Source organism: Phacochoerus africanus, chromosome 1, assembly GCF_016906955.1.
Source record: "Phacochoerus africanus isolate WHEZ1 chromosome 1, ROS_Pafr_v1, whole genome shotgun sequence".
In the NCBI taxonomy this organism is placed as follows: domain Eukaryota; kingdom Metazoa; phylum Chordata; class Mammalia; order Artiodactyla; family Suidae; genus Phacochoerus; species Phacochoerus africanus.
In genome coordinates, this window is record NC_062544.1 from 148,769,030 (window position 1) to 149,040,772 (window position 271,743).

Sequence of the window (271,743 nt, forward strand, 5' to 3'; positions counted from 1 at the left end):
AGTCCAGATTTCAAAGCCTGTCACACCTAGCCCCTTAAATCTCTCTGGCATTATTTGCCATCCTTCCCTGTCACCTACCCGCCTTGCACTCATGGTTTGTGTGCTGGGGACCCTGGGATTCATATGTGGAAAGGTATATATTGGACTCCCTACCAAGCCTCCTGGTCAGGAGAATCTTTTACTCTTCCCAAGGCACTGTCGTTTTGCTCATCCCTCATAATCCTGACGACCCTTTTTTTCAGTAGAGGAAATTGTGGCTCAGAAAGATTAAGTCACTCATTGGAGACCACACAGCTGGTGACAGGGTGAGGAGGTGGGGGGCGGGGTAGGGCTGCAAATACTGGTCTAACTGCCGGCCTATTGTGCCCACAGTGGCTTTGAGTCAGGTGTCTGCGAGAGGGCACTTTCTTACAGGTTTCCCTGCGTGCTGCACTTAAACAAAAGCATGGAGAAAGCTGAAGTCTAAAGGCTGAGTTCAGAGGAATTGCTTACCAGGGCTGGGGTCATTTCAAGTCCGGTCGTCTCAAGCATCCCATCGCCCCGCGGGTGAGAACCGACATCTGAAGACCTGGGTTCCATTTTTGTCCTATTTCTCTAACTCCAATACCTCCCAGTTACGTGTATATGGACATGTAACTTCGATCTCATCTGTTAAAACAGATCTTGCGGGACTATTGTGGGGATGAGAACAGCATGTATACACTGAGGCTGTCAGTACAATCACGGTGAGCGCAGGAAAGAGGACATGCGGTGAAGGGGATGCCGTACACACAAAGCACCCGCCTTCAGGCTCTGCGCAGGTGCGCTCTACGAAGACCCGGTGAGTCCTCCCCGGTGCTCTGCGGCTGCGCAGCTGTCAGGCTTTGCGGCCGCACTGCTTGACGGCAGTGGTGTCCGACCGCCAGCTGGCGTTACCGGGGTAACGGCGATCGCATGTGGCCCAGGAAGGTAAGGCGCGGGACTGGGAGCCGCTGGTGTCCCGGGAAGCTGAGCTGCATACTGAGGGATCCGCCTTGGGGAGAGACGTCCTGTTTTCCGAAAACCCCCAGGGCGAGAGCGGAAACGGCCCAGAGACGTTCCTCCGGTCGCACAGCCGCACCAGACGGCCGGGCTGAGGGGCCAGCCTTCCTACTTCAACCGGAATTAGCCCCTTTCCTCCTTCTTCGTGTACCTGTAGCCCTGTTTTTTGTGTTCTTTCTGGGAGCTCTGACTCCACGTCCTGTGCTGGGGGCGGCGGACTTCGATACTGGCTCTGCCCGAGAGGAGCCTTAGCCGCTGGGAAGGAAACCAGCAAAGGAATACGTTGTAACAGCGAGTCACGGACTTAACCACTTTGATGATTAGCTGCAGTTGCAGCTTGCATTTGGCTAGCACTTTACACGTGGTAGGTCCAGTACCAGGTTCCTTTGCACAGTCACCCATTTCATCCTCACAACAGCCTTCCAAGGTCTGCTGTTTGTTTACCTGTCTTAGTCTCGTGTTCTAACTTGAAAGCTCCCCAGAAGCAGGCTTGTTTGCCTTGCCCCTTTAATCCCTGCCTCTCCTAGCCTAGGAGGTACGCATTTGGAGGTTTTTTAATTGGGAGACTTTGAACTTTGCTGGGTGGGAGGTTTTAACCAGGCTGGTTTGGCAAAGTCGGCCCAGAGGGTTGGAAAAATTAAATGAAGCTACTCCCCCACTCGTTTTATTTTGTTTTGTTTGGAATAAACGTATACTGAACACCTAAAAGGTGTTAGCTTGTCTGCTCAAGGGAAGATTAGGAACAAGCATTGCTTTTGATAGAAAAGTAAATATACTTAACGGTATGGACGCCTGGAGTCAGTATGCCCAGGTTTGGGAAAGGAAAAGTAACAGCCCTTTACAGGTACATAGCACTCAGCCCTTCTGAGTCCCTTTCCTCACCTTCACAATGGGGATGGCTGTTGGGATTGAGTTTGAATAGGCCATCCTATCACCAGAGGTTGCCAACTTTAGCTCCATGTTGAAATCACCTGGGTCCTACCCCAGATTTTCTGATGTAGTTGCAGGTAAGTCCTGGAGTTTCAAAATTTCCCCATGTGATTCAAAGGCAGCCAAACTTGAGAGCTGCAGTTAATTTTCAGACCCCAGGTTAATTTTCTTAATCTTTGCTGTTTTCATTCCCTGCTGAAAAACTTGCTCTGGGCCCAAGCCTTCACATCCCACCTGACCACTGGCCCAGTCTTTCCTAAACATTTGTATGTGCTTCAGTCATGGGTCCTTTTGTTAGTCTATCTTACCATGCCCTGTGTCCCTGCCGTCCTGGCCTTTCATGTTATAGCAGGGGGGCTGTGGGCAAATGACCTGCCCCCTCTGTTTCCTAGTCTGTGAAGTGAGGATGGTAGTACCCATGTATGTGGTGTGTGGCTGGCATGTGGTACAGTCAGCATGTTGTACCTTTTGGTGATGGTGAGCTCTTATCATTGTACTAAATCTCCCATTAGGCTGTTCTATCATGGTGCTGAAGAAACCTTTCTTAAATGCCTGTTGGAAATGTGGAGACTAGCAAACTCAAACCTTTCTCCTTTGCTTTGCCTTCCAAGTTCTGCACAAGACATCTCTTCCATGAAACTATGAAACTAGAGATCTTCTGGTTTGTCTTACTGATATTTTTCAGCATTATTGAGAGATGATTCATGTATCATAAAATTCACCCCTGTAAAATGTGCAGTTTAGCAGTTTCAGTATATCAGAGTTACGCATCATCCCCATCACTGCAATCTAATTTTAAAGCGTTTTCATCATACTCAGGATAAACCCCATACCTGTTGGCAGTCATTCCCCATAGCTCCCTTGCCCCAGCACCTGGCAGTCACTAATCGACTTTATGTCTCTTTGGATTTGCCTGTTCTGGGCATTTCATATTAATGGTCTTATACAATGTGTGGTCCTTTGTGACTGGCTTTTCTCAGGGTAATGCTCTCTAGGTTCATGAAGCAGGCGTCAGGGCTTCATTCCTTTGTTAATTGCTGATAATATCCCATTATGTGGATACGGCACATTTTGTTGATCTATTCATCTATTGATAGTCTTTGGGGTTGTTTCTACTTTTTGACTATCATAAACAATATTGCTGTAAACATTCATGTACAAATTTTTGTTTGAGCATGTTTTCTTTTTTCTCTAGGAGTGGAATTGCTGGATCATATGATGATTCAGTGTTTAACATTTGAGTGACTTCCAGACTGTTTTCTAGTCCTGTTCAATTTGAAGGTAATGAAACTGGGTTCAGGGAGCCTACGAGGGTTGTTAAGGTCACGTGGTCATGATAGCAGCTTTGCATATATGGAAGGCCTACTACCGCCAAATTCTTGATGTGTGTGTTGTCCCATGTACAGAGCTGACACTAGATCTCAGCTTTTGAGGTTTTGTGAAAAACAAGGCATCTTCTGTGGCAGAAACCTTCTATCACACAGACTGGGGTTGGAGTACAGAGTTCCTGCCTTCAGTGTCATAGCTGGTTCTTACCTTTTTTTTTTTTTTTTGTAGTAGCAGCCATCTGAAAGGAAAAATCCTAAACAAGCTAGGCAGATTAAAACAGCTTTTCTTGGAGTTCCTGTCGTGGTGCAGTGGTTAATGAATCCAACTAGGAACCATGAGGTTTCAGGTTCAATCCTTGGCCTTGCTCAGTGGGTTAAGGATCTGGTGTTGCCGTGAGCTGTGGTGTAGGTCACAGATGCGGCTTGGATCCCACATTGCTGTGGCTCTGGTGTAGGCCGGCAGCTATAGCTCTGATTAGACCCCTAGCCTGGGAACCTCCATTTGCTTCGGAAGTGGCCCTAGAAAAGGCAAAAAGACAAACAAATAAATAAAACAGCTTTTATTTTTCACTTACTTGGGAGAATTTAATTGGATGTTCTTGAAGTCAGCCATTAAGTATTTTCTCTTTTTAAAAAATTTCAAGTGTAATATATACAAATCAAATACTAATCAGAAATTAAGTTATAAAAGGGAAATGCTCATATAAGTTCAAATTATTCCTGAAAATCCCTAGAAATTTCCTCACTAGAGACCAATATCCTGCCTCAAAAAAGCTAACTTATTTTAAGTTTTAGAATAAATTGCCATTTCTTACTTTGAATGCTAAATGCAATACAATTGACCCTTGAACAACACAGAGAGTTAAGGGCATGACCTTCTTTACAGTCAAAAATCTGAGTGTAATTTTATAATTGGCTCTCCTGGTTCCTTCATATCCAAAGTTCCAAATCTTCAGATTCAACCAACTGTGGGTGGTGTATTTGCTATTGAAAAAAATCTGGATCTAAGTAGACTGGTGCAGTTCAGTCCCAAGTCATTCAGGGTCAGCTGTAGTTGCTTGGGTCGAGTGAGGGTTTGTAAGTGAAAATCCACTTAAAATGCCCTTGGGGGAGTTCCCACTGTGTTGCAGCGGGTTAAGGATTAGCTGTTGTCTCTGTGGCAGCACGGGTTCCATCCCTGGCCCAGCACTGCAGTAGGTTAAGGATCTGGCATTGCCACAGCTGTGTTGAAGTTCAGCTGTGTCTCAGATTTGATTCCTGACCTGGGTACTTCCATATGTTCTGGGTGCAGCCAAAAAAATAAATAAAATGTCCTTGGAAGAAAATCTCTTAATTATGCATTAACATAGATATGTATAGTTTTGTTACAAGCACTCTACAGCAATGTGTGTGCGTGAGTGTGTGTAAAATGTGTATTTCATGCTCAGTATTCATGGAAGGAATCTCATTTAGAAAGTAAGTTATTTTAGCATTTTGCTGCTTATCCCACTTTGGCAATTCTGTGAAGATTCCAACTTGCTCATTCTTTTTTTTTTTTTTTTTTTGGCCACACCTGCAGCATGTGGTAGTTCCCAGGCCAGGCCAGGGATCCAACCCGCACCACAGCAGCAACCCAAACTGCTGCAGTGGCAATGCCAGATCCTTAACCTGCTATGCCACAAGGGAACTCCTGATTCTTATTTTTTATAGTTACTTTTGTTACTGATTTATCAGTTTCTCTGACTTACTTGATCTTTGTTTTTCTTTGTCCTCATTTAATTCCTCAGTATCTGTGGGAGGGTGGATAAAGATATCATTACACGTTGGACAAGGCTTTTAATTTCTTTTTTTAAATTGAAGTTTAGTTGATTTACAACGTTGTGTTCATTTCTGCCTTACAGCAAAATGATTCAGTTATACATATATATATATTCTTTATTAATATTCTTTTCCATTATGATTTATCTCGGGATATTGAATATAGTTCCCTGTGCTATACAGTAGGACCTCATTGTTTATCCCTTCCATATGTAATAGTCTGCATCAGGCTTTTAATTTCTTTTTAATGGTTCTAAACCCTCAAGCCACTCAGCTTCCTGCCTTAGCTCTGGCTTCCTTTGTTGGCTATTTCAGGCTTGATTGCATCCTTTGCCTGGTGGGATGCTGGTATTGAGTGCAGGAGGCCCCGAAATAATCAGTCTTACGTTTTTCCCTATGAGGATTTGGTGCCAAGGAGGTTGAACACATGTGTGACACAGCCCCACTATATCTTCAAGCACCATATGTGCTGTCAGCTCCAGTCAGGTCCAGACGTAGGACTAAGGGAGCAGCAGATAAAGGTCCCTGTGTCCATCCAGGACACCTGCTCTGTGGACGGAGGGGCTGACCCTCTCTCCTGCACTGTCTTCATTTTTTTTCCCTTGCATTTGGTTTAGTTTTCTGAAGTTAATGCATCTGCCCTGGCTGCCTGCTTTGTCACACAGTGAACTCAACTGGACTTCCTTCCTCTAGCCATTATTGAATCATAGCCTGTGTGTGTTTTGTCCTTATTTTGTCTCCTCATTTTGAGGTCTGGAAAGTGGAGGTACTGACTTTGCCTTCCTTTACTCCCTCATAGCACTGGAGCTCAGTAATTCCATGATTCTCCGTAATTCGCTCTGACCCCTCGTAATTTTTCAGCTCCTAACCTAGAGAAACAGTAAGCCTTCAGGCAAGGGGCAGATGCTGCCTGTGCTCCCAGCAGAACCTGGGAGAAGAGCCTGGGGTTCAGCAGACCTGGGTCATCCAGCGCCACCACCCTCTGGGCCTCTGACAAGATCTCATCAGCCTGACTCTGTTTCCTCACCTGTAACGAGATGTTGGTGGTGCTCACCCTGTAATAATAATCATAGTGAACACGTACTCTAGGCCGGGTGCTGTTCTAAGCACCTTATGGGTCTTAACTGTAAGATAGAGTTTGTTTTTATCCTTACTGTGTGGATAAGGAAACCAAAGCACAAAGAGATCAAGTAACTTTTCCCCCAGATCCCATGGCTGGGCCGTAGTGAAACTCATTACAGTCCCAGCACCTGGCTTCACATTCCTGCTCTTAGCCTCACACACTTGCTGTGGATAGACCCTGAAATGGTAACTGCTTCTCTTGTCGTTATTGTTATTTATTAGTTCACCTTAAAAATTGGGAGATGATTGACCTAATGTTTGGAATGTACTTTAAGGTCCTTTTTTGGCAGATGCAGAGCTCCCTAGATTTATTTGTTTGAGGACATGGTCTCATGGTTTTCTCCTTACACCTTCAACATCTCTGATGGTTAAGAGACCTGGTCGGTGTTTGGTAAGTGTCTGTTGGCCGCATGAGTGAGCGGAAGGAATCTGCGGGCGGAAATCCTTTGTGCTAACAGTCAGCAGACCTGCCTGTAGCCTTGTGACACAGGTGTGTCACTAGGTCTCAGTCCACTGTAACCAGAAATAATACCATAGGATTCCTGGGAGCTACCTCGGGGTTGAGATGCTCTAGGCCATTGGGTTTGCACTGCTCCTACACAGAGTTACCCTTCATTGCTTGATTCCCCCCCCCCCCCTTTTTTTTTTCTTTTTGTCTTTTTAGGGCCACACCTGCAATATATGGAAATTCCCAGGCTAGGGGTCAAATCAGAGCCGTAGCTGCCAGCCTACGCCACAGCCATATCAATGCCAGATCTGAGCCACGTCTGCGACCTATACCACAGCTCCCAGCAACACCAAATCCTTAACCCACTGAGCAAGGCCAGGGATCAAACCCGCGTCCTCATGGATAGTAGTTGGGTTCGTCACCACTGAGCCACAACGGCAATTCCCCATTGCTTGATATTTTGTTTTTCCCACAGGCCACAAAGTTTTCTGAGCCTGGGTACAAATGTACTAGTGTGTTTGATCAATGTGGTTCCTGACTCTGTTTCTTTCTCCCTATGACAGTCCTGAAAGAACAGTCACACTTGGAAAATGGCAGAGGCAGTTTTCCGTCCCCCAAAGAGGAAAAGAAGAGTGTATGAGAGCTATGTGTCTCCGCTGCCAATCCCGCTTGGTCAGGACTGTGGTCCGGACAAGGACTTCAAGATGTTCCAGGCCGAGATGATAAATAACAGTGTGGTTGTGAGGAGTGCAGAAGACATGGCACAGCTCTACAGGAAAGTATGTGTGGGCAGCCCTGAGCCAGCCTCCTCCCCAGCCACCCCCAGACACAGACTGTAAATGATCCAGTGTAGGAGCAGGATCCATTGCCCCAGAGCCATAAGCCCAAGGATCACTGCCGGCCCCAGAGCCATATTTCAGCAATGAGGTTGGGTCATCACATTGATCTTTCGTGCCTTTTGATTAGAAGAGCAACGCATGTTCATTGTAAAAAGGAAGAAAAAAAAAGCAAAAGAAATTCAAGTGCTTTGCAGAAATGTAGTGGGTAAAAAGTGAACATTTCCCACTCCTTCCAATCCCATCCCCAGAAGTAACTGTAGGGTTGCAGGTTGTTCTGGCTCAGGGACAGATCCTCATTCCTGGGTGAGGACCTCTTAGATAAGGATGAGTTCCACTTGTTGCTTTTTTCCATCAATGATAGGTTTGGGTTGAAACGGGAAGCTTGTTTATTTTTGCCCTATAGCTGATTCAGCACTACGGACATTTTTAAAATAGCTTTATTGGGGTATAATTTACAGCCATAAAATTCACCCATTGTAAGTGTACAACTCAGCAGTTGTAATAAATTCATACAGTTGTGCAACCGCTGCCCCAGTCCAGTTGCAGAAAGTTCCCCGGTGCCCATTGTACTTAATCCCTGTCCCTACTCCCAGCTTGAGGCACTCCTCATCCACTTCCTGTCTATAAATGTGCCTTCTCTAGACATTTTATATCAAGTGCATGTTGTAGCCACCTTCCAAAGTGGGATGCAATAGGTGGCATTGACTCTGGTGAGGCAAGGGTCTAGGCCAAGGGCCTAGACACATTCGCGATGTAACATTAAGAGGCTTCGTGAAGTGTAGACACATGATTTATTCTGATTGTTAAAGCTAGGTGGAGGGTAAATAAAAGGTGTTTGTTTTATTATTATTTCAGTTTTCTATGGGTTTAAGTATTTTCTCATTTTAAGAAATGGCGAAATCGATGTTGTTTTTTGGAATCAGCAGGAAGGAGAGGAATAGTACTTCAGTTCTGGGAAGAAGAGAATCAGGGAAGCTTTCTGCTTTTAGGCTCCTGCTTTTAGGCTCCTGACCTATGTGTGTGGAGAAAGCCCTGCCTCTGCCTGCCCGTGGCCTTCAGGTGACCAGACCTGGACTGACACTAGTACTTAGGAGACAAACGGGTGCCTTGGAAACTCCTCAGCTTCTTTCCAGCAATGGGAGAGAAAAAATGCTAGGTCCTCACTAGTAATCGTTAGGGAATCAGAGGCTGTGAAGCAAGTGACGCTCTTGTTAACTTAAATGACTCTTCTGCCTCAGCTGAAAAATTGATAACTAAACTTTTTTCTCTTCCCTGCAGGGTTATTTTGGAAAAGGCATCCTATCTAGAAGCCGTCCAAACTTCACAATTTCAGATCCTAAGCTGGTTGCTAAATGGAAAGGTAAACTGTGCAAAGTTCATTTCTTTCGGCAAATTCCCTTTTTCTTTCATTTTTGATCTTACACTAGATTATACAGTAAAATTCTAGAGGAGACGTAACATGACACTGGCAGTTTTACTGCTAAAAATAGCAACTAGGATAACTCTAATCAAAGTGAAAAGATTCTTGTGAATGGTGAGTATGTGTTTCTTCCAATTTCTGGAATCACCAAGGGTTATTTAGGGAGTTCCCATTGTAGCTCAGGGGAAATGAATCTGACTAGTATCCATGAGGATTTGGGTTTGATCCCTGGCCGTGCTCAGTGCTTCTGGGATCCAGCACTGCCATGAGCTGTGGTAGGTTGCAAACACGGCTCAGATCCTGAGTTGCCATGGATGTGGTGTAGGCCTCCAACTGTAGCTCTGATTCGATCCCTAGCCTGAGAACTTCCATATGCCGAGGGTGCGTCCCTTAAAAAAAAGAAAAAAAAAAAGTGTTAACAGGCTTTTCTGTTAGCTGTGCCTAACATAGTCCTGTTTATGTTGAAGCTACTGAAGATTACATGCCTGCTCACCTGTATGCAAGCTAAGTTTTATGTTTTAATTCTGGAACTGGAATTGAGAACAATAACTATGACTCTGATGTGTTTCTTAAAACATACTAATCTGTGTAATTCTCATTTGCTATTCCTCTTTAATTTATAAATCCTGTTGTATTTACATAACCGATACCAGCAGGTTAAACCATAATTAAAAAGGATCTTTTTTTAAGGTCCAATTTTTATTTATTTTTTTATTTATTTTTCTTTTTAGCTTGCAGCAACATCAGATCCTTAACCCACTGAGCAAGGCTAGGGATTAAACTCGTATCTTCACGAATACTAGTCAGGTTCTTTTTCTTTTTCTTTTTTTTTTTTTTTAAGGGCCACACTGGAGACATATGGAGGTTCCTAGGCTAGGAATCAAATCTGAGCTACAGCTGCCGGCCTACACCGCAGCCACAACAATGCAGGATCCAAGCTGCATCTGAGACCTACACCACAGCTCACAGCAACGCCGGATCCTTAACCCACAGATTGAGGCCAGGGATCAAACCCACAACCTCATGGTTCCTAGTGGGATTCGTTTCCACTGAGCCACGATGAGAACTCCACTAGTCAGGTTCTTAACCCACTGAGCCACAAGAGGAACTCCAGAAAGGATTTTAAAAAACCATTTTAGGGAATTAGTTCTCTGGTGATCTGGTGGTTAGGACTGAGTACTTTCACCGCTGTGGCCCAGGTTCAACCCCTGGTCTGGAAACTGAGATCCCACATCATGCCACTGCACACCGTGGCCAAAAACAAAAACAAAAAAAAAAAAAGAAAAAACTAGTGCAAGAAAAAATACAAATTAAAGCTGCATTGAGATACCATTTCAGCACTCAGAATGGCATAAATCCCAAAGTTTGACAATAGGCCCCTTTGGTAAGGCCCTAAGAAACACTCTTACGTGTTGCACATGGACATACATATGGTATAGCCATTATTGAGGGAAATTTAGTACTGTCTTGGAAAAATCATGTACATTTACTCCCTCCTCCTGGCCCCTGAGAGCCTTGAGATGCTTTGCATCTTTGATTTTGCCTGTTCTAAATATTTCCTATATGAGGAACCCTTTTGTGTCTCTCACCCTGGCCAGTGTTTGCAGGGTTTATCCATAGCACGTATCAGCACCTCATCCCGACTACTAGTCCATTGTATTGATACACTGTGTTTTGTCCATCCATTTATCCAAAGATGATTTGTGGAGTCGTTTCTCCTTTTTCGCTGTGGCGAATAATGCTACTCTGAGCATTCACACACAGGTTTCCCTGTGAACATATGTTTTCATTTCTCTTGTGTATATACCTAGGAGCAGACTTGCCTGATCATATGATGATTTTGTCTTAATTTTCTGAGGAACTACTGAACTGTTTTTCATAACACCGGCATCATTTTACATTTCCACTAGCAGTGCATAAGGTTTTCCAATTTTTCCACATCCTTTCCAACACTTGTTATTTTCTGAATTTTTTTGATGATAGCCATCTTAATGGATGTGAAGTGGTAAAGTTTTTCATCTTAATGAAACCTCGTTTATCCATTTTTTTTCTTTTCTTGCACATGCTTTTAGTGTCATATTTACAGAGCCATTACCAAATCCAGGGTCTTGCAGGTTTTTCTCCATGTTTTCTTCTAAGAGTTGAATAGATTCAGCTCTTAAATTTAGTTCTTCAATCTTTTTTTATTTAATTTTTATATGATGATAATAAGGGTCCAGTTTCATATGTTTTGCATGTGGCTGTCCAGTTGTCCAGTAAAGCATTTACCTTTTTTTGAAATTTTTACATAATGATTTTTATTTTTTTCCATTATAGCTGGTTTATAGCATTCTGTCAATTTTCTGCTGTACAGCCGCATTTACTTTTAACCCAGCAGTTCCACTTCTGGGAATTTATTTTGAAGATACATTGTCAGGGGTTCCCCCTTGGCACAGCAGGTTATGGATCTAGTGTTGTCACTGCAGCAGCTCGGCTCACTGCTACGGCATGGGTTCAGTCCCTGGTCCAAGAACTTCCGCATGCCTTAGGCACAGCCAAAAAGAAAAAAGAAAAAAAAGATACACTGGCAAAAATATGCAAAGAAAGAGCTCAAAGCTATTCACTGCCACACTGTTTCTAATGGAAACAACGGAAATGTCCATGAGCGTGGGAGTAAACGCTGAATAAACTATAGTGCGTTCATATAATGAAGTGCTGTGGAACCAAGGTAGGAATGGGGGCTCAGTAGATATATTTTTCAGGAAAGAAAGCAAGTTAAAGGGAAGTTGGCATGTGTGCTGTGGCTTGTCTGGCAGGAAGGGAAGATATATATTTGAAATATAAGGAAGGATAAACTACAATTGTTGTTAATGCCTGTGGGGAGGAATGGAACAGGATGGAGAGGTGAGACTTTATAGATGTGACCTTGGGACCTTGTAAATGTATTACACGATGACAAAATGATGTTAAATTTTTAAAAGCCGTTCTCTTAAAATCAACAGTAACAAGGAATCTGTATATCAAGTTGGTGGTATAGCCATAGGGAAGCTATTTTGAGTGACTTTAAAACATGGTAATTTGACTGTCCAGTCATAACAGGATAGACTCTGTATCACCTGCCACAGTGTTAGTTAACAAACCACCCCCAAGATGGAGTGGCTTTGAGCAGCAACCAGCTGCTCCATTTAAGTCAACCAGCTTGCTGAGTATGTCCACTGATGGTGGCAGAATGTGCTCATCCAGCTGGTTAGGTCCAAATCCGCAGGCTGCACCAAAGGACCCACCCAGTAATGGATCCGGCCTGACTCACTGGTGTCTGGCTGTCCACTGCTCTCGGATGGCGTCACGTGGGATGGGGGTGAAGGGCATCGTGGTGTCGTCTTCCATAGGCAGCCTCGGCATGTTCTCACAGTTATTAGGGTCACAAGCAGGCCAGTGCTTTCCAGCCTCCCCTTGTATCATGTTTGCGTTATTCCATGGACCCAGAGTTGGGGTTTGGCTGATGGAAGACCTGAAGGACCAGGGCCATCAGTACTGTCAGCCTGCCAGATACTCCAAAGGAAGGGGCATCTTGAGGCTGTTTTCATCAGTCACCTTGAAGGTGGTGGTGGTGATGCTGTTATGCTGAAACTATTATGTGTGTAGTATGTGAGAAAACAAATGACTAATTGTATTGGCACGGTTGAGGGCCAGGGTTTTTTTCATGAAACACCTTGTACCAGGAAGCAAGGAAGCTAAAGAAACTCCTAGGCTTGATTCAAAAGAGGCTCCCACTAGCCAAAGGTAGAATCGTTTAGGCATGAGTAAGGGTAATACTGCAGTTTATTTTAAAATCCATTCATGGAGTTTCTGTTGTGGCTCGGCAGAATAAGAACCCAGCTAGTATCCATGAGGATGTGAGTTTGATCCCTGGCCTTGCTCAGTGGGGTAAGGATATGGCCTTGCTCAGTGGGATAAGGATATGGCATTGCAGGTCGCAAATGCAGCTTGGATCCCGCGTTGCTGTGGCTGTGGCATAGACTGGCAGCTGCAGCTCCAGTTCCACCCCTAGCCTAGGAACTTCCATATGCCATAGGTGCAGCCCTAAAAAGTAAAATAAAATAAAATCCATTCATTCACAATAACCCCCTCCACACCATGCTTGAATCCTTAGTTCTTAGTGATACACTGCAGTAGCAGTTATTATTCAGCTGTAGAAGATTCATCATTTGGAAACTGGTTCTCAGGGTAACCAAACAGCAAAGGTTATAGGAAGGTTATTCTCTTTAAAGGAAAATACCCCTGACAAACAAAGAAGAAATGATAAGATGGGAATGTCGCTGCTTTGGGGCCTCTAATGAATTACTGGGCCTCAGCGTCTTGCCAAAATCTTGGCTGCCTCTGTACACCAATACCAGATAGAAACACGGAGACTTAGTTGGAGGAAACGGACCAAGTAGCTTTAATTCCCAGGCAAAGAGGGGAGCACAGCAGGCTGGGGCCTCAAGGACTATGCCCCCCACCCCACCTTGGAGGGGGTAGTGAGGAATCTTATAGTGTTTGAGGAGCGGGGGGTGATCAGCTCATGGATGTTTTCCTGATTGGTGGGTGCTGAGGTGGCTGGGAGTCAGCATCATCAACTTTCTCATTCCAGCTGGTCTGGGGTCTGCGTGCTTATGGGGAGCATACAGTTGACTTCTCTACCTGGTGGAGGCTTCAGCACCTCCAAAACAGCTCCGAGGACATGGCTCAGCATATTACCTATAGTCCTTAAAGAAGAACCTACTAAAGGTCTTGGACTTTGTTGAACGACTGAATTTTTTTTTTTCTCTTTTTGCCTTTACTATGGCCGCTCCCTCGGCATGTGGAGGTTCCCAGGCTAGGGGTCTAATCAGAGCTGTAGCCACCGGCCTACGCCAGAGCCACAGCAACGTGGGATCCGAGCCGCATCTGCAACCTACCTCACAGCTCACGGCAATGCTGAATCCTTAACCCACTGAGCAAGGCCAGGGATCGAACCTGCAACCTCATGGTTCCTAGTCAGATTCGTTTCTGCTACACCACAACAGGAACTCCTAAATTGGTTCTTTGACTAAAGTTTTTCTATAGATAATAAGGCAGGTGGAGGACATGAGTAGGGGTCTACTCTGGGAAGGCCTCAGGGTCCTGATTGGTTACAGGCATCGATCAGCAACAACGCTGATGATATAAAAAGAGACCAAAAGACATTCTGTGTCTTCTGATGGAAATGCAGCACCACCTATAAGCAGGTGTCCCTCGGAGTTCCCATGGTGGCGCAGTGGTTAACGAATCCAACTAGGAACCATGAGGTTGCGGGTTCGATCCCTGGCCTTGCTCAGTGGGTTAAGGATCCGGCGTTGCCGTGAGCTGTGGTATAGGTTGCAGACGCGGCTCGGATCCCACGTTGCTGTGGCTCTGGCGTAGGCCGGTGGCTACAGCTCTGATTAGACCCCTAGCCTGGGAACCTCCATACGCCGCGGGTGCGGCCCTAGAAAAGGCAAAAAGACAAGAAAAGAAAAAAGCAGGTGTCCCTCAAAAGTTGAGGCTGAATGTGACCAAGCCGCTGGTCCCACCAGCTCACAGGAAACACAGGGACAGAGAGAGGTGCTCACTATGCTGCTCTGGGTACCAACATGCAGTGGAGTGGGCCCTGCGGCCACAGCTCTTCACCCTCAACGACCTTCTCCCCGCACACCAGACAGTAAGAGCAGGACCAGTGAAACTGAGCAGGCTTATGTTCCCACTGGAATGTCTGTGTTAGTTTGAAGGCAGCAAAGTGCCTGTGCCCAGCCTGGAGCAGCGTCCTTAGCAGCCAGACCAGGGAAGGTTCTGCAGGACAGAGGACCCAGTTCTTCAACAAATGAATCACAGAGAAAAAAAAAAAGGCCTGGCAGGGAAGCCTGTGTATTAGAATCAACTTCAGAGCAGTTACTCAATTGTATTGTTTGGCCCTTATTTGGATTCTGAGTCAAATAGACTTTTTAAAAGAAACATTTAATACAATGCATAGATTTTAGATGATGCTGAGGAATTTTAACTTTTTTTTTTTTTGTCTTTTTAGGGCTGCACCTGTGGCATATGGAGGTTCCCAGGCTAGGAGTCTAATCAGAGCTGTTGCTCCCAGCCTATGCCAGAGCCACAGCAATACCAGATCTGAGCCGAGTCTGTGACCTACACCACAGCTCATGGCAACGCCAGCTCCCCAACCCACTGAGTGAGGCCAGGGATCAAACCTGCAACCTCATGGTTCCTAGTCAGATTCGTTTCCGCTGCACCACAACGGGAACTCCTAATTTTAACTTTGTAAAGTGTGATGGTAGTGTTATGGTTCCAGTTTTGGTTTGGGTTTTTTTTTTTTTTTTTTTTAAGTTTTACTGAGGTATAGTTGATTTACAAGATTGTGATAATTTCTGCAGTACAAGAGTGATTCAGTTATATACATACACACATCCTTTCTCAGATTCTTTTCCTGCATAGATTATCACCGAATATTTGGTAGAGTTCTCTGTGCTATAGCAGGTCCCTGTTGAAGAGTCCTCACAGAGGAGTTTCTGCTGTGGCACAGTGGGCTAAGAATGCAACTGCAACAGCTTAGGTCACTGCGGAGGCACAGGTTCGATCCCTGGCTCAGTGCTGTGGGTTAAGGATCTGGAGTTGCCGCAGCTGTGATGTTAGTCACCGCTGCAGCTCGGATTCAGTCCCTGGCCCAGGAACTTCTGTATACCACAGGTGTGGCCATTAAAAAAATAGAGTCCTCACAGAAACACATACTAAACCATTTAAACCTGAAGTCCATCAAGGGATCTGTTTCAGAATAATCTGGGGCCCAGGGGAAGTAGGCACAAGAGATGGAGCATGACTGGCCATGAGTTAATTGTTAAAGCAGCATGATGGGCACATAGGAGTTTATTATACTATTCTCTCTACCCTTGTATGTTTTAAATTCTTCCTTAGAGTTTTAAAAAGGGGGGAGAAAAGTCGAGCAAATAGCCTAATACCTTTCTGTCCCATCACCCAGCTTTGGCAGTTACTAATATTTGGCCCCCCAAATAGAAAGTTTTCAAATAGTGTAATCTTCACGGTTGAGAGTCTTTTCCTGACCTACATGGTAACTAAGTTTTAAATTGTGTTTGTAATTTGAAGGGAATGAGTTTATGTCAAGGAAACAGATAAAGGCTGTGGGCAGCTCATGTCCATTTGAAGAGATTCTTCAACATTTCGGTTTCAGCCTCACCTTGTTGGCACCACGGCACCTAGGGCTGCTGCCACTGCCTGACCCTACCATGCTTCTGCTGTCTCCCAGCCTGGTGCCTGGTTTCCTCTTCCTCTACCGTGGTCCACCTAGCAAACTCTTACTCATTCTTCAGAGCCCTGCCCAATTATTCCTTCTCCTTTGCATTTTTTTCCTAACCCTTCCAGGTAAAGTTAGCCAGTCCCCTTACAATACCCTCTTTATTTGCTCAGATATCAACTTGAGTTAGAATCAATCATATCAGGTCTGTCTCTTCCGTTAGACTGTGAGTGTGACTCACAAGAGGGGATTTGCTTTATCACTTGTGTGGCTTGTACTTGGCACATGGGCGGCTGTCAGTACAACTTGCCAATTTGTTGTCTGCTGTTAAGTTACCAGGGGAGGGAGGTCACAACACAGAGAAAATTGTCACATTCCTGAAAAGACAGGAGTCTGCACTCCCTTCCCTGGGACTTTAAAGCCGAACAGGTGTTCAGGCCTTTAGCGCACTGGACAGGAGGCCAGGTCTGGACAAAGAGACACAGCCTGCCCAGAGCAGAGTCAGGGAGAACCAGGACTAAAGCCACACCATTTGGTGACGTGGTAAACATAGATGCCCAGACCTGGACCTCGAGCCCAGAACTCCCAAGTCCATACCCAGAACTGATGCTGCCATGAAGTCTGCTTCAGCAGCCCCTTCCTCAGCCACATGCAGGGGCTTTCCCTGGAGGTGCTTATGGAGCCCCAGGTAAAGTGTAACTTTCCAGCCTTGATCCTCTCATCCAGAAGGGGCGTGAGCATTCGAAGGTGCTAGAGTTCCCTTCTGTGCCTGTGCTGCTGGCCATGGTGTTAAGAAGGATTCCAAGGTCACTCCTGAGCCCAGCAAGAACACCAGCAGATCAGCGCCTGTAGGGCTGGGCACAGGGTGACGGTGTGTAAAGTGTGGCTGCTTGAACAGGTCTATTCAGCCTTCCAGGCGTGAGAGTTTGTGAATCTTGAAATTCTTTGTTTTTTTCTAGGCTGTCACTGTTTTTTCCTTTAAGGAAAATTTGTCTGAACTAATAGAACTTCTTTGTTGTTGCAGATGTGAAGACAGACATGCCTGTAATCACCTCAGAGAAGTAAGTCTTGGTGGACTTTGGACATGGTCAAAATTATGGTTTAAATCACATCTATTTTTAGGTAGCCTTTTCTGATATGGTTCTCAATTTTTTTTTTTTTTGTAGTAGATGTGTCCTTGAGAATTGTGTCTGAATGTAATTGTCAAATCATATTTGAGATGCACTAAGTTTATTTTAAAAAATAATCCTAAGCCATATCCTTTGCCAGTTAAATTTCTCCCGCAATATGACCATTTTCCTGTCATGAATGTTGTCTCTAGGTGCTGGGATAACTTAGATTGGAGCTGGCCTCCGTGCCCTGTATGGGCATAAGTGGCCCTGGCCTCCTCCCTCACTCTGCACTGGTGCGACTAGAGAAAGAATCCTTTCCTCATCCTCTCACAGACATGATTCCTTCTCTGGGCTTGTTTATGTTGTTCCCATTGCCCAGAACACTTGTCCCTCACCCACTAGGCACGCACACTGCCTGGCCGTTCCTGCATGTCCCACAACCCAGCTTACTTGCTGCTTTGCTGGAGCACCCCCCTCCACACCACCACCCACCCCAGCCCTTGTTGGAGGCAGGCTGTTCCTTGGGCTCCCGGTGGTCTGTCTCAGCTCCCTCATCATGTCCATCACACAGCTGATCTTGTATTGTCAACACCAAGTGTTGATGGGGGGCAGGGACCATGCCTGGTTCCTCTCTGAGCCCCACCCTTAAGGGTCCCTCAGCAGGATTTTGTTGAGTAAATGCCATCCATCTGAGTCCTCATCATCCCTGAAGTACAGCTCAAACTGCAGCTCTTCTGAGAAGTCCCTGGAAAGCGCTCATGCTGCCTTGACTCTTCCTCTTGCTCTGGCACGTGCTGGCCAAATCTGACAGCTGCTTCTGGTCTCCAGCCCCATGGCTAGGGAGCTCCAGGAGGCAATGGCACCTAGGAGATGTCAGGGCTTCTCTGGCTATAGCTGCAGGCTGGGGGTGAGGAGGCCTGAGAGAACCTGGCCCAGCCCCCATCACAGTGGGGGCTGCATCCAGCACTAGGACACAAAAGCCCCTCCCCCAGAACCACATCCTGGTGACTTGAAAGCCAGCCAGTTTGAATATGTGAGGTTCTGGGTGTGGAGGTGGGTGCGGGGATGGCCCCCCATCTGGAGGTTTTCCCTTGATGAGCCAGTGTAGAATGTGCCACACTCTAGGAATTTTACAGATTCATTTATCAGTTTCCTATGCCCGCCATGACAAAGCACCACAAACTTGGTTGTTTCAAAGAACAGCAATGTTATTTCAGTTCTGGAGGCCAGAGGTCCAAAATCAAGGCGTCAGCAGGGCCGTGCTCCTTCAAAGGCTCTAGGAAGGGTCCATCCTGCCTGTCTCAGCTTCCAGTGTGGCCAGCAGCCCTTGGCCTTCCTCAGCTCGCAGACCCACCACTCCAGTCCCCTCTTCCATCATCATAGGGTGGCCTCTTTTGCATGTCTCTGTGTCTGTAAGGACACCAGCCAATGTGACCTCATCTTAACTTGACTACGTCTTCGAAGACCCTGTTTCCAGATAAGGTCACGTTTGCAGATACCGGATGTGTTCCAGCTGGCCACATCTGACAATTCTGTCAGGAAATTATGCCCTCCCTGCCCCTCTCCCATCAACACTTGATTCATCATCTGTTCATAGTCCTTTTAATCACCTAAATATTGTTAAATGTTAGAAAATTAGGCTCATTTTCATTTTTTTAGTTTATTTTCCACCTTAAGTACTTGTAATTGTTTCTTTACTATTCCCTCTCTTTACTAGTCCCATCTTTCAAGTGGACTCACCCTAATGGGTCTTTTCTGGGCATCAGTTGTCCTTGGGTGATAAAAACCTTCCTGTGATCCTTTCTGGAGATAGCATCCAGACCCAAAGGTGATGCACTTGGGGGGTCAAGTGTGTAGGTTGTGTCCTGGAGGGGCCAGCTCTGAAGGAGGTGCTACCCCCACCCCTCATTTGTGACCATATTCAGCCTGCACTACTGTGGGCACCATGGGTCAGGCACTGGGTGGGTGCTGGAAGAAGGGGAGGTAAAGGTTCTCCCCTCGGGGATTTACAGTTAGTGGGAGAGGAAGTGAAGACAGTTGACTCTGCTGTAATAAATACTGTGATGGAATGTCACCATCATCATCGTTACAGCCAATGGTACTGATTCCCCAGCAGTGCCAGGTACCCGTCCATGTGCTTTAGCCATATCATCTCAGTCCATCTTCTTAGGAAATGTCGGGCAGGTGTGGTCGTTTCCATCCTGGATGTAGGAAAGCTATGCAGAGCTGCCCAAGTCCATGAGCTGAGCCCGGTGGTCCAGCACCAGAGCCTGGGGAGTAGGGGTTGTATGTACTGACATTTCTTGAGCACATTCCATATAATAGGGGCTGTGCTAAAAACGGCTTTATGGATTAGCTCCTTACATTCTCATGTCACCCCTCAGAGCTATATTCTGTGATTATCTCTGTCTTTGACAAGTAAGGAAACAAAACCAAAGGAGGTTAATTTACTCGCTTGAGTACTTAGACCTAGGCAGCCTGGCTCAAAACCATTGTGCCGTAAACTTCCGACAGTAAATAAGCATTAGTAAGAGGTGCAGAAGGGTGTCTCTGCAGGTGAAAGAGATGTACTCCAGGGCAGAGGCACGTATGGAGCTGAGGCATATTCAGGCCCCACTCCGTGTTCCTGGGCCCTGAGATGGGCCTGCATCACCAGTCTCGTTCCTGCTTCTAATCTTAGTGGCTCCCGTCTCCTTCCGCCACTCTCCCCTTAGGTTTTCCCACTTTTACTTTCCTCTTCCTGCCGCTTCTCCAGCATTTTTCTGGTTAATCGCAGCAGGGCTTTTTAAGGCATTACCAGCCAATGAGAGGACACCTGTTGACTTGTTGTGTAGCTGGCTCCTGTGTCACCAGTCTGAATCAGAGGCTTTTGTCCTTTCGTCCACATGCTTTTGCAGCCTCTGTCGCATTGAGTTTCCAGGAGCAGAACATCTGAGCTTGTTAGAGGCAGGAATGTGAGTGATCCTGGGACTTGGCATTTGATACAGCCCAGCAGCCACATCAGATGGTGGTACTGCTCTAGGGGCAGAACTCTGTTGTCTCACATGTAACTTTTTGTAACTGGGGAAGTCTTCAGGGATTGCCTTCAAGTTTAGTAAACTAATCGTGTATTTTCTCATTAAGATATACTTTGAGGAATTCCCATTGTGGCACAGTGGAAAGGAATCCGACTGGGAACCATGAGATTGCAGGTTCGATCCCTGGCCTTGCTCAGTGGGTTAAAGATCTGGTGTTGCCGTGAGCTGTGGTGTAGGTCACAGACAGGGCTTGGATCCTGTGTTGCTGAGGCTGTGGCGCAGGCTGGCAGCTGTAGCTCTGATTCAGCCCCTAGCCTGGGAACCTCCGTATGCTGCAAGTATGGCCTTAAAAAGCTAAAAAAAAAGAAAAGAAAACATATACTTTGAAAAGTTATGGGGGGAAAGGCCATTTCTGTTAGGATGCTTGGATGTGTATGACTGTAACCATTTCTTTCCATAGGCAGTATAGACATCGGTAAATACTGTGAAAAATGACCATTGAAATTCTCACCTTGCTTTCCAATACTACACAGTACTGAACAAAGACACTATGTGTGATGAATGGGATATATATCTGCAAACGTCGTGATATCCAAAACTGAAAATAATACAAAAAAAACCCTGACAAAGGCCATTTTCTCTTTATATTTACCTAAATCATTTGGTCCACCAGTTTTAAATTACTTAGATTTTCATACTGTGTTAAGCTGGGATCATTTTTTTTTTTCAAATTAGGCAAATTAAATGAAACCCTGTAATAAAACCAAACAAAAAGTAATAGATAATTATTGCAGAGCAGTTAGAAAACACTGAAGAGTGTAAAGAAAACATTTACCTGTAACTCATTATTGAGAAAAACTGCTGTAGGAGTGCCCCTGGTGGGGCAACAGGTTAAGGATCCCCTGTTGTCACTGCCATGGCATGGATACTATCCCTGGCCCTGGAACCTCACATTCCTCAGGTGTGACCCCAAAAAAACAAACTGCTGTAAACTTTTCAGCATATTGCCTTCCTGTATTTTCACATGTTCCACTTTGGTTTTGTTGTTTTCCGGCTGTGCCCTCAGCATGTGGAAGTTCCCCAGGCCAGGGATCAAACCCGTGCCACAGGGGTGACAACGCCACCAGGCTACCAGAGAACTCCTGTCTTAAATATTGACATTTAAGTGTTGTTAGTAAGTGTTTTTCTGTTCTGCAGGTATCAGCGCCGTGTGGAATGGGCCACAGAGCTCCTGCGAAGGCAAGGCCAGGATGAGAGCTCAGTGCGTAGGGTCCTGGAGGATTACACTCAGCCCCTAGAGCATCCTCCAGCAGAAAGGAACGACGGGGTTCAGTTGTGTGATGAGCTGAGCTCTGACATGGTTGCCAAAATGGAAGGCACGGCCGATGGAGAGAAGCTTTCTGCCATGAATGGGGTTGCAGGAAAGTCACAGGATCTGGAGGATCCCAACAAGCAATCAGACCACCAGCAGGAGAGCTCTGGACTTGACCCACTAGGTGCGGGTGAATGCATGATGGAGGTCCCCACACCCCTGCCTCCTATCTGCCATGACAGACAGGACATGCTCCTCCCCATGGGTGGCACTCAGCCTGAGGACCACAGCCAACAGGCCAGTCTCGTCCGTGCCCGAGAGGGAGGGCCTGACCATGAGTACGTGCTGGTGGAGGAAGCCGTGTGTGACGGGAGTGAGAGGGAAGACGCCCCAGCCAGGGACGTAAGTAGGAAAAAAGGGATTGACCACTCTTTCCAAAGCCATCTGTTTATGGCCCAGAGGAGATGCTGGCCAACTGGGTTGTCCCTCCTCAGAACCGGTAGCAGGCCCATCCTAGTCACCCAGGGTGGGAAAGCTGGTGCAAGACACACATTGCAGACCCTCTGAGGGATCCAGCCGCCCTGGGTCCCAGCCCTTGAACTCAGCTGTGAGGGCTCTTTCAGCTAAAACCTCAACATTTTTTAGTAACTTAAAAAAAAAATTATATATATATATATGTATATGCATATATGTGTGTGTGTGTGTGTGTATACACACACACACACACATATAAAGCAGGTCCAATAGTGTTCTCTCCCTTGTTGAGGAGAAGAAACGCAGCAGTCGTTATACAGTTGAGTATAGCCATGGGGTGGGGTGCAGGTGCAGTGGTCAGTGGTCACAGGAGGGGTGTGGGGGCAGAACAAGAGCCACTTCATTACGGGAGGGACAGGATGACTGCCCCAGAACTAATAGCTAAAAGTGAGAAGCAGTGTAACAAATAGTATATAAAACAGCCATTTGAAAAAATACTCTCTCACCTTTATAAAGTCTCATTGAGAACCTAGGCGCAGGCCTCTGAGGTGCAGTCAGGTGAAAAAAGCAACACAAAATTGACGAACACAATGATCACAACTGTAGAAAAAACTCATGGGGGATAAGAGAAAGGGAAGAAGTCAAAATGTTAATACAGTTGACCCTTGAACAACATGGGTTTGAACTGCCCAGGTCCACTTACTATACAAGATCCATGGTAAACACTGAAGTGCTGCACAGCCCACAAGTGGTTAAATCCAAGGGTGGGGGTTGGGTTGAGTTCTGTGCAGAGTTTCAACTGCGCAGAGGGTCAGGGCCCCACCCACCTTGTTCACAGGTCAGCTGGGGTAGAAAAACTAAAATTTCCTTTCCTATGTAAATAATTTTTAAATGTTTTTTAACAGAATTAATCCAACACATGTGAATCTGGGAAACTTAGAAGAAAAATGTTCACTTTAAAATGCAGCCTCCCCTACATACATATATATAGTGCTTCCGTTGGTTCTGTATGTATTTTATTTTTCAGTTGCCGCAAAAGAAGAGACTGATATGCAGAAGAAATCCATACAGGATCTTTGAGTACTTACAGCTTAGCCTAGAAGAGGTATGTTTCCAGCATGTTCGTTTTATCTGTTGAACTCTGGGCCTGGGCAACAGCGTATAGATGAGTCCACCTTACACACAGTCCTGTCTGCAGTTCAGTATTGAAATGGCCACAGGCAGCCTCCACAGGAGGCCTGCTTGCACTTCACTCCTCAGCCCTCCTTTCGATTCTCAGATGTCCATTTGGGACGTCTTCCCTGTGTCATCCCACAGAGGCTTCAAGGCCATTGTCTGAGCACTTCTTTTCGCATCGAGGTTCCACATTGTCCAGATATTGTGTCACTAATGTTTATTGACATTAGTTAATGTTTATTGACATTAGTGTCACAGGTTTATTGAGATAGTGCACATGCTGTACCATTTCCTCATTTAAAGTGTGCAGGTTAATGGGCTTTAGCATTTCTGTGGAATTGCACCAGCTTTTCATAAGCTGTGATGTGTCTCAAGTCATGTAGCGACTGCTGACTAGTACACAGATTCTAAGTGTGTCCCTTTGCAGGATTACCAGCGTGTGTTCTCTTAATGCAACACCTGCATCCTCAAAAGTTGGCTGCATGTGACTTTCTAAATGTGGCTCATATTTTCCCTCTTTTTTGGTGTTCCTCTGTCCTGTAATCACATCGAGTGCAGCACCCCCTCGGTACTCATGTTTATACTGTGGACGGTGGATTTGACGATGGTGACCCCACACTTGTGTCCTTGGCCTTGCCCTTCCCTGGGAGGGGCCCTGCCCACCTGGGCAGCTCCTGCAGCCTCGCGTGCAGATCTGGATAAATCTGTGGGTGCTTGTTCAGTACATCCACGCTGGTCACTTCATAAATGTGTTTGCAGAGAAGCCATTGCGTCTCTGTTCCCTTCATCTCCTGGCCTCTGCTTCCTTCCTTGCAACGAGGCCAGTGGTACAAAAAACAGGATTTCAGAGCAGGAAAAGATCTTTGGAATTATTTACTTCATCTTCTCATGTTACAAATGAGACAATGTCGTCTGTCGTCAAATACAGTAGCCACTAGCCGCATGTGACTGTTTAAAATTGAACAAAATTAAAAATTATTTTCTTGATTGTGCTAGCTACATTTCAGACACTCAGCAGGCACATGTGTGGTTAGCAACTGCTCTACTGGACAGTGCTGCATTACCCATTCTCTAGGTCCTTGACCTCTCCGAGCCTCTCATTTCTTCCTTATAAAGGGAGGGTTATGTAAGACCTCATCCGTAGGATGTTCCGGAATTAAATAATGCACGTGATGGGTTCAGCACCACTCCTGGTGTATCGTAAATGCTCAGTAAGTGTTAGGGCCTGCTCTTCTCATCATTATCATCAAGTTACTTGTAAAAGCTGCTTAGGAGCTGGTTGGAATCCTTTCTTTTCCAATCAATATTTAACAAAAATATTCACCGAGTACTTACTTTGTGCCAGGCTCTGGGCTAAGTGCTAACAGCAGAGAGATGAATACAGTATGGTTCTGGCCCTGCAGATGGCCCAGCGCTAGTTCAGTGTAGTGTGTACACTGGGCCAGCGTGGCACCTCTTGTATACTTGTACCTAGTGCCTGACATCTACCAGGCCTTTGGTAATTATTTGTTAAATGCATGTGTACAAGGTAGGTATAGAATTTGACCAGAAACTGATGGGATCCAAGGGGACACGAGCTAGCTGGAAAGATTTGACAGCTTCGGTGACTCCTACACCTGTTAAAGAATAAGTAAGAGATTGCCAGATGGACACGGGAACAGCCAGCCCTCTCATGCGGTTCAGCCCTGGATGCAGCAGCTTAGGAGGTGAGGTGGGATTGAGGAGGATGTGTCTGCGAGTAGGGGTCTAAACTGGTCCTGGCAGCTCGGGGCACTGCAGGTGGCTGTGTGAGGGCGGGGCAGGACCAGAGCCGGCATCATTGTGAGTGCAGGCACGAGAGCTGGCCAACCTCTCTGCTGTGGGGAGGCAGCAGTAAGAGGAGAGGGAGGAGTAGGTGTCAGCAGCTAGGGGTTCAGCCTCCCGGCTCCAGGAGGGTGACCAGTTGATGCTTTTTACTGACAAAAAAAAAAAGTGTTGCTGTCTTGCCTCCTCTTCCCAAACACCCCCAAAGAAATGCTGGAGTAACAGGAGATAGATGAGGTTGCTGTCATGCTTAGAAGCCAGTTGGTTCCTGAGACTCTTCCAGGGATGTGTTGCAGAAGCGTCCATGGAGCATGTAGCTAAACCCAGCTCTGCTTCCCCGCCCCGTTTTGGCAGCTTCCCTCGGATGAATCATCGTGTTTGGTGGCACCACCTGTTCAATGTAATGTGTTTCCATAAAATGTCTGTCAGGAGCTCAGGCAGACCTGCTGTGGGGGTTCAAAGCAGTTCTTAGGTAATGCCAAGCTGACTTAGAGGTCTGTCTCTGAGAGCTGCTTCTCTTTACACTGCTTTGGGCCCTGACCAGATTTTGTGATAAGACATTAAAACCATCATTTCATTCATCTTATTAGGACTATCAAAGTAAAAACAGCCTCCACAGACCTCCCCCATCACTGATGACTTAACTCTAAATGAGACCATATGGTTATAAATCTCATCTTCCGCCCTCTCTTTTTTTTTTTTTTTTTGTCTTTGCTAGGGCCACTTCCGCAGCGTATGGAGGTTCCTAGGCTACAGGTATAATTGGAGTTGAAGCCGCCAGCCTACACCACAGCCACAGCAACAGAGGATCCGAGCCTCGTCTGCAACCTACACCACAGTTCACAGCAACGCCGAGTCCTTAACCCACTGAGCAAGGCCAGGGATTGGACCCTCCACCTCATGCTTCCTAGTCGGATTCGTTAACCATTGAGCCACGACAGGAACTCCCTGCCCTGTCTTTTAAAGAGAAAGGAAACCAGTTGCATGGAGAAAAACCATTAGTCACTGTCTATTATGGACCAATTGCACTCGATCCTCTTCTGGTGAAACATGGATCCTAAACCCCTTCCAGGAGCAGAGCATACAGCAGGGGCCTGTTTGCTGGTGTCCATTCTTGGCATCATCTTGTGTTTATCAGAAAGTTATTTTTATTTCCACGTAGGTGTGATTTTACTCAGCTAGGACCATTCCTCCTGCTTCCCCGAGTGAGTGAAACATGGTGCCACATAATGAAGTTAACAGAAAGATGGGATTTACTTGGTAGGAAATCCCTTTCCAGCAGTGGTGACCAAGAAACTCATGTGCTTACACAAGCCAAATGTGCACTGCCCACTCTCCACAAATTCTACATAGTTCTTTCTATAATTTTTTTTTCCTCAGCTTAATATGGTTATTTTATGGAGGAAAATCCAGTGAGCAAAGGTTGTTGTTAGACCGTTTTGTTACATCATTTTTCAGTTTAGCTATGTGGTTAATGCATGGAAAATTTCATACAAATGTTTTTTACTGATTCTAAACCATCTTGTGACATTCCCATTTTAATCCTTGAAATTTGAATGAATCATGTATGTTTTAAAATATGTGACCATCGGATGGTGATAAGGACATTAATTTGTATTTAAGGCAAAGAGAAATCAGTCTGTTAAATAACTTCTGAAGAAAGTGGGGCAGTTTCTGATGAGCATTTTCTGCTTGTCTTGTTTTAGGCCTTCTTCCTGGTCTATGCTCTGGGATGTCTGAGTATTTACTATGAGAAGGTAAGAGAATTTATTTATACACAATCCACTTAGAAATCTCCCTGATGTTAAAAGTCGGTTGTAGCAATTTCCATATTGCTTTAATATAAATGTGTCTATTTTCAGTGGATAAAATCAGATTGAATTTTTTCTCTAAATCTAGGCTTTGAGTCCTGAATTGGGACTGTTCAGGCAAAAGCCAGTTTTGACCCTTTTAGACTAAATAACATTCCCAGAGACTAGGAGGAGAGCAGTATCTTACATAGTGTTCAAGAAACCTGTGTCACAGTCGTACCAGACACAAACCACAGGAACGAAAACTGCTCATGTTTAACGCCTGCTTCAGGAAGGGCTGTGAATTGGGTACTTCACTTGCAGTACCCAAGGCATATGGAGGTTCCCAGGCTAGGGGTCCAATCACAGCTGCAGCTGCTGGCCTACACCACAGCTACAGCAACGCCAGATCTGAGCCATGTCTACAGCTTACACCACAGCTCACGGCAACACCAGATCCTTAACCCACTGATCAAGGCCAGGGATCAAACCCACATCCTCATGAATACTAGTTGGATTTGTTACCACTGAGCCATCATGGGAACTCCCTACCTGCAGTACTTCTGATCCTTATCTCTATCTTTAAGAGTTATAGCTGAGGTCACTGAGGCTCAGGAAATAAGCAGGTCACACAGCTGGTCTGGATAGAGTTTGGGTTTGAACCTGGTTGGAGGCAGCTCCAGTGCCTGTGGTTTTGTGCTATAACTGCTGCCCTGAGAAGAACGTTAGTCCCATCATAGGTCGGTGCCAGGCCTCCCTCTGATAGAAGGATTAGGGATGGTGGCGGGGGGTGAGGAAGTGATGGGGGCTTCAGCTCACACTTCTCTGCTTTCTGAACTTTGGCCCATTGGACCACGTGAACATGTTACCTAATCAAAATAATTCACATTAAAATTAAGAGGAAAAAGGTAAGCAGAACTAGTACCCATGAAGATGCGGGTTCGATCGCTGGCCTTGTTCAGTGGGTCAGGGATCCAGTGTTGCCATGAGCTACAGTGTAGGTTGCAGACTCGGCGCGGATCCCATATGGCTGTGGCCATGTCATAGGCCGGCAGCTACGGCTCTGATTGGACCCCTAGCCTGGGAACTTCCATATGCCACAGGTGTGGCCCTAAAAAGCCAAGGAAAAAACAAAGTAATTGTAGTCTGTTCTTCAGAGTACATCTTTTTATCATTCCTCAGATTCTAACTATATACAACTTCTTCACATATTTGGAAACAGGTGTCTGACTGATGGGTGACTCATTTTTCCAGATGGTGGCCTCTGTAGCCCACCCTGCCCCCTCCCTTGGGCCTCAGCTGACACTTGTCAGAGCATCACAGCTGTTCCTCGGCCTTAGAAACTCAGGGGCTGCCCAAAGTGGAAGTTCAGTCTTCTCTACAAGACTGTTCCTTGTCTGGGGGCAGCAGGATGGGGGTGGGGTGTGGATTTGAACATCACACACACAGAATTCCCACCTTAGGAACAACTGTGTAAAAAAAAAAAAAAAAAAAAAACAGCACCCAAACTCTAGTTCACATTTATGGTGTTAACGTCCCAGGCTAAAACACACTGAGTGAGTCTCACTGCATGACTGAACCATAAACCAACTGAAGAACTGATCTAGTTACTGAGTGCTGAAAACTTGCCAGACTTAGCTTTTTTTTTTTCTGCTATTGTGTTGACATATCAGAATGTTCTTTGAACTGAACCGGTCTCAGTGTCTTCAAGTCCCACCTTAGAAACAAGATGCCTGGAGTTCCCATCGTGGCGCAGTGGTTAACGAATCCGACTAGGAACCATGAGGACACGGGCTCCATCCCTGCTCTTGCTCAGTGGGTTAACGATCCGGCGTTGCCGTGAGCTCTGGTGTAGGTTGCAGATGCGGCTCGGATCCAGCGTTGCTGTGGCTCTGACGTAGGCCGGTGGCTGCAGCTCCGATTCAACCCCTAGCCTGGGAACCTCCATATGCCGCAGGAGCGGCCAAAGAAATAGCAAAAAAAACCAAAACAAAACAAAAAACAGAGACAAGATTCCCTTCTAAGCAGTTAGGTTTTTTGTGTCATGAGTTAAATTCCCTAGTTCCAAAGACTAAATGGAGCATCTTTTTTTTAAAGCTTATCAGAATTATTTTTTGACTTTTCTGGATGTGGCCTCCTATAGCATAGGTATGTCTGTGGCCATTGGAACGTGCACCCCCAGCTTTGGGCGACACCTGGCCACCCCGTTCCTCTGCCTGGACATTTGCTCCTTTTCCTCTCCTTCCAGCACTGCCCTCCTCCCAACACCCAGGGCTTGGCTGCTCCCATCTCCAGTGCTGCTGTCTCGGGGTGGCAGGGGGAGCCTCAGACAGGAGTTACATGCGTAATTGTAAATTTCCTGGGACGCACATTAAAAGGGTTTAAAAAAAAAATACAAAGTCAGCTGAAATTGATTTCTGTTATCAACATAGTTTATTTAATACAACACAGTCAAAATTACTGAGATAGTTCCCATTCTTGTCTTTGTAATTTAGTATGTATTTACGCTGCAGCATGTCTCAGTTCAGGCTGGCAACCACCGCACCAGACAGCACGGGTCTGGATCTTCTGGTTAAACCCTTTGTTATGGGCCCTGTGCTTGTTTATCTTCAGCTCATACTTAGTGTGGACATTGATTCCCGGGCCAGATAACAGGTGGACACATACGTATTAATGCCTTGTTTTCCCCTGCAACTTTAGGAGCCTTTAACGATTGTGAAACTCTGGAACGCTTTCACCAGAGTCCAGCCTACGTTCAGGACCACGTACATGGCTTACCATCACTTCCGAAGCAAGGGCTGGGTGCCCAAAGTGGGACTTAAGTATGGAACAGATTTACGTAAGTGATTCTTGGCTTGGCAGGTGCAAGAACCAGGGTTGGCATCAGATGAGTTATATGCGCTGTTGCTGGGTTTTTTTTCTAAAATGATGTCCTGGCTTAGATAAGAATGTTTGGATTGCAGTGGAGGGTGTGTCCAGAATGATCGAGAAAACAGTCAAGGGGAAAAGCCTGGGATAGAAGCCCGCAGTAAGTCAGGCTTTTCTTCTTATCTGCTCTGGGATCCTAGAAGAGCCCACGGCCTCTCATTAGCATGTGGTCTAGCTGTGTCAGGCAGCCCTGATCCTCTGGAGATGATGGCAGATGTGACAGTACCATTACTAGTGGTGATGTAACCGTGGTAGTAATCACGGCTGTCACTTACTGGGCCCTTGCTGTGTGCCAAGCATTGTATGAAGTGATGAACATGCATGAACTCCTTTAATCCTCACGGCACCTCTATGAGGTCAGTGCTCATGACCCTCCATTTTCTGATAGGGAGACTAGTTTTGAGAGAAAGGGTCATTTGCCCCTAAAAGGTTCCAGGGCCAGTAACTACAGAGCTGGGCTTTGACTTCTGGAGCCCAGGGTCTTGGAAATTCCTACACAGTCCTGCCTCCCTGATCTTTCTGAAGGTGAGGAGTCTGGATACAGGTGAGTGCTTCCTTCGCCGGGTGATTGCTGAGGGTCTCATGTGAGCCAGACCTTCTTAGGTGCTGAAAACACAGATGTAAACAGACAGAGCTGCTTGGGTGGAGCTACTTGCAGGGGAGACCAACAAGCCAGCACCTGAAATTACATGTACTGTGATTTCAGGGAACTGATTAAAATAAAGAAGAGTAAAGGGGCAGTCAGGGTGGTTAGAGAAGGACTCTCTGCAAGATGTGCCCCAAACAGCAGCCTCAGAAATGTGACCACAGTGAGAGAATGGAACACATACAGTCTGGGGAAGAACACAGGAAGCATCAAGGAGCAGAAAGTGCAAAGGTCCCGGGGCAGGAATAAGCCCGGCCAGTCTCAGAAGCAGTACAAAGACAGTGCGTCTAGAACTTAAGAGACCCCAGGGAGTAGTGGCAGAAGGTGGTGTCAGGGTTCAGCTGGGGAAGGTCATGTAGGACCTGACAAAGACCTGGGATGTCATTCTGGTAGTTGGAAGTCTTGGGAGATTTAAGTAAAGGAGTGGTTTTAAATGTAATGACAATTTAATAGGACCTTTGCTTTCTTGCTAATAGGGGCAGCAGGGAGGGAAGCAGAGGGAATAGTTCAGAAACTGAGCTTGACCAGCCTACAGAAGGGATGAATATCAGGTTTGCTGTAAGAGGTATTCAGGATAATGCCTGGATATTTGGAGTTGTGTTTTGGACGTAGTAAGTCAGCCTGGTGGAGCTAGTGCAGAGATGGACAATTCTGGAGCCCAGGAGAGCCTTGAGGTGTAAACATGGAGGGTTGTGTAAGAGGCACCTGAAGCCTCCAGACTGGGTGAGTGAGCATAGACCCTTGGGGCTCCTTTCAGCCCCAATGCTGCTCCTTTGTTAAATCCCTGAACCTTTCCCACATCCACCATTCGAGGGTGCTTCCTGGGTGATCTTCAGAATTGTGTGTGAGGTTCAAACAACAATTTCAAGGTATATGAGAGGCCTTCCAGGAAGTCATGCCCCCCAGGTCTTCAGAGCTGTCCCATACTTGTTCCATATGCTTTTGAGCCTTGCCTTTTTAAATATTCAAAGAAAGCCAGTTCAAGCTTTTAGATCCTTAAATGCTCTAAAATTGAGTGTGCTTAACCTAGAATCATAGAATGGTCCCAGTAGCCCCTGAAATCTTATTCAGTGTATTGTAGATTGGTGTATTTTTCTGTGTCAAGAGTCTGTAGCTTTCACTAAATTCTCAGAGGGGGTCAGCAGTCATAAATAAAGGTTACAGAGTGCCCATTCCTCTAAGATAAAGGGTTCCTATTCTTGCTTCCAAGCCTGGATTTCAGGTAGAGATACCCTCATTCAGGGTCAGCACACACATGGTCAGGATCAGCTCAAGGTCAGTCTGCTAGGTTTCCCGACAATTGGAGTTGCCCACAGGTCACGTCCTTTAAATAAGTGATGTGCCTCTTTCCTTCCTTGGCTTCCCACCCTGCTCTCCTTTTCATGTTCCTGTAAGAATAGCCTCTCAGTGTAAATGCCTGGCAGGCCTTGGCCAGTGTGCTCATTATGTGGGTGAAATTTGAGCAGGATTTTCCAGTCCACAAGGCTGCAGTGATGCACTAAGAGGCGGGGGAGGGGACAGAAAGAACTCTTTGGGCTCACAGCCAGCTCTACCTTTTCCTGACTGTGTGACTTCAGAGAGGTTACTTCATCTCTCTGAGCTTCCATTCACTCATCATGTAACATAGATAACATTTTTATAAAAAAAATGTTACAGAGGGAGGAGACCTTTGGTGAGTTCCTGTAAGCATGTATTTTTAGTACACAAGCCACTTTTGTGGATGGTGGGTAGCGAGAACTATCCTAATTTAAAAATATACTGCCTTGGACTTCCCTGGTAGCTCCATGTGTTAAGGATCCAGCATTGTCACTGCTATGGTGCGGGTTCAATCCCTGGCCCAGAAACTTCTGCAGGCACAGCCAATAAATAAATATAAAAACAGGAGTTCCCGTCATGGCGCAGCAGAAACAAATCCAACTAGGAACCCTGAGGTTGCAGGTTCCATCCCTGGCCTCACTCAGTGGGTTAAGGATCCAATGTTGCCATGAGCTGTGGTGTAGGTCACAGATGGAGCTCAGATCTGGTGTGGGTGTGGCTGTGGCTGTGGAATAGGCCAGCAGCTATAGCTCAGATTAGACCCCTAGCCTGGGAACCTCCATATGCCACAGATGCAGCCCTAAAAAAAAAAAAGACTAAGTAAATAAATAAACTACCTTATAAGGATGGATGAAAGGACAAACAGATGGATAGACTTTGTTCGTTTTGTTTTTTTAGGGCTGCACCCTAGGCATATGGAAGTTCCCAGGCTAGGGGTCAAATCAGAGCTGTAGCCACTGGCCTACATCACAGCCACACCAGATCCAAGCCACGGCTGTGACCTACACCACAGCTCATGGCAATGCCGGATCCTTAACCCACCAAGTGAGGCCAGGGATTGAACCTGTGTCCTCATGGATGCTAGTCAGATTCACACTGAACCACAATGGGAACTCCTGGATAGACCTTTTTTTAAAAGGAAAGAAATACATCAGTGGCTGTCTCCCACCTCCCTAAGGCCTTTGCCCCCCCAGGAGGGGCGCGCCATGCACTTGGAGCCCCTGTGTAATTAACATGAGCTCAGGTTTCTGGCCCAACAGCACCCTGGGGACTGTCTTCACATCTCAGCTTTAGCGGAGTTCAGGAGCAGTGCTAGCCTGGGACAAGACCAGTGGCTTCTTAAACTTGACCTCTCTTCTAGGCACAGCTAAAATTATTATTTTAGTTTTGAAGGCCAGTGAAGGAAGTTTCTGCTCACAGAGGTAATGACTCCTGACAAAAGGGCCATGATGAATTCCACATCTTATCAGGGAACCCTTTCCCTTGACTAAGTCTTGTCAATCAAATTTCATACCAGGAGCAGTACTTGGAACAGGTGCAGCCACTGGGTCAGTTGGCCAGTTGACCTTGAATGCCCACTGATAAAAACCAGGCCAAAAACCCCTTGGGAGCCTTTCCTTACAGCTCCCCACCCCCGCCCCCGCCCTTGAGGCTGGTGGCACTCACCTACTTCTGTAGCTGAGGTTTAGAAGGGTCAGGAAAGCTGCTATGGACCCCACAGCTAGTAACTGTGATGACTGGGGCTCTTTGAGTCCCAGCTCTGGATACTTCACAACACACCTCACTGATGTTGCCAGCCAGAAAGCTAAACACCAACTCTGGGTTTTTTTTTTGCCTTATATATGCAGTTACTGGCTGATTTAACTTGATTTAACCCAAAGTTCTAGTTACTCCTGAGCTTTCTTTCCACCCATTCCACTTTTGGATTTATGCTAAGTCTGATCGCATGATTGCACAGCTCCCTGCAAATTACAAGTTGCAAAACAGGTAGAAGGAGGGGAGGTGCCAGAAGCCAGCAGAGTCATAGCATCCAGGGCTGTCAGACCATCACTGGTCACAGGCCACGACATCCAGCCCAGAGCTGGTGACTGGCTCCCTACCCGGCCCCCGAACCCCACTGCCCGCCTGCCCCTCCCCTTCCTCCAGGGAGGGAGGCTGCATCAGCCCTGCTCCTCACAGAGCAGGGAGGGGCACCTCTGTCCCACCCCCATCTTTGGTTCTTTCCAAAGCCATCCTCTTGGCTTATTTTTCTTTTTTCTTTTTTAATTTTTAAATGATTTGATAAGTATTTTTGCATGCAGCTCCTGAGAATATTCTCCTTGTAATTATAGCACCATATGACACCTGAGAGAAGTTAGAAGAATTCATTCATATCATCTAAATATCTAGTCCATATTTCAATGTCCCCACTTCTCCCCACAATGTCTTGTATTGTTGTTTTGGTTTTGATTTATTTTTGACCGGCTCCATTCAGGTTCATTGATCACATTTAGTGCATTTATCACTCTTATAGTTTCCTAGGGAGGCCAGGAGTGCTTATTACAAACTGGGGTCTAGAGGCCAGAGGTCAGAAGCAAGGATTGGGTGGATCCTGACACACCCTTCCCACCCATACCCCTACCCCATCCTCCCTCTTCCAGCTCCCCGGTGCCAGGCGTTCCTTGGCTGTGGCTGCATCACCCACGCCCTGCAGAGATCCTTTCTCCAAGTAAGGTCACAATCACAGGTTCCAGGTTGGGACGTGGATGTGTTTTGGCGGCCACCATTTCACCGCTTCAGTCTGATCTTTTAATGAAAGAGTCCCTCTCCTTTGTGTGTTTCTGTGACATTGACCTCGAAGAATCCTGTGGGGTGTCCCAGTTTGGGGGTTGTGTCCAACTGCTTCCTCATGATCAGACGGAGGCTCACCATTGTTCAGCACCTACAGCAATGTGTGCTTATGGGGCCATAGCCAGGGGTACGTGTCCCATTGTCCTGCTGCTGGTGATGCTGTTTGACCCTTGGGCTGAGGCAGTTGTTGTCAGATGTCTGTCATAAAACTTTGGTTTACCCTTTGTAGTTCACAACTTGTATGTGGTGTGAGGCTGAGCATCTGGTGCCCCAGTAATTAGAGCAGTTGCCTAAACTTATTACTGCACTGATCACCATTTTCTGGCTCTGTCATTCCTTCAGCACGTCATGTCTGACGTCTTGTAAGAAAGCACCTTTCCCCTTCACCCTCTTCTTTCAGACTTTATACTTGTTGCTATTCTTTATTGGGTTTTTTGTTTTTGTTTTCCTTTGGCCTTGCCCAGTGCATGCTAAAGTTCCTGGGCCAGGGATCAAACCCATGCCACAACAGTGACAACGCCAGATCCTTATCCCACTGAGCGACCAAGAAACTCCAAGCACCCACTACTTCTTAGACTTCTGAAGCTTTTGTCTTTCTACTTGGGGAGGCATTTTTGTAAAACTATTTCATTTTTCTCTCCGAATACAGTGCCATCATTGTAATCACTATTATCCATAACTTTTTGAGCACCTCTATTTGCATCATTACTCCTGTTTTCCATAAGGCGATCGAAAGCCAGGGTGTCATCATGTGGTCTTGGCACTGCTGAGCCTTGAACTGGGGTCTGACAGATATCCTTGTTCATGCTTTTAGCCCCTGAGCCACCTTTCCATCGTGGTCAGTTGTCGGAGGGTCCAAATTGGGGGTTGGAGCTGATTTCAGGCTGTGCATGTCCCAGGTGCATATTAGCTGACGGATGTGTAACTGATCATAGATAATGGCTTGTGAGGGATAGGAAAGATATTAATTTCCCCTCATGCATTTTATAATTTTGGAGACTGAGCCACAACTAGGAGTGACAGAGATGAGACCGAAGCAGGACCTTTGAACTCAGTTTCATCCTGGTATGTGGTCTCATTCCTCTGCACCACAGCCCCAAAAGCTGTTACTCATGTGTTTAATGTGTGCCCTTACACAGTGAATTTGAGCTGACTTGTCAAATACTTTAAGTGCAATTAAGAAATCCATTAATAAAAACGAAATGCAGAGCTCCCTAATGGCCCAGCAGGTTAAGGAGCTGCTGTCATTGTCTGTGGTGTGGGTTCAATCCCTGGCCCAAGAATTTTCACATGGCCACGGGCACAACCCAAAAAAAAGAAAATGTGACATGGAAAACATCAGTGAAGGGTTACTCTATCATCCATGACATCCTCCCTGGTTACTGACCTCACAGTGCCTGAACCAAAGGGAAGTGTGATGAACTACCAGCTCCTCAAAGGAAACCAAGCTTTTCAGTCTTGGTTTTTGCACAGGGGACAGTCAAGAGTTTACAGGTATAATTGTATATTAGTTAAGATCATTCCTGTAGCTGTAGTTAGATATAAACCCCAAATTTCAAGAGCTTAACTTATGTTCATGTCGAATCCAAAGCCTGTGTCTGAATGGTGGGTGGACCAATTCCCAGAGGGGCTGCAGGAGCCTGGCTTCTTCCCGTGGCCCCACAGTCTTCACGCAGCTCCAGAAAGGGACAGGCAAGGGCTTGGTGCCAGGCAAGGTTTAAGGCCACCTTGGAGGTGCCCGCAACATGCTGGCTGCCTGGGAGGCAGGGATGGCATCTTCCACATGCCCAGAAAGAGGGGAGACCAGTTTGGTGGTAGGTCCCCAATTCCTGCTGCAGGCTCTGTGCCCCTCCCCCCCATAGGGTCCCCTGCACATCCACACCCACGGAAGACCCCAGCCAGGCTCCTCACCAGGCGGCTGCTCTTCCTCCACAGGCTGAATGAGACAGGCAGACGGATCTTTGAGTGGCTTATGTGCTTATGTGACATTTCCCCCCATTTGACATTGAATTTTTTTGAAGTAGGCATGTGTCACTCATCTCTAGTACCAACACCCTTCAGTACCTGCTGGAGGAGCTGAGACACTGAATCACATCGATTTGAAAGATTTGAAATGAATCAATGTTGGCCCATGTTATACCAACTTCATATACTTGACACGATTTCAGGCTCTCACTCTGGAGAGTGTAGACAAGAGAGGATTAAAACACTTGTATTTTGGGATTCATTTGTGGAGTGAGGGTGGAACGAGGGTATTAGGGTCTCCGCAACAGATTTGCTCTGTTAATTGCTTTTTGTTCTGCGGCAGGGGGCAGTCTGGGTTATAAAAACACCACCAGGCATATTATAGATTACCTACATCCTGAGCACTGGATGTTTGTGTCCCTTTGAAGAAGAAAACACTTTATAAATAATAAAAGAAGAATTTAATTTCAAATGATTATGCATTTTCTTTTTTTTTCTTTGCAGTGTTGTACCGAAAAGGCCCTCCATTTTACCATGCAAGGTTTGGAATTTTTTTTTTTGGTGGTGGGGTGGGGGGTTTTTTAGGGCCACACCCATGGCATATGGAAGTTCCCAGGCCAGGGATCGAATCAGAGCTGTAGCTGCTGGCCTATGCCACAGCCACAGCAACACCAGATCCAAGCCCTATCTGCGACCCACACCACAACTCAGGGCAACACCAGATCATTAACCCACTGAGCAAGGCCAGGGATCAAACCTGAGTCCTCATGGATACTAATTGGATTTGTTACTGCTGAACCACGATGGGTACTCCTGGAGTGGTTTTTAAATAAGTTAATGGCTTAAAGGGACAGGAGGAAATTTCTGAGCTCCAATTTAATTCTCAGAAGCACACAATTAGAGTCAGGTTCCTCCTGGCCTGGTAGGAATAGATACTCTGTCTGTGCCTTAGATGTTAATATTGTTTTGCTATCTACAAGGTAATAAATAGGTTATGATGATGTATGTTTCAGTATTAAACATTGAGTTAATCTGTTTAGTTATTACTATATAGTAATTGTTTATCTTAATATCAGTGAGCACTAGTATCTAAACAGTTGGGTGAATTCACAGCTTTCATGTTGAGGGAAATATTTCTATTCCTTTCCTGTAAGTGTTGCAATCAGGCTGACAGTTTGTAATGTCAAGTGTGAGTTTTAGATTAATATTTTTCTCAGTAATAGTTTAGGAATTTAGGATCAGATGATGTATGTTTTATTTTCTGTATTTTCATTCTTGGTAGGACAATGTTCTTTTTAAATGGTTTGACTTCATGCTTTTTATTTTTATTTATTTATTTTATTTTATTTATTTATTTTTTGTCTTTTTGTCTTTTTAGTGCCACACCCACGGCACATGGAGGATCCCAGGCTCAGGGTCTAATCGGAGCTGTAGCTGCCAAGCTACACCAGAGACACAGCAACGCCAGATCCAAGCCGCGTCTGCGACCTACACCACAGCTCACGGCAGTGCTGGATCCTTAACCCACTGAGCGAGGCCAGGGATTGAACCTGCAACCTCATGGTTCCTAGAAGGATTTGTTTCCTCTGCACCACCAGGGGAACTCCCATGCTTTTTATTTATTTTTTTTTTAATTATTTTTTTTTGGTCTTTTTTTTTTTTGCTATTTCTTTGGGCCGCTTCCGCGGCATATGGAGGTTCCCAGGCTAGGGGTCTAATCAGAGCTGTAGCCACCGGCCTACACCAGAGCCACAGCAACGCGGGATCCGAGCCGCGTCTGCAACCTACACCACAGCTCCCGGCAATGCCGGATCATTAACACACTGAGCAAGGGCAGGGACCGAACCCGCAACCTCATGGTTCCTAGTCGGATTCGTTAACCACTGCGCCACGACGGGAACTCCCATGCTTTTTATTTTTAAAATGCCCTCTACGTGTTTTCCAGTTACTCTGTCATCATCGAGTTGGTTGACGACCGTTTTGAGGGCACTCTTCGAAGACCTTTCAGCTGGAGGTCCCTGGCTGCCTTGAGCAGAGTTTCAGTCAGCGTCTCCAAGGTAACGCAGCATCAGCCTAGGTGTTCACATGTTGCTTAAAGGGTTGGATTTTTGTGTCCCAAGTGTACTGGAAGCTGAAAAGTCATCCAGCTGCCAGGGAGGCCCCGGAAGCAGGTCTTCGCCTCTTGTCCCCCTCTGCCAGCTGGTGCAAAGCCCCAGGTTTCCTATGGTGACGGGTGGAGGTGGGCACTGCCTCCCCACGAGGGCCAAGTGCAGCCCGCACCTGCTCAGAATCCATTCACACTCTTTCACAGAGGACTCAAAACATAAGCATGTTGTTTTCACAGGTAGCAGATCTCTCCAGGAGAAGGGAAGGGAATTGATATTATTTATCACTAAACATCTTCTGTCTTTTCTCACCGCTTGGTGAGGAGTCAGAGGCATAGATGCTGAGTGACCAACCCAAGATCACACAGCTCACGTGTGGAGCTGGGGTTCATACCCAGAGCCTTGTGACCTTCTGGCTTGTGTTCTGTGTTCCACTGCCATCAAAATAGGAAGGAAATTTCACCTTATTCCAGGACTGTGAAGAATGAAAGTCTGTGTTTGTTGTTGCTCATTAATTCCTCAAATTCTCTGTCCCCCTGTGTGGTGGCCAGTGAAATAGGAAGGGCCAGTGGGCACCAGATGCCAGCTCCCTGCTGACAGGTTAAGTTGCTTAGGCTTTAGCCTATAAAAGTAGTTTTGTTCTAGAGGAATGTCCCTGGGATTTTTATGCCTATATTATAGGAGTTGTTGCTTGTATTTACTGTTTGTAATGCTGTGTTAATAATCTGTCTATGTGCTCTACTTGCATTCTCTTGCCATGTCAATGATGACTAAATGACAGGTCTTTAGTCTGCAATGTAGGCCCAGTTATGTTCCCAGGAGGAAACAGGCATGCTCTGAGTTTCCCAGAGCACATGGCTCAGAGGGATGGAGATGGCCTCCATTTCCTGCACACTCACCCCACTGTTTTGTGGGATACAGAGGTTGTTTTTCATGTCTCAATAGGAACTTATGCTGTGCTATCTGATTAAACCCTCCACCATGACTGACAGAGAAATGGAGTCGCCAGAATGCATGAAACAAATTAAAGTTCAGGTAGGTGAACTCAGAGACAAATTCATGTCATCCCAACGCTCTTTCCATCACGTGTCCTCTGGAACACGTGGTCCCGAGACAAGACAGGAAAACCGTTTGGCCGTGGTGAGAGCCCTCTCAGGCCTTTTCCCCGATGCGCCCGGCCTCCCTCCCCCTAATTCCTGCCACTCCTTGTCCTGCAGTGTCCTCTGGTTTTTGTCCCCACCCACCACTCTGCTGAAACCACTCTCCCAGCCAGCTTGGACCTAGTTCTGAGTTAAACACTGGCTTGGCACTGGCGTTCTCTTCCTGAAATGCGCTACCAGAAAACTACAGCTGCAGCAGGAGTGGCTTTTCACATCTTTAGGGGGTAACTGTGGCCAGGGTTCCCACGTAAGGTTTGCTGGTCCACATTTCTCCAGATGTTTGGTTACAGGAACGGGAGCAGGTGTCATCCTTGTGCAGACAGACAGCATTTTGTGAGTGTTAAGGGGAAGCCTTATGCCTGCACATTCCTTCGTTGCTAGTTTTGAAGTTCAGCTGCCTTTTTATTTTGATTGGTTACAGGAGGTGATTCTAAGCCGTTGGGTTTCTTCACGAGAGAGGGGCGACCAAGACGAACTTTAACAACTCAGCCTCAGGTGTCTGATTTCACGAGCAAATACATACTGAGTCTCCTATGATAAACCAAGTTCAGGGTGAGGTAAAGACTCCTTCTTTTGTAATCACCCGCTAGTTTAAAAGTCTTCAAGGGCATGGCACTTCCACCACAGGAAAGTGTTAGTGTTTTAAAAGTTAAAATTGGGGAGTTCCCTGGTGGTCTCGTGGTTAGGATTCGGTACTTTCACTTCTGCAGCCTGGTTCAGTCCCTGGTCTGAGATCCCACATCAAGCCACTGCACAACACAGCAAACAACAACAAAAAAGAATCTATGCTATTCACATGGTCCTGCAAAGAAATAAATGCAAGTTACACTTGCATGGGGAGGAGAGTCCGGGGGCCAGGCCTGCAGATTCTGTCCCCAGATCAGCGCTGGCTGACCCCAACCCCTCCCCTCTGGGCATCATCGTCCTGCAAGGAGGCAGGACTAGACAAGCCCAAAAGAACTCTTCAGCAGCAAGGAACTTCTGTTACTCTCTGATTTCACCTGAAAACAGTGACGATTTACCTCCGGGCAGCACTCTGCAGTTCCAGAGCACTTTGGGGCACATGCCTGTCTCATTACCCCCGTCCAGCCTGTCCTGGAAGAGGCCGGGTGTGGATCTGGACATTGCAGGACCTGCTGCTCCATTATCTTAAATGGAGAAAACAATAACGTGTCTCATCTTGTCCAGGAACTTCAGTCAGTTACTCAGTCGCAGGAAATTCTGTTTACTACCTACCGAGCATTTCTGTATCCTAGGGAGCATTTAAGAACAAGAATTGTCTTAATTATTTAATTCTCAGTGAACTCTTTGGTGGGCATGTTGTATAGAGTACACAGTATTGTACAGTATTAGATAAGATTGTATCTAGCTTCATTGAACTTGTAAAATAAAAATGTTTGCTAAAATAATGTACAGAGATAGTGAATGCAATTAACCTTTGGTAAAACGCAATAAACAAAGCCCTTTTTAAAATTGCTTAGATGATAATGAAGAGTGGCCAGAGGGGTGAGAGGAAGGGGTGTAACTGACGTTGGGGTGCTATCTGAGTCCATCCAGTGCCCAGATTCACGTCACTAGCAGGCAGGCTTCTTGGCACTAAACATTCCAGAAGCAGACAGCTAAGAACACTCTTTGGAAGCTGTGAGATGAAAAACCAAAATGGGCTCCTGTTTGCATTCCCTTGCCCATGGTCTTGGACCCTGGACAACAGAAGATTCTGCTGGGCCGTGGTTTTTTGGGGGTTTTCGTTTTTGGTTTTTTTTTGCTTTTTAGGGCCACATCTGTGGCACATGGAGGTTAACAGGCTAGCAGTCGAATCGGAGCTGCAGCTGCCGGCCTACACCATAGCCACAGCAACTTGAGATCCAAGTTGCATCTGTGACCTACACCACAGCTTACAGCAATGCCTGATCCTTAACCCACTGAGGAAGGGACCAAACCCACATCCCCATGGATACTAGTCAGGCTCATTACCTCTGAGCCACAATGGGAACTTCCTGTGGCCGTGTGTTTAATGCAATGCTTTTGCTCTCACAATCCTGAAACCAGATTGTTTTACCCGCACCACCTGCATTTCAAGATGTGGTGTCCAGGAGTTCCTGTAGTGGCTTAACAGTTAACAAACCCAACTAGCATCCATGAGGACGTGGGTTCGATCCCTGGCCTCACTCAGGGTTAAGGATCCAGCATTGCCATGAGCTGTGGTGTAGGTCACAGACGAGGCTCAGATCTGCATTGCTGTGGCTGTGGCGTAGGCAAGCAGCTACAGCTCTGACTCAACCCCTAGCCTGGGAACCTCCATATGCCACAGGTGCAGTCCTAAAAAGACAAAAAGGCAAAAATAATGATAATAAGATGTGATATAGCTCCTCCTTCTGCTCTACTTGTGACACCCTTCACTTTGAAAGAGCCCCTGGTAGCCCTTTGCTCTTTGTTAGTGATGTGAACATTCAGTCAGCATTTTTACCGTCCACCTTGCTCACTCTGGGCTTCTTACAAAGTAAAAGACTTGGCTTTGAATCACTTTCTCAAAACCTTGAAAGTCAGCAAAAAACTCCAAGAGCTCTTTCTTTCCCGTTCCCTTCATCGTTTGGAAAGACACAGCTTGCCAAGCCTCATCAGTGCATTGAGTGCCCTTATGGTAAACACTGTGCCATGAATCCTTTCTCCAAGTACTATCATCCTCTCAGCACTACAGCTACAGTGTCACCAGCTCGTACACCTTGACAGTGTGGGGACTCCTTGGAATAAAGGCTATATTAGAGATGCAGGAAACATGGGTCCAAAGTCCAGATCTGCACTAGGAGAACAGTGGTGGCCTTGGGAACATTGCCTAGTCCCTCTGACCTCCGTTTCCTCAACTGTGAAATGGGGATAATTATGACCACCTGAGTTCCTCTCTTGTACTCAGTGAGATGGTGTGTGGAAGGGTCTGGCACAGGACAGGTGCACTTTTTCCCTTTGAGATGAACCCAAAATGTGAGCATTGCCATAATTCTTTTTTCTGGGAAGTGAAAAGCCTGTTTAGTGCCCTAGTAGGTCACACAGTGAAGGAGGCAGAGGTGACAGAAAACTAGTTTGAGGACAAGTGGTGAAGACAGCTCTGGAGACAGGAGAGGGGGCCTATGGTGAGCACTTCCTGCATGAAGGGCGTTGGATGCAGCCATTGTGGGTTGTAGGGTTTTTTAATAACATTTGTTGGTTTTTTCTGGTTTTATGAGCAATCCCTGCATGCTCTGGAAGCTATGGAAAAATAGCTGGTGTGGGTTATTTTTGTCTTTCTAATCAGTAACCCTGAGGCCAACTTTGACCTTTTTGTGACAGAAGCCCAGCCAGGCATTGTTGGAGATAGATGTGCCTAGGGCTGTGCTGTGTGCCTGACATTGGGGGTAACGGGGGTGACGGGGTCTTGGAGGCTTCGTCTGGGTGCATCGCTTGTGCCAAGGCTGAACCTCCTCATTCTTAAGTTAGCATTTAGCAGGTGCCATGAAGGAGACCTAACCGTTCACACATCTACAGAACTGAGCCCTGTTGCTCTCTGTTTGCTCCCCATATCCCAGTGCTTAACTTCCTTTACTGGGGTGACACTTGTAGGCTGGTACTGTGATGCCCTGAGTTAGGGAATTTGTAGCCCACTGAAGTGAAAGAAGACTCTGAGGCCAACTGCTGCCCAAGTCACCTCCAGGCTCAGAGCAGTCCTAAAAATAAGGGAATGGGGATCATAAGAGCTTTGTCAGAAAATCAAGGGCACACAGCACTAAGAGAAAGTAGCATGGAATTGGTGTTTCTAGTGTTAGCAAGTCTTGTTTGAATTGCTTTATGACATGTTGCTTACCTCCTTGTCCACATGCGGACACTAATGAAAGCAGAATTCTTATCTTCTCCTTCACCTTCTCTAACGATGGCAAGTTGCCACACAACCTGCATACAACTGGTTGCTTGCAGGGTACTGGGGTTAGGCGCACAGGCTTTGCCACCAAAGCTGGTTTGAACCCTACCTAGTTTTGCCACTGTATGCTTTGGGGCAAGTCATTTTCTCTTCTCATTTGTAAAGTGGATGTGATGTCAGTACCTACCTCACAGGATGGTCTTGGGGATGAAAAGGGAAGAGTAAGAAACATTTACTCTGGTGTGGAGTCTTTTATGAATACTTGTTAAAGGCAGCTCTTATGTTACTAATAAAATCCAGCAAAGAACCAGGGCAGAAAAGCAGAGTCCTACGACAGTGTAAAGAGAATGGGGCAAATTGGGATGTTCCCCAAACTCCAGGCTCCTTTCATCTTGACCCACTGAGGTCTTTTGATTCCTTGACACCGTAGGATAGCAGACACCACCATGTTTAAAGTGGTCTCATTTTCTAAGTGACAAGTTTTGTGTTTTTTAAAGAAGAGTCCCAACACTTAAAAATGTTTTTTTGTAATTTTTTGCATTTTTTCCCTACTGAAGCTGTCAGTGCCACAGCATTGACCACAGCACCTTTTTGGAAACAAGTTTGAAGGATCTGTAGCAAGTTTTCCGAATATCTTTATTTCTAAGTGGTTAGTCGTACCTTGAAAAGACGGTTTTGGTTTTTGGAAATTAGACATCACTTGGTGACCACGCTGGGGAATAACGTTAGGTGGATATAGTACATCACATTTGCTCAAAAACAGAGTTCGGGGAGCAGTTTCCAAAGAGGGATTCTGAAATGTTTTGCTCATCAGCTGTTTAACATCTGATGATTATGTGGGTGTAAAAAAAAAATTTCTCATGTACTTGTTAACAGTCTTCAGACCTCCCCTTCCTCCTCCTGAAGGTGTTAAAGAAGGCAGACTGGCATTGTGTCTTTTCCGAATTCTGCACTTGACGTGAGCAGAGGGGGTGTGTAGCCATGGTAGCCCCAACGCCCTGGCTCCACATGAGACCAGGAGATGAGGAGGAAGCAGGCCGTGATTCTGCTCTTTGAGGAATCGCCATTCCCGCCTGAGCGCGTGGGTGCAGAAAGGCTGATTCAGTTCCCAGCTCAGATTCTGAGACACTTTTTTGTTTTTCTGCTATTACTGTTTGTCAAAAGTTTCCCATGTGCTTTTTATATAAAAGCGAGGAGGTGAAGGCACTCATTTCTTCACAAACTGTAAGGATCTCATGCACCTCCCTGTGAATCCCCACTTTCGGGATTAACATTGAAAGATGAATTTTTTCAGTGCTAATTAATTTATAGGAAGTGTTTTCATTGCTCTTTGAATGAAAGTTCTTGCCACTTTATGCTGTAACATAGTCCCCGAACCACTATGAAAAGAATTTAGTTGTAATGCATACACTTTTGAAAACCCAGGACAATTTTTATTTCATAAATTCTTCTGCTGCAGTAAGTTGAAATGTGCATAAAGGGAAGCTCCAACACTTTTTTATTAGCCACACTTCACACATTAGAGACCTAGTAGCTGTTAAAGACAATAAGCCTAGAACGTCCTGGCGCCATCTCTGCACTCAGCATGAGCCGCTCCCAGGAGGTGGGCTTCTCCCAGGATCAGGGGGATCAGTGACATAGAAGCCTTGTTCTTCTATCGCCCTGTAGAGTGTGATGTACTTGGAAGCCTTCCTTGTCCTCGGGACCACGAACTTCTCTGTGAACTCATTCTTGTCCAGTCTCTCCTTGCCCTCTGTGGTCAGGACACAGTTAATGAACATGAGGGTGTAGCTGTAGCAGTTGTGGTGGTCTTCTTCATACCTTACAGGGCAGAGACATTGAGGAGACGAGGCTTAGCCTGAGCTTCTTACTGGGCCCACATGTGCGCCGGCCCCCTTGACAGCAGAGCCACCAGAGGTGCGGTTCTGAGAGATGCTTGGCATCTTGGGCTATTTCCACTTGCAACCTAAGTTCAGCTAGGACTCTCCCAAATGGTCCAGAGTGGTGACTTAAGCTGCCTACAAACCCCCATTTGCAGAACTTAATTTCACTGAAATTCTAGATTCTGGAAGTAGAGTTCTATGTCTGAGTTTTACGTTACACCACAGTGTCTAAACTTATTTCAAGGGAAGCATCAAGACAGTTTAAGTCCACAGGTATGCTGTATACATCTACAGTGATGAGAGAGCAGGGAATTAAGAGATTAATTTTAAGCTGAAACTAAAAGGGGGGAAGCTTTAAATAGGTTTACATTTTGAACATCATGTAAAGTTTTTTGTTTTAAGGGAATTATAGTACTGTGCATTTTGTTGGACATGTTATTTAAAGGCCAAGTATGTAAAAATAGCTAGACAAATAAGTAAAATAACTAGAGCACTAAGTTCTGGTCCTTTCAGCTCATCCAGTGCTATGATTCTATGGTATGAGTGTGTGCTGGCTCACTTCTGCAGAAAACCCCAAGTAACTCAACCCCTGCTTAATTCTGTTATAGACACTACTATCTCAGGACAGGCTCAATGTGAAACTCAGGGCAGCTTAGAGTCCCCTGTGAGCTGGGATCACAGCTGGGGCAGAGGACCAGGATGTGGTGGTCCTTGCAGCCCTGTCCTACCTGTGAGGTAGCCAGGCCCCCGCAGTGGAGAAGTCTTCTAGGTACTTGTCCCACTGGTCCATCAGTCCAAACATGCCAGGCTGCAGGAGCGGGATGCTTACACTCTGCTCCCAGCCAGCTTTGTCTCGCTGGACACCGTGCACCGTGTAATTATAGACGACTCCTGCCACCAGAGCCAAAGGCAGGCAAAGCATAAGGGGAAAGGCACCTGGTAAACCTGACAGCAGCCACCTGGTAACTTCAGACACCCAGCCCGCACTTGCCAGTCTCTGTCAGCAAGCAGTCAAGCCTCTCCTCCAGGAAGCTCTGCCTCCCCTGCCCCAGCACCCAGCACCTGAGGTAGCCCCAGGGAGCAGAGGCAGGAGAGTCATCTCCAAGTATTTTTGTGGAAGTTCTCCATTTACAAAGGGGTCCCTCCTCTTTCCTTAGATAAGCAGCAGGTTCCTGCTGACAAAGATTGATGCAGATGTGCCCGCTTGTGCCCAAGTCACCAAGTTCAAAACTAAGTCCTAGGCTTTTCTTCCCAGTGTCCTCCTGCCTCACGGGGAGGAGGAAGGGCTGTATGAGACATCGCCTGTGAGGCCTGATCTCAGCTGCACCTGGCTGGTCTCTCTCACTGGCCCAGGTCTACACCTTTCTGCAGGTGGCGTTACTCAGGCCTTTTCCTGCAGACTGCACCCTGTACCATTTGTTTAAATGTGCTGCTTTTCTTACTTTTTAATGCAAACCATCACAGGTCCCCCACGGGCTCAGGGGCTACACCCCCCCAGTTTATCCCTGGGACCACTGCCTGGCCTCTGGAGACCCTGGAGTGGGAGGACCCAGAGGCCATGGGCTGAGTATAGGGTTGGGGAGCAAAGGTTCTGCTTCTAACACAAGTTGAGGTCTTGGACAACTCAACTTCCCTGGACATCTGTTTCTTTGTCCTCTCTTTAAAAACTAACAAAAAAACCCCACACAGTTTTGTGTTGCTCTTGGCTGAGAAAACATTAAAGAGCTTTCAAATACAAGTATTATTAGTGTTGCCAGTATTTTTTCTCCAGAAATACTACTGTCTGATAACCAGGTATTGTGGGAACTTTTTAAGCTGTGAAAATGCACTTACCTTTTGTGTTGGTTATTCCCACATGCAGATCAGACCTTCCGTCATACTCCCTGAAAGAAACACATGCATTTTTGTCCTCTCATTTGCACATACTTGGCATGTAGAGTTGGTATTCAAAGTAGGAGGAGAGGAGTTCCCATTGTGGCTCAACAGGTTAAGAACTCAACATAGTATCTGTGAGGATGCAGGTTCAATTCCTGGCCTCGTTCAGTGGGTTAAGGATCCAGCATTGCCATAAGCTGTGATGTAGCTCACAGTCGCGGCTCAGATCCTACATCGCTGTGGCTGTGGCGTAAGCTGGCATCTAATGGCTCCTCTTCGACCCCTAGGCTGGGAACTTCCATATGCATCAGGTGCAGCCCTAAAAAGATAAATAATAAATAAAGGAGAGCCATGGGCCTCCCGTCTTGGATGGTGCCAGATCTTGGCACCAGCTGCCAGGTTAGTGGAAGCCCTGTTTCAGAGCCGCTTGAGCCAAGAGTAGAAAACACTGTCACACACCCACTCTGGATTTTCCCAGCCTCCCAGCACCAAATGAGGACACCCAGTAGGCCAGCCCTGCTAGAATAAGGTCAGCCTGATGCCAGGCCCCATGGCAGAGGGACTTGCCCGGCATCAGCTTCTTACTCTTTCCTCCTTACCTGTGAGGTGAGCCTGCTCCTTCAGGCCAGCATGGCTGAGAGGATTCTGAATGCATATCAGTGCCCTTCTGCCTCTAACACTGACACAGCCCAGTTCCATCCTGTAGCCCATGGCCACAGCCACTTTTCCTAGAGTGCCCTTATTCTCTAAAATTATTTACTTACTTTGCTTTTTAGGGCCACATGTGTGGCACATGGAAGTTCTTGGGCCTGGGGTCAAATTGGAGCAATGCCAGAGCCAAACCCCCTCAACAGCCCACACCACAGCTCACGGCAACACTGGATCCTTAACCCCCTGAGCAAGGCCAGGGATTGAACCTGCATCCTAGTGGATACTAATTGGGTTCATTTCTGCTGAGCCACAATGGGAACTTCCCAGAAATTATCCTTTACCTGAGACTGCATGTCAGATGGATATCTCCAGGTAATTTAACCTCCATATATGATCCCAGGCCCTCACTTACTCACCCTGAAATTTTCTCTCATATCTGCTTCCTTATCTAAAGCAGAAATATCATAAGCCTCCCAGCAAGCCAGTCGTAAGAATAAAATGCCTGTTGAGTGCCACCACATAGAGGTGTCAGGTAAATTAGAGGTAATTTGTAAATGACAAAGCCCCTCTGTCAGACCACAGGTCTGGATGTTTTCACCCTCATTAAAGCAAGTAGTCCCGGGCTTTAAAGTGGCCAAGGAGGAGTTCCTGTTATGGCTCAGCAGTTTAAGAACCCATTATAGTGTCTATGAGGATGCAGGTTTGATCCCTCAGTGGGTTAAGAATCCAGCATTGCCATGAGCTGTGGTGTAGCTCACAGAGGGGGCTTAGGTCTGGCATTGCTGTGGCTGCAGTGTAGGTTGGCAGCTGTAGCTCTAATCTGATCCCTGGTCCTGGAACTTCCATATGCCACAGGCACAGCCCTAGAAAGAAAAAGAAAAATAAATAAAATGGGCAAGGATACAAACAGCTACCCCACCTTCTTCAGAAGGCTGTCTCAGGCCATCTTGTTGCAGTCAATGTGAGTTTTTGAGACCCTGCAGGTTCAGAGGTTGAACAGAAGCTAGAAAAAACATTAAGTCTTGGGTCTGACTGATTACAGAGCTGAACCTGATGTGTGCCAGGCAAGATCACACCCTGTGGGTACGGCTTCCCTCTGTTTCCTGCCTAAACCATAGCCATTCCCTCCCACTCCAGTCTTCTTGCCTTACCTTCAGTTATTTCCCAGTCATGCAACAGAGGTCCGCTGTGGGCCTGTTAGTTTATGTGAAGGTCTAGTGACACCACAGGAAATAAAGTGAGACTCCTGTCCTCACAGAGTTTGCTTGCTTTCAGAGAAGACTTTTAGTTTTAGTTTAACAGGTTTTAAATAGATTGATAAGTGCTGTGAAGCAGAAAAAATAGTGCTACAGAACTTCTCCAGGCAGAAAAGAAACGGTCACAACTAGAAACAAAAATACCACAAATGACAAGGCTCACTGGCTCATATATACAGTAAAGGTAGGAAATCATCCATGCATAAATATGCTACCAAAGTCAGAAATTATGAGAAGAGGAGAATACAAATGCAGGACACTGGAGATGCACTTGCAATTAAGAGACCAACAACTTAAAACAATCTTGTATATATATAGACTCCTATATCAGAACTTCAGGGTAAATGCAAACCAAAAACCTACAATTGATACACACACAAATAAGAAAAATCAACTCAAATACAACACTAAAGATAGTCATCAAACCAGAAGAGAAGAAGGGAAGAAAAAAGAGCAACAAAAACTAGTCCAAAACAGTTAATAAAATGGTAATGAGAATATACGTATCAATAATTACCTTAAATGTTAATGGACTAAATGTCCCAACCAAAAGACATAGACTGGCTGAATGGATACAAAAACAAGATCCATATATATGCTGTTTTCAAGAGACCTACTTCACTTCTAGGGACATATACAAATTGAAAGTGAGAAGATGGAAGAAAATATTCCGTGCGAGCAGGAATCAAAAGAAAGCTGGAGTAGCAATTCTCATATCAGACAAAATAGACCTTAAAGAATATTTTGGAGTTCCCATTGTGGCTCAGCGGAAACAAATCCAACTAGGAACCATGAGGTTGCGGGTTTGATCCCAGGTCTCCCTCAGTAGGTTAAGGATCTGGTGTTGCTGTGAGCTATGGTGTAGGCCAGCAACTACAGCTCCGATTTGACCCCTAGCCTGGGCACTTCCATATGCTGCACATGCAGACCTTAAAAAAAAAAAAAGGTGCCAGAACTGGGAGTTCCCGTCATGGCACAGTGGTTAACGAATCTAACTAGGAACCAAGGCGGGTTCGATCCCTGGCCCTGCTCAGTGGATTGAGGATCCAGCATTGCCATGAGCTGTGGTATAGGTTGCAGATGCGGCTCGGATCCCACATTGCTGTGGCTCTGGCATAGGCTGGTGGCTACGGCTCCGATTAGACCCCTAGCCTGGGAATCTCCATATGCCACGGGTGCGGCCCTAGAAAAAGGCAGAAAGACATTAAAAAAGAAGAATCTTTTAAGAGACAAGGAAGGACTTTACATAATGATCAAAGGATCAATCCAAGAAGAAGATATAACAATTTTAAATATATATGCACCCAACATAGGATCACCTCAATATATAAGGCAACCACTAACAACCTTAAAAGGAGAAATTGACAATAACACAATAATAGCAAGGGACTTTAACACCCCAATTATAGCAATGGACAGATCATCCAGACAGAAAATCAACAAGGAAACACAGGCCCTAAATGAAACATTAGACCAGATGGACTTAATAGCTATTTATAGGACATTCCATCCAAAAGCGGCAGAATACACATTCTTCTCAAGTGCACACAGAAGATTCTCTAAGATTGATCATATTTTGTGCCACAAAGCCTCAGTAACTTTAAGAAAATTGCAATCATATCAAGCATCTTTTTCGATCACAACACTATACGGATGGAAATCAACAAGAAAAAAACTGCAAAAAGCACAAACACGAGGAGACTAAACAACATGCTACTAAACAACCAATGGATCACTGAAGAAATCAAAGAGGAAATTAAAAAATACCTAGAAGCAAATGACAACAAAGAAACAACACTCCAAAACCTGTGGGATGCAGCAAAAGCAGTTCTAAGGGGAAGTTTATAGCAATATAAGCCTACCTCAGGAAACAAGAAAAAGCTCAAATAACCTAACTTTATTTATTTATCTATTTTTTTGTTTTGTTTTGTTTTTTGAGGGCCGCACCTGTGGCATATGGAGGTTCCCAGGCTAGAGGTCTAATCAGAGCTACAGCTGCCAGCCTATGCCATAGCCAGGGCAACGCCAGATCCAAGCCTTATCTGTGACCTACACCACAGCTCACAGCAATGCCGGATCCTTAACCCACTGAGTGAGGCCAGGGATTGAACCTGCAACTTCACGGCTCCTATTCAGATTCATTTCTGCTGCACCATTATGGGAACTCCAACAACCTAACTTTAGATCTAAAGCAGCTGAAGAAAGAAGAACAGACAAGACCTAAAGGTAGCAGAAGGAAAGAAATCATAAAGATCAGAACAGAAATAAATGAAATAGAAACGAGGAAAACCATAGAAAAGGTAAATGAAACTAAAACCTGGTTCTTTGAAAAGATCAACAAAATTGATAAACCCTTAACCAGACTTATCAAGAAAAAAAGAGAGAGGACTCAAATCAATAAAATTAGAATGAAAAAGGAGAAGTAACAACAGACATCACAGAAACACAAAGGATCATGAGATGACTACATACAACTAAATGCCAATAAAATGGACAACCTAGAAGAAATGGACAAATTCTTAGAAAGGTACAATCTTCCAAGACTAAACCAAGATGAAATGGAAAAGGCGAATGGACCAATCACAAGTACTAAAATTGAAACTGTGATTTAAAAACTTCCAACAAACAAAAGTCCAGGACCAGATGGCTTCACAGGGGATTTCTATCCAACATTTAAAGAGATAACACCTATCCTTCTGAAACTATTCCAAAAAGTTACAGAGGAAGGAATAGTCCCAAACTCATTCTATGAAGCCACCATCACCCTGATACCAAAACCAGACAAAGATACCACAAAAAAAGAAAATTTACAGGCCAATTTCACTGATGAACATAGATGAAAAATCCTCAACAAAATACTAGCAAACCAAATCCAACAATAAATGAAAAGTATCATACCACCATGACCAAGTGGTATCTATCCCGGGGATGGAAGGATTCTTCAGTATCCACAAATCAATCAGTGTGATACACCACATTAACAAACTGAAGAATAAAAACCATATTATCCTCTCAGTAGATGCAGAAAAAGCCTTTGACAAAATACAACATCCCTTTCTGGTAAAAACCCTTCAGAAAGTGGGCATACAGGGAACCTACCTCAACATAATAAAGGCCATATATGACAAACCCACAGCTAACATCATTCTCAATGGTGAAAAGCTGAAAGAATTTCCGCTGAGATCAGGAACAAGACAAGGATGTCTGCTCTCACTAGTATTCAACATAATTTTGGAAGTCCTAGCAATCAGAGAAGAAGAAGAAATAAAAGGAATCCAAATTGGAAAGGAAGAAGTAAAACTATCACTATTTGCAGATGATGTAGTACTATACCTAGAAAATCCTAAAGATGCTACCAAAAAACTATTAGAGCTCATCAATGAGTTTGGCAATGTTGCAGGATAAAAAATTAATACACAGAAATCAACTATATTTCTATATACTAACAATGAAAGATCAGAAAGAGAAATTAGGGAAATAATCCCATTTACCTTTGCATCAAAAAGAATAAAATACTTAGGAATAAACCTACTTAAAGAGACCAAGTCTGTACTCTGAAAACTATAAGATGCTGATGAAAGAAATTAGAGATGACACAAACAGATGGAAAGACATACTATGCTCTTGGATTGGAAGAATCAGTATTATCACAATGACTATACTACCCAAGGCAATTTACAGATTCAGTGCAATCCCTATCAAATTACCAATGGCATTTTTCACAGCACTAAAACAAAATATTTACTTTGTCTGGAGGCACAAAAGACCCAGAATAGCCAAAGACATCCTGAAAAAGAAAAATGGAGTTGGGGGAATGAGGCTCCCTGACTTCGGACTATACTACAAAGCTACAATCACCAAAACCATATGATACTGGCACAAAGACAGAAATACAGAGCAACGGAACAGGATAGAAAGCCCAGAATTAACCCCACATACCTACAGTCAACTAATCTATGACAAAGGAGGCAAGAATATACATAATGGAGAAATAAAAGCCCCTTCAATAAGTGGTGCTGGGAAAACTGGACAGCCATATGTAAAAGAATGAAATTAGAACACTTCCTAACACCATACACAGAAATAAATTCAAAATGTATTAAAGACCTAAATATAAAACCAGATACTATGAAACTCTTAGAGGGAAACATAGGCCAAACACTCTCTGACATAAACCACAGCAATATCTTCTCAGATCCACCTCCTAGAGTAATGACAATAAAAACAAAGAAATGGGACTTAATTAAACGTAAAAGTTTATGCCCACTGAAGGAAACCCTAAACAAAAAGACAACCCAAAGAATGGGATAAAATATTTGCAAATGAAGCAACTGACAAGGGATTCATCTCCCAAAATTTATAAACACCTTCTGCAGCTCCATACCAAAAAAACAAACAACCCCATCAAAAAATGGGCAGAAGATCTAAACACACAGTTCTCCAAAGAAGACATACAGATGGCCAAAAAACACATGAAAAGATGTTCAACATCATTCATTATTAGAGAAATGCAAATCAAAACCACTATGAGGTACCACCTTACACTGGCCAGAATGGCCATCATCAAAAAGTCTATACACAATAAATGCTGGAGAAAAGGGAACCCTATTACACTGTTGGTGGGATTGTAAATTGGCAAAACCACTGTGGAAAACAGTATGGAGATTCCTCAGAAAACTAAAAATGGAATTACCATTTGATCCAGCAATCCCACTCCTGGGCATCTCTCCAGAGAAAACCATGACTCAAAAAGACACATGTACTTCAGTGTTCATTGAAGCACTATATACAATAGTCAAGGCATGGAAACAACCTAAGTGTCCACTGACAGAGAAGTGGATAAAGAAGTAGTGGTACATCGCTTCTCGGCCTTTTGGCTAAGATCAAGTGTAGAAGTAGTGGTACATATACACAATGGAGTATTACTCAGCCATTAAAAGGAACGAAATATCAGCATTTGCAGCAACATGGATAGACCTAGAAATTATCATGCTAAGTGAAGTCAATCAGGCAGTGAGACACCAACATCATATCCTATCTCTTACATGTGGAATCTAAAAAAAGGACACAGTGAACTTCTTTGCAGAACAGATACAGACTCATAGACTTTGAAAATCTTATGGTTTCTAAATGAGACGGGGGGTAGGGGGACGCGCTGGGGGTTTGGGATGGAAATGCTATAAAATTGGGTTGTGATGGTTGTTGTACAACTATAAATGTAATAAAATTCATTGAGTAATAAAAAATAAAAAAAGAAACTAACTCAAAGTAAAAGTATTATTTTGATGAGATTTATCTGCTGGGTCATTTTCCCAGTTAGCCTCAGCACAAAAATCTATGAGTAAAAAATTCTCCAGGTGATCGATTCCTCTCAAAATTGTCTAAGAGGTTCGACCTTCACATATTCTTACACGTCTCATTCCAGGAAAGTGCACCCCCTCTTATTCTGATAAAGCAAACTGGCCTAGATTTTAGGATTTAACATCAAAACACTGAAAAGATTATCCACCAAGTCTCACACAATATAGCACATGTTAGAAAAAGAAACTTTAAGGAGTTCCCTTGTGGCACAGCAGGTTAAGGATCTGGCATTGTCACTGCAGCAGCTCGAATCACTGCTGTGGCTCGGGTTTGATCCAGGAACTTCCACATGCTATGGATGCAGGCCCAAAAAGAAGAAAAGAAAAAGGAACTTTTAGTGACTACAACACAGGAGGAAAAGTTTTATACAACCCAATGCAACACTTAAAACACCATACCTAAGAAAGGTCCCTTGAGTGGGTCTGAGGAGGAATGAACACTTTTCATGGTGCCCGTTGGTAAACGGATTGGAGATGCTGATAGGAGCTTCCTCCAGCCTCCTGGAGCCTACGTCATGCCTGCAGAGGGGACAGCGTGGTGGCACACTGAAGCTGTAGATGGACTTCTGACAGTGGTTGAATTTGACTATAGGCTTCCCAGCCTCTGTGCCCTGCATGGTTCTCCCCTCCCGGGCAAGCAAGGGAGACTTCTCTGGGACTTCCTTTTCCTTGTTACACAGCCAGCAAATGCCTTCCATCCAGGGAACCTGATCACAGTGATGTCATTCTGACTGGCGGCTTCAAAGCCAAACCAGCTAGGGTTAACCTGTAACCAGGCCTCCCCATAAGCAGGCGTCTTAAAGAGCTAGTTTCATTTGTGCTCACAACATGCTTTCTAGCCTTTGAACATTTTGCACCCGTCAATAGCCAGCTCCCACTCATCCTCTAAAGCCCTACTTTTCTTCGAAAACTTCCTCAGCATTCCCCAGCGTTTCCTTGTGCTACCAGTGCTGTATTTGTTTCTACCAGAGCTGTTATTTAGTCATTTGTCTGTGGGTTTCTTGGAGTTAGGGAACTACATATGCTTTTGTTTTTCTAGAATATATTGTTTGGATTTTGAACAAATAAATGGGATCCTTACATTGAGGTAATTTTTCTTTTGATATTTTATGTTGTAAAAGTTATCTTGCACGGAGTTCCCGTCATGGCTCAGTGGTTAACTAACCCAACGAGGATCCACAAGGATTTGGGTTCAATCCCTGGTCCTGCTCAGTGGGTTAAGGATCTGGTGTTGCCATGAGCTGTGGTGTAGGTGGCAGACACAGCTCAGATCCCACATCGCTGTTGCTGTGGCGTGGGCCATCAGCTAAAGCTCCAATTCGACCCTTAGCCTGGGAATCTCCATATGCTGCAGGTGCAGCCCTAAAAAGACAAAAAGACCAAAAAAAAAAGTTATCTTGCTCATAAAAATTTAACTGCACACTTAGGAATAAGGATGGAGGTTACGCTGCGTAGTGTATGGCCTTGACGAGGGCATGAGGGGTTCTGGGTCTTTGCTTGTGCTGACTCAGCATCTAGATGCTGATTATATGAGTATTCAGTTTGAGGAAATTCACCAAACTGTACATTTTACTATATGCACTTTTTTGGTTTGTTGGCTTGGGGTTTTGTTTGTTGGTTTGTTTTGCTGCACCTGTGGCATGTGGAAGTTCCTGGGCCAGGCATCAAACCTACACCACAGCAGCAAACCCAATCCACAGCACTGACAACATCAGATCCTTAACCCACTGAGCCACTGCCACTATATCACTTTATTATTCTTCAGCTTTAAAATAATTTTAAGTAACGGCACAAAAATATATGGGAGAAAAGGTAATGCCCCCTGTTCCTCCATAATGTAATATAACATTTTTCTACCCAAAGTATTGTACTCCTGGGAAAAATCTAAGAGGTAAAGTAAATTAATTTTTTTTTTTATAGGCCTGCACCTGTGGCATATGGATGTTCCCAGGCTAGGGCTTGAATCTGAGCTGCAGCTGCTGGCCTACACTACAGCCACAGCATCTTGGGATCTGAGCCGTGCCTGCGACCTACACCACAGCTCATTGCAATGCTGTATCCTTAACCCACTAAGCAGGGCCAGGGATTGAACCTGCATTCTCGTGAATACTAGTTGGGTTCATTACTGCTGAGGCACAACAGGAACTCCTCCATATATTTTTTTCAAACCCTGATGTTGTTATAGTGTATATGGTTTTGAAACTTGTATTTTTCTCTCATCTTGTGTTTTCCCACAGTATCAGTAGTAGCAATCCAGCTCAGCCTTTCAGATGCCTGCAGTTTGGTTGCAATGCACGTGATTTAGCCAATCCCCATCTGATCCTGTATTTCCAGAGAACAGCAATTGTAGAAAGAAGACCCACAGAGAAGATATCTTGGCAGGTAAAGTGTGTCAGAGAAGTGTTTCCTTATGTGCATTTAAATAAACTACAGTGGGCTGAAATGCAGAAAAGTGTATATTCATTGTAACAATATGAAAATGATCATCAGACTCTCAGAAGTTTAAAAAACCTTATAAATCATTTCAACCGCCCTTCTCTTGTTACATGAAGATAGACAGGTTATAGCCAGACACCCAGCTCAGATTGCAAGGATGTGAGATTGTTCATTATTAACATGAACCACTGCTATTGTTTGAGTGACCCGGGTTACTTTCCACAGAATATATTTCAAATACATTCATCTTCATGACACCGATACCAAGAGGTATTTTTAATCCTATGAAAAGAAATGGTAAAACTATGTCTTAATAGACTTAATAGACATTTACACTAAATACAGTAAATAAATACACTAGCATTCTTTTTTTTTTTTTTTAACTGCACCCATGGCATGTGGAAGTTCCTGTGCCAGGGATCAAACCTGTGCCACAGCAGCAATCTGAGCCACTGCAGTGACAATGCCAGCTCCTTAAGCTGCTGCACCACAAGGGAACTCCTGGCATTCTAGCATTTTTTTTTTTTTTTAATCGCTTCTTGACCTCCCCAGTGAACAGAGCAGGGTAAAGTACACAAGAAACATGCATACACATAAAGATAAAATGCTACTTCCAGTTCAAGTTCAGGGCTACACTGTTTTTACTTAATGTCTTTTCTATTGCACTTGTATCTTTTTTCTTCCTTAAAAATCTTAGTTTTCAAGGATACAGGGTATATGTTTATCTCACTTCACACAATCTCAGAGTAACAATAGTAATACCACCACTTCCAATTGCGTTTAGAGGGTTTTTGTTTGTTTGGTCTCTTTAGGGCTTTACCCATGCATGTGGAAGTTCCCAAATTAGGGGTCGCATCAGATGTGTAGCCGCCAGCCTATACAGCAGCCACAGCAACTCGGGATCTGAGCTGCATCTTCTACCTACACCACAGCTCACAGCAATGCCAGATCCTTAGCCCACTGGTCAAGGCCAGGGATTAAATCTGCATCCTCATGGATACTAGTCAAATGTGTTCCTGTTGAACCACGACAGGAACTCGTGTTTAGAGTTTAAAAAAAAAAAAAAAAAAATTTTTTTTTTTTTTTGCACATACTCTCCCTATTTTTCTCTCATTTATTTAAAGTTGTCCTTGCAAGTTCCCTTCATGACTCAGTTGTTAATGAACCCAGCTAGGATCTATGAGGATGTGGGCTCAATCCCTGGCCTTGCTCAATGGGTTAGGGATCCAGCATTGCCGTGAGCTGTGGTGTAGGTCACAGACTAGGCTAGGATCCCGCGTTGCTGTGGCTGTGGCATAGGCCAGCAGCTGTAGCCCCAATTTGACCCCCAGCCTGGGAACCTCTGTATGCCTTGAGTGCAGCCCCAAAAAAGCAAATAAATAAATAAAGTTGTTCTGTATCTTAATTGTCAGATCACCTGCCCTGGTAAACAATAATCTCTCCCTCTTAATGATAAGATTAGTTTTAGGAGTTCCCGTTGTAGTGCAGTGGAAACGAATCCAACTAAGAACCATGAGGTTTCGGGTTTGATCCCTGACCTTGCTCAGTGGGTTAAGGAGCCGGCGTTGCCATGAGCTGTGGTGTAGGTTACAGACACAGCTCCGATGTGGCATTGCTGTGGCTGTGGCATAGGGTGGCAGCTACAGCTCCAATTAGACTCCTAGCCTGCGAACCTCCATATGCCACGGGTGCGGCCCTGAACAGACAAAAAAAAAGATTAGTTTTACAAACAAACATCAGTTAGTGTTCACTATTAGTCCTTTCATCACTCTAGTAATTATGATTGCCATTCTCTGGAAGATTTCTTAGGAAGGGCTTATAGGAAGAATATTCCCCAAGTTCTTGTATGTCAATAATTTATCTCTATTCTTTATACTCGAAGGTTGGTTTTTGCCGGATATGAAATCCTTGGTCTTGAGTTGCCGCAGCTGTGACATGGATTCAGTCTCTGGCCCAGGAACTTCCATATGCTGTGAGTGTGGCAAAAAAAATAAATTCTTGGCTCACGTTTTCTTTAATATGCTACTCCCTTTTTTCCTGGTATAAAGCACTGCTGTCAAAAGTCTGATGACAAACTAATTTTCTTTCTCCTATAAGTCATGTGTTCTTTTTTTGCCAATATATCCAAAGGATTTTTCTTTCTTTATTTTTTAAGATCCATAATTTTATTGTAATATGTCTTGATGTTGGTCTTTTGGGGTTTATTTACTCAGGTTTGTGGTGTAATCTATTTTTTAACATAAAACTTCATTTTTTAAAGGTTATATTCTTTTTTTTTGTCTTTTTGTTGTTGTTGTTGTTGCTATTTCTTGGGCCGCTTCCGCAGCATATGGAGGTTCCCAGGCTAGGGGTTGAATCCGAGCTGTAGCCACCGGCCTACGCCAGAGCCACAGCAACTCGGGATCCGAGCCGCGTCTGCAACCTACACCACAGCTCACGGCAACGCCGGATCGTTAACCCACTGGGCAAGGGCAGGGACTGAACCCGCAACCTCATGGTTCCTAGTCGGATTCGTTAACCACTGTGCCACGACGGGAACTCCCTAAAGGTTATATTCTGATAACAAATGAGGACCTACTGTAGAGCACAGGGATCTATACTCAATATTTTATAATAACCTATAAGGGAAAAGAATCTGAAAAAGGGTATGTATGTGTATATACATAACTGAATCACTGTGCTGTACACCTGAAGCTAACACAACATTGTAAATCAACTATACTTCCACTTCTAAAACTATTTTTAGGGTACTAAATTTGAGGTTTTAAAGTTAATTTTTTTTTTTTTTGGTCTTTCTAGGGCCACACCTATGGCATGTGGAGGTTCCCAGGCTAGGGGTCCAATCGGAGCTACAGCTGCTGGCCTACACCACAGCCATAGCAATGCCAGATCCAAGCTGAGTCTGTGACCTACACCACATCTCAGGGCAATGCTGGATCTTAACCCACTGAGCAAGGCCTGGGATCGAGGCTGCATCCTCATGGACACTAGTTGGGTTCATCAACCACTGAGCCATGGTGAGAACTCCACTTCAATTTCTTTAAGAAGGTTACACTTTATAGTTATAAAATACTGTTTATATTCCTCTGTTGTACAATATATCTTTATAGCTTCTTTTATACCTAGCAGTTTTTTCCTCTGAATCTCTACGTCTATACTGCCCCTCCCTGCTTCCTTCTCCCAACAGGTAACCACTAATTTGTCCTGTTTATCTGTGTCTGCCTCTTTTTTGTTATATTCTATAGTATGTTGTGGGGTTTTTTTGTCTTTTTTTTTTTGAGGGGCCACTCCTGTGGCATATGGAGGTTACCAGGCTAGGGTTCGAATCAGAGCTGTGGCCGCTGGCCTACACCACAGCCACAGCCACAGCACTGTCAGATCTGAGCCACGTCTTAGACCTACACCAGAGCTCATGGCAACACTGGATCCTTAACTCACTGAGCGAGGCCAGGAATCAAACCAGAGTCCTCATGAATACTAGTCAGAATCATTTCCACTGAGCCTCGCCAAGAACCCCCTATGGTATGTTCTTTGAATATGTAGTTGCATTTCTTTATTTTAGGCAGTTTTTCATAAATTATAATTTTAATTATTATATAATTATAATTTGTTCTCCTGCCTTTGCTTTGGTTTTCTACTTCAGGAAGTTCTGTATGCTGTGTCCCTTTGTCCATCTTCAGTACTCTTTACTTTTAATAAAAAATTGAGATTAAAATTTTCCTATAAAATTCAAAGTATACAATTCTGTGGTTTTTATCTAATCTAACGTTGGAACATTTTTTTTTTTTAATCACTCCCAGAAAGAAACGCCATACCCATTAGCAGTCAGTCCCTCCCACCAGCCCCTGGACCACTAGTCTGCTCTCTGTCTATGGATTAGTCTATTCTGGACATTTCATATAAATGGAATCATACAGTATATATCATTTGTATCTGTCTTCCTTCACTTAGCAAAATGTTTTCAACCTTTTTTTTCGCCACACCTGTGGCATGTGAAAGTTCCCGGGCCAGGGATCAAAACCTCACCACTGCAGTGACAATGCCGGATCCTTAACCCATTGTGTCACAAGAGAACTTCTAGCATAATGTTTTCAAAGTTCATCCATGTTGTAGCATGTTTTGGTTGTCCATTCCTTTTTGTGGCTGAGTAATATTTCACAGTGTGTGTATATCACATTTTATTTATTCATCAGTTGATGGACATTTGGGTTTGGGCTACTAGGAATAATGCTGCTATAAACATGTTTCATATTGCTATACAAATTTTTGTGTGGGTATGTTATCAACTCTCTTGATATATATATATATATACCCAGGAAAGGCATTTCTGAGTCACATAGTAACTGTATATTTAACATTTTGAGGAACTGCCAAACTTTTTCAAAGTGGCCTTATCATTTTCCATTCCCACCAGTAATTTAAGGGGGTTCTGATTTCCCCACATCATCAACATTTGTTATTGTCTGCATTTCCTGTTTTAACCATCCTAGTTGTTTCAAAGTAGTATCTTATTGTGGTTTTGATTTACATTTCCCTACTGACTAATGATGTTGAAGGTCTTTTCATGTGCCTAGTGGTTACTTGTATATCTTCTTTGGAAAAATATCTATTCAGATGCTTTGCCCATTTTTTAATTGGGTTTTTTTGGTTTTATTATTGTTGAGTTTGTAAGTATTCTTTATATATTATGGATATATATCCTGTATATTTTCTAAATACTGTCTTAATTTTCTTGATGGTATTTGAAGCACAGTTTTGTTTTTTGGGTTTTTTGTTTTTTGTTTCTGTTTTGGCCATGCTGCACATCAGCTTCCCAAGCCACAGCAGTAACAGTGCTGGGTCCTTAACCTACTGAGCCACCAGGGAACTCCCAAATTTTAAAACATTTGATGAAATCAAATTTATTCACTTTTTCTTTTGTTTCTTCTGCTTTTGGTGTCCTATTTAAGAATCCATTGCCTAAGCCAGTGTCATGAGAATTTATGACTATGCTTTCTTCTAAGAGACCATATACATGGTCATATATATGCAAGTAAATATATATATACGTGGTCATATTTACTTGCAAGTAAATATAGTTTTACTTCTTCCTTTCCAATCTGAATAACATTCATTTCTTTTTCTTACCAAACTGCCTTGGCTAGAAACTAGTATAATGTTGACTAGAATTGGTAAGAGTGAACGTTCTTATCTTATTCCTGATCTTAAAGGGAAAATTTCCAATCTTTCACCATTAAATCTGATGTTAACTGTGGTGTTTTGGTGGATGACCTTATCTGACTGAGGAAGTTCCTTTCTCTTTTTAGTTTTTTTGAGTGTTTTTGTTAGGATAGGATGTTGGGTTTTTTGTTTTTGTTTGTTGTTGGGTTTTTTTTGTTTGTTTGTTTGTTTTTGTTTTTTTTTTTAGTGGCTGCACCTGCGGCATATGAAAGTTCCCAGGCTAGGGTACAAATCAGAGCCACAGCTGCCAGCCTGCGCCACAGACACAGCAATGCTGGATCTGAGCTGCATTTGTAATCTATGCCATAGCTTGTGGCAACACCTGTCCATTAACCCACTGAGTGAGGCCAGGAATCGAACTGGAATCCTGATACTAGTCAGGTTCTTAATTTGCTGAGCCACAACAAGAACTCCAGGTGTTGGATTTTGTCAAATTCTTTTCTGCATCTCTTGAAATGACCATATTATTTTTTCTATTTATGTGGTGAATTACATTGATTTACAACCAGTCTTGCACTCCTGGGATAAATCTCACATGGTCATGATGTATAATCCTTTTTTATATACTGCTGGATTCAGTTATTGTATTTTGCTAAGGATTTTTATGTTTATATTTATAAAGTTTATTGGTCTCTAGTTTTCTTGTGATATCTTTGTCTAATTTTTTATATCAAGATACCATACTGGCCTCATAGAATGATCAGAAAGTATTCCCTCCTTTTCTCTTTGTGTGCGTGTGTGTGTGTGTGTATGTGTGAGAGAGAGAGAGAGAGAGATAGAGAAAATCTGTAAAGGATTGGTGTTAATTCTAAACTTCCATCTTGAGAACTCAGAAACAAAAGCAATCTGAATTCAAAGAACATAAAAAAGGAAAGAGTAAAGATGTGAGCAGAAATCAGTGAAATAGAAAAGCATGTACAATAGAGAAAATGAACAAAGCCAAAAACATGTCCATTGAAAAGATTAACAAAAATGATAAACTTCCAATAAGTTGGATAAAAAACATAAAACACAAATTATTACTATCAATAATGAAAGGAGATACCATTACAGATTTTTAAAAAAGATATTACTGGAGTTCCCTGTGGTGCATTGGGTTAAAGATCAGGTGTCATTACTGCAGTGGCTCAGGTTGCTACTGTGGCACAGGTTCAATCCCTGGCTCAGGAACTTCACATGCCATGGGCACAGCCAAAAAAATAAAAACTAAAAATAAATAAAAATTAAAGAAGATATTAATAACAACTCCATAACAATGAATTTAATAATTTAGATGAAAAGGACCAATTTACTCTGGGGGAAAAAAAGCTTTCCAAACCTGACAGAAGATAAAATCTGAATAGTCTGATATGTAATATAGCAATTAAACTTTTAATTAGATTCCAGATATGTGATATCATATGGTATTTGTCTTTCTCTTTCTGACTTATTTCCCTTAGTGTGAGAGTCTCCAGTTCCATCCATGTTGCTGCAAATAGCATTATTTTGTTCTTTTTTATGGCTGAGTAGTATTCCGTTGTGTATCTAGTCACTTATGATGGAGCATGATAATGTGAGAAAAAAGAATATATACATGTATGTGTGACTGGGTCATCTTGCTGTACGGTAGAAAATTGACAGAACACTGTAAACCAGCCATAATGGAAAAAAATTAAAATCATTATTAAAAAAAAACCTTTGAATTAAAAATTCTTGACATAGGCATTCCCGTTGTGGTGCAACAGAAACGAATCTGACTAGGAACCATGAGGTTGCGGGTTTGATCCCTGGCCTTGCTTAGTGGGTTAAGGATCTGGCGTTGCTGTGAGCTGTGGTGTAGGTCGCAGACATGTCTCGGATCCTGCATTGCTATGGCTGTAGCGTAGGCCGGCAGCTACAGTTTGGATTCAACCCCGGGCGTGGGAACCTCCATATGCCACAGGTACAGCCCTAAAAAGAAAATAAAAAAATAAAAAATAATAAGTTCTTGACATAAACTCCAGTTTGAGATGGCTTCAGTGGAAAATTCTTCCATATATATATATGTATACATACATACATACACACATACATACATACATACACACATACACACATACATACACACATGGAGTGTTCTTTTATTTTTTTATTCTTCCACATATTTAAGGAAGAAAAATAATAACTGCATTACACAGATTTTCCCAAAGAATAGAAAAGAGAGAAGACTTCCAAACTCATTTTATGAGGCTAGCTATCTCAGATATCAAAACTTGACATGGACATTACAAGAAGAGCAGACTTCAGGCCTATATCTTTTATGAATAAGGATGTGAAACTCCTAAGCACAATATTAACAAGTAGACTCTAATGATTCATAGAAGAAATAATATATCATGGCCAAGTAGGGGTATGTCTGAGGAATATGAGGTTGGTTTAACATTCAAAATTAATATTTCAATCAGTATAATTCAAATTAACCAAATAAAGGATACGACAGTATAGTTTTTCAAAAGATGGGGGGAAAAGGATAAAGGATTTTTAAAAAATGTTCATCGGAGTTCTCATCGTGGCACAGCGGAAAGGAATCTGACTAGGGACCATGATGTTTCAGATTTGATCCCCGGCCTTGCTCAGTGGGATCCAGCATTGCCGTGAGCTGTGGTGTAGGTCGCAGACACGGCTCGGATCTGGTGTTGCTGTGGCCGTGGTGTAGGCCAGCGGCTATAGCCTGGGAATCTCCATATGCCATGGGTGCAGCTCTAAAAAAAAAAAAGACAAAGACAAAATAAGTAAATAAATAAATAATGTTCATGTTTAAAAATGCTAAGAAAACTAGAAAGATTAAGAAACTCCTTTAATCTTATAATGGATAGCTTCAAAAAGTCTACGGCTCACATTTTAATTAATGATGAAATATTCAGTACCCAAATTCAAGAATAAGACAAGGGTGTCCACTGTTACCACTTCTATTTAAGGTTACACTGGAGGTTCTCAGCAGTGAGATAAGGTAAGAAAAAGAAATAAAGAACATGAAAATTGAGAGGGTGAACTCATTATTTATTGATGGCATGATTGTGTGTGTAGAAAATCCAAAACAACAAACAAATCATTAGAATTAATACATGAATTTAGCAATGGAGCAAGCAACAAGTAGGACATTTTTTAAAAATGTCATTTAAGGAGTTCCTGTCATGGCTCAGTGGTTAATGAACCTGACTAGCATCCATGAGGATGCGGGTTTGATCTCACTCAGTGGATCTGGTGCAGTTGCTGTAAGCTGTGGTGTAGGCTGGCAGCTACAGCTCCCATTTGACCCCTAGCCTGGGAACCTCCAAATGCCATGGGTTCGACCCTAAAAAAACAAACAAACCAAAAAAGTCATTTAAAACAGCATCAAAAAAATTCATCTAGGCACCTGGGAATAAATCTAATAAAAGTTTCTGAAGACTTGTACACTGATAATTGTACAAATTATCCAATATACTTCCTAAATTTCTGAGAGAAATTTTAAAAGTTCCAAATAATTGGAAGTATATACAGGAAGTATATACATGCTCATTCCTCAAAAGACTCAGTATTTACAGTATTTACAGCAAAGTAAAATACAGCTATCTATAACAACATGGGTGGATTTCACTGGAATGTTGGTCAGAAGAAGACAGAAGAGTACACACGGAATTTTTTCATTTATGTGAAGGTCAAGAACGATCGAAACTAATTCATGGTGGTGGAGGTGAGAATAAGTAGTTACCTTTTGGAAGTATTGACTGGAAGGTGGCATAAAGAAGCCCTCTGAAATGTTGATAAAGTCCGTTCTTCTTTCTTTCTTTCTTTCTTTCTTTCTTTCTTTCTTTCTTTCTTCCTTTCTTTCTTTCTTTCTTTCTTTCTTTCTTTCTTTCTTTCTTTCCTTCTTTCCTTCCTTCCTTCCTTCCTTCCTTCCTTCCTTCCTTCCTTCCTTCCTTCCTTCCTTCCTTCCTTTCCTCTTCCTTCCTTCCTTTCTCTCTCGCTCTTTCTTAGGGCTGCACCTGCGGCATATAGAAATTCCCCAGCTAGAAGTCGAATTGGAGCTGCAGCGCTGGTCCACACCACAGCCTAAGCCACTGCAACGCTCCAGTTGCGGTCGCCTCTGCGACCTACACCACAGCTGATGGTAATGCCGAATTCCTAACCCACTAAGCAAGGCTTGGGATTGAACCCGCATCCTCATAGATACTGTGGGGTTCGTTGCCTCCGAGCCACAAGGGGAACTCCCAAAGTTCTCTATCTTAATCTTAGCTGTGGTTTCAAGAGCGGATATGTAAAAATTCATACAGGCATATGAGTATTTTGTGCACCTCAATGTAGTCTATTATGGCTCAATTTTTTACAATAAAAAAAAAGCAATGGGAAAGCATTGAAAGGGTTAACGGTGGTGAATGACACGACCCGATTTATGTTTTAAAAACAGGTTTTGTGTGACTAACAAGAAAAGGGCAGGAGCAGAAGCCAGAAGACTAGTTATGAGGTCACTGCGTGGCCCAGGCAAGGAGTGACGTTTGCTTAGACAGGAACCACGACCGTGGAAATGAAGAGGACGCGTTGGAGAAAGGTGTGAAAGCAGGCTTCGCAGGACATAGGCAATTAGACCAAAGAGTCACGAACGTCTTTTTGGGTGACTACCATAGGAAATGGAAGAACAGCTGAGGAATGCCGAGACAGAAAATGAGCTCTAAAACTTGGGGTGGGAGTAGAGACTTTGGGCTAAGGAATTCCGTAAACGGGAGGCGAGGTTTGGCAGGAACAGTAGAGGCTGGTCTGGGAAAGGGGCCCGAGGGACTGCACATGAGGATGGGCAGGGGTATGCGGGATTAAGATGATCAAAGAGGCGGGAGCTTGGCCTCGGGACTGGGGAGGTGATTCTTGGGAAGCGAGAAGTCGCTAAGGAACGCAGCTGGAGATAGGGTCAGACCCGTAGGAACTAACTGTCGGCACCCGGACAGACCCGCAGGACCAGGATTCTAGTGTGGCCCCGCCCACGAGGCTTGGAAACGCTGTCCTAGAAATGCAGAAGTTGCGGCCCCGCCTCACCTCTGGGGCGGAACCAATTGTGACGGCTGCGAGGTTTCCTGCCGGCGCTACAAAGGTGCGGCCCGAGAGCTGCGGAGTGCGCCGGCGTGACGCGGCCGCGCGGAGTGGGCGGGGCCAAGACGGCGGCGGCTTGCCAGATCTAGAGCTAGAGCGGGAGGCTGTTGAGACGACGGCTCCCCATACCGACCGCCATGAGCACCAAGCAGGTCACCTGCAGGTCAGTGCGCAGCGCCGCAGGGTCCCAGAGCGCCGGGTCGCCTCGGGCCCTTCCAAGGGTGCGCCCCAGTCCTGCGCCAGGGAAGTAGGCTGGAGCCGGTTCGTGGAAAGTGGCTCCCGGTTCATCATCCGACTTCCCACGGAGTCTGTGCGGCCGGAGCCCGGGACCCAGCGGGGCGTGGCCGAGTCTCGTGGCGGAGACTCGGTCGAGGCCGGCGCGGGGGGCTGTCTACGGGTTCCAAGCGTGGTCCCTGCGCTGGAAGGAAGGGGTGCTGGCGGGGCCGTGCAGGGTGCTGGGCCCTGGAGGCGACCCCAGGACTGTGGGTGTAGCTGGAAGAGGTGACTTGGAGGAAAGAGGTTCCAGGAGGTCGTTTGCAAATGGAGATGCCACGCAGGGTTGGGCTGTTAATCGTCGGTTAGGGCCTCAAAGAACTGGAGCCCCGTAAGCGGCCTTCGTTTCCTTAGAGTTTGAAGAACTTCGGTGCAACCTAAACTTTATAGAGAGTTAGCAAGTTAAGAATTGTGTGGAAAGTAGCATTTACTGAAAGTTCGTTCTTTGTCCTGCATATTTCCAGGTCCCTTGCATTCGTTGTCACTAGCCCTCACCGTAACGCTTCTGGGCAGATGTTATTCCTATTTTACAGCGTGGGAATAAATGATGCCCTCATCTTACTGAGAGATCCATTTCCGTGGAGAAATACAACAGCAATGGGTGGATGGTTGTAAAAAATTCAGAATTGTATGACTTCACTGCTCCTGTTAAATAGAAATAGCTTGGTTTTGGTTAACACCTTCCTTCCTTGGTAAGCATGTGGTTTGACGGTATTGGGATCCTAGTCTTAATGAATTTGGGAAATAGTTTTTATTTTAATTGGTTTCAGTTAAATCTGTATGGGAAACATTGATTAGAGGAAAAAAACAGCTCACAGTTGTAGTTTGGTTATGTAATGAACAGTGTATGTAAGTAGCATCTATGTTATTACTTCTTTTCATTAGTATGAATAGTTGAGAAGTGACTGTGTAAAAAGTTTCAGCTAAACTGTTTAAACTGTTCAGCCAGTTTATCCAGCCCTAGATAACTTATATTAAGCAGTTGTCAGAAATTTACACTTAGTGTCTATAGAAAAGACTTTTACCAAGTTATCTGTTCTAGAAGTTCTCTTGTGAAGACCTATTCGTGTGTTTATTTTTATTTGTATGACAAAGCAGTATTCTTAGTCATTGTGGACTGTACTTATGGCTGATGCTCCTAAGATATGTCTACAAAACTGCCTGTTTATATGATGCTTTATAACTGAATCTCAGCTCTTCGTGGTACCCAATTTTACAGGTGAGGAAACCTTAATGCTTGTCTCTAATTTACATCTAACTACAGGAACAAAAACTTAAATCAAGATCATCTTGGGTTTTTTTTTGTTTTTTTGTTTTTTGTTTTTCCTTCTACACTGACCTGAAAACTTTAATTCTGTGTTTCCCAAACAGGGATGCCCTGCAGAAAGTTAGTGCTTAGAATCTAGAATGGGTTGGCATGTTGGGAAGGGATTAGTTCTGTTGAAGTACTAACTGATGTTCATAGTAGGGCTTGCAATGTGCTAGGTGCTCTTTGAGGTTCTTTACCAGCTGTAATTCGTGGCACAATCCAGCACTATGCACCAATGCATAGATTGATTGTGAAACAAAGCCTCAGCATTGAAGTGACTTGCCAGGGTTATCCAGCTTCCAGGTGGCTGCAGTGTGGCTTCAGAGTTCATGCTCCTGTAGATTCTACGGCCCATCCAAATCCATAGAGAAAGTCAAAAGAGATCACTTCATTTCCTGTCGTGGCTCAGTGGTAATGAGTCCGACTAGTATCCACGAGGATATGGGTTTGATCCCTGGCTTTGCTTGGTGGGTTAAGGATCTGGCATTGCTGTGAGCTGTGGTGTAGGCTGGCAGCTATAGCTTCAATTTGACCCCTAGCCTGGGAACTTCCATAGGTCACAAGTGTGGCCCTAAAAAGACGAAAAAAAGAAAAAAAAAAAAAGAGGTCGCTTATAAAGGGATGTGAAGGAGTCTGACCTCATAAGGACTACCTTGCCAAATAAAAACCAAAACATGTATTTATTTATTTATTTATATTTTTTTCTTTTTAAGGCTGCACCCATGGCATATGGAGGTTCCCAGGCTAGGGGTCGAATCGGAGCTATAGCTGCCAGCCTACACCACAGCCACAGCAACTGGAGATCCAAGCCGTGTCTGAGACCTACACCACAGCTCACGGCAACGCCAGATCCTTAACCCACTGAGCAAGGCAAGGGATCGAACCTGCAATCTCATGGTTCCTAGTCAGGTTCGTTTCTGCTGCGCCACCGTGGGAACTCCAAAAACCAGAACGTGTATTTAAATGGGAAAAACAGCGATATTACCAAGAGTACCAGGTTTACATTAATGTGCTTATGATGGCAATGCTTTTCTCACTTCATCATCTTATTCACTCAAGTCTTATCTCCAGATATTAGTAACTTACAGGAAATGTTCAAGGCATGATTTACTGGGGAGACTACACCTAAACAAGGTAATCGGCTGTTTTTGGTTTGCTTTCCTGACTGTGGGATGTGATATACATGCTTATTCTGAATGGCAGCAAGACAGAGTGTTAGTTTTGCTTCCATTCTAATATGAATTATTTCTCTCCAAGAGATGAATGTGAAATGCTAGAATTCCCAAACTTAATGACAAAGACACTGCATATGTTTACTGCCTGGAATGTAAGAATGGCCACTCATACAGTTGTAGTGTCCATCAGCTCCCCACATTCCTTGACATGCTACTCTGTCCAGAATCTCAGCCTGGAGATCACTTTTTGCTGATTCCTCTTACAAACCATCTACCTATGTCTTCCAATCTGTTTTTAAAGCCCTGGTATTGAAAGTCACAAAATATGGGGGATCTTGTGGCCATTGTGGGGTAGGATGAACTTGAGATCTTAGATTCGGGCAGTTCTGGATTCTGATTATCTGTGTCACCTGTGTCACAGTCTCCTTATCTGTAAAGCGGGGATGGTAATACCTCACCAGCAGGATTGGTTAAGAGCCTAGATAATAATAACAAACCATTCTAACAGCATTTATGATGTGCTAGGCCAAGCATTTACATGCAGTCTCAGTTAAACCTCACAGTAGTGTCTTGCTGCAGTCTCTGAAGTACAATTATAATCATATTGTAAATGGGGAAACAGGCTTGGAGATTTAAATAATTTGCTCAGGATCACATAGGAAGCCAACTTCAGAGTCTTCCTTTAACCACTATACTTTATTCCATCCTCACTTCTAATCAGTTATTTCAAATTTACCACCATGCCTAGCATTAGCTGCTTTCCCTCTTGATGGATCTGTTATCACAAGCAGTACAGCTATAAATTTAAGTCTGTGAAAATATGGGGGGGGGGTAAAGGAAATTGACACAGAATGCAAATTACCCATATACTTGGAAATGATTTGCAAAAGCATTTTGCTAGAGACAGGCACCCTTGAAAGACCTGTAAGAAACCAGATTGATTCTGCTTGGTTCAGCCTCTAGCCACAGCTAGAGCTGCTGGTGGTTCTGTGACTAGTAGTGACCCTGCTCTTCTTTTCAACATATAATAGCCATGCTATCTGAAATGGTCTTAAGGTCACCCACAATAACAGACCTTTCTCTGGAGTGTCCCCTAAAAAATGCCCTACTCTGAGTCTCCAGCTCTGCACTCACCCCATACTATCAGCGCCCCATGCCCTTCCCCAGTTCATGTCTCTGTCTTCTCTCCAGGAAGGTAAAAGAGATGGTTTGGCCATTGGGAAGGCCAAGCAGTTGGAAATTCATTACCTGGAATAACATGAGAGAGGCCTGGATTGAGCTTAGTGTAACATAGATGTGAGGAACCACCATCAGCAGATGCCCCAAAGGACAGGCAGGATGCACTCAAAGTAGTTTTATGTTGTCAGTGGAAAGTGAAAATGGTGACATAATGCTACAAAAATAGGATAGGCTGGCTTAGAACACTTGTTTCCCACTCACCTTTCTTGAAGGCAGTGACAGTGGTCTAGAAGTATTTTTGAACTTGTTTAAATTTCAGCTCAGGAGTTCCCATTGTGGTGTAGCAGAAACAAATCCAACTAGGAACCATGAGGTTGTGGGTTCAATCCCTGGCCTTGCTCTGTGGGTTAAGGATCGGTGTTGCAATGAGCTGTGGTGTAGGTCACAGACGAGGCTCGGACCTGGTGTTGCTGTGGCTGTGGTGTAGGCTGGCAGCTGTAGCTCCAATTTGACCCCTAGCCTGGGAACCTCCATATCCTGTGGGTTTGGCCCTAAAAAAAATAAATAAATAAATCTCAGCTCATTCACAGAAGTGAAATGGTTTGCATGAAGTCACCAGCTTTTAAGTGATAAAATCAGATGCTTTAGGTGGTGGTTAATCTTGGTTTTTGGGTGGGAAAGGTAATTAGTGAATGCAGTTTGGAAGGAGTATTTTCTGAACAGGACTTATGGGGGGGATGGTAAAAGACATTTGCAGGACCAATACTGAACATCTTTCCTTTTGTATGCCTGGTTAACAGGTAGTATCTGGTAGAGGACCTCTGGTAGTCTCCTGCGTTGATTCTTTTAGGAAATCTTGTTTAGTTTCTCCAAAAGAAACTATTAATGAAGTATTTGTTAGCTGTCACCTTCATGGAACCATATATAAGCCAGTTGCAATCTCCTTTCTTCCACTCTTTTTGAGTTTACTAATCCTGATTAATCAGGTGTGGCTTTTGGCACTGACTTTTTAGAACAATCTTTATACTTTCAAAGATCAAAGATCACCATATTTGAGAAAGATTGGAATAATGTCACACTCTTTGGTTTTCCTTTTAGGGCCTCACCTGTGGCCTATGGCAGTTCCCAGGCTAGGGGTCAAATTGAAGCTGCAACAACGCCTGATCCTTAACCCATTGAGTGAGGCCAGGGATCAAACCCTCAATCTCTTGGGTACTAGTTGGGTTCATTACCACTGAGCCACAATAGGAACTCCCTTGAGTGGTTTTCTTGAAGAACAATTATCACACCGTTTAGAAGTATAATATATTTTGTGTCCAGGATTCCTAGCCCAGCCCTACCACCAGCAATTGGCCAGAAGGACCCAGGAGACTCAAGGCCATGATTATCACTGAGGTGTTGTGGGAATCATGGCTGAATCATAAGGGAGAAAGACTCAGGCAGTATCTGGAGGAACCCATACAGGCTTTCCACCTTCACTCCCTCCCATAAAGCATCACACAGCACAGTCTTCCTCCTGCAGCAGAAAGGCAGCAACATGTGCCCAGGAAAGTCTGTTAGAGATTCAGTGCCCAGGCTGGTCCCCCTCTGCCATGTACCCAGACCAGACTCCCAGAAGGAAAGCAGATGTTCAGCATAAACCACATTGTTTATACACAGTATAGGCACAGTGAGCCACTGTTATTACTTAGGGACAGTTTATATCAGCCTAGGGAACTGTTTTCCACCCAAGTCCCAGGTGCTGTACACAGGTGGCTCACAATTGCTGTATTAACAATTCTGCACACTTTTCAAATCAGCATTGTGAATAACAAGATCCCTTTTGTATAGGCGCCTTTTTTTTAAGTCCCTTTAAAGTTTCTAACAAGAATAGCCTTACTTTGTCAGGTCCTGGGCCTTATTTCTTTTTAAGTAAACCTGTAGCAGCCTTATATCAAGTTATTGTACAGTCTCTGATTAAGTGGAAGACCCCCAGGGGATGTTGCCTGGGAAAAGCCTGGCTGACCACCTAGAAAAGACCCTGTGGATGGCACCTCAGTATAGTCACTTATGTCACCGGTCCAGTCATCTTTGTAGGCTCAGAAATTTGATTTTGTTGTACTTAGAGGTGGCTCATGCTGGCCAAACTCAGTAGACACTGACATACAAAGTACATCCCTTGGTGAAAAGAAACTGTCAGGTGGGCCTGGTCAGCACTCTGCTTTTGGGAATGGACAAGTGGAGAAAATGAGAGTATGCCTGGCAGCAAGGAAGGATGGAAGGGCTCCACATCTTGTGGCCTCCAGCTGGGGCAGCCTCCCAGGCCTCTTGTAGAGCCTAGGTGCAGCATGAATTGACACCTGTGTTTTGTGGCACTCTTTCTCTGGAAAGGACAGTCTGGGCCTTCTGACCTTCCTTAGAGACCACTCCCTTCCTTCTATTGTCAAGCCTTTCTCCAGCTCCAGGCAGAGCTAATTGGTTAGGTTTAAGCTGTGTTCAGTCACACTTAGTGATGTTCCAGCTGTACCTTCTTCAAGTTATCCCCAGGCTTTTAAAAAAATTATTGAAGTAGGAGTTCCTGTAGTGGCTCAGTGGTTAACGAGCCCAACTAGTATCCATGAGGACTCGGGTTTGATCCCTGGCATTGCTCAGTGGATTGAGGATCAGTGCTGCTGTGAGCTGTGGTGTAGGTCGGCAGTTACACCTCCGATTCAACCTCTAGCCTAGGAACCTCCATATGCCTCGGGTATGGCCCTAAAAAGACAAAAAAAAAAAAAAATTATTGAAGTACAGTTGCTATGCCAAATGTTATGTTGCAGGTGTACAGTATAGTGGTTCACAATTTTTTAAGGTTATACTCCATTTATAGATATTATAAAGTATTGGCTCTATTTCCCATTTTGTATAGCGTATCATTGTAGCTGATTTCATACCTAATAATTTGTACCTCTTAATCCCCTACCCCTCCATTGCCCCTCTCCTCACTGGTAACCACTAATTTGTTCTCTGTCCCTCTGAATGTGTTTTGTTACGCTTACTAATTTTTTTTTCCTTCATTTTTGGCCTCCCCAAGGCACATGGAGTTCCTGGGCCAGAGATCATATCCAAACTGCAATCATGACCTAAGTCACAGCTGTGGCAACACTAGATCCCTAACCCTCTGTGCCCGGCAGGGATCGAACCTGCAACCCAGCTCCCAAGAGGCCACCGATCCCATTGTGCCCCAGCAGGAACTCCTGTTTTGTTACATTTACTAATTTTTAATGAGCTAGTGCTGATGTTCAGTCAATTTCCATTGTCATTTATGCATTTGTTTGTTATACAGCAAATACTTATTGTGGCCCTTCTTTGTTCAAAGTCTGTATACCGGTGCTTGGCAGAAGTTACGTAAAGCGAATCAATAGGTCCTGAATGATTATATTTTGGGGCAGGGATGATAAAGCAATCAGATTGATGATAAATTGTGTTTGTGTGTATACACACTTTATATAGATATACCAACAGAATCTGTCGCTTCTTACCTTATATCAGGTAGAAAGTACCATAAAAAGAAAACATAACTTGCTATGTAAATTCAGGGGAGAGATAAGGAAAGGTTATCAGAAGATTTGCGGATCTTATTTTGCTCTATATTAGTCATTGAGTGAAGCCCAAGATGTGGAGCCTGTCACTTAGAATCACATCCCTCTGGCTTTAGCCCAAGAAAGCAGTGAAGATTAGATGCTCATTTTAGGGCTTTGTGAGTTTGGTTCTTTTTTTCTTTTTTAGGGCCACATTTGAAGCATATGGAAATTCCCAGGCTAGGGGTCGAATTGGTGCTCTAGCTGCCGGCCTACACCACAGCCACAGCAATGCCAGATCTGAGCTGAATCTGGGATCTACACCACAGTTCATGGCAATGAGGATCCCCGACCAATTGAGCAAGGCCAAGGGTCAAACCCGGGTCCTCATGGATACTAGTTAGGTTCGTTACCATGGAGCTACAACAGGAACTCCAGGCTTTGTGAGTTTAGGGGGCTGCAGGATACTCAGTGGACATGTCAGGGATGCAACCTGAAACTGGGAACTGATCCAGAGAGAGTCATGCTGGAGGTGGCATTTGTGTGCTCTCCACCTTGAGGGGATTGTTGCACGAAGTGGTCACAATTGTGGAGATGGAGGAAAAGACAGACGAAGATAAAATTGGATAAGATCAGCATTGGGTGTTTGAGTGAGAAAGTGAGATCACAGAGGACTCGGGAAGAGGCAGGAGGGACCTCAGGAAAGCTTCATAGAGGAATTTCATCAAGGAGGAGGGCTGGCCCTCTCTGCTTGCCCAGAGAGGTTAAGAAGAAAGAGTAGGAACTGAGAGTTCCTGTTGTAGCTTAACGGTAATGAACCCAATTAGTATCCATGAGGGTGTGGGTTTGATCCCTGGCCTCCCTCAGTGGGTTAAAGAATCAGGCATTGTGGCAGGGATCCTGTGTTGCTGTGGCTGTGGCTGTGGCCGGCACCTGTAGCTCAATTTGCCTGGGGATTTACATATGCTGCAAGTAAGGCCCTAGAAAGCCAAAAAGACAAGAAAAAGATCAGGCATTGCTGTGAGTTGTGGTGAAGGTTGCAGACTCGGCCTGGATCTCCAGTTGCTGTGGCTATGACATAGACCAGCAGCTGCGGCTCCCTTTCGACCCCTAGTCTGGGAACTTCCATATGCCGTGGGTGTGGCCTTAAAAAGGAAAAAAATGAAGAAGAGTGAAAACTGGAGTTCCTGTCATGGCTCAGCAGAAACGAAGCTGACTAGGAGCCATGAGGATGCAGGTTTGATCCCTGGCCTCGTGACTCCAATCTGGTGTTGCTGTGCCTGTGGCGTAGGGCAGTGGCTACAGCTCCGATTCGACCCCTAGCCTGGGAACCTCCATATACCACTGGGTGCGGCCCTAAAAAAAACCAAAAAAACAAAAAAGAGAACTAAGGAATATGTTATCAGTGATTTATGAGGATAAATTTCTCATAAATGTATAAGAATCTCTACAAATAATAGAGGGAATTAATAACACTATAGTAGTATTAATATTTTTTTGCAGTGAAATTCTTTGTAGTGTTGGAGTTTTATGGAGCCTTAGAAACCTGTAGGTTTATAGGTCCCAATTGAGGACATTTTGTGACTTGCAAGGTCTCTTTGGCTCAGGATTCCAAGCCATTTTTCAGTGTGAGTAGTAGTCATACCCAAATATATATATTTTATATATATTTTTCTAAATCCTATACAGAAACCAAAAAATTTAGTCACTCTTGACTCTTTTTTCTCATAAACTGTGTACCAGAAAATTCTTTTTTTTTTTTTTTTTGTCTTTTTAGGGCCACGCTTGCAGCATATGGAGGTTCCCAGGCTAGGAGTCTAATTGGAGCTGTAGCTGCTGGCCTATGCCACAGCCACAGCAACGCCAGATCCTAGCTGCGTCTGCAACCCACATCACAGCTTATAGCAACACTGGATCCTTAACCCACTGAGCGAGGCCAGGAATTGAACCTGCAGCCTCATGGTTCCTAGTCATATTTGTTGCCACTGCACCATGATGGGAACTCCTTGTACCAGCAAATTCTGTTGAATCTGCCTTCTAATAACACGCCAGATCTGACCACTCTTCACTATTGCTACCACTGTAGTCCACACATTCGTATCCGTTTTTTTTTAATTGAAGTATACTTATATACAGTATTATATAAATTATAGGTGTACAGTATAGTGATTCACACTTCTCTGGGTTATACTCCACTTACAGTTTTTATAAAATGTTGGCCATATTTCCTGTATTGTATAATATATCTTTGTACCTTATTTTATACAAAATAGTTTATACCTCTTAATCCCCTACTCCTGTGTTACCCCTCCTCCCTTCTCTCTCCCTCTGGTAACCACTAGTTTGTTCTCTGTTATCAGTGAGTCTGCTGCCTTTTTGTTACATTCACTAGTTTGTTGTATTTTTTTAATTCCACATATTAGTAATATCATATAGTATTTGTCTTTCTCTGACTTATTTCACTTAGCATAATGCCCTCCATATCCATCCATATTGCTACAAAGACCAAGATTTCATTCTTTTCATGGCCAAGTGGTATTCCTTTGTGTGTGTATACATATATATGCTTCTTCCATTCAACTGTTGATAGACACTTAGGTTGCTTCTGTATCTTGGCAATTATAAATAATGGTGCTAGGAACATTAGTGTGAGTGTGTATTTTCGAATTAATGTTTTTGCTTTTGATTCATACCCAGGAGTAGAATTGCTGGGGGCATATGGTAGTTCTAGTTTTAGTTTTTTGAGAAACCTCCATGCTATTTTCCACAGTGGTTGCACCAATTACATTCCCACCAACAGTGAATGAGGGTTCCCTTTTCTCCACATCCTCACTAGCATTTGTTATTTGTGTTCTTTTGGATGAGAGCCATTCTGAAACTTGTGAGGTGGTATCTCATTGTTTTCATTTGTATTTCCCTCATGATTAGGAATGTTAAGCACCTTTTCATGTGCCTCTTGGCCATCTGCATGTGTTTTCTTTGGAAAAATGTCTAAGATCTCGGCCCATTATTTGTTTGCATTGTTTGTTTGATGTTGAGTTGTATGGACTGTTTATATATTTTGTATGTTAACCCCTAATTGGTCATATCATTTGCAAATATTTTCTCCCATTCAGTAGGTTGTCTTTTCATTTTATTTATGGTTTCCTTTGCTGTACAAAAGCTTTTAGTTTAATTAGATCTCATTTGTTTATTTTTGCTTTTATTTCCTTTGCTTCAGGAGAGAGATCCAAAAAAATATTATTATAATTTATGGCAAAGAGTGTGCTACCTTTGTTTTCTCCTTGGGGTTTTATGGTTTCTGGTCTTACATTTAGGTGTTTAATCCATTTTGAGTTTATTTTGTATATGGTGTTAACCAGATGTTGCCAACCACATGTTCAAGAGCACTGGCTCTCTTGGGTCAGGGGTGCGGATGGGGAAGCACCACACCATGGAGCTGCCACCAGTAAGTCTGCAGGGTTGGGGAAAGGAAAGCACGTTGTAGGCTGGAACGGTGGGCAGGTTCCCTGGTCCATTCTGACTCATACAGGTCATGAAGGAAGTGGGTTAGCACAATTTGTTGTGGGGAAAGATGGGTACAATGTTTTAGGCAAGGGCCATGGTCTGCACACAGGCAGAGGGACAGGGACTCTGCCTGTCAGTTTGCTGGGTGAGGGTCAGAGCTATCAGGGAGATCAGAGTCAGGTCCCCTCCCCAGCAGTTAGGTATTTCTTTGTCTGCATCATGGGTATTATGCTAACACTGTGAGTAAGTGTCAGGATTCAGTGCAACAAAGAAGTGAAAGGAGTTACCATCGTGGCTCAGCAGAAAAAAATCTAAGATCCATGAGGATGCAGGTTTGATCCCTGGCCTCACTCAGTGGGTTAAGGATGGGCTGCTGTGAGCTGTGGTGTAGGTTGAAGAGACAGCTCGCATCTGGCATTGCTGTGGCTGTGGTGTAGGCCAGTGGCTATAGCTCCGATTGGACCCCTAGCCTGGGAACCTCCATATGCCTTGGTGTGGCCCTTAAAAAAACAACCAACCAACCAGAGAAGTGAAAGTGCTCCATAGAGTGTTGATCGTGCTGCTCATCAGATCTGCTGTATTTTTCCTCATTTCATATATTTCTCATTACGTACTTGTCAGAGAGAGGGAGGGCCCTCCTTGCCCTGAAGTCTTCATTATCCCTCTTTAAAAAGGATACCCTGTCAGAGCTATAGGAGGTGGGGAATGGGTAAACCAGAGTGGTGGGAGTTGACAAGGTGAAAGCTAGTGTGAACAGTTTGGGAGCTTGTCCTCTACTCTGTCTGCTTTTGTATATGCTTGAAATTTTCCGTAACATAGTTTTTAAAATAAGTAAATCATGGGTTCACAGAATAGCCTACTGCCAGGCCTCATCTGCACCTCCAGCCTCTCCAGCCCTTAGACAGCTTGGGGCTGGGGTGGGTGTGGGGGCAGGGGAGCCTTCTGGAAGAGGTCTGGAAAGGGGTTAGTGTCTCTCCACCTTTCTGCTGCCCCAACATCAGGACCACAGTGCCCTTCTGGGGCCTCCTGGCCCCCCACCTTTCTGGCCCTTCCTGGCCCTTCCACCCTGAAGCCTGCTTGGCATGGCAGCCCAGCCCCCCTCGTGCAGGAGACGTGTTGGCTCAGCCCTGCGCATGCATTGTGATGAGGGTCAGGTCACTTGTGACTCCGATTTATGTCAGCATTCTTTACTAGGCTCTGATCAGAGTGGAATTATGGAGGTGCCTCCTGTGAGATTGGTACTGTACTGAGCATTTTCTGTATTTTTTTTTAACCATTTTCTTACCAGTATTTGATAGTTTTTATAATTTTTTAAAAAACTAAAACAGCTAGTTATTGTTACAAGAGCAGTATATGTTCATGGTAGAAATGTTAGAAAGTACAGGAACATACCAGTGGAGTTCCCGTTTAGCAGGTTAGGAACCCAACTAGCATCCATCAAGATATTGGTTCGTTCAGTGGCCTAAGGATCTCGAGTTAGGGGAGTTCCTGTTGTGGCTCAGCAGCAACTAATCTGACTAGGATCCACGAGGACGAAGGTTCATTCCCTGGCCTCGCTCAGTGGATTAAGGATCCGGCTTTGCCCTGAGCTGTGGTGTAGGTCACAGATTCGGCTTAGATCTGGCATTACTGTGGCTGTGCCGTAGGCTAGCAGCTACAGCTCCAATTTGACCCCTAGCCTGGGAACCTCCATATGCCCTGGGTGCGGCCCTAAAAAAACGAAAAGAATCTGGTGTTGCTGCAAGTTGTGGTATAGGTCGCAGATGCCACTCAGATCTGGTATTGCTGTGGATGTGGTGTAGGCCTACAGCTACAGCACCAGTTCTCAGCCCCCAGCCTGGGAACTTCCATGTGCCTCAGTGCTCTTAAAAAAATTAAAAAAAGACAAAAAAAAAAAGAAATTTTTTTTTAAAAAAACCATATGCCTTACTTACTCTTAAGGATTGCCACTCTTAACACACTATTGTATTATCTTTCCACATTTCTTAAAATGAAGGTATGTGTATGTATAAATATGCATAATTAGCTTTTACCAAAATGACAGCATGATGTATGTGCTGTTTTAAAATTTTTTAATTATAAAATGTGCATAACATGAATTTACCATCTTAACCATTTTTAAGCGCACAGTTCAGTAGGATTAGTACATTCACACTATTGTGCAACCATCACTACCATCCATCTCCAAAACGTTTTCATCTTCCTGAACTGAAACTGTCCCCTTTAAACACTAAATCCTCATTTTGCCTCCCCATAGCTCTTGGCAACCACCATTCTATTTCCTCTCTCTGTTAGTTGACTCTTCTAAGTACCTCATATAAGAGGAATCACACATTGCTGGTCTTTTTGTGACTGGCTTATTTCACTTAGCACAATGTCCTGAGGTTTGTCTGTGTCATAGCATGTTTCAAAATTTCCTCCCCTTTTAAGGCTGAGTAATAGTTAATTGTATGTGTACCCACATTTTATCTCTTAATCCATTGATGGATGCTTGGATGGCTTCCACCTTTTAGCTACTGTGAATAATGCTTCTCTGAACAGGGGTGTTCAAATACTTGAGTTCTTGCTTTCGGTTTGTTTCTGTATATACCCATGAGTGGAACTGTAGAATCTTATGGTAATTCTACTTTTAATCTTTTGAGGAACTGTGGTACTGTTTTACATAGCAGCTGCACCGTTTTACTATATATTCTGTTTTATAATCTGCTTTTTTCAGTTAATAATATCCAGGAGTTCCCCATTGGCTCAGCTGTTATGGGTCTGGCATTGTCACTTTTGTAGCTGTGGTTCAGGTTTGACCCCCAGTCCGGAAACTTCCACATACCACACAGGCGTGGCCACAAATAAAATAATGATCTTCAACTTTCTGTGTCAATAAGTTATCTAATATCTAGTCTATACTCACATTTCCCCATTTGTTCCAGAAATGGTTTTTACAGCTAGTTTGTCCAAACTATAAAATAATCTAGGACTAAATATTGCATGTGGTTATTATGTACCTTATATTTTGTCTACTAACCTAGTATGGTTTCCTCCTTTTTTATTTTCTTTTTTAATTACTTTAGTAAAGTATAATTGACATACCATATATAGGGACTCTGTCTATGTAGTCAGTGTAGACTATTTAATGGTCTATATAGGGATTAGTCTGTTCCTATAGATCTGCCCTTTGATATTACATGTAAATGGAGTCATACAACATGTGGCCTTTTGTGTCCAACTTATTTCACTTACTATAATGTGTTTGCAGCTCATTCTTGTTGCATTCCCCCTCCCCTTTTTTTTTAATCTTTTTAGGGCTGCATGTGTGGCATATGGAACTTCCCAGGCTAGGCATGGAATTGGAGGAGCTGCCAGCCTGTGCCACAGCCATAGCAATGCCAGATCTGAGCCACGTCTGTGACCTACATCAGCCCGAGGCGACACTGATCCTTAATCTACTGAGCTGGGCCAGGGATCAAACCCATATCCTCATGGATACTAGTTGGGTTTGTTACTGCTGAGCCATAGAGGGAACTACTTTTTTTTTTTTCCTGCGGCATATGGACATTCCTGGGCTAGCAGCCGAATCGGAGCTGCAGCTGTGACCTATGCCACAGTCAAGGCAGTACCAGATCTGAGCTGCATCTGAGGCCTACACCATAGCTTGTGGCAATACCAGATCCTTAACCTACTGAGTAAGGCCATTGATCAAATCCACACTCTCACAGATACTGTATTGGGTTCTTAATCCGTTAAGCCACAGCAGGAACTCGAGTTCCATTATTCATTCCTTTTTATTGCCAAATAATATCCATTGTATGGCTATATTACCTTTTGTTTATCCATTCACCAGTTGATAGAATTGTAGAAGTTTTCACTTTTTTTTTTTTTTGGTCTTTTTGCCATTTCTTGGGCCACTCCTGTGGCATATGGAGGGTCCCAGGCTAGGGGTCTAATCGGAGCTGAGCTGCCAGCCTATGCCAGAGCCACAGCAACGTGGGATCCGAGCTGCATCTGCGACCCACACACCAGCTCACGGCAATGCCAGATCGTTAACCCACTGAGCAAGGGCAGGGATCGAACCCGAAACCTCATGGTTCCTAGTCGGATTTGTTAACCACTGCGCCACGACGGGAACTCCAAGTTTTCACTTTTTGACTGTTGTGAATAATGCTGCTATGATCATTGATGTACAATTATGTACGTGAACATATGTTTTCATTTCCCTTTGGTAAATAGAGTGAAATTGTTGAGTCATATGGTTAATTTATAAGTTTTTAAGAAGCCACCAAACTATTTTCCAAACCCAAGCGCCCCCCCTGCCCATTTTTCCATGATAGTTCCTTAGTAAAGAGACCAGGCCCACATACTGCCTCTTCTATTTATCTGGTTGCTTCCTCATGAGGCCTTTTAACTTGTTCCGAATCCCCCGTATTTCCTATAAACTAGGAGTTAGATCTGCAGTTTTGTTGGAAAAGTTAAATTTTTTTGGCTAGGATACATTGCAGACTGTGTTGTTTACTTCATTCATATTTGGTAACATCAGCGGGCACAATGTTTGAGTTTCATTTTTTCCCCGTATAGATCCAGGATCATTTGTTCACTTACCTTGACATCTTTATGAAAAGTCAATTTATCATGCATGTGTGGTTCTATTTAGAATCTTAGCCCCCTTGAACTCCATCTCTCTCTTCACCTCAGCAATAGCAGTGCTCTGTTTGGGGTTCCCCTCCCTGCTCCAAAGTCTAAATACTCCATCCAGAAAGCCAGGCTCACCTTTCTTGTTTCCCTTCTTTCAAGTGCCAGTCTTGTGTTGCATTGTTTCCATGTCTGAAAGCAGTTGTTCCGTGTATTTTGTTCTATTTTCTAGGTTTTTTCTCATTAGGAGGGCAAATTCCATGCTTCTTCAGAGCTAGAAGCAAAAGTCTTTCTTCCTGTCATGCTTCAGTTTGGACAGTTTCTATTGCTTTGCCTTCAAGTTTTCTATTTTCTTATACAGTGTAATTACACTACTGCCATTACAATCTAATTTTCATTTCTGGAAGTTCTTTGTGGCTTCCCCCCACATAGCTTGCAGTTATTTGATGTGGAATCTCAGTTCTCAGACCAGGGATTGAACCCATGCTGCAGGGGTAAAGTGCCAAGTCCTAGCCACTAGACCATCAGGGAACTCCCTATTTGGTTCTCTTATATCTTCCATTTCTCCCATTATTTTTGTGTTTTCCTTAAATTCTTCAGCATATTGAACTTTTGATTTTATTTATTTATTTATTTATTTATTTATTGTCTGTTTTGCCTTTTCTAGGGCCGCTCCCGCGGCATATGGAGGTTCCCAGGCTAGGGATTGAATCAGAGCTGTAGCCACTGGCCTACATCAGAGCCACAGCAACGTGGGATCCGAGCTGCATCTGTGACCTACACCACAGCTCATGGCAACACCAGATCCTTAACCCACTGAGCAAGGCCAGGGATTGAACCCGCAACCTCATGGTTCCTAGTCGGATTCGTTAACCACTGAGCCACGACAGGAACTCTAATATTGAACTTTTTAAATAGCCACACCTGAGGCGTATGGAAATTACCACGCTGGGGGTCACATCAGAGCTGCAGCTGCGGCCTATGCCACAACCATAGCAATACTGGTTCCAGGCCACATCTATGACGTATGCTGCAGCTTGCGGCAATGCCAGATCCTTAACCCACTGAGCGAGTCCAAGGATTGAACCCACATCCTCATGGAGACTACGTTGGGTTCGTAATGAACCTTTTGAGTCACAATGGGAACTCCATGAAAATATTTGTAATAGATGTTTTGTTTTTTTTTTTGTCTTTTTGCCTTTTCTATGGCTGCTCCCGTGGCATATGGAGGTTCCCAGGATAGGGGTCTAATTGGAGCTGTAGCCACTGGCCCACACCAGAGCCACAGCAACGAGGGATCCAAGCCGTGTCTGCGACCTTCACCACAGCTTATGGCAATGCCGGATCCTTAACCCACTGAGCAAGGCCAGGAATCGAACCTGCAACCTCATGGTTCCTAGTCAGATTCGTTTATCACTGAGCTATGACAGGAACTCCTGTAATAGCTGTTTTTAAAGTACTTATTTACTGAGTCCATCTTCTGTCATTCCTGTTATTGACTAATTTTTTTCTTGGTTTAGGGTCACATTTTTCTGCTCTTTTGGTATGTTTAGTAATTTTTGATTAGATGCCAAACATTGTGAGTGGTTTTGAGCATTTGGATTTTAATTGTCTTCCTTCAGAGTGTTAAAAGTTTGTTTCAGCTGACAGTAAGTTGTTAGCTATCAGCTAGATCCTTTTGAAGCTTGTATTTAAAAAACAACGAAAAACTTTATTAGGGCAGATCTGAAGTCTTCTTATTTTGGGACTTACCCTTAATGCCAAAGGATGTCCTTCTGGACTCTCCCTCCAGTTTCCTCTGAATATTCAGCCAGGTCTCTCCGCTCTGGCGAGACAAAACTACAATGCCTCCCATCTGTTTCTTCAGGGCCAGAATTGGACAACCCTGTGGATCACTCCTATATGTAAATCTTTTGGTGCTACACTATCTTATTTGGTCCTCACCACAGCTCAGTAAAATCGGTAGTATAATTTTCATTTTATAGATGAAAGTAGCAAGTCCCAGGGAAGTTTGTTTTATGACTTGCTTATAGGTGGCAGGGCTGGATCTTGAGCTCAGGTCTCTCTGACTCCATTACAACCATACGCTTTAGGCTCCGTGAGAACAGAGCAGTTTCTCAGAGTGTATTTTCACAATTACAAGGCTCACATTTTATGTATATAACATACCTCAAACCAAGAGCATTTATCTTAAGATAGAAATTTATAGGATAATTTTCCTTCCAAAAAAGTTGTCATTGAAATAGTTGTGGTGCATCTGAAATCACTCTGCCCTAGAGTCAAGAACATAAGTATGTCTCCAAATCCTGAGAGAGCCCTGAGATGTAACATATGCATAGTGTATGTTTGTGTGTTGGGTTCAAGAATGTAGTGAATTTTTTTTTTTTTTTTTGGCTGTGTTTGAGCATCCAGAAGTTCCCGAGCCAGGGACTGAACCCACACCATAGCAGTGATCTGCTGCTCCACAAGATGACTGCCAAGAATATGGTGATTTTATAAAGCAAAGTGTGCTTCTAAAAGTTTTATGCCTCTGCTTGTCTCTGCAGGTATTTTATGCATGGTGTGTGTCGGGAAGGAAACCAGTGCCTGTTCTCTCATGACTTGGCAAACAGCAAGCCATCTACCATCTGCAAATACTACCAGAAAGGCTATTGTGCCTATGGAACTCGTTGCAGGCAAGAACTGATTCTGTCCCCAGCTGTAATACTGACTTGACTACTTAGGGATTTAAATCATTTGGAGCATGGGCCTTGATGAGGGCAAAATTTTGCTTTAGAAGTAATGTGGGTGACAGGAGCTCCCGCCATGGCACAATGGGATCAGCAGTGTCTTGGGAGCCCTGGGACATAGGTTCAGTCTCTGGCCTGGGAGCTCTATATGCTGTGGGCAGCCAAAAGAAAGAAAAAAGTAATATGACAATATTACAAAAGTAACTTTGAGGAGTTCCCATTGTGGCCCAGTAGTTAATGAATCTGACTAGCATTCATGAGGATGCAGGTTCGATCCCTGGCCTTGCCTAGTGGGTTAAGGATCCAGCGTTGCCGTGATCTGTGGTGTAGGTCACAGACTTGGCTGGGATCCTGCATTGCTGTGGTTGTGGTGTAGGCCAGCAGCTACCACTCCGATTCGACCCCTGGCCTGGGAACCTCCATATGCCACAGGTGTGGCCATAAGAAAAAAAAGTAACTTTGAAACCTCAGATTCAGTACCCTAAAAATAATTTTAATTTTTCAAAAATCATTTTTCAGGCCTATTCTTAAGAGCCTGTAGTTGTAAAATTGCACTCATACTATACATAAGATTTTTTGTGGTGTGTCTTTTTAAGGCTGCGCCTGCAGCATATGGAGGTTCCCAGGCTAGGGGTCAAATCGGAGCTGTAGCCACCTGCCTACACCACAGCCACAGCAACGCAAGATCCGAGCCGCGTCTGCGACCTACACCACAGCTCAGGGCAACGCCGGATCCTTAATCCACTGAGCGAGGCCTGGGATTGAATCTGCGTCCTCATGGACACTAGTCAGATTCATTTCCACTGAGCCACAATGGGAACTCCTACATAAGATTTTGTATCTTGCCTTTTTTTAACATGTCAAAAGCTCTTTCCAGTGCTGCTACTTTATCTTTTAACTGTGATTTTATAATGTTTCATCATATTAACATACCATCATTTTATTACTATTCCTGTATTAGATACTTAAGTAGCTTTCAGTTTTTTGCCATCAGTACCCCTGCAGTGAACCTTCATATGCATATACAGTCTTCCTCTTTTCCACTTATCTCTGTAGGCAAGTTTTGTAACTTCTAGACAGAAGAACATTCCAAAACCTGATCCTGTGCTTTTGTAGTGAAGAGCGATCTGCTTTCCTGGGATGCAAAGCTCCCATCAGTCCTAACTCTGTGCTGCCTGGGACCCTGAAAGTTGGTCTACTCTCCCTTCCCCGCACTGGTGGGCACCCCGGAGGGACAGTCCGGGAGATGCCACTCAACATCTCCAGCGCTGTCGGGCACTCTCTGTGTGGTCGGGCAGTACATTTGTCCCACTCAGGTGCAGCCGGGACACCTGAGCGTGGGTGATAGACAGCTGTGTACCACGCACTCTGAACTTCCAGGCAGCTCTCTCTGACTAACCGATAAGACTTTTATCAGTTAAACTACGGGAAAAGATTGATTCTCCATGTTCACAAATTGAGCAGAAGGAGGGCTGTTCTGGGCCTGGGGAGTGTGGGAGGCTGGTGGGTGTGGCATGTCCGTAATGCATCTGCTGTGTCTCTTGTGTAGATATGATCACACGAGGCCCTCTGCTGCAACTGGTGGTGCCATGGGCACCGGGCCCCACGGTGTGCCCTCCCCAGCTTTCCACAGTCCTCATCCTCCTGACCTTACTGCGTCAATCGTGAAAACCAACTTACACGAGCCTGGGAAACGTGAGAAGAGGACACTGGTACTTAGAGACCGAAGTGAGTGGGTAGAACCTTTTGCCTTTTTAAAAAGCAGTCTTGATTTTCTTCCTGCTCCTTTCTGGCCTTCTCTTGTCAAGGGAGCTCCTAACCTCATACCCAGAACCGTCCTGAGAACAGACTTCATTTGGCTGCCAGGTGCTCAGATGATGCTTTTGACTTTGTGCCCATGTTGGGACAGAGCCCCAGGTTTGCCTGGCAAAACATGAAGAGTGACCTTTTCGTCATCACAAACTGCCATCTACACAGGGTAGTTTCCCAGTTCTGAGAAGCACCAAGCTCTTTATTTCAAAGCTACATATTTTGATAAAGAGCCTGTTTCACTGTTGACCTTCTCGGTTATTAGTTCATAGTCTTAGTTCTTATGCTGAGCCAGCCATGTCTTTGGAAATAGAATAGCATGTTGGGGTTTAGGCAGTAGTCTGTACACTGGAGTCTGGTTTGTGTGGGTAGGAGGCTGCAAACTGAGAGTTGTTTGTATTGGCTGGTCCTCACCAGGTGAAGGTTTTCCACTTCTGGGACTTGTTCAGCATAAGATAGGCAGATTCCATCCAAAGCAAACAAGAAGCCCATCCCCCTGCAAAGGTTAGAAGTGGGTGATGAGGAGGCAGCAGCTCCTGGTGTGAGAAGCGAGTGGTAGTTTGACTCTGACCTCAGGACCCAGAGACTTGCTCCAGATTTTCCTTCTCCACTTTAGAATGATTGGTAACTCTACTTGTAAGAAGGAAACCACTGTATAATCTCTTGACGTCATTCTGAACTCCCTTTAACTTATACTTTGTTTTCCTTTTTTTTTTTTCCAAGTGTAACTGGTCCAATGTTGACATTTCCATACTTGTCAATATTTAAGAGCAACTGGAGTGTTCTTTTGTATAAGTATACTGTGCATGGTCTGCTTTGCTCTTATGTTGCCAATTATGATTTCTGTATTTTTTTATTGTGATTATAAGTAATGTCACTCAACATTTTTTCCTTTTTTTTTTTTCCTCCCTTTTGGCCTGTTTTTTGTTTGTTTGTTTTTTCTATATATTCCTATGAGTGAAATTCCCAAAGCCAGGGTGAGTTTGTCACTTTTTGACTGATTGCTTACCAGAAAGATTGGACCAACCCTCACTGGTGTGTGTACATGTGTCTGTCTTCAGACCTCTCTGGCCTGGCTGAAGAAAAGACCTGCCCAAGTGTTTTGAGTAACCCAGGAGGCTGCAGTGACCTGCCGAATAGCCCAGAGATGAAGCCACATTCTTACCTGGATGCCATCAGAAGTGGTCTGGACGACTTAGAGGCCAGCAGCTCCTACAGCAGCGAGCAGCAGCTGTGCCCCTATGCAGCCGCTGGGGAGTGCCGCTTTGGGGATGCTTGTGTCTACCTGCATGGGGAAGTATGTGAGATCTGTAGGTTACGAGTCCTGCACCCCTTCAACCCAGAGCAAAGGAAGGCTCACGAGAAGGTACAGTTGCAAGCCTTTAGATGAACTTATTTTAAGAAATGTGAAGGGCACTAAGTGGCAAAATTGTTGGTATTTCTCTAAGCATCTTTCTGCCAGTAATACCTGTATTCTCCACCTGACCAGCCAGGCCGAGTTCCAGAGAATTCTAGGAGCTCAGGGGGTGACATCCTAGTGTTACATGTGGGTGTAGCCTGTGTCTGCCTCGCTGAGCGGGGGCCCAGGTCTGCGTGCGTATCCTTTGCATTGATTCCAGCACCTGATACCATGGCACTGTGGGAGGTGCCACCTGCTTCCTAAATGAAGGGATTCATTCAGTAACTTGTTCTCTTGGGCAGAAGTGATGCTGCCACTTCTAACTGAGCTGCCAGCCTGATGTTGCACATTAAGGATTATTCAGCATTTCTGTCATGTGTGGTTCAGGGTGGGGAAATGTGGGGCCCAGAGGGGCCAGGAGAGCAGGGTCTCAGTCCTTGTGACGTCTGTGACCCCACAGTGGCTCCTAACCTTGGGCTTTTGGTCTTGGCTTAAAATTGGAGGTGACCATATCAGTGCTGGCAAGCAAAGAGCCGAGCCAGTGGTGGCTTGAAGTCCTTTTTGTGGTTCGAGAGCTTTGCGTCCCCAACGTAGGGACTGCTGGGCCTGCCGAAAGCAGCACAGTTCCTGTTCCTTCCCGATCCTGGTTGTGCCATGTGGCCGGCAGCTGCCCAGGCTCCCGTGGTGCCCAAACCCAGAAGCTCAGGTCTCCTCCTCCCTCTGCTTCAGACCTGCATGTCGACCTTCGAACATGAGATGGAGAAGGCCTTTGCCTTCCAGGCCAGTCAGGACAAAGTGTGCAGCATCTGCATGGAGGTGATCCTTGAGAAGGCGTCGGCCTCGGAGCGAAGGTTCGGGATCCTCTCCAACTGCAACCACACGTACTGCTTGTCCTGCATCAGGCAGTGGAGGTGTGCCAAGCAGTTTGAGAACCCCATCATCAAGTGAGTGCAGCTGGGGTGCTTAACTCTAGAAATCAGGGCGAGTTTGATTTGGGCCCTTCTTCCACCTGCTCTGAGGCCTTCCCTTGTCCTCCAGAAGTGGGTCCAAGCAAGGGTGAGCAGTGAGTCCTGACCCTTGGCTGAAGGAACCTGAGCAAGTCACAGACGCTCCCTAAGCCCAAGAGCCTTTTCCTTTACTGTATGGGCAACAGTTCCTGCTGGGTGCTTAAGGTGCTAGGGGATGTGCAGCAGGGTGAGAAGGCCCATTTGACTCTGCCACTCAGTTACTGGTGGTCTGCCCTTAGGCCGATTGCCTATCTGCCTTTCTAGCTTCATTTTTTTTTCATCTGTAAAATAGGGTTAATTGAAGAAAATGGAATAGTACATGTAACACATTTCACGTAATGTCTGGTACATGGGACATACCCAGTTAGTCAGCACAGGGCTTGTCCCAGCTTTGAGAGTTTCTTGGCACATAACAACAGGATTCTTAAGTTCTGTAGTGGGCGGGAGGAAAGCCAGTGCTATAGGAGCTCGCCACATGCATGTACAGTCAGAACCATTGCACACGCTGGGTCCTGGTTCTCTCAGAGACCCTGTCATCCGCATTCAGAGTTCACCCATATTGTAGCATGAATGAGCACTTCATTCCTTTTTAATGACTGGATGATATCCGTTGTAGGTCTAGAGCACGTTTTGTTTATGTATTCATCAGTTGATGGACATTCAAGATTGTTTCCATCTTTTGCTTATTATTTTGGCTAGTGCTCCTCTGAACATTTGTGTGTTTGAATCCCTATTTTCAGTACTTTGGGTGTGTATACACCTAGGAGTGAAGTTGCTGCGCACATGGAGACTGTGTAACATTTGAGAAGCCACCCAACTGCTTTCCAAAGTGATTGAACCATTTTACATCCCCTTCAGCAATGTGCGAGGATTCCAGTTTCTCTGTATCTTTGCCATCACTTGTTTTTTTCTTTTATTCCTTTTTTTTTTTTTTTTTTTTTTTGACTGCACTCACAGCATATGTAAGTTCCCAAGCCAGGGATCAAATCCAGGCTGCAGCTGAGATCTACACCAAAGCTGTGGCAATGCTGGATCCTTAACCCACTGCACCACAGTGGGAGCTCTGCTTTCACTTGATATGGTCTTTATTTCTGATATTAGCCATCTTAGTAAGTGAGGAGTGGTCCCTTGTTAGGGTTTTGATTGCATTTCCATGATATATTAATGGTACTAAACATCTTTTTCTGTGCTTATTGCCCATTCTAGAGAAATGCCTTCTTAAATCCTTTCCTTATTTTAAAATTGGGTTGTCTTTTTATCGTTGAGAAGGACATGTTTTAATAGTCAGTTAGGTTTAGAGTGTGTGATTGTCCCTCTTGGAATTGGGGGATAGGGAACACCTGGACTGGTCCTGCTCTTGAGCACGAGGTTTAGTGGTAGAACATAACTCAACCTTTCCCTTACAACCTGATTTTTATTTCAGGTCTTGTCCAGAATGTCGCGTGATATCAGAATTTGTAATTCCAAGTGTGTATTGGGTAGAAGATCAGAATAAAAAGAATGAGCTGATTGAAGCTTTCAAACAGGGAATGGGGTAAGTGCTCTGCACTCAGGCCTGATCCTGGTGCTGGCCTGGTTCTCATTTCACTCTGCATAGTGCAGGGCCTCCCCCGCAGGGGCCAGAGGCCACTCTCAGTGCCTTTCTTCTCTCAGCATCATGCTGGGCTTGGGGATGCAGAGATAAACAGGGCCATGGTGAAGTGGACTTGCTTTTTGGTTCATAAGCTGAGCAATAAATATCCCTTGGAAATCCTGCTTCTAACGCAAAGGTTGACTTGTCATCTCATCTCTGATCATTTGCTCCACAAATAATGACCAAAGATCTATATGGTAGGCCTTTTCTAATTGCTGGGGATAGAGCATTAAACAAATCAGAGAAAAACCCCAGCCCTTAACACATTCAACTGAAGGAAAATGAACAAGAATAATAAACAAACAAGATAAATGGGAAAATGTATAATAAATAGATGGTGGGACTAAGGAGTGAAATAAAGCTGGGAGTGGGGATGGGAAACGAAGGGGTTTCTAGAGATTGCCTCAGGAAGCCAACATGTGAACGGAGCCTCGGGGGAGGCAGGCAGCGAGCCATGTCATTGTGACTGAGAAGAACGTTCTAGATGGAAGACAGACTCAGGCTGTTCGAGAATGGCAAGGAGGACCTGGTTGAGAGGAGCAAGTGGGGAAGGATACTGGAGACGAGGGCAGGGGAGTGGGCGAATTGCATAGGGCTTTGCGAACCCTCGGGTAGACTTGGCCTTTTATTCTGGATGATATGGCAGTATCACAGGATTATGACCAGAGGAGCTTCATGATCTGATGTGGGTATTTTGAAAGGATCTCTGTGGCTGAACCATTGAGAATATATTGAAAGAGGAGGAAAAGGTGGAAATGAGGAGACCAGTTGGGCTATTAAAATAGTCCAGGTGAGTTGTGGCAGTGACTGGGACCAGTGGGGAGGCGTGGAGCGGATGGCAGGTGGTCGCATTCTGGATCTACTGAGGAGAGTGGGGATGCGTTGAAGGCGGTCGGGGGGTTGAGGACTCCAGTTTCAATCCAGTGTTAGCACTTTTCTCTGCTGCGCTTATCTAAGATGCCTTGTGGACTTATCACTGGGAAATGAGGAGGCAGCACAGCTACCCTGAGTTGCAGATACACAGTGACCGTCACTGACTGAGGTGTACACTTTACTCACATGGTGGTTTGGACTGAAGAGCTGACTGTGTGCTTCACGCATCACTCAATTGTGTCATGGCCATGGAGATTGGAACTGCACTGTTGAGGGACAAGGGTTATTTAACCAAACCATGATGAAATACTTGTTTTTTAAGACAACAATTTATTCTCTCACAGTTCTGGAGGCTGGAAATACAGAATCCAGGTGTGGGCAGGGCTGGCTCTCCCCGGAGGCTCTGAGGGAGAATCTGCTCCAGGTCCCTCTCCTGGCTTCTGGGGCAGCATCACTCCAGTCTCTCCCTCCTCTGTGTCTTTCTTTCCCTTCTGACTCTATAAGACCCTCCTGTTAATCCAGGATGATCTCATCTTGAGAGCCTGAACTACATCAGCAACATTCCCAGGTACCAGGGCATCGGATTAGGACCTGTCTTTAGGCGGCCACCATTTAACTCACCATACATGGTGTCCCCATCTGTTCTGGCTGCCATAACAAAATGCCACAGACTGGGTGGCTTATCAACAACACAGTTCTGGGGGCTGGGAGGTCCACAATCAAGGTGCCAGCACCTCTCACTGCTTCCTCGTGGTGGAAGGTGTGGGGGAGCTCTCTGGGGGTCTCTTCCAATTCATGATGGCTCCACCCTCATGACTTAATCACCTGCCTCCTAATTCTGTCTGTCATGTCAGACGTTAGGATTTCAGCATGTGAATTTTAGGGGGTGTGTCCAAACATTCAGACTGTTAACACATGGTAACTGAAACTTACACATATCAGAACTGTGCAAAGCAAGGGCTGCCTGTTTAACATTTGATCTGCTCCCCCATTGATGGGTTTTTTAGAATTCCATTCTAATTTAGAGCTTTTTAGCTTACCTCTCTTTTTTAAAAATATTTTCTTCTTGGGATTATAGTTTACTCCTAACTTTTCAGATTTAATACTCCTACTGTATTCTGTAACGTGCAGTTATTTCCTCATTACCATCTTTGTGCTACAGATACAATGCATAACACATTGCTTCTGTACATTAGAACCACACAAAGTAATTTTTTTTTATTTCAGCTTTATTGAGGTATAATTGACAAGACAAAGTATCTTACAAAGTATCTTGTACTTGAAGCGACTTAGAATACACTGTGGTGACTTGCTCGACCTTGTGAAGGGAATCCCCCATCTAGCTAATTAACACATCCGTCGCCTCACATATTCTCTTTTTATGAGAATATTTAAGTCCTGCCATCTTAGCAAATTTCAGCTGTACAATACAGTGGTGTCAACCATAGTCACTATGTTTTCTGCTAGATCCTTACACCCTTTTACCAGTCTCCCCTTATTTTCCCTGCACCCTTGCCCCAGCAGCACTTTTCTACTCTGTGTCTATGAGTTTGACTTTCTTTTCTGAGGCTGTGTCCACAGCATACAGAAATTCCCGGGCCAGGGATCAAACCTGAGCCACAGCAGTGCCAACACAAGATCCTTAACTGGTAGGCCACCAGGGAACTCCTGACCTTTTTAAAAAAGATTCCACATATAAGTGATGCCATGTGTGTTTTATCTTTCTCTGGCTTATTTCACTTGGTGTAATGTCCTCAAGGTTCATCCGTGTTGTCACAGTGGTAGGATTTTGGTAGGATCTTCTTCCTTCTCCCTGGCTGAATTAATATTCCATTAATCTTTATCTATTCATCTGTTAAACAGCTTAGCTTGTTTCTTTATCTTGGCTATTACAAATGCTGCAGTGAACATGCAGGGGTACAGATGTCTTTATTAACAGGTATGAGGTGATATCTCATTGATTTGCACTTCCTGGATGTTTAGTGATATTGAACATCTTTTCATGTACCTGGTGGCCATTTGTGTGTGTCTTTGAAAAAAAAGAAAGTCTTTTAAATTCATTTGCCCTTTTTTTAATTGTGTTTTTTTGCTATTGAGTTGCATGAGTTCTTTATGTATTTTGGATATTAACCCCTTGTCAGATATGTGATTTGCATGTATTTTCTCCCATTCAGTAGATTGTCTTTCCTTTTTGTGATGGCTTCTTTTGCTCTACAGATTTTCAGTTTCATGTGGCCCCTCTTGCTTATTTTTGCTTTTGTTGCCTTTGCTATTGGTGTCAAATCCAAAAAATCATATTCAAGACAGATGTCAGGAAGTTTGTTGCCAGTGCTTTCATGTATTTCATTCAAGGCTTTAAACCATTTTGAATAAATTTTGTGTGTGTGTGTGTGTGTGTGTCTTTTTTTTAGGGCCGCACCCACAGCATGTGGAAGTTCCCAGGCTAGGGGTCGAAGCAGAGCTGTAGCCGCCAGCCTATGCCACAGCCACAGCAATGTTGGATCTGAGCTGCATCTGTGACTTACACCACAGCTCATGACAATCCCTTAATCCACTGAGCTAGGCCAGGAACTGAACTGGCGTCCCCATGGATATTAGTCCAGTTTGTTATTGCTGAGTCATGATGCAGACTCCCCATTTCAAGTCAATTTTTGTGTGTGGAACAGATAGTGATTCAGCTTCATTCTTCTGCATGTGGCTGTCCAGTTTTCCCAACACCATTTTTTAAAGAGATTGTCCTTTCTCCATTGCATGTTCTTGGCTCCTTTGTTGTAAATTAATTGACCATGTATGTACGGGTTTGTTGATGGGCTTTCTGTTGTGTTCCATTGATCTGTATGTCTGTTTTTGTGTCAGTACCATCCTGTTTTGATCATTTTAGCTTTGTAATACAGTTTGAAATCAGGAAGTGTGGCGCCTCCAGCTTCATTCTTCCTTCTTGGGATTGCTTTAGCTATTCCAAGTTTTTGTGGATCTATACAGATTTTAGGATTGTTTTTTCTATTTCTATGAAAAATGCCATTGGAATTTTGATAGAGATTGCAGTGGTCTCTAGATTGCTTTGGGTAAAGAATTAACAATATTAATTCTTCTAACCCTTGAGCATGGAGTATCTTCCCATTTATGTCAACTTCGATTTCTTTCACCACTGTCTTATAGTTTTCAACATACAGATCTTTCACCTTTGTGGTATTCTGGGTACTTTATTCTTTTTTATGCAATTTTAAATGAGATTTTCGTAATTCCTCTTTATGGTAATAATCCATTGTTAGTACATGGAAAACCAACTGATTTTTATACATTGATTTTGTATCCTGCAACTTTACTGGAATGTATAGCTGTAATATTTACATACATTAGAACCGTACAAGGTAATGTAATTTTCACCATAACTTGTGTATTTTTTAAAAGGAAAAAAGTTGTTTATATTTACCAACATATTTAATATTACCAGTGCTCTTTCATCTGTTATGTAATTCCTTCCAGTTGATATAATTCCTGTTCAGCCTCAAGAATGCCTTTAACATTTTGCTCATTTGCTAATGATGAATTCTTAGTTTTCTTTTTATCAGAAATCACTTCCCTCCCCCATTCTTGAGGGATATTTTTATTGACTAAATCGGTCTTTTGTTTTTGTTTCAATTTCTGGCTCCATTTTCAATGAACAGAATTCTGAAATGATTGGGGGTCTCCCCCCACTTTTCTTTCAGCACTTTGCGAATGTTCCACTGTTATCTGACTTCTCTAGTTTATGGTAAGAAGTCATTGGTTGTTCAGACGGTAGTGTCATTTTTGAGTCTTTATCTTAGTTTTTAAGAAGTTTGATGTTTTGCCTTGGGAGTGATTTTTCCTATTTAACTGCATGGTTTTCTATGAGTTTGTAAGGGAAAATTCTTACCAAATGTAATACCAAAAGGAAAATACCAAATGTAGGGAAATTCTGGCCATTGTTTCATCAAATATTTTTTCTACCCTCTTTTTTTCTTCTGGGACTCTTAATCACAGGTAATGGACTTTTTTATATTGTTCTGCAAATTTTGGGGCTCTGTTTTGTGGTGTGTATGTAGTTTGTTTTGTTTTGTTTTCATTCTTTTTCCCCTCTCTTCATCTTCTTGAACGCACATATAGTAGCTGCTTTGAAATCCTTGTCATTTGAAGTTGGTCTCTGTTGACTTTTTCCCTTTAGAATGGGTAACATTTTACTGATTCTTCATTATGATGAGTCATTTGAGGTTGTATTCTAGACACTGTAAATGTTACCCTGTAGAAATTCTGGATTTTTTTTAGGTACATCTATAAAGGAAGCATTGTTTTATTTTAATAGATAAATTGTTTAGATTCAAACTTGTGGGCAGCAGTTCAAACCTCAGTTTTTTATCCTTTGCAGAGTTGCCATGAGCCTGCTCCACTGATGTGTGTGTGGGTCAGAGGCTGGTTGGGGATTTGGACGAAGTTGATACACAGCATTTCGATGGGTCCCTCTCAGGCCCTTTTTTTATGGGAGGTGGGGGGTGAGCAGGGGCTGCTTCCTCACTGGTTCATTTCCTCTGTTTCTTTGTTCTTAGAGCCAGAAAAACTTGATTCTCCACGGGAGTTTTAGCTACCCTGCGTAGATTTAACAGGCACCTGCTCTAGGCTAAACGTTTTTGGGTTTGTTTTGTTTTTCTTTTTGCTTTTTAAGGCCACACCCGCAGCATATGGAGGTTCCCAGGCTAGGGGTCTAATCGGAGCCACAGCCGCACCAGATCCGAGCCGCGTCTATGATCTACACCACTGCTCACAGCAATGCCAGATCCTTAACCTACTGAGCAGGCCCAGGGATCGAACCCGAAACATCATGGTTCTTAGATTCATTTACACTGCACCACTATGGGAACTCTTTTTTTTTTTTTTTCCCTAAAAAAGTTAACCTCTTGCCAATTCCATCCTTCTAAATAATTTCTTAAACCTGCTTCTGTTCATTCTCCAGTGCCTGCCGGTCTGTATTTCTAGTTAATCTGTAGGAAGGGTACTAAAAGCATAATTGTATGTCATCTTTTTAAATGGTTTCCTTTAAGTTGCATGTTGATTACTAAAGGCTTGATAATTTCTCGTTTCACCATTTTTTTCTCCTGTGGTGTTACTCTGTGTCCACCAGAGGGCAGAAGTGGCGAGGCAGAGGGGTCCAGCCTGGAGAAAGCAGCTCTGCTGTTCTTGTATAATTGCTGTTTGGGTCTTCCTGGCCTTGGTTTCTGTTGAGAATGGTGTTTTTATGCATTCTGCACACTTTTACAGGGCAATAGGCCAGGCACTTTCAAGCTAAGCACCAGTGGGGAATATAGAGTAAAAATCACTAAGAAATTTCATGGGAAATTGCAAAAAGTAGTTATACAGGTTTTTTGGTGACATATTCCTCATGAGAGACCCATCTAGCGGTGGTAACAAAGAAGGCATTGGGATCCACCTGGGGGTGTCAGGGAAAGCAGGAGGAGGAGGACCTGAGCCCTGAAACATGATCGCCTATGTGTCCTGGGGATGGGGGGGCCAGGGGAATGACAGATTTTGTTTGTGGAGCAATGGCAGTGGTCCCTGGGGCTGGCAAAGGTGTATGGAAGGATGTGGGACCTACTGGGACACAGACATGAGTTAAGTCTGATGTGTCCTTGCGCTTCAGCCTAATCGTGGTCTTTAAGAACAGGGTGACATGGAGCCCCTGCTGTGGTGCAGTGGGATCAGCAGTGTTTTGGGAGCGCTGGGATGCAGGTTTGATCCCCAGCCCAGCACAGTGGGTGAAGGATCCAGAGTTGCCACGTCTGTGGCTTAGGTCATGCAGCACCTTGGCAGGTGGGCAGCAGAGGATGGTCGATTGGGGAGGTGCTTTGTGACAGAAGTAACAACGGGATATGAAAGCTGAGAACAAAGAGGGAACCCCAGTGAACTGGAGGCTTTTGTCCTTGGTGACCAAATAAGGCTGGGAGGAAAATGATTTGGGGGTGGAGGCTAGAGAATAATGTTTGTATCCTGATGAGTTTGTTAAGTAAAGCCAGTGTCCTGCAGACTGTGGTAAGAACTCACCATTTTGGGTTTTTTTTTTTTGTCTTTTTTTGCCATTTCTTGAGCCGCTCCCGAGACATGTGGAGGTTCCCAGGCTAGGGGTCGAATTGGAACTGTAGCCGCCGGCCTATGCTGGAGCCACAGCAATGCCAGATCCAAGCTGCATCTGCGACCTGCACCACAGCTCATGGCAACGCCAGATCCTTAACCCACTGAGCAAGGCCAGGGATTGAACCCGCAACCTCATGGTTCCTAGTCGGATTCGTTAACCACTGAGCCACGACAGGAACTCCGAGAACTCACCATTTGAGTGGTCATTTGAAGATCTGCTCAGAACTTTGGGGACCAGGGACCCTGGAAGGTGTCTGGACCACAGACCTGGTGGGAGGGGACAGCTGTTGGGCAGCTTCTCTTTGTGCTGCTAAGGCCTGTCTCAGAGACTCTGCCCACCCTCTTTGCCATCCCCTGCTCTGAGAAAACGGAAAGCACTGGAGTCAAGGAAGCCCCTTCCTTGTCGTCTGCCACTGTGATGTACCCCAGCCCCCTGGCAGCAGCTGGCCCTGTCTGCTGAGGTTTGGCCTCATTTCTGCACCTTCCCCTCCCAGACACTTTCCACCTTTGAACATCTCTTCCTCTTCGTCTTGGGATCACTTAGGATTGCATCGGTCCTAATTTCATTTTAGCAAGAAGGATGGGAATTCTCAGTTTGGTTCTGAGTTTCTTCAGGAGCAGGGGTTCTTCACATAGGGGTCTGTAGCTAGAATTAAGACAGGGGAAGAAGACCTGTGTGTCTTAAATAAAACACTTCTGAGGGAGGGTTTGTAGCATGTAGTTAAGCAGCTCTGCTCTGGAAGGTGGGGACCAAGGAAAATGAAATGAGGCCTGTGACTTGAAGGCAGCTGCTAAAATTCACTGCTTTCCCCTGTGACTCCTAACTCAAGGCTGTCACCTTGGTGTCACTGCTGAGCAGGAGGAAGGGAGACTTTTCCGGGTGGTGCTCCTTTTGGGACTTTAGGCTGAGGCAAGTAGCTCAGCTTCAGAACCTTGGAGCCCAGACAGCTGGCCCAGAGGAGTGGTCAGGCCTGCCTTCCCTGAAGGCCTTTGGACCACTGCCGGTCAAAACACAAGTTAAACTGCCTGTGAGGGAATTAAATTTCCAGCTTGGAAATCAGCATCCAGCTGCTCTGAGCCTCTGTTTCCCTACCGCTAATGTGAGGCTGACCTGGCTCTGGCAGGGATGAGAAAAGCAGTGGTTCACCTAAACCCCAGATTCTCTTACCATCCTCTTTATCTTTTCTTTCTGCTTTTCAGAAAAAAAGCTTGTAAATACTTTGAGCAAGGCAAAGGGACCTGCCCATTTGGAAGCAAATGCCTTTACCGCCATGCTTACCCTGATGGGCGGCTAGCAGAGCCTGAGAAACCCCGGAAACAGCTCAGTTCTGAAGGCACTGTGAGGGTGAGTTAAGGACCTGGCCATCCGAGTCAGGAACAGCTGCCTGTGGCCATGTCTGGGGACCTCCCCTGGCCCGTTCTCACAGCTTTGGCAGGAAGGTGTGGGGTTGGCAGGTGTGCTGCCTTTGGCAATAACCAGGCCTGTTTGCTCGCTATTTTTGCAGTTCTTTAATTCAGTTCGGCTCTGGGATTTCATCGAGAACCGAGAGAGCCGGCATGTCCCCAGCACTGAAGAGGTTGACATGACAGAGCTCGGGGACCTGTTCATGCACCTGTCTGGAGTGGAGCCGTCAGAACCCTGAAGAGTAGATGGCCGCCCACATCTTGGGCTCCACCGGTCAAGCCTTCCCAAGTCAGGGTTGCAGAGCTTCCTTCACGGTAGCCAGAGGTGGCGTGTCTCTTGGATTTGAATGGGGTTGTACTTAACCTTGGTCTCATTCACAATTACAGCCATGGGAGGAGTGAAGGATATAAAATAACCTAACAAGTATGTGGAATCACTACTTTGATAGTTGCTAACTTAGTTGCACCTCAAGCTCCTCAGGGGGACCAGCTTAACCAGCCAGGGTTTTACTTGATTGCTTCAAACCAACCTGGCTCCTGTCCTTGAGCTTTACCTCCCTAGACACAGTCAGCATGCAGCAGATTCAGTTTTCATACCAAAGGATTCTTTAGCCCTTAAAAGGATTCCTGTGTGGTGCATCCTCCTAGAGTATTGAAGTAGTGTGTGGTCAAAAACTTGACTTGTATATTACTTTTCAAGAAACAAAGTGGGTGCTTCACACCTTAGCACAAAACTCTATATTTACGGCTCTTATATATTTACGGCTCTTCAGTGTCCCAGATCAGAGCAGGAGGCTTGTTGCTCTGTTGAGTAAACAAAGTATAAACCTTCCCCATAAGGAGGGCTCTTGAAGTAGCAAGAAGTGCAAGGGGGTCATAATCACAGGAGAACCTTGCACACATGCCTCCAGGGAAACACGCCCCCCTGGCTCTCAACTGCTGGCTTGTGCCCTGAGGGTGTTCATACCTGAGGGCTCGGTGCCCACATGTGCTCTCCTCTGTAAAACCTAGCTTTGATTTAAAATTTTATAAGAATTCATTAGCACCCAAGAAAAGTTTCTAAGTCTTCACCCAGCAATGGTCCTGCAGAGAACTGTGTACAGATCTTCTGTCACCAGGTGTAACTTTAATTGCAGGAGCATAACCTTGTGAGTTAGAACTCAATCCAAGCCTGAATCTATTTTTATAAACAGCTGTAGATAACCAAATATTTTATAAAATGCATTACTTTAAAGTGTGGTTAGAAGAAACTCTACCCACTGAGTTTAGAGTGCTTTTTGCATCATTTTTCTAGTTAACTCTTTAGTGAAGAGTGACAAAGGCTGGATTACATTCATTCCCAGCAGAGGCTCTGGGCCTATTTCCTACTTCTTGAACAAATGGAGTTCAAGCTGTGAACTCAGGATCACTTTAAAAAGAGGAAACAGCCATTAAACCTACATTTAATTTATTTTATTAAAATAACATAATTGAAGAATCATCAGATAACTGTATTTTGCAGGTGCAATAAAAACAAAATTAAAACCCAAATTATCAAGAAAACCTGTGTTCTGGCTTCCTTGCATACACATGATGTGATGTAGAGACAAGGCTGGCCCAGCGGCCCCGCCCCATAGGGGCAGCTCCTGGAAGACTAATTCAGCACAACGGAAGACTGCTCCCTGAGAGGGTGGAGACTGGGAGGGGCAGGCCAAGCGCCTCTTGTGGAAAACCATCCTAAAGCACTGGAGACCTTCAAGAAAGGTAAGTGTCCTCAAAGTCAAGTCCATAGTACCAAAGCAGGCTCCTCCAGGCGGCCACAGTCTTGACAGTCCTGGGCTGTTTGGTGCATTATGTGCAAAACTACCTGTTTGGCGCCACACCACTCATCTCATCTCTGAAGAGAAGTCTTTCTGTGATAAGTTTTGCTCATAGGAGCTGATTCCCGAAATCAACATGTCCCCCATGTCATGGCTGGTTTGCCTGCCACAGTCACTTTTTTTCCCCTCTGAGTGCTTTTTTTTCTTGCTCTCAAATTACTCATTTAGCCAATCAATAGCTGGGGCCCCAGATCCCATAATGCCATCAGCAGCCACTGGTGCATCTGGAGAAGGCTCAGCACAGGAGCATGGGACCTCGAGGGGGAGCAGGACAAACCAGCATCGCGAATGGCTTCCTTCTCCCAGGGCCAGAATTGGATAGAAAAGGCAACGTGAAGTTAAGGCCCTGTGAGTGGTCTAGAAGGTCCTTAGCAGCAGCTTCTCTGAAGATAAGCTCTGTCCCCACAGAAGGGGAGCAGAAAGGTGGTACCTGCTGACTTCTCTTCTCCCCCAGCGGCCTGAGCGCAGGTGCAGAGTCAGCTAGAAGACGGGCAATCTCGGGGATGTGGTCAGAGTGCAGGCATTGATGTCCTCCGTGTGGGCTGCCCGGTGCAGGGATGGCTCAGAAGCACTCCGGTTGATTTTCGGTAGAGAGTGTTGGAGCAGCTCGATGGAAGACAGGATCTGAAACAAGGCCACAAAATGGTCTCATCAGGTGGGTGTGGGGTTTCCACAGCAGTAGCCTTCCATCCAGCCCAAAGACACAGGTTGTGCTCCCCACCCCACCTGCAGCATCTTGTGGAGAACCATACGTCCCTCCCTGTGGAAAGAAAAACTTCCTTGTTTATATCATTAAGAACACCTGCTTGGAGTTCCCTGGTGGCCTAGCAGTTAAGGAGCTGGTGTTGTCATTGCTGTGGCTCAGGCTCAATCCCTGGCCTGGGAACTTTCATATGCCACAGGCGTAGCCAAAAATAAAAAAGAGAGAAAATTGCTTGAATCAGTTCTAGTGCCTGAGCTAAGACTTACCTGAGGAAAAAGAGGCCTCTCTTCCTTAACTTTCTTCACACAGTCGGCCACAAGCCTCTTCATTGCTTTTGGGCAGTTCTTGTAGAGCTTACTAAGATCTGGGGAGGCATAGCCTCGGCCTACCATGAAGATGATCTAAGGGAAAGAAGCAGTTGAGAGAATGGTTGGATGAAGAGCCTATACAAGCAGCACCTTCTATTCCTCCTGCTTGGAGGGCAGTGGCCCAGGGGCTCGCTTGGGACCAGCACACGCACCTGATCACGGTTGTTGATGTGGGAGTAAGGGAGCTCCCCTGTCATGAGCTCGTACAGCACAATGCCGTAGGAGTAGACGTCGGACTGGAAGCTGAACGGGTTGTTATCCTGCATCCGGATCACCTCTGGGGCCTACATGGGCAAAGTGCATTTGTCACTACCTGGGCCCCACAGACATCCAGGAGTCAGCCTAAGCCTAGCTGTCCCTTCCATTGAGAATGAAAGTTGTCCTCAGCCGCAGTAGAGCTCTACCCTGAAGGATTCTGGCTCAGGAATCCTAGTCTCTGGGACCCAGCACTTCTATCACCCAACTACTCCAAGCTATGCTTGTGCACGGTCCTCGCCCCAGCTCCCTCCAGGAAATCCAGATTAGCCCCAGGCTGATGACACTAAAGGGGTCACTGAGGTGGTCTGACTTTGGGGAAATGTGGAGAAATGCTTTTATGTTTGCACACAGACCTCCAGGCACCCCTTCTTGCTCTATACCCTGCTAAGGGAGCCTCGCTGCCTCACTCACCATCCACAGGATGGAGCCGGTAGGTTGTTCAACCTGCTGAGAACCACTCCAGCGCGACTTGACTGTTGCCAAACCAAAATCTCCAATTTTCACCGTCAGGCCTTCATGGAGAAATATATCTCAATGCTTGTTAAGGACTCTGGTTTTCAAAGAATGGCCAAGTTAATTGTGAAAAAGTTCCCAAAGTACTTATTAGCAACACATCTCTCTGCCTCGCATATGCCCCAGCCTTCTCTACACTGGACTTGCTAGGGTTTCTGAAGTCTTAAAAAGTGCTTTAAAATGCTCCTCCTCCCAGGAGGTGTACTCAGGGTGCCAGATTATTTGGCTCCAGCCACAAACAAGCCAGTTTTCTCTCTGCTGCTTCTTTATACATCTAAGGACCAGGTCTCTGGCTTTGTGACCTTCTCACATAATGTAGGTGCAGCTCAGCGTGGCCTGCTAACTGATCACATCTTTTCTGCCTTCACTCTGCCCCCAAATGACTAATAAGAACACCCTGAGTCCTGAATGCTATCCTAAGACATTTCTCATGAGAACAGGTACCACTTGATGACTTTAAAATCAGAGCCAGGAGCTACCATTGTGGTGCAGCAGAAACGAATCTGACTAGTATCCATGAGGATGAGGGTTTGATCTCTAGCCTCGATCAGTGGGTCAGGGACCCGGCATTGCTGTAAGCCGTGGCTGAGGTGTAGGTTGCACAGACTCGACCTGCACTGCTGTGGCTGTGGCGTAGAATGGTAGCTACAGTTCCAATTTGACTCCTAGCCTGGGAATTTCCATATCCCACAGGTGCAGCCATAAAAAAAACCCAGAAAATATGGAGTTCCCGTCATGGTGCAGCAGTTAATGAAGCCAACTAGCGTCCATAAAGACTTGGGTTCAATCCCTGGCCTCGCTCAATGGGTTAAGGATCTGGCATTGTCATGAGCTGTGGCGCAGGTCACAGACACAGCTCGGATCCCGTGTTGCTGTGGTGTAGGCTGATTTGACTCCTAGCCTGGGAACCTCTATATGCCAAGGGTGCAGCCCTTAAAAAAAAAAAAAAGCAAAAAGACAAACATCAATACATAAAGTCAGAACCAAACTCAGACCTCTTTTCCTAGCAAAGAAGTCAGGCAGTTTAAGGCCAACTAGTGTGATCTGCTGATGGCCAGTAATTCAAACCTTAAAATCTGTGGTGTCTGCTTTTATGGCATATGTGTTGGTCCCCAAAGCTCACCACTAAAAGATGTTCAAATGCCTCAGACATGTGCCCAAAACAGGCCATGTCCCATAATCCAACTCAACATAACTGTTGTGCCTCTCACTGAAGCAAAGTTCAGCTATAATGCCACACTCCTTTCAAAGAGAAAGGCTAGGGGAGGGATGCAGATGTAAAGCTGGTCCATTTCATGCCCTGCAGCACAAAAAATACCTTTATTCATTCCCCTTCTGTAAAAGCATATTAAGTCTCAGAAGGGGTTGATTCCAACAGTAATCTCTGAAGAAACCACTTCTGTACATTCAAGAAAGACAGTTTTAAGTAGTAATTTTTAAAATCTTGCAACTTTTTTTGGCTTGCACCTACTTTCTGACCAAATTCACAGTCCACGAACTAGAAATAAAAGACAAAAGGACCATTCTCCCAAGTTAAATTTAGTAATAAACAGCATTAAAACAAACAAACAAAAACAGGCCTGTTTCAAACATAAATCCAAACAACTTATCTCCATTTTTTGTGGAATTCTTTCCAAAGTCACTTTGGTGGAGGTAAACTTAGAAAGTCTAAATTTAGAGTTTTAGTCAGATGAAACAACCCAAAGGATACTGTTGGATTTCATGTCTCTGTGGATGATGTTCTTTGCATGCAAGTAGCTGCGAAAGGAAAACAAATCTATTAAAACCAGTTTGAGAGACATTAGTGGAAAGCAGCTTCAAATTACATCTAGGAAACAAACCACTTGAAGGTCTGACTCCCAGCGAGGAGTTACTTTCAGGGATTCGCCCTGCACTGGTTCAGCCTGGTCCACATCATGCCTTATAACTGAAGGTGAGGCCACAGCACAAACAGGGTAGGTTTTCTTAAGCATCAGTTCTAAAAACTAATTCTGACAATCCAAATGTCCATCAACTGATGAACAAATAAACACAATGTATCTATCCAATGGGATATTACTCAGCCATAGAAAGGAATGGAGTACTGATTGATCCATACAAGCTGCAACCGGGAGGAACCTTTCAAAAAAACATGCTAAGTGAAAGAAACCAAATACAGACTTCATCTGCTATCTTAAAAATGTTCTAAAATTAGAAATGGCTGTACAATTCTGTGAATAAACTAAAAAACATTGTACACTTTTAAGAGGTGCATTTTATCTCTAAAAAGTAACTGACTATTTAATATGTATAGAATGCAAATCCCATATTAATTTTAAAGGTACAACATGAGATTTTATAAACCACTTGCAAGCACAGCTTTAGGTTAAGTTCCTAGACATCGGGGGGTGTGAAGAGTTCCCCCTCCTCCACATTAGGGGAACTTGAAAAGTCTGAGAAACACTACCTCAGGACTAATCAAGAATGAGACACATGCACACCTTTCTTTCACAGAGAAAGGTGTCAAGCACAAAGACCCAAAAGAATAGAATTTAATGGAGAAGCCATGGATGACCTTTAAGCATTCCCTCAAAGGAAAACAAAAATTTCCAAAAAAGTGACATGTGATCAAACCCTTACCTGGAATAAGCACACCTGCTGATGGGCTATAGACATCCAATGCCCTCCAGAAGGTACCAACCCACACTGTGTTCTTGGGTGTCTGGCTGAATTTTGACAGCAGCAGTTAGAACCTGAATCTGAACCCTGAAGAGGCAGCCTCAGCTTGGGTGAGAAACCTGAATTTCTTGTTCCATCAGCCCACCCCACAGGTTCATTACCAGCTGTGCAAAAATGCCACAGAAATCACTTAACAGACTTGGCTTTTCCTAATCTTGGCTCTGACTTAGGGACAAGTTGATGCTAGGACCCCATCCACTCACTCCATTCCCTGAGCCGTCTGCCGGGCAATGTCAATCAACTGGAACATCTGGAACTTGGTCTCCTGGACATGCAGGTGTTTGTAGAGGCTGCTGCCCTCACACCACTGGGTCACAATCGCCAGGTTGTCCTTGGTCATGTACCCCATGAACAGCAGGATGTTCACATGCCGAGTTTTGCTGGAGAGGGGAGGTGAGAAGAGGCTCTGAACCATGCGCTCCTGCAGAACAAGGAGATCTGCTCTTCCTCCCTGCTGTCTCCACCCCACCCCTGTGTGTTCTTGTCAATGTCCGTGCTTACAACCCAGGGGCTGGCAAAGCAGACACAGGAGACTCTGAGCTGACAAAGGGGCCACCATTATTGCCCTCAACCCTAGAGAGGATATTCTCTTTCATCAGAATTTTACTCCCGAATTAATCTCTCCACAGGGGTCACAAGGATCCCTCATCTGTGGAATCCATCATTGTTCAATTTATTCCTTGTGTGTCTAATGAGTGACTCAAAGATTTGAAAGCTGACAGTTTTGAAGTCCAGGATAAGGCAACTTGGCTTAAAGAGTTCTCGGCAATAAATACGAAAGTAGAACCTATTTCTCCCTATGTCAAACCAAAACCCAGAGACACACCCTGGCTGATGAGTGTAGTGAGCCCAGAGACTGAGGCAGTGGAAGGGAACGAGCTCATCAAAGGGGCTCTTCTAACAGCTCAACCACCACATAAGCTGAAAGAAACCTTCCACTCCCTTTCACTTCTAAGGGAGTTGTTTCAACCACAGGACTACACAGTGACACACTCACCGCCAGTCCCAGCCATAGGCCCTGAGAGACAGGTCGCGCGCTTCCTCTGTAGTTCTTGTACCACCACCCACGCCCTGCTCCTGCCACACCAAGGGATTTGAATGGGCCAGCCTTCTACTCACCGAAGGACAGCCACTTCATTCCTAAAGGCCTGCAACTGCTCTGGTGTGGGGTCAACAACCTTTAGGATCTTTACTGCAACATCTCCTGCAAATTAGTTTATCATCAGTGCAGTCAAGTGATCTTACCACGTTATTTCTCAAATACACTAGTTTTGAGGAACATAATGAATCACCTGTTCAGGTATCATGTAACTAAGGTGGAACAAATTCTATGCAAATTTCTAAATTATTGAAATGGCTAAAAAAAAAAATAGATTATATTACTATCCTTAAAATAACACCTCACAGGCCTTGAACTGGCTTAAACTATTCCTATCAAGCCTGGCATCCCCTGGGCCTGTAAGGATGACATAAGCAGGTACATATTAATTGCCCAGCAGATACTGAATGTTTGGAGCCAGAAGGCTGGTGCTCCAAAGCAGGCTAGTTAGCAAGGATCAGATGCTAATAAACTTAGCATCACATTTCAACGAGACATTTCAATATATATTGAAATCAGGTTCTTTTGCTTTCAATATCATTAGAAAGTAATCCCAAAGATTAATACTGACTGCTTACTATACCCTGGGTACCATCTGTATTTTCACAGGTATTATTACCTCCTTTAATCCTCATAGCTGCCCTATGACGTTAACACTATTATCCTCATTCTACAGGCAACAAACAAGTTTAGGCACTTGCCCAAGGTCACACAGCCAAAAAAAGAAAAAAGAAAAAAAAAAGTGCTGGAGCCAAGATTAGAACCCTAGTCTGACTCCAACAGCTATACTTGTAATTAAAAGACTGACAACTAATGTTCAGTCAAACCAGCCTCTTCATATAACTTTCAAAACATCCAAAGATCAATTCTACTTTATAGGTGTTACTGATTTAGAAGCCACTTTCAGAAGTGTTATGTCATAACAGCAATTGAATTACTTGAAGCCCTTATTAAAATCTCAGATTTTCAGAGTTCCCGTCATGGGGCAGTGGTTAACGAATCCGACTAGGAACCATGAGGTTGCGGGTTTGATCCCTGCCCTTGCTCAGTGGGTTAACGATCCGGCGTTGCTGTGAGCTGTGGTGTAGGTCGCAGATGTGGCTCGGATCCCGCGTAGGCCGGCGGCTACAGCTCCAATTCGACCCCTAGCCTGGGAACCTCCATATGCTGCAGGAGCGGCCCAAGAAATGGCCAAAAAAAAAAAAAAAAAAAGACAAAAAAAATAAAAATCTCAGATTTTCATAACAAATGAATTTACTAAAACCTAGCCTCTCAGTAGAAGTTAGGTTCAATGGCACCTTAAAGATGACTTGGTTCTTCCACACACTGAGCACATCCCCTTGGCAGCATCCCTCTGCAGCCTCTGTTGGAGCACTCGTTTTACTTTTGGGCAGTACCAACTGGTAGAGATGGTTCTTATGACAGGTCCCTAACTGCCGCCCTGTGATCTCTGCTTATATCACCTAAAGCTAAAATTCCCAAGAAACAGCACCCACCAAAATGGTTCTCACCCAGTTCACTGGCACATGAATTTACTGAGAGTGCAGGGCTGCCTGAAAGGTGCTGCTGACTTTGGATGGCAGAGTTGCTTTATTCTAAAAAGATGGAGCTGGCAAACTATGCAGCCCCAACCTCAAGTTCCTCATGACTGAGAAGAGGGACAAGAGTCTTTTGCATAATTACCCATTCTGGAGCATTTTGAGCCAAGACAGGAGCAGGTAGAGATTGGGGAATGACAGAGGAGGGGAGTAAATATCTTTGTAGAAAGGATGTAGAAAAAGTTTTCTGAAGGAAATTGGAAGTAAGCCAAGGGAAGAGGCTATTCTAGACCAGGAACACCAGGAACAAAGGTGAGGCAAGAGGGATGAGATAAACCCAAGTTGTGTTTGAGAAACTCTAGCATGTGATTTGACATCTGTAAGACAGGAGGGAGGCAAGGGAGGAGGCTGCTGCAAGACCCCAGGTGCAGTGCAGGCACAGTGGTGACAGGAGAGGTAGAAAGGAGGGGATGGAGGCAAGAAACCCTATGAAGACGAACTGACCCAATATGTCAGTCAACTTGAAGGGCAGAGCCACGAGACAGCCAGGCAGTGGACAGGGGTCCAAAGGAACAGGGTGGGGATAGACAGGGATGCAGGAAGAAGGGAAATGTTAGAGGGCTTGCTTCCTAGTTCCTAAGTCGAACTTGGCAATTCCTTCCCTGTCTCACAGCTCTTCTCTGGACATGCTCCAGTCATCACCCTCGGTGTCACCTACCTGATCAGTAATGCAACCTCAGAGCTCAGAGGATCCATCAGCAGCCAAAGCCTGTTCTCAGTGACTTACTCTGACCTGGACTTGGCTGAACAGCCTCCAACTCTAGCCTCTACTTTCTGGAACAGTGAACAGGACTTATCCCTGTTAAAAGTTCATCTTTTCTTTGTTCCATCATCATAGCCCCTTCAATCTTCTTTCTAAATTCTATTCTCCAAATCTGCATTATACCACTGTGTAAATCATCCACAATACCTGAATTATGCAGGTCTCTAATGGGAAGACTGAACAGAATCAAACCAAAACCAGAGCCCAACAGCACCACAGGGACCAAAAGGCCAGCCGGCTCACAGTTAGCACTTTCTTATTCAATCCCAGAGACAAGACTCTACATTACAGCATCCCCTAATTTATATGTATTACCTCCAAGAACTGCCACAATAGGGATCCAGTCTGATAGGAACAATGGGAAAATATTATAGAAAAACTGATTTCAACTCATATACATAATGGTTTTCTACTGGCAGGAAGTGCCCAGGGCTAGAATGTGTTTTCAGGTAACTCATTAGCTCCCCATTACTCTGGCTTTCAGGCCAAGGCTGGCCAAACCTCCTGAAGATAACGTGCAATCTGAGACCATTTCACCCTAAAGATATCCAGAGTCTTTGTGGGACCCTATAACGCAACCTCCAGACCTCACTCCTATCAGCTTCAATGCAGCCTCTCCCTCCCTCCCCCTAATGAAGCCATTCAGAACTCCCTGAGTTCCTCGGGCAGGCCAAGTGAGTGGCCCACCCCACACCTGCTGTTGCTGCTTCCCAAATGCCACTTCCTCAGCAGACTCCTCATCCATTCTACTAAAAACTGTGAACAAGATCTGCCACTCTATACCTGCTTTTCCTTCATTTTTCTCATTAGCACTCAGAACATATTGCATATTTTGTTTTTCCTGGTTATTATCCCCACCAGAATATCAACTACATTAAGAGAAATAATTTTTTTTTTGTCTTTTTTTAGGGCTGCACCCGCAGCATATGGAGGTTTCCCGGCTAGGGGTCCAATCAGAGCTGTAGCCGCTGGTCTATGCCAGAGCCACAGCAACATGCGATCTGAGCCACGTCTGCGACCTACACCACAGCTCATGGCAACGCCAGATCCTTAACCCACTAAGCAAGGCCAGGGATCGAACCTGCACCCTCACAGTTCCTAGTCGGATTCGCTAACCACTGAACCACCACGGGAACTCCAGAGAAAGAATTTTTAATCTATTTTGTTCACAGCCTCATTCCTAGCCCCTAGAAGAATGCCTGGCATAGAAGAATGCTCAGGAAACACTGGCTGAAGAAATGAGTGACGTCTAAGATGCACCCGTCAGCAAGGCATGAACTGAAAAGCTGTCTGAGGCTCCCAAGTGGGAAGTGGGCACAGCCTCTGGCAGGGAATAGCAGTGACTTAGTTGCTCACAGCACAGGTCAACAATTAAGTTTCTGACAGGGGAAGTTATGAGTTAAGGGTCCAGCCTGAGGCTCCCAGGCCTTGGTAGGCCCAACCTCTGTACAATTAGGTCTGAACCCAAAACAAAGGCTGCTCTCCAAACTGCCCTCAGCAGTCCTTGGGGCTGAGTGCGTCATGACCAAATCCACGCCCCCAGCACTCCATGCAACTGGCATTCAGTAATACAACTTAATAACTAATCAGTTATTATTCATCAAACATAATTTCTTACTTTTCCTTCATAGTAAAGTCACAGGCAAATGTAGTACAAGCAAGTTAAGACATACTGCTATTGCCTATCACATTCTTAATGAGAAATTAAGCTGGTATCATTCATCCACCATTGAAGAAGAAAGAGCTATCATCAGTTGGTGAATCTGGAATGTTTTGCATTTTTGATCAGCAATTAATTCCCCTGCTTTAACTGTTTGGGATTATCTAAAACTTATATGCACCCCTGTTTTCTAGAACGGAACAGAATGAACACTATTCCTCCTCCTATTGACTCAGTCAAAATGATAACCTTCAGCATTAGGCTGGGATGAGGACCCCCAGTCATGGTTACACCAGGCTGCTGACTTCACACCATGGCCCAAGAGTGCTCTCAGGTTTGAAGCTCTGCTCCTGAGTGGTTTCTGAGCCTTCTCATGCTGTCCATGACTGACCCTGCTGCTATTAGTCTGACAGCATCTCTTTTAATGTGCTGTTTGTAATTAGTAGAGACTGGCAAATCAGACCCCAAAATCATGCTCAACAGGAGACTCTGTACTTGGGCCCAAGGGTCTCTTCTGTACACAAAGTAAGTGAGCTTAGTTCACAGACCCGAAGCCTCCATCTTGGCTGCCTTGAGACCTTTTCTGTTCATAGACACTGGGCACAATCAAAAATCTAAAAGTCACCAAAACAACTGTAATTTTTAAGAAATTGAGTAAAACATTATATATAGGAATCAGAAAAGCAAGGAAGTATAGCACAAGACAATCTACAAATTATGGGTTCCCTGACCCTCTTATTTCTCCTCTTTATTCACAGACCATAGCTTGCTTTCTGAGGGGCTGACATAAAAGCCCACTGTTGCTCACTCTGACTTTTTAGACTCTTAGCTTAGAAAAAGGAGTCTTAAAAGCATCAGATGTGGTGCTTCCTCTGTGGCACAACGGGATTGGTGGCATCTCTGGAGCACTGGGACACAGGTTCAAACCATAGCCCAGCACACTGGGTTAAGGATCCAGTCTTTGCCACAACGGCGACTCAGATCTGATCCCTGGCCCAGGAGTTCCATATGCCACTGGACAGCCAAAAAAGAAAAGGTGAAAAAAAAGGGGGTACAATGGAAATGAATTCAACTAGGAACCATGAGGTAGTGGGTTCAATCCCTGGCCTGCCTCAGTGGGTTAACGATCTGGCATTGCCATGAGCTTTGGTGTAGGTTGCAGACGTGACTCCAATCTGGCACTACTGTGGCTGTGGCGCAGGCCGGGGGCTAAGGCTCCGATTAGACCCCTAGCCTGGGAACCTCCATATGCCAAAGGTGTGGCCCTAAAAAGCAAAGAAGGAAGAAAAAAAGCATTAGATGTTATCTACACGCTAACAGTTGTCTTAATGGAAGTAACCCTGCAGCAAATAAATCTCACCATAGTCTAAAAGCTCAGGATTGAGAGAAAACATAAGCTCAAAGGCAGTACTGCCACAAATGTAACTAACGCTTTGAAAAATTATGAAACCCCCATATAAAAGTGCTCAATCAGAGGAAGCTTTAAATTGTGGCACAACTGCATCTACTGGCTTTTAGCTAAGGCTTTAAAATGTATAAAAATGATAAAATGCTCCTAATGGAAGCATTAAAAGCAGGATTTACTGTTCTACTTCCTGAAATTACTTCCAGCCTTGTTGTCTCAGATACAAGCACTCTATCTCTCAAAACTGTATTTTTCTTTCTAAGGGATCACCAAGACATTTATGACATCTATTTGGAAAATACTCTACCATAGTGTAATTTCTCAGTGACCCAGGAGGCAGGCCAGAAGTATATTTGATTCAATTTTGAAAAGAAAAGGAATCAACATCCTACATGTAACTTACAAATGTTCAGTCCTCTGCCAGTTCCCTCAAAGAATCAGAAATTTGTCAGATGATTAGTTACAAGGGGAAAACCCATATGTTAATGAACTACTAAGCTACTCAGAATACTGGAGGGGTTTCTCAGTTTTTAACACCTTGAATTTTAATGTTCCATGCACTTTATGCTCCTAAATTCTCTCAACCTTTGCCCATTAATGTATAAAGAAAAATGTGGCATCCAAAGCAGAAATACAGGCACCGAGACACTCCAAGTTTTGTGTGTGATTTTTCTGGTTTATTAAAATCTAAATTTAGAAGAGATGTCTTTTGGGGAACATGCAGCATTTTAAAAAAAATATTCTGGAGTTCCCATCGTGGCGCAGTGGTTAACGAATCCGACTTGGAACCATGAGGTTGCGGGTTCAGTCCCTGCCCTTGCTCAGTGGGTTAACGATCCGGCGTTGCCGTGAGCTGTGGTGTAGGTTGCAGACGCGGCTCGGATCCCACGTTGCTGTGGCTCTGGCATAGGCCGGTGGCTGCAGCTCCGATTAGACCCCTAGCCTGGGAACCTCCATATGCCGCGGGAGCGGCCCAAAGAAATGACAAAAAAAAAAAAAAAAGAAAATATTCTGCTGATATCCTAAAGCCAAAGGCATTAAAAACTTGACAGATAAATGTTATTTATATTGCCTAAGTATACAAACTGTGACTACAGACATTAAAATAGTAAATATCTCCCAAGTGACAAAGTGTTTCTATTAAAATAAGAACACTAACACTCCACACAGATTTAACAATTAAGTCTTTGGAGTTCCCACTGTGGCTCAGTGGTTAACGAACCTGACTAGTATCCATGAGGAAGAGGGATTGATCCCTGGCCTTGCTCAGTGGGTTGAGGATCTGGCATTGCCATGAGCTGTGGTATAGGTTGCAGATGCGGCTCAGATCCCACGCTGCAGTGGCTCTGGCGTAGGCCAGTGGCTACAGCTCCGATTCAACATTCAACCCCTAGCCGGGAACCTCCATATGCCTTGGGTGTGGCCCTAAATAGACAAAAGACCAAAAAAAGATAATAATAATAAAGTCTTTGCTTTCCCTGTTGGATAGGGAGTCCCACAACCAATCCCAAGGCAGAACAAAGAAAACCTGTTTTAGGAGGCTCCTGGCTTGCCTGTGCCCAACTGTATGGCCATGGGCACGTTAGTTCCCTTTCTATGGACCTTAGTTTTCTTCCATGTAAAATCTCTAAGCTCCTCTCCAACATTAAGTTTCCAGAATCCATGCCCGCCTCTAATAGCAGCAGAATCTTACTCATTTGGGGAACTTAAAAAGCATGTCCCTCCCACATGCACACTATTTAATTATTTTATAAGAGACTGAGGGGTCCCTTGAGGCCCACAGGCTCATGATCTGGCACTGCTGCAGCTGTGGTACAGGTCACAACTATGGCACAGGTTAGATCCCTGGCCTAGGAACTTCCACATGCTGCGAGGGTGGTCAAAAAAAAAAAAGCGCAGAAGAGTCTGTGACATTTGACTGAACACCTGCTCACCACTTTTCATACCAATTACAGCACTGTCTTAAAAAGTACAGTATGAGAATTCCTGCTGTGGTACAATAGGATTGGCAGTGTCTTGAGAGTGCTGGGACACAGATTCAATCCCCAGCCTGGCACAGTGGGTTAAGGATCTGGCATTGCCATGAGCTGTGGCTTAGGTCGCAACTGTGGCTCGGATCTGATCCTTGGCCCAGGAACTCCATATGCTGTGGAACAGTGGAAAAAGAAAAAATAAAATAGTATGAAATTTCACTGAGATGCTATTAAGTTTCATCTCTTTTTTTTTTTTTGGTCTTTTTGCCTTTTCTAGGGGCCACTCCCGTGGCATATGGAGGTTCCCAGGCTAGGGGTCGAATCGGAGCTGTAGCTCCCAGCCGGTGCCACAGTCACAACAACGCCAGATCCGAGCCGCGTCTACAGCCTACATCACAGCTCAGGGCAACGCTGGATCCTTAACCCACTGAGCAAGGCCAGGGGTTGAACCCGCAACCTCGTCATTCCTAGTCGGATTCGTTAACCACTGAGCCACGATGGGAACTCCAGTTAAGTTTAATCTTCAGATGCAATCCAATACCCCTGGAGAGTGCAACTGTGAGCCTGCCTGGCCCTCTCTGGACTGAGACTTGACTTCACCCTAGCAGTAAAAGGGAGGGCCCCAAACTTACCATGCCACTTGCCCTTATAAACAGTTCCAAAGGAGCCTGACCCAATCCGAGTGGAAAGCATCACTTCACTGGCTTCTATTTCCCAGTAATAGCTTGAATCTCTCTGTCCACGAGGCCTCTGAAACAAGCAGAGATCATAAATACATTTCATGGACTGGTAAAAGCCTATCTAATGAGGGTGTCAAAGAAAAGATCAACCCAATTCCATCCAATTCCCATATCTTGGGGGGGGGGGGGCCATGCCTGCCACATGTGGAAGTTCCTGGGCCAGGGAACAAACCTGTGCCACAGCAGCAACCCAAGCTACTACAGTGATGTTGGATCCTTAACCCACTGTGCCACAAGAGAATTCCATTTCTTTTAAAGATAAACTATAAATCCAATTTACATCTTGAGAGAAAATATCATTTTAGTTGTGCCCTGTCTTGCAACAAACCATCAAGTTTTCCAATGCAAGCATGCCAAAAATGGCACTGACATTTTTAATATATTAATTTAGTCACCTCACCCCTAAAATTAAAGGCATGCTCATTTCATCTTGAAATCAGCTTTTCTTACTGCATCCTAACCCGCAGGAGGTACTGTTAGCCATACTCACAATTTTGTTTTTCTCCTGGGTCCCGGATCCTGGCGCCCGCTCTCTCTGTGCTGGCACAGGGGTTTTCGGTTGTGACCAGCCCGTTGGGCTCAGATTGTTGGGGCTGCTGGACAAGGCTGAAGGTGAGGCTTAATAGACAAGACAAACAGAATCCACACATGGATAAGCCAACAGAAGATACACAGCATAAAGAGAAAAAGCCCATTATTATTTGCTAAATGATTTAATCAACAAGTACCTGATTCACTGTGACTTCGAATTGCATCCTGAAATAGAAAAGGAAGCTGGTCAGTTTCTGCTCTAGAAAAGATGTTCTCTGGGGGAGGGAAAGGGAGGAGGAGGATTTGCAGGAGCAAACTAGATTATAAAACCTCTAGAATATAAAAGGTATAATTATATATTCTAACTTTTCTTTAATTAAATTCATCAAATGTCTGTGGCCAATATCTCCAAGATCATCAAATATTAGGAAGACTGGTGTGAATTTCTCACATACGATGGAAATGTCAAGGCAACAGCAAATTGATACCCTTTAAAGGAAGGCTAGCAAAGTTACTATCCAGATGAGATCTTTCCAATGGTTGCTCCAGTGAACCTCAAAATAATCATTTTAAAAATTTTAATGGGGGGGAGTTCCCGTCGTGGCGCAGTGGTTAACGAATCCAACTAGGAACCATGAGGTTGCCGGTTCGATCCCTGACCTTGCTCAGTGGGTTAACGATCCGGCGTTGCCATGAGCTGTGGTGTAGGTCGCAGACGCGGCTCGGATCCCACGTTGCTGTGGCTCTGGTGTAGGCTGGTGGCTACAGCTCCAATTCGACCCCTAGCTTGGGAACCTCCATATGCCACAGGAGTGGCCCAAGAAATGGCAAAAAGACGACAAAAAAAAAAAATTTTTTTTTTAATGAGGGATTCAGAGTTCCCGTCATGGCACAGCGGAAATGAATCCAACTAGGAACCACGAGGTTTCAGGTTTGATCCCTGGCCTCACTCAGTGGGTTAATGATCCCGCGTTGCTGTCAGCTGTAGTGTAGGTCACAGACATAGCTCGGATCTGGCGTTGCTGTGGCTGTGGCGTAGGCTGGCAGCCTTAGCTCTGATTAGACCCCTAGGCCTGGGAACCTCCATATGCCACAAGTGCTGCCCTAAAGACAAAAAAAAAAAAAAAATCCCCTAGTCCAAAACCTACATTTACATATAAGAAAACACAAGTAAACGAGTAAAGAGACATGGCCAGGGTCACACAACCAATATGTGACAGAAACAGAACCAAAAATCACCACCCCATGGATCTGAGTCATTCTTCTCAGGTGAGAGGTCAAGGCTACCATTAGTATTTATTAGAAACTGGGTGGAACAGTGTAAAAATTACAGGGCCCCTCCATGAGACCTAAATCCTCATTTTAGAAATTCTCACTTGGAGAATACAAATAATAATAATATAAAACCACTTGGTCCCCATATCCTCAAAAAGGTATTTTTCTCAGAAGTCCCACTCTGTTTTCTCTGTGTAACCACAGTAAAGACATAATACTTTTTTCATCCAACTATTACCAGAATGCTTGAATTCTATGATATTTTTGCAAGAGATAAGAAGGATCAGAGACCAAGCTGCCCCTCCTTCACTTTGGCAGCCCCACCCAAGCATCTTGAGAGTTTAACAACAAGGTGTGGTTCTAGGGTTCCCAAACCTGGCTAATCTTCAGAATCACCTGGAGAAGTGTTTAAGAACACAGATTCCCAAGCGTCCCCACCCCACTAGGACTAATTTAGCTATGCCCGGGAGGGAGGTGAGAAGTCAAAGAATCTCTCTTTTTTTTTTTTTAAGAATCTCCATGTTTTTAAGTGCAACAGGATGACTGCTAGGTGGACAAAACTTTGTACAAAAATAACTTGAATTTCAATAGAATATCCAGCAGCTATAGCTTTATTATCCAACTAATCTATTCTTTGTTGTCAGTCAAAGTATGGCATGAGGTATTTTTATTGACCAGAATTACATTCCCATACACTAGGATTTTTTTGTAATGTCATAGTAATTTTCTTCCCTACATGCACTATATAACTTATATTTTATTCTGTGCTAATTTCTATAGTTGGACTCATTTATCCTGAGAGAAACTTTTCATCATCTTGAAATCTAAATATTAAAGAGAACTAAAATGGTTTAAACAAAGCAAGGATGTTTTACTTTTTAAATGATGAATCATACGTGAGTTAAAAAAAAAAACAGGAATCAGAAATGCTCTGCTTCTAAAGTACAGAGAGGATTAAGCACAACAGATGTGCCAGTTACTCTGTAATAAAAATTCAAAATTTTTCACTTTCAGTGTCCCCTCTAAGTATTAGAGTATATATATACACAGGAATAAATAATACACTAGAAGAAAAGTAAGTGGTATATATATCATTGTATATTATGAGGGCTTCTCACAATAAAATAGAAATAAAGTTCATAGCCTGCATACATATGACCTTCTCACAATAATCTTGTGATAACAAAAGTGCCCCCAAACGACCAGGTTAGGCCCCACATTCAAAAGCCAACTCTTATGTTCAGACCTTAGCCACCTCTCATGGCTAAGAAAAGTATACTGAAAATGATCTGAAGTCTGAGTGAGGTAAGCTGTGCCTGAGGTGGCAGGTGGCCCTGAGGTTTTTCATGAAACAATTCATGATGTAGAGAGAGCAAAGGTGTCTCTAATAAAAGTTTATCCAAGAATTTTCAGGGCATAGCAACCAAACTGACACATTTGGTTTCTAAACAAAATATAAATAGTGATGCTGTTGAGCACCAACTAAATAAATCTAGCATCAGTCTTTGATGGGAAATGATTTTTTTTTTTTAATTTTTTAATACCCCTGGCCTTGGGAGCTCCCATCATGGCACAGAAGAAACAAATCCAACTAGTATCAATGAGGATGTGGGTTCCATCCCTGGCCTTGCTCAGTGGGTCAATGATTCGGCACTGCCATGAGCTGTGATGTAGGTTGTAGACATGGCTCAGATCCCGCATTGCTGTTGCTGTGGTATAGGCCAGCAGCTGTAGCTCCAATTGGACTCCTAGCCTGGATACTTTTATATGCTGTGGGCATGGCCCTAAAAAAGCAATACATACATACATACATACATACATACATACATACCCTTGGCCTCAAAATCTCAGAGAAAACTGACTTCACCTATCAGCAATATCACATACAATATTTGTTTACTCCTAAATTATGCAATTGCCAAGAAAGAAAACATGAAAACAAGTCTGACAAGAAACAGTAAGTTTAGTAATTGTTTCATTTTTGATAGTCTACTGTCTGACAGTCTTAGCAATCCTGTTAATTTATAAGAAAGCAAAGGCATGAAGAAAAATACCTACTCTTCCCCTCAAACAAAATCGTCTGGACCACGCCCTGGGAGAAGCATTCAGGCTGTTATTCTAGTCCAAAGCAATGAGAAATAAAGAAGAATAAAGAACAAAGGAAGTATTTTATGTATTCAGTTGTTATTAAAGATGAACTAGAAAGCAAACCAAACAAATAGAACATACAAAAAAAGCCAAGAAAAGAAAAAGCAGTTTGAAAACACCAGGTTTTAGGCACCTTTATACTTCCCTAAATACCTAAAATCCTATAACTCTACCCTTTCATTTCTAAATAAAATCACTTAAAAGTCTTTCAGAGAGTTTGTACCTCTCTACCACTATTATTTTCTTTTCCAAACCAGAAAGAAACTACTCCTTATAGACCTTATTCACTAGTTCACTGAAATCCTACTCTAATCTGATATGGAAAGAATGAATTCAATTTGAAATTTTAGTTCTCCCCTCGACTGATACACTAACCAGATTATTAAACCAATTTCAAGATGTAATGAATAAGAAAAGAAATTTTAAAAGTCCAGGAATTTGAGAAAGTGCTACAACATTCCTTATCAGGTTTAAAACCCAGAACTCTCTGACACAACAGTAAACCCCAATCAAATAGCTGACTGATAATCTTTACCACCCGCAAGGGGCCCAATTACCTCAATCATCCTGCTGTCCACAGGCAGGGTGGTGCTGACCATGTGGACATTGGGTGTGGACGTCGACCTCTGCCGCTGGGAGAGGGAACCTTCAGAGGAAGGGCTGGAGGTGTTGAATGTGAAAGCATGGGGTGTGGAGTATCTGTGCTGGGAACTAGTAGAGACAAAGAGAAAGAAAATTCCATGACTGACACTGAGCTTTCTGTACAGGCAAAGTCTTTCGAGTATCTACTTCATTAAGATACTTGGGACAAACCCTACTTGAACTACAACCTTTGACAAAAAAATGTTCCTTTTTTTCAATATGCACCATTTATTTTAGAAAAGGACATATACATGCTTGGAATTCATGTGAAAAGAAATGATACATTATTAGTTTTCTTCTATTTAATAAACCACCTCTACAGAATACTCTAAATTTTTAGACAACCTCTGAGAGAGATTAACAATTACCAACCATACTACCCTCTACTAAGCTAGCTGGGACTTATTCAGGTTAATTATGAGACCAAATTAGAAAACTTTAAAGAAGTTTTTTTTAAACAGATGGTCAGACCTACCAAGCATGTCTACAAACAGGCCAGAATTTTATCCACTGTGAATCCTCTCCCCCCATAAACAGCTCACAAAGTCAATTAACGTGAGCTGAGTTTTTAGGTTTCAATACCTAACTGTGAAATGTACCACTGGCCTCTTTTACCCAAAACCACTCTCCCACCAACCAAACTGGGAACATGCATTAGGTATTAAGATTTTCATTACTTGCTCAAAAGATTACTCTGAGTTCTATTCAGATTCAAGCAGCACCATGCATGAATTCAAGGGACAAAAAGATGGGTTTTCTAAAAGAAACTGCTTTACTTCCTTGAAAGACTGCCTTTCCAGGCAATTCAACACTAATGCTCTCAGAACCCCAGTTTCTTCCATCTAAATGTATCTAAATCTTCAGAAGCAAGCAGTTTCTTTCTTTTTTGGCCACACTATGCAGCGGCATGATAAGGAATCTCAGTTCCCAGACCAGGCAGCGAACCTGGGCCACAGTGGTGAAACCACCAGGTCCTGACCACTAACAAGACCACCAGGAAACTGACAATTACAGTTTTTCAGTCAGACTTCTTTTCAAATTATCAAGAAAAATAGAAGTCATATACAAACACATCTAGATTATCAATTCAGATTCTTTGTTCTAAAATATGCTACCTTTAACAAATTTCATGATAGGTTTACAAAGGCCATTAAATGTTTTATGAATATGGAGTTCCTGTCATGGCTCAGCAGTTAGTTAACATGACTAGCATCCATGAGGATGTGGGTTCGAACCCTGGCCTCGCTCAGTGGGTTAAGGATCTGGTGTTGCCATGAGCTGTGGTATAGGTCTCAGACTCAGCTCAGATCCCATGTTGCTGTGGCGTAGGCCGGTGGCTTCAGCTCCAATTCAACCCCTAGCCTGGGAACTTCCATATGCCATGGGTGCAGCCCTAAAAAGACCAAAAAGAAAAAAAAATTTATGAATATATATAAAGTCAGACACTTTGAATAAAGATGTAGATTTGTTTTTGGTTCCAAATTCACGTGTAACACTGAGACATGTTAACTCAAAGCTTAAAACAGCTTTTAGGAGTTCCCTTTGTGGCTCAGTGGTTAATGAACCCAACTGGGATCCATGAGCATGAGGGTTTGATCCCTGGCCTTAATCAGTGAGTTAAGGATCTGGCATTGCCATGAGCTGTGGTGTAGGTTGAAGGCGCGGCTTGGATATGGCGTTGCTGTTGCTGTGGTGTAGGCCAGCGGCTGCAGCTCCCATTGGACTCCTAACCTGGGAACCGCCATATGCCGCAGGTTAGCCCTAAAAAGACACATAAATAAATAAAAATAAAATAGATATTATATTAACATCTAATTAGATGCTTTTAAAGAGAGCAGTTTATTAGGTACCATGGTTTTAGCAATGTAAGCCTACAATAAGTAATTCAAAGTTGAGAGTTTTACTTTTATTGAATCACTGTATACTGTTTTGGGACCCTTTCCCTGAGGCTCACTGCACATGCATAATGAGGAAGGCAAAAATCTCAAGTTCTTTAAAACGTAATGAGAACAAAGGGACATGCTAGGATAACAGAATAAACTATAGTCACAGTCACTTTCCAGAATTCAAGAACTACAGGACCACAAAGAACTATGTTTTGCTCTAACACCAACACTGGGGTCCACAGAAGCAGCAAAGGGTTTACACAGGGCGGAAGGAACGCAAGGAAACTCTTGTCTTTTGCATCCATGCTTTCAATCCCACCCGCACCAATAAAACCTTCCAAAAGAAAAGCAGTAGGTAAAAAATACCTAACAGGCATCCGGGAAACAGATTCTCGCATCCGACGCATTGTCAAAGAAGGCAGTGCTGGGACCCCACTATCACCAACAGTGGAATTTGGGAACAATCTAAATGAAATCAGAGAAAGACTGGTTTATAGACTTGTGGTAATAATTTTACAGTCAGCCTGCCTGGACTTGCAAACTCATAACTACTCAAGCCGAACTATTCCTAGTCACATTTTCTTGGACCATTTGGGCTACCAGAGTAAAGGGACTACCAAACCAAGTGACTGAGTATGAATGACTACGGAATGTGAATAATCCTGACTTGCCAGTGAACACAGAGTCTCTAATGTGCATTTCTAGGAAATGCTGCTTCAATGTCCAGCTGTATCAAAATAATTTTTTCAAAAGCTATACACAGTAGGGCACTTTATAACTAACCTAAATCATGCAGAGCTTTTCTGGAAACATTATGTCTTGATCAAAAGACTGAGGGAGTTCCCGTTGTGGCACAGCAGAAACAAATCAACTAGTATCCATGGGGATGTGGGTTTGAATCCTGGCCTCGCTCAATAGGTCAGGAATCTTGTGTTGCCATGAGCTGTGGTGTAGATCAGACGCGGCTCGGATCCTGCGTTGCTGTGGCTGTGACTTAGGCCAGCAGCTGAAGCTCCAACTGGACCCCTGCCTGGGAACTTCCATATGCGGTGGGTGCAGCCCTAAAAAAGCAAAAAAAAAAAAAAGACAAATATGAATAAATCATCTTTAGCACCAACAGTCATAAATAAGGAAAGTGATATTAATACTAATCAGGACATCCTCCCTTCATGAGATAAGCACTTAATGCCCAGCAAGTTCACATTACCTCACTTAATCCTCATAAAAACTTTGCAATGATAGTAACATTCCCTTTTTCAGATGAGTGAACTGAGGCTCAGAGATGACAACACTGAGGAGTTTGTTTGTTTGTTTGTTTGTTTTTGGCTGCAGTGTGCAGCAGCTGGATGTAGGATCTCAGTTCCCAGACCAAGGATACCAGGGATTTAACCTAGATCACAGTAGTAAAAATGCCAAGTTCCACCAAGGAACTCCCAAAAACGTCTGCTGGACTCCAAAGTCTGTGCTATTTATGCTACCCAACCTCTCTTTGCAAAAACAACATGTGACTACCAGGAAAGCAAAAAAGATGTTCCCATCATGATTTAATAACACTTCCTTAATTTTTCTAGTACCCTCAAAAAGGAAAAAAAAGCTCAACTGTGACTTTTCATATCCCTGTTAACAGTTTTAAAAAGTACTTTTAATTTAAACCGTACTTAAAAAAAAATTCGTTTGTCTCTATGGAATGAATTATTTCAGTAACTGGTTTGTCTTCCGAGGGATACGTGTGTTTTTTAAGGTCTACTGTAAAACCTTTTTTTTTAAGCCACACTTTCAGCATATAGAAGTTCCTGGGCCAGGGATCAAACCTGAGCCAGAGCTGCCACCTCCAGCACAGCTGCTGCAACGCCAGATCCTTAACCCACTTTGCTGGGCCAGGGATCAAACTGGCGCCTCCACGGAGACAGGCCAGATCATTAACCCACTGCGCCACAGAGGGAACTCCTGTAAAATCATTTTAGGTTTAATGTTTTCCCTGAGGTGAAGAAAACAGAATCAACCATACTGTGTGTTCCTTCTCAATGTCAAAGGTCTGTTCTGTGTATTTAAAAAAATATGGAATAGAGTTGACTGGCAACCTAGTTAAAAAAACTGGGGGGAGGGAGTTCATATCCCTTTGCTCTTTGCCTCACTGAATCACAGTATATCAATCTCTATTTGACAGGTAATAGTCCTACCTGCTCGTTTCAGAGAATTATACACCACATTAAAACTTGATAGTTTCAAAACTGTCATGTCTCTGAAGTAGAACATTTCCAGATCGTGATAATTCATTAAATAAGTCTAAAACCCAGGTATGTCAGTCAAATATACTGTAAGAACCCTCAAAAGAGTTCATACCTTCCTACCCTCTTACATTCTTTGAAAAAAGAGTGATGCCTTACAAGAGTTGTCTGATATTACTCCAGTCCACACACATAGTTGGTACTTTGGTGCTACAGTGTTCATGAAACTTGTAGCCACAAGTCTGACATCGAAATCCATTTAGCAGAAACTTCTGACAGATGTCACAAAAAGCAAGCTTCAGGAAGGTCTTCCGAGCCTGGAACAAGAACACAGGTATGAATTATGCTTAATAAATGATAACAAAAGATAAAATAATTTCCTTTTTGGCCCCAAGAGGTTTTATTAGAATCAAGAATGATACTTCCAACACTTGTGAAACTCATACACAGAAATTAAAGGACATCTGTGATCTAACGAAACCTAAACTGCCTTATTGTAAACAATGGCATAGTTTTAAACAATCCAACATCATATATACTTATTATCTCTGAGAAATTCCTATTATGCCAGCCACAGCACCCAACATACTACAAAGACAGAAGAGATCTGTAACTCACAAAGTTGTGTGTTGTTAGGGGAACGTGATCCAGGAAATCTACTTGAAGTTCCTCTCCAATCAATGAGGCAGCATCAGTATTCCAATCTAAACGTGCCTTTTTACTAAAAAGAATTTTAAAAAACAGAACACAAAAGAAAAATATTTAAATTAAGTAAGAGTTTGATAACAGCTACCATTTAGCTCATGCTACATAAGATTTAACTTATATCCCATACAACATTAACTTATTTATCCCCCCCCCCACTTTTCTTTGTCTTTTTAGGGCCACACCTGCGGCATATGGAGTTTCCCAGGCTAGGGGGTCAAATCGGAGCTAAAGCGACTGGACTATGCCACAGCCACAGCAACTTGGGATCCGAGCCAAGTCTGTGACCTACACCACAGCTCATGGCAATGCCAGATCCTTAACCCACTGAGCAAGGCCAGGGATCGACCCTCGTCCTCATGGATACTAGGCAGGTTTGTTAACCACTGAGCCATGGAGAGAACTCCCATCCCCATCATTAAAATGAGAGAATTGAGGCTCTAAGAAGGTAACTTGCTCACGGCCACACAGAGAGTGTAAGGGACTATTTGGAATCCAGGTCAGTCAGACTCCAAGGTTTATACTCTTAGAATAAAGTTTTCAGAGTTCCCATCATGGCTCAGTGGTTAAGGAACCCGACTAGGAACCATGAGGTTGCAGGTTCGATCCCTGCACTTGCTCAGTGGGTTAACGATCTGGCGTTGCTATGAGCTGTGGTGTAGGCCGGCAACTACAGCTCCAATTAGACCCCTAGCCTGGTAACCTACATGTGCAAAAGGCAAAAGGACAAAAAAAAGAGAAGGTTTTCTTTAAACAATGAAATAAAACAAACTCACAATAAAGGAAATACGCAGTAAATTGGACTTCATGACAGTAAAATCCTATAAAAATCCTAAAATCCTACCAAATGGGTTATAAATACTGTTACAGTAGCAAAATTTAGGCTTCATTTGCCTACATCAATCTAGAATATACATAAATAGAAAGGAATCACAAGTGAAATCTACTTTTCTATTAATAACAGGCTCAAATCTATAGAATTGTTTGCAGGGTCTGTAAATACAAATTGATGAAAGACTTAACTGTCTTTAAATTTACTCTGAGACCATTCTTTCTCTGCTTAGAGTAAACAAGACTGAAAAAGATACATTTAAGTAAAAAGAAATGCCCAGTTCCCTTCCCTTCTCTGGAAGGAAGAATGTTCTCAGACAGGGAGAGAACACTACATCTATAGACCATTCAAACGTCTCCCTTTACCTACCTGAAGTGTACTAGAGGCATTTTCTGATTATCTAACAGTAAATAACCTATCCCTTAATATAATTCCCTATAAAAGGCCTGGGAAATCCCACATTACTCCGAAGTACTGTTTTGCCCTAACAAAGACGGAGAGGGTCAGTCTTCAGGTGGTGTCCATCCCAGAGAGAATGCAGGGTAGCTCCAACAAATGCAGCCTTGGTTGAGAATGGTTCAAGCCTGTCACTGTCTCAGAGCCTCTCTAGACTTTAAGAGGCACTATACACTGCCTTGGGAACCAGCCTGGGACTGTACCCAAATAAAGCTGACATGTGCTTCAAAGATTTGCACTTCAGCAAAATGCCTCCTAAGCTGAGAGGAATAATACCAATGAATTTATGCTCACTCTTTTTTTTTTTTTTTGTCTTTTTGCTATTTCTTTGGGCCACTCCCATGGCATATGGAGGTTCCCAGGCTAGAGGTCGAATCAGAGCTGTAGCCACTGGCCTACGCCAGAGCCACAGCAACGCAGGATCCGAGCCGCGTCTGCAACCTACAACACAGCTCACGGCAACGCCGGATCGTTAACCCATTGAGCAAGGGCAGGGACCGAACCCACAACCTCATGGTTCCTAGTCAGATTCGTTAACCACTGTGCCACGACGGGAACTCCCTATGCTCACTCTTTTGAGCAGACTCACTCCCTAGGCTAGTCTCTCAAACTGGGGAGCCCCCTGAAATATAAAAAAATGTAAACTAAAGATCAATAACAGAACTAGCACTTTCCAAGAACAAAGTTAATATTATAACCCCAGATTGTTTTTTTTTTTAAGGGGGGAGCATGACAATACCATAGTTGTAGATAGCTCTGCTGCTATGAGGTGTTACTCCTAGACTTTGTGGGGATGCTGCTATCTTGCCACCACCATTAGAAATAGGATAAGCTATGGATCTTCCTTGAAGCAGAATTCTCCTGCATCTTTTAGCCCAGTATCTGTCAAACTGCTGTGATTCAGTAAATACTGACTGAATAAAAATGAATGAGTGAATCATAAAAATCAATCCCTAAAGACAGCCTTCTTTAACTATAAATAATAATGCAAATACATTCTGAGTAACCACTCTGTATAATGAATTACAGCAAAGACAAGAATCATTGTTCTCAAGAAAGATACCATCACATTACTACTTCCTTCTATGGAAACACTATCTAACACCTAACATGTATTTTATTTTTCAATGTAATATCCAAGCAAAAAATTCACATTCTTATTAGTGTTTTATTCTTCTGAATTGTCTCTTTGTAGACAAGGATATTCAAATACTCACTATTCTACAGGAAGCTAGTACAAATTCTTTTTTATTTTTTATTTACTTTTATTTTTTTGTCTTTTTGTCTTTTCTAGGGCTGCTCCCACGGCATATGGAGGTTCCCAGGCTAGGGGTCTAATTGGAGCTGTAGCCGCCAGCCTATGCCACAGCAACACCAGATCCGAGCCGCATCTGTTACCTACACCACAGCTCACAGCAATGCCAGCTCCTTAATCCACCAAGCAAGTCCAGGGATCGAACCCACAACCCCATGGTTCCTAGTCAGATTTGTTAACCACTGAGCCAGGAGGGGAACTCCCAAATTCTTTTTTAAATGAAACAGTTATTATTTGAAGCTAGGAGATCCTTACTAATATGAAGGTAGAGCTGGCTGACTTTTGAGAACTTACCCCTTATGTTCATGGAGAAGTCTGAACACTGCACAGCACTCTGGTTGCAGGCCCCTCACCTTGAGAGCTTTCATAAGGCAATCATGCAAGCTCATTCCATTCCGCACATTGACCTACAAACAAAGGACAACCCTTTAGAATCAACACAGGCTGAAAGTACGCACCCCTCGGAAAGGTGAGCAAAGAAATAAATACACCAGTTTGTAAAGGTGTCATACAGAAGATTATGATAGCATTGCTTGTATAGGTGAACCTTGAATAACATGGGTTTAAACTGCACAGGTGCACTTACACATGGATTTTTTTTTTTAAAAAACAGAAATACACGATTTGTGGTTGTTTGAATCTGAAGATATGGAACAGCAGATACAGAGCAACCACATATACTGAGGGCTGACTGTAAGTTATACTCAAGATTTTCAACTGAACACAAGCTTGGTGTCTATAACCCTTGAGTTGTTCAAGGGTCAACTATAATGTAAACACGCACAGAGGGGAAACAACTGGAATGTCCAGCAACAGGTGAGTGCTGTTGAATAAAGTATGGAATGTCTGTAAGTATCACACTGTGCTCTACTATGTTACTTACAATGACATTGCAGAAAGGTGTCCATCATACGTTAATGGGAGAAAATAGTCTTCAGAATAAAAGAGTGAAGTTATTTAAAGGGTTTATATATGTTGTATGAGTGAGAAAAGAAATATACGCAGATGTTAGCAAAATGGTTGGGAAAGAGAAAATGGTCAAACTTTCCCTTCGTACATCTCTCATTTGTCTGATGCAAGGGAATGTTCATGCAGCATAAATATCCACCAACAAGGAAAATAAGCCAATCCAATCTGTAAACAATTATGGGTCTTCCTGGTCAAAAATTTGTATTTCAACCTATTTTCAACAAAATGGTTGATCTTCCTAACAAAAATTGCATCTCACATGCACTTCACATGAGTGAGGGCAAGCAGGAAGCGGAGGGAACAGAGCCTCTGCCCTGCTGTAAGGACAAATATCACTGATAGTTTAAATAAACACACACACCCATTCCAGGCAGCCTTAGCAGTATACACCCCTGCCCCTCCACATGCGCCTGTACTCAATCCTCAAAAGCTAGGAAGACACTCAGAAAGGCCCAAGAGAAAGCATGGGAGCCCAGGGTGCTAATAATGGCAGCTATATAAAAATTTCAACTAAGTGGAGTTCCCGCTGTGGCACAAATTTGGCAGGATCTCTACAGCACCAGGACCCAGGTTCAATCCCTGGCCCAGTACAGTGGGATCCCAAGTTGCCACAGCCATGGTGTGGGTCACTGAGCCACAGTGTTAAGGATCTGGCACTGCCTTGAGCTCTGGTATAGGTGGCAGACATATGGCTGTGGCCTTTACCGTATGGTGTAGCCACAGTGTATGGTGGCTGTAGCTGTGGTATAGGCCCACGGCTCAGCTCCGATTCAACCTCTAGCCTAGGAACTTCCATATGCTGCATGTGCAGCCCTAAAAAGCAAAAAAAATAAATAAATAAAAAAATAAAAACCAAGCAAAATTAAAATCATTTAAAAAATAAAAAAAAAAAACAAGCAACTACTAATTATACTTCTAAAATTATTTAAACAGACATATTCTGTCAATCTCTTCTGTACGACTCCCCATGGATACATGCTGTAATCAGTTAAATCTACTGGTTTCTGGGATCCCACTAAGTGATTATGATAGTCATTCTGGGCTCCAGCACAGACACAACTGGGGATGATTAGAAACAGCTAACTGATGCTGCTGGCCAGCAAGGGACTCCTTCCTCCTCCAACGCTCTCCTGAAGCTGAATGCCTGGTGAAAGAAGGTGGTTCTTTCAGAGACATACAGTCCATCTTCAGTCAAAGAAAAAGGAGAAACTAACTATCTCTGATAAAATCTTCTCAAAAGCTGGCCAAGCTTCCAAACCACTCACTGGTCCCTAACCACTAGGAGTGCTCAAATGAAGGCTGTCGAGGATACAAAGATGTAGAAAACACTCAGAAATAATCATAATTACCATTTTACTTATGAACTAACCACCATAGTCAGCAAAAGCCTCCTTTCATGAAGGTCAGAAAATAGCTCAATGTAGTACATAACTCATCTTGATGATACACCTTATAAAGGACAATATGAGGATTAAATTTGGACCTGGTTGTCTTAAAGTTCCATACACTTAATTATTATGCCACCCTAAGTTTCCCAGTCTCCCAGGCAAACCACAATAACACCCTGCAGCAGCACCACCAAATGGTCTTCAGCTTCCCATCATATGCACACTTTCCACCTGGGCTCCCCACTTAAAGTATGAAAGAAAATTAATAAGAAAATATATAAGTAAAAATCACTTTGCAAATGAAAGACTACTGTTGAAATACAAGGGGATTATTATTATCTATTCTGTCAGCCATTAAACTTTCATTTTTAGGAAAGGAACAAAAACAAATTTACTCAAGTTTTGCCTTCAGTTCAAAATGTACCTAAATGTACAACACTATGACTAGGAGGCTCTTCAGGTTCACAAAAGAAGTATAAAGGAAGTTTTGTTTTAAGAAAGTTTTAATAAACTGAGGAGAGTGCAATAGTTAGAAAACTGAGACAACCCTGGACTGTGCTTCCCAACGTTGGAATCTTGCCTTGCCTAGGTACACAGAATAAACACAATACACTGATTTTATACAAAGAATGGAGGGTGGGAAAGGAGGAGGTGTAGATGTTTTGAACTAAGGTTTTCTCAAATCTCCCACCAAGCAAAATTAGCACAACTTCACTTTTCTGTTTCAACCTGGTGGTTTTTGTTTTTTGTTTTCCCTCCCAGGATAGTAGGAAACTTTCTGAGCAGCAATTTCTTAGAAAAGTTGGGGTTTGGGGCCAGAAATTATGCAGGAATAACTGGCTAGTGCCCCACAAAAGAGCTGTGATTTCTAAGCTACCGCCAGCTCTGCCCCAGGGCCTAGAAAATTTACCAAAATAATTTTTTCTAGATAATTTTATCTTCCTCTATATATACTACTGTAATATCATGAAAATTTTTAAACAGTTTGCTTTAATATTCAGAACAAAAAAATTTTTTAATTAGCTGGAAATGTCCAAGGGAGCTTTTCAACACATCTTTTGAATGTACTATTTGTTTAGATGATATGGCAGAAAAGAAGACATTCCAGGCAAGACTAACAACAGAAGGAAAGCCAAGAGGTGGGAAAAAGCAAGGAATGTGAAAGAAATATAAAGCAATAAAGTCTGCAACTGGAAAGCCAATTAATTAAGACCCTAATTGGAACCTCTTACACTGTTTGTGGGAATGTAAATTGGTGCATATACTATAGAAAACAGTATGGAGGTTCCTTAAAAAACTAAAACTAGAGTTATTATATGATCCAGTCATCCCACTTCTGGCCATATTTCCAGAAAAGATGAAAACTCTAATTCAAAAATATATGCACCCCAATGTTCACAGCAAGCACTATTTATAATAGCCAGGACATGGAAACAACCCCAGTGCCCATCAACAGACAACTGGCTTAAGAAGATGTGGGGTGTGTGTGTATATATATCCCAGAGAATATCATTCTAAGTGAAGTCAGGCAAAGAAAGACAAATATTATATAATAGTATGAAAATAAATCTATATACAAAACAAACACAGACTCACAGACATAAAGCACAAACTTATGGGTACCAAAGGGGAAAGGCAGGAGGATAGGAGTATGGGATTAATAGACACAAACTACTCTTCTTAAAATAGATAAGCAACAAGGATTTACTGTATAACACAGAGAATTATATTCAATGTCTTGCAACAACCTATCATGGAACATAATCTGAAATACATATATCTGAATCACTCTGCTGTATACCTAAAACTAAACCAATATTGTAAATCAACTATAACTATATTAAAAACAAACAAAAAAGGAGTTCCTGCTGTGGTACAGTGGGTTAAGAACCCAACTACAGCCACTTGGGTCACTGCAGAGGTAGAGGTTTGATCCCTGCCCTGGCACAGGGAGTTAAGGGATCTGGCCTTGCTGCAGTTGTGGCATAGGTCACAGCTGTGGCTAGGATTCAATCCCTGGCCTAGGACTTCCCACATGTCTCAGGCACAGCCATTTAAAAGAAATTTACAGATTGTGCCTGTCTATAAGATGATCAGCATGATCCATAATGTCTTCTATAGGCTAATGAATAGCTACATTTTGAGAGGAATGTTCACGTACCACTGTTCTTTGCTTGTTTGGCAAAAAAACACGGATAGTGTTGCTTGTCTTAGAAGAGTCCGTAAGTTTGCCATCATCTGATGCCCGACGCTGATAGCCAAACTGCTGAACTATTGTAGGGGAGATGCAGCTGGGGCCATCAAACACTGCGTCTTTGAATCCAAAACCATTGCTGATCGTCTTCCAGGCTCCCTGTATGTGCTCCATTGATGCAGCTTACAAAATACCTAAACCTGGTTTAAAAAAAAAAAGACAAATAATTATAATTTTTGAAAAGTAGTTAACAATGCAATAGAGTAATTTTGAAAACAGTTGTATGTGGGCTTTCTTATAGATAATATCTTCTGCTTAAATATATTATTCAGAAAATTTCTACTTTAGTATACTTTTTCATATTTAACCTTTTTTTTTTGTCTTTTTAGGGCAACACTCACGGCATATGGAAGTTCCCAGGCTAGGGGTTTAATTGGAGCTGTAGCCGCCAGCCTACACCAAAGCCACAGCGACACCAGATCCGAGCTATGTCTGCGACCTACACCACAGCTCACAGCAATGCCAGATCCTTAACCCACTGATCGAGGCCAGGGATCAAACCCACAACCTCATGGTTCCTAGTTGGATTTGTTTCTGATGTGCCATGATAGGAACTCCTATATTTAACTTTTTTATTAAAGTACAGCTGATTTACAGTGTTGTGCCATTTCTGCTGTACAGCAAAGTGACTCAGTATACATATACATACACATTCTTTTTACTTTACTATAAAATATTTCATAGACAACTCAGAAATATGCAAAATGGGGACTAGAGATCAAAAGACTCACCAAAGCATATATATCAAGTTAAAAGACAACCTGGAACATGAGCCCAGGTCTCTTAATTTCTAGTCTAATACTTTTTCAATTCCATTTCTCTTCTTCTTTGATTATTGTGTATTAAGTATGAGCAACTACCCTTGAGTATGAGTAATACCTTATGAGAAGTACAAAAAAAAAAAAAGCGTAAGCTGTAATGTTCTGCCTTTGAGGAAGGAAAAGGAACTAATATTTCTAGGATGCATATTAGACACTTTATACATAAATGATCTCATCTGGGGGTCCCTTGTGGCACAGCAGAGTAAGGATCCAGCACTGTCACTGAAGCAGCTTGGTTTGCTGCTACAGCACAGGTTTGATTCCTGGCCCAGGACCTTCCATGTGCCAAGGGTGCAGACAAAAAAAAAAAAAAAAAATTATCTTATTTGTGTAACAACCCAAAAAGATCTTAAATCCTTTCTCCAACCACCCTTTATTTTACTTCTGTGCCTAAATAAGGCACAGAAAAACCATGCTATTTGCCAAAAAAACATCCAGGTGATAGGAAAAAGAGCCAAATTCTGTTTATATTTAAAGTACATGAATCTTCCAACATAACATTCACAGTTCGGTTTTAGTGCAGAAACAAAGCTTATAAATAGAAGCAAGCAGAGACAGTCACCTAACAAGAAATAATCATGTTTTAATCAAGCTACAAGAAAACTGCAGTCAAAGTCCATAGATAGCCACACAACGACAGTAAGTCAGATACTCTGCAGTAAGGATGTGCAATGCCCTGACATTGACTGGGAATCAGGAACCATGCACAAGTGAGAGGTGTTTCCTCCTTTAGAAAACAGTGAAGTTGAAAGGGAATCCCATTCTTTTCAAACCTTCCTCCTTTAGGAACTTGTTTTGTCTTATTGTTAACATTATCAGCAATAGTTACCATTTACTAGGTACCTACTATTATGAGGTAGTGTAAACTGCATATATCCTAGTCATATTATCTAACCTGACCCTTAGAGGATACTCTAGGCAGGAATTACATCCCTGTTTTACAGATGAGCTTTTACTGGCAGAGGTGGGATTTAGAAGAATCTGGCAGCTGTGTCTGACTCCAGAACCCTTACCTTCTTATATGTAACTCTGACCCTTAAAATAAGCCATTTAGAGCCAAAATGGTATAAAGATCATTTAATTCAAATGTCTTAATCTTAACCAGAAGTTTCTGCCTGAATAGCTGCTATGTGCTAAGCTCTTTCTCATATCACATGCCTGAATCAAAAGTGGATGAAAGATACTATTCTTAGCTAACAGCTGAGGAAACCTGAGAAGTTAGAGACTTAAGATCACGACCTGGCATTACTCTCAGTCTTGGCACAAGGTTTTTGGAAGAGAATATGGTTAAAAAAAAAAAAAAAAAAAAGGAGTTCCTGTTGTGGCGCAGTGGTTAACAAATCCGACTAGGAACCATGAGGTTGCGGGTTCGGTCCCTGCCCTTGCTCAGTGGGTTAACGATCCGGCGTTGCCGTGAGCTGTGGTGTAGGTTGCAGACACGGCTCGGATCCCGAGTTGCTGTGGCTCTGGCGTAGGCCGGTGGCTACAGCTCCGATTCGACCCCTAGCCTGGGAACCTCCATATGCCGCGGGTGGGGCCCAAGAAATAGCAGCAACAACAACAACAACAACAACAAAAAAGAAAAAAAAAAAAAACCTGTTAAAAATTTGAACTCTTCTCTTTTGTTGGGGGGGGGGTGGTTTAGGGCCACAGGTGTGGCGTATGGAAGTTCCCAGGCCAGGGGTGAATCAGAGCTACAGCTGCCAGCCACAGCCACAGCCACAGCCACATAGGATCCAAGCCACAGCTGTGACCTAGACCACAGCTCACAGCAATACTGAATCCCTAACCCACTGAGCAGGGCCAGGGATCAAAACCACATCCTCATGGACACTAGCAGGGTTCGTTTTCAGCTGAGCCACACAGAAACTCCCAAAAATTTGAACTCTTAAAGAATGATCTAATAATTCAATATCACTAAGAATTTATCCTTCAGAAGTATAAGGAAAGTATATAAAGATACATGTACAAGCATCTTCACTATAGCATTGTTTATAACCTTGAAAAACTGGAGAAAAGACCAAAGACTTAATAGCAAAGTAAACAAACATGTTAATACTCATGTAATAAATGAAGTAACTTGGAGTTCCTATTGTGGCTCAGGGGTTAACGAATCCAACTAGCATCCATGAGGACACAGGTTTGATCCCTGGCTTTGCTCAGTGGGTTAAGGATCCGGCATTGCTGTGAGCTCTGGCGTAGGTTGCAGACGTGTCTTGGATCCCACATTGCTGTGGCTGTGGTGTAGGCCAGCAGCTGCTGCTCTGATTCCATTCCTAGCCTAGGAACCTCCATATGCCATGAATGTAGCCCTAAAAAGAAAAAACAAAAGAAAGAAAAATGAAGTAGATCTGTATGTGCAGGCATGGAAAAGGCTGCCCAAGACAAAATGAAAAATGTAGTTTGAATCTTCTTTATAGTAACCTAGAAAGAGGGAGGAAATCTGGAATGATAAATGAGTAAGGAAAAATCTAGAACAATAAACAAAATACTAACAGTGATTATTTCAGCAAAGTGGTGAGGAAATTTTTCCTTTTTATTTATCACCTATTTCTACTTTTTGCTTTGTACTTTACTATTACACTATAAACTTCTATAAGCCTATTTTATTTCTGTAAGGGGGAAGAGCAGGACAACATCCCAGAGCCTTCAGGACCATGATACACTGCCTCCCACTTTTAGCACCTATACCCAGGCCCCAACACACCCCTAATTCTATTTCTTATTTACCATGAGGTCACTTATTAGGAGCCTCTATAGCTTTTCTCTTCCCTAGATCTTTTTTCCCAGCTAAAAAGGAAGACTCACCTGAGCATCTCTCTAATCTGAAATGATGTAGCTCATACAGTGTATAGACACAGCACAGCCAGGGCAATCTTAAAAATGCAACTCATCATTTCTCTGCTCTGTTTTAAGACTCAAAATAAGACTCAAAATAAAAGCTAAACACCTTTCTAAACAGCCAAACTTCACACCTCAGCACTTCTGAACTTCGAGTTGTTCCTTTCACCTGGAAGGCTAAAACCTCCAGAAACAAGCAAGTTGGCCTTTTCACATCATTATAGTCTTCATCTAAAACACCTCTTTGGAGACATTTTCTCTCTCCACCCTCATCACAAGACCTCACTCCCCTACCCTCATCAAATGACTCTGTCTTATTTTCTTTCTTTTCTTTTTCTTTTTTTTTTTTTTTTTGTCTTTTAGGGCTGCACCCGTGGCATATAAAGGTTTCCAGGCTAGGGGTCCAATAGGAGCTATATATGCAGGCATGGAAAAAGGCTGCCCAAGACTTTTTTTGGGGGGGTAGGGTGGGGCAGTCTTCACTGATAAATAGGTTACAGTGAAATAAATACCACAATAGTTTTTAGGGGAATAAAAAAGTAGAATCTCAGTCTCTCGCCACCCCACCTCCAGTTCTTGGCCTCAGCCTTCTTACTGGCCACCTTGGAAGAGGCGGCTGTGGTGGGAATGCCAGGCTTTCTCGGGCCCTTGGGGGCCTATGCCTTCCTGGCCAGTGGTTCAGGCTCCATTTTGGACCTACACCCTTGACAGGGGAGGGGCCTTGGCGTTGGGGGCCTCCTGAGTCCCCTGGGTGACAGCCTCATAGGGACCTCGTTCCCCATCTTTTTTGGCTGTACCATACTCCCAGCCTACACCAGAGCCACAGCAACACAGGATCTGAGCCATGTCTGCGACCTACACCACAGCTCACAGCAACCCGATCCTTAACCCACTGACTGAGGTGAAGGATCAAACCTACGTCCTCATGGATTCTAGTCAGATTTGTTAACCCGCTGAGTCATGACTAGAACTCCTGTCTTATTTTCTTCATGCCACTTACCACCATGTTAACTGTTTACAGATTTTGGTCAGTACCTCCCACCCTCTTTCTGCCCCTGCCAATCTAACCAGTATCTCTTGCCAATCTTACTCACTGTATTCTTTTTTTTTTTTTTTTTTTCTCTTTTTAGGGCCATACCTGTGGTATATGGAGGTTCCCAGGCTAGGAGTCTAATTGGAGCTACAGCTGCCGGACTACACCACAGCCACAGCAACATCAGATCCGAGCCGCGTCTGCAACCTACACCACAGCTCACGGCAATGCCGGATCCTTAACGCACTGAGCAAGGCCAGGGATCGAACCCACAACCTCATGGTTCCTAGTCGGATTCACTTCTGCTGTGCCACGATGGGAACTCCCTCACTACTACATTCTTAGTCCTTAACGCAGTAACTAGAACATAAAAGAACTCAAATATTGATTAAATTAGTTAAGTTAGGCACCAGAATAATGCGGCAAAAAAAATCATTTTTAATTAAAAAAAAAAAACCTGTCAAGAACTAGTAAAATATGAATTAAATCTCTGTTTGGCAGTATACCTTTAAAAAATATCTACTATTCAGCAAAAACCAAACTGCAATAAATTGCATTCTGTAGTTAGCTGTGGGGGAAAACTGTATTATATTTTATTGGCTAAAGAGCCCACTTATAAGACTTAACTGTAGCCTAAGTCCAAGAACATAGTTATTCTATGATGAATTCTAAGTCTTGCAGGCAGTTAGAAAATAACAGTGCTGGTGCTTAGTAGAGAACATACTACAGTAACTGTTAATAAAAGCTGACAAGAATGGGAGAAAACCTTTGCAAACGAAGTGAGTGACAAGGCATTAATCTCCAAAATATACAAACATCTCATAAAACTTTAAATAAAAAAAAAACCCAATCAAAAAATGGGCAGACGATCTAAATAGACACTTCTCCAAAGAAGACACAGACAGCCAAAAGACACTTGACAATATGCTCAACATCACTAATTATTAGAGCAATGCAAATCAAAACTACAATGAGATTTCACCTCATATCAGTCAGAATGGCCATCATCAAAAAGTCAATAAATGCTGGAGAGGGTGTAGAGAAAAGGGACCCCTCCTACACTGCTGGTGAGAATGTAGGTTGGTGCAACCACTATGGAGAACAGTGTGGAGGTACTATAAAAAAAACTAAATACAGGGAGCTGTGGTAAAACAGGATTGGCAGAGTCTTGGGAGCCCTGGAATGTGGGTTCAATCCCCAGCTCAGCACAGTGGATTAAGGATCTGGTGTTGCCACAGTTTCAGCCTAGGTCAAGACTGCGGCTTAGGGAGTTCCCATCGTGGTACAGTGGAAATGAATCCAACTAGGAACCATGAGGTTTCAGGTTTGATCCCTGTCCTTGCTCAGTGGGTTAAGGATCCCATGTTGCTGTGAGCTGTGGTGTAAGTCACAGATGTGGCTTGGATCCTGCATTGCTGTCGCTGTGGTGCAGGCCGGCATCTGTAGCTCTGATTAGATACCTAGCCTGGGAACCTCAATATGCCATGGGTGCGGCTCTAAGAAGACAAAAGACAAAAAAAAAAAAAAAATACTGTGGCTTGGATCTGAGCCATAGTCTGGGAAATCCATAGGCCAAGGCCAAAAATGAAAAGAAAAAAATATATATAGGAATTCCAGTTGTGGCTCAGCAGGTTAGGAACCCAACGTAGTGTCCATGAGCATTCGGGTTCAATCCCTGGCCTTACTCAGTGGGTTAAGGATCTGACTTACCACAAGCTGCAGGTCACGAATGTGGCTTGGACCTGGTATTGCCATGGCTGTGGCATAGGTCGGCAGCTGCAGTTTTGATTCAACCGCTGGCCTAGGGAACTTCCATGTGCCACAGGTGTGGCCTTAAAAAGAAAAAAAAAAAAAAAAAATCCCAGAAATCCCACTCCTAGGCATATATCCGGAGCAAACTATAATTCGAAAAGATACATGACCCCAATGCTCACCAGGGCATTATTTACAATATCCAAGAAATGGAAGCAACCTAAAGAAGACTGCATAAAGAAGATGTGTGCGGATACATACATACACACACACACACTCCAAGTGAAGTCAGAGAAAGACAAATATGGTAAGAGATCATTAATATGTGGAATCTAATAAAAAATGATACAAAAGAACTTATTCACAAAACAGAGACAGACACAAAGATTTTAAAACTGAACTTATGGTTACCAAAGGGGAAACAGTGTGGGGAGAGATACACTGGGCGGTTGGGATTGGCATGTACACACTATTATATATAAAATTGATCAGTAACAAGGACCTACTGTACAGCTTGGGGAAATCTATTCAATACTCTGTGATAGCCTATATGGGGAGAGAATCTGAAAAAGAATGGATATATATATATATATGTGTGGCTGATTCACTTTGCTGTACACCTGAAAGTAGCACAACACTGCTTAAGTCACCTACATGCCAGTAAATTTTATAAAATAAATAAATAATAAACGCTGGCAAAATAAAAGCAAACCCACTTTAACTTTCAAGTTTTTCATTATTTATCATTCAAATTTTTATTTTCCCAGGTCTATATCAAGACCACTTATAGGCTGAGAAGCATGCTAAGATAGTGCCTCCCAATATTTTTCCATGTCACTCACAGAAAATCCTATTTTAATTTAAAGCATATCTACATGAACAAACTCAGTCCAAGGGCCCTATCAGATGCCCCAAGGCTGATGCCTACACCCCTAACCTGATCATGGGAAGCTCTATGCCAAGGTACTACATAATCAATTTGTGAGGAAGTGTACAAATCTAAAAACAAGATGAAAGCAACTTCTAAAATCCATACAGCAGAGTTCTCTGCTGCCCTAGTGGTCAAGGATCTGGCATTGTAACTGCTGTGGCATGATTTCAATCCCTGGCCTGGGAACTTCCACATGCTGCAGGCATAGCAAAAAAATAAAAATAAGGAGTTCTTGTCGTGGTACAGTGGAAACGAATCCGATTAGGAACCATAAGATTGCAGGTTCGATCCCTGGCCTTGCTGAGTGGGTTAAGGATCTGGTGTTGCCGTGAGCTGTGGTGTAGGTCGCAGATTCAGCTCAGATCCTGCATTGCTGTAGCTGTGGCAGAGGCCGGCAGCTGTAGCTCCAATTGGACCCCCAGGGTGGGAACCTCCATATGCTGCAGGTGCGGCCTTAAAAAGCAAAATAACAATAATAACAAATAAATAAAAATGAAATAAAAACCATACAGCAGCAATATACTTCAATCTTAAATGGAGAAATTCAGAAACCTCATTGATACTACTCTCACATGTAAATGTATACATAACAAAAATGTAAATCTAGCTTCTAATATTGTGATCTCTCCCTCTGATCTGTTGACCAAATGTGCTAATACACACACACACACACACAGAGGCACAATAAAATTAAACAATCCAAAGTAGAAATCTGCTTCTGATAGTAAAAGGTCTTTCACAGTACTCAAGAGAAATTTCAAAATACATACATTATCAGTGGAGAAATATATTATGTTAAAAGAAATCAATCATTTAAAACAAGACATATCTACTTCCCTATAATAGGACAGGGAAATAATAATAATGGGATTACTATTCTTAACATAAAAAGAACTCCTAAAAATTAATAAGAAAACTTTTAAGCTTTAAATAGGTAGTATTTCACACTTTAATATTTAAGCAGAAAAACTACTGGACTTTACTGCTAAAATTGTAAATTATTCCTCATAATGTAAGATGAGACCAATGCCACCATCATCTGTCACAAGAGATTTTAAAAATACTTTAAATGACGTGTTGTACAATACCAAAAGTAAACCAAACATTAAAAAAAATGCATTAAGTATCTCTTGATATTTACCCAAACTTTTCAGCCCTTACATAAAAGTGTATTATTTAAAAGAGGATTGTTCAGAATGCCCTCTGAAGATAACTTTCGTGACAAAATGGTTATAGGAAATCTAAATTTAAAAGCTCATTTCTGCCCAATGATTTTAAAAAATATTTTTTAGATAACTCTCTTCACATATACAAAATAGGAGCTTTATTTTTATTTATTTTTTATTTTTTATTTTTTTGTCTTTTTGCCTTTTCCAGGGCCGCTTCCAAGGCATATGGAGGTTCCCAAGATAGGGGTCAAATTGGAGCTGTAGCCACCGGCCTCTACGCCAGAGCCACAGCATCGCAGGATCCAAGCCGCGTCTGCAAGCTTCACCACAGCTCGCGGCAACGCCGGGTCCTTAACCCACTGAGCAAGGCCAGGGATCGAACCCGAAACCTCATGGTTCCCAGTCGGATTCGCTAACCACTGCACCACAACAGGAACTCCAACGGTAGCTTTATTATGACCAAAGTCCCCTGACCTTAAACATTTATCTAGTGAGACAGCCTGAGAATTTGTATTCAACAGACTAAACATTTACTTTTTTTTTTTTTAACCAAAAAGGACATAGCATATTCAGAATTTCACTTACTGTGATAGCTAGATTCTATAAATTTAGGAAACCTACAATTTATCTAATACAAATTCTAGCCTATGCTAGAATATTTTAGGTTCAACTGCTCCAAGCTGCTTCCTTCTGCATTCTCCCCCACCCCTACTCATCCTCATTATAGAGCACCTAAGAACTCAAAAAGCCTAGATCCTCTCACTACTCTTCAGTTAAATATTTGCCACAATGGGCTCAATCCTAGATTCGGTCTCTGAAAGACATCAGCAGATGGATGTGGACAGAAAAAGGGGCAACTTATTAGCTGCTAGAAAGCTTAGCTTTCTATAGTCACCCACTTTATGTGTCAATCTTTTTTTTTTTTTTTTGTCTTCTTGGGTTCCCAGGCTAAGGGAGCTATAGCTGCTGGCCTACACCACAGCCACAGCAATGTGGGATCCTTATTAACACACTGAGGAAGGCCAGGGATGGAGTCCACATCCTCATGGATACGAGTCAGGTTCCTTAACCACTGAGCAAAGATGGGAACTACATGTATCAATCTCGAGTTGATCAAAATTTCTCTTTATTATTTCCAGCATAATTTCTGAGCATGGCAGTTTCCACAGTTTCAGCAAGAAGTCTGCCTTTTATTGATTTTATGCTTCATTCTGTCATAGCAGAGTTTGAAGATACGTTCTCTTCAGTCATGTAATTCATGATTTTTTTTATGGCTGCACCCAAGGCATATGGAAGTTCCTGGGCCAGGGATGGAACTGCACCTCCACAGCCTAAGCCACTGCAGTCAGATTCTTTTTTTTTTCTTTTTTTGATCTTTTCTAGGGCCACACCCACAGCATATGGAGGTTCCCAGGCTAGGGGTTGAATGTTGAATCGGAGCTGTAGCCGCTGGCCTACGCCAGAGCCACAGCAACGCCAGATCTGAGCCGAGTCTGCAACCTACACCACAGCTCATGACGACGCCAATCCTTGACCCACTAAGCAAGGCCAGGGATCGAACCTGCAACCTCATGGTTCCTAGTCAGATTCATTAACCACTAAGCCACAACAGGAACTCCTGCAGTCAGATTCTTAACCCACTGTGCCACAGCAGGAACTCCATGTAATTCATGATTTTATAGTCTAAACTCTTTTTAAAGCTCTACCTTTCTATGTTAAAATGTTCATTTTTACTATCATATGTTCACCTGTCATAATCACTCAAACTCATTTACTCTCTACATGAATATTTCTTTTTAGAAATTTAGAGAATGATACATTTTCTTTTCATGGTTTTGGAGTCCCCTAGTGGCTCAGGGGGTTAAGGACATGGCATTATCAATGCTGTGGCACGGGTTTAATCCCTGGGCCTGGAACTTCCACATGCCATGAGTGCAGCCAAAAAAAAAGGGGGGGTTTATAGATTCTACATAGTACTGACTTTGAGAGCAAACAAAATAACCATAGTAGAAAGATACATAGCTCTGAATTATGCAGCAAGGGGACTCAAGGTAAAGCCAAAGGGCAAACCCCTGAAAAATCTGATAGGCTCTATTTTGAGATCCACTTCAGTTGCCTTCTTTGGCCCTTTGATTGGTACAGTAAGTAGTCTTCCCCCTTAGAAAGTTTCACTTTCTACAGTTTTAGTCACCCATGGAGAGCCATGGTCCAAAAATATTAAATGGAAAATTCCAGAATTAACAATTCTTAAGTTTTAAATAGCACACCTTGGAGTTCCCATTGTGGCTCAGTAAGTTAAGAACCTGACTAGTTATCCATGAATATACAGGTTCAATCCCTGGCCTCACTCAGTGGGTTAAGGACCTGGCTGTTGCTGCAAGCTGTGTTGTAGTCAAAGATGCAGCTCAGATCTTGCATTGCTATGGCTGTGTCACAGGCTGGCAGCTGCAATTCTGATGTCAGCCCTAGCCTGGAAACCTCCATTTGCTGCAGGAGTGGCCCTAAAAAAAGAAAAAATAAAAATAAAAATAAATAAAGTGTACACCTTTCTAAGCTTTTTGATTTCTGAGCAGTGTGATGAAATCTCACACCAACTTGCTCCCTCCAGCCAGGGATGTGAATCATCCCTTTGTTCAGTACATCCACACTGTATTCTCTACCTGCCCCTTAGTCATTTAGCAGCCTTCTGGGTTATCAGATCAGCTGTCTCAGTAAAACAGTACATGTGTTTGAGTAACCCTTATTTTACTTAATAACAATGGCCCCAAAGTGCAAGAATAGTGATGCTGGCAATCCGGATATTCTCTTACTGTGCCTAATTTATAAATAAACTTTTCTATAGGTATGTATGTATAAGAAGTAGGGTTCAATACCATCTGCAGTTTCAGATATTCACTAGAGATCTTGGAAAGTATCCCCCCCAGACAAGGGGAGACTACTGTATAACTAAAATAGCACCCAATATGGTTTTAAACAAGGACAGAATAGGTACCTTCTTCTTTTAATTATAGTTGAATTATAATGTTGTGCAAATTTCTGCTATACAACAAAATGATTCAGTGATACATGCATATACATTCTTTTTTTTTTTTAATATTCTTTTCCATCATGGTCTATCCCAGGAGACTGGATATAGTTCCCTGTGCTAAATACAGTAGGACCTTATTGTTTATCCAATCTAAATGTAATAGCTTAAATCTACTAACCCCAAACACCCAGTTCATCCCACCCACAACCCATTTTGGCAACCACAAGTCTGTTTTCTCTGTCTATGAGTCTGTTTCTGTGTTGTAGCTAAGTTCATTTGCGCCATTTTTAATTCCACATACAAGTGACAGCATATGGTATTTGCCTTTCTCTTTCTGACTGACTTCACTTAGCACAAGCATCTCTAGCTGCATCCATGTTGCTGCAAAGGGCATTATTTCATTCTTTTTCAAGGCTGAGTAGGATTCCATTGTATATATGTCATCTGTCAATAGACATTTAGGCTGTTTCCATGTCTTGGCTATTGTAAACAGTGCTGCAATGAACACAGGGGTGTATGTATCTTTTTGAATTATAGTTTTGTTCAGATATATGTCCAGGAGTGGAACTGCTGGATCACATGGTAGCTCTACAGTTTTCTGAGGAAGCCCCATACTGTTTTCCATAGTGGCTGTACCAGCAACAATGTAGGAGAGTTCCCTTTTCTTCACACCCTCTCCGGCATTTGTTATTTGTAGAGTTACTAATGATAACCATTCTGACCGGTGGTGTGAAGTTACCTTCTTTAAGAGGCAAATTCTTTAAGACTCAAAAACTCAAGTCTCTTTCTTTCCTAGACTGTAACTTTTTCAAACTGTGGAGTATGACCCATTAGTGTTCAGAAAACCATTTTGGTGACTCAAGATCAGTTTTCTTTAAAAAATTAGAATAGATATTCTAAAAGCAGAATATATCCACACAGCACAGGTAATAATTATTTTGAGAAATCTTTGATTCAGGTACACATACATTATAAAACATATTTCTTAGTGTGGATCACTACTAAGTTTGAAAGCTACTGGTGTAATTTAAAGCCCAGAATCCTTACCAGAGCTTCCACTGATTTCCCAAATGTATTTTTCCATACAAAATACATCTTCTTGCACTGAATGATCAACTTAAGGATCCATTTAGTCTTAAACTGTCTTTCTTAGTTCTACCAATGAACTTTCTCCATGGGTGCTAATTCCATCTTCCATTACATTTCAAAATAGTCATTTCTGCTACTTCATGTAATTCTTCCAGTTTTTACGTATTTCATTGCCAAGTAGACTCAGAAGAACTCAGTATACTAAGTTTTCATTCTTTTCTCAGGCACCATTAGTTATTTTGTGACCTTACTGATCATTCAAATTTACTGTGAAAATACCTACATTAAGGGATTCACTGATAGTAATCTGAGACTATTCTCCATGGCTGATTAGGTCACATGGCTCACTAACTTCTAAATAATATGACATTTTTAAGGCACAGAACTTATACGCCCATGGGTCTTACACTATGCAGTATCATTTCCTCTATTATTTTACCCTATGTTGAAATTCTAATATTTCATTCTCTTTCAAAAAAGCCCTTCCTCTATACCTCCTCATTTATCACTTCTTATAATGATCTTTGTTGCTATGAGGTCTTCTGTTTCCTGTTCTTTTCTGCTTTTAAAGAAAATACCAAATAAGAGTGAGGTGTTAATTCTATTTCACTGAACTTAATGTAGATTCCACTTCCAATTTAAATCCTTCTCCAAAGCACACACAACAAACTATACTCATTCAGTCTGGTAACTTAAAAAAAAAAAAAAAAAATCTTCTCTTCTGGATAGTTTCAGAGATCTAACCTCTGAATAGCATAAGAACCTTAAAATGTACAAAGAAGGTTTCTGAATGTCTTTCTTTGAGGGCAGCCCCTGCATAGAATTCTATATGTCTCTATGAGGCTTTGGTCCTCTGTGATGTTCTTCAGGTAAAATTCTTCCCATAAAGCCTCCCTTTTTTGCTCCCTATTCATAAAGAATTTACTGCTCCCTCCTGTTTTTCATATTTATATTATTCACATGTATATTAACAGCCCTTCCCACCCTGTATGGTAATTACTTACATGTCTGCCTCCCTACCTGACCATAAGTTCCTGGAGGATACAGTACACACATGCCTCTTGTTTTCCCAGAACTGATCACGCCATCTGACTCATAGGAGTTATTCAACCAAGACTTCAAAATCACTGTGATGATTGCTGCAGAATCCACAATATATTAAATATTTAAATTTATGTAAATTATTAAGGTAAACAGCTAATTTTAATGCATAATATAAAATTATAACCACAAGCAAGTGTCCATGAAAAATACAAATACCTAACAAACTCTGGCTATCTGAACAATAACAACATTGGCTTGTCCTCTATTTTGACACTGCCAAAACTCACTGGGAAACAAAATATATTCACCAAAAAATGAATTTCTTAAAATTCTATACCAATTAAACAGCAATAATATTAACTAACAACTACTGAGTTCTTTCTTTTCAGTGTGTACAATACTACTGAGTACATACTACAGTATAGTAATATTGAGTTTTTCACATTTTTTTATGTAAGTATCAGTTCTTTAAATGTAATAAAATATATAAGCCTCCTAGGAATTCTTTGAGAGATATTATCCTGATTTTGGAGATGAAGAAACTGAGGACCAAAAACGTTAACTAAAACTGTCCAAGATTACCGGATGCCGAGTTGCTATGGCTCTGGTGTAGGCCAGCGGCTACAGCTCCGATTAGACCCCTAGCCTGGGAACCTCGGGAGCGACCCTAGAAAAGGCAAAAACACACACAAAAAAAAAAAAACTGTCCAAGGTTACATAAGTAAGATAGACAGCCAAGATTACTGACAGAATATCTAAGGTCAAAAGAACCCATAACTTTTACCAGAGCTTTATCACATCATCAGTCTTTACTCTTAAGGTAGATAAGATCAGAGCATTTGTGGGACAGGCTGCTGCTAAGATGAGGTGCCAGATTTCAACCTTGTGGCTGCCTGCTCTAGCTTCCTAATACTGGCTCTTTCCTTCTACTCTGGTAGTTTGTTTTTACTATGTTTTTATTTTTAAAATGATATAATTAAATTTATAAATGGGAGACAGATAAAGGAGAAAAGTTACACATAATCTTATTCATCCTAATAAAACATTTTTGGGATATTTTTGCTAACTTCCTCCACACCAACTTTCTCACTCTGTCTCTCATGCAATAAACATTACTGAGCAACTACTACTGTTCTACTAGATGCTTGGGTTAACTCAGTGAATTAGAGACAAAGACCCCCAATCTCAAGAGAAGCCAACTTTCTAGTGGAGGGATACACAATAAAGTAAATTCTGTAATATGATAGTGGATGATAAGTGCTGGGGGAAAGGAGAAAAACTGCAATGTATATAATGAGGTCAGAGTAGGCCTCAATGAGGAGGTATCAGTTGAGCCAAGAAGTTAGGGAGTTTGACTTCAAGGCAGGAAGACCAGCCAGTGAAAACCCTAAATCAGGAGTGTCCTGTGTTCAAGCAATAGCAAAGAGATCACAGAATTCAGTGAAATGAGAGTACAAGTGGAGGAGGGGAATCGGGAATGCAGTTAACATCGTGTTTTGTACCATATAAGGGCTCTCCCTTTTACTGAGTGAAATGGGAAGCCAAAATAGGTTTTGAGCAGAGGAGACACAAAATCTGTAGTAAAAGGACTAGTCCAACTGTTGTACTGCAAATAAACTACACAGGTAGTAAATACACAATTACAGAGTTCATAAGATGTCTGGGCCAAAGAATTAACTGTAAAAAGGAATAATAATAACTCAATGGGTTGTCATGAAAACTGTTCAACAATGTTTGTGAAGCATTTAGCACTGTGCCTGACACTGAGTGATACTGTTATAGCTTTTGCCTTAGACAAGGGCACTCAGCATATGAAATGAGAGAAGGTAGAAATTGAGCCTAAGCCTCAGTAAGTCTGGTTATATAGACAGCATCAGCCTGAAAGAAGGGGATTCTCCCAAATCACATGAAGAGTACAGTTCTGCTAGCTGAGCTGTGGACCTTTTGCTATTTAGCAATGTTGCTCTTGGAGCTAACTGTGGCCTTAATACTTGTCCATATGCTGTACATATGCAAAATTGCATTCTCAATCCAAATCCTACGTTATTCTCCTTCCAACTTTAAATAGTTGATAGTTAAATCAAACCCTCAACGTGTTCGATATAAGTCGTCCTTAATCTATTTTTAAGTCACATATTTTTTTCAGATTGGAAAATCTCTGAAATCAGAAGATAGCTTAAAACAATGATGTGCCTTATTTGTCCTAACAGAGAACCTGAAATGAACACCATCAAATATATAGGTATTTTGCTTAACAGCCAAGGTGTGAGACCACTGCGTCAAAAGTTAAGAATTATGTATGAATGCTGCTACTGTCATATTTTTAATATTTAAAATTGGTCTTGGGTGAATTTTTATTTTTAAGATAAGCTTGTGGAGTTCCCGTAGTGGCTCAGTGGTTAACAATCCGACTAGGAACCATGAGGTGGTGAGTTCAATCCCTGGCCTTGTTTAATGGGTTAAGGATCCAGCGTTGCCGTGAGCTGCGGTGTAGATTGCTATGGTTCTGGCGTAGGCCAGTGGCTACAGCTCCGATTAGACCCCTAGCCTGGGAACCTCCATATGCCGCAGGTGCGGCCCTAGAAAAGGCAAAAAGACAAAAAAAAAAAAAGATAAGCTTGTTTCCTGAAGCAACTGGTTGCTATCTACTTTCTCTGATCTTTTTGGGTGGAAGAGGGGGAGAGTAGGTTTAACCCGGAAAAGGAGGGGTATGCTATTTCATTTTCTTAGAAGTGACAAAGACTTCTAAAAGTTTAGAGAGGGTAAAGATACAGACTGATAAAGGCAACACCAGTGAGTGTAACTTTCTTAAGAATTTAACATTAGGTCAGCTTTCCATCATCAGGTTAAGTATTCAGTGAGATTACTGTGTGTTTTTTATAAACTCCTTCAAAGAAAAGTAGAACAGCCTAGTTTCCAAAGAGCTCTCTGAAACCCTTCTAATAAGGTGGCCCAGGTCTTTATTCCTGGAAAAGGTAAAATGGAGGGTCTCTAGACTGGAGGATTTCAAGTACAACTGAGAGCACGATGCTGTTCTGAAAACTACACTAATTAAATGCCTGAATGCAGAGACAATGGCTTCTTCCATACCTGGGCAAGCAGCTCAAAGAAACTGACAGCAGTTTCCCTACCTTACGAAGCTCAAAGACAACAAGCCTGACCCAAGCATTCAGAGATGGCAATCAGCTGTTTAATCCTATCCCTGTAAAAATAAAAGACTGCCGAAGATTACCAAACATTATAGGAAAGTTTCTAACATGGATAATAAAGACCAAAATAGTCCTGCTGTATTTAGCAGGGAACTATATCCAATAACTTGTGATGGAACATGATGGAAGATAATATGAGAAAAAGAATGTGTGTGGGGGGTGTATATGTATATATGTACATATGTATGTATATGTATATATGTATAACTGGGTCATTTAGCTGTACAGCAGAAATTGACAGAACACTGTAAATCAACTATAATAAAAAAAGCATTAGGAGTTCCCATCATGGCGCAGTGGTTAATGAATCCGACTAGGAACCATGAGGTTGCGGGTTCGATCCCTAGCCTTGCTCAGTGGGTTAACGATCCGGTGTTGCCGTGAGATGTGGTGTAGGTTGTAGACTCGGCTCGGATCCCGCGTTGCTGTGGCTCTGGTGTAGGCTGGTGGCTACAGCTCCGATTCAACCCCTAGCCTGGGAACCTCCATATGCCACGGGAGTGGCCCTAGAAAAGGCAAACAAAACAAAACAAAAAAATGAAAAAAGAAAAAGACCAAAATACACAGGAAAACACACACACAACCTGAATGACTTCAACTATCAGATTAACTGGAATTATCAGAACAGAACCAATCAAATGCCTATCACACTAAATTTTACAATAATGGGATAACAGAAGTGTATATAAATGTCCAGAGGGAAAAAAACAAAACAAAGGATCAGGAACCAGAATGGCTTCAAATTTCTCAACACTGGAAGCAAAAAGACATAATGGAGCAAAGTCTTCTAAATTCTGAAAGAAAATTATTTCCAACTTAGAATAATCAGCAAAACTAATGTAGAGGAGAGATATTTTCTGACATTCATTATCAAAAATATTTTACCCTTTATGATCCCTGTCTCAAGGGATTTGTTACGTGAATAAGGATAAATCAAGAAAGAGACAAAAAATCAACCATACTTTAATTTAAAAAGAGAGAGATGAGATACAAGAAAAAGGGCATCCAACACAGGAAAGAAAAAAACAAAATCCCCAAGAGGCCAGAGGAGGGAAACCTCTGGATGACAACTGTGCATCAGGGACAAGAATCCTTAATTATGTGACCCTTTCTAGCAACCTCAAACTACCACCAACACAATGGCTTTTTCTTTTCTTCAGAGATGGGAGGGAGGGGGCAGGGAAGGGGGGGGAGGGATGGAAGGAAACAGCTCAGTTTTAAAGTTTTACATGATCTTATAGCTCTTTAGGTATACTCTTCCTAACAGAAGAGTTAGTGAGACCTGTACTGAGTCTTAAAACATTCTAGGTGATCGAAAAACATGAATAAAACAGTCTAGCAGCACTTTCCCAAAGCATGAGGCATATATTATTCAAGATTCACAAAATGATTTTAGAGAATTTGTGGGCATGACATAAAATAATACTGAATCAATCATACAAAGATTATGATATGGAAGAATTATAAGTTTAGCATTTTTAATGCCTCTAACACTTCTCAATCTCCCTTTTAAAAAAAAATTTTTTTGGAGTTCCCGTCGTGGCGCAGTGGTTAACGAATCCGACTAGGAACCATGAGGTTGCGGGTTTGGTCCCTGCCCTTGCTCAGTGGGTTAAGGATCTGGCGTTGCCGTGAGCTGTGGTGTAGGTTGCAGACGCGGCTCGGATCCCGCGTTGCTGTGGCTCTGGCGTAGGCCGGTGGCTACAGCTCCGATTCAACCCCTAGCCTGGGAACCTCCATATGCCACGGGAGCAGCTCAAGAAATAGCAACAACAACAACAAAAAGACAAAAAAAAAATTTTTTTTTTCAAACTCAAAGCCACTGACCATAATATCTAAAAATTAATACTGTTGTTTTTGTTTTATTAAAATAGCAGCAAAAGAATCTACTATATGTGATTCCTAGTCTCCTGGCAGCTTCTTCTGGGTTCATTTTGACTGGGTATTTTGGAAGTGCTTATAAAATAGCTCCCTCCATTTTTTTTGTTTGTTGGTTTGGCTATGTCAGAGGCATGTTGAAAGTTCCCAGGTCAGGGACTGAACCCAGGCCACAGAAGTGACGACAACAGATCCTTAACCCACTGTGCCATAAGGAAACTCCTAGCTCCCTCCATTTTTTTTGCAAAAGAAAGCAACACAAGATAGTGAGTCACAGCCATCCACCTTTGATACATCACCACATTTCCAGTAAAGAAGTCTGCACCTACAATTTAGGATGATGCTATCATTCAACTCTTATCTCTATAATTCAAAGTCTTCAAACTTCTTCACTTTTTTTAAAGTTCTATATTTACAGAGTTCCTGTCATGGTTCAGTGGTTAACACACCCGACTAGCATCCATGAGGATGTGGGTTTGATCCCTGGCCTTGCTCAGTGGGTTAAGGATTCAGCGCTGCCATGAGCTGTGGGGTAGGTCACAGATGCGGCTCAGATTCTTCATTGCTGTGGCTGTGGCATAGGAGGCCAGTGGCTACAGCTCCAACTGGACCCCTAGCCTGGGAACCTCCATATGCCATGGGAGTGGCCCCAAAAAGACCAAAAAAAAAAATGTTCTATATGTACTAGGTATATATTTATTAAGAAATTAAAAGTGTCTTGGAGTTCCCGTCATGGCGCAGAGGTTAACAAATCCGACTGAGAACCATGAGGTTGCGGGTTCGATCCCTGGCCTTGCTCAGTGGGTTAAGGATCAGGCGTTGCCATGAGCTGTGGTGTAGGCCGCAGACTCGGCTTGGATCCCAAGTTGCTGTGGCTCTGGCATAGGCTGGCGGCCTGGGAACCTCCATATGCCATGAAATCGGCCCAAGAAATGGCAAAAAGACAAAAAAAAAAGTGTCTTTTGGGGAGTTCCCTTGTTAAGAATCTGGCGCTGCCATTGCAGCAGCTTGGGTTGCTGCTATGGCTCAGGTTCAATCCCTGGCCTGGGATCTTCCACATTCCTCAGGCAGGGCCAAAAAATAAATAAATAAAAAGAATTTAGGAGTTGCTGTTGTGGCTCAGTGGATTAAAAACCCGACGAGTATCCATGAGGATGTGGGTTTGATCCCTGGACTCACTCAGTGGGTTAAGGTTCTGGTGTTGCCACAAGCTGCAGCATAGGTTGCATATGTAGCTCAGATCCAGTGTTGCTACAGTTGTGGCATATGCCTATAGCTGCAGCTCAGATTCAAAACCTAGCCCAGTAACTTCCATATGCCACAGGTGTGGCCATAAAAAGAAGAAAAAAAAAGGCTTCTTTGAAGAAATTGGCAAGCTGACCCTAAAATTCATAAAGCAATTCAAAGAACCCAGAATAGCCAAAACAATCTTGAAAAAGAACAAAGTTAAAGAATTCATACTTCCCAACGTCAAAACTTATTACACAAAGCTACAATAATCAAGACAGTGTGGTACTGGCATAGAGAAGGACATATACAGATCAACAGAACAGAACTGAGAAGGGCCAAACAATTCAGTGGTCCCAGCACAGATGGTGCTGGGACAACTGGATATCCATATGCAAAAGAATGAAGTTGGACTTCTACTTCAGAATATGTAACAGAAATTAATCCAATGGATGAAGACCTAAATAATGTAAGAGCTAAAACTATAAAACACTTAAAAGAAAACAAAGGAGTAAATCTTGATGATCCTGGATTTGGCGGTGGTACTTATGATATATAACACTAAAAGCAAAAGCAACAAAGGAAAAACAGACAAACTGGACTTCATCAAAATTAAAAACCTTTGTGCTTCAAAAGACACCAAAAAGAAAGTGAAAAGACAACCCAAAGGAGTTCCCGATGTGGCACAATGGGATCAGCATCTCTGGAGCACTGGGACACTGGTTCCGGAGCACTGGGATACAGGTCGATCCCCAGCACAATGGGTTAAGGATCCAGCACTGCTGCACCTGCAGCATAGGTCAAAATCACGGTTCAGATCTAGTCCCTGGCCCAGGAACTCCATATTCCATGGGGTGGCCATAAAAAGGAAAAAAGAAGACAACTCGAAAGATGGGGGAAAATATGCAAATCATGAATTTGATAAGTGACTTGCATCTAGAATAAATAATATCCTATATAATACAGAATAAAGAATTCTTACAACTCAGTAATAAAAAAGGCAAACCAATTTAAAAATAGGCAAAGGACCTGAAAAGACATTTTTCCGAAAAAGATACAGAAGGAGGGAGTTCCCGTCGTGGCGCGGTGGTTAATGAATCCGACTAAGAACCATGAGATTGCAGGTTCGATCCCTGGCCTTGCTCAGTGGGTTAAGGATCTGGCGTTGCCATGAGCTGTGGTGTAGGTCACAGATGCGGCTCGGATCCCGCATTGCTATGGCTCTGGCATAGACCGGCGGCTACAGCTCCGATTAGACTCATAGCCTAGGAACTTCCATATGCCGTGGGAAGTGGCCCTAGAAAAGGTAAAAAGACCAAAAAAAAAAAAAAAAGGGTACAGAAAACAGCCAGGAAGAACATGAAAAGGGGCTCAACATCACTAATCATCAGAGAAATTAAAATCAAAACTGCTATCAAATGAGACAGCACTTTACATGGCTATTATCAAAAAGAAAAAAAGAAAGCAAAGGAGAGAAAGAAAAGGAAAGAACAAGTAAATGTTGGTAAGGACACAGAGAGCCAGCAACTCTTGCGCATTGGTGGTGGGAATGCAAAATGGTGTAGCCACTACAGGAAACAGTATGGCAGTTCCTCAAAAAAATTAAAATTAGAACCACTTTATGATCCAGTAAGTCCATATCTGGATATAGACACAAAAGAATTGAAAGCAGGAACTCAAGACAGTTGCACACTCATATTCATAGCATTGTTCACAACAGCCAAAAGGTGGAAGCAACCCAAGTGTCCACTGACCAATGAACTGATAACCAAACATGCTAAATATACATTCAAGAGAATCTCATTCAGCCTTAAAAAGCAAAGAGATTCTTTTTTTTTTTTGTCTTTTTGCTATTTCTTGGGCCGCTCCGTGGCACATGGAGGTTCTCAGGCTAGGGGTCGAATCGGAGCTGTAGCCACCGGCCTACGCCAGAGCCACAGCAACGCGGGATCCGAGCCGCGTCTGCAACCTACACCACAGCTCACGGCAACGCCGGATCCTTAACCCACGAGCAAGGGCAGGGACCAAACTCGCAACCTCATAGTTCCTAGTCGGATTCGTTAACCACTGCGCCACGATGGGAACTTCCAGCAAAGAGATTCTGATACATGCTACAACATGATGAACCTTGAGGATGTTATGCCAAGTGAATTAAGCCAATCATAAAGGGACAAAAACTGTATGATTCCACTTACATGACTAACCTAGAGTAGTCAAATCATAAAGAATGTAAATGGGAGTTGGCAGGGGCAGGAGTGGGCAGTGAGGTGGGGGGTTTAAAGGTATAGAGTTTCAATCCAGGATGATGAAAAAGTTTTGGAGATGGATGATGGTGATGGTGGTGGTGGTAGCTGCAACAGTGTCAAAGTGCTTAATGCCATGGAACTATGTGGTAATTTACGCTATGTATATGGTACCACAAAAAATTTGTAAAAAGGATGTTTATAGTTGCCTAAACTTACCATTAAAAAAAAAAAATAGCATGTTCAACACCATAAGCCAAAACACCATTAAAGTCACTGATGGTAAATTTGGAGGCACGGGGAAAGCCCATGCACCTCCCTGGACTTCAGTGGCTTCACCTTAAAAATGAGTGCAAAGGACTAAATCAGACTTACTCCTATATTGGAGTCCTGAGGGACACCTGTGAACTACAAATATAATAATAATAATAATAATAATATCTTCTGGTTACTTTTAATATTTCCAAAGAACAAATCATTCTTCTATCTTTCAAAAGCCTGACCAGAGCAACAAAAATCGCCAGACTTCTCTCTTTCCACCAGACTGGAATTACAGGACTTGACGGTAGACTTGCAAGTTATTAGAACCTTAGAACATCAGAATGTTCAGAGCAGCATTACTCTAATACTCAAAAGGAAGAAAGAGTCTGAATGGCCATCAACTTATGAGTGAATAAATAAAATATGGTATAATCATCCCTAGATATCTGTAAGACTGGTTCCAGGACCCTCTGAGGATAACAGAGTCCAACGACACTCAAGTACTTTATATAAAATGGTCTTGTATTTGCATATAACTTACACATATCCTTCCATATACTTCAAATCATCTATTACTTATAATACCTAATACAATGTAAATGCTATGTAAATAGTTATGCCATGTGGCAAACTCAAGTTCTGCTTTTTGGAACTTTCTCGTAATGCTTTCAGGTAAACAGTATTTCTCAGGGAAGCTCTTCAGAGTAAGGACCTCATGACCTCACATCTCACTGGCCTCCAGTGTGTCACTATGAACAATCATTATGCCCAAATGGTTGGATTTTACTGACTGAGTTAAAGCTAATCAGGCTCTCCACCAGAGCTAATGATGTCTCAATTATAACTGAACGGCGGAGTTCCCATCGTGGCTCAGTGGTTAACAAATCCGACTAGGAACCATGAGATTGCGGGTTCCATCCCTGGCCTCGCTCAGTGGGTTAAGGATCCGGCGTTGCTGTGAGCTGTGGTATAGGTCGCAGATGCAGCTCAGATCCTGCGTTGCTGTGGCCCTGGCATAGGCTGGTGGCTACAGCTCCGATTAGACCCCTAGCCTGGGAACCTCCACATGCCGCAAGAGCAGCCCTAGAAAAGGCAAAAAGACAAAAAAAAAACAAAAAAAAAAAAACTGAATGGCTATGTTATAGGGAATAAGGGCTGACAGTTCCTCAGAGAGAAATACAGGATACAGTTAAAATAAAAGGGGGAAGCAGAAACAAACAAGAGGTATCCACTTCACTGGTTTACAGGTGACAATCACTAAGATCAAGGGATTGAAGGAGAGAGCTTAGAGAAATATCCTTAAATTGCCGTACTGTGCATACTCTTAAAGGTATAATCAAAACTCAAGTGACAGATTTAACTTCAAGTTTCTCAGACACTCCACTGTTTATAAACCATACACACATGACAAATCAGGCAAGCAACATGGGTCTTCCTAAACCCTTGCATCTCTGTTCTTCAGCAATCTCAGAGCAAGATCCTTGAGCAGGCAAGGGACATGACACCAGAAGTTTTCTTCTTCAACTGCTTTTCTGGAACACATCCATCACTAGGACCACAAAAATATAATTTCCAGAAAGTGAAATATGAGAAAATAATATTAAAGGAATAGATCTGAGAGACAAGAGAAAAACAAAAACCAGCAGCATCTTTTAGGCATCTACTATGAGCTAGGTCCTGAGCATATAGGTGTTTATATGTTATTTTATTTAACCCACATAACTCTGAGGTAAATATTCTCAATCTCATTTAAGGAGAAGATTCAAAAAGTTACATAATTTGCCTCACCTGAGTTTAAATCCAGGTTCTGCAACCAACTATAAAAGTGAGCAAAAATAAGGCACACTTTTTGGACCCCAAGTTACCTGCCTCTTCTACAAAACATGGAGTTGAAGAGATGACCTATAATGATCCTTCTAGCTCTAACATCTTGTGATGATTCTAGTGCCATAAAAACCCAGCACATACTAAAATTTTCCGATAGAGAATATCCTTCCCTAGCTTTCCAAATAGATGACACTGGAACCTTCTCTTAATGATTTATAAGTCACTATAATGAGTAATCTCTGGTTATTGACAGAATATATATAGATTTTCCTAAAACAACAATTTTACTCAGACTTGAGTGAGGGAGATTAATAAGTTAACTAATATTTTAAAATATTTTTAGGAGTTCCCATTGTGGCTCAGCAGAAACTTATCTGACTAGTATCCATGAGGACGCAGGTTCAATCCCTGGCCTCACTCAGTGGGCTAAGGATCCAGTGTTGCCATGAGCTATGGTGTAGGTCACAGACACAGCTCTGGATCTGGCTTTGCTGTGGCTGTGGTGTAGGTGGGCAGCTCCAATTTGACCTTCGCCTGGGAACCTCCACATGCTGCAGGTTCAGCCTCAAAAAGACAAAAAATATACGTATATATATTTTTTATAATATACCTATTATGAAGTAAAACTCAAAAACCAAAGATTTAAGAAAAAAAAACAGAAAGACTTTGGAGTTCCCATCGTGGCACAGTGGTTAACAAATCTGACTTGGAACCATGAGGTTGCAGGTTCGATCCCTGGCCTTGCTCAGTGGGTTAAGGATCTGGCATTGCTGTGAGCTGTGGTGTAGGTCACAGACACAGCTCGGATCCCACGTTGCTGTGGCTCTGGTGTAGGCCGGCGGCTGCAGCTCCGACTGGACCCCTAGCCTGGGAACCTCCATATGCCTCTGGAGCAGCCCTAGAAAAGGCAAAAAGACAAAAAAAAAACACGAAAGACTTCAAAGAACTTTCAAGCTTAAAGAGTAGGTATTTAATCTAAAATTGCGGTGGTAGTTTGATGGAAAAGTTTCAAAAACAATAGTGATAATGAATGTAATAGACAAGAGAGTTCTGTGTCTCTTTTCTATTCTTTAGATACTTCTTGCACTCTGGTTGCCAGTGCCACTTCTGACTTGATATTGAGTCAGTCTATACCTCTACTGACTCCCCTAACTCCTCAGCATTTGCTGTTAATAATCTGACTTAAGAAAGAGAGATAATCAAGCCTGCGTAGTAAGGAGCACAACAGGAAGAGAAAGAACCAGAACCTAGTGACTGAGTAATGAAAAGGCTTCAGTACAGACTTATTTGCAAGGTCAAAGCTTCATTCCAGAAGATTAAGGCTACCAAAAATCCAACATTCTGATAAGCAAGGCCCTCCTACACACTTGGACAACAAAACTGTATAGACTATTACGGTTTAAAAAAAAATTAACACAATTTTAAAATTCTCAAAAATCCATGAGAACAGTGGCTCAGCTTTGATAACCTCTACCTACTTAACTCCTAGACGAGTACATGTTGAATGACTAAGCTGCGCATGCACTTTGAAGTCTGAGACTTTTGATGAATAAACTTCTTGGCTGTGTGGACCTGGGCAAAACACATCTAAGCCTTAATTTCTACATCTGCAAAATAAGCACAACTATATTTTAAGAGGTAGTTGTGAGAAATAAATGAAAAACTACAAAGAATGCAAAATTCAATGTCTGATTCATAGTGGGCACCTAATCTATGATGGCTATTACGACCTTACAGTTATACTACTGTTATTGGTAATAACTATTTATTCACACCAGAAAGTAACCTAGATATTATCTTTGATTCCTCTATTTTCCTCACTCACCACATTTAATCATCCATTATGCCCTGTCAGACCTTCCAAAATCCAACTACTGTAACCTGACCCAACCAATCTAAGCTAAAGCACCATAATCTCCTGCCTAGATTACTACAGGTTCACCATGTCCACTCCCAATCCCTCTAAATCTATTCTCTACCAGTGACTTTAAAACGTGAATCTGGTCACATTATTTCTCTGCTAAAATCCTCCACTGGTTCCCTATCACACTCAAAATAAAACCGAAATTCTTTCATATGACCTATAAGCCCTACCTGATGACCTGGACTCTGTCTCCCTTCTCCACCTTATCTTCTACCCTTCTTTCTCTTGTTCACTCTATTTCTGTCACACTGGCCTTCTTGCTGCTAGCTATTTGTCAATCATGTTACCATTCAAATGTCACTCCTCAAAGGGGACCTCCTTGGCCATCCTGATTAAATGTATTCTGCCCTTCCCCATCATTCTTCTCTTTACTCAGCTTAATTATTTTCATAATACTTTACACAACCTAATATAATACTTTGAATTATATTAGACATATGCCTGCCTACCTAGTACACTCCAGGAAGCTAAGTTCAGTTCACCTTAAAACCCTATCACCTGGAGTTCCCATCGTGGCGCAGTGGTTAACGAATCCAACTAGGAACCATGAGGTTGCGGGTTCGGTCCCTGCCCTTGCTCAGTGGGTTAACGATCCGGCATTGCCGTGAGCTGTGGTGTAGGTTGCAGACGCGGCTCGGATCCCGAGTTGCTGTGGCTCTGGCGTAGGCCAGTGGCTACAGCTCCGATTCGACCCCTAGCCTGGGAACCTCCATATGCCGCGGGATCGGCCCAAGAAATAGCAAAAAAAAAAACAAAAAACAAAAAAAACCCATCACCTTTAACAATGTCTAGCATACAGTAGGCCCTTCAGATAGTTCCTGAATGAATAACAAATGCGGGCATCTGAGTTCTAACAGAAATCAGCAGTGCAGCCATTTATGAACCACACTATGCTGAAAGGCTATACCCTAGGACTGGAACACTGACACATGGAACTGGAATTCTGCAACTGTAGAACTGGCACAGTACAAGTGCAGTCAGCTAGTAACTGACTTAATAACAGCTCCATCAGACAGAACCCAAACAGACAAAAACCAAACAGATAAAAACCAACTGAAGCCATCATGGAATTTTACTATGCTTCCACAGTTTGATTTACTAGTATTATCTGGCATTTTCTTTCATAGTTGTTTTACCTTAAAAATAAAACCGAGCACCATTCCTGTTCACCAGCTTGGTCTCAGTGAACTGTAACCATGTTCCACCTACACACACACATCAACTTGTTCTAAACATACATTCCTGAAAATAAAAAGTGGTTTTACATCACAGTAGAAATGTGTTTTTTAAGCATGCCTAAGATCATGTAGAATGCAAAGAATGTGCAGAAAGAGGATTTCAGATGGGAGGAGGGAGTTGTTCACCTCAAAGGAAATACAATAATTAATAAATCTTGGGGATACATGCCCCAAATTAAGAATGCTTTCTTGGAGATCCAGCCGTGGTGCAGCATTTAACGAACCCACTAGTATCCATGAGGACGCAGGTTCAATTCCTAGCCTCACTCAGCGGATTAAGGATCTGGCACTGCCGTGAGCTGTGGTGTAGGTCGCAGACGAGGCTCAGACCCCGAGTTGCTGTGGCTGAGGTGTAGGCCGGCAACTACCTCTGATTAGACCCCTAACCTGAGAACTTCCATATGCCAGAGGGGTGTTGCCCTAAAAAGACAGAAAAAAGAGAATGCTTTTTTATGCATAATCAAATAACAATAGTTATAGTTTAGATTCTTGGGTGTTAATTTAAAATACTCCTCATATACATAAGTTGTCAACCATGAATCCAATCAGCAAAATTAGAAGGAAAAACAACAAAATTTTGTTACTATTTCCAACAACTTCAGAACATGGAAAAGCTAAAATGTAGGAAAAGTGCTACATTTTCACATCAGGTTTCCAAATAATTCTAGAATCAGACAGCAGTCACTACTTTCTCTGTATCTGCTATAGGTCAAATGGCATAGACCACAATGCTATAGCCCTAAAAATCAGTCTCCATTTTAGTAAAAGGATGAAGACAATTTCTCAATGAATAAAAACAGGACACTGCTGAATCTCAACATGTTTTTCAGGCCATAGCTAGTTAGATAATTAAAATGATAAATTTCTCAAATTCTTTTTTTTTTTTTTTTTTTTTTAGTAATTCAAATACAGGAATGTTAGGAAAAATCAACTTTTACAGCAAATGAATAGTTTTTTAAAAACCCATTTTTTTAATTTATTTATTTATTTATTTATTTTATTTATTTTAAAAACCCATTTTTTAAATTTATTTATTTATTTATTTAATTTATTTATTTATTGCCATTTCTTGGGCCACTCCGGCGGCATATGGGAGGTTCCCAGGCTAGGGGTCGAATCAGAGCTGTAACCACCAGTCTATGCCAGGGCCACAGCAACGCGGGATCCGAGCCGCGTCTGCAACCTACACCACAGCTCACGGCAACGCCAGATCGTTAACCCACTGAGCAAGGGCAGGGACCAAACCCGCAACCTCATGGTTCCTAGTCGGATTCGTTAACCACTGCGCCACGACGGGAAGTCCCGAGTTTTCTTTCATATGCCAATCAGAAAGCTCTGAAGAACGAGAACAGAAGCAGAAAGCCAGTGATTTCAATCCTAAACTTTCAAGAAATAAGATTATCATTTTAAAAATCTAAGCGTTGGGAGGAGTTCCCACTGTGGGGCAATGGGTTAAGAATCCTACTGCAGGAGTTCCCATAGTGGCGCAGCAGAAACGAATCCGACTAGGAACCATGAGGTTGCAGGTTCGATCCCTGGCCTCACTCAGTGGGTTAAGGATCCAATGTTGCCATGAGCTATGGTGTGGTTCACAGACACAGCTCGGATCCCGAGTTGCTGAGGCTCTGGTGTAGGCCGGCAGCTACAGCTCTGATTAGACGCCTAGCCTGCGAACCTCCATGTACCTCATACCTAAAAAGACAAAAGACAAAAAAAGAAAAAAAGAATCCGACTGCAGCGCTCCAGTCGATGAATAAGTGTGGGTTTGATTCCCTGCCCCAACACAGTGAGTTAAAGGATCCATGTTGCCAAAGCTGTAGTGTAGAGGTTGCAGCTACACCATGGATTCAATCCCTGGCCTGAGAACTTCCATGTGCCAAGGGTGGGGCCATTAAAAAATTTTAAAAAGTCGAAACAATGGTAAAGCAAGGTACAAATCCTCCCAATAATATTGCACTTCTGCCCTCAGGCAACAAATCGAATGCCCAGAAGGAGCACAAACAATACCTACCACTCAACTCCCAGGCATTCACCGATAATTCACATTCTGTTGGCTAAGGCAAAAAGCTGTACTGTATTTCCAGAATCTGCAGAAGCCTGAGCACTCTTCCCACAATCCTCTTGCCCCAATCTACACAAAGCACCATGTGACTGGGAAACTGTTACAGCAGGTAGGAACACTCTTGGATATGCAAACAAAGAGATTAGTAAACACAGGCCATACTATGTTTGTGAAAAGTGACTTGTTTAAAATTTTTAGGGAGCTCCCATTGTGGCACAGTGGAATCAATCCAACTAGTATCCATGAGGATGATGGTTCTATCCCTGGCCTTGATCAGTGGGTCAGGGATCCAGTGTTGCCGTGAGCTGGGATGTAGGTTATAGAGGTGGCTCAGATCCTGCATTGCTCTGGCGTAGTCTGGCAGCTACAGCTCCAATTCGACCCCTAGACTGGGAACTTCCATATGCTCCAAGTGAGGACCTAAAAAGCAAATATATATATATATATATTTAGAGAAATCAAGGTATTTCCTAGTACAATTCCTAACAAGCTGTTGGGAACTGATCTTACAAAGGATACTTATATAATTTACTCTGAAGTACTCACAAACCAGAATACCAGGTTGTAATAAAGCCATTTTAAACTCAATACGTTCATTCCAGCCTTCTCACCCTGTGACCTAGCTTGAGCAATAATTTCAGTGAATTGCTGCATTCACAGGAATTTCTAAAAATGAATAAAGAGCATCAGAATAAAAAATAGTAATTAATAAGAAATTAATTACCCTGGGCGGGCTCGTTGTTTTTGCTTTTTAACTTTACCAGATGCTATAAAAAATGTTTTCAAAGCACAATATTGTTAGGGTGCAGCACACCAAGTACTATTAAAGAGCCCCAGGGCAACTCAAATCTGATAAGACTATAATTATGAAAATGTACCTACCAGTATACTTAGGATACAATTTTAAGTGATTTGAGTCCTATGCTTAAGGTCCATCTTTCACCTTACAGCTTTATCTGAGGCATAATGTTTTATTGCACTTTAAAACAGTAAAGTGGGAGAGCAAAAATACCTAAGGTATCCAGCACTTTGGTATAAAACGAGGTTTTAAAGAAATTCTTAAACAGTCTACCTAAAATCTAGTTTCTGAGTATGTAGCAATGCATTCTATGGTTGAAACTGATTGCAGAAAGTTTACAGAATTTTAGTTTATTCCTCTCCACTATTTCATAGAACTGTTAGAATTAAACACGCTAAAGCAGGTATTATTCCTACCTCTTTTATAGATAGAATGTGAAGTTCAAAGGTTTAGTGACAATAAGAGAAGCAAAAAAAAAAAAAAAAAAAATTTCAGGAGTTCCTGTCGTGGCTCAGTAGTTAATGAATCTGACTAGAAACCATGAGGTTTCAGGGTTCCGATCCCTGGCCTTGCTCAGTGGGTTAAGGATCCGGCATTGCTGTGAGCTGTGGGGTAGGTCACAGACGCAGCTCGGATCCCGAGTTGCTGTGGCTCTGGTGTAGGCTGGTGGCTACAGCTCTGATTAGAACCCTAGCCTGGGAACCTCCATATGCCGCAGGAGCAGCCCTAGAAAAGGCAAAAAAACACAAAAACAAACCAACAAAAAAAAAATTTCAGGTCCTCAGACTCTAAATTACAGCCCTATTTTAAAACACTGATTTAAAAAAAAGTAATTATTTAACATTGTTATTATTACACTTGGAAATAAATATTGCTTATAAGTAATGCATCAGATTTGTATGTGGAGGAAAGAAAAATATGTTTTATTTATCATAAGCAGTTTATATTTTGTTATTTAAATGATTTTTACTTCATTTCTAAAAAAATGATTTAGTTCAAATTCATTATCTACTACTTTTTCTCACATGGCCTTTCTTCTTCACCATTAAATGATATAGAATAGAGAATGTATCAACAATATATTCTTTTGGAGTTCCCATTGTGGTGCGGCAGAAACGAATGTGACTAGTAACCATGAGGTTGCAGGTTCAATTCCTGGCCAAGCTCAGTAGGTAAAGGATCTGGTGTTGCCGTGAGCTGTGGTGTAGTTCGCAGATGCCGCTCAGTTCCAGAGTTGCTGTGGCTGTGGTATAGGTTGACAGCTGTAGCTCCGATTAGACCCCTAGCCTGGGAACCTCCATATGCCTCGGCTATGGCCCTAAAAAGCAAAAAAAAAAAAAAAAAAAATTTATTCAGAAAGCTAACTTATAATCTGCAGCAATGGATAAGGACTTAAGATAAATATAATGAAACCTAAATTTCTTTTAACTCATTTTTTTTATCTTCACTCCAAAGTTTTTCTCCCCAGAAGTGGTAATGCATACTTGTTAGATAAAATAAAATCTCTATATAATGAGAAGACTGCTCAACTACAAACCATGACTCACTGATTATGACCATAAGTCAAAACAAATGAATTCCTATACATCAAAATAACATGGGCACTGCCCTATCTATTGTATTATCTAACTGCTGTGAACTTCTCCTTGGTTTGAAAGCAGAAAAAGGAGGAGGAAATTACAGCAAGAGCTTTAAGTCTATGACGGACATAAATGACCTGAATACATAAAGTGTGTATATGTATAGTTTTAAACAGCTGTTTACTTGGTGACATCCAAATTTATGACTTATCTGAATTTCACTCTCCTCTACTTGGCATGTTTTATAAAGTGTGAGGATTAAATAATGTATGTGAACCACACAGTATTGGGCTCAGATAGTGAATGTTACCTATTATCATGATATATAACCATTATGAACTTTTCTAGATTGCCCTTAAACCTCTAGCCTGGGTTTTTCTGAGTTTAAAGCCTAAAGCTCTTAACCACTACCGTTACTGTGTTCCAAAATTAAGTCCCAGTTTTCAAAGTACAGATCAACTGCTTAGCTCTCACATTACTTGGTGAATAACTCTAGCTATATGCTGTCTTATTCATTTGCTCTTTGCAAACCATCTCCATACTCCCAGAGATCCTCTGCCTAACCTGCATGGAGTAATAATTCTCGATGTTTTTACCCATTAGTCTATAATTTGGAAACCGTATTATCAGCACACTTCTAAATTATCTATAATTAACCCATGCAATTTTTTGGAAAACACCTTTCTCTCTACTTGGACTTATCATTTCCTCAAAAAACTTATTTTTATTTCTCTAGGATAGAGGAGAGATTAAACAAGATTTAATATCAAAGATAAGAGAAATAAACCAAATATACAACTTACAGAGACAATGCTTCAGAAAAATATAAAATATACTGTTTCACTGTTCTTTAAATAAAATACAGTTAAAAGAAGCTCTATTAACTATTTATGGTACACAAGTTTATCAAAAGATGTCAGTTTATATTTTAATCAGTTAACTAATTAAAATATTCTAACACTGGAAAAAAAAATTCTAACACTGGAACCTTCCTGATAAATTTGAAAACACGTTGAGAGTATAGAGTAGGAGGAATGGTAGCAATGAAATAAACCAACCTATCCCATAATTTTAATTACTCCAATAGCCATTCTGATGAGAATACTAACACTATTTCAAAGACTTGGGTCTATTCAGTTTTGATTATGTAATTGTATAATGAACCTTTAAAATTACAAAAGCTGGAGTTCCCGTTGTGGCGCAGCAGAAATGAATCTGACTACGAACCATGAGGTTTTGGGTTCGATCCATGGCCTCACTCCATGGGTTAAGGATCCAACATTGCCATGAGCTGTGGTGTAAGTCGCAGACGTGCTTTGGATCGGCATTGCTGTGGCTGTGGTGTAGGCCAGCAGCTGTAGCTCCAATTCGATGCCTAGCCTGGGAACCTCTATGTTCCGTGAGTGCAGCCCTAAAAATCAAAAAAATTTAAAAAAAATAAAATTACAAAAGACAAGGAGTTCCCTTCGTGGTTCAGTGGACTAATATCCACACGGACATGGGTTTGATCCCTGGCCTCACTCAGTGGGTTAAGGATCCAGTATTGCCGTGAGCTGTGGTGTAGGTGGAAGATGTGGCTGGAGTTCCCTTCATGGCTCAGTGGTTCACAAACCTGACTAGGATCCATGAGGATTCGGGTTCAATCCCTGGCCTCGCTCAGTGGGTTAAGGATCCAGTGCTAACATGAGCTGTGTTGTCGCAAAGGAGGCGTGGATCCCTCGTTGCTGAGGCTGTGGTGTAAGCTGGCAGCTACAGCTCCAATTGACCCCTAGCCTGGGAATCTCCATATGCCATGGGTGTGGCCCTAAAAGGCAAAAAAAAAAAAAAAAAGACGCAGCTCAGATCCCGCCCTGCTGTGTCTGTGGTAAGGCCAGCTGCTACAGCTCAGATGTGACCCCTTGCCTGGGAACTTCCATATGGCACACATGCGGCCCTAAAAAGACAAAAATCAATAATAAAATTACAAAAGCCAATAAATCATTTAAAAAATCTTTCCACTAATCTCCCTTTTCCCAGTATTACCTATCATATAAAATTCTAAGCATCCTTTTTTTCTTTTATTTTCTTTTTACAGCCATACCTGCGGCATATGGAAGTTTCCAAGCAAGGGGTCAAACTGGGGCTGCAACTAAGGTCTATGCCACAGCCGCAGCAACACAGGATCCAATCTACATTTGCAACCTATGCCAAAGTTCGCTGTGACACACATTCAACCCCTGGCCTGGAAAATTCCACAGGTCATAAGTAAATAAAAGTAAACTATTATCTTTGGGGGCTTTTTTTAAAATCTATCTTTAGACAAAAGAATCACAATTGTGAGATGGTCAAACTATAAGGCTTGGGAGAATTGAGAATGACAAAAGAACAGATTCACCTTCTTCAACTACAATAAAAATCTCACAAGAACATATACTGAGTAGTGTGAAGAATAGTAACTAACATTACCTGCACTGTTAAAAAATACCTTTTGTGGAGGAGCAAAAACATAGTTGATCCTCATTTTAATGTACTTATAAGGTACCATCACTCTTTGTTTCTCCTTTAAGCTCATTCCTTTGCTCAATCCAGCCTTGGTGCATCGGAGAGACTGGGTGATCAATTTCTCAGTATTACTCCAAACTTCCTTTAAGGAGTAAGTGCTTTGTCTCCCCCCCCCCCACCCCTTTTATTTTTAATTCAATCGGTCACATGATACTGGAGAAAAAAAAAGCACCCTCACACATAAAAAGTTTCTGCAGAATACTCACTTAAAAATAAAATGTCATCTCATCCAAGCTAGGAAACAATAATATGTTCAGTTTGGAAATGGCTTGGCTACAGTTTCCTAAACAGTCCAAAAGGGCACTCTGATGCACTGCAAGGTGGTGTGTGTGTCAATAATTTCAGTTTCCTCACTCCTCTTTCCCAATTTCTGACCACAAACTGGTAACTTCATTAGATGACTGGCCAGCATAAACACACATGAAGAAATGTGATACTCTACTCTTCTAAGAGTTAGGAAGGAGAGCCACCTAAATTTAATATTCTAACTTTTTTTAAAAAAAGATTAATTTTAAAATACAAGTTAAAAATCAGCTAGTTCAAACAATTATGTTAAAGCAGTCAATTCCATAATGAAAGACATTTGGAACCAATTTTATTTTTAACTGTTTTTTCCTTATTTTCACTTTAAGCCATTTTGAACTCCTTTTTAACCTAAGTTTTACTTTTCATCTCCACATCAATCATGATTTCTTCATTTAGGCAGCAACTGCTCATTTTAAAATAAACAGAGACATTTATAAAGTATACCATTAACACAAATATGAAAATATACAATGCATAAATAAAATATAATTTAAGTATGATCATTCTGATGGCCAGGTAATAATGGAATAAAAAATGGTTACATGGTGGAAGGGAAACGAAGGGAACTAAAAACCACCCAGACATCTCACCCAGCTAAATTAACACCTGGAACCACTGGCTTAACCTTGTACCACTAATTTCTGTTCCACATAAAAGGCATCAATTTTAACGGCAAGTCCTGCATAATCAACAAGTGATTTAAAAATAGCATTAGCTTTCTTCAAAAATAAAGATACAAAAAATTAAGTGAATTTTATTTATTTCCTCAAAAATAAAGATACGAAAAATAAGTGTACTATTCTGCACACTGGCACCTCCCACTTGGACAGACACTGGGATTTATTCTCAAGATAGAAAGTACTTCTCTGTGTTTATGACTTGCCAAAACTATCTGAAGAAATAACCATCCGAATCACCCATTTCTCCTATAACTCCTTCTGGAGTCAACAGCTTTCATACAGAAAGATTCCCTTGTCTTTAAAGATACCCCCAAAGGTAAGCACCTTATTTGCTTTAAGAACTTATTGTAAGAATTACAATAAGGTACCTGAGAGTAAACTGATAGGTACCTGTAAAACCAATAGTATCATTTGTTTTCCAAAAAATATTTTAAATCAACTTTTCAAGAATAATTTTCTGAAAACAATTAAGTTTTCTCTATAAATCAAACCATTAATCATTAAAGCTCTAAATTATACCCAGCTACTTTGCCACAGGATTAAATAAACAAAATATTAAAATGTAATCTATGTAATTATATACCAAAATACAAATGCCTTAAAGGAAAGAACTACTTGTATTTCCTACATCTTGTTATACTCTATTATCCAGTATAGTAAACTGCACATTAAATGCTCAGATATCTAAATAAAATATTAAAGGAGAAAGGATATAATACAATATTTATCCTAACCCTTTTTTTATAGATAACTGAATTACTATCTACCACATAAAAGCACTGATACATATAATCCAAAGGACTAGAATGCTTCTTTATACTGCGATCTGGCACAGAAATGAGTGGAAAAGAATGAGGAGCACTATCATTTAATAATTTCTAAGAATCTATTTCAACTGCTAGCTGCTTTGAAGAATATAAAGTTCAGAAAAACAGCTCCTTTCAAGACTTTTTAAAGTAGAAGAAAAAAAAATTCATCATTTACCAAAGACTATGTGCTAAGAGGTTTCAGAATGACAAGCCCAGCCTACAACAAGCTTTTTTTTTGGTGTGGTGACTGTGGGGGAAGGGAAGTAACTTCTTAAGAAAACTAAAAATTCATCGCATAGAAAGGTCACTTGTAGCTTGAGTGGAGGAAGAGGTGGGCAATAAAGGATAATTTCACTATAGTATCTGAAGTTGAAGGGGTAACATTTTGGTAGACCAACACATATAAATGTTTTTCTTTCTTTCTTTTTTTTTTTTTGGTCTTTTCTAGGGCCGCACCCGTGGCACATGGAGGTTCCCAGGCTAGGGGCCTAATTGGAGCTGTAGCTGTAACTGTAGCTGCTGCTGCTGCCGCCAGCCTACACCAGAGCCACAGCAACTTGGGATCCGAGCAATGTCTGCGGCCTACACCACAACTCACAGCAACGCCAGATTCTTAACCCACTGTGTGAGGCCAGGGGTCAAACCTGCAACCTCAAGGTTCCTAGTCGGATTCAATAACCACTGAGCCATGACGGGAACTCCTGTTTTTCTTTATTTTATTTTTTTGTCTTTTGTCTTTTTTAGGGCCACACCCATGGCATATGAAGGTTTCCAGGCTAGGGGTCAAAATGGAACTGCAGCCGCCAGCCTATGCCACAGCCACAGCAACTTGGGATCAGAGCGCATCTGCGACCTACACCACAGCTCACAGCCAATGCTGGAAACTTAACCCACTGATCAAGGCCAGGGGTCGAACCTGCATCCTTATGGATGCTAGTCGGGTTCATTAACCACTGAGCCACGACAGGAACTCCTATAAATGTTTTTCTTTATTAAAACTGGATATTACTTGTACCTATTTTAGTAACCTACTTTTTTCACTTAATGTATCTTACCATCCAAGGTTAAATGAAATCATCATTTACAGATTGATGAATACATTTTAGATTAAAAGAGTATGAAGGAAAAAAGAAGTTAACAACTACATGTACCAGCTTATCAAAAACCTATTTTGGGGGGAGTTCCTATTGTGGCTCAGCAGGTTAAGAACCCAACATAGTCTCTGTGAGGATGCAGGTTCAATCCCTGTCCTCACTCAGTGGGTTAAGGATCTGACATTGCTGGGGCTGTGGTATAGGCCTCAGCTGCAGTTCTAATTCAGCCTCTAGCCTGGGAGTTTTCATATGCCACAGGTGCAGCCATAAATAGAAAAAAACAAAAAACTTTTTTTCAAAAAAGGAGTCATTAAATGTGTAATTAATTTATCTCTTTGAAGAACATTATATACAAATACATTTATAAGGGAGGGAAAAAGTCCCATCAGATGCAAATACAACCAACTTCCTAAGCTTCTAATTTGCCCATTCCATCTAATTAGCAATAAGAAAAGAGCCTAGAGCCATTTCACATCCTTAAGAATAATTATTATCAAGAAAAACATAAAATAGTTAGTGTTGGCAAGGATGTGGAGAAACTGGACTCATCTTACATTGTTGGTGGGAATATAAAATGGTGCGGTGGCTGTGGAAAATAATTTGGCAGTTTCTCAAAAAGTTAAGCAAAACTACCATATGATCCAGCAATTCCACTCCTGGGTATACACACTGAAAAGAAATGAAAGCAGGGACTCAAACAGACACTTACAAACCAATATTCATAGCATCATTATTCACAAAAGCCAGAATGTGGAACCCGAATCCATTACACATATGCACACACACACACAATGGAATATAATTCATCCATAGAAAGTAACAAAAATTAGTGATATACTGTATAATATGAATGAACCATGAAAACACAGTAAGTGAAATAAGCTGGATAAAAGTTATAAATATTGTATGAGTCTCCTTACATGAGATACTTGGAATAGGCAAATTCACAGAAAGAAAGTAGAATAGAGTTGACCAGAGGCTGGAGGTAGAGAGGAATGGGCAGTTATTATATAATTGGTACAGGGTTCTGTTTTGGGATGATGAAAAAGTTCTGGAAACAGATCGGTGATCATGGTTGCACAGCACTATGAATGTACTTAATGCCACTGAATAGTACATTTAAATATGTTTAAAATGGTAAAATTTATGTTATGTATATTTTACCACTGCCACCCCCCCAAAAAGCTCAGGAGGCCCATTATGCATTATGAAATGGCTAAAATTATCAGCTAGATAAATACTAGTCAGGAAGGACATGATCTCTATTCTCACATGCACACTTCTCTACTCCCAGTCCAGACTAAGATGAAAGAAGATACGAGAATACCATTTATCCCCTCATTCTCTCTGGCTAAAACTTTCCTCCATGAATGCAGAAGAAAATAGCCAGTATGGCAAAAGCAGCTTGATCCAATTCTTTTGGCAGTAAAAAGCCAGAGCACTCTACAGATAATGCCCAACAGAGAGGGAAGCTAAGCAAGGTAATCCCTTCAGTGTAACAGATGTCCTAAATTACAATGTTCTGAGTATGAGTTTATTAAGTAGTATATCCTCTTAATTATAAGCATTGTTTGTATATGGACAGTAGGAAGGAACTAAATCCACAGGTGATTAACCTGTGACTCTCATTCAATTAATGTTTATTATGTATTCAAGACAAAGTTTTAAGAACTTGAGATTTATAAATAAGACATGCCTCACCGGAGTTCCCATTGTGGCTCAGTGGGTAATGACCCCAACTAGGTATCCATGAGGATGCAGATTTGATCCCTGGCCTCGATCAGTGGGTTATAGATCCAGCGTTGCCATGAGCTATGGTGCAGGTCGCAGATGGCAGCTCAGATCCTGCATTGCTGTGGCTGTGGCAAAGTCCAGCAGCTGCAGCTCTGACTTGACCCTTAGCTGCCTGGGAACTTCCATATGCCCCATATGTGGCCCTAAAAAGCAACAACAAACAAGACATGCCTCACCTCTAAGGAGCTTTGGTCTAGCCGGAGATATAAAACACCTACACAAAAATTCAATTCAATAAACATCATTCCCAGCCATTCAACAAACTGAACTGCCATCACTGGGGGCCAGCCACTGTGCTAAACTCTGGGTATTCAAAGATGATTAATATACAGCTCCCTGAGAAAAGATGAGAGAAGTAAACAAATACTGTAATAAAAACAGAAAAAATGGAGGTTCCCAGGCCTGGTCCCTCAGCCTCTCAAATTTTTTCGCAAATATCGGAGTTCCCATCATGGCTCAGTGGTTAAAGAACCTGACTAGTAACCATGAGATTTCAGGTTGGATCCCTGGCCTCACTTAGTGGGTTAAGGATCTGGCGTTGCCGTGAGCTGTGGTGTAGGTCACAGACATGGCTCGGATGTGTCTCATGGCTGTGGCTGTGGCATAAGCTGGCAGCTACAGCTCCAATTCAACCCCTAGCCTGGGAACCTCCATTTTTTCACAAATATCAATAAACAAGGAATTGTACCAGTAGAAGGCATTAATTTGAGTTTATGATCTGATGGAATAAGCTTACAAATGACTATACGATAACAGCCATAAGAAAAACAAATGCAAAGGGTTTAAGACAGGGTTAACAATAATGAGCAAGAAGAGAAAATGATCAGGAAATGATATTTAGAAGATGGTGTTCAAAATAGCTCTTAAAAGAGGAACAGATAAAACACGTCCATCTCTCTTCATTAGATAAGGTCACCAAGGGAAGCAACTTGCCTTCTCCCCCCCCCCAACTGCTGTATTCACCCTTCACCATGCCAGCCTGCATCTACTTAGGTGCTAAAAAGAATGGCTTCTGAATTCCAATGAAGATAATTAAGAGGAATCCACATGAGCAAGACATGGAAATTGTGTATTCAGTCTGAAAAGCAATGGAGACTCTTGGACTACTTGCCAAAGGAAGCAAGGCCAACACATCTACGCTTGAATATTTTTGTATCATCACAAAACAGGATACATAAGAACCCCATAATATATTTCCCTCTATGAAAGCTGAGTATCTGGGAAACAGGAAAAAGTAGAATTACTCTGCACAGTCTAACTTTCTATATACTTTGAATTTTGAGGCATATCACTGTTACAAATACAAAAGTTAATAAAACTTAATTTTTAAAATTCTACACATTAAGGAGCTCCCTCTGTGGTGCAACTGCCTGCTCCCATATTTTCTCCACACCTATCTTCTCTCTCTTCTCTAATTGCCTCACAAAACAAACAAATAAAAACATTAGTATTTAATGTTGTAATTTAGATGCAATGCTTTCTCCAAAGCCAGAATGTGGAACCCGAGTCCATTACACATATGCACACACACACACAATGGAATATAATTCATCCATAGAAAGTAACAAAAATTAGTGATATACTTTGAATTTTGAGGCATATCACTGTTACAAATACAAAAGTTAATAAAACTTAATTTTTAAAATTCTACACATTAAGGAGCTCCCTCTGTGGTGCAATGGGATCAGCAGCACCTTGGGAGCACTGGGCCACGTTGGGATGCTGGTTCAGATCCCCTGCCCAGCACAGTGGGTTAAGGATCCGGCGTTGCTGCAGCTGCAGCTTAGTTCGCATCTGTGGCTCCGATGTGATCCCTGGCCCAGGGGCCATACACCATGGGGCTACCAAAAAAAAGATTCTACATATTAAAAAAGTGAAATCTGGGAGTTCTCACTGTGGCTCAGTGGCTTGGGAACCCTACACTGTTTCCGTGAGGATGCAGGTTCAATCCCTGGTCTTGCCCAGAGAGTTAAGGATCCTGCATTGCCACAGGCTACAGTGCAGGTCACAGGTAGGGTTCAGATCCTGTGTTCCTGGGGCTGGGGCTGGCAGCTGTAGCTCTGATTGGACCCCTAGCCTGGAAACTTCCATATGCCACAGGTTTGGTCCAAAAAAAAAAAAGTGAAATTTGGCAGTAATGTGGAAAATGCACTGGCATGGGAAGAGATAAGAAAAAGGAGTTCATTTCAGAGATTCTAACAGTCAAGGCAAATATAGTAATAAAAGCCTGAACTAATTTGGAGGAAATAGAAAACAGCTGAAAGAAGCTTAAAGCGCGAGTTCTCACCATAGGTCAGTGGGTTAAGAATCCAAGTGCAGCAGGCACGGAGGTTCATGTTCAATCACCAGCCTGGAGCAATGGGTTAAAGGAACTGACAATGCTACAGCTGCACTGTATGGCACAGTTGTGGCTCAGATTCAATTCCTGGCCCAAGAACTTCCATATGGCTTGGATGAGGCCATAAAATTTTTTTTATGTCTTGCCTTGGAAAACCCAAACAGAAAAGAATTCACACAGAATTTATTTTGTGTTTCAGAACTGCTAAGCATCAAAATAATTCATGAAATGTATCAGTGAATCATTTCACCTTTGTTAAAGGTAAATCAGACTGTGAAGATTTTTTATACTTGATGCTATGGAAAGAGTATTCTTGTTTCCTTATATTATGGAGGCAAGTTTCCTATTCAAAAGTGTCTCAAATTTTGTAGAAGCCATAGTGTTCTATGATATAATTGTGTATTTTTAAAAGACCATCCAGAACTCATCTTGGTAAATATCAAATCCTAGGTATAATTCATGTTGCAGTCAGAGTTTATGGCTGTACATGGAAGGGGTTGCTGGGGCAACTTTTATAAAAGTGAGAGATTTATAAACCTTTTCTTGTCTTTTTTCCTATAGTACGAACTAAAAAATTATGTACCAATCTATGCATAATGTTTTATATTGCATAGAATAAAATTTAAGTGCTTCCTAATATAAAAAAAATTAATTAAAAAAAAGCTCAAAGATACAGTAGTCAATGTAATCTGAGAGTAAATGAATGTTTGGAGGGACATAAGGGCCCATACCATGAATGATATTTTAACTTTATTATATGTATTTTTCTATTATAAAAGCAATATATTCAGAGAATATGGAAAGCATAAAGAGGAACATTACCCTCATTTCTGTTTAATAAACACTGCTAACATCTACATGTGTTTTCTTCCTATGTGTAGATTTTGAGGTGTTTTTTTTTTTTTTAAACAGCTTGGGATATAACTCACATACCATAAAACCCATTTAAAGTGTATAATTCAGGAGTTCCTGTCGTGGCACAGTGGTTAACGAATCCGACTAGGAACCATGAGGTTGTGGGTTAGATCCCTGGCCTTGCTCAGTGGGTTAAGGATCCGGCATTGCCGTGAGCTGTGGTGTAGGTTGCAGACGCGGCTCGGATCCCGAGTTGCTGTGGCTCTGGCGTAGGCTGGTGGCTACAGCTCCGACTGGACCCCTAGCCTGGGAATCTCCATATGCCTCGGGAGCGGCCCAAGAAATAGCCAAAAAAAAAAAAAAAAACCTTCTAAAAAAAAAAGTGTATAATTCAATGGCTTTCACTATATTCAGAGTTGTACATTCGAATACCTCCACAATCAATTTTAGAACATTTTCCTCACCCCAAAAAGAAAGCCCTATCACAGTCACTGCCCATTCCCCACTCCCTTAAGCCACTGGCAACCACTAATCTACTTTCTGTCTCTGCAGATTTGCCTATTCTGGACACTTTATATAAATAGAATCACACAACATGGGGTCTTTTCTGATTGGCTTCTTTCATTTAACATAATGTTTGCAAGGTTTATACATAGTGGAGAATGTATAAGTACATCATTTCTTTTTATTATGGAATAATATTCCATTGTATTAAGTTTTGTGTTTTTTAACACAACATTCGCCATTCAGATATAGCATTTACCATGTCATAAATGCTTCATACATGCCAGAGTTAATGAAAGGTACAGCACCCTTTGAGTGGCTACCTCAGTTTACTTAACCACTTTAAGTAAGGTGGATATTTTAACTATTTCCAGTGTTTTCTACTGTAAATAAACTTTTGAAAATGCAAATAAGAGCTCCTTTCTGAATGATCTATTTGGATCCAAGGAAATGCCTCTCCCAGACTCTCTGAGCTTCATAATGAAATTTGCCACAGAGAATAAGAGTCATGTTCAAAATTTCTTCTACAGAAAACGCAAGATTTCATCTACCCCAAACCTAGGTAAAAGATAGGTGTTAAAAGCTATCTGAGGGAATTCCCTTTGTGGTTCAGCATTTAATGGTCCCGACTAGGATCCATGAGGATGTGGGTTCAATCCCTGGCCTCACTCAGTGGGTTAAGGATCCAACATTGCTGTGAGCTGAGGTGTAGGTCACAGACGCAGCTTGGATCCCACGTTGCTGTGGCTGTGGCTGGCAGCTGCAGCTCTGATTCAACCCCTAGCCTGAGAACTTCCATATGCTGCAGGTTCTGCCCTAAAAAGACAAAAAGAAACAGAAAAGTCAAAATGTAAAGACATATTAACCTAGTTAAATGCTAACTAGCCTGACTCTTCCATCAGAAATGTACATGGATGGAGAAAGGTAAATACTTTGTCCAGAAGTGATGCCTAGTATTAAGTAGCTTCAAATAAATCAGACCAGTTTTGCCTTCCCTAGCAGGTTGGAGGAAAATAAATAGGAAAGAATATCTTGACTAAAATAGTCAAGACGTACTTATTCTTTGCTACTGGATGATAGTAAATGAAACCAAACAAGTAGAAAGAAAGATGTCACCGGTACAGTTCACAAGGGTCCTCAGAAGCAATTAGACATATTCAGTTCCCCCAAAACATTGACTGTGATTGTCTGCAGCTTCCCATTCATTAAGCAAAAATGTAAACAATCTCTACATCACAAAGGCTTTGATTCCAAACTAGTTTTAAGACTGTCAATCCCCACCCAGTAAAATCCCTTAGAATCTGGTCTAAAAATAAAACTATGTGTCAAGTGTTCCTCAAGAAAAGCTATGTATACTGATTGGAATGTGAAGCAATTAACACACTTCTTGAGTGATTTGCCAAAGAGATTTGAGATAGCCTGGGCCAAAACCAATAACAAAGAAACAACACCCACTTGACATTTTCCTTGGTTAAACTGAGATTCTAGGAGTAATTTTAGAAGGAAGGCTAACAGATCTGAAGTTAACTACTAAAATCATTGAGAGCTATACATGTATTCTTGGAGAGAAGGAGGAACAGAATGACTAAACCACTGTAAAATTAAAGATGAAAACTTTGATATGTAATTAAGAAATTTTTACTCACAACTTTACGGCAAGCCTAAAATATGCAGCCATTACTGTCTTGAGGATTAGAAGCAAAGTAGTTAAGCCCCATACCAGAAATACTAACTGAATTGTAACACGAATATCTAGTATCACATTTTCAACCTAGTCAGTTTAGCAAATAAGAATTCTTATACATCCACACACATCCATTAACACACACAAGACAACCTAAATGCTAAACAACCTCATCCTAAATGATCCCAAGTGTTCCTTGATTTCCCAATTACTTTAGTCAAGGTGAGCAATTTTCCAACTACAGGCATTTGTTTTGGAGAACTGATTTCCACAACACGGACAATTTAAAAAACAAAAGATCTTTTAAGCTCAATTTTGTGGTTCCATAAACCCCCAACTGTCACATTAGTCCACTGCCCTTCAAAGGCATTACTTAAAATTCTCTTCTGCAAGTCAACATTAAGGCATGCTATTTAGCTAGCAAGCTCTTCCCAAGACCAGGATTATAATATGTGCTCTATTATGTTAACGTGCAAATAAAGGCACTCCCCCATATAACATTTTTCTATTTTAAGGCAGTAGGTTATTAACAGTTTTATCCGTAATTAAAATGTGATAGAATCATATACCTACTACTAATAGGCATTTGAAATAGTAATTTGAAGTTATTAATTATATTTTCCATTTAATAAGTAATCCATTGCTTCTGGAAAAGTCAAATTTTACTTCCAAGAAGTTGTTGTTTAATCTTCGGAGCCAGCCACCTACCTACTTTGGATTTCACAAACAGCATGTTTTAAACTAAAAGCAACTAGTCTCAAAGCAGTTGTAATACAATACCTTATGTTTAACCATTCTCCATTTCATTTTTTAGATACTTTTCATCATAAACAGCCAGCTTAATCTGCTTCTCACTGTTCTCTTTGACAACACTGAATCCCATAAAATAAATTCTAACGTATTTTAATGAAGACTTCTACTTTGTTTTTGTTTGGTGGGGGGCGGGGTGGGAGGTTGGCCCAACCCGTGGCATGTGGAAATTCCCCCAACCAGGGATGGAACCTGTGCCAAAGGAGCAACCCACACCACCAGAGCAACAACACTGGATCCTTAACCCACTGTACCACAAGAGAACCCTTCAAGATTTCTACTTTAATGGCATACACATTTTTTAAATTACTGACAAGAGTTCAACAACACTAAGTAATTCCACTACAACTTATAATCACAAACTCCACATATCTAAAAGATAAGCTTTTACAACAGAAACAGTATCAGGTTAATTTTCTCCAAGTATCCAGTGTTCAGCTGAGTCAAAGGTTTCTGTTGCATTTTACACAGCTTAGCCCTTGAAGTGATAACTGAAAGCAACACAAAAGAATTGTAAAGTTCTTAAGGGGTACACAATCCTTACAACCCACGAAAGATTTAGGAACTGCTAGCTGAAGTCTGCTAATATCATAATAATCACTTTAACACAGGCATCAATCACAACAACACAGCTCTTTGGGGGAAAATTGTGTTCATAGAGCTAAAGACTTTAAAACAGAATTAGAATCCACAAAATCAATCCAAAGAAACAGTTTACCACAGAAAAAATTTACTAAAAATACTTGCATTCTACAATTTTTCAGGTATTTCAAATAATCTGCTAATTTCTATATGACTGTGGAGCATGATTTGTACTGTCAACAACCATTTAAAATGTTGTATTAGTAGAGGGTAGTACATTTATAAAGTCAACATTTTTGTGAGCAAGTATAACTTTACAAGAATCTTTCGCAAGAATCCCTAGGAATACGACTTTAGTTCTTTGACCACAGTGTAAATGCAAAACATGTGACATAAAGCACTCATCAAAATGTTCTTAACTGGGTATAACAAAGTCAATCTTTGTGGGGGGGGTTGGGGGTTTTGCAATTACTATCAGCTTTAACATCATCAAGAGAAGGGGGAAAGTAGCAGGAAGCAAAAAGAATCAGCAATACTCATTCAAAATAATCCCAACTAAATCAACTAGTTCACTACCTTCAACAAAGAAAAGATCCTTCACAATCTAGCCAACTTTTGATTTAGACTCTCATCTCTCACCACCTTCTTCCTGCAACCCAGACTTCTTGCTGCTCCCCAAATTCATCCCAACTCTAATATATCTCTCTGCCTTTGTACTTACTAGCTGTTCCCTTGGCCTCGCATGCTCTCCCCCTCCTCCTCACCTGAGAAGCACTTCCTCATCAGTCCAAAACTCAGCACAAAAGTCCCCTCCAGTGTACAAGCTTCCTCAACTCCCCCAGGCAAAACTAGATCCAAATTCCCACGACACTTGGTAGGTCCATCCTAATCACAGCGCATTGTTTTCACGCCTTGCGAGCAAACAGAGGGCGGACTCCCTCCACTCAGCCCAAAGAGAACAAGGCATGCAGAAATACTCAATGAACGTGCGCTGAATCCACTCCCTCCCGAGACTGGCTGATCCTCTAGAAACCGGTCACATCTCAAGGAGACACAGGAGATCCTATCTTTCTTCGCACCAGAGGAAAAATACCAGAGGGCACACCCAGAGCCCTCGGAAGAGAACAATGAATGAACACCGCTGCCTCACCTCTCCTGAGGTCCAAACGCCTCTCGGCATCGACTAGGTCTGCAGAGCCTCTGCAGCTGCAGAACTGAAGCGTCCAGGCGCTTCTAACTTCACACAAAAGACAGCCCTAGATCTTCATTCCAAAGCCTCCCGGGGCCAACCGTCAGTCTAAGCATCCCAAACCTCTCATTAGTAACCCGCAGAGTCCTGAAACCCAACCGGAGGCCCCTAGGTCTTTGTGGTGGGGCGCTGACCTATTTCCTCCTCTCCTCCCCGACTGCTCCCATTTTCCCCGAAAAGGGTTGTCACTTGAGTGACGGACGCTGAGAGAAGATGCAAGCCTGGGTTCCCCACTCCGCGGCAAGAAAAGAAATGAGCCCAACTGAGTGACAACACAGACCCGAGGCAGCTCTGGGCAGTTTTTCCCGTGGTCAAAATACAACGAATGTGCACCAGGTACAGGGGTGGCACTGGCATGTTTCCCCGAAACACAAGGAAACCTGAGTGGGGCTGTGGGAACTCGGCTCGCCGGCCATGACACCGGGCCCCGGGGCCCCCGCCCGCCCAGAACCAGCCGGGGTGACAGGGGCCTGGCCCGGGCCCTCCACCCCGCAGCCGCGGGACCGCCCCGTCAGCGCCGCGCAGGCCCGGCCGCCGGGGAACTCGGCCCCCTCAAACAGGCCGCCCGGCATCCCCGGCATTCAGGACCCGGCCCTACCGCCTACCTGAGGGAGCCGGGCCGCCTCCTTGTCCAGCCGTCCGGCGGCAGCGGTGGCGGCTGGTCCGCTCCTCCTCCCCGCGGTGGGTGAGGGAGCGGGAGGCGGTCACATTCGGCGCGTCCCCAGCCCAGGGGACGGGACCCCAGGCAGCCCCCGCATCGTTGCACAAGCGCTCCGCGCCTCAGGGCACACGCCCCAAAGCCCGGCCAGCTGGCCCTCTTTGGGGCCCAAGAAGAGCGGCAGAAAGCCTTCGCGTCTCACGCTCGTTCTCGTCCTACTCCCGCCATCTAAGATGGCGGCCCCAGCGCCCGCGATGAAGAGACTCTCGGGCGGCCGCGGCTAGCGAGCCCTCCACTCGGTGCTCCTCCCCTCGACCTGCGGCGCCAGCAGTTCTCTGCTTCTGCGCGAGCTCGCTCGGCAGGCGACTTCAATTTGGCTCTGGCATCCACCGCTCTGGCCTGAACTTGGGCCCCGCCTTTGAGGGGGCGTGGCCGCTTAACCGCGCTTGTCGCCATTTCCTTGCCTTCAGAGCTGTAGGGCGGGTGCCGTCTGGTCCCCGGAGAGGCAATTGGGAAGGGCTGGAGTTTAGCTGCCCCGAAGAAGTTTAAGGCCTAGAGGAGGCCAGCCTGCCGGCATCACAGAGTCCAGAGATAACCAGATGTGCCTGAGGACTCGAAGCATAGAGGACGGTGTCTAGCTTTGGCGCGTCCTCCCTGGAGCCCTACACATCGGTTGTCAAATCGCGACTCCGCCGCCTACCCGTCATGTGGGAAAGTCCCTAAACTTTTCTGCGTCTCAATTTCCTCATCTGTAAATTGGGGGTCCTTTTTCCTCCATCAGACTGGCAAAAAGTTAAAAAGACTGATGATATCTAGCCTGTCCAAGATGCGTGGAAACGTGCTGTGTACCTTCATTCTGCCCTGGAGGGAATGGATATCCGGAGCGCAATTTGGGTTATCTCTGGATATCTTAATGCGTATACATAGCAAGTGCACTTATAGCACTAATTCTAGACAAATACGCGTAGCACAAAAAGGCATATGCTAAGATGTTTTTGCCATGTTGTTCTGAGTTAAAGATAACACTAGGGAAAATGAAATAGGAAACAGGTTAAAGTCTGCTCCCTCCACGGTACAGGCTATCCCTCTGATAAAGATGTCTATATCCATGTACTAATTTTTTTTTAATCCAAGACTTTAAATTTTACAAACGACATGTACAGAATGATTTTATTTATTCAAATACAGGCATACAAAACTACCCAGTACCATGTACAACGCTTCTTTCATTTAAATCTTTATTGAGTGCCTATTGTGTACCACACATTGTCCTGGGTATTGGGAAGTCAGCAATAATCAAAAGCTCTGTCTTCTAGTGATGATGAAAAACCAAAAGAAAATGTAAATAATAAATTCGGGTGATCATATATACAGTATAAAGGAAAATGAAGATGAAGTAAGAAGAGATAATGACAGGTGTATGTGGGCCAACATAAATATATATAAATACCAGTAAATACATATATGTATATGTAAATACACAAATATATATATATAAGTAAATGCACAGAAAAGACTGGAAGGCACTGAATACAGAAGGACCATGAGGGGATTTTTTTTTTTAACTAGGAATAATAACGGTGATATCTACCTGACAGGGTTAAATGAGATAAAACATGGAAAGTACTTCCCACAGCGCCTGGGGGTTGAGGCTGAAAGCCAAGGTTCAAATTTGGACTCTGCCACTTCCTCATCTGTGATTTGGACAAGTCACTTAAACCTCAGTTTCTCAGTTTCCTCATCTGTAATGAAAAATTGCTATTACCCACTTCTTAGAATTGTAAGGATTTAGTGAGTTCAAGATGTAAAGCACTTGGAACAGTGCCCGGCTCATATTAAACACTATGGAAGTGTTAGCTGTAATTATTATACTTCTCTCTTATATCATTACTACTCAGGGCAGAGCAGCAAAGCCATGCTTGCTGACCCCTAGGCCAATCCTTCCTCCAGCTGGTATATTTGCCCAGCACATCACAGAAAGTTTAAGGACCCTGTTCCTCATTCAAACCTCCTTGGCCAACCAGTAAGAGTGGCTTCTTCATTTTTTCAAAAATAATTTACTGAGGTGAAGTACACAACATGAAATTAGCCGTTTTAAAGGGAACAGCTCAGTGGCATTTAGTACATTCACAACGTTATGCAACCACCACCTCTAGTTTCAGAACATTTCCATCAATACAAAGTTAGGAGTTTCTACCCCTCCCATCGCCATCCAGCCTCTGGCAACTGTGATAGAACTGTGTTCTATCACTATGGATTTATCTGTTCTGGATATTTCAGGCAAATGGAATCATATTCTATGTGATCTTTTGTTCTGGCTTCTTTCACTTAGCATATTGTCTTCAAGGTTCATCCACATACTGCACGGGGCAGTACGGCATTCCAGCTGAATATGTAAGTATAGACCACAATTTGTTTATCCATTTTCCATCGATGGACGTTTGGGCTGTTTCCATTTTTTTAGCTATTGTACACACTGCTGCTATGAGGATGCATGTACGTGTACTTGTCTGAGTACCTGTTTTCAGTTTTTTCAGGCATGTACCTAGGAATGGTACTGCTGGACCATCTTGCACTCCACTGCGTTGCATGTCTCCTACTTTGGGGACCTCTGATTTGATGGAAGGAGAGGTCAGGAGAACTAGAGTTGTTAGGAAAGATCTCAGAAGAGGAACAGAAATGGAGAAAGAAGTGAGTTAGAAATGGCTTAAAGGAAGTATGGATATGCCATGATCTCAGGTCAAAGAGAAGAGGGAAAGAATGGGAGGTGTCCATTGGTGGGGGAAGGGGATGAGGGGAGACTAAGATGGAAACTTTCCTTTCCTGGGTGTTGGACTGTTCTACTTCTTAATTTGGGAGGTGGTTACATGGGTGGGTGGGTGTGTGTAGAAATCGGTGTACATAGTTTTCTATACATTTGTTATACCTCAGTAAAAAATTATTTTGAAAGATGGGCAATAAGGTCCTTAAGCCTGGCAAAAAGGGGTACATTTTTGGATGAAGGAATGAAAAAGTTCACAAATAATAGCTACCATTTATGGGGCCTCTTTATGCGATCAGGCATTTCACAGAGTCTTCAATCACAACTTGAAAGGCCTAATCTTCAAATGAGGAAGCCTTCAGAGAGGATAATTAATCCAAGGACAAAGCTGGGAAGTGGTGGAGCAGGGAACCTGTTCATCTGCTTATTCCTGATCCAGTTGCTGAAGAGTCTATTGAGCCTAATATATGCCAGGCCCTGTGTTAGCCCTGGGCCCATAGCAGAAAACTAGCCACAAGGACTTTAGTATCTAGTTGGGTTGGGGGTGGGGGGAGACAAGCAGCAAACAAGTAAACCAATATATCCACTTGAGACTCAGGATTGAGGTATATCCATGAAGGGACTGACTGGAGAAGGAATGGGAGGCGATGTGCTTTTAGACTCGGGAGCCGAGGAAGGCCTCTCTTAGGAGGTGATAGCTGGAGTTCTGTGATGCAGCAGGTTAAGGATCCAGTGTTGTCACTGCAGCAACCCAAGCTGCAGTGTGTGTTCCATCCCTGGCCTGGGAACTTCCACGTACCATAGGAGGTGGCCAAAAAGAAAAAAAGGAGGAGATCATAATTAAGCTGGGCACTGAAGGTGAGAAAAAGCCCAAGGAAGAGCATTCTAAGCAGCTGGAACAGCACATAAAGGGCCATGAGGTAGGAAAGGGTACTGGTGTGGTGAGAGCACAGAGAAGGAGCGGGGAGCTGGGGCTGGCACGATGGGCAGAGGACAGAGCTTGGAGTCAGACGAGTCAGACTCCCACGCCTGCCCTTTCCATGCCATCCTGCCTCTCCAGGAGTCTAATTTTAGACACAGATGAGTTTGAAGTGTGGGCCCAGCCTGGGCTGAGTGCTGGAGAGACAGAGCCATGTAAACAAACAGTTAACCCACGGGCTGATCCAAATGTGCCCTAATGGGAGCTGCCTGAGTCCCATGCGAGGGCGCCCAGGGGAGGGAGGGAATGACCAGTTCTGCCACGGAGGGTCAGGGAAGCCTCTGCAGAGGCAACCTTTAAGCTGAGTCTTAAAGGAGGAGTCAGAATTTTCCAGATTGAGAAGGGAGAGAAGGCAGAGCAGAAGGTGGGAACAATATGGCGCCTAGAGCTTTGACTTAGCATGATATGCCTGGGAAACTAAAGCAGGGGCAGAGAGCCTGGAGAAAATGGTGGAAGGGAGGCCTGGAGGGCAAAGGCTGTCTGGCCAGGGTCAGCCTCCCTCAATCCATTAGGGGACAGTCTCAATGGGGGCGGTGAGGGGCTGGCTCCTGGGGTGTTGACCACATTCCATGCTATGGTGTCACATGCAGGAAAGCCTAGTGCAATCATCTTGGAAACCAGTTACAAATGAAGACCTGGACCCTCTTGTCAATTACTTGGGGCTTATAAACTGGAACAGTCACTATGGAAGTCAGTCTGGCAATGTCAAAATTATAAAGGCATAAACCTTTTGCCCCAGAAGTTCTCCTTACAGTGGATTCATAAACATGTAAAATCATGTGTATGGAAATATGTGCAAAGAAATACTCCTTATAGTGGATTCGTAAACATATAAACATGTAAAATCATATGTGTATGGAAATACGTGCAAAGAAATACTGCTTAATGAAGGAGGAAAAAAAGAACCCAAGGACAAAACATTGTGAACTGTATGCCACTTTTTGTGAAAGAGAAGGAAAACATTTGCTGGTAAAGGCTTAAATTAGCGCTGAAGGACGTACAAAATGCCACCAACGATGATCAGGTTAGCGGGAGGGTGGGACCCAGGTAGGTGAAGTACCAGAGTGGAAAAAATAGCTTTCGCTGCCTAACTTTTCATAATATTTATTTCCTTCTGTTTCTTTTTGTTTGTTTGTTTTTTCTTAATTTAATTTACTTATTTTTTGGCCGCATGCAGCAGCCTAATGTGGGATCTCAGTTACCAGGGATTGAACCCAGGCCACGGTGGTCAAAGCACCAAGTCCCTACCACTACACCACCAGGGAACTCCCTTAATTTTATTTTTTGTTTATTTTTTATATCTGCTTTTTATTCATTTCATTTTCTTTCTTTTTCTTGAACGTTTTATAATTTTAAATTGTTGAACCATGTGATGTTACCCACTCAAAAATTTAACTTAAAAAACAAAAACAAAAACCACCCTGGAGGTGAAATGGAATGGTCCACACTGGAAATAGACATTGGGAACAGGGGAATAAGAGATGGAGCAGGATCAACAGCCCTACCACCTCTCCACTGTTTACACTCTCCCCACCCACACATTCGATGTGCCTGTCACCAGGACACCAACCCCCCAGGACTCTGAGGTTGCGCCCTCAGGGATGCCTGGGCCCCCAGATGCTTGATTGGCTTCTCCACACTTCCCAGGACCACAGCCTTCCAACTCCAGCTCTGCAGCTACAGATCCTGGAGATAAAATGCTGACCCACCTACAGTGAATGAAAGGGGGTCCACCTGCCTATCTTTCAGGAGAGGGCCTATGCCCATAGCATATGGAAGTTCCCCAGTCAGGGGATGGAACAGCACACAGCAGCAACCAGAGCTGTTGCAGTGACAAGGCAAGGGAAATTCCCCACTAGCCTTTTGACCGAGGCCAAAGCACAGCCTCAGAGAGCCTCTCCCACCACCTCCCTCCTTGCCTGCCTTCCACCTGCTTCCTCCCAGCCCCAGACCACACCTCAGGGCAGAAGACCCGAAGCCCCTCTTCACTGCCTCCTTTCTACCATTTTCCTACTTCAGCAGCCAATAAGGAGAACACCTATTTTCTCCTTGGTAAACCCAACCCCACCTCTCCTTGCAGAGGAGTAGGGATGGGCTCTGAAGTCTGGCAAATGTAAGAGCAAATCCCAGTCCTGCAGTGGATGCTTGGCCTTTCCCTTGGGTGATGTAAGAGTAGAAACACTTGCCTTCAAGGGTTATTGAGAGGAAACAAAATAGGGAGGTAGAGGTCCTGGCACACAGTAGGTGCCCTGGCACGCAGTAGGTGCTCAGGGAGCACTGCTCTTCATCCCCTCTCCAACACCTCTTCCTGATTTGTTGCTTTCTGCCCTGAACAGACAATCTTCCAGGTCTTAAAAAAGAAAAACACCCCCACTTTCAAATATCCCTTTCCCTCTTCCAGTTACCACCCTAATTCTTTCTTTCCAAAACCTTGAGGATCAAATTTATCCAAAAATGGCATAAGCTCAGGCTCAGTTTTCTCATCTATCCTTCCACTAAGCACAGCGCCCATTTTCCTTCCAGGCCTGGGGAACCTAGCACACCTGTCAAAGCAGCTCATGCAATTCCCTGTGCTGAATGCTCTTCCCTACTCTTGATCCCACCTCCAGGGCCATGTCTCCACAGAGCCTCCTCTAGCATCAGCAACCTTCAGTGTTCTGTCGTTCTTCAAATTTTCATGCATTTTCTATTTCAGTCCACACCTCACTGGGCTGCCTTTTTTCAGGCTCTCACTGCTTCAACTGGCAGAAAAGGCACAAAGTTTGGAACTAGATGTTGAATTCCCATCTCCTTCTCCTATTAACTGTGGGACACCGGGCCAGGCAAATAGGCCAATGTACCTGTCTGAGAGGTTTTTTTGTTTTTTTTTTTCCTTTTTCTTTTTTTGTCTTTTTGGGGCCACACCATGGTATATGGAAGGTCCCAGGCTAGGGGTCGAATCAGAGCTGCAGCTGCCAGCCACAGCCTCAGCCACAGCCCCAGCCACAGTAATGCAGGATCTGAGCCATGTCTGCAATCTGCACCACAGCTTGTAGTCAAGCCTTTACCCACTGACCAAGGCCAGGGATCAAACCCATGTCCTCACGGACACTGTGTCAGGTTCTTAACCCATTGAGCCACAATAGGAACTCCATGAGAGGTTTTCTGATCTGTGCATGAGGATAATAACGTCCACCTCACAGGGCTTGGGCAAGCTGAGATCCTTATTAAAGCATCTTGAGGAGTTCCCGTCGTGGCTCAGTGGCTAACGAATCCAACTAGGAACCATGAGGTTTCAGGTTTGATCCCTGGCCTTGCTTAGTGGGTTAAGGATCCCGCGCTGCCGTGAGCAGTGGTGTAGGTTGCAGATGCAGCTCACATCCAGAGTTGCTGTGGCTCTGGCATAGGCTGGCAGCTGCAGCTTTGATTAGACCCCTAGCCTGGAAACCTCCATATGCCATGGGTGCGGCCCTAGAAAAGATAAATATATATATATATAATAAAATAAAATAAAATAAAATACAATAAAGCATCTTATGTTCCTGAGAGGCAAGGTGGGCTGTGTGAGCAAGACATCGAAGTAGTCTCACAGGGCCCCCTGTGCTCAGTTTTAGCACTTGAAGTTTAATGCTATGTGGTCTCAAATTTTTGATAGTTTCTTTTTTTTTCTAAATTACTCGTTTATTTTTCTAATATTTTTATTTATTTATTTTTCTTTTTAGGGCTGCACCCAAGGCATATGGAAGTTCTCAGGCCAGGGGTGGAATCAGAGCTAGAGCTGCCAGCCTATGCCTATGACACAGCCACAGCAATGCCATACCTGTACTGTGTCTGTGACCTACACTGCAGCTTGTGGCAATGCCAGATCCTTAGCCCACTGAGCAGGGCCAGGGATTGAACCCATATCCTCATAGGGTTATGAGGATAACCTATATCCTCATAATATAGTTATGATTCGTTACCATTGAGCCACAATATAAACTCCTTATATTTTCATAATATATTGACTAGTTTAAAATTCAGGTAGCATTTTTTTACTTTTGATATATATAAGGAAGTTCCCTGGTGGCCTGGTGGTAAAGCACTCAATGCTGCTGCTATGGCACAGGTTATTGCTGTGGCTCAGGTTTGATCCCTGGCCCAGGAATTTCCACATGCCACAGGTGTGGCCAAAAAATAAATAAATGAAATTTTAAACAATTTTTAAGGTGTTCCCGTTCTGGCTCAGCAGTTACGAACCCAACTAGTATCCATGAGGATGTGGGTTTGGTCCCTGGCCTCCTTCAGTGGGTTAAGGATCCAGCATTGCCGTGAGCTGTAGCATAGGTCACAGATGTGGCTCAGATCCCAGGGTGCTATGGCTATGGCGTAGGCCACCAGCTGCAGCTCTAATTCAACACCTAGGCTGGGAGCTTCCATATGCCATGGGTGTGGCCCTAAAAAGACAACAAAAAAATAAATAAAATAGCTACAGGAATGGATAATAAATCACCTTTGATAATGCCATCTTCAATTTTGCTTTTTTGTAAATGAACTCTGGTAGGACAATGGAGCTGCACTTAGGGGCCTGGAGCCTCTGCTCACCCACCATTGTGCCTTCTGCTCCTGCCTCTCAGGGGTTCACAGCTGGCTGCTTCCCTTCCTTTCTAGCACTTTCCTCATTCCCAGCCTGCACTATGTCCTGCCCAGACACCCATCCCCTCCTCCAGGCAGCAACCTCTGCTGTCCTTCTCCTCCAGCCCTGGGGGGAACTCCTGCAGCCAGGAGACACCCAAGCCCCTGTTGGGGTCTGCACTCACGGTCTGAGTGTCCCTGCACCACAGAGAGGCCAACATTAAATAACAAATACACAGCGCCAAGACAGGTCAAGAGAAAGGGAAAAAAATTCAACATTTTAGTACTTTTAATGGCAACTTTCGCTGCTTCATGAACAAGAGGCCCCACATTTTCACTTTACACTGGGCCCTAGAAATTACAAAGATGACCCTGGAGAGGAGCCAGCAGGGTTATATGGCCCTAGAGCCATCTTAAAAATTGCCACTTCTCCCCAAACCAGGTTACAGAGATACAGTGATGAGAATAAAGAGAAACTACTCATCATAAGATTTTAACCTGGAGCCTCATCCCCAGACCCACCATCTGTGGCAGACTATTATTCCAATTGACTACTGTTGTGTAACAAGCCACTGTGAACTTCGGGGTGTAAAACACAAGCTCTTTTATTATGCCTAACAGATTCTGTGGGTTAGGAATGCAGACAGGGCCTAGCAGAAGCAGCTTGCCCCACAATGTCTGGGACCTTAGGAGGAAGGACTCCAGTGGCTGGAGGTGAAATGAATGGCTGGGGGCTGGACCAGCTGGGGCTGAAAGGTCCACTTCCAAGATGGTTTCTTTAGTCCTATGTCTGGCATGATCATAGGGATGGTTGGAAGGTGTGTGTGTGTTGGCCAGGACTCTCTGACCAAGCACTTCCACCTGGCCTTTCCAGGATGGTGGCCTGAGGGTAGTTGAAATTCCTACGGGGCTCAGAGTGCCAGCGAACAATGCAGAAGCTGCACCATCTCTAACAACCTAATCACCAAATGTCACATATGGTGTACTCCACTGGTTGAAGCAGTCACAAGCCCTCCCAGGTTCAAGGGCAAGGGACACAGATTCCTTCTCTTGAAAGGGGCCTGACAAGGTTACAGAAACTCAATTGGGATGGGATATATTGTTGCAGCCATCTTTGAAAAGTACAATCAGCTACAAGTATAAATTAAGTTTTAAAATAAATTCTGTAATTATCTTGTAAAGAGCATCATTAACTTGCATTATGTTTATAATGGGGGATTATGATTGAAAAGCATTATATTAATTGTATTCAACAAAACTATTTGTTGAGTAGAAACATTTAAAATATATCATCACCAATTTTTTTTGGCTGTGCCTGTGGCATGTGGAAGTTCCTGGGCCAGGGATCGAACCCTCACCAGAGCAGTGACCCAAGCCACTGCAGTGACAACATCAGACCTTAACCCACCAGCATCACAAGAGAACTCCATAATCACTATTTTTTAATAGCTTCTTTGGCATTATTTTTTTAAAATATAGCATTGACAGAACACTGTAAATCAAGTATAATGGAAAAAAATTTTTAAATAAAAAACATATCAGGAGCTTCAAAAAATGGAAGTGTCAGAGTTCCCATAGTGGCTCAGTGGTTAACGAATCTGATTAGGAACCATGAGGTTGTGCGTTCGATCCCTGGCCTTGCTCAGTGGGTTAAGGAACAGGTGTTGCCACGAGCTGTGGTGTAGGTTGCAGACGCGGCTCAGATCCTGCATTGCTGTGGCTCTGGCATAGGCCAACAGCAAAAGCTCTGATTAGACCCCTAGCCTGGGAATCTCCATTTGCCGTGGGAGCAACTCTAGAAAAGGTAAAAAGACAAAAAAAAAAAAAAAAGGAAGTGTCTCAGGCCTCTCTCAATCTCTGGAATGAGAACCTTATTATTTATTTTTGTAATATTTTATTTTATTTTATTTTTTGTCTTTTTTAAGGCTGCACCCATGGCACGTGGAGGTTCCCAGGCTAGGGGTCTAATCAGAGCTGTAGCTGTCAGCCTATGCCATAGCCACAGCAATGCCAGATCCGACCCATGTCTGTGACCTGCACTATAGCTCACAGCAATGATGGATCCTTAACCCACTGAGCAAGGCCAGGGATTGAACCTGCAACCTCACGGTTCTTAGTTGGATTCGTTTCTCCTGCGCCATGACGGGAACTCCTGTAATATTTTACCACCTTAATCTCAAAGAGTGTAGCACTGAATACACAGTTGGTGCTTAATAGTCACTTATTTCACTACTTAGTAAGACAGAAGAGAAACTGTGGCTCCAGCCCTGAGCAAACCTAAAGAAACAAGGCTTAGTGGATGACTAAAAATTTAATTTCAGCTAATTTCATTGTCACCATCATCCAGAGTCTAAAATGGGTATAATTTCCTTCATTGGCTTGGGTTGGCTGATCTCAAAGGGAGAAAAAAAGCCAGGGCCAAAGGTATGCCTGCCTTGCTTTGTTCTGCATACATCACATGCGTAATCTCAGTTCTCCAGTTCATTCTCCATTACCTACAACTCAGTTTATTTCAAGACTGTTTACCAAGAGAGAAAGTACCTCATGCTGGGGCCTAGGCCCTGAGCTCACCACTGGAGATGCAGAGATGCCCAGTGTGGTCTCCGCCCTCAGGGGCTCATTGTGCAGTTGAGGGAGAGGAAGGAACAAATGAAACTATGTGCATACAACTCAAACACCACAGTCTATACAGGGCTCAGCCTTTCCCAGAGCACATGACTCAGGCCTGGACAAAGTAGCAAACACCCTGGGTCACTGTGATTGGCTCAGGGATGGACACATGACCGAAGTGGATCCAATCAAAGTGAATCTCAGGATTTCTAAAGAAATCCCAAACAGGTCTTCTGAACTTTCCCTTGGACTTGATCCCTGGGCTGAGGAAAGACTGGGGCTGTTTCATCTACATGTGTATAGTGAGAGCTGAGCCTGAGACCTTGTGGGTCCCTCCTGACCTCTGCTGAGCATTGAAACCAGCTGGACTTGGGCTTTTCAGTTCCATGAAGCATGACATTACCTTTTTCTGAACTTAAAACCAATGAGTTAGTTAGTTTTTCCATTCCTTATAACAGAGTCTTAATGGATGTTCATGGGATTACCTGATTTCCTCTTTGGCAATATTGATATTCACTTAAGGCCACTTCTCTTCCTTCTTCTGCAGAGAGATCTCCTGGAACATGGAATTCACTGGGGGGATCTGCACACACTTCCAGAGTGGCTGTGAACTGAACGACCACCTGTGAACTGAAGGGAGAGGTCACCCAGCACCTTTCAGCTCTCTGCAGCTCTGTGCCCTTGGACGACCTGCTTCATCCCGCCAGCCTCCAAGTCTCTTGTGGATTCATGGTTTGGTACTGGAGAGGCCAACTGGCCATCCCTGCCAGACCAGGTTCCCCATGTTATGAGAACTTGGGTATTATTATTATTATTATTATTAGCCATATCTGCATTCTTTATAAGTAGACATTGGCCTCATATCTTTGAGTAGGTGGGAACTGAGGGGCATTCTCTATTCAGTAGGTGGGACGGGATACTCTGGCAACCAGCTTCCAATTAGACCCCTTCACCTACGTTTCCAAAAGGGAAAGACTTAGAGATGATATGAGGTCAACCTCAGCTAGACTTACAGATGATATGAGGTCAAGCTCCTAATACCAGATTGGTAGAAATCAGGCCATCCATGCAGCCCTGTTCTCAGCCTCAAATATGGTTTGCACATTTAAAATTCTAGGGATTGTTTTCTCTTAGTTCATTTCCTCATCAGGAAATTTCTGGGTAACTGCAGTTTTATCTTCTCCTCGGATTCCTCCTGGTAATGTTGGTGGCCTGGCCACATTTGCTCCATCAGAAAAGTCAATGCTTTTCTTTAGAAACAACTTCAAAAGCCAAACAACACCAGAGCAAATTGGTTCACATAGAAAGGAAATGAATAGTAACAGCAACAGCTAGCTAATGTGATTGAGAGCTATCAGGCACAATTCAGTAAGGCATATGGTAGTAAACCCACAACCTCATAGTTACTAGTCAGATTTGTTTCTGCTGCGTCACAATAGGAACTCCACCAGGGGCTTTAGAACGGGGTCACCTCTCAGGGAAGCTCAGCTCTGTCACTTACTGGCTCTGTCACCTTGGACAAGGCCCTAGCCTCACAACCCTATGAGACAGGTGCCATTGTCACTCTGTTTCACAAGTGAGGAACTTGGGCGAGGACATACCTCTAAAGGCGGATGAGCTCTGGGCAGAATTCAAGCAGTCCAACTCCACCTCCCTCTATTTTTAAGAAAATAACTATTTTGATATAATTTCCAACAAAGAGAAAATTCACAATAATACTATAAGGAACTCCCATATATAGAACTTGCATTTTTAACCATTATAATATATTTATTCAATGAATAAATAGGTACTCAAACATGGCAAGTAGCTAATCTTAATTAAGAAAATACCAGTATACCCAAAATGAAAATCCAAAACAAAGATTAATCTTGGCTGAAAGCCCCAAAGCTAAAAGGAAAAATGAAGGGTGTCTCATATTTTTTGCACAATTCTTATTCATTTCTGTATTTATTCTTCCTAAGGTTTACTTAAAGCAATAAATAGACTCACGAGAGCCCAGAACTTAGAGAAATCTTAGAGACCCTGAGTGCACATTCCCTCCCCTCCACCTCCCACACTTAACAGAAGAGTGAGCTTGAGGGAGGGGAGGGAAGGGCTGGGTGCTCTGCCTCCCAAGCACCATGGGGAGCTGAGAATCCAGGGGCTTTGTTTATTTATTTATTTATGATTTTTTTAGGGCTGTACCCATGGCATATGGAGATTCCCAGGTTAGGGATCGAATCAGAGCTACAGCTGCCAGCTTATGCCACAGCCACAGCAATGCAGGATCTGAGCCACGTCTGTGACATACACCACGGCTCACAGCAACACCAGATCCTTAACCCACTGAGAGAGGCCAGGGACAGAGCCTACAACCTCATAGTTACTAGTCGGATTCGATTCTGCTGCGCCACAACAGGAACTCCTCTAGGGGCTTTAGAACTGGGTCAACGCTCAGGGAAGCTCGGCTCTGTCACTTATTGCCTCTGTGACCTTAGACAAGGGCCTAGCCTCACAGAAACTTGGTCTCCTTGCCAGTAAACAGAGCTAAGAATGCAGACCTCGGGAGGTTATGGAGAGTGAATGAGATAAGCTTGAAAAGAGTTTGGCATTTAGCAGGGATCTAATAAATATCCCTTTTCTCTACCTTTTCAAATAGCTTTTTCCATACTTCAGAAGATTTCTCCAGAATAGAACCCCAGAAGTAGAATTACCAGTTCAACTGGAAGAAATATTTTGATGGCCCTTGATCTGGATTGCCAATTTTATTTTCCGAAAGAGTGCTGCCATTGGTGGTATGTGAAATTGCTAGTTTCACGATTTCTTTGCCAGCCTAAAATATTATTTTTTCCCCTTTTGAATCATAGAAAAAGAAAAGTACTATATCACCCTCTTAAGTTTATATCATCCATCAATCAGCAGGTGAATATTTTGCCATATCTATATTCTCTGTTTTCTGGAGTTCTCTTCATGGTGCAGAGGAAACCAATCCGACTAGGAACCATGAGGTTGCGGGTTTGATCCCTGGCCTTGCTCAGTGGGTTAAGGATCCAGCATTGCCATGAGCTGTGGTGTAGGTCACATATGTGGCTGGGATCCCTTGTGACCGTGGCTGTGGCAGAGGCTGGAAGCTGTAGCTCCAGTTCCACCCTTAGCCTGGGAACCTCCATATGCAGTGGGTGTGGACCTAAAAAGACAAAAGACAAATAAATAAATAAATAAATAAATAAATAAATTCTCTATTTTCTGCCTTATTGGTTCATGAACTTTGATATTGGGATATTGGCAATTTTTTCTTATAAATATGTGTGAATTATTTTAGGTAATAAATAAATCAGTTTCTTATATATTGACTGCAAATGTGTGTTCCTAGTTTTTTGTTTGCTTTTTCTTTAAGCTCTTTCATTTGTTCGTACTGATTTTTGTTATTATGGTTCCTATTGTCCTGGTAGTTTTTTAAGCCACAAAAGTCTTTCATCTGCATATTTATGTTTTTCTTTATGATTTATTCTTTAAATTTTAAGCTGTTCCACCTGAGGATTGGACACTTATTTATTTTTTGTCTTTTTAGGGCCGAACCCGTGGCATATGAAAGTTCCCAGGCTAGGGGTCGAACTGGAGCTACAGCCACTGACCTGAGCCACAGCAACACCGGATCTAAGCTGAGTCTTTAACCTACACCACAGCTCACAGCAATGCTGGATCTTTAACCCACTGAGTGAGGGCCAGAGATCAAACCTGCATCCTCATGGATACTAGGCGGGTTCGTTGACCACTGAGCCATGATGGGAACTCCTTTTTTCTTTTCTTTTTTTTTTTTTTTGACAAAAACAGTACTTTATTGCTGATGCTAGAATCAGCCTTCTTCTTTCTCCCCTAGGCTGTTTTTTGTTTGTTTGTTTTGTCTTTTTTTTAAAATTAAAGCATAGTTGATTTACAAAGGTTAGATATTTTTGACACACCAAATGTTACGGGTTGAACTGTGTCCTTCCAAAAGAGATGGTAAAGCCCTAACCTTCCAGAACCTGTGAATGTGGCTTTAATTTGGCAATAGAATCTTTGTAGATGTAATCAAGCTGAGGTGAGGTTATAATAGAGTAGGGTGGGCACTGCCCAATATGACTGGCGGCAGCCTTATAAGAGGAAGAGAAGACAGAGGAACACAGAGGGAAGGCCATGTGACAACAGCAGCAGAGACAGAGAGTGGTGGGGTGGGGTGGGGTGGGGTGGGGTGGGGGTGGGGGTGGGAGGATGGTGATGCAGCTGCAAACCAAGGAGTGCAGGGGATTGCCAGCTGCCTCCAGAAGCCAAAAGAAAGGCAAGGAAATTTTCTACCCAAAGCCTCCAAGGGAGCATGGCCCTGCTGACACCTTGATTTTGCACTTCTGGCCTCCAGAACTGGGAGAATAAATTTACGTTGTTTCAAGCCACTCAGTTTGTGGTACTTTGTTATGGCAGCCTTGGAAACAGATACACTAAACTAAAGCCAAACTTTCGTATTAAAACTGGACTCAAGGAGAACTGGACAGAAAGTTAGTTGCCCATGATAAATGTGGAAGTGCCAGGCATATAGAAAAAAATATGCTATTCTTCTAACACCAGGAAAAAGGGGGGAAAGTTTGGTCTCTACCTTGTAAATTACTCTGAAATAAAACCCAAATGATTGAAAGCTTTACATGTAACAAATGAAACTACAGGCATACTGGAGGAAAGAGTGGGAAACAATTTTTTTTTCCCAGTGCACGGAAGGCATTTCTAAGCATTATATAAACGCCAGAAGCGGTAAAAGAAAAGGTTTATACATTGAACCACATAAAAGTCAGCTTTCAACATGGTAATAAAGACTTTCAACAAAATCAAAGGTCAAATGGCACACTGGTAAGCAATATTTGCAAGTGAATTCATGGGCAAAGGATTGCTTTAATAAAAAGACCTCAGAGTTCCTATTGTGGTACAGCAGAAACAAATCCAACTGGTATCCATGAGGATGAGGGTTAGGTCCCTGGCCTTGCTCAGTACGTTAAGGATCCAGCGTTGCTGTGAGCTGTGGTGGGGGTTGCAGATATGACTAGGATCCTGCATTGCTGTGGCCATGGCATAGGCCAACAGCTGTAACTCAGATTCGACCCCAAGCCTGGGAACTTCCATATGCCTCAGGTGCAGCCCTAGAAAGCAACAATAAATAAATACATAAAAATAAAAAATGAAAAATAAAAAATTACTCACGCTTATATGATACCATGTTCCAGGCACTATTCTAAATGCTTTATATAGATTAACTTATTAATTCTTTATAATAACTGTGAAGTAGGCACTATGTCATCCCCATTTTATAGCTGAGTAAACTGAGGCTTATAGTTACACCACTTACCTGGGGTCATACAGCTAGCAAATGGCAGAACCAAGAATCAAACCCAGGCAGTTAACCATTACACTTTAAGGGTGACCTTAAAGTCTGGAAATAGAGAAAATTTTATTATGTATTACCAATAAACACATTTTTCTGAAAATTCCTCTATGTTTCCAGATTTAGTGGCCATTCTATAGGTGCTAGATGTTTTCAAATACATTATTTTCTTTCATCTTCCCAGAAGGTTTGCTTCATTATCTCCATTTCACTAATAGGAAAACAAGGGATCAGAGAGGTAAAGTTACCACCCAAGGTCACACAGCTGGTAAGGGTCCTGGTCAAGATTCAAATTTAATTTTCTCAGGTTATTGCTATTCCGTCTCTGGTCATCTTCTCCAGAGTGTCTTCCTCAGTTCCTAATGTCACCCTTTGGTCCACCGAGGATGGAAAATTTCGGCCGGGTTCCAGACTGACAGGCCCCAACCCGACTGCAAACTCCTCCCTGGCTCCGCTGATTTATAAAGAAGGTGGGGAGCATTCCCCATATTCCAACCCCACCCTGACCCAGGATTCCCAAAGTGGAGAGAGAGGCAGGCAGACCGCTGGCTTCGCCCCTTGCAAACTCTAGGGGGTGGGGGTGGGGCGGGTGGAAGGAGGGCTCTGGGCCCCCAGAGAGACTGAGCCGGCAGTCCCAGTTTACAGCCCTGCGTAAACAATGGCGGCAATTTCTCCAACTCTGCTGCTTGGGCACAGGCCCAGAGCCTCTTAGATGCCTCCATCCAGGCTTGTTCCACCGGACGATCAATGCGTGCAAAGTGTACAGGGCGACCTGTTTCTAAAAAGATCTCCTTTGGGCCGAGACTTTGAAAGAGAGCCAAAGGCCCCAACCTAAAATAGTCAGCCTACTGCCCTGTTATTTTCACGGCTTAAAAAAAAAAATCCTTCCAAAGCCAAGCGAGTATTTTTACCACAGGGCTGCTTAGAATAGCAACACCTATTTACTTGGAGGGCGGAGACTGCAGGGCTTGTTTCAGGCCTGGGTGATTATCCGGACTGGAGACGCAGTGCATGCTGTCATGGGCAGACAGTCCTCCTCATCAGAGGGCTGGGTCCTAGGTCCTTACTCCACAGGCGCCCCAGCCTTTATCCCTACCCAGTACACAATCCATATCCTGGGCCCCCTGCACCTCCATTTCTAAACTGCTCCTGGTATGCTGGCTCATCTCAGCCCTCAGATCATCTGCAGCCTTTACCCACTGCTTCTCTCTGTGGCCAAAGTGTGACCCATCCATGGACGTGGCCCTGGTCCATGGACGTGGCCCTGGTCTATGGCCCACAACCTAAGGGGCAACCTAAGGGCCGTGAATGATCATAGTCACAACTAAATTCCTAAAAATTTAAATTCCTGAAAAAGCCAGGAACCATGCTACGTTCTCTTGTATTATCTCATTGAATTTTTAGGACTGCCTATGAGGTTCCCATTTGGCAGAAGGGAAAACTAAATTTAGGCTCACCCAGGCAGAGGACAGGCTGGGAGACCTGAACCCAGCTGGGTGGCTCCCAGTGTGAGCTCTAGATCATTCTCTCATCAATGTAGGTTTTTATTATGTACGGATGAAATTATCCCATCTTGTATTATATATTATTGTGACCATCTGCTGACATTGCCCCCAAATGCTGCTTCTGGAGAGGGATAGGGAGTAAAAGTCTGAGACACTTTTTACTTGTTTCTTTAAACTTTCCTGTTTTTTGGTTTTGGTTTTTTATTTTGTTTTGTTTTTAATGAGCATGTATCAGTTTTATTATCAGAAAAATAATCGGTTGAGAAAAACAAACAGAAGCCAGCACTCAGTGTCTGTGGCAGAGGCAGCATGTATAGGGATTAACAGCACACACACTCAGGGGCCAGCCCCTCCTCTAGCACTGCCACTTCCCAGCTGTGTGACCTTGGGTAATTCATCTAGCTTCTCTGTGCTTCTGTTTCCTCACCCTTGAAAGGAAGGCTAATAATAGCATCTACGTCATAGGTCAGACATGAGGATAAACATGTTGAAAGTGCTGGAGGCAGTGTCTGACACACAGCAATGACTCCAGAAGGGCCTGCCATCATCTGACACCTCTGGACTCTAGAGGAAAGGCAAAGATTTGCAGGGGAGGGGGGTGCTAGCTGGTTTCAGGGGTCAGCAGCTGTCAGTACGCCAAGGGGTAAGGCTTGCGGCAATCAAGAGAATGCAAAACTGTGGCTGGAAGAGGCTGCAGTTTTAAGATATAATGCACTTTCTGAAAGAGCTGTAACCCCAGGATTTTATGAAGTCCCTTAGAGTTTAATATTGGCTCAAATTGAACAATAACAACTAAAATCATCTCCATAGCCCTTTAGCCAGGCTGCCAGCCTGCAGCCTTGCTCTCTTGGCCCCCTGCTTCAGTGGTCCTTGGTCCCCAGAGGAACCCTGACACCCAGCAGCTGACAGTGAGAGGTGGCCTGAGTCACAGATACCCATATTTGGAGGGAGGTGGCTCTAGCTAACTAGGTAGGGATTGTCATCTCCATTTTATACATGAGTTTACTGAGGCTAGGAGAGGGAGAGCAACTTGCCCAAGGCCATACAGTTTAGCATCTGATGGAACCAGAATTCAAACCCAGGAATTTCTGGTTCCAAAGTCTGTACTTCTAGGGCTACTTACTAGTTTAGTACTTTCCTTCTTGAACAGGACGTCCAACTTCAAGGTTCTGAAAACAGTAAGAAAAAAATTTTCTCCCTGTAGCATTTCTTCTCTTAATTTTTTTGCGGGAGTCGGGGGAGTCCCTGGTAGCTCATGGGGTTAAGGATCTGGCGTTGCTCAGATTTGATCCCTGGCCTGGAAACCATTTGCCTTGAGATAACAACTGTTGATTCCCAACATCATCTCTAAATGAAATGAGGTTTTTCTCTGCAGAGCACACAGATAGTTAGATTGAAGGCAGCTCCCCTATCCACGGGCCCTGTCTTGCCATCACCCGCCTCCACATAGTATTTCTCTGCACAAGTCATCAGCCACTCTTGAGCTGCCCACTCTCCTTGAAGGACTATGCTAACTGTTAAGAAAAGGATCAGAGCCCTGAATGCAGGAAGGGCTATAGCTGGGTGGCGATGGGATGGAAAGAGAGAGAACATTCAATCAGCCCATTCTCATAGCCAGGCACAGTGACTTCCAACAGCCCACTTCTATTCTTTTTTTTTTTTTTTTAATTTTTTGTCTTTTTGTCTTTTTAGGGCTGAACTCACGGCATAAGGAGGTTCCCAGGCTAGGGGTCCAATTGGAGCTGTAGCCGCCGGCCTACACCACAGCCACAGCAACACCAGGTCCAAGCCGAGTCTGCAACCTACACCACAGCTCATGGCAACGCCGGATCCTTAACCCACTGAGCGAGGCCAGGGATCAAACCCCTAACCTTATGGTTCCTAGTCGGATTCGTTTCCACTGCACCAAGACAGGAACTCCCAACAGCCCACTTCTAAACTATTGTGAAACTTCCTGGGAGTTACCTGTGATGCAGGTATTATTATCCCCATTTTATAGCTGATAAACTGGAAGGTCTGAAAGAAGAAGGAATTTCCCCAAGTTTCTGTGCCTTGCAAAATAGAAGTTATATCTCTCTGGACTTTCACTCCTCCAAGCATGGTTCCTGGACCAGCAGCATTAGAGAGTCACCTGGGAGCTCGGCAGAAATACATAATAGTCTAGCATCAAGCAGTGCAAAAGCAAATCCCACCATAAAGCTGGGAGAGTCATGCCGTGGGCTACTCCTGCATGCAGGTGGGTACATATCTCCTGGGTCCTGGGACCCTGACTAAGAGAAGTGAGGAGATGGAGAGACAAATCAAGCAGCTCAGCATCTGCTACTACTAGATAACGGTGACTATGTCTGAATCAGCTTAATAGCAGCTTGTAATAGCACCTGCCTCACCTACCCCACATGAAAGCCATATTTCATGTTTTACCATCAGGAAAGAATTAAAGACAATGGCAATTTTTTTCACTCTTAGCCACATTTTCAATATTGGAGTAGTGACAATTGGACCAACAGAAGTTTTGCACTTAACTTTATCCTTGCAGTTTTAAAGCAACAAATGACTGTTTTGTGGAAATATTCATAATGACTTGTAAGCAAATAAAACATACATACATGAAAAAAAAAAAACAAATACATAATAGTCTAGGCCCACCCCAGATATGCTGGGCAGAAGCTGCATTTTTCAGGATCCTGCAATGATTCTCACGCACACCAAGGTTATTGTTTGTTTGTTTCCTTTTTTTAGGCATACAGAAGTTCCCAACCGAGGGGTCAAATCAGAGCTGCAGCTGCGGGCTTACACCACAACCACAGCAACGCCAGATCAGAGCTATGTCTGCGACCTACACCACAGCTCATGACAACACTAGATCCTTAACCCTCTGATTGAGACTGAGGATTGAACCCACATCCTCATGGATACTAGCTGAATTCTTAACCCACTGAGCCACATTGGGAACTCCACATCAAGGTTGAGTGGTGCTGGAGTTCCCGTCGTGGTGCAGTGGTTAATGAATCTGACTAGGAACCATGAGGTTATAGATTTGATCCCTGGCATTGCTCAGTGGGTTAAGGATCTGGCGTTGCCGTGAGCTGTGGTGTAGGTTGCAGATGTGGCTCAGATCCAGCATTGCTGTGGCTCTGGCGTAGGTCATTGACTATAGCTCCAACTAGACCCCTAGCCTGGGAACCTCCATATGCCATGCATGCAGCCCTAAAAGGACAAAATACAAAAAAAAAAAAAAAAAGGAATGCTTGATAAGAATACCCTTCTAGCCTCTTAAACACAGGTAATCCTTTAGCATAGTAGCTCTCAGCTCTGGATGTACATTAGAATCACCCGGGGAGCTTTGAGAAAAATAAATGCCCACTGACTAACCCAGATGAACTAAATCAGACCACTGGTCTGGCCACTGGTACGTTAAAAAAAGATTCCCCATGTGTGATTTGAATGCATAGCCAGGGTTGAGAACTACTGTTCCTGCCTAAAGTTAATTTTGTTTTCTCTGCGTAGCACATTTTTCAGAAAGAGGAAGAATTGACTGAAAGAAGGAAAGGGGGAGAAGGGACTAGTCCTTACTGGGTCCGTGCCCCTCATGCTGGTCAGCATCCATGCGCCAAAAGCTGAGCTACCTGTAAAAGAGGTGTTACTTGTGTCCATCATGCAGATAAGTACACTGAGGCTGATAGAAGAATCATGCCCTAGTTCATTCAAGTGGAAAATGGTGAACAGTGATTTTAGGTTTATCTGCTTTGACAAACAACGATCCTGGGACGATGTCATGCATGCTGTCTCCAAGATGTCTAGATTTTATCTTTGCTACTGATCATGATGAGCTTAGATGCCCCCAGCTGAGAATGGTCTTCTGCAGTGTAGAGGATGATGAGGCCCAGATGACAGGTGGATTATGTTTTCTTTCTTTCTTTCTTTCTTTTTCCTTTTTTCTTTTTTTTGCCTGCCCCATAGCACATGGAGTTCCCAGGCCAGGGATCAGAACCAAGCTGCAGTTGTGACCTGTGCCAACTGCACACTGTGTTGGGCTGGGGTTTGAACCTGCATCCCAGCGCTCCAGAGATGATGCTGATCCCATTGTGCCACAGTGGGAACTCTGAGGTGGACTATCTTTATGATGGAAATTCCTTCACTAGGGAGCATTTCCCCCAGATCCTTTAAGACCCAGGCAGACCGAGAAATTCCACTCCTAAGTGCCTATCCAAGAGAGTTGAAAATGTATGTCCACATGGAAACTTGCACACCAATGTTCATAGCAGCATTATTCATAGTAGCCAAAAGGTGGAAACAACTCAAATATCTATCAACTGATGAATGGATAAACAAAGCATGGTATCAGCATATAATAAAATATTATTTGGCAATAAAAAGTATTGACACATGCCACAACATGGATGAACCTGGAAAATATTATGCTGAGAAAAGCCTGACACAGAAGGCTACTATTGTAAGGCTCCATTTACATAAAATGTCCAGAACAGGCAAATAGAGACAGAAAGTAGATTTGTGGTTGCCAGGGGCTGGGGTGAGGAGGGGAGAAGGAAGGAATGGGAGTGATTGCTTATGAATATGGGGCTTCTTTCTGGGGTAATGAAAGGTTCTGGGTCAGTGGTGATGGCTGTACAAGTGTGAGTACTCTGAAACTACTGGATTTTACACTTTAAAAAGATGGATCTGAGGAGACATGAATTACTTCCCCATCTGCTAACAGGAGCTCTCCTCCATGGCTGGCAGGAAAGTGAAATGGAGCAGCTACTTTAGAAGACTGGAAGCTTCTAGTAAGGTTAAGCTTATACCTACCTTAGCATTATATCATACTCCTGCATATATTCCCAAGACAAACAAGTGCTTAAGTCCATCCAGAAACATACACGAATGTTCCCAGTAGCATTGTTCATAATAGCCCCAAACTGGATGCAACCCGAGTATCCATTCCCAGGAGAACAGGTAGATAAATTGTGGTGTCTTCATACAATGGAATGCCACACGGTTATACAAAGGAACTACTTACAGCTATGTACCTACCAAGAATGAATCTTGCTGATATGATGTTGAGCAAAAGGATTCAAACAAAAGAGCCCATCCTCTATGATTCCATTTCTACAATGTTGAGGAATATGCAAAGCTAATGGATGAGGACACAAGTCAGAGGAGTCTAGACTGAGAGGAGGCATGAGGGACCCTAGCAGGGAGCTGGGGATGCTCTATATCTTGATCTAGGGATTTGCTGCACAGGTGTGCCCATGTGTGAAGATCAGTGAGGTTCCATGGAAGATTTGTGTGCTTCATGCATTTCACTTTGTGTTCCACAAATTTCAGAAGCTCCTCAGCTCAAGCAATCTAGCCCTGGTACACTGACTGACTTGGATGCCTAGGCAGCGGACTAAAGAGGCAAAGACTCTGGAGTCAGGTAGACCTAGATTCTAGTCCAGCTTTGTCCCTATCTAGTCCCATGAGCTTGGGCAAGTCACTTAACAGCTTTCAGTTTTATGAAATGAGGAAGCAATCCCTACCAGGAAGTGCCATGAGGATTAAGAGAAAAAAAAAATACATGCCCAGTTCCAAGCACAGGGCTCAGTTCCATGTCCAAGCTGTCCCCACCAAGATGCAGCCATGTGAGTAAGCAGTCCTGGATGGTCCAGACCTGCTGAGGTCCCAGAGGATCACTGCCCCAGCCAACATTATGGGGACCTGCGCTGGTCCACCCACAGAATTGGAAGATCATAAATTGTTGCTGTTTTAAACTTTGGAGGAACTGCTATTCGGCCAGAGACAACCAAAGTAATCTAATGTTGTCCTCCAAGAGTGACTTCCATAAACTTCCCCCAAAACATGGGACATGGGCTTGGGAACAGGAGGGCAGTGGGCAGCGGTGGGGAGGCCTTGAAGAGATTGTTATTGGAACCTGAAGATTGTGAGGAAATTGTTATGGAGCCTGAGTAAAAAGAAGCCGACTTCAGAATTGGCAGAACAATTTTGTGAAATTGTTCCCTGTAATAACATGGAAAAGAGAAAATATAGCTCATAGTCTTGTTGCTTTGGTGGAGGAGATTTCAAGGCAGAATGGTGAAAGAGCCAGCGGGTTCATTTCTTGAGGTAGGGAGAAAGGATGAGCTAAAGAAAGAACTGTTCCGTATTCCAGAGCAATCTAAAGGAAACAGTCTCACCTCAGGCTTGATGGGTTGGAAAAGGAAACTGTTTCTCATTCCCTACCTCTGCAGCCCAATAAAGATCCTCAAAGAAAATAAGAAGCCAGGGGAGGGAAGAAACCTGGTGGCAAAGACTGATTCTAGGGTGTTGCCTGTCAACTGTGGTCTTGGGGTCAAGATCAGATCAAGGATGTAGACACAAGACCATTTCAGGGTACTCAGTCAAAGGCTCTAAGAATCTCTGAAGGCAGCATGCATGTGGCCCAAACGGTCTGACTGGGGCTGATGTGTGGCTTTCATCTAAGAGCAGATCATTTGGTATATAGGAAACTCACAAAGTAATTTGGACTGAGAGGAACAGACATTGCATATATACAGCTGTCCTTAGGTATCCACAAGGGGCACATCCTAGGATACCTAAGGATATCAAAATCCAGAGATACTCAATTCCCTTATACACAATGGTCTAGTATTTGCATATAAACTATGCACACCCTCCCATATTCTTTAAGTCCTCTCTGGATTACTTATGCTCCCTAATATAACCTCAATGCTATGCAAATAGCTGCAAATACAAGTCAAATGCTATGGAAGTAATTGTTGGAGGAGCAGTACGCGGGCAGGCCCATGGATGTGTCTCTAGCTTTGTCCCAGCTTCCGCCCACCCTCCAACTCTTTTCCAGTCACAACCTTCAGCACCAACCTCTGGGCCATCCTGGGCTCCGGGACCAGCCAACACCATCTTCTGGGCTTAGCTCCTTATTGCAGATCAACCATGAGCTTCCGGATTCGTGAGAATTACTCTGCAGTGCAGGCCGATCAACCGGCACCTGTGGCCACCCACACCCACTTCTCTGGGCTTCAGTGTTCCCCTCAACCACCGGGCTGAGGAGGACTGGGCCGCTTCCAGTGCCAGCTGGCGGAAGAAAAGCACAAGGGTGCAGCAGTGTCTCCTGCAGGTGCAAAAGTGGCTTGTCTCCCACACACGCTTTCAGGACGTGCCAAAGCCACCCCAAGATGAATAGGGTAAAACCTGCATGCTATGGAAGCCCCCATGGCCCCGCAGAAGAACCTGAATCAGGCTGGGTTCCGCCCGCACAGACCCTCCTCTCTGTGACTTCCGGGAGAGCCACTTCCTGGATGAGCAGGTGAAACTCAAGAGGAGGGGCGACCCCGTGACCAAAACCTCCACAGACTGCCTGTCTGCCCCCCAGCTGGGCCCAGCTGGTATCTAGGAAAGGATCACCTTCCAAAACAACTAGGAGGAGTTCCCACTGTAGCACAGTGGGATCTGCAGCATCTGGGGAGCACTGGGATGCACAGGTTTGATTCCCTCCCCAGCACAGTGGGTTAAGGATCCATTGTTGCTGCAGCTGTGGCTTAGGTTGCAAGTATGACTTGGATCTGATCCCGGCTGGGGAATGCCACATGTAGCAGGGGAGCCAAAAAAGGAAAGAAAGAGAGAGAGAGAGAAAGAAGGAAAGAAAAAGAGAAAGAAAGAAAGAAAAACGACTAGGAACCTCTGGGGCCAGTGGTCTTTGACAGCCCATCTGATAACCCCCTGGTGGCATGGCTTTTGCTGCAGCTGCTAGGCAGCTCTTTAACCACTCTGGAGTGAGGTCCCAAGCCCTGGATCAATGGAAACAATAAAGCTCTTTTTTTTGGGGGGGGGGGGGCCGTGTCAATGGCATATGGAAGTTCCCAGGCTAGGGGTCGAATCAGAGATGCAGCTGACAGCCACAGCCACAATCACAGCCACACCAGATCTGAGCCACATCTGCTACTTACAACACAGCTCATGGGCGATGCCAGATCCTTAACCCACTGATGGAGGCCAGGGATTGAACCCGCATTCTCATGGATACTAGTCGGATTTGTTACCCCTGAGCCATGACAGGAAGTCCCAACAATGAAGCTTTTTGCAGGGGAAAAAAATGTTGTTGGAATGCAGCAAATTCAAGTTTTGCTTTTAGCAGAATTTTCTGGAATTTTTTTCCCAAATATTTTCAACCCATGGTTGGTTGAATGTGCAGATACAGAATGTCTGTGGCTATGGAAGGCCAACTGCATGTATGTGTACAGGCATACATATAAACACAAACATATTTTCACAGATGGAGGGGGCCAAAGTTTTTAAAAAATTAAAAATTAAAATTAGAAAAGGAAAGGAACAGAAACACTATAAAACAAAAAGTGGGCTTGGAGATTCCCAACTGCCTAGGGCAGGAATCAGGCAAACTTGAACCATTTCTTAAGGAAAATAAGGATGACTCAGAGGCTGGAGCCAAGAGCCAACAGAACCACTCAGGGAGCAGCCCTGGACCCTGATCAACACACATTCCCTCCACTGGGGCAGAACTGCACCCAGCAGGACTCCAGAAGTGTGATGGACCTGAGCCTGCTATGTGTCCTCATGTGAAGGGAGCATATACTGTGAGGGTGCAGTTCCCATCTCACCTTTGTATGCTGGGTACATGGGGGCAGATCACTTCTCTTGAGTCCGCAGTCTTCAGATCAAGAGGAGACATGCCCAATGCCTCATCAACAAGTGGGTGAGAAACCCGACTTCAGGCCGGCCCCCGAGACTGAAACGGGGTGGGAGTTTGGGGGTTATGGGAAGGGGGGAAAAAGGTTCACCCTGCATGAGAGAGGAGGCTTGGGGATGAGGCAGTAGACGATGGTGGCTGGTTTCCAAAGATGACCCCAAAGGAATCATGCTGCCTGCTGTGTGTGCCTTCGTGCAGTCCCCTCCTGCGATGTCTTTGGGCTGCTCCTGTGACCTTATTTAACCCACAAGAGGCAGCAGAGTGACGTGGCACTGGCTCAGGGCCCACGAATTAAGGGGGCCTGGCAGCTTCAGCTTTTGCAGTTTGAGAAACCCTGAGCTGCTATGTGAGAAGTCTGGCTCCCTTGTACCGGAAAGACCACAGGAAGAAAAGGCCTTAGGGAGAAGGAGAGGCCCTGAAACAACTTGGAAAGGGACAGACTTGTGGCCTTCCCAGTCATGCTGAAGCCAGACTTACAGCCATCCCCACCAAGCTGCCGGACATGAGCACGCCATCTTGGATGTGCCAGTTGAGTCCCCAGTGGATACCACCACACTGAGACCAGATCTGGCCCCTGATAACCCCAGTCAACCCACAGGATCGTGAGAGAAAATAAAATGGTGTCATTCTGAAGCCTCTAAACTGTGAGGTACCTTGTTATGTGGCCATAACCAAAACCCACTCAGGGAAAGAATGAACAATCCCACTCCAGTGTCTGTATTACTTACACCTGGGCACCTGCAGCCCCCTCCAAGTGTCCACATACTCAGCTTCCTGAGGCAGAGAGCAGAATGGAGAAGGGTGGAGAGTGGCAGAGAGACAGAAGGTCAGAATAAGATGAGAACAGAGCCAAGGCACCCTGAGAAACCCCAAAATTTCAGTTCAGCCTTTGCAGGAGGTCCTGCCTGTGGAGGAGACAAGAAAGGGGCAGCCAGAGGGGCAGGGAATACTAGGTTCATGCACCATCAAGCAAGCCAAGAGTGGAAGGTGATGGGAGGAGGGCACAGTCCATCAGATGTCACTCAGCTCAGATGTCTCTCAGCTCAGAAGTCAAGTCAGAGGAGGACCAAGGACTCTTTGGGATTGCCGGCCTTTGGGAAAGCCAGTTCCGCTCTCCTTGGGCTTAATCCTGCACCCTGCCCTCAATAGACAGCATTAAGTCAGGGGGTCTGTGAAACCAGGACTGGCAAAGGTGCAGGGGTTATTCCCAAAGAGTGAAAATCCAAAGTGCCGGTAGACCCACGAGAAGGTCCTCAACCTCGTTAGTCATCAGGGAAATGTAAATTCAAACCACAATGACATTCCATTTCACACCCACCAGATTGGCTATAAATAAAAAGCCTAACAATACCAGGATTTGGCAAGGATGTTGAGCAAATGGAATGCTCATGCATTGTTGGTAGGAATGCAAGTTGGTATAACCATCTTGGCAATGGCTTGATACTAACTAGTGTGGTTGAGGATTGCAGGTGGGTTGGGTCCAATACCCAGGAAGCAGACTCTGAGGAGGAGGTTTGCATGCAGGAGCTATACTGGGGAGTGCTCTCAGCAGCACCAACGGTGTGGGATGGACCTTAAGAGCCATCCTGAACTGATGACAGAGGGTTGGGCCCTTGTACCCCTGCTTTGGCTTCTCATTGGCTGGAGCTGCCCCAAGAAGGGTTCTCACCTTGGACAAGGCAGCCCCTTCCATGAAAGAGCCAGACTCCTGGAGTTGGAGACTGGTGCCTCGGTGCTACAGGAGATCTATGCACACCACAGCATTCGCTACAATTCCGTATATCATCTGGATCTCCTGCTTCACAAAATAAGTTAATGCCACCTGAGAACCTCTCCTCTGGGATTCTTTTTTTTTGCCATTTCTTGGGCTGCTCCCGCGGCATATGGAGGTTCCCAGGCTGGGGGTCTAGTCAGAGCTGTAGCTGCCAGCCTACGCCACAGCCACAGCAACACAGGATTTGAGCCACGTCTGCAACCTACACCACAGCTCACGGCAACGCTGGATCCTTAACCCACTGAGCAAGGCCAGGGATCGAACCCGCAACCTCATGGTTCCTAGTCGGATTTGTTAACCACTGCGCCACGACAGGAACTCCTCCTCTGGGATTCTGATCCATCTCTTTCCCAGGCTACTTCTGGTTAGTGGGAATAGCTACAGCTCTCATGTTACAGTGGGTATATTCATTACCTCCCTCCTTGACTACCCATTCTAGACCCAAACGTCAGCTGGCTGCTGCTGGCCTTGGGGGCTTTCCTAGCCAGGTGGCCCAGTCTGAGACCCTGGTCACCATGCTCATCTTAGTCATGGCTGCTGCATTTACTTAACATTAAAATTGGCCAAAGAAGAAACAAGAAACACTCAAGAGGGTCACCTGGAGTGTCAAATGCATTCTTCTCTGTCCTGTTGTGAAACAACAGCCCTGTCTCCTTCTGATGTCACGTTAAATTCACCTGCCGGGGAGTGTGATGCCTCTTCTTGCTTGCTGGTCTCTTGGCACCATGCACCTGATGCATGAGACTGACAGAGCCTCGAAATGTGAGGATGGAAAGCCCATATTCTCCCAGGGGTTCATTTGGAGTCCTGGGAAAAAAGCCATTCTCACCTCTACACCCTGACACCCAGATATGCTTATCTGATGCAGCACCCATTCGTGGTTTTGGGTTTAAGGTGGATCCTAGAAGACAACGTTCCATCCATGAACAGTATCATTTTCTGAGTTGATTAGTTGAATCTTTTTTTCTAGCTATTTTTAGACCTATCAAGCATTTTTTTTTTTTTTTGGCCATGCCTGCAGCATGCAGAAGTTCCCAGGCCAGCGATCAAACCTGTACCATAGCAGTAACCAGAGTCACAGTAGTGACAACACTGGATCCTTAACCCCTGAGCCACCAGGGAACTCCTCAAGCTTTTTTTTTTTTTTTTGTCTTTTATTAGGGCCGCACCCACAGCATAGGGAAGTTCCCAGGCTAGGGGTTGAATTGGAGCTGTACCTGCCAACCTACACCACAGCCCATGTCCTCACACATACTAGTCAGGTTCCTTACTGCTGAGCCACAACGGGAACTCCTCATGCATTTTTAATATAAAAATTCTTTAACATGGGGGAGTTCCTGTCGTGGCTCTGAGGTTAACAAACTGAACTAGTATCCATAAGGATGAGGGTTCAATCCCTGGCCTCATTCAGTGGTAAGGATCCGGTGTTGCCATGAGCTGTGGTATAGGTCACAGACATGGCTTGGATCTGGCATTGCTGTGGCTGTGGTGGTATAGGCCGGCAACTGTAGCTCTGATTCCGCCCCCTAGCCTGGGAATCTCCATACGCTTTGCGTGTGGCCCTAAAAAGACAGAAAAAAAAAAAAAATTCTTTAACACACAAACTTTGACGACAGCATCCACAGAACAGGGCAGGGGTGGGGCAGCAGGGAGGGGGCATGAAGGGGAAGGGCAGATTTTTAGATTCCTTCTGCTTTCCTCACTACAGATCACCCTTGCTGCCTATGAGAACATGGCCCTCGCAGAGGGGAAGTCAGTTCGGCCAGAGGCTGGGGGCCACACAGCCCACTCAAATGCGGCCTGGATGCAGTTGGCCCCTCCATCATGGCATCACTGCCACATATCCAGAAAGCCAGACCCAGTCAGGAGATAAGAGGAGAGCAGTTGTTTCTAAGAGGAACCTTGTCATTCCTCAGTGTTTTGCTGATCATGCCATTTGGGCAGAGAATAGAGTTCTCTAGAGACTGCTGGATTGAAAAGAGCTAAAATCCACTTGGGCAAAGAACAGAAATCAAATGTGAACCTACCTCCCAGCAGGATATCTTGCCTATGACTCTAGAAATCTAGAGCCCTGTTCTGCTCAGATATTTGGAATAGGAGGGAATGACAGTGCCTTTGGCCCAACAGGGCTGGAACCTTGCAAGGGGGGTGAGGTGGAGGGTCTGTAGGAAGCAGCTTGTGGCCAATGGTCCTCAAGTGAGCCTGGTGGTACATTAGCTTTCAGGCAGCATTTATTGCATGTATGCAAGAGAGAAAGGACACAACTCAGAAAGTATTAAGGACTAACGTAGGGAGTTTCTGTTGTGGCTCAGAGGAAATGAATCTGAACAGTACCCATGAGGACACAGGTTTGATCCCTGGCCTCACTCAGTGGGTTAAGGATCTGGTGTTGCCATGAGCTCTGGTATGGTTCACAGAGATGGCTTGGATCTGGCATTGCTGTGGCTGTGGTATAGGCCAGTGGCTACAGGTCTGATTCAGCCCCTAGCCTGGAAACCTCCATATGCCGTGGGTGTGGCCCTAAAAAGACAAAAAGAAGAAAAGAAAAAAAAAAAAAGAACTAACGTAGGAGTTCCCATTGTGGCTTAGCAGGTTAAAGACCTGATGCTCTATCCATGAGGATGCAGGTTCCATCCCTGGCCTCACTCAGTGGGTTAAACATCTGGAATTGCTGTGAGCTGTGGTGTAGGTTGCAGATGCGGCTCAGATCCAGTGTTGCTATGGCTGTGGTGTAGGCCGATGGCTACAGCTCTGATTGACCCCTAGCCTGGGAACTTCCATATGCCATGGGTGTGGCCCTGAAAAAACAAAACAAAACAAAACTGGGTAACCCATGCCAGAAGCTGACTGCTGACCTCAATGACTCATTCCTTCCACTTGACTTCTTAGTATGTCTTCTGTGATGAATACTTTCTCGTGGACACCAACATGTGGTGCAGTCTTCACACTTTGTGTCTGTTCCTATGGGTCCACACATCCACACACATCCTTCTTTCCCAGACCTCCTTGTCCCTAATCTTTTTTTTTTTTTTTTTTTTTTGGCCACTCCTGCAGCAAGTGCAAGTTCCAGAGCCAGGTTTTGAACCCACAACGTAGCAGCGCCCTGGGCTACTGCAGTGACAATACTGCATCCTTAACCTGCTGCACCACAAGGGAACTCCTATCTCCAATCTTCTAAGAGTTATCCTTCCTGTTTTGGCTACTGCCCATCAGTCTATACCGATTCTTACCTCAGATCACTTCCCTTGTCCACAGAGTGAATGCCCATGTGTCCTGCCCAAAGCCCTGACCACTGGGAAGATTCCACCTCATTATTGTCTGTAAGGGTCACCTTTTTTTTTTTGCCTTTTTCTACGGCCGCTCCCGTGGCATATGGAGGTTCCCAGGCTAGGGGTGTAATCGGAGCTGTAGCCCCTGGCCACAGCCACAGCAACACCACATCCAAGCTGCGTCTGCGACCTACACCACAGCTCAGGGCAATGCCGGATCCTTAACCCACTGAGCCAGGCCAGGGATCAAACTGGTGTCCTCATGGATGCCAGTCAGTTTTGCTAATCACTGAGCCATGACAGGAACTCCTGTAAGGGTCACTTTGGAATGAGGCTGACACTCTGGGAGTGTGGGTAGATGATGCAAGGGTCTCGGCCTCCTGCCTGTGCAGCTTGCCTGTGCCTCTGCCCTCCTTGTTCCTGGTCCCAGACGTGCCATCTGACTTTGGATGGCTGTCAAGCCCGCCTGACCTTATGACATGGTGAGGCTGACAGATCCTTGCTGTGAGAGGCGTTTGGGTGGCATGGTCACTTAATGTTCCACAGTCAAGTGCTCTGTCTCTGCCAGGACCCACCCCAGGAGGACTTTCCCAAATGGTGACTATTCTCTGCTTCAGACTGAATGGCCTCGCTCCAGGACTCGAGGCATTCAGATGGTGACAAACTCATTGGGATTTGCCATAAAATGGGGCATCTTTTCCCTCTAATACTGTAGGTTCTTCCAGGCCATGTGGCTCCAGAGGAGGAACTGCTTGCAGCATGGCCTGGATCTTCTGCTGAGCTCTTTTCTGCCCAGGACCTGCTCAGAGTGGGTGGCCTTCCAAAGAGGTTGGATCAGAATTCCCAAGATCAAACTCACAGATTCCAGCCTGCAGAGGTCCACCAAGTGCTGTGCCTCCTGCTGAATGGTGGGCAGGACGAGATGCAACCAGATGCCCTTTACTTCAGAGGGGTGGTCCAGCATGTCCTAGACCACCCACCAACGCCCCTCCAAAAAAAACCACTGATGTGGTAAGCCCCTGAAACATAATAGCATTAACTGGCCATATTCTGGAGTCCTTGAATTCTTTTTTTTTTTTGTCTTTTTGCCATTTCTTGGGCCGCTCCTGCGGCATATGGAGGTTCCCAGGTTAGGGATCCAATCGGAGCTGTAGCCACCAGCCTGTGCCAGAGCCACAGCAATGCGGGGATCCGAGCAGCGTCTGCAACCTACACCACAGCTCACAGGAACGCCAGATCCTTAACCCACTGAGCAAGGCCAGGGATGGAACCCGCAACCTCATGGTTCCTAGTTGGATTCTTTAACCACTGAGCCACGACGGGAACTCCTGGAGTCCTTGAATTCTTATAGGGTTTCCCTCCTTCTCTCTGGAACCATGTCTTGTTTGCCTGGCCCCATTCACACAATTTCAACAGCAGAATGGAACACTGGTGATCTGCAGAATGTCCAGATGGTCCAGTCCCTTCAGACTATTTACGGCAGTGGGCAGGAGAGTTAACATCACTTGAGGTGGATGGTAAATGTATGTTGTTGTCTGCCCCACATAAAAGTGAACTGTTTCTGGTCTTTTTTCCTGTTCGGGATGGAAAAGAATGTCAATGTTTGGAGACCATGAACTTGAAGCTATGTTACTCTGACAAGCAAAGCTGCCACATCCAACCCAGCCAGTGCAGTTGGGCCTACTATGTGGTTGGGTTTTCAGGAGTTCAATGTCAGCTTCTAGGACCCATCTGGTTTTTGCCTGGGTCAGATTCGTGAATTAAAAGGGGGACATATGGTGACCACTATCCCAGAATCCTTTAGATCTTACATAGAGATCTCTGAAGAAAAAAGTATTCTCAGACCCATTTGGCCAATGAGGAAACTGGGGCTTAAAGAGTTAAAAAATAGTTTATTTATTATAAAACTTTCTGGTTTGTCAAGTCAAAGCATTTGCACTTAACCAGTAAGCTACCCAGCTAACAGTTGTAATTAGCATTTATTTAGGAAAGTGCAAAACAAGATCTCACAGAATTGCTACATGTCCACACACATCTATCCTACTTTTTGTTAGAAGTTTTCCAAACAAATCTAACTTTGGGATTCAAGGAGATCAGTTCTACCTAATTTTTGAAGAGTGGGAAACCAAACACAACTGAGAAAGTTTTGTTAGCTTTTAGTCCTGGCAGCTTTTGGATGAGCTTTATTTCCTAAACTCTATGCCAGGATGTTTCCTCATTTGATTTTTCCAGGGGCGTGATGGAAAAAAAAAAAAAAAAAAGGGAAAAGAGTTGCCACCCTAAATTAAAATATTCCCTTCCATGTGGAACAATGTAGCATGAGGCTGCCCAGAGCTGACAGTGACTTTCTTGTGCAAATGCCCAAGCAGCCTGGAGGTACAATTACCCGCTGTATCTTCATAGGCAAGTCATCTTTTGGGCCTCAGTTTCCATCTTTAAACAGTGGAACTAGTAATAGTCTCTCCTTCATAGGATTGCTGTGTCTTGTTCATCTCTGAGTCCCTAAGGTACCTGGCACAAAGTGGCATTCAGTGAATATATGCTGAATGAACTAATGATTTTAGCAATTAATGAAATGATATATTTGCACAGCACATGACAAACTTTAGATTCTATGGTGGCAGTTGGACAATGTTTTATTTCTTTTTTTTTTGTCTTTTTTTTTTTGCCTTTTCTAGGGCTGCACCAGTGGCATATGGAGGTTCCCAGGCTAGGGGTCCAATCGGAGCTGTAGCTGCCTGCCTACACCTCAGTCATAGCAATGTGGGATCCAAGCTGCATCTGTGACCTACACCACAGCTCACGGCAAAACGCCGGATCCTTAACTCACTGAGAGAGATAAGGGATGGAACCTGCAACCTCATGGTTCCTAGTTGGATTTGTTAACCACTGAGCCATGACGGGAAGTCCTGGACAATGTTTACAAAGCTTGAAAAACACACAGGTCTTTTGACCTGATTCCACTTTTAGATTTGGAAATGTAATCCTAATAATTTTAATAATTAAGTTAATGAATACATAATGATGAGCATCTTAATTATTCAGATTATTCATAATTAAGGACGCAGCAAAGATTGCTCCTGGAAAAACAACCTAAATGGTCGTTTGTTGGTGACGCACCTAGACATGTGACACACAGAAAGACTTTACAAGGCTACCCACTAAGGCAGTGGTCCTCAAAGTGTGGTCTGGGGACGAGTAGTATCAGCAGCACCTGGGAACTTGTTAAAAAAGTAAATTCTGGAGCCCCACCCCCACCTACTGAATTGGAAATTCCCAGCGGGACTCAGCAATGGGGCTTTAACAAGGCCTCCAGCTGATGCATGTTCAAGTTTAAGAACCACTGCTCTAAAATGTTACCAGAGATTGTTTCTTTGTGAGTGGAGTATTTCCTATTCTTATATTTTCTGAATTTCCTGAAGTAAGCATTACATACCCAACTGATATGAGAAAGCTTTTCCATAAAAGAAAAAAAAAAATGGAAAACAAGAAAAACTAATTCCGAGTGGAAGTGAAACGGGAGGAAAATGTTGTGAAAAAAACAAAACAGGAAAAAAGCATTCCCTGGGGGTGGGGGAGAGAAGGATTGGGAGTTTGGTGTTAGCAGATGCAAACAATTGTATATAAGATGGATAAATAACAAGGTCCTACTGCATAGCAGAGGGGAACTATATTCAGCATTGTGTAATAAAACTATAGCGGAAAATAATATGAAAAAGTATGCATATATATATAACAGAATCAATTTGCTGTACAGCAGAAACTAATGTTGTAAATCAACTATACTTCAATAAATTAGGAAGAAAGAAAAAGGAAAAAAAAAAAAGCATTCCCACTTCCCTAACATTTTTTCTTTCTGCCACTTCTACCTCACGTCAATTGGATCATATGTATTTACAAGCTTGATTAGTGTCCAGGCCATTTTGTAGGTGCTTTTTTTTTCCATATAATATCACACAGCAGTTTTTCCTATGACGCCACAAGCTTCAAAATTATCCTCTTTTTAAATGGAGGCATTAATGTTACTTATGTTTGTTTCCTTTGCCACCTAACAGTTGTCCTGTGTTTTAAGTTTTTTGCCATCATAAATAATGCTGTATTTGTGCATATGCTTTTCCCCAAATTTCAAATTATGTTATTTGGATAGGTTCTCAGAAATGGGGTTGCCAGATCAAAGGGTAGAAACACTTTTATAGCTCCTTTTAGGTGTTGCCAGATTGCTCTTCCAAAGAGTGGCTACTGGTTTCCACTGCCACTAAGTACTGGTAAAGACTGCCAGTTTTTGAACTGCCTCTCCTATGTGAGGGATTATGGTTTAAAATAGTTATGTTAATTTAATGGAGAAAATAAGTTATTTTCCTGAAGTTTTCATTTTCATTTCTTTATTGGAGACAACAGCTTTATTTTCCCCTTTAAAAATAAGCTTGTAACTACTTATTCCTTTTTAAATGAGTTTGGGAGGAAAGTTCTGGACTTCTCACCTTTTAACATCTTTGGGCTTCAGTTTCTACATCTACAAAGTGGACCAACTCCCGAGTGACTGTGAAATCAAGCATACAAAGTGTGGGAAAGCTCTTTTTTTTCACACTGTATTCTTCTGCGTGTATTCGTTACTATTACCCCTACTTAGCTTCAAATATACCTATTTACTAATTTATTTTAAACCATTCTGTTTTGTAAATAATCCAGAAAACTTCCAACCACATCCCAAAGCTTGAAAGCCTTCTCTTTTTTTGTGACCTGGTGCCTTTGAAGGCTGTGGGCAAAGTCCCTTTTTATTTTTTCCGTTTTCAGAGAGAAACTCCACCATGTGTTTGGAGTTTTCAGGAGAAGGGTCCTCAGGGAGGAAAAGAGCTTCGCCATGCGAGGGCGCAGCCTCTCGGCTCTGCGGACCCTACCTTGCGTTTGGAAGAAAACCCTCTCTCATCAGGAAAGGTCAAGGGCGCTCTTAGGCTCAACAGAGACGCTCCAGGTACCAGAAGCGGACCTCGGGTCCACCTGGCAGGCGCTGTAGCCAGAATACCCCGGTTACCCACTCTCTGGAAGGGTCCTCCCTCATGTTTGTCTCCGTTGCTAGGAAACCTCCGTTTCCCGAGGTTAGCGTCTCCCTCTTACGTCCGTGCTCTGTCATAGCACCTTCAATTAAGCAAACAGCGAAGATTATTACTTTTTTGTTTTTCATACTGGATTCCAGTGATTTTTATTGTGGAATATGCAGAAAAGTATCCAAGATGTACTCACAGCATGAAAGATAGTTAGAAAGAAAACCTCCGTGTAACCACCAACTGGGTAAAGAAACAGTCCAGCCAGCCCCTGAGACAAACTCCTCAGACCCCCCTCCCGCATCACAAGCCTCTCTCTACAGATAAACCCTCTCCCAGCGCTAAGAGAATTCTTTTTTCGCTTTCCTTCATGGTTTTATTACCTGTATATAGACCCTAAACAACATAGCTCTGGTTTTGTCTGTTTGGGGACTTTATGTAAATAAAATCCCATGGTTTTACTCAATGTTTGTAAACTCCATCTGTGGTGTTGGGTACAGGTAGAGTGTATTCATTTTCATTGCTCTATATAATTTCACTCGGTGACTGTGCTACAGTCTATTCTCCGTTGATGGACACTGGGCTGTTTCTGACTATTTTGAAACAGCAGTACTGTAAACATTCTTGTGCATGTTTCACTGCATATGTGCATGCATATGTCCAGTTATGCATCTATGAGTAAAATTGCCAGAGTATGGAATCTTTATGACTTACTAGATAATGCTGAACAATTTTTTAATTTTAATTTTTATTTTTGTCTTTTTAGGGCAGCACTTGTGGCATATGGAGGTTCCCAGGCTAGGGGTCTAATCAGAGCTGCAGCCGCCGGCCTATACCAGAGCTACAGCAACGTGGGATCCAAGATGTGTCTGTGACCTACACCACAGTTTCACGGCAACGCCGGATCCTTAACCCCCTTTGCAAGGCCAGGGATCGAACCGGCAACCTCATGGTTCCTAGTCGGGCTCGTTTCCACTGCGCCAGGACAAGAACTCCTGCTAATCTCTGATCTTAACAAGTATTACAGTAAACACATTTTTAAAACCTTTTTATTTTGACATAATTTCAGACTTGCAGAAAAGTTGTTGGACTAGAACCAAAAAAAAAAAAAAATCCTATATCCCTTTCACCAGATTTCTAAATGTTAACATATTAACACATTTATTTTAATCCTTCGTTTATTTCTTTATTTTGCTTTTTAGGGCCACATTTGTGGCATATGGATGTTCCCAGACTAGGGGGCAAATCAGATCTGTAGCCACTGGCCTACACCACAGCCACAGCAATCTTTTACCTTTTTCCCCTGACTTTGAAAACAAGTTGCAGACATAATGCCTGTGACCACTAAATCCTTCAGTGTGTTTACTAAAAACAAGGACATTCTCTTATATAACCATAGTACAATGATCAAAACCAGGAAACTAACATTAATACATTAATTATGTCTCAAAGGGACACATTAATAATGCTTTAGCTGCTGACCCTATTCAGATTTTACCAATTGTCCCAATCATGCCTTTATTTATTTATTTTTTTAGGGCCACATTCGCAGCATATGGGGGTTCCCTAGGGGTCTAATTTGAGCTGTAGCCACCAGACTGCACCACAGCCACAGCAATGCGGGATCCGAGCCACGTCTGCAACCTACACCACAGCTCATGGCAACACCAGATCCCGGGCCCATTGAGCGAGGCCAGGGATCAAACCCATGTCCCTGTGGATGCTAGTCGGGTTCATTAACCGCTGAACCATGACGGGAACTCCCCAATCATGTCCTCTTTAACAGAGGAAAACTCAAGATTATGTTTACATTTGTGATCTCTTTAGCCTCACAAATGTAACAAATCCTCTTTCTTTGTTTTTATATAACATTGACACATTTTAAGAGTCCAGGTAAATTGTTTTGTAAAATGTCCCTTGATCTGTGTTTGTCAGATATTTCTTCAGGATCAAATTCAACTTATGCATTTAGGCAGGAACACAGAAGTGATACTGTGTTCCCAAGCACCATTTTAAATCTTAAAATCAATCTAATACATTGCTCATTTATCCCTTCAGAGGCAAGAGACTGCTGAGTATACGATTAGAGATTTTAACAATATAAAAAGTGAAAAGACAAGCCACAGAGTGAGAGAAGATCATTGAAACATTTTATTAGAAAACAAATATTAGGAGTTCCCTTCGTGGCGCAGTGGTTAACGAATCCGACTAGGAACCATGAGGTTGCGGGTTTGGTCCCTGCCCTTGCTCAGTGGGTTAACGATCTGGCGTTGCCGTGAGCTGTGGTGTAGGTTGCAGATGTGGCTCGGATCCTGCGTTGCTGTGGCTCTGGCGTAGGCCGGTGGCTACAGCTCCGATTCAACCCCTAGCCTGGGAACCTCCATATGCTGCAGGAGCGGCCCAAGAAATAGCAACAACAACAACAACAACAAAAAAGACAAAAGACAAAAAAAAAAGAAAGAAAGAAAAAAAAACAAATATTAAATGGAGGATAATATAAAAAAAAGGATCAAAAATTCTTACAAATAGAAAAAAACGCAGACAACCCAATAGGGGAAAAAATGGACTAAAGTCTTGACCTAGTTCTTCCCCAAAGAGGAGATCTCCAGGAGGCAGGGAGGGGCAGAGGGCCCCATGCATGGGGAAGTTCCCATATCAGGGATCAAACCCTTGCCACAGCAGCGACCTGAGCCACAGCAGTGACAATGCCAGATCCTTAACCGTTGAGCCACCAGGGAACACCTAATTCATCAACCACTTTAGAAAAGAGTATGGCCTTGTCAGTTCAAGGAAGGCCTGAACAGCACGGAAGTATGGAGAAAGGCAGTATCCATTCTTCCTCTACCTGACTGTCTGAGCTGAACATTGGTCCTCTCCTGCCTTGGACTGGAACTTATACCACCGGTCTACTGGTTCTCAGGCCTTCAGACTCTGGCTGGAACCACACCACCAGCTCTCCTGGGACTCCAGCTTGCAGAATGCACGTCATGAAATTCTCAGCCTCCATAAGCACATGAACCAATTCTCTATGCCAAATCTCTTTATGTATCTCCTATTTGTTCTGTTTCTCTGGCGAACCCTGACTAATAATATATCCAGCAAAGATCTCTGTTTCAATGATCTGTTGCCAGGTAACAAACCATCACAAAGTTGGTGGCTTAAAATAATTTGTTACTTTCATTAATCTTTAATACGGTGTGTGCTGAGCTGGGTGGTTCTTCTGCTTCCTGTGGTGCCTTTGGGGGCTGGAAAATCCAAGATGCTTTTTTACTTGCTCATCTGGTGCATCAGCTGGGGTGGCTTCAGGTTTGACCCCTGACCTCCCTCAGTGGGCTAAGGATCTGGCATTGCTGCGAGCTGTGGTGTAGGTCACAGATGCCGCTCAATTCTGGTGTTGCTGTGGCTGTGGCGTAGGCCAGCAGCAACAGCTCCGGTTCAGCCCCTGGCCTGGGAACCTCCATATGCCATGTGTGCAGCCCTAAAAAAAAGACCAAAAAAACCCCAAAAACAAAAAAAACTGGGGTGGCTGCAAAGCTTGGGACTGGCCAGACCAATCTCTGCCTGGCTCTTCCACATGGCCAGCAGGGGCCTTCTCACTGTGTGGGTGGCTTAGGACAGTCAGATTTCTTGCATGAAGCCTGAACTCTGGGAGGAAAAGCAGAAGCTGCCAGGCCTCTTCAAAGGCTTGGCCTGGGATAGTCACATGTTACTTCTGCTATATTCCACTGGTTAAGATAAGTCACAATTCCATCTGAGAGTCTGGGGTTGAGGAAATAGATTCCCCACCCCCGCCTCCCCAATCTCCTTGATGGCAAGAGCAACATAAGTACACAAGGAAGTGAGAAGTGAGAGATGGTTGGGGTCCATCAGGGGAGATTAGTTATCTGGTGACCATGGTTTCCTTTGAGTGCTGAGCCTGGATTAGTTGGTTTAAAGCCTCTGCTGCTGAGTCAGAGGAACCCAGAAAGAGAAAAAGGAAGAAAAGATGCCAAGGAACAACCACCCCTTCTGCCACATGCCCAGTCCTAAATCAGTGCCTGGGACATGCTGATTGCCCAAAGCTCCTCAGAACCCACCACTGGAACTAGTGGTAGGGTCAACCCTCCCAGAATTCGTGAGGTGCAGGTTTTGGGGGTAAAATATATATAGCATAAAATATACCATTTATCCCTTTTTAAATGTGTAATTCAGTGGCATTTGTAAATTCATGTTTTATGACCATCACCACTACCCATTTCCAGAACTTTCTCATCAGTCTGTACACATTACACAATAGCCCCCTCTCCCAGCCTCTGGTAACTTCTATTATACTTTTTGTCTCTGTGAACTTGCCTATTCTAGTATCTCATATAAGTGGAATTATACAATGTTTGCCCTTTTATGACTGATTTATTTCACTGGGCATGGTGCCCTTAAGGTTAATTCATGTTGTAGCAGGTGTCAGAATCTCAATCCTTTTCATAGCCAAATAATATTGCATTGTGTGTGTAGAGCACATTTTGTTTATCTATTCATTCATCTCTCGATGAACACTTGTGTTGCTTCCACACTTTAGCTGCCATGAATGATACTTATGTCAACATGGGTGTGCAAATGCCGGTTGGAGTCCCTGTTTTCAATTCCTGTGAGTATATATCAGGGAGTGGAATGGCTGGGTTTCATATTTAACTTTTTGAGAAACTGACAAATTATTTTCCATACTGGTTCTATCTTTTTTTTTTTTAACATTTCCATCAGCTGTGCACAAGGGTTTCAATTTCTCCATATCTTCACCAATACTTGTTTTCCATTTTTTTTTTTTTAGACACAATAGCCATTCTAATGGCTGCGACGTGGTATCTCGTGATTTTGATTTTTGTTTCACTGATGACTAATGATATTGAGCAAAGAGGGATGCCCTCCCCTATGTGAGTGGGCCTCATCTAATCCATTGAAGATCTGCTTTCTTGTGCTTATTGGCCATTTAAAAAATATATTCTTTGGGAGTTCCCATTGTGACTCAGCAATAACAACCCTGAATGGTATCCATGAGGACACAGGTTTGATCCCTGGCCTGGCTCATCAGATTAAGGATCTGGCTTTGCTGTGAGCTTCAGTGTAGGTAACAGATGCAGCTCAGATCCTGCATTCCTGTGGCTGTGGTGTGGGCTGGCAGCTTCGATTCCTAGCCTGGGAACTTCCATATGCCACCGGTGTGGCCCTCAAAAGACCAAAACAAACAAACAAACAAACAAACTTTTTTGGAGACTTGTCCATTCAATTCCATCCACCTTTCCCCCTTATTTATTTATTTATTTATTTATTTATTTTTGTCTTTTTGCCTTTTTCTAGGGCCGCTCCCGCAGCATATGGACGTTCCCAGGCTAGGGGTGTAATCAGAGCTGTAGCCACCGGCCACAGCCACAGCAACACAGGATCCGAGCTGTGTCTGCGACCTACATCACAGCAACACCTGATCCTTAACCCACTAAGCAAGGCCAGGGATTGAACCCGCAACCTCATGGTTTCTAGTTGGATTCGTTAACCACTGCACCACTATTGGAACTCCTCCCTCTCTCTTTAAAATTTTTTTTTAATTTTTAAATTTTTAAAAATTAGAGTTATTTTACAATGTTGTGCCAATTTCTGCTGTGCAGCAAAGTCCCCTCTCATTTTTGAATTGGGTGGTTTATTTTGTTGTTGAGTTATAGGAGTTTTGTTTTGTTTTTTATATTCTGGATGTTAAACCCTTATTGGATGTGTGACTAGCAAAAACTTTCTGTCCTTCTATGGGTTGTCTTTTCACTCTTGATAGTCAAGTCTCCTCTGATGCACAAAAGAGTGCAGGTGTATTCTTCAAAGGAAAATTGCAGTGGCAGAAAAAACACCAGGGTAAATAACGAATACTGGCTACAACCATCTACCAAGTGACCCCACCTGGAGCATTCTAGATGTCCCTTTTTCCTTCCTTCCTTTATTCACTCACTTAATCACTCATTCATTCACTTGCAGAACAGACTCAGAGTCTAGCTGGGGAGGCCACTGTGGACAGAGGGGATTGCCATGCTGGAGGCAAGAACTCCAGCAACGGGGAAAGGCCAGGGGACTGTGGGTGGGCGCACACTTCCAGTCATACTGTGGATCAGACCTTAATGTCTTCAGAGTTACCCTTTTTTCTCTGCTCCTGTGGCCCTGCCTCTCGTTTCATCCTGTTAGTCTGGGTCCTCTGAGAAGCTAGCACAGGATGAGATGAAATATGGAAGGATTTCATTAGGGAAATCTCCTTTGGGAGAGAAAAACGGGGAGGGAGTGGCAGCCTGAAGGAGCCGTGATACAGCGATGCACATCTGGCCCCAGGTGAAGAAGCAAGGGAAGGAGGGCTGGGTGGGAGGGTGGAGTGTACTGGTCAGTCTAAGGAAGGAATGGCAGGTGTTGAGGATCCTCAAGGTGAAGTCAGCTGTCAGAGGAGTCCCGTGTCTCCCAGGCAAGGGCCTACTTAGTATCCATCTGAGTCAAGGGCTGGGAGCCCCCCGTGGGAAGCATGGCCTTGGTGCAAACACAGAGCATGGCAGCCCTTGGTCAGTGACAGTCCCTTTAGCTGGAGGTCATGCTCATTCTCCCGGCCCCACAGGGCCACCAGAGTGACCTTTCTAAAATGCAATCTCACCACGCCACTCCTCCACCCAAACACCTTCCAGGGCTCCCCAGTGTCCTTGGGGTAAAATTTCAGCTCCTTATCCCAGCTCTCAAGGTCTTGCAGGGCAAGAAGGCCATTTACCCTGTGTGCCACCTTGCCCATTAATCCTTACTCCCACTTGGCCATGACCCCTACCCACCATGTGATAACTTCACTCCCTCCTGCCTTTGCCCACCCTGTGCTCTCCGTTTGCAAAGCCCAGCCCCCACATCTAGCGCTTTCCCTGGCTTCCCAGGCTCTGTCAGTGGCACCCTTACCCCCACCACTGATCCTGCCTGGGTCCTCTGGAACTGAGGAACTGAGTCAGGAGAAGAACAACAGCTGCCACAATCTTGTCCCTCAGCTCAAGCTGGACAGCATGGCCTGGAAACACTCTCACACCCACGTCCTCTCTCTTCTGTGGTCAGAGCAGAAACCCAGTCCACAGTGTCCAGGGCAACCAGGGACAGACACCCCCCCATCCAAGCCCTTCTCCCTCGCCCCACTTTGCAACCCTGCCTTCTTGGACTCAGGATCCAATGCTTTATTTTTAGGCCACTTTTTGGACTGGAGTTCCGGGAATCTGCCTGACGCCTGAGGTGTAACCAGACCCCGCAGACCAAGGCCTTGAGCTGCAGCCGGGTGGGGAAGCAGCGAGGGGTTCCCAGGGCAGCGCTGGGGGCCAGGGCCCCAGGGAGGCAGTGCACCAGGCCAGGTGAGCCCTGGGCCCTTCACTGAGATCTGGGGCAGTGAGGCTGGGCTTCCTCTTCCAGGGCACAAGGGGCTCCAAACACCTGAACCACCGGAGCCCCACCTTTGACCACCAGGCCCAGAAAGGCTACCAGCAGCAGATTGAACCCAGGTCCTCACAAGGTAGTCAGGCTGCCAAAAACTGGAAAGAAAAATGATTGTGGCCTCCTGCCCTGGTTTGCTTTCCCATCCTATGGGTACCCCAGCTCAGTTCCTGTCCCCTGGCTTAACACTGTGGAGACCCTGCCCCTGCCCATAGCACAGGGCCTGCAGGCCAGATCCAGTTTTGTCTGACGACAAATAATTTGACATATTTTTTAAAATGACGGTAAAATGCATGTAACACAAAATTTACCATCTTAACTGTGTTTAGGTGTAACATTCAGTGGCCTTAAGCATATTCACAAGGTTGTATAACCATCACCACCATCCATCTCCAGAAACTTTCATCTTCCCAAACCAAAGCTCTGTCCCCATTAAAACTAACTCCCCATCCCCTCCCCCCACCCCTGGCCACCCCCTCCCCCATGCTACTTTGTGTTTCTGTGACTTTGACTATCCTAGGGACCTCATAAAAATGGAATCATCCAGTATTTTGTCCTTTTTGTGTCTGGCCTATTTCACTGAACACAATGTCCTCAGGGTGCATCCATGTTGTCACACATGTGTAGGATTTTGTTCTTTTTTAAGGCTGGATAATATTTCGTTGTGTGTGCAGACCACATTTTGTTTCTCCAGTCATCCCCTTATGCATCTTGGGTTGCTTCCACATTTTGGCTACTGTCAGTCCTGCTCTTATGTACATGGGTGTGCATATATTTTTTTCAACCCCTGCTTGTAATTCTTTGGGGTATATATCCAGAAGTAGACTTGCTGGATCATAAAGTAACTCCGTTTTAAATTTTTTGAGGAAGCACTCTATGGTTTTTCATAGCAGAATTTGAAATGTAAAAACTCCAGCTGTTGGAGTTCCCATTGTGGCTCAGTGGAAATGAATCTGACTAGTATGTGAGGACACAGGTTCAATCCCTGGCCTCACTCAGTGGGTTAAGGATCCAGTATTGCCGTGAGCTGCGGTGTAGATCACAGATGAGGCTCAGATTCTGAGTTGCTGTGGCTGTGGCTGTGACCGGCAGCTGTAGCTCTGAATGGACCTCTAACTTGGGAACCTCCATATGCAGCCCTGAATCATGGTTGGTAAAGGATTGCCTATATCCTTAGGGGTACTAACATTAATCAATGCTTGACCAGACAGTGATGATAATAAGACACTGGAGAACTGACAGGTTGCTAAGGAGAAAAAAGAAAGAAAATTGATGGAGGATTAAATGAAACTTACCTGATATGGGGTAAAAGAAAAAAAAATTAGCTGCTAATGTTAAAAAAAAAAAAACTGGGTTTCCTGCTTCTGCTGAGAAATTGGAGATCCGGCTCCTCTCAGAGACACCAGCGCCCACTGGCAGGGCCCCCTCTTTAGAGGTCTGGGTCCTGGCTTTGTAAGGCCCTCTCCCAAGCTTGTGGTTCTAACCTCTCCCTTTGTTCCCCTGGCCCGAGGTGGTTACCCTCCCCCAGTCAGGCTCTGTGATACCTCTGTGCCTTTTCAGTCTCCTGCGCCTGCTTAACAGCTCCCCTAAATGCAATAGATCTCTGTAAAAACCCTGTTGTGGTTCTGCTCTCCTGGCTGGTACCACTCAGCTGGTGCCACACTGGGCCGCAGCTGCCCCCGGGGGTTAGGCATGGGCACCCTCGGCCCCCTTTCTCCCCTGCTCCCCATTTTTCTACACTGACTCTTTCTACCCGAAGGGTCAATCAAGTACCTCCTACTTACTGAGCCTCTGGTCTGTGCTAAGAATGCAATTATCCCACAATCCTCACCATGCACCATGAGGTGGGCTCTGCTGTACAGATGAGGAAACTGGGGCTGGGGCACAGAAGGTTAACCACTCTGCCCTCAAGTCAGCAAGTTCATGCTTCTATTGTGAAAACTTGTTCTATGTGTACCTTTGATAAATATCTTATCTGCACACTCCATTCTCTCTTTTGAGGAAAGTAAGTTGCACACGAGTGCTTGAAATCCAAATCTCAGAATCTAACTTTCTGTGTCTTGTTTTCTTGTCTGCACAAGGGGGATTGTGGACAGATGCCACCTCTCAGGGTTGTGATGAGGATGAAATGACATGATGTGTGTAAAGTGCTGAGCTCCGCAGCCGGCATGTAACAAGTAATGAACAAATGTTAGCTGCTGACACTATCATCTAAATATAGAGGAATTATTCTGGAAAGCATGAAATACCTAGTGGCTGGAAATCATGCTTATGGAGAGTATACAGTAATGGAAAAATGCTTATTACCGATGAAAAGAAAAGAGCCCCAAATAAAAATAAGTGCACTCATATACGAAAAAGACTCACAGGAAACACACCAAAATACCATCTGTGGTTGATGTGAGGTTCTGGGATTGGGGACATTTTTTTTCTAACAAAATATTTAAAAAGGCACTAAATCACTGCAAAGAAGCACAATACTCCTCACTTGATCTGCAGGTGTAGTGTAACCCCAGCAGGATTTCACCGGCTCCTTTGCAGAAGTGGACAAGTTGATCCTAAAACCTGTGTGGAAATGCAAGGGACCCAGAACAGCCAAAACCATCTTGGAAACAAGGGACGCAGTTGAAGGGCTAAGCCGAGAGATGAGACAGCACAGCCCTGGCCATCAAGAACATTCCCTACCCACGGTCACCTTCTTCTTCTGAAAGGACACCTTAAGCATCACTGACAGAGGTGTCTTAGAAGAAGAGCTAAAAAATTCTTACAGTACAAGGTGCTTGGGAGGTAGTAAGGCTTTCATTCCCTGAGGTGTGGAAGCTGAAGTGAAAAATCCCAGAAATGAGAGAAGGCAAATGTCCTGAGGAATTCTCCAGTCTCACAGTTTGCGAAAGATAAAAATTTCCCCAAACCATAGGGATATGACAGCAAAGGCCACACAGGAAGATTTCCCTAGAGCTGAATGTTGCATCTTAAGCTCCACTTTGTTTCTGATGACAATTTTCCTGCATTTTTGATGTGGGACCACCCTTTCTGTTGTAAAATGATGCTAGCAGTTGGAGTTTTTTGTTATTTTTATTTCCTCCAACGGCAAAGTAAGGAGTTGGCAGGCTCTCTTTTTCTCACTTGATGGAAATATCCTATAACTCTGAAGGATCTCAAAGTTGGGAAGTACTGGGATGCAGCTGCCTCAGGGATGCTCTGCTGGGGTGCGGGGAGTGGACTGGCCAAGCTCTGTAAGGCGCCTTGGCAAAAGGAGGATACAGGCTTGGGTTCCACTCCCAGCTCTGCCACTGACTCGCCGTGGGAAACTGAGCAAGTCACTACACCTCTTTGAACCTCTCTCTCTCTCGCTCTATCTGCAAAATGAGGATGATTCCTGCATCTTAAGGCTGAGCATTAAATCACATAATAGATTTAGGCCACCATATGCACTCGAGCAAGTCTCCTGAGTCTAAGAGCTCAATGAGGGTTCCCATTTTTCTCCTCTGTAAGTTGAAGAGTTCTTGCTCCTTCAATTACTCTTTAGATCACCACTCTGCTTTCTTCTATATCTTCTCTAGTTTGTCACTGTCACTCTAGATGTGAATCTAGAACTGCTATGGGTGTGGCCTAGCTGTAAACAAGAGAACCCACTACCACCTCCTTCAATCTATGCTCTATACCTCCATTAATGCAACCTGAGTTTGCCATGAATATGTTTTGTGTTCTTATCCCACTTCTTTGGTATTTGTTGAGCTGAGAATACCTCACAGCTGTAGATCTTTTTCACAAGAATGTATGCAAAATCCTGTCTCCCATTCTGAACTTGTGCAATTCAAGTCTTAGACCTAAAATGAAGGGATTTTTAATTTTCCCCTTTTATACTTTATCCAATAGGACAAGGCACTCTATCCGACCAGATGGGGTCAAAGAAGACCCCAAATTGTACTCTTATACTCAAGAAACCTAAAGGAATATTTAGCTGACTCCTTTTAGTCCAGGGAAGAGAATGTTTATTTGAATATTGATGGAGTCCAAGGGTAGCTGGGCTGGCACAAGATAAGGGGCTGAGGGAAGACGCCTAGATGCTGTGGCTTTAGTTCCCCACATCTCACTGTATCAGGCTCACCCCAGGGGCCTGAGATGGTGGTTCCCTGCCTCAGGGCAATGGACCATCTGTCTGTCCCAGGCTGGTGTGGGGACTTGAGAGAACTTATAAGCACAGTGAGAAGAGAGTGTGCAGGGCCCAAAGGTCTCCTACTGTTTCTTGCGGGGAGCCACATCCTGGGATCCTCCTGCTGATCCAAGCCCCCTGAGGGCACAGGCCCACCCCCTCCCTCTCCTTCCTCCTGGCAGCCGACTGTGTGCCCATGTTGCCGGAGGGACACCTGGGCCCGGCGGCTGCCAATGTTCAGACCACATGGAAGGCAAAGTGCTCTCTTTATTGCTCTAGCCTGGCCCGCCTGAGTGTCTCCCAGGACGCCGCTCTGTCCTCATGGGCCAATAAGATGCTGTGGTGGTCACACTAGGGCCAGGCCTGGCTGCTCCGCTGGCACTGGCCTCAGTCAGTCTTCCTAAAGCCTGGAAGGCAAAGCCCACAGGACGGTGTGGGATTCAGAAGGCAGCCAGGCCTCCCCCCCACCACCATCACCCCAGTTGCCCTGAATACCCCTGGCATCTGGGATAAGGCAGTCACCCCATGGGTCTCCAGCATGCACAGCCACTGCAATGAACATCCCCTCTATGGATGAGATAGAAATTCCCAGCACAGAGACACGCAGCCCCTGGCCTCTCAGCTTTGCCATGTAATAGTGGGCACAGAGCTGCTGGTCAAGAAGGAGCATCTCTGGGAATTCCCGTTGTGGCACAGCAGAAGTGAATCCAACTAGAATCCATGAGGATGTGGGTTCGATCTCTGGCCTCATTCAGTGGGTTAAGGATCTGGCGTTGCCGTGAGCTGTGGTGTAGGTCACAGATGCAGCTTGGATCCCCCGTTGCTGTGGCTGTGGTGTAGGCTGGCAGCTGTAGCTCTGATTTGACCCCGAGCCTGGGAACGTCCATATACTGAAGGTATGGCCCTAAAAAGCAAAAAAAGAAAAAACATCTCCTTGAGCCCTGCCAGCCACTCTAGCTGTGTGATCCTGGGCAGGTCACTCTACCTCTCTGAGCCTCAGTTTCCTCATCAGTCAAGTGTAAGATACCTGAAACCCGCTCTCACCCCCAGCTGCTATTAGGCAAATAAAATCACAGAGAAGATATTGTTGGGAGAGGTGCAAAGTTCTACGAGAGAATGAGGAGTATTCACATCCTCTCCACTTTTCTTTTCTTTTCCTTTTTTTTGGCTGCGCTCATGCCATGTAGAAGTTCCCAGGCCAGGGATTTAACCTGCGCCATGGCAGTGACAAATGCTGGATCCTTAACCTCTAGGCCACCAGGGAAGTCCCCCTCTACTTTTCAGAGGAGGTCACTCTGAAGGACTTTTGCCTCCATTCCTTACTTGATTCTCAAAACACCTTTGTGCCGTAGCTATTTTTACACCCATTTTCTAGTTGTGGAAACTGAAGCTAAAAGAGGCTCCCAGGGCCCCAGACATGGTACATTGGAGGAAGTAGGACTGAAACCCAGGCCCTATGCTCTTTCCTAAACGTTAAGCCTCATTTGCAACAAGAGGCCCAGAGGGGGTGGGAAAGTGAACAGAGGAAGGATGTAAAAGTTACCTATGAGCCTAAACTTCTGAAAGAGCGGGATGAAGCCATGCAGGATGCTGTGGATCCGGTAAACTGCTCAGAAACAGAGAGAAAGGTGGCTGAGCCTTGTGCCCCTTTGAGGGACCGGGGGTCAGGCCCCCCTCCCCTCTCTTGGACAAAGGCCTAACCCCCACACACAAAGCACCGATGGAATTGCAGGCTGCAGGTTAAACTTAGATAATAACCCTAGACTTATTATTATTAAAAACAACCATGAACAGCAATAACAATGCCAGGAAACTCTGCAAATTCAGTACCCAACTCCACTGACTGCCTTGTTTTCAGGATCTGGCTAATTCTGTTTGTGTGCCACTCTCAACTGTTTTTGTTGTATTTTTATGGAGCTGCCCATTTTTTTCCATGGGGTTTTGCCAAAGACCTCACACTGACCTTGAAAGCGGTCAGGAAGAAAACACGAGCATAAAGAAATCCTTACAAAATGTGTAGGTCTCGGCTTTCTGGCCCTTGGTGAGCCTCTGTGGCTGGTCCAGCCACCGCCCTCCCAGGTCTGGTGGGGGGGCCTTACCCAGCCCAAAGTAGATGCCAACGGTCTCCAGGGAGGCGAAGGTGAGCAGGCCGACCCCAAGGGACATGAACCAATCTGTGTGGGTGGCAAGGGTGAGAACTGTCAGCCTGTAGGTCTGAACCCCCACCCCCAGTCCCACGCTGCCCCCCACTCACCTGTGTAATAGTGATAACACACCAGCAAGGCCCCGATGGCAAAGCAGAGGAGGATGAAGTGGAAGAATTCATCTGTAAAGGCAGAGGTGGGGATTACTGTTTGCATCTTCTCTCCCTTTTTAACTAAGTAAAAGTATTCCTGTCTCTGCTCAAAGGGAGCTTTATTCAGAGAAGCTGCTTCTGACCAACCCAACTAAAACAGCACCCCAGGCCCCACCCCTTTCCACCCTCCCCTCACTTTATTATTTTTCTAACACTGAATTTGTTAGATTTTCATTTCTGTGTTTATTCTCTGACCCCACCCCTGCTCCACCCAGTAGGATGGTGGTTAGGGATTTTGCCCAGCACCTAAAGCAGCCCCAGGCATGCAGAGGTGTCTGATGCTTTGTTTGTCGAATGATGCTAAATACCAACTGTAGGAGTTCCCTTTGCAGCTCAGCGGAAATGAATCCGACTAGTATCCGTGAGGACTGGGGTTCAATCCCTGGCCTTGCTCAGTGGGTTAAGGATCTGGCATTGCCGTGAGCTGCGGTGTAGGTTGCAGACATGGCTTAGATCATGAGTTGCTGTGGCTGTGGCATAGGCCGGCAGCTGTAGCTCTGATTCAACCCCTAGCCCTGGAACCCTAAAAAAGAAAAAATAATACGTAAATAAATACAACTGTAAACACTGGAAATGTGCAGTTTTAGATTAAAAGTTGCACATTGCTCCATTCTCCCTTCTTAATCCAACTCTTTAAAAACAAGCAGTGGGGAAAAAAAAAAAAGCAAGCAGTGATTGGCCAAACTTTTTAGGCATGTATGTACACATTAAAACAAAAACAAAAACAAAAACAAAAGCAGGATCACTTTGCATACCTGCTACTCTACCATTTGCTTTCTTCTTCTCTTTGATGGATTGGGGCCATCTTTCCATCTCTGAGCATCTATAGACCTGCTCTGTTCTTTTTGATGGCTACATAGTATTCCATGGTAAAAATGTACCCTAATTTATTTAACTGGTCCCCCACTGTGTGATTTTCTACACCAAACATCACTGCACATAATGTGTTTCTGTGGGCCTGATGCCCAGAAATGGAGCTGCAGGCTCTTCCTCATAGTTCACAAAGGTTGAAAGGAGTGGGGAGGCTTAACGCATAGGGCCCGCGCCTTGGGCAGGAAGTAGTTCAGGGGTAGTTTGTGAAGAAGGCCCCCTGCCCTTTGCCAGCCACCATGGGAGTCATGAGGGGAGAAAACACGGGGGCCTTGACCCAAGCAGAGGGTAGTGATAGGGGAGAGGCAAAAAAGATTTTAAAAAGAAAAAAAGAGAAGACAATTCAGAGATGGTTCCCTGGAATGAGGTAGGTTCTCGGAGGGGCCAAAGTCACTGGGACTATGTTCAGTGTGACCCCTGAAGTGCTGTGCACTTTGGACAAGTGTCCTGACCCCCTTGAGCCTCAGTATTCTCACCAACGAATTGAGGAGAGCAGCCTCTGCACCACTGATGGATGGACGGGGTCTTGGATGGGAAGGGCTTTGTAAAGGGTAAAAGGCAGGGTGAGACTACGCATCACTGCTGTCAGGGGCCATCTCTGAATTGTCTTCTCTTTTTTTCTTTTTAAAACAAAAGAGAGGATGGCATTTCTGGTTTTGTTTTTTCCAGGGGGAAAAAAAAAAATCGAAAGTATTTCTAGAACATTCTTGGCTCTGAAATCAGTTTAGCCTCTAGGGAAAAAAATACATTATGCAGAACTAGACAACATTTTGTTTTTGTTTTTGTTTTGCTTTTTAGGGCCTCACTCATGGCATATGGAAGTTCCCAGGCTAGGGGTCAAATAGAGCTACAGCTGCTGGCCACAGCCACAGCAATGTGGAATCTGAGCCATGTCTTCGACCTACACCAAAGCTCACAGCAATGCTGAATTCTTAACCCACTGAGTGAGACCAGGGATTGAACCCACATCCTCATGGATACTAGTTGGATTCGTCTCTGCTGCATCACAACAGGAATTCCTAGACTTAACATTTAAGAAAGCAATAGGCTAAGGTCTGTTCAGAGATGTGTCTGAACTCTTTCCTCACTCAAATTTGCAGAAATACAAAATGAATTCCTAACAGAGAATTTTTCCCTGAATCTTTCCTGTTTTCTTATGAGTCAGTAATTAGAAAATACAAGTATTTTTAAAAAGAAAGAGACAGCAATGAAATGCAGGATCAAAGAGAGGACAGAATGGGTAGGGCAGTTTATTTTGAAAGAGCAAAAAAAAAAAATTAGAAATAATCTAAATGTATATCAAATGGGGAAAGGTAGGTACATCACAAGAGACCCACACTGTGGAACTGGATGCAGTTGTAAGATGTCATAAACATTCAGAAGTCACCATATCTGAGAGAGTCCAGGAAAAGGCTTCCAGGAAGAATGGGAGTTTGAGCTAAGGCTTAAAGACAAACAAGGCAGTAGGAGTTGGATGAGGGAAGAGTGTGTGTGTGCATGCATACACGTGCATGTTCATGTGGCATGGCACATGGGAGGCACAGCTTGAGACAAGGTAAGAAGGTGGGACCAAGTCACAAACACAGTACAGTGAAGGGTTCAATTAGGTGAGTAGAGAGTCTGATGTTTGGGGAAGAGAACTTCAACTTTTAGGCAACTAGAAGTTTCAGGGCTGAAAAGATCAAGCCAGGATAAGGACTGAGGTGTATTCCAGCCAGGAAGGACCTGGGGGATTACTCTTGTTTTTTTCTCAGATTTTAGCCATCCACCTTTGTGGGTTCTTCCCTTTCTACATAGCACTGCTTATGACCTTCACAATTTCTTGATATCCAAAGATCATCTGTACTAATATCTATATATATATTTTTGGTCTTCTTTAGGGCTGCACCCATGGCATATGGAAGTTCCCAGGCTAGGGTTTGAATTGGAGCCGTAGCTGCTGGCCTACGCCACAGCCACGACAACTTGGGATCCGAGCCGAGTCTGCAGCCTATACCACAGCTCATGGCAATGCCGGATCCCCAACCCACTGAACAAGGCCAGGGATTGAACCTGCGTCCTTATAGTTACTAGTCAGATTCGTTTCTGCTGAGCCAGGACAGGAACACTGTACTAATATTTACTTAACGTTTCTCTTTCTTTTGTTTTTGGCTGCACCTGCAGCATGCGGAAGTTCTGGACCAGGAATCAAACCCCCACCAAGAGCTTCATCCTGAGCTGCTTCAGTGACAAAGCTGGGTCCTTAACCCACTGAGCCAGCAGGGAATGCCTTAATGTTTTTCTTTAAGCAGATTTTTTTTTGTCTTTTGTCTTTTGTCTGTTGTTGTTGCTATTTCTTGGGCCGCTCCCACGGCATATGGAGGTTCCCAGGCTAGGGGTTGAATCGGAGCTGTAGCCACCGGCCTACGCCAGAGCCACAGCAACGCGGGATCCGAGCCGCGTCTGCAACCTACACCACAGCTCACGGCAACGCCGGATCGTTAACCCACTGAGCAAGGGCAGGGACTGAACCCGCAACCTCATGGTTCCTAGTCGGATTCGTTAACCACTGTGCCACGACGGGAACTCCTAAGCAGATTCTTATTTTTTAAAAATAGATTTACTTGAGGAGTTCCTGTTGTGGCTCAGTGGAAACGAATATGACTAGTATCCTTGAGGACATAGGTTTGATCCCAGGCTTCACGCAGTGGGTTAAGGATCTGGTGTTGCCATGAGCTGTGGTGTAGGTTGCAGATGCGGCTCGGATCTGGTATTGCTGTGGCTGTGGCGTAGGCTGGCAGCTGTAGCTCCGATTAGACCCCTGGCCTGGAAACCACCATATGCCATGGGTGTGGCCCTAAAAAACAAAAAACAAATAAAATAGATTTACTTGAAAAAGTAACTTTATGTCACAACAGTAAGTGAAAAACTAGGATACCGTGTCTTAAAAACAAACACAGGGCACACAAAGCAAAACGGTGAAGATCTAGCTGTTCATTGCTTCCAGAAGGCTGTGCTCAGGATGGTCCTGCTGTCTGTGTTCAAAGGGCAGTGAGCAAGGGTCAAGGTGGCACAAAAGGCACGGGGGCTCCAAGCAGAGAAAGAGAAAGGGAAGGGCAGTTACCTCCCTTGGGGGTATAAAGCCTCATCCTGAAGTCATCTGAACATGGCCTGCCCTTGGGAATCTCGCTTTCAGTCTAACGAGGTTCCCTTCCTGGCCCGGACCCAGGTCTCCCACTCTCTAAAGCTGGGCTTTTGCAACACTTCAAAATGTTTCCAGAACAATTGCCATTTGTTTAATCAAAAACCATGGGAAGTTCCCATGTGGTGCAGTCAGTTAAGGATCTAGTGTTGTTGCAGCAATGGGGCAGATGGCAAATGCGATGAGGGTTCAATCCCTGGCCCAGGAACTTCCACATGCCACAGGCACAGACAAAACCAAAACCAAAACCAAATCAAACAAAAAACCCCCACAGACTCCCTCCCCCGCTTTCCCTCCTCCCCGAAGCTTCCAGGATTCCAGGCCTGGAGCCTAGGAAGTCCCTCTGGTTCTTATCACTCCTTCCCCAGAGTCCAGTCTAACCCAGCCCGCTTCTTCAGCCCGCTCCCGTCCCTCTTCGCGGCCGTTTGGCCTGGAGGTCATCTATCATCCTAGCGACTGGTGTATATGTATAAGGCAGAAAGAGCATGGGACCAGTGCCAAGTGGTACTCACTAGCCGTAGGACCACTCCCTGTCCTTGAGCCTCGGTTTCCATATCTGCAAAATGGGAAACCTATACCACCTTCTCAAGGCAATTCTAAGCTGAGGCGTCTGCAAACTGCAGGCGCCCGGCAAAGGTGGGCCATGATTACTGCTGTTCCCGGCCACCAGCTGACTTCCCACCCAGAGAAATCTGGACCAGACAGCGGAAGCGGCTCTGGACACCCCTTTCCTTACCGTCCTTCTTTATATTCAGTCTTCTTAACTGAGAGGCCTCCACTTCTCCTGGGGAACGAGAGGCACAGGCATTTAACTTTGATGTGGGACAGCTGCTGGGATGCTCACTTTCCTGCCTCACTGAGGATGGCCCTCCTGGGTTCTACCTCCTGGGGCAGAGGGCGTTCACTGCAGGACAGGACAGGGCAAAGCTGGAGGGTGGAGTGGCTGTGCTTGGAACCCCCACTGACCCCCTCCTCCTCTGGGGGCTGCGTCCATTCTGTTCCATTTCCCCTGAGCCCAGAGGCTCCCATCCTGGGTCACAGTGACAGTGTGGCTAGTGATGGCACTAAGGTTGGGGCTGACTCATTCCCCCCTTCCTCCCCCAAGGCTGTCTGTGGTCTCATCCCACCCCTTGGGATCCGGGCCTACTGCTCTCCCGTTGGAGCCTGCGCATTTACCACTTGCTGGGTCACAGCCTCTCCTTCGGAGTCCTGAAAATCAGAAATATAACATTAGTGCCCAAGCCAGCTTAACAGGGGCCATAGGGGACCCCTGAAAACACCCCTGCCAAATTCTCCAGCCCCCAAGGGATCTGTCATTTAAAAATTTTTTATTTTAATGGTCGCACCCCCAGCATAGGGAAGTTCCCTAGCCAGGGATTAAATCTGAGCTGCAGCTGCGCCAACGCCAGATCCTTAAACTCAACATGCTGGACTGGAGATCAAACCCAGACCTCCATAGCACCTGGAGCTGCTACAGTCGGATTCTTTCCTTTCTTCCTTTCTCCCTTCTTTCCTTCCTTTCTCTCTCTCTTTCTTTCCTTTTAATGGCTGTGGCATATGGAAGTTCCTGGGCTAGGGATGGAATCAGAGCTGCAGCTGCCGGCCTATACCACAGCCACAGCAACATGGGATCTGAGCTGCATCTGCGACTTATGCTGCAGTTTGTGGCAACGCCGAATCCTTAACCCACTGAGTGAGATCAGAGATCGAGCCCGCATTCTCACAGACACTATGTCATTATGATGGGTTCTTAACCCACCATGCCACAGCAGGAAATCCCTAGATTAGTTGGAGGGGCGAGTTGGCTGTGCCCATGGCATGTGGAAGTTCCTGGGCCAAGGATCAAGGATCAAACTCACACCACAGCAGTGACAATGCAGGATCCTTAACCACTAGGCCACCAGGGAACTCCTATAGATTGTTATGAATAATTCCTTTGTCCTTGCCTTAACCCTCTTTCTAACCTCCACCCCCCCCGCCCCCGTCTCATGCCACATCCCACATGTTTGCTGAGCCCCAAGTGGACCTGCAGTCCCAGCTCTCACTGCTGTGCCCCTGACAGCAGCTGGCTCTCTTGGGGGAAAGATGGTGCCTGGCCTTATTCAACACCAATACCAGCAAAACATCTCTCCCCTAACAGACACTCACCTGATTCCTCAGAGGGCACCACCTCCCCAGGGGCACCTGCACAGAAGAGAAATCAGTGACTTCATGTCCATTATCCATTCTCTGGGCAGGGAGAGGTCACACAAGTGGGGGCCCCTGCCTGCCCTTGAGGAGAAGAAGGTGACAGGCTAGGAGGGTTCCTCTTCCCTCTAAAGGCGCTGAATGCAGCCCCTGAAAGCTGCTGCAGGAATGCCTGCCCCAGGTTACAGGTCCTCCAATGTGCCATGAGAGGCCAGAAATCCAGGTTTTTACATAAACTTCTTGACTATAAAAAAAGCTGGAGGAATTCCCATCGTGGCGCAGCGGAAACGAATCCAACTAGGAACCATGAGGTTGCAAGTTCGATCCCTGGCCTTGCTCAGTAGGTTGAGGATCCAGCATTGCCATGAGCTGTGGTGTAGGTCACAAACGGCTCAGATCCTGCGTGGCTGTGCTGTGGCTGTGGCCGGCAGGTGTAGCTCTGATTAAACCCCTAGCCTGGGAACCTCCATATGCCGCGGAAGCGGCCCTAGAAAAGGCAAAAAGGAGAGCCCCAGGATGCAAGTTCCGGAAGGGGACACTTGGCTCATGGCAATAAACACTCAGTATGCTGAACTGTCTTTAGGGCTCACCTGCAAGTCACCAAAGAGAGGCCAGAAAGCACACCAAGAAAGCAGGAAACGAGACCCAGCAGCGTAATTACTGAGTATCTCCAGTGTCTTGGGGGGTAATTCATTGTTTGGGGTGAGTAAGTCACAATAGTAACCATGTCTACATTTTCTGCAGTGAAAATGACTTATTTTATTTCTTTTTTTTTTGGCTTTTGTCTTTTTTGTTGTTGTTGTTGCTATTTCTTGGGCCGCTCCCGCGGCATATGGAGGTTCCCAGGCTAGGGGTTGAATTGGAGCTGTAGCCACCGGCCTACGCCAGAGCCACAGCAACGCGGGATCCGAGCCGCGTCTGCAACCTATACCACAGCTCACAGCAACGCCGGATCCTTAACCCACTGAGCAAGGGCAGGGACTGAACCCGCAACCTCATGGTTCCTAGTCGGATTGGTTAACCACTGTGCCACGACGGGAACTCCTGAAAATGACTTATTTTCTGATGAGAATATGTATGTATGTGACTGTTTCTCCCTCTCATTTTATGCTCACTGAAACCTTTCTTATACTACTTAATAATTAAAGACATTTTTCTAAATCAGGTAATACCCGTTTAAAAAAGAAAGGCAGAAAGAAAATCAGAAAATTCAGATAAACAGTATAAGGATTACTCACAACACTACCACCCAGTGGTGGTCACTGGTAATATCTTAATATTAAACATATTTCATTTACATTTCTTTGAATGTGTACGATGTGTTATTTCCTGTTCTTTTTCTTGGGTTATTATCAGGTGTTGGGAGACTAATCAGATTATGGAAATGTTGGATTAAATAGGTTTTCTTATCCAGCAGTGTGCATTTCTAAGCTGCTTTTTTTTTTTTTGGTTTTTTGGGTTTTTTTTTTTTTTTTGGCAAACTAGTTCATTCCTACGAATTCCTCCATCTCATCAAAGTGTTACCAGGCAAAGTGCCATAATACGTACATCTCCTTGCTGCAAAAATCATGATGTGTAGAGACAATGACTCCATGATATGAGTTTTGTAGAAATCAGATCCTTAATTTTCCCTGGCACACTTAACAACCCAGTATTCCAAGAGAGGGTACTGATTATGTACCATTTTGCTGGTTGGAAAGTTGAGGCCTAGAAAGGTTGGTCACAGTCACTTTGAAAGCCTAGGTTATAATTTAGAAGACATTCCAGGACTGTCTCACTGTGGCAGAAAATGCTTGCCGCCACCTCCAACTGCCAATGGTATAACCACTCACTTTGCACCATCTCCTATATCCCATGCCCTGGACTTCCAACTCATGAAGCAGCCTCATCACCTTGTCTCATTCCAACAAAACCCCAAGGCTTCGAGTCCTTTGTTTAATTCTGTTTCCCCCAAAGCCACTGGACAACAAATTACCTCCATAGAGTTGAAGCTCATCCTTCAAAATGTCAGGCTCTCCATGCTCAGCACCTGGGTGGAGACAAAGCCTGTTAGTCAGCTCTCCCCCATCACAGCAGCACCCCAGAGTGGCTTCCCTCTCTTGCTGTCAGGAGCCTTAAAAAGTAACACAGTCCTTGAGCTAGGGGTGAGGTGGGCGGTCTTCAAGTGGTGAGAGAACCTTACAAGAGTTTTTCTGCTACTCTGACCACCCCCCTACTCCTGACCCTAAGGTGACTGTGCTCAGTTGACTAACAAAGAATTGGGGGCCTGGAGTTCCTATTGTGGTTCAGTGATAACGAATCCGACTAGTATCCATGAGGATGTGGGTTTGATCTCTGGCCCCACTCAGTAGGTTAAGGATCTGGCATTGCCGTGAGCTGCAGTATAGGTCACAGATGTGGCTTGAATCCCATGTTGCTATCACTGTGGTGTAGGCCAGCAGCTACAGCTCCAATTCAACTCCTAGCCTGGGAACTTACAGGGTTTTTTTGGGGTTTTTTTTTTTGTGGCCCTAAAAAGCAAACAAAACAAAACAAAAAAACCAAAGAATTGGGGGCCTGAGAGGACCAGGGCCTCACTCAAAGGCAGTACTGATAGTCGCCATTTATTTAGTACTTACTATGTACCAACACTGAACAAGGTTTTTTGTTTTTGTTTTTGTTTTTGTTTTTGCTTTTTAGGGCTGCACTTGTGGCATATAGAGATTCCTAGGCTAGGGGTCCAATCGGAGCTACAGCTGCCGGCCTATGCCACAGCCACAGCAACACAGGAACCAAGCCTCGTCTTCAACCTATACCACAGCTCATGGCAACGCAGATCCTTAACCCACTGAGCAAGGCCAGGGATCAAACCTGCAACCTCATAGTTCTTAGTTGGATTCATTTCTGCTACACCATAATGGGAATGCCTGAACTAGGTAATTTATAGTTAATATTTCACTTGATCCTCATGGAAATGCTGTGAAGAAGGCAGGAGTACCTACCCTCCCCCATTTTACAGATAAGGAAACTGAGGCTCACAAAAGGTAAGTTATTCCCTGAAGGTCACATAACTAGGAAGTGGTTCAAACCCAGGTATGTCACCAAAGCCTGCATTCCTAATCATTTTTAGCCCCAGAACTAGAATCCAGAGCTCAGCTCCAGCAACAAGGGAGCATCCCCAGTTGCTGTGGCTGTGGTGTAGGCCGGCTGCTACAGCTCCAACTGGACCCCTCGCCTGGGAACTTCCACATACCTAAAAAGACAAAAAGACAAAAAAAAAAGAGAGAAAGAGAGAGAGATCAAAGCTGTTTTGTGTGTTTGTTTTTTGGCAGCACCTGTGGCATGCAGAAATTTCCTGGCCAGGGATCGAAACTGAGCCACAGCAGTAACCACAGCCACAGTAATCACAATCCCCAACCTCCTGAGCCACCAGGGAAATTCTCAAAGTTGTTTTTTTAAAAACAAAATTATAGGAGTTCCTTTTGTGGCTCAGCAGTTAACAATCCTGACTAGGATCCATGAGGATGCGGGTTTGATCCCTGGCCTCGCTCAGTGGGTTAAGGATCCGGCGCTGCCGCGAGCTGTGGTGTAGGTCGGATTCTGAGGTGCTGTGGCTGCGGTGTAGGCCGGCAGCTGTAGCTCCAATTCAACCCTAACCTGGCAACTTCCATATGCCGCGGGTGTGGCCCTAAAAGAAAAAAAAGAAAAAAAGAATAAAATAAATAAAATAAAAAAATTATAGGAGTTCCCATTGTGGCTCAGCAGGCTAAAAACCAGACATAGTCTCTGTGAGGATGTGGGTTCAAGCCTCATTCAGTGGGTTAAGAACCCAGGGTTGCCACAAGCTAAGGCACAGGACACAGGTGCGGCTCAGGTCCTGTGTTGCCCTGGCTGTGGTGTGGGCTGGCAGCTGCAGCTCTGAATCAGCTCCTAGCCTAGGAACTTCCATATGCCATAGGTGCAGCTATAAAATGAAAAAAAATATTGCTTATTTGAAAAAGAGAGAATGAAAACCATCCACAATTTAACCATCCAGAGATAAGCGCTATTCACATTTTTATATTTCCCTTCCAGTCTTGTTTATAACCACATATGTGTGAATTTTTACAAAGTGTATGTGAGATGAAGTGAATTCAATGACTTGAATCTCTTTTTTATTTCAGAGAGGGATAAAGACCAGAGCTCTGATTCGGTGTAACATCACTGATCTAAGATGCTGTTGTTGGAAGTTCCCGTCATGGCACAGTGGTTACGAATCCAGCTAGGAACCATGAGGTTGTGGGTTCAATCCCTGGCCTTGCTCAGTGGGTTAAGGATCTGGCGTTGCTGAGAGCTGTGGTGTAGGTTGCAGACTCGGCTCAGATCCTGCATGGCTGTGGCTCTGGTCTAGGCTGGCAGCTACAGCTCCGATTCGACCCCTAGCCTGGGAACCTCCATATGCCACAGGAGCAGTCCTAGAAAAGACAAAAAAAAAAAAAAAGATGCTGTTGTTGGACATGAGGTTGTTTCTCCTGTCACCGTGCTAGAAACAACACCTTGAGGAACATCTTCACACTGAGAAAACTCAACCGTCAGCTGAGTGGCAAATGGGAAATGGTGAGCTCCCTGCCTACCAGGTGAGCCATCTCTGCAGGGGATTCCAGGCCCCTGGATCTGCTGACGGTTTCCAGGTACTCGGGGGTGCTGATCCGCATCACTGTTGTCTGCAGGGAACAAATACAAGCTGTAGGAGAACCTCAGCCTGGGACGAGCCTGGGGTCCCTTGTTCTGGTGCGGGTTCTCAGAATTTAGTTTATGTGAGGAGTGCAGTCTGGGGTGAAGAATTCTTTGAGGGAACAGGGACAGGAACTGCCACGAACTTTCTGTGTGACCTCGGACAAAACACTTACTGCTTTCCTGAGATCAGACAAGGTTCTACGAGGTGTTGTGTTCCTGGTGGAGCTTCCCTCCCACTCTGTGCAGGGGCCTCATCATCTCTGTGGCCCGACCACACCACGCTGACTCTGTGTCTGTCACCTGGAATGCTCTTCCCACCTGCCCTCTTATCCTGAAGGTCAAGCTGATGTCACAGCTCCTGGAGGAGGGCTTTTCTAACTGCCCCAGTTCATAGGCTTCTTGGCCAGCTCTCCTATGGGGTTTCTATAGCATCAACGGTCTATGCTTGACACAGCGGACATGAGGGTCAGTGGTGGTGCTTGTCCCTCCAACCATCTTGAGCTCCTCAAGCTCAAGGCCTGGTCATCACTGTCTAAGGGCGCCTGTCTGGAATAGGAGCTTGATAAAACCTTGAAGAAGGACTGCAGTTTACACTCTTAGATCAGTCACCATTCCCAGAGTTCAGACTTGGGAGTTTCTGGCTTTAGGTCCAGAGTACTCTCTTTACCTCGGGATGATCAAGAGGGTCCAGAAGTCTTGACATCCCTCAGCATGCTTGGGGACCTCCTGGTCTATCATGGATACTTTTTTTTTTTTTTTTTTGGCTGCGACCATGGCACGCAGGAATTCCAGGGCCAGGGATCAATTCATGACAGTGACAATCCAGATCTTCAATCTGATAGGCCATGAGGGAACCGCTCATGGATACATTTTAAAATTCCAGGTAACCAAGTTAACTGTGCTTAAAAGTCAGTGCAGGAGTTCCTGTTGTGGCTCAGCATAAACAACCCAATCATTGTCACTGTCGTTTTCAGATTATTGGCTAGCGTTTCCACCACAAAATACTACAGACTGGGGAACTTAAGCAACAGACATTTATTCTCTCACAGTTATGGAGGCTGGACCTCCAAGATCAAGGTGATGACAACAGGGTTGGCTTCTAGCGTGCCCTCTCTTCCCTGCTTCTAGACGGCTGCCTTCAGACTCTGTCCTCACACGGCCTTTCCTCTAAGCCTACATGTAAGCCCTAGTCTATTCTGTTATTGCCCCACCCTTAAGATATTAAGAAGCAACAGCTCTTTCAGTCTCCACTGTTCAAGGCTTTACAGTCTATACATCTAGTATATGAATAAAGAATTTTTTTGATGACGTCAACCTCACCCAATTTCTTTTATTTATGTATTTATCTTTTAGGGCCGCACCTGTGGCATATGGATGTTCCCAGGCTACGTGGGGTTAGTCGGAGCTGCAGCGGATGATCCAAGCTGCGGCCACAGCAGTACTGGATCTGAGCCACTTCCAAGACCTACATCACAGCTCACGGCAACACCTGATCCTCAACACACGGAGCGAGGCCAGGGATCAAACCGACCTCCTCATGGATAGGACATATTTCTGTCGCTCCACCATGGGAACTCAGACCTTAGAGAATTTCCCACTGCACTTTCAACAGAGATGCCGAACTGGCAGTACCTGAATGAACTGATCAAATTCCTAACCCACTGGAATCATCTGAAATAATAATAAATGTTGATGTTCGAAACAAACAAACAAACAAAATTCCATGAGGACTCGGATTCAATCCCCGGCCCACTCAGTGGTTAAGGATCCGGGGTTGCCATGAACTGCAGTGTAAGTCATTGATTTCGCCTGGATCTGGTGTTGCTGTGGCTGTGGCGTAGGCCAGCAGTCGTAGCTTCCATTTGACACCTAGTCTGGGAACTTCCATATGGCCCTAAAAAGACAAAAAAAAGTCAGTGCGTATGTTAACTCAGCTATGTACAGAAATGTTCATCTCAGGAGACAGATTTTGAGTGGCTTCTATTTTCTTCTTTTCTGGATTTTACAAATATTTATCAATGCCTCAAAAAGGCTTTCTCATCACATCTCGCAAAATATCAAGCAATACAGAAAACAAAGAAAGCAAAAATTACTCCAGATTCTGTCCACCAGGGACGACCTTCATTAACATGCAAATGAATATTATTTTATTTATTTATTTATTTTTGGTTTTTAGGGCCACTCCTGTAACATATGGAAGTTCCCTGGCTAGGGGTCAAATCAGAACTATAGCTGCCGGCCTACACCACAGCCACACCAACGAGGGATCCAAGCCTCATGTGTGACCTACACCTCAGCTCACCGCAACGCCAGATACTCAGCCCACTGAGCGAGGCCAGGGATCCAACCTCCGTCCTCATGTATACCAACTACTCAGGTTCATTACTGCTGAGCCACAACGGGAACTCCCAAATGAATACTATTTTAGCTTTCGCCGTGATATATCTATCTATAGCATGTAATTTTAAAAATCTGTTCAAGGGTTGATTGATTTCTTTTTCATTATGGTTTATTACAGGATACTGAATACAGTTCCCTGTGCATAATACATAATTTTTAATAAAAGGTATTATAGAATTCTATGCTGTCTAAAATGAGGATGATGTTTGTATGTGCTCTCTAATTCAATTATTTACAAAATTAACCCTGGTAGAAAGAATCACAGTTTGTTTCTGGTGCCCCAAGTATCCATCACAGAGCCTGGCACATAGTTGGCACTCAATAAACATTTATTGAGGAGTTCCTGCTGTGGTACAGTGGGGTTAAGAGTCCAACTGGAGAGCGGTGCTGGATGCCAGACTCTGAGCAAGGGTCCTACGTGTGGAGGAGGGCTCAGGACTGCTGGGAGGCACCCAGGCTCGGAGCCCTGAGGACTCACGGTAGTCAGTACTCTGAGTCACCGTCTGAGTCGGAACAATGGGCAGGGTGAGTTGCAGCAGCAGGCCAGCCAGGGGAGGATCAGAGACCGGGATGCTGAATGTCAGTGTGCCTTGATGCTTCCAGGTCTCCCTGGTTATTTTCCTGCTGCTTTCTCTTACTGCTCAGTTTTGCTACTACATACAGCCAGTCCCAGGTGTGCTGTGGAGACCAGAGGGATGGGGCTTATGGCCACTCTTGGGGGAGAACATTCGTGGGGGAGCAGCAGCTCCCCCCTTCTCCTGAGGGTCAATAAGAATCAGAAGATGGGACATGCCTTCCCCTTCCCACCTAGGAAGGCAAGACAAAAAGACAGAGTCCTGTTGCTAGAGCCCCTGCCCCTGGAAGTTCTTCCACAGCTAAACCTTTCTGGCCTGTTTCCTCACCTGTAAAGTGAGAGTAATAATAGTACTTTCCTCATGGGTTGCTCTGATAATTAACTCAGTTATGACCTGCAAAGTGCTTGGAACTGTACCTAGCACATGGTAAGTGCTTAATAAATGCTAGCTGTGATGTTGCTTCTGTTATAAATTCGGCCTTATATTTTGAGTTAAAAGAATGAAAGTGGGAGTTCCCGTCGTGGCGCAGTGGTTAATGAATCCGACTAGGAACCATGAGGTTGCGGGTTCAGTCCCTGCCCTTGCTCAGTGGGTTAACGATCCGGCGTTGCCGTGAGCTGTGGTGTAGGTTGCAGACGCGGCTCGGATCCCGAGTTGCTGTGGCTCTGGCGTAGGCCAGTGGCTACAGCTCCGATTCGACCCCTAGTCTGGGAACCTCCATATGCTTCGGGAGCGGCCCAAGAAATAGCTAAAAAGACCAAAAAAAAAAAAAAGAATGAAAGTGGAGGAATACTCTGTTTTTTTGTCAGAGAATAATGTGTGATTTGTAATTAAGACCCAAATAGAGATGCTCATCCCTCTAAACCCATTCAAGTGCATGATCCAGGGATCATATTTTGATACATGCTTTTGATTAAATCATTAAAGTGCTCAGTACTTAGGACTTGATTTGGATGAAAAATTCAAAAAGTAAAAGTTTTTGTGCAAGGATACTCATGAACATGATAAACTCGGGGGGTGGTGGAGAATATTAACAATAGCTGTTATTTTTATTTATTTATTTTTATGGCAGCACCTGCAGTATCTTTTTTTTTTTTTTTTTATAAATCTTTTGTCTTTTTAGGGCCACACCAGTGGCATATAGAGGTTCCCAGGCTAGGGGTTGAATCAGAGCTGTAGCTACCGGCCTACACCACAGCCACAGCAACACAGGATCTGAGCTGCGTCTTCGACCTACACCACAGCTCACGGCAACGCCAGATCCTTAATTCACTGAGCAAGGCCAGGGATCGAACCTGCATCATCATGGATGCTAGTCAGGTTCATTAATCACTGAGCCATGACAGGGAACTCCTGATTTTTTTTTTTTTTTTCTTTATGGAGCAGTCATTTTTAGAGCTATTACTTTGTGCTAGGTGCTAAGCCTCTGTGTGTGTAGAATGTAATCCTCACATGTATCCTATGAAATAACTTTTGTTATCATCCCCACGTTATGGATGAGGACCCCAAGGCACACAGGGTTAAGCAATGTACCCAACGACACACAGCTAGTCAGGGGCAAGGAAAGGCTATGATGCCAGGCAGCCTGCTTAAACGGGCACATGCACCCCCTCTGGCTCCAGGGTCCCCCTACGAAACTTAAATGGTCCTTTACATGAGATGCAGTCACTGGAGAGGCTATTCGGGAAGCATGAAAAATAGCTGCAAAGATATGACGGAATGACATGGCAAAATGCTTAGGATAAGAGAGCAAAAAATTGTACACCAAGGACAAGATTGCCTATATGGTCAATTATAACTATCCAAGTTATATGTACAGAGAGGGGGGCTCAGGAAGGAAATGTGGAAAAACCGACTTGGAATACCGAGGTGGGAGGTTACGGGAGATTGTTACTTCCATATAGATGTTTTTCTTGAATGATATTTTGACACATGCTTTTAAATCATTGCTTTACCTGAGGAGGAGGATGAGGAGGAAGAAGAGGAGGAGGAGGAAGAGGAGGAGGAGGAGGAAGGCTTTTCTCTCTCATGTTGTTCTTGAGAGAAGAGTCCTGTGTGGAAGTCCATCTCTCCATCTGGGAGGCACACAGGCAAGGATGAGTGTCTCCTGCCCTTCCCACCCCAGAGACCACCAGGGCCTCCACAGGCATCTACTTGGACCTGGGACCCAGAAGGGGCTGGATTCTCCGGTATACTCCTCCCTAACACCTGGGGCCAAGGGCAGGTACAGGAGACCAGGGGTCTCAGAGGCCCCAGAGGCTCTGGGAAGGCAAAGACAGACATTTCCCCAACCATGGAGCCCAGAGAGGGACTTCTAAGGCCCCCCCATCATTCCCAAGAGACTACTGGGCTGTGTAAGGCAGTTGAGGTTTAAAATTCTCCATAAATTACAGGGCAGGTGGGATCTGATCAAACCCTAAGCCTGGCCATTCCCCATCCTGCAGCCATGTGGGAGCCTCCCCACTTTCTGGGGACTCTCCCTCATGCCAGCCCAAGGCCCCAGAGCCTCTTTGCGATATGGGGAGCCACTGAGGGGCCCCACCACTAGGAGTGCTGGGGGACAGATGCGACCAAGCACAACATGTATGTGTAAAATCACTACTTCTCCAGAGGCTCCAGCTGTGACGTGAGGTCACTCATGGTGCCACTTGAGCTGAGCAGGGTCCTCTGTTTCACCCACTGCTGGACTCCACCTCCCATGTGACTTTGCCTAGAAGGTCAGAGAGGGCAAACTTACGATCTAGGTCTTCTGTTTCTCTGTGGACCTGACTGTGGTTTTGAGGTGATCCTGAAGTCTCCATGACTTTCTCTGGAGGAATAACAATAGTAAGAAATTAATAGTAACCTAACAGTAGTTAATATCCTTAATATATAAAGAGATTGGCAAATAAATAAGAAAAAGACAAATATCCAGTATTGAAAGGTACAGGAAGAATAATTTACAAAAAAAGAAATACATAATTAGGGAAATCTGAATAATGATCATTTTTTGACACTATTAACTCTTTTTAAAATAGACTTTAGTTTTAAGAGCAGTTTTACACTCACAGCAAAATTGAATGAAAGGCACAAAGATTGCCCATACACCTCCTGCTTCTAAACATGCACAGCTTCCCATTATCAACATTCTTTACTAGAGAATTTATTTCTTTAATTTTTATATTGAGATTATATTTATTTAAAGTATCGTTAACTTTAGAGAGAAATACTGAACTATTCAAGATGAAATTATATGATGTCTGGGACATGCTTCAAAATAATCTTATTATTTAAATAAGGTTGTTGGAGGGCATAGATCCAAATAGAACAAACACGAGTTAAAAACTGTTATAGCTGTATTGAAAAATAAATAGTGGTTATCTCTGGGCAGTAGTATCATGGGTATTCTTTGCCTGTGTATGCACGGTAAGGTGTTTAGCAGCCTCCCTACCAGAAGCAGGCAGTGCCCTCACCACAGTTGTGTGACAGTCAAAAATGTTTCCATGGAGTTCCTGCTGTGATGAAATGGGATCAGGGGTGTCTTGGGAGCACTGGGACTCAGGTTTGATCCCTGGCTCAGTGCAGTGGGTTAAGAATCCGGTGTTGCCGCAGCTGTGGCTTGGGTCATAACTGTGGCTTGGATCTGATCCCTGGCCCAGGAACTTCATGTGCCTTGAGGTGGCCAAAAACAAAGTCTCCAGACATCACCAAATGTCCCCTGTGGGTAAAAATCACCCCTACTTGAGAACCACTGGTTTAAAGAGTCTACTCCTTTTTTATCATCACAAAGTCTACAAACAGTAAGTGCTGGAGAGGGTGTGGAGAAAAAGGAACCCTATTACACTGTTGGTGGGATTGTAAATTGGTGCCACACTGTGCAAAACAGTATGGAGATTCCTCAGAAAACTAAAAATAGAACTACCATTAGATCCAGGAATCCCACTCCTGGGCATCTACCCAGAGAAAACCATGACTCACAAAGACACATGTACTCCGATGTTCATTGCAGCACTCTTTTCAATAGCCAAGACATGGAAACAACCTAAATGTCCATCGACAGAGGAGTGGATCAAGAAGATGTGGTACATACACACGATGGAATATTACTCAGCCATTAAAAGGAATGAAATAATAGCATTTTTAGCAACATGGATGGACCTAGAAATTATCATGCTAAGTGAAGTCAGCCATACAATGAGACACCAACGTCAAATGCTTTCACTGACATGTGGAATTTGAAAAGAGGAGAATGAACTTCTTTGCAGAACAGATATTGACTCAACAGACTTTGAAAAACTTATGGTCTCCAAAGGAGACAGTTTGGAGGGGTGGGGGGATGCACTGGGGTTGTGGGAGGGAGATCCTATAAAATTGGATTGTGATGATCATTGTACAACTATAAATGTAATAAATTCATTGAGTAATAAAAAAATTTTTTAAAAACTGTTTACTCTTTAAAATTTTAATTTAATTAAACATTCTAATGAGGTATAATAATCATATAATATATTAGTGTCAGGCATACAACATAATTCAGTTTTTGTATATGTTGCAAAATGATCACCACAAAAAGTCTAGTGAATATCCAGTCACTGTACATAATTACAGTTTTTTTCCCTTGTGATGAGAACTTTCAAATCTATTCTCTTAGCAACTGTCAAACACACAACACAGCATTATTAACTATAGTCACCACATTATCTCCCCATTACTTGGTGATTTTATAACTGGAGGCTTGGGCCTTTTGACCACCTTTGCCCATTTTGCCCACCTCTAACCTTTCACCTCTGGCAACCACTAATCTCTTTTCTGTGTCTATGAGGTTGTTTGTTTTTAGCTGAGAAGCTACTCTCGGTCCACCCCAAGACCTTGGCAAGGCAGCATCGCTCCCCATGCCCTGGGCTGGACCGCCTGGCTGTGAATCCTGATACTTCTAGCTGTGTGATTCTGGGCAGGTCACTTCACCTCTTGTGTGCCTCAGCTTCCTCATGTGTAAAATGGGGACAATAAGAGTGCTTAGCTCATAGCACCATTGTGAAAATGGCAGCAGTTAAAACCCATAAAGCACCTAGAACAATGCTTGGCTTTGAGCAAAGGCTGAATACCTGCCAGCTGAGATGTTGATCATTATTATGATAGGGGCAGCAACATGACAGCACAGGCTTTGGGGTCAGACCAACCCTGCTTCCATCACCTTTGCACGAGATGACCTTGAACAAGGCAGTCCCCTTCTCCAAACTCCAGTTCCTCGACTGTGTCCTTCCCCAGCACTCTGGGGAAGGACAACGGCCAGTGCCCACTTGTGGGAGGGCTCAGCTTGAATTCCCTCTTCTACAGACCTCCTATTACCCTCGGACATTCAGGGTCCGGCCCTAGCCCTGCCCATCTCCTAGAACCCAGGCTCATTACCCCTTTCGAGAATAAAAATTCTCATTTCTTGGCAGAATTCACCTAAGCAGTAGGAGGTCACAAGCCAATAAGATGAATTGATATCCAGGTATGATAGACTGATGACCACATGCCTCCAGGACATGTCTATATTTTGAAAAGCACTCTTTGTGTATAGCAGGTGTCCAGCACATGTTCATTGCCTGTGATCATAGAGTCACTGGGGGAGCGAAAGCTGCTGGCTGGTGCCAAATATCCAACAGTCAGCCACGCTGGTCCCATATCTTTCCTGCTCTAGCTGTCTTGGTCATGTGGCAGCCCCTGGGCACACTCGGCATTTTCAGGTCTCCAGACTTCCATCGAGGCCATTCTTCCTTGTTGTCAAAGTTGTATCTGACTTTCCAGGCACAGCACAAATACCAGCTCCTTCATAAAGCCCTGTGCTGACTCTCTAACTAGTACCCACCCTCTTTACCCCCAGTCCTTTAATCCTCCTTCTGCCATCCCCCTTGGCTTCTTTCTTGCTAATAAGACTGCAATTGTGTTTCTCAAGTTTAATTAGATACTTGTTTTCGCAGCCTCCCTTGTAGCTGGGGGTGGCCATTTTACCCAGTTTTGGCCAAACAGAAGTGAGCAGAAGTTGGAGGGATTCTGGCAAGAGTTTTGCTTCTCCTGACAAAAGAAGCCAATAGTGCTGGTACTACATCTTTTCTCTCCTTTCTTCCTTAAATAAAAATGTGATGGCAGGAGCTACAGTGGCCATCTTGTGATGATGAGGAAAAGCCAAAGTAAATGCAGAGACACTGAGCTGGTGATTCCTTGCCAGCAGCTGCTTGCTTGCTTGTTAATTGAGAAAAATAAACCCTGTTTTGTTTAAGCCTCTATAGTCATGATTCTCAGCATTTGTAGCTGTACACAATTCTGACTGATACACCTTCCCCCCCCCCGACATCTACATTAATTGTGCACCTACTGCTGCTAGCACTGGGGATCTATGGTGGACAAAGTGCATCCCTGTCCTCAAGGAATTTCATGATGGGAACCTGGGGGCCAAATCAGATCAGGGTCAGTGAGTGAAACTTCCTGAAGGAGGGAATGCTGCGAGTGAGTCTGGAAGGGCCAAAGGGAACAGTGTGCAAAGGAGAGGGAACAGTGTGCAAACGAGGCGAGGGGCCTTGGCCCACATGGGAAACGATTGGCAGGAAGCAACTCTAAGGAAAGATGGGACTGGGGGCTCCTAGAGGGTGCACCACTCTCCCAAGCCCTAGTTGGCTGTGGCTTCTTCCAGATTCTTTCTTCTCCTGGGAGGTGCCCTGTGGCACAACTCCCAGGCCACCATTCCTATTCTCCTGCAGGTCTCTGCTCAGGGCCCGGCAGAGGGTCTGACACACCCAGGGTGAGTCTCCTCCAACAGATCACCAGGGTTGGGACTACAGCTGACTCATCTCTGTGTCACCCAAGCCCTGCACAGAAAGCAAAAATGATGATAGTGACGATGACAACGATGATGACAATAACAAATAAGTGTTTCCTAAGGATAACCTGACCCCCTTGCTGTACAGTGGGAAAATAAAAAAATTATTAAAACAAAAAAACAAAAAAAACAAAACAAAAAACAAATAAGTGTTTCCGATCTGCCTGGCAAGGATCTGAGCACATACATGTGTTAGCTCACCCATGCCTCACCACAACTCTGTCAAGGCTCACTGTGCTTGTACCCACTTTAGAGGTGAGAACACTGAGGCACAGAGAGGCTGAGAAACTTGCCCAAGGCCACGGAACTGGTAAGTGGCTGAGCAAGGATAGTTGCTCAGTCCGTGGTGATGCTGGCAGCTCTCCCCAGGCCTCTGTCATGAGCACCAGGAAAGAAGCCACTCCTAGTCATGCAGTGCTATGCACATGATGCAGACTCTTTAGCCCTGGAGGAGGCTCTGAGCAAGTATTCCCAGAGCCCAGGGAATTTCCTGGGGCAGTTCTTCAGCACATTTGTCCTTCAGGAGAGGGAAATGGAATGATCATAGTGGCAGGACCAGAGGTAGCCCTGTTTCTCCTTTTAATGCCCTTGCCCCATCCCTCCTTGGCCCATATTTCTGCTATGAGAAAAGATAACAAAGAATCACAAAATGTCACATGCTCAGATCAGTGTTCAGGGCAATGCTTAATAAGAAGGACGGTACCTGGAGGAGTTCCTGTCATGGTGCAGTGGAAGTGAATCCGACTAGGATCCATGAGGACACAGGTTCGATCCCTGGCCTCGCTCAGTGGGTTAAGGATCTGGCATTGCCATGAGCTGCAGTGTAGGTCGCAGATGCGGCTTGAATCCTGCATTGCCATGGCTGTGGTGTAGGCTGGCAGCTACAGCTCTGATTTGACCCCTACCCTGGGAACCTCCATATGCCACAGGTATGGCCCTAAAGAAAAAAAAAAAAAAAAAAGGCAAGAAGGACACCACCCTAGTGGTGGGACATCAGGAGGGGCTTCTGAAAGTTTAGGTTCACAGCCCGTGACCTCCTTTGAGCCAAAATGGGCCACAGAGAGTAGAGACAGCAACAGTGAAGAAAGAAGAAAGCAGAGAGGAAAGAACATGACATGGTCCCCATGATCTTATTTCACATATGACAGTTTTTTGGGTTTTTTTTGTCTTTTTGCCTTTTCTAGGGCCGTTTCCTGCGGCATATGTAGGTTCCCAGGTTAGGGGTCGAATCGGAGCTATAGCCACTGGCCTACGCCAGAGCCACAGCAATGCAGGATCCGAGCCATGTCTGCAACCTACACCACAGCTCACAGCAACGCCGGATCGTTAACCCACTGAGCGAGGCCAGGGATCCAACCCGCAACCCTCATGGTTCCTAGTCAGATTCATTAACCACTGCACCACGATGGGAACTTCACATATGCCAGTCTTATTTGACGCAGGAAGAAACCAAGGATCACAGAGACTACATGATTTGTCCAAGCCTTCCAGCTTACAGGTGGACTTGAATCCATCCCCTGCCCTAACAGAACCCCTGTTCCCTGGCCCTGCTTAGAGGCCCACAGGCCCCCCTCTTTCAGGTGACACCCACATTGGAGGCTGATCCTACAAGGAAAGGCAATGCCTGATGTTCTAGTACTTTCTTCCAAAAAGCCCAGCCCTGCTGAGCCACCAGTGATGCCAGGGCCGCTACACCCACAGGTTTTGCTAAACTGGATTTCCACTGCAGTTCAGCCCAGATTTCCTAAGCTCTTGCTATTACCAGGGCCTGTACACAGGGTGGGAGGGACAGCAGGGGACCTAAAGCCGTCACAGCCTCACAGCACTTTCCCCACCCAGCTCACTGGATCCTCAAGTTAGCCAGGAAGAAAGCAGGGTGGGGATTAGTGTCCTATTTTACAGACGAGGAAACTGAGAAGTAGAGAGGAATCTGCATGGGGTCAGGGCAAGGGCAAGGCAGACTCCAGAGCCCTGTCCCCTGATTCAGGGGCTGCCTATCTTTCCTGGGTTCCCCCTTGGAGAAGGGGGCTGACTAGGACTGAGGCGGATTTCAACAGCTGGTCAAGGAGGGGGGAGGGTGAAGGTTTAGCAGAGGGCGTCGGCGGCGGTAGGCAGGGGAAGGGGTTGGGACCCTCTGAGGTTCAGGAATCATCTGGGCTCTGAAAGCAATCATCTGGTCCCCCCTCTTTCTGCAGGCAGACTGGCCTGCCTGGAGGCCAGCTCAGTTAACTAAGCCCAGGGCAGGAAATGGAATGTGGGGGTGGGTGGGACCAGGAACAGAAACAGAAGCAGGGTGGGGTGGGGGGCGAGGAGGAAGAAACACAGCCAACAGAGGTGGGGACGCTTCCTGTGTTTGCCCACCTGGCCTCAAAGCCCCTTCTGGTGATCTGGCTGAGGTGGCAAGTGAGAGGCCTTGATAATCTCCTTCAGCTTCCCACACCACCCCGAATAAGCATGCCCTCTAATCTCTAGCACAGCCTGGTCAGGCAGACACAGCTCCGGCACAAGCATAGGGGAATTCTGCAGGGCTGGCTGCCCTCCACCCAGGTTAGGCCATCAGCCTCACCCTCCTGGGAATGTGACTTGGGCCGAGAGTGACACAGGGCGTTCCATCAGCTGGCACTGGTCTACCCTGAGACGGGGCCTAGAAGAAGCTGTCTTATTGTTTCTGCTTCTAGCCATCATGTGCTCTGCGGTCTGGTTCCTCACAAGTTCCCTCCCATATCCTCCCGAGAGAGCCCTTTTGGCAGCTGGCGGTGGTTTCTGTTACTTGCAACCAAAGCACTTTAGTGGAAACAAACCTGTGGAGAGGGTCTGAACAGCAGAGCAAAGCAGAGCTCGCTGCAGAGACGGGTCTCACAGGTTTCACTTCAGCCACCAGGGTGAGACAGGCAGGGCCCCTAAGCCTCCCACTGCTTTCCAGAGGCCACCCTCTTGGAACTATACAAGGCGCAGTTCTGTATTAAAGGCTCTGAGAAGGCCTGCAGGAGAGAAGGCTCTTTCACCCTAGTTAATTCAATCCTTCCCCACACTGCACAAGGGCACAGTCCTTTTCCCCAGAATTTGGCTCAACGTCTTGGTACAGCTTCAGGAAATGCCATCTGCTATAAGGCCTATGTGCCTGGGGTCAGATCAGCCTTTTCATCCTGGAATCCAGGCCTGGGCACTCTTGCTGCCCACTCTAGACCGTGCCAACTTCCCAGGTCCAGAGTTTTTCCATCCCTCAAGCAGAAGAGTTGGGGAGGGGAATGAATCAGAAACGGATCCTGGGAAGCCAGGGCTATGGGACAGAACTGGTCTTGCCAGGAGCTCCAGATCCAAGATATGTGTGGGAAATCCTCTCCGTCCCCTCAGGGCAGGGGCTGGGAGGAAACTGAGTCAGTTATTGCAACACTGAGACCCTGGTTCTGCCACCTTGGCACAGAGCTTCCTCCTCTAGGTGCTTCTTCTCATCTACGAGACGGAACAATGTCACTCACTGAGGGATCTGGCTGTGGAGGGGACAGTACATAGTAATATGATGGTGGTCTCTGCCTGCATCCTATACGGGGAGTATCCTGGTTGAGTCACTCCAGCAGTGGGGTCTGATAGGGCCTACTCCAAATTGTGCTGTGTCACTTGACTTCCTGGCTCTGTGACTTTGAGCAAGGCACATAACCACTCTGAGCCTCATTTTCCCCATCTGTAAAATAGCAATCATGTCACTGTCTTGCAGTGTCGCTCTGTGGACTGAATTAAAACGGACTTGTATTCTGAGCTCCCTGGGATCAGGAATCCCATTTTTCTACCAGATTCTCGCCCCTGGCTTAGAGAAAGTACTTCAAAAAAGAAGCCATAACGTGCTAGATATAAGAGCTTAGAGAAATAACATCAGGCTGGAAGTGTCTTAGCTCTGTCCCCTTCCCTTTATAAGATCCTCCACTTGCTCACACCCCTTTCCCTCTTCAGCTGGCTCCCCCTGCCTGCCCCAGCCCCACCTTCCCCACGCCACCCCCAGCTCCCCAGTTTTGGGCCTTTCTCCCTTGAATTCTGCAGAGTTACCTCCAGAAGATCAAAGGTGAGGCCCAGGAAGAGAAAGCGGCTTCCCACAGGCCACATAGTGAGGGATAAGAACTCAGATCTGAGGCTGAAGTTCAAGCATGAGGGGAACCTCACAGCAAAAAGAAGGAAGATGCCATCGTTTTCATCTCCTTGGCCACTTGTTCCAAGTCCAACCAAGCAGTTTATTTTATTTTATTTTACTGTCTTTATAGGGCCACATCCACAGCATATGGAAGTTCCCAGGCTAGGGGTCAAATCAGAGGTGAAGCTGCCGGCCACAGCCACAGCCATAGCAACCCAGATCTGAGCCACATCTGTGACCTACACCATCGAAGCTCATGGCAACACCAGATCCTTAACCCCCTGAGCAAGGGCAGGGATCAAACCCACGTCCTCATGGTTGCTAGTTGCATTTGCTACCGCTGAGCCACAATGTGAACTCCTATCCAAGCAGTTTAATGGTGGGGTGACAAGCCAAACTGCCCAGATATCTGCCAACAAGTGGGATGAAACTTTCACGAATCTGGATGAACCCTATGGCCACAGCACACCCAAGGATGCAGCCAGGGCCTGGAGTTGCCCCTGAGGAGAGGGATGGTAGTGGGTCAAAGGGACAAAATCAAATCTATGCATAAAGAGGATGTGTGGACCTAGCTTGGAGCTGTGCATAGAGAAAGACCTAGGATTTTTGAACAACACTCTGTAAGATAAGTAAACATGAGCACGAGCACCTAACCTGGCATTGAGCATGTCGTAGGTGCATAACCTACACCTATTTAAAGTGCAATATTAGGAGTTCCCGTTGTGGCTCAGTGGTTAACAAATCCAACTAGGAATCACGAGGTTGTGGGTTCAATCCCTGGCCTTGCTCAGTGGTTAAGGATCCGGTGTTGCCGTGAACTGTGGTAAACAGCTCAGATCCCGCGTTGCTCTGGCTGTGGTGTAGGCTGGCAGCTACAGCTCCGATTGGACCCCTAGCCTGGGAACCTTCATATGCCGCAGGTACAGCCCTAGAAAAGACAAAAAGACAAAAAGACAAAAAAAAAAAAAGAAAAGAAAGAAAGAAAAGAAAAAGGAAAAAGTGCGCTATGAGCCAACAGGTGATAGAGCAACAAAGCAGAGCTAACACAGCCTTAGGTCATGTTAAGAGAAGCACAAAGCCCACAGTGAGGAATGTGACCTATATCCACCATCACCTATCCTGGGCTCAATCCGGAGTCCTGAGCAGAAGAGAGTCTGGACAAACTGAGATAATCCAGAGGATGTGGGGGGAATTGAGATCATACCCCAGAGAAGAGACCTGGTCACTGTTTCCAAGTCTCTGGGTCCTCCAGGACCAGGGGACCAGGTGGGTTAGGGAGCCCAGAGGGAGGGGTCAGGACCAGCTCAATAGATAAAAGAATTTTCTAAAAATGACAGCTGTCTTCTGGGAGGGAGGGTGGAGGGGGTCATGAATACCCCGCCATGAGAGGTGGCAAGCTCCGTTGTGGCAGAGGTCGGCTTAGATGCCCTTAGCTTGGAACCTATTAGTCTCTCAAACAATAATCTCCCAGGTACCGGAGGAAAATATTAGTTCATCTGTTTCTACTTAACTTTTAGCTAAGTTAACAGCATATAATTCAACCTTGATGTGTACCCTTGGCCATGTGTCAGGCACCCAATGCCCGTCCACGAAGTGGGGTCCCCAGAGACCAATGGGGAGCCCACAATGCAGACAGGTGTTCTGTGGCCACATACTCCATTCCTCTACATTCAGCCTGTTGCTGTAAATTGTGGTGTCCTGGTGGCAGGTTAGATGGATTTGAGGATCAAACAATATAGCTTTAACTGAAGCAGCTCCTGTAGTGTGAACAAGTGGCTACAAAGAGCCCCTGCCAAGAAAGAAACCGCGGATGGAGATAATACTAATCGAGAATGTGCAAGCCAGTGACAGGAAAACTGTGGGACATTGCTCCTAGTCAAGTCCTAAAATAGCCACCCTAACACTGACAACAGTAATGAATGGGATCTCACATATATGCTATTGCTGGTGAAATAATAAGAAGAAAACTTCTTGAAAGGTGGGTGAAGAAATTCACTCCTAATATCTATTGGGCATTGAGACATTAACCCACGGTCACAGTATACAAGACATGTATATAATTTCAAAACCTATATATCCATATATATGTTACATATACATAAATCATATATATAGCATATGTTTTATATATACATAACATATATAAAATATATAATATATATAACATATAACATACAAATATATGTTACATCTAAGTCCATATATATGTTATATATCAAACATATAAAAATATATAACATATAAATATATGTTATATCTAAGCCCATATGTATGTGATATATATCCCCAACATATACATGTGTATGTTGGGGATGCATAAACACTTTTCTTGAGAAGATTGCATCATCGAAGGCTGCTTTGGATCCCCAGACCCAGCCAGACACTAGGGAATGCTACTCCCTGTTTAACTTTGGGGGTCTAATCAGATTTGTTTCAGATTTAGGGACAAAGAAAAACTAGGAGGGGAGTGCGCTCCCGAATAAACTTTTTTGAGCCTACCCCTCCATGTTTGAAGAATAATGGGAAGAAACCAAAGACTCTGAAAAGGTTTTCCCTGACTCTGACTCTCCAAGGTGGGTGTCTTGTTAAACAGTCAGAGCCAGTTTGGGCCCCTCTTTCTCATCCTCTCATCTTCGTTTCTCTCAGTTTCTCTGTCTTTCTAGCTTCTCTCTCTTTTCCATCTTTTCCTGTGGCCTCTCACATTCTCCCTCTCTCTCACTCTCACACACATACACACACACTCGGCAACAGTAAAAACCAGAAAGGAGGCACCCAGTGCAAGATAAAGAGCTTGTTGGCTCTTGACTGTCAGTCAGACCTGGACTGAGTTCCCATTCTCCCTATCACTGTGAGACCCTGCAAGTCCCATCCTTTCTTGGAGCCTCAGAATGCCCCACCCCTGGAATGGCCATGCCTACAACTCAATAGCATAGCAAATACCCCAGTTTTTAAATGGCCAAAGGATTTCAATGGACAGTTCTCTGAAGAAGATGTACAAATGGTCACCAGCATGTGGATGGAGGCTCAGCCTCCTCAGTTATGAAAATGCAAATCAAAACCACAGTGAGATATCCCATCACACACCCCAGGATGGCTAAAATAAAAAAAATACAGGTAACAACAAGTTCTGGAAAGGATGTGGAAAATATAGAGACCAAACGTATTGGGGGTGGGAAATTAAAATGGAGCAGCTGCTCTGGAGAACAGTCAGCATTCCTCACAGTGTTAAACATGGATTCACCACAAGACCCAGCAAGTCCTCGGGATTACAGCCAAGAGACTTGACAACCTACAGCCACACAAAGCCTTGTGCATGAATGTTCACACAGCATTATTCATAATAGCCAAAAAGTGGAAACAACCCAAATGTCCATCAACTGATGAATGGATAAACAAGATGCGATAGAATCATACAATATTGTTCAGCCCTAAAGAGGAATGAAGTGCTGACAAATGCTAAAACATGCATAGACCTTGACAACATTATGCTAAGTGAAAGAAGCCAGTCAGAAGTGATTCCCCTATTGTATGATTCCATTTACATGAAACGTCCAGAATAAGCAGATCCATAGAGACAGAAAGTGGATTAGCGGTCACCAGGGGGAAGGGGAAGTGGGGAGTGACGGCTAAAGGGTACAGGGTTTATTGGCGGGGGATAAAACGTTCTGAATCAGATAGTGGTAATGGTTGCACAACTTGGTGAATATACCAAAAACCACTGACTTGTATACTTTAAAAGGTGAATTTCATGGCATGCGAATGGCATCTCAGTAAAGTCACTTTCTTGAAAAAAGAGAACTTCCCCCTACAAAAGTGAAATAAGACTTCTGTCAGGGCAATGCCCAGCAGGGTCCCTGGTTCTGGTGTGTGGCCAGCGTGTGGATGTCTGAGAAGTGGCCTGGTGAGGATTTCAAGACACAAGGACCCAAGCGTTTTAGAGGCAGCCCCAGCCTGAGTTCTGGGAATCCCAGAGACAGGAGGGGGGTTCCCTTTTTACAGATCTCCTTGGTTTGGACTCAGACAGGAAAAACACACACTCCTGATGACTTTTCTGTCAGTTTCTAAATGAAGCATTAAAATAAAAAGCACAAGGCCATCATCTTCCAAAATGGGTTGACTTCTGGCCTTCAGCAGCCTCTGAGGAGAGGAGCCAGGATGCTCTGAACAGAGGTGGCTCACCTGGACGGGGGATGACGGGGCTGGGGGGCCGGGAGTCTGGGGGCTCCCAGCAACACTGTCCTCCCCAGCTCTCTGTTCAGCACTTTTTCCCCAAAGATGCCCCCTGAGGCTTCTGGGGAGCCAGGAGGGCAGCTGCTTCCACTCGCTGCAGGTCCCACAGTGGGGGGTGAGCGGGTGTGGGAGAAGCCTTCCGAGATCTAGTCAGGACCCTTCACCTCACGAATGGGGAAGCTGAGTTCATAGGGTTTCCTGAAGGTCCCACAGCAAGTTAGTGACAGAATCGGACGGGGTCACCTGCTGTGGCCCGGCTTGGGCTGGCTGGAGCCTCACAGCAACTCAGGCTCGTCATCCTCCCCTGACTTTTCAGAGCTGGAGACCAACGTTCTCACCCAGCAGGCAGCCGGAGCCGGGACTCAAGTCCACCGGGAACCACAAGACAGGCCTGTTGAAGAGCCTGTTTCTTCCCTACTTCTCTTAAACTTTAACCCCCACCCCACTCCGCACACACACCGTGTCCCTTACCTGTGTTCCCAAGGCCCGTGTGAGCTGGAGGACTGTGCGTGTGTGTGTGTGTGTGTGTGTGTGTGTGTGGACTGTGCTGTGCCGCGGGCAGGGGAAGGGGGTGGAGAGGCGGGGCCGCCGTGATAGGCAGGGGCGGGGCGTGACGTAGCCCTGGGCCCCACGCTCCCCGGGGGCTCACCCGGGCGGCATTCCTTCCTGGGTGCTATGGGCCCCAGGCCTTCCTGCCTGACTTGATCTTCCCCAGACATGCCAAGAGCAGCAAAATGGGGCAGCTGCACCCCGGGGAGTGATGTGGGGGTGGTGGCATCTGTGTCCTGCTGTGGGCAGGGAGGTGGTGGGCATGTCCCAGGTTCCCTCCACTCCTGTGGGTGAGGCTGACTCAGGGCCCAGCCATGTGGGCCAACCTGATGCTCCCTGCCGTGGGTGAGGTTGGGGAGGTGGCAGAAGAGGCAGCTCTGGGGCTCAGGGTTGGGCTGGGAGACTCCTGTGGACGGGTCTGGCAGTGCCTTTCCTGGAAAGGAAACTGGGCAAAGGCTAAAACATCCACTGCCTTGTGAATCCCAAGGGGATAGGGACTGAACTCTCAAAGCTGAGGCCAGGGGTCACCCACCCAGCCTGCCTCTGTCTCTCACTCACCTCTCAAACACTCTGGAAGCAGGATAGTCAACAAGTCCTACAGTGCCCTGGGGAGCATCCTAAGGGAGAGAGGCCATGACAGCCCCCATTAGGGCAAGGTGCAGGGTGCTAAGGGCTTCCCAGAGGGCTTCCTGGAAGAGGAATCATCCCTGACTCTTTGCTCTCTCATATTCTGTTTCTGACCTATGTGGAAAAACTTGCTGGTCCCACCTTCAACATATCCTGAATCCAGCCTCCTCTCTCCATCTCCATGGCAACCACCCTTGTCTGGCTACCACCTCACTAGTCTCTATGTTCCTGTTAATGACCCTCTGTCTGTTCTTATCATGGCAACTAGAGCCATCTGATTAAAACCCAAGTCAGCTCATATCCTGCCTTCACTCAGCACCCTCCCAGAGCTCCCACCTCACTCAGGACAAAATTCACATTCTTACACAGCCCTACATGATGTGCCACCCACTCCTTGCTCTCTCTGACCTTAATTCCTACAAATTTCTCTCTCATTCTGCCCTAGGCACGCTGGAATATACTCCAAACACTCCTTCCTCAGGGCCTTTGCGCTGCCTGTTCCCTCTGCATAGCATGCTTTTCTCCAGACAGTTGCCTGGCTCCTTCCCTTACTTCTTCAGGTCTTTACTCAAATGTCACCTCCTCCAAGAGGCCTTCCTTGACCACCCTATACCCATAAGTAACCGCCAGCACTACCTTTGCCTCTCAGCCTGCTTTACTGCTCACCACCTGACACCCTGTATACTTTCTTATTAGGCATATTTCCTTCTTATGTATTTGTTTGCTCCAGGATCTGGGACAGTGTCTGACACATCGTAAGTGCTCAACAAATTTTGTTGAATGAATGAGTGACCTGAAAGGGTGTCCCAAAAAGCATTCCAAGGGCATTCCAGGCAGAAGGAAACAAGTGTGCAAAGGTTTGGAGTAAGAGGCACTACTGTGTTGAGGGTCTGTGAATAATTCAGTACAGTGGGAGAGTGGGGGGCTGGCAGATCGGAGGAGGGGAGAAGGGAAAGCCAGAGAGGCCTCAGGAGCCAGATCAAGGAGGCCAGACATGATCCTGAGAGTGATGGGAACACGATCAAATCTACATTTCAGACAATGATTTGGCTGCTGAATTCTGGACTGAGGGGAAGATGTGAGGGGCAGGGTCCTGGTGAGCATGAGCCACAGCAGAAATGAGGATAAGGGACAGGGTCACAGCACCAGCCCAAACAGTTGCCACCAGTCGCAAGTGGTTATGGAGCCCTGGAAATGTGGCTGATCAGAATTGAGATGTACTGTCAAGGTAAAGTGAACACTGATTGCCAAGTCTTGGTGTGAAAACAAAAGAATACACAATAGCTCCTTAATAATTTTTGTATTGATCACTTGTTAAAAATTTATATTTTGGTTAAATCAAGTATATATATATATATATATATATATATATATTTTTTTTTTTTTTTTTGTCTTTTTAGGACCGCCACCCACGGCATATGAAAGTTCCCAGGCTAGGGATCGAATTGGAGTTGCAGCTGCCAGCCTACACCACAGCCACAGCAACGTGGGATCTGAGCCATGTCTGCAACCTACACCACAGCTCACTGCAACATCAGAGTCTCAACCCACTGAGTGGGGCCAGGGATTGAACCCACATCTCATGGGTTCTAGTCAGATTCCTAACCCACTGTGCCATGGTGGTAATTCCTCTTATGACTATTACTAATGATGCTGTTGGAAATTTTTTTCTTGCTGTGCTCGTGGCACATGGAAGTTTCTGGGTCAGGGATCTAACCTACTCCATAATAGCACCTGAGCCACAGCAGTGATGATGCTGGACCTTAAGCTGCTGAGACAGCAGGGAACACTGGAAAAATTTTTAAATTTTGTTCATAGAATTCACAATACATTTCTATGGAACATCACTGATTGACTTAGAGGGTAGAATGGACAGAGCTTAGTGGCTGTGGACCGTGTAGGTGAGGGAGACCATAGATCTAATTACAAGTCCCTCCTCCCCCCCAAGTGCTCCTCTCTGATAAGATCCTGTAGTCCAGAGGCAGAAAGAATGAGCCACAGGGGAGAGCTGAAAGAGTTCATTTTCATCTCAACACAAGCACACGCACAAAATTCATATCTTTTTTTTTTTTTTTCATCCTTTTAGGGCTGCACCTGCGGCATATGGAGGGAGGTTCTCAGGCTAGGGGTTGAATCAGAGTTGTGGCCACCAGCCTATACCATAGCCACAGCAATGCCAGATCTGAGCCTCATTTGTGACCTACACCACAGCTCAAGGCAACGCTGGATCCTTAACCCACTGAGCAAGGCCAGGTATTGAACCTGTGTCCCTGGTTCAACCTGAATACCAGTCAGATTCGTTTCCACTGAGCTATGATAGGAACTCCACAAAATTCATATCTTCATAGTAAAAAATACTTAGAAATGAGAGAGGGTGACAAGAGAGGCAATGAGGCAATGAGTCCTCTGTCCCTGGAGGTATGTAAGAAGAAACTTGAGGACCACTAAGTTTCCCACCTTAAGCAAGGGAAAGGACATTGAACTAATTATTCTCAAAATGTGGTGCTAGGACCAGCAGCATCAGCATCACCTGGAAACCTTTTGGAAATTCACACTCGCAGGTCCCATCCTAGTCCTAATGAATCATTAACTCTGGAAGTGGGAACTATAATTTGTATTTTAACACCCACACCCACCTCCCTGGTGGCTCTGATGCTTGCTCACATTTAAGAACCACTCAACTAGGAGTTCCCGTCATGGCTCAGCGGAAACGAATCTGACTAGTATCCATTCGGATGAAGGTTTGATCCCTGGCCTCGATTAGTGGGTTAAGGATCTGGCATTGCTGTGGCTGTGGCGTAGGCCAGCAGCTGTAGCTCCAATTTGACCCCTAGCCTGGGGAACCTCCATATGCCAACGGTGTGGCCCTAAAAAGACAAAAAACAAAAACAAAAAAACTGAACTAAGTAATACTTCCTACCATTTAAAGGTTTCAATGACTGAACATAGTAGGTGCCATAAGATGCGGTCACAACCTTGTGTTTGAAACCTTCTAGTCCCAGGTGAGGGTACTTCCCCTCTGGCAAATAAGAGATTACCTCCTGCAGCACCTGGTTGTATGTGAACCTGGCACAGGGTGGAGGCACAACCTCAGGGCATTTCTTATCTCTCTGGCTGATCTCCAAGGCCAGAACAGAGCTGCCAGAAGCATAAGAGAGGCCCCAGCTCAGCTCCATCCCGAGGTGATATTTCTGACCTTCGTGTGTATGTGTGTGTGTGTGTTGGGGGGGCTGATTCATGGGGCAACTTCCCAGCATCCTGTGGGCACCGTGACAACACCAGGGAGCCAGCTCAGCAGCTGAGCGTGGCATCCGGCTTCCCTACATTCCAGAACTGACAGCCAGGCCCCCCTGACTCAGCAGGCACATAAACTCTGGGACAACAGTTAGACAGCTTGGCCTCAGTCTCCAGATCCATAAAAATGGGGCGACAGCCATCCCAGTCTGCAGTGAGATTATTTGTATGAAGCGCTCGGGCACTGCCTGGACAGAGTTAGCCCTGTCTAGGCCTTGGCACTCTTGTGATGAGGTCTTAGGGCCCCTCAGGCTGATGGGAGCTCCCCAGTGAACTCCAAGGTCTGAGAATGATGCTCTGTGGGTGTAGGGAGCAAAGAATGCACACCTACTATGAGCACCCTGCAGCCTGGTTCTTGACGTGAATCTTTACTTACAAATGAATGCCTGTGAGGGCAAGGCCTGTGTTAATCATCTTAAAACATTTATTAAATGAACACTATTTTTTTTTGTTTTTTTTCCTTTTCTTGGGCTGCTCCCGTGGCATATGGAGGTTCCCAGACTAGGGGTCGAATTGGAGCTGCAGCCGCCGGCCTACGCCACAGCCTGAGCAACACGGGATCCGAGCCTTGTTTGCGACCTACACCACAGCTCATGGCAACGCCAGATCCTTAACCCACTGAGCAAAGAGAGGCCAGGGATCGAACCCGCAACCTCATGGTTCCTAGTCAGATTTGTTAACCACTGCGCCACGACAAGAACTCCCTAAATGAACACTCTAAACCAGGGACTATTGTCCCCATTTCATGGATGGGAAAAGTGAGAACCAGAAGGATAAACAATAACCAGATCACGTAACTGGAAAGTGGCTAATTCACGACTTGAACCCAGGTTTCCCTGACTTCAAAGTCAGACCTCTAGAGCTTCCTTGTGGGTTAAGTATCTGGCGTTGTCACTATAGTGGATTAGGTGGTTACTGTGGCATGGGTTCAATCCTTGATCCAGGAACCTCCGCATCCACAGGTGTGGGGAAAAAAAAAGGTAAGACTTTTTTCACTCCTCCTTGGAGAAACTCCAACCTAGCCTGTATGTATGTAGAAGACCCTGTATGTCATTTAAATCCATGTTTGAAGAGGTAGCCTTTGGCCTAGGTTGGAATCTTAGCAACTCCATATTATTTGAGAAACAGTGGCTGCATTTGATGCAATTTGAAATTGAGTTTAAAATATCCCTAAATCTAGATTAATCTTGAATTACCCTGGGCCTCCAGGCCTCAGTTGTTTCAGCTATAAAATGGGCCTAATGAAATCCTCCATAGCTGAAGGCAGAAGTTGGCCCTGGCCATCCTAAGAGCCTCCTGACTCTCAGATGTCAGTGTCCTGATGCCTCCCCTAAAGAACAAGGACTGGAGTTCCCGTTGTGGCTCAGCAATAACAAACCCAACTAGAATCCATGGATATGAAATTTTGATCCCTGGCCTCGCTCAGTGGGTTAAGGATCGGGCATTGCTGTGAGCTGAGGTGTAGGTTGCAGACCCAGCTCAGATCTGGCATTGCTGCGGCTGTGGCATAGGCCGACAGCTGTAGCTCCAATTAGACGCCTAGCCTGGGAACTTTCATATGCTACAGGTGTGGCCCTAGAAAGACAAAAGAAAAGAGGGAGGGAGGAAGAAAGAAAGAACGAATAAGGACTAAAGTTAACTTTTAAAAAAATAAGAAGGGAGTGGGGAAAAAGTCAATCCTAGCACCCTAGCTCATTCTGACAAATGCAACTTAAGTGACTTTCTTTTTTTGGTCATTTTAGGTCTGCACACTCGACATATGGAGGTTCCTAGGCTAGGGGTCCAATCAGAGCTGAAGCCACTGGTCTATGCCACAGCCACAGCAACTTGGGATCCCAGCCATATCTGCAAACTACACCACAGCTCACAGCAATGCCAGATCCTTAACCTACTGAGCAAGGCCAGGGATCGAACCTGAGTCTTCGTGGATACTAGTCAGGTTCATTATTTGCTAAGCCATGATGGGAACTCCCTAGTTCTGTAATTTTATTTCAAGAAAGTTATATGAAGAGAACCATATATTTGGTTCCCTTTGGGGATTGGCTTTTTTCATTCAGCATAGTTCTCTGTAGATTCATCCAGGCTGCTGTGCTTATCAGCAACATGTTCCTTTTCATTGCTGAGTAATATTCCATGATGTGGATATGCCACAGCTGATTAGCTGTTTACCCCCAAAAGAATATCTGGTTGTTTCCATTCTTGGCTATTATGAGTAAAGCTGCTATAAAGATTGATATCCAGGCTTCTGCTTGAAAACAGATTTTCATTTCTCTGAGAATAAATGCCCCCAAGTACAATTTCCAAGTTGTAAGGTAGCTGCATGTTTAGTATCTTAAGAAACTGCCATACCCTTTTCTAGAGTGGCTGTACCATCTTACATTCCCACCCACCATGGCTGAGAGATCCAATTTCTCCACATCCTCACCAGTAACTGGTGTTGTCACTTTTTTTTATTTATTCTGATGGTTTTCATTGTGCTTTCCCCTAGTGAGTAAAGATGTTGGACATCTTTTCACGTGCATATTTGTCAACTGTGTACACCATCTTTGGTGAGATGCCTGCTCGTGTTTTCACTCACTTTCTAACTGAATGGTGTGTTTACTGTTGAGTGTTTAAGAATTATTTATGTAGGAGTTTCCATTGTGGCACAGCAGAAATGAATCTGACTATTATGCATGAGGATGCAGGTTCAACCCCTGGCCTCATTCAGTGGGTTGGGGATCCGGCATGCTGTGAGCTGTGGTGTAGGTCGCAGATGCAGCTCAGATCCCTCACTGCTGTGGCTGTGGCATAGGCTGGCAGCTGTAGCTCCTATTAGACTTCTAGCCTGGGAATTTCCATGTGCTATGGGTGCAGCCCTAAAAAGCAAAAAAAAAAATATATATATATATATATATATATCTCCAATATTGGTCCTATGTCAGATATGTAGTTTGCTAATATTTTCTCCCAACCCATGGGTCACCTTCAAGGTGCCAAACAGTCATTCTCTTGTCTAATCCCCAGGACCCTGAGAGGCTGGCTGAACAAGCTTCCCTGAACACATTTTACAGAGGATACTGAGGTCCAGAGGTTCAAGAGACTTGCCCACAGATGCACAAGGAGTTTGAGGGCAGAGGTGAGACTGGAGCCCAAACCTCCTGACCCTCAGCCTGGTGCTCAGACCACTTTGTGGAAGAGGAGGCCCTTCCATTCCCTCCACTCTCACCCCAAATGTTCACAGCACATTTAGCAGCCACTGTCCTAGATGAACTTGTAAATCAGACACAAGAGAAGGACATCTGCTCCTGGAGGAGGGCCAGTCCCCCCAAAAAAAAGGACTCTGTGTCCAGAAAACGTACACCTTCCTCCAGGTGAGGAAAGGGTCTGACCCTGGAGCAGCTGCTACACAATGAGCTTCCTGGGAAAGGAAACCATGAACAAAATGAAAGAACAACCTACAGAATGGGAGAAAATATTTCCAAACAATACAACCAACAAGGGATTTTTTTTTTCAAAATATATTCCAACCCATATAGCTCAACATATAAAAAAACAAAAATCCAATCAAAAAATGGGCAGATCTAAATAGACACTTCTCCAAAGAAGACATACAGATGGCCAGTAGGCATGTGAAAAAATACTCAACATCACTAATTATTCAGAGAAATGCAAATCAAAACTGCAATGTGGTACCACCTTACACCAGTCAGAATGGCCATCATTAAAAAGTCTACCAATAGGAGTTCCTATCGTGGCATAGTGGAAACAAATCCGACTAGGAACCATGAGGTTTGAGGGTTTGATCCCTGGTCTTGCTCAGTGGTTTAAGGATCTGGCATTGCCGAGAGCTGTGGTGTAGGTTGCAGACATGGCTTGGATGCTGCATTGTTGCGGCATAGGCCGGTAGCTGTAGTGCTGATTTGACCCCTAGCCTGGGAGCCTCAATAGCCTGAGGGTGTGGCCCTAAAAAGCAAAAAAAAAAAAAAAAAAAAAAGTCTTCCAATAATAAATACTGGACAGGGTACAGAGAAAAGGGAACCCTCCTACACTGTTGGTGAGAATGTCAGTTTGTGCAGCCACTATGGAAAACAGTACAGAGGCTCCTCAAAAAACTAAATATAGAACTACCATATTATCCAACAACCCCACTCATGGGCATATATCTGGAGAAAACTACAATTCAAATAGATACATGCTCCCCACTGTTCATTGCAGCACTATTTACAATAGCCAAGATATGGAAGCAACCTAAATGTCCATTGACAGAGGAGTGGATAAAGAAGATGTGGTACATAAATAAAAAGAAATAATTCTCAGCCATGAAAAAGAAGAAAATAAAGCCATTTATAGCAACATGGATGGACCCAGAGATTATCAAACTAAGTGAAGTAAACCAGACAAATATCCTATGTTATTACTTACATGTGGAGTCTTAAAAAAAGGATACAAATGAACTTATTTACAAAAAAGAAATAGATCGACAGGCATAGAAAACAAACATTAAAAACTGTCAAATAGAAATGTATTGATCAATAATTTTTTTTATTCTTCTTCTTCTTTTTTTTTGTCTTTTTGCCTTTTCTTGGGCTGCGCCTGTGGCATGTGGATGTTCCCAGGCTAGGGATCTAATCAGAGCTGTAGCTGCCGGCCTACACCAGAGCCAACTTGGGGTCCGAGCCACACCTGTGACCTACACCACAGCTCACAGCAATGCCGGATCCTTAACCCACTGAGCAAGGCCAGGGATCAAACCCACAACCTCGTGGTTCCTAGTCGAATGCGTTAACCACTGAGCCACAACGGGAACTCCAATCAATAATTTTCTAAAAAAAAAAAAAGAAAGAAAACAAACTTATGGTTACCAAAGAGGAAGGGAAGGAGGGATAAATTAGGAAGTTGGGATTAACGTCAGCACACTACTTTATAGAAAATAGATATCTAGTTCCTGCTGTGGCTCAGCAGTTAACGAACCCAACTAACATCCATGAGGACGCGGGTTTGAGCCCTGGCCTCGATCAGTGAGTTAAAATCTTGCGTTGCCATGCGTTGTGCTGTAGTCGAAGATGCGGCTCAGAGTGCGTGTTGCTGTGACTGTGGCGTAGGCCAGCAGCTACAGCTCTGAAGGGACCCCTATCCTGGGAACCTCCATATGCTCCCATGCGTCCCTAAACAAAAAGACAAAAAAAAAAAAAGAAAAAAAAAGAAAGATAACCAACAAGGACCTACTGAATAGCACATGGAACTATATTTACTATTTTGTAATAACCTACAAGGGAAAAGAACCTGAAAAAGAATATATACATATATCTGAATCACTGTGCTATATACCTGAAAACTAACATGATATTGTAAATCAACTATACTTTAAAAAAAAAAGAGCTTTCTGGGAGACACTAAGGCCCAGGGAGGTTAAGTAACTTGCTCAAAGACACACAGCAATTAAATAAGACTTGAGGTTTGAACCACAGTTACCAAACTCTTCACAGCACCCTCATTTCAGCTCTAATTCTGGCTTTATTCAGAAAGAAAATGGAGAAATCAGGGGTACTCAATGGGTCTCAAAGGAATAAACATTTAACCCCCAGGAAAGAAGAAAAAGCCACACTCCTTAGAGGAAAGTCAATGGTGACATCATGGCTGGGGTAGCAGAGTCCTCCATCCCAGGGGGACTGTGGCACCATTAAGAAGTGGGGAGAAAGTGGTTTGGGAGCTTGGGCAGCCCACTTCCCTAGGCTGAGCAAGGCCCTGGAGTCATGGGGGTTTGTTTTACCGACAGGTTAGAAAACTGGGGTGAGGAGAGAGATGAAAGGCCCCATCAGATGGTCCATCCTGGGGGCCCTGGATCCCCATAGACCTGGCCAAACAGAAACCCCCACATTCCCAGGGCAGGAGAAGCATAGGCAAAATTCCCAAACCCACTGCTATGAGCAGGGGCCCCAGGCAGTCTCCAGGGCATGGGTCCACAGGACAGGTGGGGCCCACCCCAGCCAGGGCTGCTGGCCCCAGAGCAGAGGTTGGCAGGGAACCTTGACTCATCTGGAGGGCCTACTGTGGGCTAGTTTGTGTCCAGGACACAGCTGGAAATTTTAAGAAGGGGTATGACACATTTCCTGCCTCTGGGCCCCTTATAGCCCTTCCAGGAAGCAAAATATGGGCCAGAGTTGTGGAATTTGGAGCCAAGTAAATTCTGTGAATACTCTTCTAATAAACTACTTGCAAATAGACACCTATGACACACAGTAGGAAACTTGAATATGGGCAGATTATTTAGGGGTTACTGTTATTTTTTTAGGTGTGATGATGACATGGCAGTTATGTAAAAACAATGACTCAGGCTACACGGATTACAAGTGACATGACATCACGTCTGGGATTTAAACACTCCAGCCATGGGAAAAATGCTGGACGGGGAGAGAGGAAGCGTGATAGACCAGCCTGACAATAGCAGAGGCTGGGTGATTCCTACATGGGCATTCATTATACTATTTGTTCTACTTTTATCTAAGTCGATGTTTCCACTGAAAAAAGTCTTTGAGCATGCAGTGTTACTGAACTCACATTCCACAGCGGAGAGAGGTGGTCCTGTTCTAAGCAGTATCTGCACTGTGGCTTCCATTGCATTGTTTGGAGCCAGTATTTAGCAATTGGACACCAGAAGACTCTAGGAGGGAGGTGCTGCCATGGAAGCTCCAGCTGTGAAACGTATTGGCCTTGGTCATTTCATCCCAGTGTTGTCTGATTTTCTAGTATAGTTCTGTTTTGGGTGTCAACAGTCTCTGTCAATAAATAAGTATGAGTTGTTAACCTTTATGACAAATAGAATGAATGGGAAGAAGAAGAGGGAGAGAAGATAATAAAGGAGGCTCTTGAGAGCATCTTGAGATCCAAGACCCAAACGTTTGGAGTGGGCTCACCTGTGCTGAAGGACACAGCTCCTTCAGCCTGGGAATTCTCCTAAGAGCTCTGGGAGTGACTGCCCCATGAAGGGTGTCTGGACTGGGCTGAAGCTCGCAGATGTCACAGGACACATCTGTCCCTGCATGAGGGGCAGGCCCAGGGCACTGAGGATGTGTGGATGCAAGCATGGCACACGTGCCCAGAATGCTAGCCTGATGCTCTGCCTGGAGGCCTGGCCCCATGTCTCACCTCTGTCCTCTGTGTCCCAACTCTCCTTCTCTCAACCACCATACATTAGCACAGGTCTCCCCTACAAGGTGTAACCATCATGAAAGCAATAAGTAACAGCCATTGTACACCATGGGTTTGCTGTGTGCCAGATATTCCAAGAGCTTCACTGGGTGGGTGCTATTATCTCCATCTTAAAGATGGGGAAATGGAAGCTCAGAGGGACTAAGTCACTTGCCCAATGGCACATAGCTAGAGGCAACTCAAACTCAGC

General features: G+C 44.2%; 5 protein-coding genes and 1 non-coding gene across 17 annotated transcripts; 3 read left to right on the forward strand and 3 right to left on the reverse strand.

Moving 5' to 3' along the window:
* Positions 1-874: 874 nt before the first annotated feature.
* Positions 875-59,263, forward strand: TSEN2 (tRNA splicing endonuclease subunit 2). 6 transcript variants are annotated; one of them, XR_007135042.1, is made up of 15 exons: positions 875-948; positions 3,146-3,231; positions 7,209-7,424; positions 8,763-8,844; positions 17,199-17,235; positions 21,501-22,017; positions 23,117-23,194; positions 26,775-26,825; positions 29,559-29,697; positions 37,048-37,084; positions 38,489-38,600; positions 39,594-39,683; positions 40,230-40,360; positions 57,057-57,104; positions 59,041-59,263. XR_007135042.1 is itself a non-coding variant. In XM_047781178.1 (14 exons), exons 4-14 carry the CDS (start codon positions 7,236-7,238, stop codon positions 40,287-40,289), a joined length of 1,392 nt encoding a protein of 463 aa, XP_047637134.1. In that variant the 5' UTR covers positions 875-948; positions 3,146-3,231; positions 6,488-6,588; positions 7,209-7,235; the 3' UTR covers positions 40,290-41,217. The 6 variants fall into 6 exon arrangements, 4 of the variants coding, with proteins under 4 accessions (XP_047637134.1, XP_047637128.1, XP_047637152.1 ...); XR_007135044.1 differs by lacking the exons at positions 57,057-57,104; positions 59,041-59,263 and adding an exon at positions 56,960-57,037 and having other exon boundaries at positions 40,230-40,365; XM_047781178.1 differs by lacking the exons at positions 57,057-57,104; positions 59,041-59,263 and adding an exon at positions 6,488-6,588 and having other exon boundaries at positions 40,230-41,217.
* MKRN2OS (MKRN2 opposite strand) lies at positions 45,109-55,427 on the reverse strand. The gene is made up of 4 exons (XM_047781214.1): positions 55,122-55,427; positions 47,414-47,463; positions 46,309-46,471; positions 45,109-45,518 (listed from the first exon to the last, which is right to left on the reverse strand). The coding sequence occupies exons 1-4, from the start codon at positions 55,418-55,420 to the stop codon at positions 45,278-45,280; spliced, it is 753 nt and encodes a 250-aa protein (XP_047637170.1). The 5' UTR covers positions 55,421-55,427; the 3' UTR covers positions 45,109-45,277.
* An 8,230-nt stretch (positions 59,264-67,493) lies between the features above and the next one.
* MKRN2 (makorin ring finger protein 2) lies at positions 67,494-101,602 on the forward strand. Of its 3 annotated transcripts, none has more exons than XM_047781265.1 (9): positions 67,494-67,623; positions 68,198-68,425; positions 85,609-85,737; positions 87,341-87,519; positions 88,662-88,966; positions 89,729-89,943; positions 91,430-91,540; positions 99,857-100,001; positions 100,162-101,602. In XM_047781265.1, the coding sequence occupies exons 2-9, from the start codon at positions 68,364-68,366 to the stop codon at positions 100,297-100,299; spliced, it is 1,284 nt and encodes a 427-aa protein (XP_047637221.1). In that variant the 5' UTR covers positions 67,494-67,623; positions 68,198-68,363; the 3' UTR covers positions 100,300-101,602. The 3 variants fall into 3 exon arrangements, with proteins under 3 accessions (XP_047637221.1, XP_047637235.1, XP_047637226.1); XM_047781270.1 differs by lacking the exon at positions 67,494-67,623 and adding an exon at positions 67,699-68,064; XM_047781279.1 differs by lacking the exon at positions 68,198-68,425 and having other exon boundaries at positions 67,495-67,623.
* Positions 101,498-180,524, reverse strand: RAF1 (Raf-1 proto-oncogene, serine/threonine kinase). 4 transcript variants are annotated; one of them, XM_047781225.1, is made up of 18 exons: positions 180,154-180,524; positions 132,254-132,486; positions 128,030-128,142; positions 125,046-125,148; positions 124,587-124,744; positions 122,566-122,664; positions 120,229-120,382; positions 119,582-119,641; positions 116,446-116,473; positions 116,208-116,335; positions 115,610-115,727; positions 107,599-107,683; positions 106,683-106,859; positions 105,473-105,519; positions 103,660-103,778; positions 103,143-103,274; positions 102,889-103,023; positions 101,498-102,543 (listed from the first exon to the last, which is right to left on the reverse strand). In XM_047781225.1, exons 2-18 carry the CDS (start codon positions 132,458-132,460, stop codon positions 102,400-102,402), a joined length of 2,007 nt encoding a protein of 668 aa, XP_047637181.1. In that variant the 5' UTR covers positions 132,461-132,486; positions 180,154-180,524; the 3' UTR covers positions 101,498-102,399. The 4 variants fall into 4 exon arrangements, with proteins under 4 accessions (XP_047637181.1, XP_047637190.1, XP_047637199.1 ...); XM_047781234.1 differs by lacking the exon at positions 119,582-119,641 and having other exon boundaries at positions 180,154-180,521; XM_047781243.1 differs by lacking the exons at positions 128,030-128,142; positions 180,154-180,524 and having other exon boundaries at positions 132,254-132,330.
* A 19,633-nt stretch (positions 180,525-200,157) lies between these two features.
* On the forward strand, positions 200,158-200,291 carry LOC125114454 (small nucleolar RNA SNORA35). The gene has a single exon (XR_007131809.1). It is a non-coding gene; the product is annotated as a small nucleolar RNA SNORA35 (small nucleolar RNA).
* A 27,965-nt stretch (positions 200,292-228,256) lies between these two features.
* Positions 228,257-260,442, reverse strand: TMEM40 (transmembrane protein 40). Of its 2 annotated transcripts, XM_047781291.1 has the most exons (11): positions 260,364-260,442; positions 247,436-247,507; positions 246,654-246,773; positions 239,004-239,057; positions 236,990-237,025; positions 236,018-236,050; positions 235,578-235,625; positions 230,689-230,760; positions 230,534-230,608; positions 229,978-230,040; positions 228,257-228,841 (listed from the first exon to the last, which is right to left on the reverse strand). In XM_047781291.1, exons 2-11 carry the CDS (start codon positions 247,497-247,499, stop codon positions 228,822-228,824), a joined length of 585 nt encoding a protein of 194 aa, XP_047637247.1. In that variant the 5' UTR covers positions 247,500-247,507; positions 260,364-260,442; the 3' UTR covers positions 228,257-228,821. The 2 variants fall into 2 exon arrangements, with proteins under 2 accessions (XP_047637247.1, XP_047637256.1); XM_047781300.1 differs by lacking the exon at positions 246,654-246,773.
* Between the last annotated feature and the right edge of the window lie 11,301 nt (positions 260,443-271,743).

What these genes read in the sequence shown, in the direction of transcription:
- TSEN2 (XM_047781178.1), top strand. Translation starts at nt 7,236, where the DNA reads ATGGCAGAGGCAGTTTTCCGTCCCCCAAAGAGGAAAAGAAGAGTGTAT. An exon ending in GCTGGTTGCTAAATGGAAAG is followed by an intron (nt 8,845 to 17,198) that starts GTAAACTGTGCA and finishes TTGTTGTTGCAG; the next exon opens with ATGTGAAGACAGACATGCCT. An exon ending in TAAGTATGGAACAGATTTAC is followed by an intron (nt 29,698 to 37,047) that starts GTAAGTGATTCT and finishes TTTTCTTTGCAG; the next exon opens with TGTTGTACCGAAAAGGCCCT.
- MKRN2OS (XM_047781214.1), bottom strand. Translation starts at nt 55,420, where the DNA reads ATGGAAGGCATTTGCTGGCTGTGTAACAAGGAAAAGGAAGTCCCAGAG. An exon ending in GGGAATAACCAACACAAAAG is followed by an intron (nt 46,472 to 47,413) that starts GTAAGTGCATTT and finishes CTCTGGTGGCAG; the next exon opens with GAGTCGTCTATAATTACACG. An exon ending in GGGGCCTGGCTACCTCACAG is followed by an intron (nt 45,519 to 46,308) that starts GTAGGACAGGGC and finishes CTGCCCTGTAAG; the next exon opens with GTATGAAGAAGACCACCACA.
- MKRN2 (XM_047781265.1), top strand. Translation starts at nt 68,364, where the DNA reads ATGACTTCACTGCTCCTGTTAAATAGAAATAGCTTGGTTTTGGTTAAC. An exon ending in GCTTTCAAACAGGGAATGGG is followed by an intron (nt 91,541 to 99,856) that starts GTAAGTGCTCTG and finishes TCTGCTTTTCAG; the next exon opens with AAAAAAAGCTTGTAAATACT. An exon ending in GTTCTGAAGGCACTGTGAGG is followed by an intron (nt 100,002 to 100,161) that starts GTGAGTTAAGGA and finishes CTATTTTTGCAG; the next exon opens with TTCTTTAATTCAGTTCGGCT.
- RAF1 (XM_047781225.1), bottom strand. Translation starts at nt 132,460, where the DNA reads ATGGAGCACATACAGGGAGCCTGGAAGACGATCAGCAATGGTTTTGGA. An exon ending in TGGACAGCAGGATGATTGAG is followed by an intron (nt 119,642 to 120,228) that starts GTAATTGGGCCC and finishes GCTTTGGACTAG; the next exon opens with AATAACAGCCTGAATGCTTC. An exon ending in AATGAAGTGGCTGTCCTTCG is followed by an intron (nt 106,860 to 107,598) that starts GTGAGTAGAAGG and finishes TCCCCTCTCCAG; the next exon opens with CAAAACTCGGCATGTGAACA.
- TMEM40 (XM_047781291.1), bottom strand. Translation starts at nt 247,499, where the DNA reads ATGGAGACTTCAGGATCACCTCAAAACCACAGTCAGGTCCACAGAGAA. An exon ending in GGTGCCCTCTGAGGAATCAG is followed by an intron (nt 236,051 to 236,989) that starts GTGAGTGTCTGT and finishes TCTGATTTTCAG; the next exon opens with GACTCCGAAGGAGAGGCTGT. An exon ending in GTGTTATCACTATTACACAG is followed by an intron (nt 230,609 to 230,688) that starts GTGAGTGGGGGG and finishes CCACCCACACAG; the next exon opens with ATTGGTTCATGTCCCTTGGG.